Here is a 271,582-nt window from a genome sequence, read left to right as displayed (position 1 = left end):
ATGGTTAAACTAGTGTGAATGTAGAATGAACATTAAAAAAATAATTTCTAAAAAAAGTGCCTTGAACATAACCTACAATTAGTTTAAATTTCAGTGGATTAATTACATTTGTACAGCGTGCCAGTATTCTGTAATGTCTTCTTTAAAAAAGCTTTTTTATTACATTTTTCTATTTAGTGTTTAAAAAAAAATTTCTGTGGACTCCACTTCTCAGGTAAGTTTTTGAGTTTCACATGCAGCAGTCTGTTTTAAATGTTGCCAGATCTGTTTGCAACTCTGGCTTTAAAGGCCTTACGTCAGGATGACTTTTACAAGCCCACAAGGAATTAGGCAGCTAAAAGTAATATTTGTAAAAATCACCACATCAAACAAGGCACCTTTCCTAAGCCAAAGAGAGTATCAGTGAAGGATGATAGTAGAAAATGTTAAACTTTAGTGAAGGGATTGAGGCACCTAACTGCATTCTAAGGGACTCGTTTGGTTTATCTGACCCTCTGTATCATAAAAAATCTCTCGAGAATAGGTGACTACATGTTCGTGCTTATAAAAACAGGTGTGGTGATGTGTTTGGGCAGCAGCATGGCATCCACTTCTCATCTGCAGTGTGCAGAACATCCAACTGGCTTACCCCATCCTGGGTATGAATTCTGTGTCATAGAAGGACTCCATAACCATTTAGCTGCAAGATTCTGTGTGACAGTTTTGTTCCAAATTCAGAATTTTTTTAAATTTCACTGCTGAAAGCTTAGAATTCTTATACAGATCTTCATGTTTCAGGAGAATGTTTTAGGAGACAAGTTCAGTCTTAGATCTAAAAGGTCCCACAGTGTTCTGTGGAAGAGTCCACCATCAAGTCTTGGCATCATTCTTTAGAAAGAAATACCAAAAAGGCATTTCATGCACCAGTTGGATGAAGTTCATTTGTCTTATTCACCTGTGGCCCTGGGAATGGATTTTACATGGAAATCTACTTCTTGCTGAGAATCTGCTCTGGTTCCCATGAAGTCACCGTAGTTATTGTTGGTGATTTCAACTAAGCAGCTTTTTATTCTTTCTCAGGCAGCTTTATCAGGGTTCATGCATCATAGCAGTAACTGTTTCATTGTGGGGGTGCTTATTATTTATGAGAGTGACAAAGACTTGCACCTCAATCCTCTGCTGAAAGTTTAGGTCTCTCCATTACCTGTGATCACAAAAGATGTTATAAATTTCTTGGTGAACACTGGTAACTTTGTTCACTTCTTGATGAAATGCCATAGTTAGTATTTTTCCCAAATGAACATTTATACTTAAATATTCTGTTCCAACAGAGGTAACATGTTCAGACCCAAGACAAGGAGTGTCTTAGTACTTGAGGCATGTTTTCAACATAGGCACAACGTACTTCCACAGCTACGTAGCCAACAGCAATGCCATACTGTACTTTTTAAAACACTTAATGATTTTTAGTCAGTCAGACATTTGTCCAGGATAGTATCTGAATTGAAGTGCAAGTGGTGCTAAAAATGATAGGGGTAGTTTTAGGAAGATCTTTAGTTTTCCTTCCTACTCTAATGATCTCTGACATACACTTGTAGGCAACCCTCTATTTGGGAAGGAAATGAGAGGGAGAACAAGGGTCTTGGGACAAGTTTTGAAGTGACAGTGCTTTCCATATTGTCATAAACTTTGGGAAATCTATACTGATGCAATTTGGAAATATTTTACTGTATTTTTCAAAGTAGATTGCTAATTGAAGAGTCCTGATAAGGCAGATATTTTAATTTACCAAGTCATCTATGTTTGTAGATATATACTACTGGTTTTTATCTGCACAGAAGATTAAGAGCCTTCAGTGAAGAGCCTGCTTGTATACTTAATAGTGCAAAAGAAATCTTGGTAGAACTAGTTTTTTTTTTCATTTTCAGCTCTCTTCTCAGAGTTCCCACATAGGAATGGTCTGCATTAAGGCTTAATCCAAGGTTAATTGACATGAATTCCACAGACCTCAGGGGAAGTAGGATCAGACACTTAATGTACGGACATCACTATTTTAGAAATGTAACAAGACACAGTGCTGCTTGGGGAGGAAAAGGCTCTGCTTGACACCACAGGAAGAGCAGCCTGATGCCCTGCCTGCAGCTACAGCTCTGAAGGTTGGGAAGCCCATTGAGGAGCTCCACAGGTGCTGCAAGGACCAAGTGTTCATTTGTTCCCTCCAGAACCTGTGTTTGTGGGAAAATGCTCACCAGTACTCTCTGATTTGTCTCACGTCTCCATGGGAACCCAGTTGTCCGTCAAATAGAAAGGAAAATACAGGGGTCAAAAAACCCCTTGTATCAGCAAAGAAAAAAGGATGTGCGGATTTCTGGAGGGAAAAGTTGAAGTTTGCTTTTTTGAACTTCTTTTTCCCAAAGCTTGTCTTGATGTTTCTGCCTTTCCAAGGAGATGCATTTCATTCAGTGTGTCCTAAATGTGCTTTGCATGTTAAAATTTTCCACCCTGCACACACCCAATGCACTCCCAGTTTTGTAAGGCTGTGAAGTAATAGCTGTTGCCATGCATGACAGCCACTTGGCCACATGGCTTGGGAGTTGTGAAATCCAGAAGAAATGTCTAGTCATTCCCACATTAAATAAAACTCCATTAGCACTGTCACACATCTCTGAGGGCAGCTCTGTGAAAGCTGGTCAGAGTTAGGCAGTGCTGAGAGTGGCCCTTAGGAGCACTGTCAGGAGCAGAGGGAAGTGCATATGGGAGATGCAGGCTCTTCATACAGTGCTCATTCAGTTTGTGTCATAAATAAACCACCCTGCATAGTCATAATACACAGTCAATAACTTGCTTCATTTCTTCAGCCTCATAATAAACAGCTTTTACTGCTTCTCAGATTGCAAAATTGTTGGTTGTTCTCTTATTAATGACCTTGCACTGCACTCTTTATTCATGCTAACAAACACGAACTAGATGTGAGGAAAGGTTATAAATCAAGAAAAAGTAAGTTGCCAGCTGTCTAATAAATGAGGGTAGTAGTACTTGTGACAAACCTTGAGACAAACAAAAAGCTTATCAGGCAATGCATGTTTGCCTATAGGTGAAAAATTACTATTCAAAGACAACAACTGTTTGATCATTTTTCAGCTTTCTGAAATGTATTAAAAAATGTTGTGGCTTATAAGACATTATAAAAAAATAATACCAAAACCTGTTGCAGGGCAATATAAAAATAGAATTTAGATCGACTCTACTAAGCTGTATGATAAATACATATCTTTTTTCATTTGTAACATTATGTGGGGTAAGCTGTACAGCCAACAAGTAGCTTTGCAACTGTGTAATGCAGAGGGATCAGTAAGGTTACTATGGTACTCAGTGTAATTTATTCCCCGTATCAATGTTGTATTGCACAGTACAGTACTTAGGGGTTTTTTAGTTTGTTTTCATTTAAATCAGGAGAGTTAGAGCAATATAAGGCTGCAGTAATTCATGGGTAATTGAAACATGTTCCTCCAATTTTGTCTTCACTTGCATAAGTACATATTCCATTGGCACCCCAGTGACAAGAGAGGAGACCGCAATGATCAAAAGACTGTCATGCCATTTCATTCCTATCTCAGAGAGGTGCTTACAGAGATGTCTGGGTACCTTTATATAGGGTCTGAAATCTTTCATAATTTTCAACTCTAAGAGTTACAGTTAGGTCTGCAGTTTTCACATTTTGACATGATGCCGATGATGTTGCATGTTCTGAGAATGCTTTTCTGTACTTGGAAACAGGATGGAAGAAAACATTTGCTCTTGGAGAGCTCAGAACAGGGCTCCTTTGCTGTTAAGCAAAGCTAGTAGTTCTGATTTTTGCTTCTGTGATGTTGACTAATTTAAGTCATAGAACTTGTGCTCCAGACCCTTCATCAGCTCCACTGCCCTTCTCTGGACACTCTCCAGCACCTCCATGACTTTCTTGTAGTGAGAGGCCCAGAACTGAACACAAGTGTTCAAAGTGTGGCCTCACCTCGCCAAGCACAGAACAATCACTGCCCTGGTCCTGTTGGCAGCACTATTGCTGATCCAGCCTGTCCAGATCTCTGTGCAGAACCTTCTTACCCCCCAGCAGATCAACACTCCCAGCCAACTTGGCATCATCTGCAAACTGTCTGAGGGTCCATGTGATCCTGTCATGCCGATCGTCAATAAAAGATACTAAGCAGGACTTGCCCCTACACTGAGCCCTGAGGAACACCATTGTGCAGACTGCCAATGGGAATTAATTCCATTCGTCACCAGACCATCCAGCCAGTTTTTTACCCAGGGAACAGTGCACCCATCCAAGCTATGAGCACCCAGTTTCTCCAGGGGAGTGTTGTGGGAAATGGTGTCGCTGGCACCAAGTTCAGAGTGGAGAGTCCTGTAGTTTCCTGCATCCTCCTCTGGTCCTTGTAGGTTGACTTCACATTTGCTGACTTCCAGTCGCCTGGGATCTTCCCAGTTAACCAGACTGTTGGTAAATGAAAGGGGCTTGGTGAGCACTTCTGCCAGCTCCCTCTGTACCCCTGGGTAGATTCAATCCAGCCCCAGGGACATGTGTGTGCATCAGGTATCTCACCATCTCCTCTTGGATTATGGGGGTTTCATTCTGCTCCTCATCGCTGTCTTCCAACTCAGGGGGCTGGTACGCAGAGAGCAACTGGTCTTACTAGTGAAAACTGAGGCAAAGAAGGCATTAGGTACCTCAGTGTTTTCTTCATTCTTTGTGGCTATGTTTCCCTCCACACCCAAGAAAGGATAGAGATTCTTCTCAACATTCCTGTTGCTGAGGTGTTTATAGAAAGCTTTTTTATTGTCTTTTATGGCAGTGGCCAGGTTAAGTTCCAGATGGGCTTTGGCCCTTTTACTTTTCTCCCTGCAAAGCTTCACAATATTCTTGTAGTTGTCCTGAGTTGCCTGTCCCTTCTTCCAAAAGACTTTTTTTTTTTTTTTTTTTTTTTTTGTCATATATATCTTTGTGGATTTTTTCAAAATCTCTCTGTGTATTTCTGGAGGAGAATCTGGTTTGCTAAAAATTACTTGACATCCCTTCACAAGAAGCTTCTGTGAAGGCTATGCATCTTTCTTTTACCATATGTGTTAAAATATCTAAAAATTCAATGGTTAAGTGCAAAAGATAGTTGCAGGGAAAACTAATAATTTCTGATGCAGGGGCATGATACATGCTTATTTTGACAGTGTTGCTTCCATGTGTAAGTACAGCTGGGAGAAAAATTACTTCTTTTCTCTCCAGAACATAGTTGAAGTAGAAATATTTGAAAGACTGAGCACCAGTGACAATATTTTATTCTGTTTGAGAAATGAATGCAACTAATTAATTAGCATTCAAACACTGGACTCCTACATGTCTGTTTTACGTCTGTTCTTTCCTCATTTAGCAGTCAACGTACTCAAAATTCAGACTGATTGTTTACAGCTTCCCAAGCTCTTGAACATTACTCTGAAGAACTATTCCAATGAGGCATTAAAAACATGCTTAGATTTTTAAACTAGGCCATCCCAGGATAAAGCGTACCAGGCATACGTGTTTTGTTAGATTCTGGTGTAAAACTCTCAGAGCAATCCCAGCTGATGTAGTGTGGGTAACTGTTGACTGTGTAGTTTGATTGTTTTGTTTGGGTCATCTGTAATTTTGACCCATGGCAACACCACTTTTAGACATCATGTCTGATACGTTTCTTTCAAATGTCACGTGCTGGTGTGAAAATATTCTGATTTCAGAGGTTAGATTAATCTAAAGCAGAGTGTGTGGATCTGTGATGATCCATAAGATTTCAAAAGAGGATATGGATGTGAATTCGAATTACTAAAAAACCAGACAAAACTAAAAAGTATATGCAGATATCTTCACATACAGCAAAAAACCCAAGTAAAATCAGAAGATGAATTCACAAGTAAATATTCATAATGTTTTACCAGTTGAACATTTTACCAGTTGAAAATGAAAGCTGGTGCACCAACATGGCGGGAAACATAATTATCAGGTGCTCTTTGATTAAAAAAAGCTGAGAGACACTAATCTAGATAATGCAAAAGAAGCATGAGGGATGCTACAAATACACAAGACCCAGAATGGATTTTCCTGGGTAATTTTTGGGGGGTGGGGAGCATGGGAAAGGAATTCCATCAAATTGGTTTCAATACTGACAGATGTAAAGGACTGTGCTGGTTTCATTTAAAACTACTTGACATGTAAACTTTTTTTTCCTAAGATGGAATTCCTGTATTACATAGCAGCTATGTTATGGATATACTGTGTATGTAAAAATACAGCCCAAAAATTGCCTTGACATAATTTATTACTTTTATTTTTTACCAAATAAATTGTTTCTTTTAAAGCTCAGCTCATTTCTGTGTTCAATTCTTCATTGACTCATACTGTTACTAACATTTCTCATTCAAAATATAGAACATCTTTTTAAAAATGCTGACATCAGAAATGTTGAGTGAAATGTTACAAATTGAGGTCTCAAAGCTGGTTTGTGGTAGCATCCTCTCTGCAGAAGTGTTGCGCCTTCTGTGGGACCTAGAGCTCACACAAACGACAGAGAAAGGACCAAAGCCAACATCACTAAAATAAAATATCTGGAATAAAATATTGGTATAATATAATGAAAGTAAGTGGAATCAAAAATTTCTTAGTGTCCATGTTTTCTTTCAAAGCCTTCTATCACTTCCTTGCTCTAATATTTTGGGTTTGTTTGCCTTCCTGTTAATTCTGCCGTGCTAGTAGTGTCAGGTTCAATAGTGTTTTTTGTTTCCTCCTAGCTCTGCCTTAATTTCCTCTTCCCTATTTAAATGAAACATCCTTCAGAAATCTGTTTGCCTATCTATTGCATTGTACTTGCTACTGAAAAAATAATTTGCATCACACGGCTCATGAGAATTGACTTCTGACAACTGCATGCATGAGTTGTACCATGGGATAGCTCATGAGAAATTGATTTTGAATCCTGAATATTTGCTCAGTGCCTGTGAAAAAACAGTAGAAAACATAGTAGCCTTTCTGAACAGCTTATGATCTATATTTAGACTTAATGGAGGACGGAGATGAAGAGAAAGAGAAGTTTGCACTTTTTCAGTTATAAAAGGTTATAGAACATTGAGGTGATTACTCATTTACCACATATGCAGAGTTTGTGGGGCTGTGGTGTCTGCAGGCACCCATGCACATACCTGTATGCATAATACTGAGGCTCCTACTTGTACAGGAACTTCCACTTATATTTTAATTTAAGTAAAACTCATCGTGGTTCATTGAGCTCAAGTCTTTTCTCAGTTGCCACACACAAAAGTCATTATAATAATTACTACCTCGTCTCCTTTCCTCACTTAGGACAAACATAAACTTACCCTGCCAGCAAGTCTGCGTGCAGCATTTCAGCATTGCTAGGTAAATATATAAAAAACGAAACAAAACCTTTTTCATTTTTGGGGCATATCAGTTGGGTTGAGAAGGGAGGTACGCCTATATCCTAATGAGGACAAGACTGATGAGTGTATGAATAGGGGATTTCTGGCAGGAAAGTACTTGCATGCCAGTCATTACTGAAAGTTAAAATGTGACACTTTTTGACAAAACTTATTTGAAAATGAGAATATTTAGAGTTATGGCAGAATTACTTGATTATCCAAGAATTCCTTGTAGCTGAGTAAGAGCTGTCATCCCGTTTTGGCAGATGGGAAGCCCAAGGCTTCACTGCTCTTGCATGCCAGAGCAGCTGTGGGTGCAGACATGGGTGTCTCCTTGTTTTACTTCCATTCAGTTCCACTGCCTTGAATTTACCAATAATATGGTGACTTGGAAAGTCCATTTCCAAGTGTGCAAATTGGGTCTTGTTTAGCACAAGCACATTCCAAACTAAAATGTTGCTAAAGTCTGTATCCATGTGTTTGACTCAATTATCTCAGAGGTCTTTTCCAACCTAACTGATTCTGTGATTCTATTAAGTGGCTGTAAAATGGCAGATCTTTTTGTATATACTAAATGGCCTTTCCCCATGTATCTCAAAAATTACGAACTTTCACACTGTATTTGTGACACACAGGTATTTTTATCTTGAAGTAGTGACTAGTAGTACTTGGAGCACTATATTGTGATAAATGCCAGTAAGTAGACAACCCTTAAACAACAAAAATGATTAACCATTACTCTGTGTGTGCAGTGGCCCATTTCAAATCAGTTAGCCATGGTCTTCACAATTGTTCTATTTAACTTGCTCATCAAAACAAAATTATCTCGGTGCTTTCTAAGGTAGGACAGGCAGTTGGCTCTTAAGTCTGTTCAAGTCCATGTATGCCTACAGCAAAGTGATGCAGAGGACTCAGCCTGTGAGTGGATGTCAATGGGGCTAGAACCCCCTCATGATTGTTTCCCTAATCAAGAACATTACAGCAATCAATACAGGCCGTAGGGAAGCAGGTGGTTGCCATATGCTTATTCTCACACTTGTAACAGCTAGAGAAGTGCTGTAAAGATGTCATGCACACCTCAAGATTCATATCCTCTGCTCCTCCTCCTCTGATCAGAGCAGAGGTTTGGGGGAAAAAAACACAAGAACTGGAGGAAAAGAGATCAGGGAAGATCAGAAGCCTGTTTGGCAGCAGATTTTTTTTCTTATGCCACATAAAAAGCCTTTAGGAGGACAGCATCTGTCACTGGTTACTTGACACTTAAAGAAGTAACCTGCTGGGTTTTAGTTACTTAATTGACACCCATCTCAGGCGTATACAGTCCCTGCACTGCAAATTCTTAGTGGTGGGAGGAATATTCTGGAGAAATGTTACTGTATACAGCCTCTTTTCAGCCAGGTTACTTACAGTGGTGTCTCTCTGCCATTGTCCAAGGATTGCGCCATTGACCAAGAGGTTGTGCCATCATCCTTGGTGCTTCACATGATTGGGCAGAGACAGGATCACAAATCATGGATCTAGAATAGTATCCTTCTCACTTGCTGGGAAGATAACAGCTGTGAAAGGGAAGCTTGTTTTGCTCTGCAGGTTTCAAGAACAGATGTTCTGCAATCTAGATTTTTTTTAACTGAATTTCCTTTTTTTTCATGCACAATGTGCAGACTTCAAGCAATAAAACTTCTCAAACAATAAAGTGTTGAACTTTAGGAGATTATAAGCAGAATTAAGGTTTTGCCTGAAGCATTTTTGTACATTTTTTTCCCCACCCACACCACAAATGTGGCCAGAGAGAAAAAAAGCCATGAAAATAAGAGTAAACCAGAAGGCACCTTTATATCTCATACTTGCTCATACTTTTTCCTAACAGGACTTCTGTGCTATCTATTGAATTTATGCCTCTGCTGCAAACCTGTGGGCTCATGTTGCTCCTCTTACACTGCTCCTCAAACCCACTTTTCACAGACTTGTTAAGTACTGCTTTTATTATATTCTTTCACCCTTCTGAGAAAAGCGTTTTCTACATAGGAATATATTTTTTCTGAGGAGTATTACTTGTTACAGAGCTATTATTTTGAGGGTTTTCTATACATCCATGCATACATCCTCACATGAGCTTGTTTTCCATCTCGATCAGTTCTAAAGACAAGTTTATTCAACAATGGTCTGTAATTCAAAAGAGATTACTTTCTCAGTAGATAAAAATTTACAGTCTATAATCTTTAGGTTAATAGGGAATATTTTATTCAGTCAACAAGCCAGTAATTTGTTTGGATTATTTTTCAGATCACCTATTTATAACAATGTTAATCTCATGACCTTGAGAGATTAATAATAAATGAAGTTTGTAGCTGACAGTTTAAATTCAAACAACATTTACTTCACCTGCATTTCCTTGAGCAAGAAGTACTGTATGTTTATTTTTTTGTAAATAAAATCCTAATTTTGTTACTTTTAATTTTTAATTTCCCAAAATCAAAAGTATTTTATTAATTAATAGATCTTCTTCCTTTGAATTTTAAATAACTCACTCCAATACCATGACTGTTTTGGGTTCCAAAATTATAGAAACGCAAGAGACATGACTTTGCAAATTTTATGTACCTGAAGTTTCAAGGGGAATATCATTAAGCATATTTTAGCATGCTCCTTCACAAATAATGGAATGCTTTCTCCTCTTATTGAGAAACAAGAGCCATTATGCCCTTGAACTCTTTAGAAATACTTTTAATGTGAGAGGAAATGTGGGTCAATGCATTTCTATCATAATACTTGTGTGCATGTCTGTAAATCTCTTAATTAAATGCGAAAAAGAATGATAGGGCAGAAAGAGATTTTAGTCCCTCCATTTGCTTGAGGCAGCCAAAATGTACATTGGCATATTTTAATTCCCTGCCAGCAGCAAGCCAAACTAGCAGTGCTTCAAAGTGACAAACAAAACAAGGTCGCAACTAAAAATCTCATAAAGCCCAGGCTACCATTTCACACAGAGCACTTCGCTTACCTGTGCCTCTAGTCTTTAAGCATGAATCTCAGAAAATTACAAAAGCTAGACCTCTCTGTTATTTTCATGAGCAGAGAGCAGAGTTTGCCCACACTGAGCAGCAGAGATGGGGCAGAGCCCATCCCAGCAGGGTGCTCAGCACACAGTGCGATGGAGTACCTCACCTGGCATTTTTAGTGTTTCCCAGTAACTGCATGGACTCCTGTCAAAATGCTCTGTATGTATCCCCTACCCTCCCTATAATTGGTATTAATGTTTAATTTGAGTGTGAAGCTCAAACCTGGAGATAGGAGACGTATCCTGTTCTGACTCACACACTGTCAGGTTAAACATTTAGAAAATTCAGTCCCAAAATCTTTTCTCTTGGTGCTGATGAATGACCACACCAGGCTTCAGCAAGATTGCTGTTACTGGCAGGGAGGCTGTTCAAGAAACTGAAACAATCTTCCTGAATATCACAAAAAGGGAAAAAGCAAAAAAAGTGTCTCTCATCAATATATTTTTATGTTCCTTTTCGTGTAGAAGCAGACTGTTGTGGCAGGGAGAAGTGCTGAGGAGGCCAGAGCAGGAACCAGTGATGTGATTTGTTACTACTCTGTTGGAAAGCACACAAAGTGACACAAAACCATAAGAAGCAGGAATCTGACCTCATCTGTACACTGAGTTAATACCTATTCCTGTAAGCACTTCTGAGAAATCTCAAGCAGGTCTGTTCTGTGGTGTTCCTTGTCTGATGAAAATTTCACAGATAAAAAAACACACAATCACAATAAAGGACCTGGTCTTCAGTTTTTCCCTCATTTCCTGAAAGAAATTTCTTCTCTCCTTACACTGCTACCCATGCATTTATGGGTCCAGCACATCATCAGCATCAATGCATAGTGATACTCCAGAGAAATATGCAAGCTACAGTCGATTTTGCAGGTATAATGAGACTGCTAAAGTATCTGAAGTGCCACAGTTCGCAGCCTGCTCAGATATCTCTGCTCTTTAGCATTGGCAAAAGACACAGCTACTGAAGAGATGACAAAACTGGCATTTAAACCACCCCCACTTTCTGAGGTTCCGTGTCAATGTCCCAGTGTGACAGTTGTCTTCGTATGATAAGCAATTATATCTCATGATATTTTATACATATAACATTTACAGCATTAAATGAATAATCAGTCAATACTTAATATTGATTTGTTTGATCTAACAAGGTAGTAAAATGGGCCAGAATAAAGTGCATATTATTAAACAGGCCTGATTTTTCAGATGGTTCCTTACTGACCTTCAAGTAAGAATGGAGTGTTCTTTGAGGTTTACATTAGCTAGTAATCAATTACAGAAATGATACTTAGGAAACATGCCGTTAATTTGCTTTCAGTATGATGGTGATGCAGATGTAAAAGGATCAGCACCAGAAAAATGGGTACGGAAAACCACAACTGGATGACACAGTTTTTCAGGCATCTTTTTGGTTTTGTTTTTAGTTTGGATTTTCTTTTTGTGTACATGATGCATATTCCCTGTATAGATGAAAAACTGAAAACCAATCATAAAGTAAAAGTAGTGTGAATGAATGCATTCTGCTTGCTGTAAAACATAGTCAATAATATATTCATTTTTTCCAGCTAATACTAGAGCCCACAGCTGCTACATCTAAATAACACTGAGGCAATTTCCATGCTGATTTACGCCAGAGAGAGGGCAGCTCCAAGTCCTGATTTTCAGGATGGGCAATATTTTTAAATTAAGTACTGGACTAGCACGTGGGAGATAAGGATTCAGCAGCTCTTACACAGGTTTCCTACGTAGCCAAGTAGGATTTGATTTCGAAACACATTGTGCAACCCCATTTTTCTGTCTTTTGTTTGTCCTCTAAAATAAAGAAGCAGAGACAGACACATAGACCAAAAGGCAGGATTCCTTCTTTCATTGACCTAATTTCTCAATCAACAGACACCTCTTTTCTTGTCCTTACCTGTTTTACTACCTGATTGCTCATCTTCATCAGTGGTGCTCCTACAGGGGTAATCCAGGGGGAGCAACTAGTTCTCCCTCGGCTCCATGCAGACTTTCTGTATCAACCAGGGACACACAAAGACCAGGCATAGATGGATGAACCAGGCACCTTGAATGCAAAACAAGGAGAAAAGCTTCACTGAGAAACTTTAAATGCAGAGATGAGAGAAAGGTGAGATGACTGTCTCTCTGCCAGCAAGATCTGGGCTCGTTAGGGGTGACTAAAGCAGAATTTAGGTGGTCAGAAAACTGTAATACTGTCAGATTATGTGTCTGCAGTGACTTTCTAGCCTGGAAGAAAACAGGCTGGCTTTTGAGGCTTAATAATTTAGATCAATGTGAGTAAAGTGGGTGTTATGATGGAGGTACTTTAGCTGGTAGAGTTTCTGGTCCATTTTTGCCCTTACCTGTACATAGCAACTACACTGTAAAAAGAAAAGAAATAAAGACAAAAGCAAAACAAAACAGACAAAAAAGAAAAAAACCACCCCAAAAAAACCCCAACAACAAAAACCAAAACACCTCTAAAAACCAAAACTCTCTTGCCTTTACCTGTCTGCATCATACCAGGGACAAAATGCAATACATCTCCTGTGCCCATGGTACAGCTGGCTGCTGCAATGTCGTATCTTTTCTGTCTAGACAGTAAAAAATCCTAAATTGCCCCTTAATGTACCCCTTTTTAAAATTTTCTGAGTTATACTCATTATAACCTTCAGGACAGAGTGATGAGTAAGTTTCTCCTGCTTCTTCACTAGGTGAATCTACTTCTGTAACTTACAACTAGGTTTATTTGAATAGGTTGGGTGTAACTTTACAGCTTTGTGAAAAAGATATAAACAACTGTGCTGTGTAAATATCTTTAATATTGATCATTGCAATTTGCAGCATTTGCAGCAGTATAGCTATGAATAAACATATGTATTTCTGAAATTTTTACTAAGAAGTTTTCTACATGACTTGTTTTGCAATAATTTTAGTTGTTTCAATGGTTCTCTTAAACTAGAATGTTTGATTTTGGTTTAAGAAATCTACCATGGCAACAAAACAACAATTATAAATTTGTTGCTTTTTAAGGTAACATTACTTAACAACTGTAGAATTAATTCCACTCTGTTTATTTTTTTTTTCTCACAATTTACTGCTGAGATGGAAAAGTGAGCTGACAAATGCTACGCATCTGTGTGTCTGCTTCTCCTCAAGTGCTGTAGGGAGGAAGAAGGCTGCTGGTGATTCCCATGGAACTAAGCAGGATGATGGGGGCTACTGGACCAACCACCCAGCAAGGAGGGTAGAAGATACAAAATTAATCCCCAAATCTCTGTCAGTAGCTCCCAGTGTTTTAAGGAGGATTTTGTTCCTCATTGTTGTTCCTCATTTTCATTTTACCCCTTCAGAGTGAGCTATTTCTATGAATTTTTAGACTTGAAAATATTTAGAAAAACTTTTCAAAAGCAGCTTAACCACTGCATTCAGTCATTCTGGAAATTCCAGCCCAACCTGTTCAAAAAGGAGCACTTACTTTCAAAGAAGACAGCATGTACAAAAGGGTAAACATAAACAACAGCCAAATGTGATGGACTGGAATGACTTTCTAAGTATCATCTTGAAATGGTCCCATCTCTTATCTGTTGTTCTGTGATTTGGGATATTTTACAGCAGCCAACTGTTGTATGGCAGCCCAGCATCATTCTGGCTCTGTTGGAGCCTTGGAAGTTGCACTTCTGTGCAGCAACACAGTGTGGTGTGTCCAATTCTCACTCCTGCCTGCAACCCCCACGTTGGGTATGTCCCTGGCATGTCATACAGGAGTCATGAAGGTGTCATGCAGTCTGGGTAGAGGAAAACCTGTTTCCCCCTTCCTTCATGAAGCCTGAAACTGCTGCTGCACATGGAGCTCTTGCTATTCTTCTCATGTGGCAATCATTTTTCCTGGAGAGAGTATCCTCAAGGGATGCACAGTATTTATTTATTGCAACCTTTGGGTTTAATGTGCAAACTGCACTGTGGGTTTTATAACTCTCTTTGGTCATCTGCAGACTATGTCTACATAAGCCATCTCTGTGGGTACAAGTTTGCTCTGGGATCTTTTTTAACAGATTCAGTGTTTCCTGATTTAGTTTAGCATTATTCCGCTTGTGACGCGTGAATTGCTGTTGCTCCACAGAACATCACAGGTGTTCCACAAAATTATTTCAGACTCTCCCTCATTCCCACCCCAGAAAAGATTCTACAAAAAACCCTCCTGTGTAGTCAGGTACAAAGTGAAGCAGCATGAGTGAAATCAAATAATAAATGAGGACTTAAAGTTTACGCTGCTGTTCTGTGTTGAAAAGAATAACTTTGTGCTGGAACTTTATGAATTAGTCCTTCCTTTTTCTCTGCAAATAGTAGACAGTCCTTTAACAAAGTAACTTATTTGACATGCCAGTTAAGCAAAATTAATTTGCATTTAGTTTTAGATAGTTTGAAAGTATTTTTGCACTTCACTGATATTCCAGCCACAACATAGTCCCAAATTGGGCATTTAAAATTTCTAAGCAGTGGTTTTTTCAAAAATTTAGCTTGCTAATACCAAGTATGCTAATAATGAGATTTTTCACAAGTTTGTAAGGTAATGGATAAAACCTTCAGAAAATTCCTTTAATTTTATCTCTAATGTTTCTGTAACAGCCAGTTATGATACAGCAGCTGTATTAAAGTTTGTTTTCTGAAATAGAAGGAAAATACTGCTCCTTTTCAGGTCAATGTTAAGAACATCCTGTGGAAAGATGACTTAGAATAACTTTTAGGGGATGCGAAGGGTAGGTGTTGTGCACTTATCCCAAAGGATACTTTTGCTTTCAGCTAATGTCTTATGAATGCATCCTCAGAGAAAACTTGTAGTTAGCCCCAGATGCAGTTCCAGTGGATGAGCAAGCTCTCTTAAACCTGGTTTTAGTAGAGCCTGGGGATCCTTCCTTCACCCTGTGGCCTCAGAGCAGGGCAAGTCAGGGTGCTCACTCTCACGAGATTGAGACCATCAGCAGCTGAGAACATATTTCTCTATGAAACAAAGCAGTGTGTACTTGTTGCCAGAAAGCAGGGGATAGTATTGTCCTGGAGGGAGGCTGGTGTGTTAGTCCATGGTATTAGCTGGAGAGCATGTCAGCTGGCCAGGCTTCTGTGTGCAAACCCCATCCCATTCCTCCCTGCATCCCAGCCTCTCCTATGGCACAGGGTCAGCCTCTCCCTTTGCTCCCTTTATCTGTTTTAATCACATGATGCCTTTGAAGTCACTTCAAAGGTCTCCTGTTAAAAATTCATATCCATTAGATGAGGCTTCCTGTTGTTTTAGGCAGGAAAACTGCCTCAAGTAATTGTCCTGTTCATGTCTTGATGCTTCATTCAACAGCTGGCTACATTTCCCTGCATCTCCTTGCCTCAGACTGTGTGGTTAACCCTTCAGAACCTCTTAGAAACAGCATGCAGGAAAGAAGACAAATAGTGAAGACAAGTGTTTTATTATATTTAAACATGCAACAATTGTGCAAAGTTTTCCAGGCATTGTTTGTGAATATTGCATATTAATCATTGTCACAGGATCTGGAGAAAACTGCTTCTCTTCCTACTAGTTTTTGCATCTGAACAAATCCACTGTCCTTCAGAGTGATTTTCCTGCCTTTCTGTGATGTGAAATTGGACAGAAGTTTCATGTGTGTTTGTGCCTTACAGATTTCCTGTATCATTGTGTAAGTCAGGATCACCCACGTTGAAGTCATTACTCACAGCCATAATCCATAAATATGCTTTTACTGCTGTTAATGTTCTTATTTCGTGTGAAGTTGTAATTATTTAATATTCACAATTAAAATCCTACTCAGTATTCTTAAGGTATAGCTGTCAAATATGTAGCAGTGAGGTGGTTTTATAGGAGTAAAGGTGAGATGCCTTAGAGCTATCAGCTGGTGAGTCCTACCAATACTTCAAAGGACTCAGTTGGGCCAACAGAAAAATTTTAGGCCTTAGACATCTGTTTTGTCCCAGGTAATCGGCTACAAATGGCAAATTGAGGATTTCCTTGGTGTTCCTTCTAATCTCAGCAGTATCAGCTTCTGCTTCAATTTGGTCACCTTCCAGTATGGATGTCTGGGGAGGGAGCAGAGACCAGAGCACCACTGATCTAGCTTTTAGTTCATGTTTCCCTCTGAATTACAGTTAACCTAGATAACCTTTTGCTGTTCTCTCAGTCGTGAATATCTCAACCCTAGAAAAAATATGACTCATTGTGTGCTGGGAGCCTTCATTTTGTCACATCTGTCTGGGAAATGTTGTGTACTCTGTAATAACACCTTCATGTTTATGAACAGACACTCAATACATGCTTTGATCGTTGTTATAAAGTGCTGAACTGATTTATTTGAAGAGTATTTCTCTTAGAAACACCTAGCTCAGATCTGAACTGCAAATATCAGTAAAGTCTAATAAATAACTAATCTGAAAGATAGACTCTTAAAGGAATGCAAACTATGTCAAAGTGGATATTGCTCAATTCTTTTCTAAAATTTCTTCCTGAATCTACCCTGAAATGACCTAGTAGATTTCTATATTCACAACAGAAAGTGGGAACTGGAGGTTTCCCCACTGCAAAATGTTTAGCTCTAAGGAGAGGAAGAATCAAGAACATGCCCATAGTAATGGCACCAACACAGCTGCAGAAAAGGTTTGACTGCAGAAAATAAAATTTTACATTTACATTTTTTATTCATCTGCTCTGAACTTTCTTAGGCTCTCCTCAGAGATGTCACACCCAATGGGGACTCTGAGGTCTGTAAGTCAAGCCTCTTGATTATGGGCATGACTATCCACTTAAGCATACTCCCTGTTGACTCACCTGAAAGTGCAGCTTACAAAATGTCCTGAAAGGCTCATATTCATTGGAGCAAAGTGAACAGGCAGAATTTCTCTGGGGTAATTGTCTTGCATGCTGCACACCTGCCTAATAACAAAGAAGTGGAAGTCATTCAGGGATGCATGCATTCAAAACCTTCATCTCCATGGAAATAGATGTAAGATTAGTGCAGAATGAAGAACAGGCCTTCAATTAAGTCATGAGGTATGAAATCTAACCTAAGTTAGCTCTTTGCAATACTTCTCAGGCATGTTTATTACTGAAGATGAAAGAAGTGTAATTCATTGGCATATGTGTATCTCTCCCTACCTGCAAGCCTGCTCTGCCAAAGAAGGGAATTTATTTTCTGATGTCACGGGAAAATACATAGTCCTTCATGAATATTAAAAGTTTTAGTCCTTTACTAAAGGTCTTCTTGAACTTAGCACATACTATTTTCTTGACTGTGTTTATCTCCAGTTCTGCCTCAGGAAGGAATGTGTAAATACCATCCTTAATTATAATTAAATTGTTCCCAAAATGTATTATTCCCAACTTAGAGAAAGCTGTACTCTAAGTAGCAACCAAATTGGAGACAAGGTTGCCCTGTCTGGTGTGATAGCTCATTCCAGCTCTGCCTGTAAAAAGGAAAGATAGAATGCAATACAATAGCAAGATTCTAAAACAACACAGATAGGCACTGAACAGTTCCAGTTCTTCATATTATTTATTTATCCATCAGCCCATAAAACTCAAGCCAAGGTGTGTCATGAGGATAACCCAAAGAGATAAGCCGTAACATTTCTTATCTTAGTGATTAAAGAATCAAGGTGACTTTTAAAGTGGCATCTCTGAAATGATGAATACTCTAGGATAATGAAGACTGATTACCATAATACAGAATCACAGAATATTCTGAGCTGGAGAGGACCTACTAGAATCATCAAAATCATACTCCTGGCCCTGCACAGGACACTCCAAGCGTCACAGCACGTGTCTGAGAGTATTGTCCTAATGTTTCTTGAACACTGTCAGGATTGGTGCTGTGACCACTTTCCTGGGGAGCCTGTTCCCATGCCCAAACACTCTCTGGGTGAAGAAGCTTTTTCTAATATCCAACCTACAGCTCCCCTGACATAAGTTCAGGCCATTCCATTCAGTGTTTGTGCCACTGAAATGACATACAACTTGCTTGTTAAGCCATTTGTCAGATAATTTAAAAAATGAGCAAGCTAACATGAATAAAAAATCTGAAAATATATATTTTTTCTTTTTAAAAAATCATCTTGTACAGATACAGAAGTTGTGGAGGTTAAGAAAGGAGGGGTGGGAAGAGATGTTCACCATGTAACAACAGTCCTACTACTCATGTGTGAGCATGTTTTCAGCTTCATATATCTTCTTGACTACCTCTTATGTTAATCAGACAATCATCATTATGCCTGTGAAGAGCTGATTTTGGGTAGATGCTGGCAGAAAAACTGATGACTTTGCCTGTGCTTTATCCATCTATTTACAAAGGGAAATAATAGATATGGGATGGGGTGCCAAGTGTCCTCGCTTTTCACTTTTCAGAGATCTCTGGAGTTGAGACAATCTCTGTACGTACCCATGAATTTGTGCTCAAAAAACCTGCTTGCGGTCAGGAAATATTAAATGTAACATGGCTGTAACCTGGCTTGTATGGATATAGACATGTCCTTTACCTCTGTGTGTCTCTTTCTGTTTATGGTCTACCTCTGATGCTCCAGATATCACAGTTAAAAGGGACAGCTGAAACCTTTTACAGCAGACTGAAGTCCTAAGCCCCTTTACTTGTTTTGTTATACTATACTTGTTCCAGATAAGCTCCTTCTCTGCCCATTCTTGAATATTTCCTTTCTTCCAGAAAGATACCTAGATGAATCTAAATGCCCTTTTATTAGAAAATATCTGGAGTTTAATTTAATCACCTCTTGAAACAAGGTCCTTTCTAGAACATAATGTGCTAACAGGGGCATTCAAATAGCATGCCATCAACTTCTGGAAACTTCTAGGCAAAATCAAGGGATTCTTTTAATAGTTGTCTGTGTTACAGTGTTTGGAATTCTGTAGATATGTATATATATACACTAGTATGTGTAGGATGGGCAGAAACAAAGGACACACTGATTCGGAACAGAAAAGTAGAAGATGACATTGAAATAACAAGTGCTCTCACTGCAATCTGGAGATCAATTTTCAAAATCAGAACAATGCAGAAGTATCTAACAGTCACCTGATGGGTTTGAAGGACATTTCCTGCTTACCTTACACCAACTTAACTGCCACGAAATAAAATAATTCTCTTCAAGCTAAAAATTTGGATTCATGCGGCAGTTTTCACAAAGATTCAAGAGTCTAAAGATCTGTATTTTCAAACTCAGATGCTCATTGATGCAGAAAAGGTACATGTCCCAATGTGGTGAGTGGCTGTCTCTTAAATCACTTACCTATTTTCTCTCACTACCAATGCAGTAAGGAGAAAAGCCCTTAAAGCCAATTCACATCAGTGAAATTTGTCAAAAATTATTTTAATTCCTTTATGATACCAGAAGAAGACTGTAGGTCAGAATGTAAAATAATCTCTCTTTAATAGGTGTTCACATCTAATATGTGAGTGCGTCTTGTTATCTGTCTAATGGTATCTCACGTGACCATCAGCATTTTGGTTATGCCATTGGGATCTGCTGTTGCAATGTGCATATACTGCTCTATTCTGTGGTGTAGCACTGCCCTGTCCTACAAATTGCCTAGAAAGGAAGGGTTCTTAATGTTGCTGTTGATTCCTGAAGGTTTTGCTCATATAGTCTCATGTTACGTTAGTGCTTTGTGGCCTAGAGCCTGGAGATACCAAACCCTTTTCTAGGATTCTAATCATTGTAATCACTGTAATCTACTATTATATTTCCCATTAAATATGTGCCAAAATCTAATGTCTACATAGGGCAATACATAAGAATAAGATTCTTTCTCAATAATGAATCGGCAGAGGAGAATGATGTATCATCTTTCATGAAAACAGAATATCATTTTCTTACAAAAAATAGGTACATTTACTATTTCACTCAGTTTTTAGCATTTCTTACATGACATCGCTATGAGAAAGTCTGCCCCAATAATTCTTAAAGGAAAGATACAAGGATTTTAGAAATGTAAAGTTTGTTCTGAAAGTGAATTAAGTGAATTCAAGCTAGAAATGGCTGGGCCAGCTTCAGGGCTGGAAGTATGACACATGCATGAAGGCAGTATGCACTAGCCTTATTGAATGTATTTACTTGCTAGGATGCAGTGTGGAGCAAACACAGCTGTAGAAATTTTTGACATGTAATTGGTATATCCCTGCTGCCCTATATGCACCGTTTTTATATAGTAAACACTTAGGGCTAATCTGGGACTTTTTATATATTGTATTCACTAAGGCACTTACAAAAATGTTACCATTTGAGCTGGATCACCACTGTATTTATTGTGAAGCCACTGTACCTCAGAAGCCATTGTCTTCCATCTCAATGACGAAGATGAACTTTTGTTCACATCCAGTTCTTTTTCCCTATCGGGGCCAGGTCGCAGATCTTTGTATTCTATTTGGACTTCCTTGTCTCTCTGTATGTGGGCAGAGTGTTCCTGTTTCATGTGCTGCACAGGGAATAATAACATCAGAGGAGTCAGTGCTTGTAAAATCAAATTAAGGTGTGGATGCAAGTAGGTTCCCATTAGCCCTGTGTACTCATATTGATGTCATAGTGACACTTCCAGCCTCTTCCTTTCTGCAGTTTGTGTTCTTCCCTCCAGGATCCAGTTTTTCTACACCTTTCCTGTCCTTTATTTGATTGCAGACTCTATAGTGCTTCCTGGGGTCAAGCCTAACTAGGACTTGTTGCATCATGGGAACCTGAAAGAAGCCAGTAAGTTTCATACACATTTCAGAACACTAGTCTATAGTTTGGACCACTGATGCTGATAGGGAAACCTGAGGGGTCATAAGTTGTTTTTCAAATCCAGTTATGTTCTAAATACGTTTGAATATGCTGGCATGTACTGTGACCCTTTAATTCATATGCTAAACAACAGCATGTTACAACTTGCAGAATCTGCTGTCAATACTTACCATAGTTCTTGCTGGCATTATTTAGCTCTCAGAGGCTGATAATTGTGACCTTTTAGTTCTTGACCTTAAAACTGTAAAGGTCTATCACAAGCTTTTCTAAAAAACAGGCTGTGATTTCTCAAGTTTGAAAAGTTTGCTTTTATGAGTGACCAAAGTATTCTCTACACACTTTTTATTTTTACCTGTATGGGTGTTCATGACAAAATGCAAGGTTTTTGTCTCCTTCATTTTAGACATTATTTTATCTCTAGGCATGAAATATACATCAATAAAATGTTGTCACCTCTTAAATTTGATATTATTACTATCTGGATCCTTTTAAAGATACGCCTTTCCACCCACAGTGCAGCACTTTGTTGACAGAAGAAAGCAACTTCATGTGATTATTATATCTTAGGTTCTGGCCAGCTCTGGAGTTTGGGAATTATTTTACTGTGTGTCGTACCACATCTTCTTAGTGTTGCATGGAACTGCTCATCAAAGGTAAAAATACAATGCAGTTTATTAATTAATGCTGTTCACAGTATGTTATGATGTATAGAATTAGGCCTCATATTCATATCCTTGTATTCAGCAAAAATTATTTAAGAGCTCTTCTTTTCTCCTTTGTCAGTCTGTGACTAAGTTGTCTGTCTTCCCTGTGAGCTGGTGGAACTGTCCTATTCCAAAACCACTTCTTTCATCAATCCCCTCTGTGACTGACACAGTTAGAAAATGCCTCTTTTATTAAAAAGAAAAAAAAAGGGTCCAAAAAAATTCTGAAAATATTTTCACATTGACCTTAAATATTTATTATTTTTTTCACTGAATACAACATAGTTTTCTTGTCTTCTAGTCCTGGATTTTTTTCACATTTGACCTTATACATTTTTCCTGTGTTTTATCAGCATCACAATTTTGACCATGGTTTTGATCTTTTCCTGCCAATTCTCTTTAACATTTGGAGGCACAGCTCACTTTTTCTCAACAGACTGTCCTACAAACTAGACTACTATACCTCACAAAATAAGCCTATTATTAAGGTTTTCTCCTTGATTTTCAATGTGGATACCAGATTGCCCAACTCTGCAGCATATCTACTGTCCCTGCTGATTCTTGGTTTTAGTTTTAAAAGATAAGGCAAAACATTCACCCAATTATCTCTCTACAGACTCTCTCCTCAAACACTTTTAGCACTGTTACAGTGTTCCAAGCATCATTCCTGAGATTCTAAAATGTTACTTACTTTTTTAAACTCAATTTGCTGATTTCTATCTTCCATGGGCATATCTGTGTTCCCAGAAGGGTTTGTAGCTCACAAGATCATGCAGCATTTTAATCAGAAAAACCAGTATTCTCACTGATCTCATTTCCTGCAATCTGTCTATTTTCTCTGCTTCTAAAAGCTGTTTGGCTTCCTCCTGGATCACACTTCCTTTTTTGCAGGTCTAGCTAAAATGTGTGATGCCTAACAGCTAGCTAATAGCACATGAGGAATCCCTTTCAGCATGAGAACAGATGTGTTATTTAAATGTCAATTTGCTACAGCTTAAGTTCAAGTAACAGTCATGAAGAAAAGCCTCTGAATTTCCTCTTACTTTTGCCTCCATTAGGATTTTGATGCTCCAGTTCACAGAGGCTGCAGTAACACCAAAGCCAGTTGGCTCTGTATCCTTGGGACATTATGGCTGGATAGTTCAATGATCCAGGACATCCGTTTCATGTTGTTCCCATCTATCTTCAATTGACATTCAAGTCTTGTTTTGAAGTAATTGCAGTTTAATGAACATCTGTTTTCAGCTGTGCTCAGCGATAGATTAGACTCTGGGCTTGGTTTCCTAGCTGAGCCTTCAACCTGCCGTGACACTCCTGAGTGTAAACTGGTTCCATGGCAGCTCTGTCAATGCACAGGGACAAAATATCTCTTCATGTAAGTTGTTTGAATGCCAATGAATACAATGCACTAATGCGATTTTAATCCTTCAGGCACATCTGGGCATACATAAGCACAGATCTTGGGAGAGATGTAAACATGAGGGTACAACTTAAAAGAGTTTTTCTCAGCTGTGTTACCAGGTCTGTGAGATGGTATGAACTGCATTTGCTGTGTTTGAGAACTAGGCCAAGAATTCAGTAGTGATTTTGCCAGAGGACGATGACAAAATGGGGCCTATGTAGATATTCTTTAAAAGACTTACATAATGCTCCTTAGTTTAGTCTGCTTTATACTCTGTCCCATGCCAAAACATAGAATACCCAATTACAGAACATTAACATGCTTCTGAGGCCATGGGATATTTGCGTATTTGATAAGTAACTTTTCAGAGAGCTCCACAGTATATAAACTACGGTGCTGTTACGGAATGTGGCTGTTAATCAGTGTTGTGCATTTGCAACACTTAGGCATCCTGGAGAAGTAAAAATATTGAAAAGTGAAGGGGAGCCTGACTTTCACATGATGCTGTTTTATGACACAATAACATTCAACTAGGAGGTCTGGAGTTGAGTAAGGTATGACTCTTACAGGAAAATCCTATGGCTTGTGGCCTCAGTCACCAAATATCAGTCTGGTCTGGTTTTAAAGCAGATGTATTAACTTAACAAACATACTGTGTAGAGTACATTGCTCTGAAAGAGCAGGCTCAAGGACCAGATTCTAGTAATAATTAGCGGTCAAAAATTATTAAAGTAACCTGTTTTCCAATGGTTTCTAGATGGATTGCGAATAAGATGCAAAATAAAATAAAAATAGAGTTTTTTATAGATAATTATTGTTTAATCACAAGAAGTGAGAAAATTCCTTGTCATATGCATAGACCTTTTATGGAGGTCCACAGTAGAAAAGAGGTACATCAATGAGGAAGTCATTATAGGATCAGTGTCATAGATTATTACAGGCAGCAACATAAGGGAACAAATACAAATTAAATAATTAAAAATTACCTCAAGCATCAAATTAAATAATTTACAACCACCATAAGATATTGCAATAAATTAATGCCATTAAAATCATAAGCAATGCAGACAGGCCAGATGCCAGGCAGAAAGATTCAGCAGTGGCTATTTGGCTGCCCTTCAGATCTGCTTGTTTCCTGAGTCCAAAAGCATGGACAGCAGCCCAGTAACCCAGAGGAAAGGGTCTGACCTTCTCTTCTGCAATGGCTCTGCTTTGCCAGCTTACTATAGCAGTTTCACTAATTACCTTGTCTTCCAGATAGCCAGGATCTTTTTCCCAGAGGCTAGTTGACACTGAGCTGCAGCTGGTGCACTGGACACCAGCCACCTCTTCATCCTCTTCCTCTTTTTAAACCTAAAAGTCTTCTTTAGGTATGGTGTTTTTATTTTGTAATGTTCTTAGACTGATCATATTTGTTGTGAGTCTTCTGTATTTCTGTACAGTGTGAAGTGTGTTTTTCTATTCCCTTTCCACTTTCACCCTGTAGTTTTGATATGCCTCCTCCATTTCTTCTTTTGGTCTCATCACCTCAAAATGTGGGTAGGAAGACTGAGTTGCTGATACTCACCACAAATGAGGCTGTGAAAATTAAATGGCTCAGTATACTGATTGGTACTGAATTGCATAGACAGACATAGAGACCTATGTATGTGCTTATGACTTAACTTAAGTTTTACTAGAACTCTGAGAGAGGAATATCCTTTTCCTAACATGGTATGACCTTTCCAGAAACAGAATATATAGATTTGAATGGCACTGTTGCATTCACTCCTGTGGGGTTTTTGCAATGTTTTATTAGAATTCTGTTTGTTCATATTTCACATATTTTAAAAACCTGCAAGGTTTGCTTTGCTTTTGTGTCTATACTCAGCTCATGATGGTACTTTGTTTTGTGGGTTCTATTTTCAAATTCCTCCCTTTCAACACTGTGGCATCTCTTCCTTTATAAACACTGAAGAGGTCTCATCTAGGCTGTATGTTCAGTCTCTGTCCTAGGGGCAGAAGACCCCTATCTATCCTTCATGAGGACTAGGGGGAAGAAAACTGAACATTAATCTTTCAGGAAGCTGAACTGGGTACCTGGCAGTGCTTGCTGAAGCATGTATCTAGCAAGCAGCACTGTCTGCCTGCAGAGAAGCAGAAAATGGCTTTGTAAACTTTATCCTGACTCACAAAAGATTTTCCTTGCAAAATGGAGAGCAAGCTTTTTAATTTTTATTCTGTAAAATGTGTTCTTTAGGAATGTAAAAATTGCAGGTAATTATGTTTGTCATGTTACTTGCTCTCCTCCATCCCACAAGCCAAGGTACAGGAGACAAGTGCTTTTAGCTCCATCTAGGAGGCAAAGAGACTATTACTGTATCTACCTGAAACCAGATCCAGCAGGTTTTTCTCATTTCTAAACTGCATTTTAATGGCTCCAATGAATTAGTCTTGCTGTATCTCCCCGAGTCAGACTGCCATTTCTGCCATCATTTTTGAGCATGAAATTCTGCAATGCAGAGAGCCAAATTTTGCCCAGCCTAGCAGCATCTAAGTTTACATTTTATATAACTCAGTTAAGATAATGGAGCTAATAGAAAATAAAAAGTTATTTCAACCAAAGGAATTAATGCCTGAAAAAGGGGGAAACAAATCTCATTACCTTACTGGAGGGAAAGACACATTTTAATGAAAACAGTGAATGAAGCGTAAGAAGTACATTTGAACCTGGATACCTCATTCAAGGTCACACAGAAAATCAAGTATAGAGATGAAGTCAGCCCCCAAAACATCAGCCTCCAAAACACCCTCTCTCACTTTACTCAGAAGGTAATCCACTTCTTCCCAGCTAATAGGAGTCTCAAAGAATCAGAATCATAGATTGGTTTGGGTTGGAAGGGACATTGGAGATAGTTGGTTCAAACTGAGCAAATTCACTCCTACAAATAGATTATATCTTTCATTTTTATTGTTTATTTATTTTAGCGCTGAAGTGTCAGTGCAAAGGAATGGTGGATTTTTACCTGCCTGATGTAGCAGCTATGTGAATGTCTTCTGACCATCAACAACCTTTTTTCATTTTTTGTATGATAATTAATCAATCTAGTCAGTATATCATGAACTTAATCTCCCACTTTTATGGTAGTCTTCCCTCTTCCTTCTTCCTACACACTTTCTACCTACAAATACTGTCTGTTCCTTTTACAATTAACTGACTGTCCATTTTTCATTATTTTTTCCTGCTTAACAGAGCCTTCATCTTGCAACTTTTTATGAGCTTTAAAAAAGACCACAGAGCATCTCCAGTTCTTTTCACTTAAGCTCTTTGGTGAGCTAATCCAAATTGCAGTTTTTTGGCAAGCCTAGAAGCACGTCTGCAGTTTTCTGACATCTTAATAAAATGTAATCATGACTTCTAAAACTAAACTCAGAGGCAGAAATAGGAAGGTTACCGCCTTCTGCCTAGCACATTTTGTATAACGGTTCAGTCTAGACTACCCAATTTATTATCATTCTTCATATCATGCATTCTATATACACACATAGAGTCAAAATGTAATTCCCAAATTCAATAAGTATTTTAGGAGCTGTCTAATTTTAAGAACTGTTTCTGTCTGCTTGCTTTTCCATTCTGTTGCCCTAAACCATTTGCAGAATGAAAGTACCAGGTGAAATCCGGTAAGTTTGTTAAGTTTTGTTTTTGTCACAAAATTGCATAAAACGCCATATAACCACATACATTTCTTCTCCCTGTAACCATTAAAATTTACATCAGTTTATAACAGTAAGACCTCTTCACATCAGTTTATAACAGAAGTGGGAAGTACCGCTCTGGTACACTTTTTATTCCAAAATATACAATTACAAAAGGAGTAGCAGAAATTCAACTATATCTCTTGATTTATTCACAAAAAAAGAAAAAGTAGAGGCCTTGCCTTAAAGCTTTCAGCCCACCAATATCTAGAGAATAAAAAGGGCTTATTATTAAAAATGCGACAATATGCCTTTGTTGTCTTCCCTCACTTGCTTTTTTCTCTGAGACTGGTGCAAATATCTTAAGTTTTTATTGGTTTTTGACTTACATGCTACAGAGGTTGACATTTTTAAAATTTACATTATGTACTTTTAATATCAATATCCTTAAAAATGCAGGTACACAACAGACTAAGATGCTCTTATGTTTTGTGTAAATAGCTGCTTTTTTCTTTCTCAAAATTGCCACTTTACTTGTTGGATCAGAAGATTAAATCTTTATAAATACAGTTCTCATGTGTTTCTGTGAAGGAGTTATGAAAAATTAGTGAAGGCCAAATGAAATATTCTAACCAGATTCAACCTACAGCTAGATATAAGCAAACACATTTAAATAGTAAGAGCCAGATACCCTTTAGTTTATATTTAGTGATTTTTTTTTTCCTTAGTCAATAAATCTTTCAAACTTTCAGATTTTCATTTCTGAAGAATTATCCTTTCACTTGTAATGTTTGCTGTAAAAAATGCATGATGTAGCCAGCAAGGATACCAAACTGACTATCAGATATATTAAGAGTGAGCAAACCATAATAAAGTCAAGGGCAGAGGACACATACTGAGAAATCACTTCTCTGCTGAAGCCAAGACCTTTAAATTAATGCAGTAGGATCTCACATGTAACTATCCATATGCTGAAAATGATCCAATTTACTGGAACATATTTACAAAGTATAAAGATTTCTTCAATGGGGTACTGTACTTATAAAACCATAATTATATCTTTACATTTTGTGCAAAATCATCCCATTTTGGAATATTTGCATAAATATATTTTTTCCACCTGGGATTTTTCATGTTTGTTGGATTTGATTGAGTTTACTAGATACATTTCAGTTGTTGTTTGATAGCGTGTGTGCTAAGGTTTAGCTGTCTCCATGATATGGCTGAAATCTTTACTGAAAATATTCAGAAAAATATTTGAAGATTTCATTCAAATGATGCCTTAGGTTTTAACTTTTATATTTTTCAAATTCTGTACTGCTTGGTGTGTAACTCTGAAGTTTCTTGTAGCCTGTTAATTTCTGCTCTCTCATGCCAAGTAGACGTAAAAAAGCCTCTCCAGGTCTGCTCTTCAAGGACACCCAGACTGTCCTAGGCCCAAAATGTAAACCAAAGAGCCTCTAAGGGAGGGTAAGCTGAGGGGAATTACATCATTAAAGGGAGGCTTTAATTGGAGAATTAACCCTGATATGCAAGTGAACCAAACCTATAAACCTCGTGACCTGTGGTCCATCTTGGGGTCCATCTTGGCAATAGCCTCTGGCTCCCCAGGGGTATCTTTGAAGGCCTTTCAAATAAATATCTGCTTTTATTGCCTTACTCCTGTTTAGTCTCTGTTTCTAGGAGGCTTCTCAAGGCATCAAAAAGTTATTTGAGAGTGCTATGCTGATGCTTAAACAGCTAAACTTTCTTCAAATGCAATGTTTTTCACTTAGTTGCATGTATTCATGGTTGCCATGAACTCTTTGTTTTCATTCCCATAGAAGATCCCAGGATATTTTCCACAGGAAAAATCAGCTGATTTCAGGAAACATTTCAGTGTTCATCAGTATTCATTCAAGCCCTGAAGCTCTCTGCTTGCAGGAGAATGTATCTCATCAGAGTGTCCATTTTTTTTTTGCTTATTCTTATGGGAGAAATACTGGGCCATATTGTGTCTCCTATTGGCAGCTACAGTGGAAAATTAGAATCAGGAGGTATATTTGCTCTTCATCTTCTGCTACTTACTAGGGATCACCTATCTGACTGTTAAAGAGGAAATCCGAAGGCTGTTAGCAATTTTTAACATGAAGGAAACACAGGCAAGGAGAATAGAAAGGATGACTTTACTGGTCCATCTGATGCTGCATCATGTTGTCACCGATGGCCACTGGGAGATGCCCAGATTACCAGGACATCAGGATACTCTTTGAATGTTCAGCACCCTGCACATCAAAAATCTCTTGATAAAGAGGTGGATATGTATTTTATGAACACAGCTTACACCTGCACTGAGAAGAACTACCTACTTTTTCGGGGTGACCAGCCACCCTCTAGGTTTATTTGATTGCCCTTGTTCTTTCATTGGAAGACACGGTGAGCAATTCTTTATTTGTTTGTATTTTAATCTCTCATACGAGTTAGGTTATTTCACCTAATCCCTTTTCTTCCCAGTCACCTCTGTTGGGTCCTAAGGCCTGGTCTGGGTGCACTAAAATGCAGCCTGAAAGTAACAAAAGTAGGTACAGCATCTATAAGGAGGCACTCACTGCTGGAGTTGTAGGGGTACACAAACTTTTATAATGCCCGAAGATTTACAGTGGCAGGAAGCAAGCTGCAACACCTCTCTGCTCCAGCTGGTAGTTGGGAATGGATGATGAGAAAACAGATGCTGCACCTTTTGGAGGAACAGTTTTCTATTCCATATTCATTTTGTGTTGTGGGCTGATTGTATTTGCCAGCTGCTGTTTTCATATAATAATAGTAAACTTAATTTTAAAAGATGCTTTTTATCATATTATTATCATTATCCCTAGCTCTTATCACCCTTTTCTCTCTTTGCTCTTCCTCATTTACTTCAGCTAACAAATTCAGCTATGAAATCAAGAACTAATGTCCAAAATCAATGCTTGCTTGTATCTCAATTAGAGGTGTGTTTTCTGTGCTCTGAAGATTGACAGCTTTAAAGAAACTCTAGTGTACTGAATCAGTATTGCCTGCAGCAAGGTACTGCATCACTTCATATGAAAATTAACTTAAAATCCACTGATCCCAAATGGTAAACAGCAACAATATTCTTCCTGTTGCAAATTCTAGTATGAATGCTAATTACTGTTCTAAGAACTAACAGCTGCTGATTCCACATTGATCTGAATATTTGTAGCTTACTTTGCAAGTCATAAGATCAGATTTAATGAATTGAGTCTTGTGTATGATTTAAGGGATTAAGAAGAAATGTATTTCTACTGAATGTTGACAATTTTCATGCTCTACACAAACGTTCTCCCAGTTTTTCAACTAAAAAATTCCTTCATTTTCTAAGGTGTTGTAGCAGATGAGAAAGGATTATGACCTGGGGGTTTTTATGTTTTCCATGTTCTATTGACGCTTGGCCATTAGGAAAGGGTAGGGGATGGTGACCTTGATTCTGTCTTCACAGCTGATGTGGGAAAAGTTTCCACAGTTCAGTAGACAGAATATAATTTGCTCTCATAAAGGAAAGGTTATATAACAAACCTAGCTAAATCAGAGCCAGGAAATACAAAGGTTGGACAAGTTGCTTAATTTTTAATTAAACATTCCATTACGCAATTGTGTAAAGTGCCAAACACAATTTGTTTCTCAAACTGACTAAATTACTTCTAAAGTTCCTTGTTATTTGGTCGTGAACACATCTCCACAATTCATTAACTGGCTAAACTACTTTGATGCATGTGAGTATAAATTCTTGGTACTGGGGGCTTTTATGCATATACTGCTCTGACCTCATAAATGAGCAAATTAAACACGACAGGTATATGATGAGATAGGAGCTACCAGTTTCTCTCTCAGAAAGCCTTTTGGTAGTGGTTAAGTGTCACTGTCCTTGTTGAAAACACATCTCAAACATTTTTAATCAAACCTACTGGGAATAAAAAAGATCTAATACACCTGCAGATGATTAAAGAGGACATCACTGTAAATCCACATGTGTTCTCCAGTTATGGTATAGTGCCTTCTTTGCTAAATAGATTGTGTTAGTGGGCTCTAGAGAGTCCAAGATGCAGTCTGGTTTAAATATTGTTGGTAAGATCTTTTGAATTTAGTTTCCTCTTTCTGTGTTTAGTTTCCTCCTTCTCACTCTTCTAACCCCAAGTTACTTTTCTGTATCTGCAACCTAATTTCTTGAGAGCAGCTGGATGGACACCATGCAGTCCTATCCTTTGCTTATGGAGCAAAGGTGGACTCTGGTGTCATGTACTGATCACTGTACCTATAGTGATCTGTTGTGAGGTTGTTCTCATCTCTTGTCCTGAAACAGGAACACAGCGTCCAGAGTGATCTTATTAATGATACTTACTGCAAAACTGCTCATAACTTGCCAGTTTCTGTGGATGTCTAATTAAATCCTTTTCTTCCTCTTACTCAGCCTCTTCAGGACTGCATGCAATGTCTACGTGGTCCTGAAAATTAAGCTCTAAATAACATTCTCAAAGGTGCACACAAAGTATGTGAGTTCTGCTTGCAGTTATATTTCATTTGGAACAGATTGTCCAAAAAGATTGAGCAGCCTCCATCCTTGGAGGTTTTCAAGACCTCGATGAAATAAGGGAATGAGTAACCTGGTCAGACCTCAGTTGACCTGCAGAATATGAGACTATAGACTCCTGCGATCTCTCCAACTTCAGTTATCCTACTTTGTTCTACTACATCAACTCTATTTAATCTAAATGTTTCTGAACACCTAAAGCCTCTAACACCTAAAATAAAACTTGGGATATATCCCAAATACGACTATTTATGCATTTGCATCTCAGTTAGTCTTAATCTTTCAGCTGAAATAATGTAATTTTATAATTCATCTACCCATGTCAGGTAATAGCAAAGAGTCTATTGTACAGCACATGCTTCTTATCACATACAGAGTTCCTGTAACAGCTTTTGGGGGCAGGATTCTGTTCAAGACTCCCATTTAGGTATTTAGGTTTGCTGTATGTGCTGAAGTTTGCTTTGCAGCAAGTGGAGTGAGTTAGTTTAATAAGTATTTTAGGCAGGACTCAGCTGCCTCTGTGTAGTCCTCTAGTGCCAGTTCAGACACACTGGGAAGTGCATTATACCTGCTGAGGGACACAGGTTACATGATACTTTCATCCCTCTGAAAAGGCAACTGGGAGCAGGTATTGTACTATACACCAGCTGAGACAATGCTTGACATCAGTATCCAGGCAGCTGAATTTCATTGTAGGTCAGTGCTGAAGGATGAGCTGCTTTCTCTACAGCTCTACCTCCATGGACCCTGACGAAGAATGAGACACTTGATGTGCCTACAGACATCTATTAATTTAGGTATCTTCATCTTAGAGTGAATCGCTGCATAGATACCCACCTGTTCTGGGTGCAGAGAGAGGGCATGGCCAGGGTGCTATTCTATGATACACACATCATCACTGGGGGAGTGGTTTTTGGGGGAAGAAATGGTGAATGTACCCCTGGAAATGCGATGTTTTGCCTCCCTCTCTCCATCAGGGAGGTTTTCGGGATCAACCCTGTGGACCTTGTCCTCAGTCACTGCCTGTACCCTTCCCATTCCTCTAAGACACAACTCCAAGGAGTGATGTTGAAAAGTGGTTCTGGTATGGGAAGTATCCAGGGACGACAGAACAGCAGAGGTGAGCCTGATTCCAGCCCAGCTGAAAGGAGCCACACAAAGCCAGGTGGAGTGGGGCAGAGCAGTGCAAAGCAATGGCACTGTGTGGAATTGAACCAGCGGAGCACAGCGGTCCGGGAAACAACAGGTGGCACAGCACACACAGTCCAGCTTTTGGGGGATTTGTCCATCATTTTTTGTCATTGTCTTGGGCTCAGGGATGGGAAAATCACCTGTGGGGAGCACCCGCCATTTGTCTTTATCTGGGGAAACCATGTGGTGTTGTACGGGAACAGCTGCCATCCTGTCTTTTTCCTGGGGGCCGTGCGGACTCAACTTACAGGGAGCATCCACCATTCTGCCTTTGTCCCCGCAGCGACACAGAACTAAGTCAAGGTGATGAACAGCTTTTGTGTGTAAAGCACCTTCTCTTTTTGTATACTTTTGTTACTAATATTTCTGCCATTACTGTGTGTTCCTTATTCCAAGGCTGCTTGCTTCCAGTAAATTGTTATCCCAACCCATAGTCTCTGCATTTTTCCCTCTCTTATTGGAAGGGGCAGGGAAAAGGGGAGTGGCTTATTTGGAGTCTAATTTCCAGATGGTGTTAAACCATCACACCACCTCAAGCTGATTTTCATATTAATTGTGGTTGAAATCTTTGTCTGGGATGAGCATGTGAGGTATTCATAGGCTGATTAGTCTTTGGGGATGTGTCTTGGGGTGACTTTATGATGTGTATCCCATATCACTGCCCTACGCCCAGAAATTAACTTTCTGCCTTTCTATGCCTTTAAATTGAGCCTGAGAGGGGGAAGGAAAAACTGAGCAAAACTTTCTCAAAGCGGTTTGCAGCTTGTTCAAGGTCACACAGAGATAGAGATTTTTTTTTTCCCAGCTGCAGCAGGGGAGCGAGGAAGCACCCGGCTTGCTGCTCCTGGATCAGTTTCTGGCCAGTTGTCCAGTTTCTTTTTCTCTGGAGAGAGACTGAGAGTCGAACTTTTTTTCCTTCCCTGGAATTTCAGATTTTCTCCCTTTTCTACTGGACTGCTTCAATATCAGAGCACATCGGGAGGACCTTCCACGGGGCACAGAGGGCCTGGCCCTGGGCCGAGCCCCAGCTCTGAGGAGACCAAAGGGAGGACTCTAACGCTATCCCAGGTTTTTTCTCCACAGTGAAAGATTTTATTATTTAGCATTATTTCACTTTTCCCATGTGTTTGTTCAATAAATAGTTTTTATCTCCCTCACTTTCCTTTGAGGAAAATTTATTTTTCCCAAAACTGGTGGGGGAGGGGTGGTGACCTGCCTTCTCTCAGAGGATCTATTTCTAAATTTGGCCAAACCGGAACAGGATGGTAGACAGAAATAACCACAGAGACATGTCAATATGTTCTGCTTTTATTTTGTGATTCCTGAGCCATAGGAAATGACCTCACATGTCCTTGTTCAGATTTTGCTTGCATGTGGTTTTGGCTGAATCCTTTACCCCTTTTCTACTCATTTAGGCATGTAATTGTTTGGACATCCCAGGTTTTCAGTATCCCAGAAATTATTTTATTTAAAAGGCACCTAAACCAAAATAATATTTCACTTCTTGGTTTTGATAGGGCAGCATGGGCTCTACTGTCAAAAAATCTCTGCTTAGCCTTCTGTTTCTTTTTCTTATTTCTGGCCTTCCTCTACTATCAAAAATTGGTGTATTGGCATACTCTTTTACCAGTCACACTCTTAAGCTATTTCTCATGTATTTTATGATGTTATATTACTATATAACCGCTTACAGAATGGAAGATGAAGCCAAAAGGAACAGCTGGGTAGCACTACCATTATGTTCACAACACATATTTCCCTCATAATAAGGCTTCTGTCCAGAATAACATTTTAAGTTTTGGTCCTCTCTTAAACCCACAGAATTCAAGTCCAAAGTCACACTGGATATTTTCATAGCAGTGTAATTTAGTAGAGCTGTGTTGATGCTCTTAGTGTAGTGCTGCTGAGATATCCTGCCTACACCTACATTTGCATTTATTTCTTTAAAGAGGCTAGAGGACAGACCCAAGCAGTATTTTCCTCACCATCCATTTCTCATCATTGAGCCTGGAATAGCGGGGTGTAACAGCAATGTCCCAGCCCCAGCTCAGGAATCAGTGCATGCTGTAGATCCATCACAGTGTAGTTCAAATGTGTCCATCTCCTTATGGAGATACAGACTGAACTATGTGTTTTGGCTGGCCTTCAGTGCATGCAATGTCAGTCTGTCCATGTTATCAACCCCTAGGTTTGCCAAAACCATTTGCCAGGAACCTCGACTAACAGATTGTTAATGGTATCAATAATGTCCCAGCACAGCCACAATGTGCTGGGAGCTGGTGGGAAGCTTAGGCATGGACAGCCAGAAAATATTTATTGCTTCAAAAGAGAGGAAAGAGAACAGGATTTGGGAATTACATTTCATAGCAACAAGCCCTTTAAATTATTGCTAATTATTCCTTGTTATTGTTATCTAATCTTCCTAATTATCATTAAAGTGTTGGGTTAATTCTCCTTTCACAGCCACAGGAGGAGTATTTTCAGCTGCCTTCCAACAGTCAATCATGAAAACTCTGCAAAAGCATTCTGTCAGTACGGGGTAGAAGGGGTCACTTGCTTTTAACATTTAATTTGAGCAGTTATCATTTTACCATGTATGCAGTGGGAGATTTGGGTGAGGTTCTCAATCTGAGAGGTCCTTTTGTCCAAACACTAATGTGAATGACAGTGATAGGAGGAAATTCAAAACAAGCCTACAGTGGTTCCAAATGAAGAGTTTGAAACAGGCTGGAATTATCCCCCCTGCAGGGCTGAGACTCGCAGTGCACAGAGTCCCGAGGTGGGACTCAGCTTGCTCTGGTAGCTCCCAAGAGATTGGTCCATACTGGGCTCCCAGCCAAGATCTGGGCATAGCACGTGACAGGACATGCACTGAGGACTCTGACCCAGTCTGATGTGTCATGGCATTATACCAGGGCAGCTCAGCACAGAGAAACTCAGGTGGTGCCATGGGACCACATGGTGATCTGGACAGGCTTGCTCTGAATACTGACTACAGAACTGCACCCAGGAGAAGGATCAACGGCTGGCTTTTAAAACACAATTCAATATCTCTGCAAGAGCTTAACATTCTCTCACCTCTTCTCATGAACTGTTCCAACATTTAATTTTCATCCTCAGGGAAGTGGCCTGACTTCAACTTCCAGCAGCTGTGCTATCCCATACTCTTTTCTGTAGGTCTGAAATATTTCTCTATTTCTCCTACAATGGGAATTACAAGCATACATTAATTGTTATGGACAAGTAACCCCCATAGCTTCTCTCTGAATAGCTGAATAGAGTGTGCTTTGCAAGTTTTGCATCACAAGGCTCCTTTTTTTTTCTGAATCTGCCCTCTTTGAAGACTGTGCTTTGAACCCCTCACAAGGGTTGAAGTGTGAGTATATAGTCAGTCACTCTATGTTGGTCAGTTATGTGCAAAGTCACTGTAGCTGGCCCTGAAGTAGCTATTATGTTGTTTAGAAGAGATGCTCCACTCTTTATCATATCTAAATATTGGAAATATAAGAGCAGATGTCTTCCAGAGGTTTTTTTTTCCATATTCAAAGATTAATTCCTAATATATAAATCATTAAACTACATGGTGTTCACAGAGCCTTCTGGCTCCTTTCTTTAAGGCCATTAGGTGTAATTTGTCTGGGTCACATGATGTCATGACCTGAAACTGTTGCATCGTGCCAGAACACTTTTATAGTTCATAAAACACAAATATATAAAAATTTCTTTTCTACATATAAATGTAAAGATTTTGCACCTCAGAAGTTGCGCTGGGCTACAGATTTTCTTTTTTTAAAAAATTTTTAAACACTTCCTTTTGCAATATTACCTACTGGGATTTACTTTATTTGCTGGGACTATTCAACCCTTTTGCTACCTCTATATTGATAAATTAGGTAATGGTAAAAGGAACAGGATGGCAACTCAACTGCCTATACTATTTAGTTGTTATAACTGTACCTGGCAGCCTCAACCAATAATACTCTCCCAAGTACTTCCCAAGATTTGGGATTTAGTCTAGTCCAAACCTCCTTTCCAGAAGATGGTGACTTTTAATAAAGAGCATGCATATGCTAGCCTTGGAATCTCAAAACTTTTTAGTTTGCAAGTTTAGAGGCAAGTTTCAATATGTAAATTAAAATAATATTCCATTTTTAATAGGGATATTAAATGCAAAGTTAGAAGTGATGAATAATTTGGTAAGAACTAAACTTTTTAAAGCTAATTCAAATATTACTTACCAATCCAATGACTTGAAAAGTTTACAGGAAGTAAAAAAATGCAAGATATCAGATAAATGTCTTTCACATTGAGATTACCAAAGCCATGACCAGTTATCTTCTATACTTTATGAAGAGAGATGAAATACTCACTTTAATCTTAGGATGTATGCAGTATGACTGTGTCATGTATATGTAGTATGACTTACAATGCCATGTGCAGTGTAGGTCCTTTACAGCAGGCTGCTACATTTGGCTATTTCCACACCTATTACTATTAAGGGATTATTTTGCTCCAGAAGCAGAACTTTTCACTTCTTTTTGTTGAACTTTTTGAGATTTCTCTTAGCTCAGTCCTCAAGCTTCTCAAATCTCCCCTGGATTAAAGCCTTCCAGTTCAGCCCTTCACCCTTAATTTATCATTACCTGATAACCTACTCACAATCGTATTGATTACACAGGGTTTGCAGACTGCCTGTTCCTTATTACCTTCTTGTCTCTCAATAAACTGGAAATGGATTGCAAGGGAATGTGCTCTAAGACCATTCCAGGGACTGAGGTGAGGCTGATCAGACTATTGTTCCCAAGGTGGTTCTTCTTATGAAGATAAGCATAACTTTAAACATTTTCTGCCTGGAAGAGAATTTCTCCAGCTGTCATCTACTTTCTGCAGATGATAGTCAGCCTCCTCATAACAGTGTGCCATTTCAACTCCCTTGAATTAATCTCTTACAGCTCCATGTATCTCACTACTATCAGCTTCTCTAAGTAGCCCCTAACCTGTTCATTGCCCACTTCAAGTTGTCCTTCTCTATCTCAGCAAAGCTGCAGAGACACCGAGCTGAGTGCTGTAGATGACACACCAGGGGGACCTGGATAAGCTCGAGAAGTGGGTCCATGTGGAAACCATGAGGTTCAACAAGGCCAAGTGCAAGGTGCACACCTGGGTTGGGGCAAACCCCTGGTATCAGTAAAGGTTAGGGGATGAAAGGATTGAGAACAGCCCTGCTGAGAAGGGCTTTAGGGTGCTGATGGATGACATGAGCTGGCAATGTGCATTCACAGCCCAGAAGCCCAACTGCACCCTAGACTGCATCAAACACAGTGTGGCCAGCAGGGCAAGGAAGGGCATTCTGTCCCTCTACTCTGCTTCACTCTGGTGAGACCCCACCTGCAGTGCTGCATCCAGATCTGGGTTCCACAGCACAGGAAAGACATGTAATTATTGAAGCAGTTCCAGAGGAGACCATGAAAATGATCAGCAGGACTGGAGTACCTCTTGTATGAAGACAGGCTGAGAGTTGGGGATGCTCAGCCTGAAGAAGAGGATTTCTAGGAAAACCTTATTGTGGCCTTCCAGTAATGAAAAGGTACTTATAAGAAAGATGGGGATAGAAGTTTTAGGAGGGTCTGTTGCAACAGGACAAGGGGGAAAGGTTTTAAACTAAAAAGGGTAGATTTAGACTAGATAGAAGGAAGAATTTTTTTTACAATGAAGGTGGAATAACTCTGGAACAGGTTGCCCAGAAATGTGGTAGATATCCTATCCCTGCAAAGAGTCAAGGCAGGTTGTATGGGGCTCTGATCAACCTGGTCTGGTTGAAGATGTCCCTGGTCACTGCTGAGGGGCTGGACTAAATGATCTTAAAATGTCCCTTCCAACCCAAACTATTCTATAATTCTATGATTCTGTGTTCTTAGACTGTACATGAGACAGACTGAAAGCCAATTTTTACTGTGAAGCCTGAGACAAAAAAAACCGTATTGAGTACCATTCAAAAAGGTACCACATTTTATCAGAATGTCCTCTTATTACTAACACACTGGTGGATTCCTTTCTTTTTATCCTTTAGCTAGCTTTATCTTCTTGCTTTTGTCCCCAAATGTCTGAGTTATGCTTTTATGACTGTCCTTTGATGCCTCTCCCTTTTTTTCCACTTTTTCTCTGCCTCTGGGGCTATGTCTAGTCTGTACTCTGAGTAATTCAGAGGGAAAGATGAGTATATGTTTGGTCATCTCAATGAAGGACTTTGGTCCCTGTATGACAGACTAGACGTCAGCATCTCAAAGAACCTCCAAATTATGCTTTTTTTTTTTTTTTTGTGCCTTGAACAGCTGTAGCTGACAATAGAAGTGCTCCTTTCCATCAAGACTGAGTTGGTGCAGACCCAAAAGAAACCAATCACTGCAGATAACCTGCCCCTTCTCCAAAGAAAGCTATCAAGAGACATCAGGGTGAGGTTCAGTAATCTGAGAGGAATTAATTCCTGATACATTTTTGATATGATAAAAATAATGGAAAAAATATTACTAGATTTCCTGTAACCTTCTGAATGTATCAAGATGTTTGTGATATTGAATATAATTCCCTCCACCAAATACTCTAATTTTGTCTATGGTTATAACCAGTGCTTTTATCATTTCACCTGTGTGATCTCTGATCTACTGGCCAAATATCAGCAACTCCAGCAGTGATGTTTCTTTTCTTTATTGATGAAGGCCCATACACAATTAAAAGAAATATTCTTTTGTCATATATCGTCTTCATATTTACCATCAGATTTTCATGGCTATCTTACTGTATTTCATAGCTGATGTGTTTAGCAGGAGCTAGCAGAAAATCAGTTTATCTGGCATTTGTGAGCAAATGCCATCAGATGGGAAGAGAAAAGGAGTGGCAAAAAGCACATAATGTTCTGTTGTTAAATCTCTCTAAATTAGCTTGGTGAAGAAAGAACAACCATTTCTGCACTGATTAATTTCTAGTCAATAGAAATAGAATTGCCATCAGTGCTTCTACACAAGGCCAACATAATTTTACATGCTATGACAGTCATATGTTTTAATGTTATTCATAGAAGAAAAATGGCATTTCAGTTGATCAGAGAACTCAAAAAACCTTCAGAGAAAATCTTTGGCATTGTTGTTTGGGTTTTGTTTCATTTTTATTTTTATTTTTCCATTCTTTGTGAACTCAACCTGATTTGTACAGTAAGAGCCTCAGGTTATGTTTACCTTCATAGCTGACTCTTTTATTCAGTATTCAAGTATATAAAATAAGTTCAAAATAAAGTAATCAAACTTGTTTTCATCCTTCCTTGCTGAAGCAATACCTCCCTACTTGCCAAGGACAGTAAAAGTGGTCAATCCCTGACCTGCTTCCAGTGGCCCAGTTGGCATTTTCCAGAAAAAATGCTGGAGGTTTTGAATTACATCTCTAGGCAACCTGTTTCACCATCCTTGCGGTAACTTTTTTCCCATGTTTAAGGGAATTTCCTGTATTTCCTTTTGTGATCATTGTTTGTTTTCCTTTTACAAAATACCAGTGACAAAAGCCTGACACCTTCTTCTTTATACCCTCCCATCAGGTTTTATATATCCCATAATATTGATGTGATTCCTCTTCTTCAGCCTTTTCTTCTCTAAACAATCCCATCTCTGAGCTTCTCTTTGTATATTAGATGTTCCTGTCTCTTAACCATATTCATAGTCCTGAACTGGACTTGTTCCAGTATGACCATGTCTTTCTTGTACTGGGGAGCCAGGACTGGATACAATACTTCAGATTTGACCTCAGCAGAGCTGGCCTGGTGAGGGACCACTGTGTCCCATCATCCAGGTAATTAATGACAGAGTTGACCAACAGTGGCTGTGACATTGACCCCTCCAGGACAGCATGTGTGATGGCCTTGAGCTGGACATCATATTGCTGCTCAAACCACTTTGAGCCAAACAGTTCATTTTGGCTACGTAATCCAAACTTCACCAGTTTGTTGAGAAGGATATTATGGAAGTGTGGGATATCTTCTTAAAACCAAGATAAACAAGATAAACCACTGGTCTTTCCTCAGCTACTAAGCTGGTAATTTCATAGCAGAAATATATCAGGAGTGTCAGGAGGAATTTCACCTTTGTAAATCCATGCTGACTAGATCTAACCAGCTTCTTGTAATATATAAATTTGAAAATGTCTGCTCTGTCATATTCCCAAGGAATCGAGGTGAAGCTGCCTGACCTGTAGTTCTCTAGATCTTTCTTCTTGTCCTTTTTAAAGATAGGAATTAGATTTGGCCCCTTCTAGCTCTCAATATTTTCTCTTGATTGACCTTTCAAAGGCAATTGAGAGAGATCTTATAATAACATTGGCCATTTTCCAAGTAATCATTGTTACATCACATGGAGACTCATGGATGTCCAGTTTGTTTAATTATTCCCTAATGTGGTCCTCCTCCTCCAAGGAAAAGTCTTCCTTGCTCCAGATTTTCCCGCTGATCTTAAGGACCTAGGAGGATCAAAGGCCAGTCTTACCGGTAGAGACTGATACAGTCAGTAGTCCTTCTCAGATTCAGCTCCCCCATTTCATATGCCTACTGGCTGATTTTCTAGAATGCTAAAAATTGGCAGTTCCAGAAATTTTAAACTGAAGTTTTTCTGCCTATTCATTTTCTCACTCTACAGATAGGCATCAGTAATCATTGCCAAAAGTGTTAATATTCCTGCCTACTGTTCTCAGTTAAACAATGCCTCATATGCCTCCAAGGCCATTTTGCTTTACACCCCATCCTGAAGTTCTAAAGAGCTGTGCTGAAGAACCCAACCATCAATCACACATCCCTGATTTACTTTTCATGTGACAGCCCTTGCATACCAACAAAGTGTACTCTGCACCTGTGCATCTGTAATTAGTAATAAATTAAGAATTTAATTAAGAAACAAGTAACAGAAAAGAAGACAAGGTTAATATATTTATTTCAAGATCAACATTTAAAGGCTTGGTCCCACAGTTTATTCCACATCAATGGGGTGCATTCTCAAAAGAATGCAAGCTGGAGGTGATTGCTGTATTCTGTACATCTCCTCTCACCTGGATTTTAATTGAGGGGTACATAGCTATAGAGAAAGTCTAGTGCTCATAATTGAGAGGCTCAAGGTTTGGTGGGAGGAAAGTAGGACTTTCTCTTCCATTCTTTAAATACTCTAGCAGAAGGTGGCTCAGGACACTAAGAAAGATAGCTATCATGACACCTGGTAGGGGCTTTTTGCTGGTGTATTGCATCTGGATGACTGGAAAATAATTTCTCTGATATTAAAGTAGAAATGAATGAGAAAGAGTAAGAAGTATGTTTCTGTGTGATCATTTAATCTATGTAATGATTCCTTTCAGGCGTATATTAATGAAACCAGAAACAATAGTGAATGAATCTCATAAAATGTAGGAACTTACCTTTTCCTATTCTGTTTTGGTGACAATTTCTCACTATAAGTCTTCAGTATACACTACATTGAGGGAATATTTATTTTTGATTAAAAAAGCATTTTGGAATTTGAGTCCAGCATGATCTTAATTGAAGGCTGACATTTCCATTTTCCATAAAACCTTTCTGTAATTAGATCTATTGTAGAAATAATTACTTTTTCTTTTTACTTACGTATGTGAAACTGTATAATTATTTCTAAATATGAAAAATATGTGAACTAATATTTCTTGGAAATGTTAAAGACCTTTTCCAAAAGTAATTTTGAATGCACATAAGTTAGAGAGTACCTTAATATTGATATTTACTTCTCGAATAACTTCCAAAAGAGAGGGTAACTATTTCTCATAGACTAACAGAAGATTTAAAGATCAAAAATTCGTATTATAAAATTGTCTGTGGTTATTGGTAAGAGTTGTCAGTGGTGGCCTCTACCTCCAGCAGGTCTGTCCCAAGACTTTCTCCTGCCTGACCTTTGGAGCTCAACCAGGTGCCCCAGAGACCCGGGGTCTCTGCCCAGGCTGAGGGATATGGCTGCCCCTTTTCCTATTCAGGTTCTTCCCATAGGGAAGCTGAACACTTGTCCCAGACACACAGGACACATACAGGACATGGCTGGCTGCATAAATGCTGCATCTACACAGCACTCATGACAGAGAAGCACAGAGAGCACCGTCCCCTCCTCCCCCAGGGATGGCAGAGATGGAAAGTCTCCTGCGTGGGCACACACTCATCAGTGCCCAGGCTCACAAGCACATGCACAGTCACAGATTTCCTGAGTACAGCATGGCCCTTCTGTCCATTTTATGCCCTGTCAGGACTCCAGACCCTCTTACCCACCCCTTGGGTCCCCAATTTGCCAGCTGGTCTAGGCCAGGGCTTGCTGCAAAATGACATACAAATTCACACACTCATTGCACAGGCACCCCGCAGCCCCTCCTCCCCATGGACTCTCTACCTGCCTGATGATCTTGCTCTAACATGGGGCATCCACTGCTGGTGAGTCCAGCTTGGAGTTTGCTGTTGAATGACTCCATGCACACTCATCTTGAGAGTGATACAGACACTTGCTCCCCCACCCCCCAAACTGGCACCAGGCATGTGAGCTGTGAGCCATGGTCTTGCTTCAGCTGCCACTGCTGAGTCCCTCATTTGCCTCACCCATACCAGAATCCCGGTAGGTGGCACTCAGACCTTGCCCTCACCCTTGTGAAACAGAGGGTGAGAAAATGCAGAGCTAGTTACCAGAGTGTGTAATAAAAAGATAGGACAAATTGTGACGATCAGCCGCAGGGCTCCATCAGACAAGTGTGTTAATGGCTCCATTTTACATGCAACCAGACCCTTTTATACCCCTTTCTATCAGTTTCCCTCTTCATTCCTCCCTGCTCCCCCTTCCCCTGCATATTCCCTTGTCAGTATGCACAGCTCCATCGAACCCCTTCCATCTTCTTTCACCCTTGGGTTTGCTTGCAGCTTCTTGATAGCCCACAAACTACTGTGACTGGACAGGTCTGTTTCTTGTCTTTGTCTTCATTATGTTTGTCTGTTGGGTTTGTGCCTCTGCATCTGCTTGTTTATGGATTCTGTCTATTCTTATTATACCTTCTTTGCATTGAAAAGGTCCTTGACCACACATCCCTAAAGGAGAAGATGCTCTCTCCTTCCATACACACTTGAAGTTTATTCCATGGGTTGGCTGGGCCACGTTTGTTCCATATAGGCTCCAACAGGGAAGAATTCAGAATATTGAGTGAGAGTTTAATTCTGCCACAAGGTATAATACTAATTATAATATCTAAATATGTATTGAATCTACTACTGCTAAGTGGTTTTGGTGTTTATAGACATGAAAGGAAGCCCCTGACTTGAAGAATTTATGGTATTTAAGTAGAAGGTAATTAGAAGAAAGGCTCACTTCACTAAAGTTAAGTTTTCTAGAGGCATTCCTCAGTGAATGAAGAAGTGCCCTCAGAAGGCTATTCAGACTTACTCTTACCTCCCATGAAGGAAGCCCTTTCTGTTTCTGCAGAAGGAGCCTTGGAATACTAACCTTGCAAGAAACATTGTCAAAACTACCAGGCCAGTGTCAGCCACCTTTGGAAAAAAACCAGCTGGATATGAAGGGTCAAACAATGCACCACAAAGAAAGTGAGAAAGAGGAAAACTCTGGGAAAGTAAATTAAATTGAAGTAATAGAGGCTAAGCCCAATATCTGAGGTGTCAAAACCCACAAAGAGTACCAGGGACCTAATCTGGGTTCAGGAAGGGTCTGTTTAGACTGACTGTAAAGCATGCATCCTCCTAAGAAAAGCCCTCTGAAACATTTATAATGTGAATGTCAGATCCTCAGCACCAACTATTTTCCTTGTTGAATTTGGGTCTTACAGAATTCACTAGTCTCAACCTAGACACATCAAAAATAATTTCTGGCTTGATTGTCAAAATTCTAGGAGGGCTGGGTTTTAAAACTGTTTCATTTCAGTGAATTTCATTTCTTCTTTAGCTTTAGGCATCTCCTCAATTTGAGTGTAGTATTTTATCAGCTATCCAGAGGTATAGAGATGGGGCTTTGAACTTTAGGTTTACTGTGATGGGCTTAGAATTCAGGTCACAACTCATTAGAATGTATTTTTCTGTTTTCTAAATAGATGTAGATTTCTAGAACTGATAGTTAAATAGATTTCTTAGTTGACCTCAGTAGCATGGTAGGACTCACTTAAAGGCAATTCTAAATAATTTCTAAATAAGTTGCAGACATTAAAAAAATTTCTGTAAATTATTGTCTGTAAGTTAATATGCTAATAAGACAACAAATATGCTAGTAAGACAACAAATCAGTTGAACTGAGATATTAAGAACCCCATATAATATTCAATCTGTTGTTTTATTTTTAACTACCACATTTTGAAGTAAAGTTCACACAAACAACAAAAGATTGGGTTTTTGATTGAATGTCTGAGTGAGGTCAGTGTATTTTTATCAGAGCCTCTGCAATGATTCATCCATCTGTTTTCTCATTGCTTTCTTGTTTGGAGGCTTCTCCCCTCTATTTATTTTGATATTAAAGCAAAAGCAAAAGCTAGCCCATTTCTTTAATTTTCCCACTCCTGTTACTTTAATGAAGGATGACTTCAAAAGATCTAATTCTAAATATCCATAATTTAGCATAAATTTCTATTTACACTGATTAAATATACAAAGCAAAGCACAAAATTTTCTGTCAATTTCCATTCACTAGTAGTGGGTCAATTTGAGAAGTTACCTTTCAAGTAATTGGATTGTATTCTCTTTTTGTTACATAAATCTGATCTGTAAAACTCACAAATTAAATGACTGATTTGCTCTCCTATCTGCTGGTACACTGGATTTCTATACCTTCATAACCTTTGGACACCATTTTCCAGAGCATTCTCCTGGAGAAATTGGCTGGTCATGGTTGGGACATGGTTGCTGGGTAAAAACTGGCTGGATGGCTGGGCACAGAGAGTGGTGATAAATGGTGTGGCCAGTCACAAGTGGTGTTCCCCAGGGCTCACTGTTGGGTCCAATCCTGTTCAACATCTTTATTGATGATGTGGATGGGGTGATCAAGTGCAGTCTCAGTCAGTTTGCAGATGACACCAAGTAGGCTGGGAGTGTTGATCTCTTGGGGGGTAAGAAGGTTCTGCAGAGGGATCTGGACAGGCTGGATCAGCAATAGTGTGGCCAGCATGACCAGGGCTATGATTGTCCTCCTGTGTTTGGAGAGGTGAGGCCACACTTTGAACACTGTGTTCTGGGTCCCTCACTACAAAAAAGTCATGGAGGTGCTGGAGAGTGTCCAGAGAAGGGCAATGGAGCTGGTGAAGGTTCTGGAGCACAAGTCTTAGGAGGAGTGGCTGAGGGAACTGGGGTTAGCCTGGAGAAAAGAAAGCTGAAGGGAGACCTTATTGCTCTCTACAACTACCTGAAAGGAGGTTGTAGAGAGGTGGGAGTCAGCCTTGTCTCCCAAGTGACAAGCAACAGGACAAGAGAAAATGACTTCAAACTGTACCAGAGAAGGTTTAGGTTGGATATTCAGAAAAAGGTCTTCAAGAAAAGGGTTGTCAAGTATTGGAACAGGCTGCCCAGGGAAGTGGTTGATTCACTGCTCCTGGAAGAGTTCAAAAGACGAGTAGATGTGTCACTCAGGGACATGGTTTAGTGGTGCACTTGGCAGTGCTGGGTTAATGGTACTGCTCAACAATCTTATAGATCTTATCCAACTTGAATGATTCTATCAAAGAAAAAATAACAAACCTTCATGAAGTAAGAATTTTCCCCTAAAGAATTCTCTTTCAAGGAAGTCTTTCATTCTTTATACATGTTCCTTCTACATTTTAATTATAAATTTCTACCATGAGGAAATGTACCCCCAGCTGTATTTATCTATGCCTACGTATATCTATATCTATATCTATCTATATCTACATCTATCTGTAGGCATGTGTAAAAATATATATAAAACAATTCTTTTTATGGTATGTCACCCACACATACTGCACAATCATTTATTTAATCACCAATAATCTAAAATTAGTGCCATTTTACCACTACAGACACAAAGTCCAATCTCAGGTAGACTGTTATGTTCTTAACACATCTTTGGAATCATGCTGGGTACAGAATTCTGTAAAATGAATATCTTAAAAGTCAGTTTTAACCAAGTTTCCAAGGTTTGGTACCTGTAATTAAATGCACTTCCCCTGCTCAAACAGGACCCAGATTTGGGCTGCAAGAAGACTTGCAGAGTATAACACTGGATGTTTCTGAGTTCTGCAGCCTCCTTTAAACCACTATTAACTATCAGATCACTTTTGCTGATGTTGCAAACTCTGCCTGCAAATAGTAACATGTAAACATTTCTGATTTATAGATTATTTAATAATTGAAAAATATAAATCCTTTATTGCTTTCCTCAGATCTGTAATTTTTAATACTATTTATTTCCATTTTCCTTATAAATACACCACAGCAATATGTCCAGTACAATATATTTGAAGAGCAGTATATACATTTCATTTATTTTTATATTAGATCAGAGTTGTGTTCAGAGTTTTACAGTTGTTAAGTTTGTTAATGTGTAAGGATGTGTTAGCTGTTTTCTACAATGCAAAATCATGGTGTCAGGCATATCCACATATATTAAACTGAGGTCTGAGTTTCAGGCTTTGAATTCATCAATCTTCCTCCTAATTTGAACAATCTGAATAATCCAGTATTTAAAATTACAAATCTGTTCTTTGATTATTCAGCATTAAAATCTGATTAAATTAATACTGGCAACCTACCATGTTGGCATAACTGCAAGGACAATTCTACAGCAATGAAGGAATAAGATGTCTCCATTACCCTGGGGGCATGAAGTGCAATTCACAGGTGCACAAAGTTGCTGAGGCTGGAAGAGACCTCTGGAGTTCATCTAGTCCCATCCTCGGCTCGAAAGCAGGGTCAGGTAGAGCATGTTAGCTGGAACCATATACAAGGAGGATTTCAGTGTCTCCAAGAACAGATAATTCAGAACCTCTCTGGGCAGCCTGTTCCAGAGTTTGATGCCTCTCAGTTAAAAAAAAAAAAAAAAAAAAAAAAAAAAGCAACAACAACAACAACAAAAAAAAACCAAACAAAAAAACCCCATATTTTTCTATGTTTCAATGGAATTTACTTTATCTGAATGTATGTCTGTTGCCTCCTGTTCTTTCCCTTGATAACCCTGAGAAGGGTCTGGCTTCAACTTCTTTATTATCCCTGACCTACACATTGTTATATCTGTATAAACCTTCACTCTTTAACAACCCCAGCTCTCTTTGCCTTTTCTTGTATAACAGATGTTCCAATTCTTAAGTCATCTCTGTGTCTCTCACTGAACCCACAGCAGTGTGCCCACATCTCTCCTGTGCTGGGAATCCTAGAAGTGGAAATAGCATTCCAGATGTGTCTCTGGACCAGATCTGAGCAGAGGGGTAGGATCATCTCCCTATAACTAATGGCAGCAGTCTTCTTAAAGTAGCTAGGATGCCACTGGCTTGCTTTGCCATAAGAAAGCTTCGTGGAAGTACTCCTTTCCAAGTGCATTCGACTTTTTGACATCCTTTTCCAACTACTATCAGCTCTATCATAGTCCTCCCTTCATTTCCTGTAGTAGTCTAATGAGAATAAAGCACTTGCCTCTGAACACCATTACTCAGTTCCTGGCTTAAGATTTGTGTGTTCTGCCTGCAAATCCAAGCCCAAATAAGAGATCTGAGGCTTTTCCAAACTCAGTTCCTACTCCTGTGAGACAACTTGGGATGCAATTCCCTTCCTTCTCTTGATACTTCTTTCAGAGCAGGAGTCTCTTGCCCACCTTTACCTGGGAAAAGGTGGAGCCTCTTTCTTCTAGCATCAGGAAGAAAAAAACCCATGGAGATTTAATATGCTAAATGCATATGCAATGTCTTAATCCAAGCAGAATTTTCAGTTGCTTCAGTATGGAATTAATTTTGAAGCCTGTGTAGAGAAGGTAGCTTGATGTAGCTCATACCTGCTTGTCCACTACTGTGCCCTTGACTTTGATGTATTATGTTTTGTCTTTCTCAAACTTGGTTTAACTCCTATCTTACCCTTGAGGTCCCTTTTTCCCAATCACCTTTGCCTGCTGCCAGTGCAGAAGTGAGGATATGCCATTACTGAATTGAACTCTAAGAGGTACTGAAGTTCACAAAGTACATTCCCTGAAGGCTACAAGGTCCGAAGGAGTTCCTATGGTGTCCTAAATCCAATTGCTTCCCATTTCCCTGTTGTGATATTTATGGTCCTAGTGAAACAACCAATGCAAGGGCATCTCACTATTTTGTTGGTAATTTTTAACAGGCTTCAATCTTCTCTGTGGAGCAAGAACATGCTTTCCCAGGATATCTTTAATGGGGATGTGGGCAGCACCATCAAAATTCCCCAGATTCCTACAGACAAAGTGGTTTAAATGCTGATGGCTGCAACAAAACAAAGACACTGTTTTTTTTCATTATCTCTTCTGAATGTAGAATTCTCATAAGATCTGGAAATACAGTTCTAATTCTCAATTAATTTGGATAAAGATTTTTGACAAAAAGCATTAGCCCAGTCCTGTCTCTGAAAGACAGTTGTTCCACAAGAGTCCAAGAATACTGAGTGCACTAACTGATCAATATTTTGGGATCAGTATTTTGAACTATAAAACAGCTATCATGTGCATTTTAAAACTACCCTGTGCCAATGATGCACTTGACAAGCAGAAAGTAGGAGATGTAAGACATTCTGAAAGCTAAAAAGAAACCAAAAGCCTTCCTAAATACAGCATTCACAAACACCCTGTCTGTGCTGTAGAATATTAACCAATGTTGCTAGAGTTTGGAGTCTAATGTCCTTATGATAGATAAATATCTATCATTTAGTCTTCCAATCATCACAAGGATGCATGTTTGCTCCTGCAGAGATACATTTTCTTTGGTGTATTTTCCTATTAGTCTGTCAAACTGTGTGCTTATCTACCAAGAGACAATATGGCTGGCATGTCAAGGAGTAATGTGGGTCTTCGCTACTCTAGGCAAGTCTCAAATATGAATGTTTCTTTGTTGAAATATCAGATCAAAAGCTGTCCTTAAAAAGAAAATAACCTTGTCACAAGATGAAGGGAAAGAAGAAGGCAGATGGAAGAAAGTCATGTCCTTTCTCTTGTCAGTTATGTTACACTGGGTTTTTTAACTTAACTTTGTGCAAAGAAAATGCACATCTTATGAATCACAGCCAAATATTAGTGAAAATAACACATTGCACTCATTTTCTTTTCCTCATATTTTTGAATATATCACTGGATGAGAGGGAATTGATATTTGTTCAGTCAAATTAAACTAAGTCTCCCAGAATGGTGTTTACAGTGACCTTATCACTCTCTACAACTGCCTGAAAGGAGGCTGTAGCCAGGTGGGGATCGGTCTCTTCTCCCAGGCAACCACTGACAGAATGAGAGGACACAGTCTTAAGCTGCACCAGAAGAAGTTTAGGTTAGACATCAGGAAAAAATTCTTCACTGAAAGATTGATTGGACACTAGAATCGTCTGCCCAGGGAGGTGGTGTAGTCACCATCCCTGGACATGTTTAAAAAAAGACTGGATGTGGCACTCAGTGCCATGGTTCAGTTGACAAGGTGGTGTTAGGCTAGGTCATAGGCTGAACTTGATGATCTCAAAGGTCTTTTCCAACCTAATTCATTCTGTGATTCTGTGATCCCAAGTGTGATGTGGATTTACAGGAGCAGTCTGTAAATGGCAATGTGAGCAAATAGTACGTGTGTCCCTCCATTGAGTAAGTTTTTTTATCAGATAAGATGCTTTATTTTTTGGGTTTTAGTCATATACTTCTAATTGATAAAATTTTGTGTACAGAGAAGAATATAAAATAGGACTGTAAGGGATATTCAGAGATTGCCTGGTCCAATGCTATCCATGATAATTTACCCCCTCATCCTGCTCAGATAAGGTTGTTAATCTTTTTTTAATAAGCATTCTGAGATGGAGATTTCATACCCTATTAAAATATCTATTCCAGTGCTTGTCTAGCCTTACTGTAAGAACATTTCCCTGTATCTGAATCTTCCTTGCTATAACTCAAGGTCATTTTCCCTTGTTCTCTCCTGAGTAAGAAAGAGCAGAAAAATAGTTTTTCTTTCCCTTGCTGTACATTTTTGTGCACTTGAATGCTGTTATAAAGTTTTCTCTAATCTGCTTTTCTTCAGCAAAAATAACTTATTCAATCTTCCTTCAGAGGGCATATATTCTACCTCCTTTTAATTGTGGTTCTTTTTTGGCTCTTCCCAAACCGATCCACTGTTTCTTAAGCCTCTCCAGCTGGCATCTTGCCAATAACTAATGGAACAGGTCAATAATTTTTCATGCTGCTTGTGTAATACTAGGCTAAAATTTCGCCTTTTCTCATAGTAGGGTTATTACATTTATTTATTGTTTGTTCATAAATTCCAGGCCCTGTTTTCAAGACCTGACACCCAGTCAGTTTGCTCTTTATTATTCCTTTTCTGTCGTTTAACTTCACTGAATTGTGTCCTATTTACTTTGTGTAATTTCTTGCTTTTGTTGAAGTTATTTTAAATTTTGATCCTTATTGCCAGAACATCTGCATCTATTCCAGCTTGCCATGACCTACAGCACTGACTTTCACAGGTCTGTAGGGATGCACAGTTTGTTCCCAAATAGTCTTCATGAGCAACAGTTACAGTCTAAAATTGCCAAGGCTGAAAAATCTCCATCTCCCTGGAAATGTTTTAAAAGTTCACCTGTTGACTGAAAACTGTTAGAATAAACATAGCTTATAGATGCATCACATGAATCAGCCTAATGTAGTAGCCTAATTTAGAAACCCTTTCTCTTCCAAGAACTGATGGTAAGTCTATAAACTTAACAGGTTCCAAAACTGGTAGTGCTACTTATCCTAAAGAATGAGTGTAATATTAATAGTAAGTATAGAATCAAAAAGATATATATATATATATATATATATATATATATATATATATTTGTGGGGTTTTCAGCTCTGTTTAAATGGAAGACTTTATAATTCACCTATGTGACCATGAACTTTGCTCTACATGTGAACCAGCTTTATATCACAAAAATGTTGTTTTCTAAAGGCAATCTGTATCTATCTATGACAAAATTTCAAAGAGCATAATAAATGTTTGCAATTTAAAAAATCATATCTCACATAGATATGTAAAATATTCCATTGTATTTGTTAGATATATTTGGGCAATTTATGTTGGAAAGTGGTGAAAGCTTTTAGCAGATATATATTTGAAATATTTATCCAGCTCTGTAGACTGCTGACATTAGTGGCAATGTGGGTTCAACCAGCTGTAAAACAGATAATAGGACAGCTCGTTTCCTGTGCTGCTGGACTCTGTAATCTGGGGCTGGAGGGCAAGATGGTAGGCTAGCAGTGAGAAACTTGCTTCCAGTTTCTTTATGTCCCAAGGAAGTTCAAGTCTACATATCTGAACACAAATCCAGTTCCAGGGAGTTCCTAAATAGTCTACTGGCATACCCTACAGAAACTGGGTTAACAAGCAGCTAAGAGCATTGGTACTAGAATAGCTACCAAAAGAAGGAAGCTGACTGCGTAATCCACCAATTAACTAAGGGTATGCAGGAACCCAAGGTCTAGTTCTGCCACTGTAATTTTTCTAGAGATTCTTCAATATAAAATGCAGAAATTATCCTAGCAGTAAAAAACAGAACGAGAAGTTCCTCCTTTTCTTCCTCCATCTGAAGAATCTTGCTTTCTCAGATCAACAGTGTAGGTCTCCTAGTCTGTCAAGCTTTTTAGCCCACTGACCATGTCTCTCTCCTAGGAGTTAAATACTGGTGAAATCATCTTTGAACAGAGGGAGGCCTACAGTTCAAGTTTACCTTTAAATAATAATCAAGATTTAATAAGGCTGGCTTTACTCTTGCCTCCTTTTTAAACAATGATTTTTTTTCTTTACTTAAAGTCACCTGGAATCAGGAGAAGACTTGCTATGTTTGTTTCTGTTTCATTTAAAAATGAACCTCAGAGCTCCAGGGAGGTAATTGACCCCAAGAACAGACAAATTTCAGAAGCACATACGTGCTGGGTTTGGCTAGCATAAAGTTAGTTTTCTTGACATCTAGTATGGGCTGTGTCTTGGTTTTGTGCTGAAAACAGCATTGATAACACTGGTGTTTTTGTGACTGCTGAGCAGTGCTTACACAAAGTCAAGGCCTTTTCTGCCCCTCACACCACCCCACCAGCAAGGAGGCTGGGGGTGCATAGTAATTTGGGAGGGGGTGGAATCTTCCTTTAGACTTCTTTCTTAGAAAGTTGTCAGAGCTTCAGTGATGATTTGATTACAGACACTAAACCTAAATTGAATAATGACAAACTGATTCAATTAAATGGAAAATAAAAAAACAGAAAGCCAAAGCTTTTTTTTTTCCAAGAAGGAACCTGTAGTTTGAGTCTATGTTATGAACCTTTAAGAACTTATAAAGTGCTTTAAGCTCCATCCTTCCTTTTCCTACCATCAGCTATAGGCTTCTGTCTCTTGCCTCTTCACCTCTTCATAGAAATTGGAGATACCATTTCTTGTGCCTGTAAGCTGGTAATTTATTTTGCCTTAGACTGGATCTGTAAAATGACACTACTAGGAAAAAAAAACCAAATCTTTTTATTGCTGTTAGAAGTCTGAAGTCAGCTGGGGTCATTGATTAGAGGCTTAGCTGTAACATGGCATAGGGAATTTCTTTCAAGCTGAATGTAAAACTTTGTGATGCTTTCAGCTTGTGTCAAGAGGAAAGCACATTGAGTCTCCATGTCTCCACAAAAGAAAAGCCATTTTATACAGAATATTGGGAATAAATAACAACCTAAAAGAACTAAGGAGAAAATAGAATGTAGTGAAGACAGCTGAGCTATGTCTCACAAACTGCAATGAACCACAAAATGTTAATTCAAAACCCATAAAAAACAAATCAAACAAGGAGTAGAACTGGTCCTACACCAAGAATGAAGAAGATAATTCAGTATGATGTTCCAACAAATAAATATTTTATTTAATTTCACCAATACTGGTTTTTTAAAGTATTGGTCTGTTGCAGGGATTAAGGCTACAGAAATACAAATACTGAATTTGAGGACCAAACACAAGAGTACTGCATTCTGCAATCTCTCAACCTTGAAAAAAAGTAACAAGTGAAAATAGTACTCTCCTAGTTATGATTCAGTAAATCACTCATCCTGGCATTTATGATGCATAACCACATTATAAGGCACACTCATCTAATGTCAAGTTTTTAGATCAAGGTTTAAAGGAAAGACAAGCTTCAGCTGGCACAAACTCTAAAATTTACCTACTCAAGATCCTGACCAGAATTCTATGTCACAATCCCATCTTTAATTGAAATTGATCTCAACAAGGGTTTAAGGAGGAAGGGGCATGAAAGGCCAATGTGGCTAATTAAGGAGTACAAAGAAATAAATCAATAGCACAAAATGCTCATAAACCAAAAACCGCTCAGTAGAAAAAGGAGAAAGTGTGAGCACAGTGAAGATACAAGCAATGTTCAGAATGGACAAGTAAAAAAGAATTTCTTAAAAAGAATAGGCTAAACAATATTTCAAAGCTTTAAAACATGTTGGCTATGATTACTGTCCTCTGGGACAATGGTTTAGAGCTCATTATCCTGTATTTGTTTGAAATTAAAAAACATTTTCTAAACATTGTGAGTTTTTGTTTGTGCCTGGGTGTTTATTTTTCAGTATTTTAGATTTCAGGCTTCTGGAGCTATTAAGGCTTTTTCTGAACACTTTTCAGCTAGGTCACACGAGGTTAAAAGTGAGAGCAATAACTAGCTCTCCACCCCACCATATTTCTGAGCATGCACTGGTAATTAATTTTGATCCTTTCAGGAAACTGACTGACTAGGAACATGCCAAGTGAAGCTGGGGAGTTCTGAACTGCAAGATTTCTAGGCTGTTTTTTTTTGGATATGACCATCTACAGTCTACACTAAAGTTATAGAACAAGGATATAAAACATAATTTGCAGTGTTAAACATAGAGTTTGATTTTAAAATAGCGAGCATCAAATGCTCACTGTGAGCTGATCAGGGATATGTAGGAAAAACACATCAGAACTAGCGAATATATTGAGATAAGAAAACACTGAGTAATGTCAATGTTTTCAGACAGAATACATTTCTGTCTCATTGTTCAATGTCTACCTTCCCCAGGAACTCCTATAATCTCTCAGATCATTCATTTCAATCTAGTTTGGCGAACCTTAGATGTCTGAGAAAGACTTTGAAGCAGTTACTATATCAAATTCTTTTTATCCAATGATAGCTGACCATATAATGTATTTTACAGTATAATTCAAAGCAGTTCACTAGCAATAATGATAGATTAAGGATGTGCTAAACTGTATTGATATGTGTTTGATATTGTGCCAGCATTGAATAGTCAAGGTTCAGCTGCTCTTCCTCTCAAGCTCTAACTGCTCTTCCTCTCAAGCCATGCTTTCTTTTTAATGTATGGAAAAAAGCCTGCTACAAAGTAGGCTATTTTAGTCAAAGTTAACCGTTTTCTATGAAATCATCAGTTAGTCAAATTCCCATTTTTACCTCATGCATATGCCAGGTATGCTTGTCACCCACTCCTTTATTTTCTAAAATAAAAGTCTTTTTAAAACAAAAGGTTATTATACTGAATGCCAGAACTGGCAGCTTTTCCATTTCTTCAGAAAAAGCACATTATTTACAAACATATTTTTGTATATGCAGATCACTCTATAATGTATGGACTATTTCTTTGCTGTTTCTCATTTCTGTTTTTGTGATGTTGGCTGCAGTAATTTACTCCCTTAAGGATAGGTGAGACAAATATCAAAGAAATTAGTTGAAAATATCCATATCATACTTTTCTATATATTCTCAAATTTTTTCCAATGTCATCCTTTAGTAATAGCTATTACTGACAGATTTTAATTTCTTTGGCAGTCACACTGTATTTCTTCTACAAAGCAGCACTGACAGCCTTCCTGTAAGGAAATACAGACAGAAACTTTCATAGACACAGCTCCTCTGTTCCCACTTACATCTCTCTACACACGAGGACAGCTGATAGACCTAAACAGGATATAAATAGAGCATTTACACACAATCTTTCACAGAGTAACTTCAATAATTTTGTAGTATAGCTGTAAAGAAAGGAAATCCTTCTCAAAGCAGACAATGCACATTGAAAATACAGTAGGATTAAATGACAATATTTATGGAACAAAACCCAATGTGCTATTGAATCCAAATAATCTAGCTCAAGAATCACTAGAAGATGGGAGATTATGTGTGAGAAGTATAATTATATGCTTGTTGTACTCTAATACTCTTCCTGAGCATCTGCTGTCAGCAACTGAGGAAGAGCACCACACCGGAGGGACCTTGCCTCAGCACTGGTGTTCTTGTTCCACTGCACCGGGTATCCCCGGCTGTGGCACTTAGCCAGATGTATGTGATGTAGTGTATAGGTAATGTAAGGTCACTTTATTGCCGACAACCCTGCTGCTACCTGCAGGGATCAGCTCTGGAACTTCAGAAAATCCATGAGCTCTGTTGACAGAGTTAGGTGATCCATCAGTGTTAGCTGTATCCAAGGAGGGACCAGCTGTAATCCAGTGAGGTCAGAATGCCATCCTAAAGCAATTTGCTACTGATAAAATTTGCTTTCACTCATGTAATTCATTCTGTTGGCTTTCCTGGGGTGTCTGGATGTAAAAGAAAACAGAATTTGATTCTTGCTTACATATCGTGAGTTGGGTTCCACATCTGTGCTCTTTGAGATATTATACCATAAAAGACAAGCAGGAAGTCCAAATTCTACACACCAGAGAATTATTACAACCACAAAAATAGATTTTACCCTAAGGAGGGCTGATGTGTTACGAACATGGATAAGACTTGCCAGGCTACAGATGAATAAAAGAGAGGTACTTGCATAAAAATACCTTTTAAATATGGAAAAAAATCCTCAGGAAAATTAAAAGGGAAAGAGAGATAATGATAATCTTTCTCTTTTGGTGCCACTAAACATACTCTAAGCCACTTTGCCAATTAAAATTTTAAAATAACATAGTACGCATCAGAGAACATTGGTTAGTTCTCAGACAATGTCAGATATTTACTAAGTTTGCATTATATGCCCTGCTTCTGAAAACATCAAAGAAGGCAAATGTATATATATTGATAGTATTGATTTTTTGGGTGGTGGTTTTTTTTTTTTTTTGTTGCTGTTGGGGTTTTTTTTTGTTTTATTTTTACATTATATGAGCATAATTCCCTGCCACCTACATCTCAGTGTTACCTTTAAGTCACTGTGTTAATGACACACTTTCAGGAAGTACACCCCAAAACAAACATCACAGTCAGAACAGAACTGGTTATTTTTAACTCCAGTTTGAACAATATCTGTTTCTTGATACGGAAATCTGCATGGCTAAATCATTGTGTGTACTGATAAGCCAAGCAGATATCCAAATGATATAAATAATCAAAGGTCTGCAGGCATGTAATTTTCCTAATATTTACCCTACTATCCATTTTGAACCTATTTTATTTTCTGTTCCATGACTTTAATTTTTTTTAAGGAAGAATTTTTCATTGTAGACAATGCTTTACCTTCAGGGAACTGGCAGATCACAGATACTATCAAATGCATTATCAGTTATAGATATACTTGAACTTGTACTACACATTTGTATTATTGACCATTTTCCTCACCTGCTTATGGTAAAAGTTGTCTCATGATTCAGGATTAGTACAAGTTTACTACAGGCAACAAAAAGAATGATGCAAACCTTTCAGATGCTAATACTTCTCTTCTGTATTTGTTCTGAGTAGTTCTGCACTTAGGTTTGCTCTGCTACCATTTCTTTTCTAGCAATTAACTTTTTTGATTAACTATTTGATAAGTAAAATCTAGACAAAATACTGAGAAGAACAGACTGTAAATTCCTATACCAATATTAATAATAGCAATAAACCAATCAAGAAGTAAGACCATGCAATACCTTATAACCTATCAAAGCAATTTTTAGCCTCCATGTACTAACAATGAAAATTCAAGGAACAAGTTAGCAGGCAGGAGTATGCTGTACGAATTATTTTGCATTTTAAAGAATTAATTGATGTAAAATCATCACAGTCTATTAAGCTGGTTTATTAATGATAAGACATCTACTTATCTTGTACAGTATTTTGTCTTGCATGCTAATTAAAATTGTCTGAAACAGCAGACTTCACCACATCTAAAAAGCAGAATAGTCTTGCAATAAACAAGAATGTCTAATGCTATTTTGTCAGCTGTAACTGGCCAAATTGTGAGTAGCAGTAGAATGAAAAATACGGGAGAAAAAGATATTTGCTGTAAGTAGTTTAGAATCTTAGTTTGAAAATATAAAATTAGATCTGATTTCAAAGATTAAATTTGTGTTCATTTATATTTAATGTGCAGCTTGTAGCTCTTTAACTCAAATATCCAAATCTCACAAACAGACTTACATAAAAAATGGTAAATCTTTTTAAAATAAAGAGTTAACAGAAGGAAAAAGAAAATCTTACATTGATATCTCTGGATTAAAATGAAGGGAATACAGCTTTCTGCACAGGATAGAAAAACAAGATAGATATTTCTGGAGTGGATTCAGTGGTACATTCTCTTCCGCAGTTTAATATCTTAGTAAGAATTGGCTTAGAAAACTAGAAGGTTCCTCCTTTGTTTTTGAGAATGATCTGAGTTATGTGTGTCAGGTTCATGTTGGGGTCTAATGATTACAGTTCATAAAGTTCCAGATAGAAGGAACACAACAAGCCTTTATTTTTACTCATCACCTGTTCAAGCCTTATGCTACGGTAAAACCTTTCTGCCTATCTTTAAGCAACTGACAAATACACTAAAGTTCGAAACACAGGTTCTTCAAGTTCCTTCTGTGGTCAGGGAAGGCTTCCAGACAGGTCTGTAAGATTTCAGTTCTCTGGAGACTTTCCTGCCTTGCTATCTCTCTCCACTCTGACCCTCGGAGGATGACAGTCCTGACTTGGATGTTCCAGTTCAGCATTTAAATTATTTTGTCATGCTGTAGATAAAGCATATGCAAGAAGACACCCTCTATTAAACAGTATCTGGTATCTGTGTCCTATCGTTAGAGGCAAATACCTTAACTAATTCTGCCACAGCTCAAACACTTCCTGTGGGTGTCCTGCATTCCATGTAGAGCCAAAGGACTCCTACTTGCCCAGAGGATCTCTTGTTAATGCTTACAAAGCTGTGACTGTGTAAGCAATGAGCCATTCAATTTCTGATTACAGAGTATGCTAGTATTATTAACTTTTAAGGCAAACAGAAATCAGCAGACTTTAATGATAATGAACTCTTCCAATCCCCATGCATGCTCCAGGTTCTTATTCTTACTTCCCCAATGGTAGGTGCCTACATGGCCTTCAGGGTCACACAGGTTACCCACAGTTTTTCTGCTGACAGCTTGTGAAGCTGGTTCACAGCTAATAATTCGTGGACACAGCGACCACAAAAGGATGGAGTTTTCAAGTTTGGGTCAAGTAGCAGGGATGCCAGCAGAACTGCCACGTTGGAATTCCATCAGGCAGGATGGAACTTAACTATCAGCAAACTTGCAATGGTTTTCTTGAATCATGAATAATCACAGGAAATAGTGAGATCAGTATAGATGTTTCTTGTACTGAAAGGTGTTACTGGTTTCTGTGAATGGGTCAACAGACAATAACAAATTCAGTTTAAACAAAACACATCTAGTTCAGCCTTCTTTACAGATTGACAGCTATAAAAATTAACAGGACAACTCCTAAAAAATTTAGCCAAATACTGGAGCCAGGACAAAGATGAGCTACACTTTGTGAGAGGTTTCCCTCTGACTGGGTGCAACTGAAGAGGCATGAAGACTTGGTGGAATGCACACCCATGAGGAAAAAAGGGTGAAAAGCAGTCATGCACCTGGTGTTCTTTGGGTGCAAAACTGACTGAGAAGATGACCAGAGACACTAAAAGTAAGGTCCTTTTCCTCTTTTACTGAGGGAAAACAGGCTTTGGGTGTAGGACAAAGAAAAATCCCATTTTTATCATTCATTTATTCTCAAAATAAAGACAGCCATGGGAGTTCCTGTCTACTGACTATCAGCTCAGAAAAGTAATGAATAATGGAAATCACAGAACTCTCACTAGGTTGTCTAGGAAATAATTCAGTGAAAGTATGTGATTGTCAGTGCCTGTTGTCAGTGGAGAAAGCAAATTATTTAGCACATACTATCAAACGTGCTACAGTTTGAACCTTATTTTTGAAATATAATTCTGCTAAAGGTGGGAGAATTACAAGGGTTTGTTTTACTCATACTTAAATGACATTATCTTAATGATAAGGTTAGATCCCTTGAGATCAGATCTCTTTGCCTCCAACAGAAGCATCTTAACTATCAGCTACTTTAACTGTTATTTACAGATTCTACTTACATATTCACAGAGGATCTGAAAAGTAATTTTTCTGTGTATCAGTACAAATGGAAGATAGGGCCAGTTCCTAGACAAAAAGGTTTAAAATAAATCTGCATTGGTGATATGTTCAAAATTTTGTCGGGTTGCATATGTGTCAGCAAAGTAACAATGTCCAGGTTCATTTTCCAGTCCCAAAGAGAAATGGCAGGGTTAGGCTTCCTTAGTATAGTTAAGCTGACTGCAGGACAGGAGGATTCTTTATTCATAGACTGTACTGGGAATATTTATTTGTGTGTTCTACCTGCTGAACTATTCCCCAGAATTTTTTAGCAGAGGAATTATTTAGTAAAAACCAGGTCCAGAACAATTTTTACCACTGACATGTGGACATTCAAGTTCCAGTGCCTGGACTCAGACATTGGCATGGATTGGTCTGAACAGTTTTTGTCATGGAGAGCTTAGGTGAGATCTTTCTTTAATTTTTTAACCAGCAGTTTGCTCTTCTAAGCCTGTATCCTAATGTAAAGAAGAGATTTTATTCATTTTATCAAATGAAATGGAGTAATGTTGGGTCTGAAATGTGTCGGCCATCAGCATGCTGGAAACCTTTCAAATTCTTCTCAAATAGAAATATGTTGTAATCTTCCCATGAGTTGATGGTGCTTCCTTCAATCTTCATCTGTACTCTACCCAAGCACCTGTAATCCAGGAGTGTTATTGCATAACACAGAAACTCTGTAGGCTGTGAATTTTTGCTGTCAGCCCAATACATAATCACTTTGGATTCCTTGTCCTTTTTTATTTTTAGACCTCTGTTGCCTCTTTTATACATTATCACTCATAAAATACAAGGAAAATTAGAGGGTTTATTTTCTTATTCACTCCAAATAAAATAAGATTGTCATTTGCACCATTGCAAGTGTGCTCATTTTTTCAGGCTCTATTGGCTAATCATTAAGGGAAGGTGAGGTGAGGAGAAGTAAATCTCAGTGTGCTAAATGTAGTATGTACACTCTTCTATGCCTAGAGCTATCTGTTTTGTGCTGAAGCTGTGACTCTCAAATCTGATGCCTTTCTAGAAGTGAAGAACTATTGGGGATTTTGCTGACGGGTTTTTTTTCCTTAAGGCATTCCCCATCAATTTTATCATCACCTGAAGTTTTATATCCCAGAAGGAAATACATTACTGAAATCAGCACCATCTCCATCTTTGCCAGTACTTGATAAGGTGAGACCTCCCATAGCTGGTTTATTTAGCTCACATCTTTCTAAGAAGTAAACTAGAATCCTTCAATGAATTTGATAACAGTTCTTTGTTTCCTGGGAGCAATATAAATGTGAGAAATATGTGGATTATAGCACAGATTATAGTACTCCTTCCTTATAGTTGAAACTACTGACAAAATATTTTTTTTCAAGTTGCTCTCCAGGAACTTTGTGCCATCTCTTGTGTCACTGAAGAAAAATTTCCGGAATGCTTGGATATGAACCAAAACCAATCAGGTTTAAGTCAAAACATTTAGAATGTTTCCTGATTTTTAAAAGAAACATATTTATAAAAGGCAATTCCTTGTTCTACTGGCACATTCCTGCAATTCTAATTTCTGGTATTGAACAAGGCTTGAGGCTATGAGCAAGTGGGAGAATTAAGAATGGTCCTAAGCTATCTCTTGCTCTAAGAACCTTGGTGAGCTACTCTGTAACAGAAATTGAGTTATAATAGTTGATCTGTCTAGTCATGCTCATGCATCCATGAAAATGTTCACATAATGCTGCACCACACACCTTTCTTCAAACACAAATGATTCTTTGTGCTTCATTCAGAATTACATCAAACTTCCAGGGACCTCTAACTGACAGGAGCTGTACACACTCAGACTGTACCTGGGCTTATATTAGTGAATTGAAATACAGTTTGGACATGGTGTCCTGATTTGAAGAGTAAAATACTTAAGTAGTATTGATGCAATTTCTGGAGAATTGTGTCTGGAATACTGATTTATTAGTATAAGCATAGCCTCACTTTCATGATAAATACCACTTGTTTACTCAGATGGAAGCTCCCACAAAGGGCTGTGAGCTGTTGGCAATGGTACTTGGCTGCCTGCCCTGAAGCACAGTGGTTTTCTGTACCAGCACTTATGATGTGTTACATTTAAACATCACCCCTGAGAGCACCTGACCTAGACACAGCTAAGTGACTCCTCTGTGTTCCAAGGAGCCAAACTGAGCTCGGGAGAAAACTTAATAGGTGCTGATTAAGAGCATCATCTGTTCAGGGCTTTCCAGCAGCCTCCCCTGTGTGTAACCCTCAACAGGTATCCAGTACAGGGCATGGAGGCTTTGATTAGCAGCTGAAATAACACGGCACACAGTCATAGCTCTGCTGTGATCCACTACTTCAAGGAAAGAATATACTTTCAGAAGTAAAGAATGTATTAAAATGCTTGGGCTTGTGAATGCCTCTTTTTCTAGTGGTCCACATTGCCACAATGGTCACAGTCTTGTAGTTCTGAGATGCAAAGGTCTGCTGTATAAAATACAAAGTTTGAAACTGGGAGACATGAGTTTGATTTCCAACAGTGTGAGTGACTCTCTTTGGGTCATTAGAAAGGTCTGCACATCTCTATTTTCCTGTTTGCCCTCCCACATTTTTCTTTTGTGTCTGTTCCCATAATAACTTCTTCAGAGATGACTAGTTTTCTTTTAATTCTGTTTCTTTATGTTTTCTAGGCTACTGTGGTTTTCTTTTAAGTGCTGCATTTTGGAAGAAGAACAAGGCAGTTTGTTCTAATTTTCAAGGACTATGATTTATTACCTGCACTGCCTAATTTCATTTAACTAAAAACTCAGTCCAAACACAATGCATACAGTACTTGTCACAGAAAACATCAAAGGCACTTCTCTTCCCAGTAAAATCCATCCTAAGTAAGTAAACAGTGTGTGTTCCAGCAGCAAATAAATATTGACATATCAACCTGCAGCTGGAATCGACAGGAGAGGCAACCAACAGCTCCCTGCTTACATCTCAGGTTCTTGTAGGCCATGGCTCAACCATTATCAACACAAGATCTGAGTGTTGCTGCATCACCTGGCAGTACTAGCTGTACACAGATGAAAAATGAGGACATGAATGCAGTTCTGATGAATCTGTGATTCTATGTAGCGGGTTATTTATTAATGTTTTAATGCTAGCTCTGAAAAAATTGATGATTCCTGACCTAACTTAAAACTCCTCAAAAAAATTATGAGCACATTTGAAGTAGGGGTGTTTGTACAGGTTGAGCTTTTCACATAAGGTGACTGTGAACATTTTTATCATGTCCAGTTCTGAAAGCAGATTTGCCATTGTATTGAGCCGAACAATAAGAAAATACAAAGAAGATGAAAATTGGGATGGGCTACTTGAGGAGCTATAGAGATATCGCCTAAACAGCTAGGGCTGGAGCTAGCAAAGTCAGATATTAGCTGGAACTGAAACTGGTGAAGTTCATGAATGAAAATAAGAGTTTCTTAATGTTCAGCAGAAGGGAAACTAAGAAAAATGTGGGTTTGCTACTCAGTGTGCTCATCTAATGGCAAAGGACACAGAAAAGGCAAAAGTATTAAATGGCATTATTCTCACAGCCTTTTCTGGCAAGGTCTGCTCTCAGGTCTTTTGTGCCTAGTAGGAGAGGGTGAGAGAATGACTTTATTTACAGGAGAGGAAGATACAGCTAAGAAAGTCTCAAACAAATTCAATTTCTTGGGATGGGATAAATCCAGTCATGCCAAAGGAACCAGCTAATTTCATTGACTGGCAAATTTCATTTCTCTATCATGCTTAAAAAGTCATGACAACCAAGGAAGATTTCTACTGACTGTAAAAATAAAAAATGTTACATCTACCTTCAAGAAGTGCAACAAGGAAGATCCAAGGACAAATACACAAGCCAGGAACCTGGAGTGGCTCATGTCAGCAGAGATAAACTCTTCTCTCGGAAAATGAAAACTCTGTGTTGGAAATGGTTCCTGCCTTGGTTTAACCTCCAAACCATACTCAGGCACTGCAGAGGTTTTGCTTAGTTTACTGTATAGATGCAGCCAGCACCAGTAGAGAGGCAGTCAACAGACCCAAAGCTGAGACCAAAGTAGTGTTGACATATCTAGCTGGTGACCCACTAACTCAGGACCAGAGAACATGCTCTGGCCCTGTTTAAATAAATTATAGATGCCTTCAGTGTGTCACTTATTAGTTAAACACATGCATAGGAACTACAGGGGCAGGCACATAGACAAGCAGGTTGTAAGTGCTTTGCTCATCTGAAGTCAGCTTCTAGTCTAAGCAGCAGAACTTTTCTCAAACGGGTTAACAACTGTTTAGCAGAACATGTGGAGCAGAGGTGAACAATTGAAAGGTGCTACCATTGATCTGTGGTACATCCCTGTGAATGTATGATACAGTTTCCAGATGTCTGTTCAAACAATTAATTCTAAAATGAAAATGAGATCATTTGAGTACTGCAGTTTTGAGTACTTTGCTAATCTTTAAAAACTCATGTTTGATTTGTTTATTACTGCTTAAAAATTGTTGTTTTAAACTAAAAATACAAACAGAAGTCAGCAGAAATAACTGTAATTTTTTCAAAAATTATATAAATTCTGATAAAAAGTGACACTTCCTCAGAATTCAAGTTTGGTATTTTTGTTGAAATGCAAATAATTTTTTAATTTTATTTTTCAACTGGGTATGAATGACTTTCCAGCAAAACATTATTCACAGAGAAAATCTAAAATTTAGGTTCAAAAACTGGTCACTAGGAGAGTTATAGACTAATAATTTAGTGTATAAAAACAGAGACTGCTGCAGCTTGTAGACCAGCAAAGAAGCTGTGTTTCTTAGGGCATGGGGAATGACAATATTTAAACAAAAGAAATAATCAATATGTAGGAAATGAAAATCTTCAGCTACAGACTGAAAGAAAAAGTATTGGAAGTCACAAGATAATACAGTTCAGTGTTACAGCAATAAAGTACAACCCAACATTGTAATGCTGCGTGCAATGGCATTGATAGCAAAAGGAAATATTTGGCTTCTAGGCAAAGCATATTCCGTCTTAACTGTATTCCTTCTCACAGAGTGGAAAAATATTATCTGACTAAGCTGTCTCTAGTAGAGTGAGGGAACAGTTTCTGGGTAATGAATTAAATACTAGTTTCCTAGGAGATGGATTGATGTACAGGAGGCAGTGTGAGCCCTTTTTCTTTCTATCCAGTGTGCTCTCAGCCTACAATATTAAACTCTGTCAATGGTCTAGGAGGAGGAAACTTTTTTTTGTGCAAGTATCTTGAATTGCTGAAGAGCAATTTAGGAGTTTCCAGGTAATTTAGGCTAGCCTCTCATATTCTCTGTAGAAGGAGAGCTGAGTAAGACCCAAGTACAGACTTTAAGAATGTATTATTACTGTAACTCTGTGAGATTGTCTTGCCTATGACACAGGTACAAATTCGGGGGGGGGAGCTAATCTGCATACCTGAGTTGAAGTTTTTATGTTCTTGTTGCCTTATAGTCCCTAAAATCAAGAGGCAAACAAGATTAAAACAATAAAAAGTAGTTACCGTTTAATGAAGGTCCTCCAGGTGCACCTATGGCGAAAATGCATGCGTGATACAGGGCTTCAACACCTTTAAAAGTTCAACAAATTATCACAATAGACAAGAATCCCCAATTAGAAGACAGCTAATGAAGTCATTCCCCCCTTGGTTCAGCCCCCTACTGAAGCCTTCCCCTTGCTTCTAGCCCTACATTTTTTTGTCTAAATACATGGGAAAGTGACATGGCCTTGGTTCATTGAAGAAGCAAGATTAGAATAGGATTCTAGGAATGTGTTTGTCTAACAGGGTAGGAAAAGTAATGGAGTTAGCTAAGAAATTATATAACTGTACAATAATAGTCTAAAGAGATACGAATATATGAAAAATACATAAAAAGCAGAAAACTTTAGGCATCATTCTGATGTGTATATTTTTTGAGCTTCAACAGAAAGTGAAGCCTGTTTTCTTAATTATTCTCAGATGTTGCAATTTTATATTCAAGAAGGAATGTACTTTTCTTAAATTGTTTCAAAGATAATGTAACTTGAAAAACACTCAGTTCAACTGTAATCATCCATCTTTACTGTGATTTTGTGACAACAGGAGATATATAGTTTATCTGGGTACAATTGGCTTGCTTACAGTAAGCTGGATTTCTGGAGAGAAGAAATTCAGCCATTTTAAGGTGCATCTTATCACATTATTAGTGGATTCCATAGTGTGTTAGTTATGGGCAACAGGATTTCCATAGGAAACTTCAGAAATCTGACCTAATTTCTAGGAAAGATAAGCCAAACTTTTAGTTATAATTAGCAGTGACAAGTCTGGATATTCTTGTATATATTGATCATGAGACTTTCTAAAAGGTAGTTAAATTTTTTACCTTAATTACTTTTATGGTCTATTTTTACCTCATTGGAAGAAAAGCTGTTGATCTATTCTTTATTTCTCACTACTATTTACATTCGGTGATTCCTTCTTGTGCCATGAGTTAGAGCAGAACCATAGAGTTTGCCTTCCTCTTGCTGTTCATTTTTGACACACTTACTGATATTCTTTCTGATTTGTTTCCTATGGTAAAATATTCTAATTTTTCAAAGCAATTCTCAGGGTGTTTATCATTCTCACCATTATTTTACAAAGATCTTCAAGACCTGCAGTGTGCTCTTTGAGTGATAGATTCACTAGCACTTCCAACAGCATTATTGATGGGACAACACTGATCTATTTAATTATACTCTTGTATTTTTCCACAAATTGTCCTTTCTCCTTATTAATAATTAATACTGAAGGTCCCTAATTAAGATACATATTAATTAGAGACCTTCAGTAAAATTTAACAACAAAGTAACTAATCATTTGGGGTGAATTTACAACAGCTCATTTTTCAATATAGATTCTCCATCTCATGATCCAGCTCAGTGTTTTTCTCTGGGAAGAAAAATGGAAAATGAAGGAGCAGTGTACAAGTCCTGTAAAAAAATACATATATATTTACACAGGTTATAAATCAATTGTGTTTAGGTAATTGTAGATGTGAGTAGATATACTGAAGCCAGAATAATTTGTGGGTTTTTTTACACAAGTTGAATGACTAAGCAAATTTACAGAAGGAAACAAAATGATTAAAGGAAGGGAAAGATTTCTCAAGTTCTGACATTTAATTTTTAGTGGACTTAGTCTGGATATTTTCAGTGCACCAGTATCCGTATTTACGTAATTCACATAAATTTAGGTGTTAAACTTGCCATCCTTCACCCCCTTCACTTATAGCACTTAAAATCTAAGTTTTTACAAATATTCACACTAAAGAAGTTCTGTGAACTCAGTTTGTAGATGAGTAACTAGAAGATGAGTTTAAGTGATGACAGAGTTTTCTATAGGTGGTTGCAAGCAATAGACTATGTGTATAAACATACAGAATCCTCACAAAGTTGAAAATGCGAAGAGTTCAGCTGTGCTTCACAGGAAATGGTCTTCACATCTCAAATTTTGAAATGGTCAGAAGAAAAAGTCACTAAAGAAACAGCAAAAAACATCTGAGAAGATCTAAGTACGTAAGCAGGCAGCCAACTTGGAAGAAAAAAGTGAATAATGCTTTTTCAAATTATAATTTTCCAAGATCTGCTCATGCTTGACCATGAGATATTTAGATTTTTAGTTGAAGATGTTGATTAATCTGATCCAGCTGAAATTAAACTGAGACAAGGATGCCATGTTTTCAAGTTGTTCTATAACTGTAAATGAAAAATGTGCAGCCAATATAATTACATTTTAGAAGAGGAAAGAATGAAAAGTATCACAGACTCAGTCTTGTTTATAGTCCTGTGCCAGTTTGGACAAATTTGGAAGAAAATCCTCTGATAGAAGGCAGGTTACAACCAGCCCTCCCCCACCAGGTTCGAGAAAAAGAAATTTTCCTCAGAGGAAAGTGAAAGAGATACAAAACTATTTATTTAACAAACACACAGAAAAAGGATAATAATGCTAAATAATAAAACCTCTCACTGTGGAGAAACCTGGGAAAATTTTGGAGTTCTTCTGTAGATGTAGTCTCTCTCTCCTCCTCGGAGCTGGGTCAGTGTGGGCCCACCTCTGTGGCCTTGGTGGAAAATTCTCCCAATGTGTTCTGATGTTGAAACAGTCCAGAAGAGAAGAAGGGAAAAACCAAAGTCCGAAGAAAACAAAGTTCAACTCTCCATCTCCCTCTGGAGAAAAGGAGCTGAAAGCTGGCAGAAAAGCAAGAAGGGAGCATCCTCCACTCTTGCTGCTGCAGAAAAAGGAGTGTATGTCTGTGTCCTTGAACAACTGTTTTGAAAAGTTTGCTCGGTTTTTTCTCTCTCCCCCCTCTTGGGCTCAGTTTAAAGGCACAGAAAGGCACAAAGTTAATTTGTGGGCATAGGGCAGCAATAGGGGATACAGCATCATAAAGTCACCCCAAGACAGGTCTTAAATCCCACAGAAGTGGATGATTTATCTTCACAATCACTGGAAGAATTTCAGAGACTGAGACATCCTCATTCCTAAAGCCTTCCTGAAAGAAACCTAAAGTTGCAGGACTGCTACAATCTCCTGGTTCATACTCATCACTCAAAGCATATTAAGCACTGCCTCACATTTTCAACTTCACAGGAAAATAAGTGTTTCTCCTTTTCAGTGTTGGCTCCTCAACATGTAACAGCATTGTGAGAGATTATAACAGTTTGTTTAATAATATGACTCTCAGCTGACAGCTTGCTTATAAACACAAGGAAAAGCAAGGAAAGTTCCTGTGCCAGTGGGTTTCTATCTGATGGTCCAAATCAACAGTGATATCTGTATTGTCACACATCTGAGCCCATTCAGGCTCCTGCCAGCCCCAATGTGCTGCTGCACAACAGGTGGGTAAGTCTGCATAGGCTTGGTCACAGATCTGATTCTTCCACAATTGCCTTTACCAGTAGCAAAGATGGTCCCTAAATGACTTCTTCCTTCACCCCTCCATAGATAATAAGCTCTTCCTCCAAAATATACACACATCTTTACAGTAGGAAGGGCAGAACTATAATTATCTGAGGCTCAAATGTTGTCAAGTGGCAAAGGGAAGAGAAAAAATCTGCCCATAATAATAAGTACCAGTATTCTCAGGCATGAGAACTGAAGCTAGATTTGACTTATAAAATGCAAGGTGACTTGACTGAGATGAAAAAATATGGGTTTAATTCCCTAAAAGGCTCATCTGATATTCAGCTAGGCTAATTTCTGTAGTACAATGTTGATCTATATCTAGAAATTTTAATATTTCCTTTTATTTTTGACACTTTTTGGCACTGTATTTCATAATATTTTCTTCTTTTTTCAAGCTGAATTGTTGGCTTATGGTGTTTAGCAGAGTAAATACCTGAGCCAGCCACTGTCTAATAGGACATTGGGTAATAATATTCTAATATATATTCTAATGTATTCTAATATTCTTTAATGTACAGCCAGTCAAGGTAAGACTTACTGAAACATGCAACTGACAGTAAGAGACAAAAAGAGAAAGCAATAACCAATATTTGGGGAGCTGGTGAAGACCACTAAAGGTTCTAGTTTTAGTAATCCTGTAGCACAGGCAACTTCTGTTATTTAATTATTTTTGGCCCAGCACATCTTACAACCTGAACAATCAAGTTCTTCATGCTGATTTGGTGCTGAGTTTCAGACTTCTCTCTAACAATAGCCCTAGTAAATATACATTTTACAGATGGAGTAGCAAACTGCAGAATAGCAACAAATCAGTGCAGTTTATGCTGGTGAAACAGTGCACTTTCTCCCCATTGACTGAAAGATTGAGGAGAACAAGACTAATGAGGAGCAGCTGAGGGAACTGGAGTTGTTTAGCCCAGACAAAAGGAGGTTCATGAAGGATGTTACTGCTCTTTACAACTAACTGAAAGTCCATTGTAGGCTGCTGGGGACCAGTTTCTTCTCCCAGGTAACAAGTGATAGGACAAGACAAAATGGCCTCAAGGTGTACCAGGGGATGTTTTGATTTGATATTAGGAAAAATCTCTTCCCTGAAAGGGTGAGAAAGCATTGGAACAGGCTGCCCAGGGAAGTGGTGGAATCACCATCCCTGAAAGTGTTCAAGAAACATGTAGATATGGTGCTTAGGGAAATGGTTTAATGGTGGACTTGACAGTGCTGGGTTAATGGTTGGCTCTGATTATCTTGGAGGTCTCTTCAAACCTTAACAATTCTATGATTCTATGATAAAATGTATAAGAAATTCTACATTTTTCTTTTGAAATTGAATGCCATAATATTTTCAATTTCTGATGCATAAAAAATGTTTTTTTTCTCACAAGAAACCTTATAACAGGGGCAATTACTGGAAAGTTCTGCATGTTGCAGTCCAAAGTAGTGTATAGCCACCTACAAGCTCATAGAATGAATGAGAATAATATTTCATGCACCAGTTCATATAAATAGGAGGAAAGTAAGCTCCCCCTGTTACCTAACTGAAGTATTTTATTAAGCTAGAAAAAGAAGAAAAAAAGCAGGCATGGAATAAACTATCAAGGCAGCATTAAAGTCTTCAAATGCCATGTGGAAATACCCATATCTAAACAGAATATGAAATCACACCTTAAGAAACAAAATAGCAAGAAGTGAACAATGACTTGGAAACAAATGCTTTTGATGCTTTGTGAACAATCCTCATGACAAAATAATTCTCTTTTGTTCTCTGAAAACTCAACATTAAAATGGAAATCTCAAGAGGTCATATTATAGAATAGTAGCAACAGATTATATAAAATATTTGAGTAAAGATGCCCTGAGAAATGTTCTCACTATCATGAACAGGGAGAGACAGAGGGCAGTGTCAGTATGCGTCTGAGAAACAGCATAAAGAGCAGAGTCAGTTTATTAAGAACGGGGGAAACTTTAATAAAAGATCAAACTGATATTAGGGGCATAGTCTATCCAAGGAAAAAGAAATCTATTGATTAAACTTAAAATAAAAATGGGTAAGTTTTTCAGCTTACTATCTGAAAGCCAACGTGCTGCAAAGTGCACCATTTGAGATGATTCATCTGGTAGTGAAGTTACAGAATGCTGTACTCAAATCAAGTATAGCATACAGGACAAACCAAACAAAATGCAAGGAAGTGACAGAAAAAAAACCAACCCACTGAATTAATTGTGCCTTATTTAAATAGGTCAGAGATGATTCAGGGCATGAATATAAAAGGCAACAAAGTTTTCTGTTATGCTATGCTAATTAGCAAAAATAAAATCATTGCTGAAATGGAGAAAGAGGACCTGACTAAAGAAAAGCACATCACAAATGGTATGGAAAAACTGGAAAGGGAAATACCTCATTTTTTATGCTTTATGAGCAACAAACCAAATAAAATTATTTAGGAACACTTTTAAAGGTAGCAAAGGAGGAGCACTGTAACAAACTGGAAATCATTGCTTCTAGTTTCAGTGGAAGTCAGAGGTTCAGATGGGCTCAAGAAACAAATAAGCAAAATTGTTTGGAAAAGCACGTAAAGACCTATTCATTAGCCAGACATAATGCCTCAGGAAGCTGCTAATTTGCAGCTTCCTCAAAGATGGGAAGTTGTAATGATGGAAAGTATCATTGCAAACTTGCCTTACCTTTATGTTCTCCTCTACTCATCTATTCCCAGCCACTGTTAGAGATGTAACCATGATTGGAGGGTTCACTGGCCTTATGCAATAGGAGGGGTTAGAGAACAAAGTAAGAACCAGTTTGATGAAAGCAATAGCACAAGGTAGTACTTTTATTCTGGTCTTCTGCCAGTAGGTCAGTGAACCCAAATAGAAAAAAATGCAGGTCATAGGCCTGTAATATATGTTGGTGTCATTTAGCTTTGACAAAGTGATGCATACCTTAAAGCCATCTTTGTCACTGTTCACTACCCACTCCTAATCTATCTCATCTGCTTCAAATGTACATTCTGCAGAGTAGAGACTGTTCCTTGCATCATGTTGCTAAGGGCAGATCCAATGCTCTAATCACCATGAAAACCTTGCAATAAATCATACAACTTTTTGTGCTGAATACATTTGAAAGGCCTTTATTTCCTTCAAAATAACAAAAATATTTATTAAAAAAAAAGCTGTGTGCCTCTTCTTTCTTGTTCTTCAAAATACTTAATATGAAAGCATCTATCTTGTCTCAGATCACACTACAGATCTCCTCTGCTATTTCCAAATGGGTCAGAAGAAAGTTCCAGGGAAAATAATTTTTTTAAGTTTCTATTTTGCGTTATATTTTCTCTGGCTTCAGAGCTCTTGAGTGCAATGTTGCATTCAAACTGCTTAATTTAACAGCTTTGATGGACTTGTAATAAATTTGTCTTGGCTTCTATAAAAATGACTTTCAGTGCTCACATATGTTTATGAAGTTAAGAAGAGATTTTTGGTTTTTACATATTTAAACTTGCTGACTGAAATTATCATTGGGCATGCCTTGTCTTATTTTTAAAAAAAGAGTAAACAGACATCCCTTTTTCAGCTTCCATATACAGCTCAGAGACCTTTTCAGGAAAGGTGTCTTGTAATTTGTTCTATCCAGGTTGGATTTGTGCCCTGATCATTAAATGTGTTTGCTTTTAAATATTTGTAGACTTGGTGAAGGAGAGAATACTGCAGATGGTACACATTAATTTTCATATATCAAAACAATTTTTTTTCTAAACTAAAAGTTTTAAAACTCCTTTTAGTACTTGGCTGTTAATAAGCAAATGGACCAAGAAAAGCACAGTGGAGCAGTGTACTTTTTTGCATACATGCATTGCACACCCTTGGAAATTATATCTGTAACATACAGGAAGGATGTCAGGCAATTCTGTTCCCAGTTGGACAACAGTTTTCACCAAGAATCAGAAGATTCTCACATTGCTTTCAGTTCATCTGAATTTCAACAACCATGCATTCTATTATTCTTATTTGTATTAGCAGCATAACTCTACCAACATGAATGAAGATATTTCTAATTTCCAGTAGAGTGAATGAGACTAGAATCAGAATTTTTCACTTCAAATATGTTCTGCATTGGTGGATAGTAATAATGAAGATGGCATGAGCTAACCAACAGCTAATTTTTCTTATCTGATCACTACTAGAAACAGAGCAAATTATCTTAGCTTTGACTCATTTTAATGGTGCTAGTCAGCTAATAAATCAATAGAGTGTTGCTCATACTCTTGTTATATTGGTGTAATAATACCTTTGCAACTTTTTACATTGTTTAAAACAGGATCCTGCTTTCTACATTCAAAGAGAAAAATGCCTGAGGTTGCCTAAATAAGGGCAATTTCGTAATGCTTCTCATATCCCCAGTTCAAAAGATTTAGCAGCAGGTTTGAGTAATATCTCTTACGTTAAAATTAGTTTTGAATCTTTAAGCTACAATTCATCACTGAATTGATGCTAAGACAAGAACAGACCTAAAGGAAATGTGGTGCTGCAAATGCATTGTGCAATGGAACATCATTGAGTTAACTTGTAAGGTTCACTGAGTAATTCATTCTGTTCACAAAAAAATACAGTAGAATATCTATTTTTATTTTGTGGTCCTTTACACCTCACTGCCTGATAGGCACTGTCCTTATCACCCCAATGAAATTGATGGCTGTATAGATTTCTAAGCCTGGATTTTTCTTTCAGTCTTCCTCTCTTGCTCTTAGCTTCTTTCTACTTGCTCATTTATCGTCTTCACTATTTGGTTGATAATAGCCCACCTACTTCTCAGAAACTACTTAGTGCTGCTGCCAGGGAGCAGCAATTCCACCTTGAAATACCATTATAGGAGGAAAGATACCAGAGGACCTTCACAGGCAAAATCTGGAATTTGACAGGCCAGGATGACTCAAGTAATTAAACAGTAAGGCTGTTGATTTTCTACTATCAGGGGCATATTTCCTGAGAGAGACATAGGAACAGAAAAAAGCTGTTAAATGAGGAAGGAAGGAAGGAAGGAAGGAAGGAAGGAAGGAAGGAAGGAAGGAAGGAAGGAAGGAAGGAAGGAAGGAAGGAAGGAAGGAAGGAAGGAAGGAAGGAAGGAAGGAAGGAAGGAAGGAAGGAAGGAAGGAAGGAAGGAAGTTTGCACAGTAGTGCTTTGGTTCATGTGGTTTGCTTTCCAACAACAAAATCATCTGCTGAAATGTTCAGCAAAGGCAGAACAGAAGCTCCCCAGCTGAGCTGCCTCTTCAACCAAGTTTGCAAAAAATTTTAAATTAATTCTGGTCTGAGAAAAGGGTTCTTAATTTAATATGGTATTTGACTACTATGGAATTAATCCTCTGAATCAAATAGATTTTAAAATGAAAGGGCTAGTCTCTTACAGAAGAAAATAAATGCTGCTTATTTATGTGATTAATAAAAATATAGGTCTGCAATAAAATTACTATTATGGAGGGGGAAATGTGTTTGACAAAGCAATAAACTTAGATGCTGAAGTAAGGTTTGTTTATTCTCTATGAATGTCAGTTCCTGTGAGCTATCAGATGCAATAAAGCATAAAATTCTGTTTGATTTCTATTCACATGGTCTAATATCATATAAAAAGTGATATTGAAAGCCACAAGACATATCTTCTAGGGTTGGTAGTTTAATTTCAGTATTTTTGGATTAGTGATGGAAAGTTATGGATTAGAAGAGATATCAGTGTATGTGAACCTTTTAGCTAAATAAAGTACCAGACAGTACTTCCCTGAGATAAGAGGGTTAATAGATATACACTTGAATTTAAGCTTCTTTTAAGTGCTGTGTTGCCAGTATATTTTTTGGTTGTAGAAGTTTGTAACATCACATGTTAAGCAGGCTTTGAACTGAAAAAGAACCCCAGTTAAAATAAGAATTACATAATTTTGAATATTTGCTGTACACTTTCATATAAAAGGAACAGATTTAAACTGATGCACCAAGCTCGATGCAGAGAGTATAATTAAAAGAAAAGATAAATCAGAACCAAAATTCATCAGGGGAATTGATTTAGCTAACACACTTTCACAAATTGGAAACCCAGAGGGGGACAACCATAATCATCTAGTCTGACCTCTTGCATTCCACATCATGTGATTTTTCTGAATTAATTCTCATCTCATCTAGCACTTATCTTTAGAAAAGCGTTTGATCTTGATTTTAAAATGCATAGCAAAAATGGCTCCATTTGAAAACCGTGGCAGAGTTTTGTACATGGTGAATATTTTCACTAAGTTTTACTCACACTTTAAAACTTAATCTGTTTTCACAGGTATACTCATTTATACAACCAAGGATCAAGTGAAGCTTTCTGGCTACAGATTCATGATGAGCATGTGTTTTTAGCTGATTATACCTGATGTTTGGGTCATCTGCCAGCTTCTTCAAGGTCATTGAGGAATGAGTATAACAGAACTAAGAATTGACAGTAGGAATGCACAGGCTTGGCAACGATTCTTTGTCTACCATTTCATTCTGGGATCTGTTAGCTAACCCATATTTAATCTTTATAATGTGTGATATATTGATTTTTTTACTAGCCTGCTCCCTAATCAGAACGTGTGGTATCAATCAAAGCAAATGTCTTACAGTACTCTAGGAATACCAAATTTAGGCAGCGAATTAATCTGCATAATCAATTATTTATGTATTTATCAAATTTGTAATCCTGTTAAAAAAAGAATTAATGTTATGACAGGTTTTTCATAAATTCATGTTGTTCCCAAATATTTATGCCTTTTAAATTCCATTTCTTACTATTCATAGGAATCATAGAATGGCTTGGGTTGGAATGGAAGGGACCTTAAAGATCATCTCGTTCCAACCTCTCTACTATAGGCAAGGAACCTTCCATCAGATGAGATTGCTCAAATCCTGATCCAATTCGGCCTTGAACACTTCCAGGGATGGGCCATCTGGGTACTGTTTAGGTTCCTCACCACCTTCACAGTAAACAACTTTTTCCTAATATCTAATATAAACCTACTCTCTTTCAGGTGAAATCCATCCCCCACCTTGTCTTATCATCTTATCACTGCATATTTTTGTAAAAAGTCCCTCTCCATCTTTCTCGTAGGCTCTCTTCAGGTACTGGGAGGCTACAATTAAGTCAACCCTAAGCCATCTCTTTTCTAGCCTAAGCATTAAAATTCTTTTAACCTTTCCTGATTGGAGAGGTGTTTCATCCCTCTGAGCACCTTGGTGGCCCTCCTCTAGACTAGCTTCAACAGGTCGATGTCTTTCCTGTGCTGGGGACTTCAGAGCTGGATGCCACACTGCAGGTGGGGTCACTACCGGTGAGGGAGGAAGAAACTCTGTGTCAAAAAAGACATCACTTGATTTTTTGGCAATTTGGAAGCAAATAGTGGAATTACAAACATTTTAGCATAGGAAAAAAGCTGGAGCATGAGTGTGATTATCTGTTATTGATTACCAAATAGTCATGCTCTAAATCTCTTTGCCACTGGCAAAGACCATGACAAGCTCCTTAAATAGGTCTCTTTTTGTGTACCAAGTAATCCTGCATTCCCACATTGTCAGGAGGGTTTAAATCACTTCTCAATATTCACACCTCAGTTAATATAACCTTAGGTGTTTTTATTAGTTGTAGAGTATCTAATCTTTGTTTATAGTGTTTTCAAACTCTACCCTTCTAATTTAAGTAAGACAGATGCTGATCCCACCTGTATATCTGAGCATGTTTCACTCTATAACCTACAGACTAAAAGGTTCACTCAAGTTCCCTGTGGAATAGGAAAGAATTGTTTTCTTTGTTTTACAAGGAACTAAAGCAAAGTGAGCAGGTCTATAGAAATAGGAGGAGGTATTCCAGGTGTAGATGTAGGTATGCTGCATTGAACTTGGAAGGCAGCAGAGAAGGCTGCACACCAATGAAGAACAATTGGGTAGCCTAAAGTACTGTCTAGAGCTAAGCACTCTGAGCATGGTGTTAGTGAATGAATATCTGCCTCTCTATTATGCTTATGTGGTGGAAGTAGAGTTGTATCATAATACTTCCTCCATTTCTAAGGAGGTGCAGACCCTGCACTGAAATGCTTCACTGAGCCAGTTGTGCCATGTCACAGCAGAAATGGTGCTTTTATCAGACTCATTAAATTATTCAGATAGGAAGTGAACAGACAAGTCCAGACCTATCCCTTCTCTTTCAGATACTGTACACTTGGCAAAATATGAAAATATTTCAAGAAGCAATGACCAGAAGTCAGGAATCCTATCATGCTGTTTAACTAGCACTTCTGGGTTCTCTTGAACTGCCTTCTGCCAGTTACTCATTTCAGAATAGCTGAGGGCAGTTGCTATGTTGAGATTTCAAGCTGGATGTTTGAAACAACCTCAACACAGTGAATGCGTGCTAAATGCAAGCCACAGTGAGGTGTCACAATCTTCAAATCCAGTGAAACCTCACATTTGTCTGCTCATCTCTCTTAGGGATTTTCCCACCAGGGTTGGGAAGCCCACAGAGTTCTTGTTTTAGCCTAACTTTCAAAGCAGCACAGAAAGGAGACAGCCTCATTAGCCACTGTTTTTTAATGGCTCCTTTAACCCTGTGCTTCCTTCCACCGCAGCTTTCCACAGCTTTTAATTTACAAATATCTTGAATATATCTGGAATATACTGTAGAAAGGTCTAAAGGGAAGTGCTTGTGCAAGAGAGGGTGAGAAACCGAGGAGAAGCAGTGTCAGAAGAGGGATAAGCAAGCTGGAAGTAGTGCTGGGGGGAGAAATGAGGACCTGGGGATGAACTGAAGCGGGGGGTGGAGGAGGAGGCATGCAGAGATGCGGGCGTGTGTGAAGGTGCGTGTGCATGGTGTGGGGAACAAAAATCGACATCGTCTGAAACGGACGTGACTTTTCCAGCGGGGCGGGTGCACTCTGGCACCTGAGGCATGCAACCTACCCCGACCAGCCTTTTCCACGACGGCGCAGGGGGTGCAGCCTCCGCGGGGGAGGATGGACCCCTTGCCCGGTCGGGGAAAAGGCTGGTCAGGGCGGGCTGGGGACCGACGCGGATCCCCAGCCTGTTCCCGCATTGGTTCCCGTAAGTTCCCGCGTCATTTTTCTCCCCACACCCCGCTTTTCGCACTGGCAACCACAAGCCTCGATGGACGGGCGGGAGAAAGCTTGGATGCTCTGAGAGGGTCTGGGTTTGGGTTTGTTGGTTGTTGTTTTTTTCCCAGCCCCCGGAACAACCACTAGGGATGTCCGGGATTCAACCACAGGATGGTTCCCCTCCGTACAGGAATTGGACGAGTGGGTCGGAACTAAACGAGACGCGGGAGGCTCTTTTAACCCCTTCCTCCGACTACGATGATGAGGAGTTCCTGCGATATCTCTGGAAGGAGTATCTGCATCCCAAGGAATATGAATGGGCGCTGATCGCCGGCTACATTGTCGTCTTCATTGTGGCTCTCGTCGGGAACGTCCTGGGTGAGTCGAGCTCCCCCAAACTTCCCCTTCTCCCTTCCCGAGATGGGTTTTGCATGGAGGGTGGCTGGAAACCGGGGTAGGTTTCGCATACCCAGCTGGAAAGGCGGCAGTCCCCAGCCGAGGGGGAAAGTTCAGGCTGCGCGGAAGGGGCCGTAAAAAGCGCTCCCCTACGCGGGCGAGGGGCTGCGGCGGCGGCCGCTCGCTGCCGGGGCCAGGGCAGGGCACGGGGAGCGGGCTGGCGGAGCGCACCTGGGCGGCTCGGCGGCGGAAAGCCGCGGCTGCCGGCCGGCTCCCGCCCCTGTCCCCCGGGCCGAGGTGCTGAACCCTCCCGGCACGGCCGGCGGCCCCGCCTCCCAGCCCGCTCGGGAGGATGCTGCTCCCCCGCGCAGCCCCGGCCCGGCCGGCGGAGCCCGGGACCGGGCTGGGGATATCGAGCGCGGGGTGATTCCCCAGGACAGAAACGGGGAATCGGGGGCGCGGGATAAGAGGAGCGGGATGAGGGGCCCGGGACGGCGCCCGGCCCGTGACGGGAGCCGGCGGTGTCCCCTCAGCTGCGGGCAGGCGCAGAATGCGCGGCTCCTTCCTCAGCGGCGCAGCGGCCGCGCTCCGTCCCCCGCGGCTGGAGCGGAGCGGGGACGTGGGGCGGGGGCGAGGCGGCCCCTCCCGGGCGCTCATTGAGGGAGCGAGGCGGGGCGGCGCCTCTGCTGGAGCCCGCCTCCTCCCGCTTCCATTCATCCTTGAAGGAGGCGGCGGGGGCGCCGGGGCTGCTTGGCGGCCGCCTCGAAGGGAGCGGTAGGGGTGCTGGAGTGTGGCGGAGAGCTGAGGATAGTGAAGGGACGGAGGGAAGGCCCGGGTGGGCTGGGGCGGCGGGCAGGAGCGGTGTATGGGAGCGGCAGAGGGGTCTAGCCGTCAGCAGCTCGCCCGTCAGCAGCCTGCCCGCCGCTCCCCATCGCTCCTCTTCGCTCCCCCGAGCCCGCTGCCGCCCACGGCGGTGGCTCCCGCCGGACTGTGGGAACAGGCGCCTGTGCTGGCGCAGGGGAGCGCGGCCACGCGTGTGCGCACACCCACCCGGGCGGCCGTGCCCCCTTCCCCTCGGCCGTGCCCCCCTTCCCCGCGGCCGTGCCCCCCTTCCCCGCGGCCGTGCCCCCCTTCCCCTCGGCCGTGCCCCCCTTCCCCGCGGCCGTGCCCCCCTTCCCCTCGGCCGTGCCTTCCCAGGCTGCGGGTGGCCGGGGGAGCGGGGCAGGTGCTGCTCCTCAGCAGTTCTGCGTTTATGAATGGACGCGGTGTGGCCGCCGGGAGCCGGCTCCGCCAGGAGGACCCCCTGGGCTGCAGTCACGGCCATTGGCATTCCCTGTGTCCGTCCGCGGTGCTGGCATGAACGGAGCGCGCTGGGCCCCGCCCCGCCATACGGGTCTTTCATTCATGTTTTTCAGAAGGAATTGTGCGTGTCAGGGCTGTCACTGCAAACTCTACAGGCTTCCCGAAGTGACATGCAAATGAAACTGCAGCCAAAGGCAGCATATTTAAAGGCATTTTTAAAAATTTCAACGGACTGATGATGCGCTCTTTTTTTTTTTCAGTATTTCTGAAGCGTTGCACGAAGTGCTTGTGTGCACGTTTGCTCAGTCCATTGCTCGGCAGCCAGCTTGATAAACAGTGTAAAGATAGCAGCCCTGGCAAAGAGGCTTTATTTTAAATTAGGAAAAAAACTGTTCTTTGGTCTGATTTTGAGCAAAGGCTATTTTAGGAGAACCATCTGTGCTTAACCTATTTTCCTCCACCCAATGTAAATAAGCTGTCCTCTTGCCTGTAAAGATTCAAGGTCAAATCTTCAGCTGTAGGAGCTTTCACTCTATTTACACTTTTTCCCCTCGAAGCCATGAGGAGAAAAGCTTTCCTCTCTGTGCAGCCACAAATAGAGATGATACCAATGCAGATGTGCAGCTGTTCTTTCCTTGCATTTGTGTACATTAACTTTTTGCTTGGGATGGAAACTGGCATCTGGCTGTCCACCCACCATTCATTTTACTGGATGGAATGTCCACTTTTTGTCCTCTGAAATCTCTCTCTCCAAGTTGTGGTACATGGTAGCAAATCTCAGTCTTAAAATGGACAGAGAAGTACCTGAACACTTTTCTATCCATTCCTCTAAATCACAGTAAATCCTACAATAGGTAATTCAGCTTTACAGCTGGACTCAATGATCTTAAAGGTCTTTTCCAACCTAAATGATTCTATGATCCTCCTCAAGCTGTTTGCTCCAAATTGCTGGTTCTGTTTGTGGTATCTGCAGGTGCAGGTGCTTGTTAGCTGAATACTGTCTCATCTTTATTTGAGAAAGCTCACACTGCACTGATTGCAGGCTCATGTGATTCTGAGGAGAGAAATGGATGTGGTCTAGTGCTCTTTCCAAAGACATTTTTGAAAAACTTTTTTACTACCAGTGAAATCTGATGTAGAACTCTGCACGTTAATTTCTCTGAGAAGGTGATTTCTGCTACTTGAAAAATCCATATTCAAGGTTAATCTGGGATTTAGTCATGGACCTTCTCAAAGAAGAGCAGGAGTGCTTCTAAAGGGAAGTGGCTACTGGTGCTTTATAGTATCATCATTAATGATGCATTGCATTCTTTTGCTTATGTTTGCCCAGTGTTGCAGGACTCATGGCATGTGGAATCAATGCTTTGATTCTATTTTTAACATGTCCTATCCAAATAACACTTAAGCAACCAGGAAGGACCCTCTCTTTCAGTATGTGGTGCTGAAAATTACATTTCTGCTTCTTATTTTGGTTTGTGCACTCACATGGGATTAGGAGTGTCCCAGAAATTACATCTGTGCAAGTGGAAGGCACAGCACATCCCTCAGATATTAGTAATAAACTGGATTGAAGCATTCTGACAGTTAATTAAAAACCAAGGGTACAATCAGCTCGAACTTTGATTGACATCTAGTGGGTTCTTGAGTGAGATACACAGCAGGAATTCCACGAATAGTAGCATATAACAAGGTCTGCATTGCTATTTAGCTTTAAATTTAATTAGGAGAGTTGACACAGATTGTCTGAGCTGCTGCATGAACCAGCTAAAGCTGTAGTGGTTTTGGTCCAAAATACTCATTACTTACTTATTTACCTTCTGTGAGATAAGAATTAGGAGAAAGCAAAGCAGGCACAAAACTTCAAAGAATATAAAGAGGTTTATTAACAGACCTAAAAGAAAGGAAAAAAAAAAGAATCATACCACACCTTCAGAACACTTCTCCCCCCACCTTTCTCCCTTCTCCCACTGACAGTGTAAAGAGACAACCCTTGAGATTTTCAGTCCGTTTACCACTTCCATAACAACCTTGTTCAGTTCACTTAGGGAGAGGAGTCTCTCTTGCTCATGCTGTGGAGACATCTCCACAAGAGGTTCTCTCATGGCTTCAGTATCGTGAGACAGCTGCCCGGGTTGGTTCTCTGCTCACATGTGAGAATCCCTTCCCCCAACTTGCAGCTTTTCCCACAACTGCTTTTGAGGGTCCAGTCTTGAGCTACTGGGGTACCATTTTAAGGTTGAGCTGTTCAGAAACAAAGGTTCTCTTCACCCATCTCTGGGAGCATCTTCATCTCTAAGAATAGAGGCCCTTCTCCTTTCCTGAGAGCAAAGGGTCCTCATCATCTTCATCTTTAGGACTATCTCTGGGAGCATCTCTTAGAACAGAGGTCTTTCTCCTTCTGATTTGGAGCAAGAGTCCTCATCACTTCCATGTCTCCCTGTTCAAACTTCTCATCAGATTACAGCTGCTTCAGCATTTCCTTATTTCAGCACAGGTACTTTTGCTCACAAGTGCAGTTTGAAGACTCCACCCCCCATGCTTTTATGAAATTACAACTGATATCTATGATATCTGATGTATCATAGTCTATCACCACCATTAGCTTCACAACAGAATTTCAGCTTCTAAGCATCTCTTTCTCCTCCCTCAGCGTTTCAGCTCTTCCTTCTTTACTTAATGTCTGCAGGCTTCATCTGTTCTGGAGGAAATTTACAGCACTAAAAGGGGTAATCTCACCAGCTCCTGCAGCTGGAATTCACTTATCATTGTTGGTCGCATGATCTTTGCCGGGCAGTGGGCAGCTTCAGCTGAATCTTCGGCTGCACTGGAGAGGTGGGGAGGGGAGCCGGGCTGCTCTGTCTGCCCACAGCCAGGCTGGGGGGGGCTGTGGATGGAACAGGGCCCATCAGCTCCAGGATGGCTGTGTCCCGGCCCCGCCCGGCCCTGCTGGGCTGCATTGGCCCAGCCCAGTTACCTGTCCCAAGGCTGGAAGCCAGAGAGAGCTTTCCCAGGCTTTGTCCATTCTTAAATGTGGACCACAGAGGCAGTCAAAGTGGCTTACAAAATTGTCAATATTCAAACTGGCCAGCTGATAGGTTCTGTCAGGTCATCGAGGAAGCTGTAAGCACCTCTTTGCAAGGACATCACTTCCGGAGCTATGCTAACCCATGACAAAAGTGAAAAATATTAGCAAGTCTCTGTATTTGAATGCAGGTTTCAGTATTGCACTCAAGTGCTTCCTGTCAATGATTCTCTTGTATGCCTGGGTTGGCTGCTCACCAGGTATTTCAGTGTAAGCCAATGAAAAGAAACAGATTTTAAGATGACTTTATGACATATTTACATGAACATTCAGGGAATCTGAAATCTAGATGGCAATATTGGTATGATTTGTCCTATTTTCTTCTTCACTTGGTCACTATTTATCACTAGAAGCAGAAATAAGTGTGGAGGACTAACTGTTTTGCAATATGACCAAAAATTTTCTTTATTACTGCAGGGCAATGAAACTCTTGCAATTTCTTTGCACATCTAGTACAGAATGTAGGACTCTTAATGTAGGATGTATGTTGACTGTAAAGATCTGTTTCTTCTTTATTTGAAAACGTGTCATTAAAAACATTGCTTGGAAATAGGAAACTAGATAATTAAAGAAGGACAGGTATTTTTAGGATGTCTGGAGGTCTCTGGTTACTGGCACCATTCCAGACTGATCAGCTGCAGTAGTTAATAACTGGAGTAAGACTGCAAAGGATTAAAAAGTAATGTACAACTACATATATTTAACTCTGTTTAAACATATGAAGAATGCAAATGGTCCTTGTTGAAGTTATTCATTCACATGGGTCAGGATTTTTCTGATGAAATGGTTTCTCTCAGGAAACATGCATTCATCAAAATTAAAATGTACAGTAGAGATCACTTGGTTTGATCAAAGACTGAAGGCAAAACAACCAACCTCCTTGCATCCCACCAGCTGGGCTGCTGGGCCTCTTGGCAGGCCTTCCCAGAGCTGGCAGGGGCTTGAAATCTTTAGCACATACAGGCTGCCAGTGCCCAGCTTGAAAGTCCTCAACACTGCTGGCTTCCAAGGGTAAGAGACCATGTAGTACATCAGTGAGAAGTCCCAGAAGCTTTCTTTACTCACACAGTTTGGTGATACTTGTTTTTCATTCCAACTCAGAATGAGATTGTGAGAGAATTACTCTTCTCTGGATAGCTGTATTATTTATTTCCTGTTTTACAGTAACTGCTAGTTGTGCTGGGATCTGTACAGAACCCAGCTGTGGTCCATTCTTCAAAGAGTTCATAGTCTGACTCATAGAGTTCAACAGCCTTAATTTGATTTTTTTTTTAGGGTTGGAGAAGAAAAAAAATCTATGTATGGCTCTAATTCTAACCAGAATCCTGCTCAATGCCTACGAATAGGCAATTCTCTCAAATGCTGCTCTGTTATAATTTTAAAGATATCCAGTGAATACTGAGGTCTAGGCATACATGCTTGTGTTGGTAGAATTGGATGAGTCATGTATTCTCTTAAAGGATCTTCATGAATCCTATTTCATTGCTGTAGATGAGGCATATTTCATTTAATTACATTTTAAATTATTACCTTTCTTTTTTTTCAGATTAGTTGGGGAATCTAACACTGAAAGGACTTTGTAATATCAGCATGAGAGTCACCTTTATCTGTTGGATGAATAATAACTAGAATGGCTTTATCATTGTTAAGAAGACAGCACATAGTAAATGATACAATATGTATATATCTTATCTACCTAAGAGAAAGTATGACCTCAATTTATGTAAGAGTTCGAGTATCAGTTGAAGTCCACTGGTGTTTGCATAATACAGGGATTACTCACCATCTTTCAAAATAAAAAAAATTTGAAGGGTTTGGATGTTTCTTTGTTTATAAAGCATAGTTTATTTTCTGTGTAGCATGTCAAGTGAAACCTTCTTTGTTTTCTTCGACATAGGCAGCTGACTTACTTTCTGTCTCACAAGTGGAATGTGTCAGAGAAGAGCTATGATGGATTGTTCCCCAGGGGAAGGGGTGCCAGGAGCTGAGGGCAGCAGCAAGACTGACAGGGCAGTGTACTCACCAACACAGTCCCACAGTGCCTGAGAACTTGGTAGGTCTGAAGATGTTTACCAGGTTTCAGTCACCTCCCAGCAGTCACCAGACAAATCTATAGTGATGAAACAGGTCTGAGGTTAAGCCAGAAAGCCAAGTCAGTGGATGAGTTTTACAATCAAATTCAGCAAGGCAAAAGCATACTTGCAACCTGGTCTTTGCCTGAGCCTGGTGTGAGAGCCTGAGCTTAAATGCAGCTCTGGGGCAAAAGGCTGACTCCCAAAAGAGTACTCCAAAACTACAAAAGCTCTGTTCCCAAAGCCTGGTCCCAGCTTACGTGCTGCGCCATACCAGACCTGGCCTCCAGCATGGGCAGCTCCTGGGCAGGGGGCAGAGGTTGCAGAGCCTGGGGGTGCACTCAGCCCTGACAAAACTGTGCTCTGTCTCCTGGTTCTTAGTACAGTAGGACTGCAAGGATTTTAGCCAGTTTGTGGAATATTACATTGACATGAGGATCCATGATACAGATTCAGTTGTATAATATGGAAGATATTTGCTGGAACATGTGACTAGCATAGTGAATTGTGTTTTCTTTGTATATCCTGCAGAAAAGGCACTCTTACATCTCCATTGGAAACAGACATGGACATGGAAAGGTTTTTCCTAGTATAACTCTATATTGCAGTGACTGATGGATGCTTTTTGAACAATATGTTTTCAAAGTTGCACACCATTTCAGCTGTGAAGCACACCTTAATTTTAGTGTCATGCAGCTTTAAATTGAATCAGCAAAGTGTGAAATCTTTTTATCATAGTGTCATATACAGTATGACAGCTGTATTTCTGACTCTTCCATCTGTAATAGGAAGTGTGGATAAAGATTTTGTAGGCTTTATTTGTAATAATATCAATTATTATTATGAAACATCTGGTCAATCAGTATAGCCAGCTCTGCAGAGACGACTGGGTTTGCCAGTTAATACTGGTAATGATTTGTGTGTGTGTGGTGGGACATTTTAAACCAATCTGTCCGTCTTAATCAATACAGTTATATTAGGAAAACTCTTTGATGGCACCTTTCACTTCCTCCAGAGCTGATCAAACCTGGCATTTTGGGCAGTCTGTTTTTATAGCATAGCTGATCTCCTGCTAATAACTCCCATTTCCATTAGATTGTTAATTGCCTAAGATTATGTAATGTGGCCGAGTTAGAAAATGAATACTGTGCCAATTAGATGGTTGTTGTACAGTTGTGATCCGTAGACATAAGCTTCCAGCACACACAATTCAGTTCTTGTTTTCTTCTCTGATGCCAGTGCCTAAGATGCAGAAGTGGGCTGGAGCACATGAGTAACCCACAACCCTCAACTCTTAAGTCTGTTTAAAACCTTCAGTACAATAGAACATGTGGTAGGTAGAAAACCTCAGAAAACATAATGCTGCAAGCAAGCTAGTTGTTGTATATCTGTTTTATTTATGTAGATCCTCACTGTCTTTTGTGGGTGACAGTTCCCCATTAGTACATGCCAGTGGAGCTGATACTCAACAAAATACTTTGAGATCTCATGTGTTCTATGTTATTCAAGTGCATTTTTTACTGTTTCGGTATTTTTCCTGTGTGATGGAACCTACACGTACACACTTGTTTATATGTGATACACAGGGAGCATGACCTAGTCACCTGCTCCTTTTGTCATGTTTTTAAGAATTTCTTCAAATATGTGTTTGAACACATCCAGTGTTTCCCGTTGAGGAGGAGCTATCGCCTCACTGGTAGGCTGTTTAATTCCTTTACTCAGAGTATTGTCTGTCTTTTCAGCTATCGCACCACATATTCAAGGACAGTTCTTATCTGCCAGGTATTGTTACCAGATACAGGATTTTTTTTTTCAGTATTTCAGTTATTAAAAACATTGTATAAAACAGTGTATTTTCTTTGTGTCATTCTTTCTATTACTTTTCAATGTTAGCCTGGTCTCATGTTGGTCTCCTTTCTTTCAGATAAGATTAGTTATGTAAAAATGAAGTAATGTGTGAGTTTAGAGCTTAATAGTGGGTAAGAGATGGACAGCCTAAGGATTAGATATCTCCCTATTCAAAGAAGATACTGCTTTGTTTTAGATCTTTTGTTCTCATTGCTGGTTTCAAAAACCCCTAATTAAATATCCTCTGCAATTTAGTTAAAGTGCCTCTTTCCCCTTAATCAAGATCATCAATAAAATTGTTGGAAGGAAAGCCTTCCTTAAATAAAATAAGCTTAGTCATAGGCACCTAATTTTTAGACTTTTAAGTCAAAGCAGAAGAATCCTTAATCAGGAGTCGTTCATAATGAAGGTAGTTTTAATGACAGCATTCTTCCTTCCAGCAGTATACATTCAGTGTTTTTACAGGGGCTCTAGCTCTCCACAACTCCTTGGTAGCATATCCACTTAGCCTTCCGTTCAAACTTCCGTGATTGTGTTGCTTGACACCCCACCACTCAGATCCTGATTTGCAGCAGGTACTATCACCAAAAGAGAACAAGAGGAAGAATTCCATACAGAGAATTAATTAATTGTGAGGGGAAAACAGTTGCGGGGGGGTGGGTAGATTAGGAGATAGAGAATAAATAATGTATAGTTCAAAACTATTTATCCCATTTTTTGTCACTGGTTGTAAAATACTGTGAAGAAGTAAAAATTTTTAGAAGCTTTCTGCCTAATGCATTTGGAGATGCTGATTACCAGGTCTTATAATCACAGCATCAGTTCCAAATAACTGCTGGATGGCCATATTTTGATATTTTAGTCAAACCGTTGTGAGACTGAATTACCAAAGCAAAATAAAATCATTGTGGTTTAGTATGAAAAACAATAATTCTTTGTTTACATCCATCTGGGATTTATTATTCATCAAAAATTAGATAAGAGATGAAGTAATTCCTTTATATATGAAAATGTCAGGTACTGCTGGTTATGGAAATTACATTTCTGTTTTGGCCAGGAAGTTGCACTGAAAGATGACCCATTGAATAAGGAGTTGACAAGACTTCTGGAGTGTGAGGGAAATAATTTAGGGTTGACATGTAGAAAACAAATTGACAGCTGACCCAGCAGTCCACCAGAGGAAGGACTGCAGCACAGTGTTTAATATGCTCAAGACAGCATAAATCTTCCAGGAGGCAAGCAGCTGCACTTTATACCAGATGGAGCCTTTGTATTGTTTTCATATTCAGCTTGAGATACAATGAGCTGTGCTAATTGATTAAACACCATTACAGCCTCTAATTAAAATGCCTCAGGACATTAAACCACAGAGACTAAATCTGTACGTGAAAAATACCAATCTCACTATATTGTCATATTAGAAAGGGGTTTTTTTTCTTCAGGAATACGAGGTGAAGCTTTCTTGATGGATTTCTAACAGCAACCATCTTAAATTTGATTTTAACCTTTTATTTTTTTGTCCTTTCTGGGACTTTCCTGAGAGAATTTTTTGGGGAACGGGAGATCGTCAGTGTTTGGAGGATGGGTTGACAAACCAGCTTCATTATCACAGAACTGTCCTCGCTTATGGAAAGCCTCCACAAATTTTTCCAAACGCTTTCAGTCTGGCGGCTCCAGCTGGTTTCCGAGCCTTCACTGACACTCTGTGGAAAAAGTGGGAACAGCAAGCGCTTTGCTTAAAGCTCTGCTGAAGTCTGGAGAAAGGAAAGTGCCCACGGTGAGATGAAGGAGCTGGGACAGCCATTAGAAAAAGAGCTGCTTCTTGTGAAAGCTGGCTTGCGTGTTTGCACTTGCGGGAATAACTCTGAGTGGTTTTGTAAAACAAAAGCAAAAATATGGAAAATAATACAATATATTGGGCAGGTAATTAGGTTCCATTAGAGCACTAGCAGTAGGGAAAATCATGCAGAGCAGAAGCATGTTTCTGAATTGCTATTTTAAATTTATCTTTTTTTTTTTTTACTATTCTAATTCTCTTTTCTTCAGTGTCTGTGTTAACACCGCTTTCCCCACTTCCTTTCTCAGTCCCATTTATAGCTATGTTGCATAAAAACCAGCCATAAGGAACATCAAAGGTTGCATAAAAGCTTTGCATGTAATGTTAAATTGAGGTTTTATTCAATTATTTTTATTATTTCACAGATTTTTAATGGAGGTCTAAAGAGCTCAGTTTGGGCCACTCTTCTGTGCACCAGCTAAACAGGCATTCTGTTAGCACAGTGGTATCTCCCAAGTTTTTTTAAGTAGGCTGTTGCTGGCCTCATCTCCTGTTTTATGATTTTGAAGTACTTTTTTGTAAAATACACTCCCAACTGAGAATCTTTACTCCTCTCCTCTCCTCTCCTCTCCTCTCCTCTCCTCTCCTCTCCTCTCCTCTCCTCTCCTCTCCTCTCCTCTCCTCTCCTCTCCTCTCCTCTCCTCTCCTCTCCTCTCCTCTCCTCTCCTCTCCTCTCCTCTCCTCTCCTCTCCTCTCCTCTCCTCTCCTCTCCTCTCCTCTCCTCTCCTCTCCTCTCCTCTCCTCTCCTCTCCTCTCCTCTCCTCTCCTCTCCTCTCCTCTCCTCTCCTCTCCTCTCCTCTCCTCTCCTCTCCTCTCCTCTCCTCTCCTCTCCTCTCCTCTCCTCTCCTCTTCATGGAAAGTCACAGCTCTCTGCTATTTCTGTTTGGGTAGGCAGATGGCATTTCCACTCCATGGAGCTTTCTTTCCCTAGCATGTTGCTTGAGTGTTTATATGTGAGCTGAGTGCCTCTCTGTAATACAAACTGCCTGAGATGAAAATGTGTAATTAAAGGAGTGCAAGTGGAGAGTTTATGAAATTCTTTTGTTCGGACACTTAACTAGCGGCACAATACTCAGTGGCATAGTCAAACTATTTTTCACTCCTATAAAATAGCAGGTTTTGGGTACAGGTAGAGAATCTTTCTCGCTGAGCTGCTAGAACACTATCAATGAAGCTGTTGTCCAAGTCTACTGAATAACCTTGGGCTGTAGTAAACTCTGAAAAACAGCGAATCTGGAAGGAATGTATTGAAATAACTTTATGTCATTTAGGACCTATTTATGTCTTTCTATCATTCTGTCCTATTCAAATAACTCGTAGCAGATTCTCACAGCTTTTTAGCCTTGCACTGAAAGAAAATATTACCAATGCTTGTGGCAGGTTGAAAACAGTACTTCAAACAGCAGAGGGCAACGAGGGCAGAGAAAGCTGACTTGGTTTTAGAATACTTCCTCTTCAGAGGCTTTTTTTCACAATCTCTTTTTTTTTTTTTTTAATATATACATTCATGGAATGAGTTTCTAGGATATTTAATTATTATGGTAGTATGTAAACATTTGTGTAAACTTAAAGCTGATTAAGGTGCTCTTGTGCTATGTGCCATAAAAAGAATGGAAAATGTTTTATGCTGCAAAGAAGAGAAGAGGTCAAAAGCATAAGCAGAGAAATATAAAGTAACAAATTATCTTGCATTTTTATGCTTGCAAACTATTGGGCTTTTTCACCTTCCAGGTGCCTACCCCCATGGATTAGAATTCAAAGGTATTCAGGGCTACTTTCTGTACTTTGGCTTTTCTGAACACTGGTGCACCCTGAGTAGCAAGAAGCATAGTCTTTTATATTACTCTGAGGAACAGCAAATACTGAAGTTACTCTAAATTCCATCTGTGTTAAGCCAGTGTGATCTGGAAGGTTTAGTACACAGCTGGGAATTAGGAGTACAAGTTTCTTATTCTGTGTCTGATTTACTGTACGGCCTTTAACTTCTGTTCTGCACTTCACTTTCTTTGTGTCAAAGATGAAAATGGTAATATTCCTTAGATCTCTGCAGTATTGTGAGGTTTATTTTGCTGATACTGATAGACAGCTTTGAACTCAACATGCAGAATGCTATGAATTGATTTCTGATACAGCTGGCTGCCAGTGAGATTGACCTCATATTTTTAAACTTAACAGATTTGTTTTACCAGAAATAATGTTTATATTCAGGTCTTTTTCACATGGACCAGCAGAGGAATGGGAATAGGCCTGGTCAAAGACCAAATATATCTGCTTAAACCTTGCACCTTTAGGCACTGATGTCCGTGGCTGAAAATGATGAACTTGTCTGAATTGGGTAGAACACAGGACTGTTGAAATGATAATATGAGAAAAAAGTAGCCAAACCCTGAACTTTTAAACAACATTTTATTTAATTTTTGCCTGTTGATAAAAGGAATAAGAAGTACAGAAAAACATTGCCACTTAATATCAACTTTTGCCTAAGTAAAAGGCAGGACCATACTTGGAATATGAATTGCACTTAAGACAAAGAACCAGCCATAAGTAAAGTTTCAGATCTTCAAATTTTTAGAGTTAAGTATTAAAATTATTAGAAGTGAAATGGTTATTACAATTTTTTTCGCCAGCACTGCATTTCCAACTGCAAACAACATTCCAGAGGGGCAGCAATGTATTATTCCCTGTTAGGTGTTGCCTCTGCACTATCAGACTATAACTGCAGTAACCCCATGCATGAGTGACAGTGACAAAGCTCTGATTAGTTATGTTGTAATTAGCATGCAATGCTAAAGAAATAACTACTTTTTTAGGTACTTTAAATATTCCAAATGGGAAGAAAATACAATTAATATGATGTTTCCTTTAAGCCTTCAATTTATAAGCCTTGCCTTTTGGCTATCTGAGGCCACATGTAAGAAAAGCTGTAATTCTGTGTTCAGGAAGAAAATAATAGAAGAAATATATACTGTATTCTCTTCAAAACCAGTACAAGAACAGTGAAGATCTTTGTAGATAGGTTTTCATTTGCATTTATGAGAGCATGATACATATATAGCAAAAATTAAATTTATATAAGCTACAGAATTCAGACCTATCTCTGCAACATTAAAATATAAGAAGACCATATGTTGCATCACAACAGAGGTTTTAGATGAACCTTGGTAGTCTATATCTTAAAAAGATAGGTAATAAAATCATCTAGTCTTAGAGGAAAGTGAAGGCACTTAGCCTCTCCCATTCTCTCTGTCCTAGTCTAAATGTCTAAACATAGCCCTCATGAAGAAGTACTGCAATCTCAGCTCCTGCCCCAGCTCTGGTAAGATCTTGAAAGAGTATTCTGCCCATTTTGGTCCAGAAATGTTCAGTTCAGTCTGGAAGTGTCCAGAGAGCAGCAACAAGGATGGTTGCAGATGTTCTAGAAATGACTAAAAGATAAAGATAAATAAAATAAAAGATATTTAAAAAAAAAAGAATAAAAGATAAAGAGCTCTGAAATTCTGAGGAAATACATAACAAAATTCCTTACATATGTGAAACATTGCTGCAGGAAAAAACTCTTCCTCATTCCCGCCTATGTGCAGAAAAAAAAGTTATATAAATAGCAGCAAAATAAAAATTGATTAGACATGAGAAGAATTTTTTTTGGTAGAGAAGATAATTAAACAGTGCAACACATTTAAGAGATGTGTGGTGTCTTCAAATGAAACATTTTAAAATGTAAACTTGCCAACAGTTGCTTAGTTGTAGTCTTGCTGTAGTTCTGGTGCTCTAAAGACACAAGATTTGTGGAATGAAGTAATATATTTTATTAGATCAACTGATACAGCTGGAAGATAGACAGAAGCTTTCAGGCACATCATCCTTCTTAGGATCTAAGGAAGCATGTGATCTCAAGAGCTTATGTGCCTTAAAGTCTGTGTATTTTTTCCAGCTGTTTTAGCTAGTTTAATGACTATAGGAGAGTGGCTTAACTCTGGCAGATTCCATTTTAGATTTGGGCAACCTCTTGAGGACCTTTTTAACTCATTTTTTTTACATTCTCTGATCTGTTTAATATATCTAAATTAAGCATTATGCTATATCCTGACAGATTAGGAGACTTTGAATCTTCATCTGGATTTGCATGATGGATGAATAATTGTTTGCAGGGAAGACCCTTTGATGTGCCATGAATTTTATTCTTGTCTTACAAGAAGTCTTGTGGTGTTTCTGGATTTGCATCAGTTTTTTAAAGATCTTCGGGTGAATTAATTTAAAGATCTGAATAATTTAAAAGCTTTCGATTGCTACAGTCACTCAGGGTTTGTCTTCTGAAATTATTTTAGAAGTTACTTTTGGGCTACTTTCTCAGACTTAATTATGGCATTTTTAATTTAGCAGCTTATGAATTCAGTGTAATGATTTTAAAGGACTGATTTGCCTCATTTCTAAAAGTCTTTCAATTTGAAAAAGAGAGACATAAAATATACAAAACGAGCTTTAAAGGCACATCTTATAAAGTGCCTGCTACATGCTGCTTTTGATCATCATCAAAAATGTAACACATTTAATACAGCAAAAATTACTTTTAATAACTTACTTAAAATCACAGTTACCCAGAAAATGTTTACAGATTCCCTGCAGATGCAATAGATATATTAAATCCAGCAAAATATTTTATAAAATTATATTTGACTTGGTACAGTTTACAAGATTCTGTGTTGTAGCAATTTGATTTAAGCATCATGCTATCATAAGAAAACAGATAAACTTTTACAGAAATAGATGTGTATTGCTGTAGCCTAGAGCCAATGGCTTGAAAGAGAAATAAAGAACGTTGTATGAGTAGTTAGTGAAGATTAACTAGCAGAAAAGTAAGATGCTTTATATCTTGGATTATTTTCCATGCTGCAGTCTGTGGAAAGCTATTCTTTGTGTATCAAGAATCTCTCTACATGTACTCTCTTGTTTCCACTCTAAAAGAAAACACATGGTTCTTGCACTGAACTGCATATTCAAATATTCTGTGTTAAACCAAGGACACAAACATTTCCTTAATTCCGCAAAGTCAAATGTTTTCCTCTTAAAGCATTTCCTAAGTCATTTCCATTTCACTAACTTGTCTTTCCAAATTCAGTTTGCCTTGCAGTGTGGAAGAATCATCACATGCGGACAGTTACCAACTATTTCATAGTGAATCTTTCTCTGGCTGACATTCTGGTCACAATTACTTGTCTTCCAGCAACTTTAGTTGTGGACATCACAGAAACGTGGTTCTTTGGGCAGACCCTCTGTAAAGTGATTCCCTACCTACAGGTATTATTTTTCTGTGTTTGTGTACACATTACCCATGTTATGAAAACCAGAAATAACAATAGCATCTTCCTAATACTACTAATCCAATGAAAGTCTATACCTGATACTGAGTAGGTATCTCAGGGTACATGCCGAGGCCTAAAAGACTCTTCCACTTGGGAATATGATTATGCTTAATAAAGACTGGTTTTGATCCGATTGTTGGACTTTGGCAATACACTTTTTGGGACATTTTTCTGATGCTCTTTACTTTTTGTGATCTTTTTTAATGATTCAGAAGGGATTTAAAGCAATAAAAATGTCTGTAAATAGAAATAAAGTCATTAATAGTCTCTCTGTGTGGATATAAACAGCTATACAAGTGTCCAGGACAGAGAATCCTACTTCTGAAGGCAGTCTGGGCATTTTTTGTGTTTACTGATTTTGTGTTCTTCAGAAATAGTCAAAGTATCCAGGTTCACTGGGAGTTGATCAGATTGTCTGCCTTAAGCAATAATTGCTTCTACTTATTTACCTGGGGACTTAACTAGTTTCGAAATCATTTGCATCAAAATGATTGACAAATACCTTTTCTAAGAATAGGTGTTTGGATGAACTGACTGGGCAAACTGGAATGACAAGTGCTTGGCTTTGTAGTCATTAAAATTCAGAAGAATTAAGCAGTATTCAGAGTGTATGCAGATAGATCATCAGCTCCGTGCCTCCAGCACAATTTATATTTTCAGAAGATACCTCTATGGCCAAAGAGCCACATTGTCAAGGACAACAGCTCTTCAGCAGCTATGAGCTCTACTTGATACAATCAAAATCCCAACTTTTTTTTTCAAAACTTCCATTCTAGTGAAAGAAAATCTGAAGCGTGAGTGATCACCTAGCATACAGATTGAAAGAATAAAATTGAAGTGATAGGTTATTTGCTTTATAAAAGTTTATTTCCTGAATAAAAGGTAAAATGTCTTAGTCTACCTTAAACTGATTGTTGTCAAGGACTTTTTCAGGAGATCCTGAGTTCCATTGTTCTCATGAAAAACAAAAAGCAAAATGATGGCTCTGGTATGTTAATATAACATAGAAACCAACAAATAAATTTTTCTACAAAGAAAAAGAGATCAAAATTTGCTGTCTAAATTTTTTAAAGCTTTTTTTTCAGATAAAGTTTTATAAATTCCCAGTTGATTAAATTTTCTATTTCAAAATTTGATTTTGCTACAGCTATTCAGTTTAGTTAGCATTTTAATGTGTGACTTGTCCTGTAGGAGTACACCAGATGAGGATATCTGTTGTAATTCTGTAAGAATTTATTTTAAAAGGAGTCTTTTTTTTCTTGGAGTCTATTTGACAATAGCAGATAAAGAACTATGTTGAAAATACAAATAATTTTTAAAACTGTGGGGGAAAAGTACAATAAATAATTTTTGAAACTCTGGGAAAAAGCCCTATATTTACATTTACACAATATTTCCTTTTCTTTAGACAGTTTCAGTCTCTGTGTCTGTCCTAACCCTCAGCTGCATTGCTTTGGATCGATGGTATGCAATTTGTCACCCTTTGATGTTTAAAAGCACAGCCAAGCGAGCAAGGAACAGCATTATAATTATCTGGATTGTGTCCTGCATCATAATGATTCCTCAGGCTATTGTTATGGAGTGCAGCAGTGTGTTCCCAGGATTAGCCAATAAAACCACCTTGTTCACAGTGTGTGATGAGCACTGGGGAGGTGAGTCTGTCATTGACCATACAAGCTGAATTTGTACTGCTATAAAGTAATCAAAATACCAGCAGATGTTAATATGAAGTCAAGTCGTATAAACACAACACAAAATGTTCTTGATTATATAACATTTCCTGGAAGTATTATTTTTCAAATTCTGTGAAATTTCTCTGCATTTCTTTTGTGTTGTTGAGACTTAAAGTACATTTTAAATCAAGTTTAAATGAATGAAGCTGACTTGTGTCTTGATCATGTTAATGCTTCCCAGAGGGTAGAGATGTTCCCACCCTTAAATGCTTATATAGTTCTGTGACTGGTGGACACTGCAGGTTTACAAAGACTTAAGTATTTAGCCTTAAGAAGTAACTATGCAAGAACAGATTTCTGTTTGTCTGATATTTGGCTAATTGCTGGCATTTAACTAGTCTTTATAGACATCTCCTGGGAGTTCAATGCAAATTACATGTCATTGCAGAATTTACAGAGATGTCATCAATATGGGGTAGTGAGTTAATCCAAAATTTCAAACTTGTCGTGGGTAAAATAATTTAAATAACTTTGTGAATGTAATTGGTTACAAATTGGTCTATACAAGAAGTGTAACCCTGCCCTTCCAGATCGGCTTTGAATCTAACATGTTCTGTATCTGAATGCAGCTGTAAGAAGCTGTAAGGATTTCCAGGGAGTAACTACTTCTATTTTGTCTCTGTTCACAGCAAGTGGTATGAGCCACCCACCCAAATGGTTAAGGCTCGACTCTGGTGGGCCTTGGCAGACCTCCAATGCTAACAGAGTGCATGAGTTACATGCTGTGATTCTGACACTGGATATAATGGCCATCAGTAATGCCATTATTCACACACAGGAAAATAAAGCCAAGTTTGCCAAAACATATAACTAAAAGGTGCCTGTTTAATAGCCTTGAGTACGACTAAAACACAATCAGATATTCTCCCAGAGCTGTCTCTGTAGAAGAAGATTCCAGTCCTGTGAACAATTATGATAAAATACAACTGGATCACCTGTACTTAATTATCATGATAAATTAGCTTAAACAGCCTGAACTGCTGAGAGCTCTTCCCTGTGCTGTTCTGGAAGTTCCTTCTCTGCTAACAGCTTTCACAGAGCCATCAGAGGATTAATGAGAAGACACTGCATATCATATTCCCTGTTCTTTATCTCCTTCGTCCCAGTTAGTCCTCTGGGACAAGGCAGGGGGGCAGAGGTGGCCACTAGCTTGCTGGCACTCATTGCTGACAAAGATGTGCTCTTAAGTTTTTAGGTTAGAAGAAGCCTCTGTTAAGCTGTATTGTACTTGGTCTTTCATTGGAGAGGACAAATCTGCTCCTTACTTCCTTCTAGTGTTCTTTCTTCATCTGTGAGCAATTTTGTATCCCCATCTGCTGCAAGATACTGCAGTAGTTATGTGACTATTTTCTTTCATAGCATTCATTCCAAGTACAGTTTTTGTCCACTCATTTTGGCGCAGAACCAATTACTCATGCCTTCATCACTTCAGGGTTAATTCTGCAGCAAAGATTCTTTTAATCTCAACCTAGGAAATGATGTGGTTAATTAATTAGGAAGTCAAGAGAGCATTTCATCAGGGAACTTAATCTCAGAACTTCCAGATCTGTATTGGCCACTTTTTGATTCCCAGTGGGAAAGTGCTGCTTTTGAACTACAGAGTCTGTAGTCGGCTTAGAACTATTTTAAAGAGTGCCTCTTGTTCAGTTGTGCTGAAGTAGTTGCAGTCCAAAGATACGCCTGAGGTGAAGCACCCACTCTATTAAAAAACCCCACAAAAACCAACCCAACCCAAACTCCCATGTGCTTGCAAGACTCTACTCCTATGGAGTGTATTAGTCTAAACTTAAATCTACTGGTCTTCAGGTTATGATGTGAGCTTTCACTGGGATGTTTGGAGACAGAGAGGGTTATAACAAGGTACATACAAAATCAGTTTTTGTGTGTGTGACTTCAGAAAGGAAGTTCAAACACTCAAATTTTTTTAAATTATTATTTAGAGCATGAAAAAAATAATTTTACATTAAAAAGTTTTCTGAAATTGGAAGCTTTTTTGCTCCACTGAAAGGTAACAATCTTATTTTTATCTTGCTGCCTTTTTAATGAAAATTCTTCTTTTAGTGAATAGTTCTTTGATGAGTAATGGCAATGCTAGTTATAATGGCATTGCTAGTTATTCTGCTGGTGCATTTCAGATATCCTTAAAAAAATCTCCATGTTCTAATAATAGCTTATCAAAGTAACTTGAAAGAAGAATCTTTATATGCATTAAGTTACAAGTAGATTTCTCAAAATCATGGAAGTGCTTAGTAAAAGTAGAGTTAACCATATTTTATCAATGAGGATAATACATATCCATATATATATATATATAAACACACATCCCTTTCAGACTATAGAGAACTGAGCGTCATTAAAAAATAGTTTCCATTCTGTTAAAAGTATCTAAGGACTCTGAGTTAGGCCAAAGCATAGAATATGCAGTTTTTCTACTGAAAAATAGGGTTTGAAATCACGAAGGCCCCCAAAAAGAGCAAAAGAACATGGTAACAAGGCAGCATTTTGAAAAGACTGGTGAGTCTTAAAGCCAGAAGAACAAATAAAGAGCTAGTATTTTTAAAGAAAATACTTGCATTTTTGTTGGATTTTGTTTTGCCTTTTTAGACTATGCAAATATAGAGGGTCAAAGAAAGAGCTAACTAGGATGATGTTGAAGGAGAAAGAAATTCATGCTGCTACAAATAACCTATATTTGAAAAGAGAAAGTGGAGATGTAGATGTTGCCCACACTCAAGAGACCCTGAGAAAGTCCTATAGGAGAGTCAATTTAGAGAAAGGGATTGTATTTGGGTGTTTATTGCTTTGTTTAGAGCTGCATATAGTTAATGTTGTCTAAAATTAGAGTACATCTGATAAAATCTTTGCAGAGTATCATGTACACCATATGTTCCAAGGCTGTTAAACTGTGAATGTTCAGGATTGGCACTGAAAAAAGAGGACGCTTAATGAGACTTTCCAAAGTGTTTTGGAAGTCTCTTTTAATTCTGGGACCCCAGGGCCACTGAAACATGAAGTGCTATGGAGGACTAACTGGAAGCCATGTCCAGGAAGATGTCAGAGATGCCAAAGCAGGAGAGAACACTGTACCCTACACAGACTTAGGACTATCTGCTGAAGACCATAAAAGTCTGATGAGTGTCTGGAGGGAAGGTCTGATCAGCACTGTGACACTTGGGCTCCTTAATGGTGAACAAATAGTTGCCACCCTGACTAATAAGATTTGAGTGTGCTCTTGGAGAACTGCCAGTGACTGCAAATGGAGCAATAGTTCAGCCTAAAACAGGGCTCAATTTCTTTATAATTGCTTCTGGCATTCCTGAATGTAAAATTCATTGCCAATTCTAGGCTGAGAGTTTTTCATCTTGAGTACTGTCTAATAACAATATTTTATTTGGGAATGCAGAAGGATCCAACATGTGACCTATGCAGGCTCACTTAAGGAGCCAGAGCTGGCCACAGTTCTATAATAGCCTGTAATTGCTATGTGCTGAATTTGATGATAAAGTGCCAAAATAAAAGTTTATTAAAATGAGTTCCCCATGTGTCCAAGTCAGCTAAGTACATTATCTTAGAGCTGTTCAAGAAGAGAGTGTTAGCCAAAGTGCATTAGCCAAGCCCTTTGCAAATGATAAAAAGAATATGGAGATAATCCTTTCCCAAAACTACATGCTTGAATGGAAACAAAGGGAAGACTCTGTGTTCCATTTCCTCTTAGACTACTCATACAATAGTACAAAACCACATTTTCTCAATTCTGGAAAACAAATAGCTGGAAATTGCAGTACTACAAGAAGCTTTATACATCCTGTTTATCAAAGTGTTCAGAGTTTACTGAAAAACTCATGGGATATTTTTATGCAGAAAGAAGTCAGAATATTTCTAATACTAAAATTATGCTTGGTGTTATTGTAAGTTGATAACTCAAGCACAATATATCAGGTTTCAAGATGTAATTTTAGTATTAGCTAACCATAAGTACTCTGACATAGGAACTCAGTTTGGAAGCACTGCATTGTGTGGTTGATTTTTCTCTGCTGTGGGCACCCACTTCCTAACATCCCAATTATTAAGCTTTATCTTAAAAAATATACACTTTTAGTTGCATTGCTTCTCCATATTAGTAACTCCAAAACCTCACAGGTATCTTCCTGAGACTAGGGAACCTGGGAACTCTACTGACGCTCAACAAACTTAATAGTCTTGTTTTTCCCTACTCTTAAGAAATCTGTCATGAGTACCAATTTCATTAAGCACCTGTGGCTTAAGGGACTATTTCATTTTCTAGACATATCAAAATGTTTTGAGTCTGTTTATTTCAGTTTGATTAAATAAATATATGTATGCATGTAGGTATATATGTATTTACACAAATATAGTAAAATTTCGGCAAAAATCCAAGTTGTAGTTTCAATCTACCAATGCCAGGCTGGGATTGGAAGACAGTGTGGAGAAGAGAGCTTTAGAAAATTTTAAAATCTGTTTAATAACCCCTGCAGTAGACAGAAGAAAGCTTGTTTTAACACACTGATCCTTTATCAGGTAATTATAGTGTATGAATGAAGCTGAGTAGGAATGCTGATCTGAACCCAGTCCAACCCCTATGAACACCTGTTTGCTTTATGTTTTGGTCTCTCTTTTCAATACAATAGCAGCCAGAGATATGAGAGTCACTGTTTTATTCTTAAAGAAGTAGTTACTCCAACTAAGAACAATCTTCCCCTGTCCTGAAGGCTGTTTCATGACCATAGAAGGCAAGGACACCTTTCTCCTCTTCTGCTTGGCAAGTAAGAGTTTCACCCATCCCAGTCAGGCAGGACCACAGACTGATTGATGTTTGCATTCAAGGAGCCTGGAACTCACTTACTTGATAAATGAATAGTATCCTTAGCCAGCCCTCCTCCTTCTTGCTGCTGTGATTGTCAAACAGCTTTAAAGCTTTTCTTTAGCTTGAGAAGCTAAACAGAGTCATGCTTCTTAGAGAAAAGTTCTGCAAAGGGCTCTGCCCTGGGTGGAGGAGGGGACAGGTTTCCTTTGATGTTTAGCAGCTGGCACTTTCCAGGTGGCTAAACTTCAAAGGCAAGTGTTAGGATCTTCCTCCAACCTGGTCCTTAGTTCTTTGTAGATAGCTAGGCTCATTTAATGTTTCACTTTACTTGGAATGCTAAATTGGAAGTCATAAACTCCAGATGGCCTTTTAAATATGTACCGTCCTACCTGAAAGGGGTCTGGCTGCCAGCAGAGCACTGATGAGGCAGGTGGCACCTCCTCCTGAGCAGAAAGAATGTACTTTCAATTCTGACCTCCTGTGATCCCAGTAAGTCACATTACTCCAGTTTCTCCTTAATCTCTCCACCTGTGAAGCATGCATGTTGGTATTTCCCTGGCTAACAGGACTGTTGTGAGGCTGCATTTACTGGAATGCAGAAGCAATTTTGAGATCATCAATCAATATATGATCTCAGGTTAACACCAATTATAAAATACCTGCCCCAAATGGTCTGGCTCCCCAGGAACACTGACAAGAGCTAGTAGCTGCAGCAGCTAGTTAGGAGTTGGTAAGCTGGTTTGCTACAGGATCTTAGAGTAAGTAAGAAGTCAAATAATTATCTGAATTTTTTAACTTTGATCCATCAAAACTATCAAATGTCAGTGGCAGCATCTCTATTACCTTTTTTAGGAATGAACATTGGCTGGATTTTGCTGTAGCAAGTTTCCATCTCCCTGATCTTGAAGTTTTCCTGGTGAACCAGCTGGCACTTTCAGGTCCAATGACAAGTGTGAGATTACTCAAGCCTGCATTTGAGAGTGAGCCTGGAATTAACATGATGGTGTTCTCCTCCCTGCTATGAGAGTTATGGGGAAAGTCTTTGTATATCCTTGTCTGATCAAACTCTCAGAGATTCTCCTGGCATGCTCTTCTTTGACAGGATCCACAGTCTCAGTCACTTTAGCAGGCAGAAAATAATTTTGATGCACCAAAGTTTTGATCCCATGTAACCATTTTTCTTTCTTTTCTTCTGTATGTTCTTTTTTTTTTTTTAATTAAAACAATCAGTACAGAATTTCACTTGTAGATCTTACAATCCTGAAACATTTGGAAATTCTGGAAATTAACATAAACTTTCCTTCTTTACTCTAGCCAAGATGCAATGACTAGGATTATCTTGCAGTTTAACTGCTCATGGGGTGCAGTTTCTCTTCTTCTATTTATTTTTAATCTCCATAATGTTCATTCCTTTTCTGAGGCCATCCATAGATGTTAAGTTTAATTAATACAAACAATTAATAGCAAACTACATTTAATGTTACAAAAGAGAAGACAAGTTTTCAGGTACTGCACATTCTGGTATAAACTACTGATGGAGCTTAAGATCCAACATTCTTAAAACTGAATACACTCACAGCACTTTTGAGATGGTTGTTTCTAAGCAAATAACATTCATAAGTTGTCTTTTGAAAAGAGATACGTGGGAAACTAGAGCACAATGGTACCAAACTCATTATTGTTAAAGCTGAGTCAAAAACCATCTTGGAGATTTCCTAGGTTTAAAGCTCTTGAATGTATTGATTCTATTTTTTAAATTTAATCACAATAATTTATTACTGAGTCTTAATCACATATATTCTGCCACCAAAGAGTGATTTATGAAATGCCTGTCTCTCTTCCCATCAGCGTCCTGTGTGCTGCAGTTTGCATTTGCAGTCTTTATAGGTGAGAGACTGCAGTTTACTCAGGGATACATAGCAGCCTTTGAAGAATTAAAACTAAAGACAGTTACATAACCTGTTAAATATGTCAAGGTGAGGTAGATTGGATGATTGCTCACCTATTTTTAGATAACAAAATTTTTCATTTTTAGATAACAAAATTAATTCATCACTGTTTTAACAATGTAGTGGTTTGGTCTAAAATACTCATTACTGTTTATCTTCTGTGAGATAAGAATTAGGAGAAACGCAAAGCAGGCACCAAACTTGAAAGAATATAAAGACGTTTATTAACAGACCTAAAAGAGGGAAAAAAAAAAATTATACCACCTTCAGAACTCTCCTCCTCCTCCTACCTTCCTCCCTTCTCCCACTGACAATGTAAAAAGACAACCCTTAAATGTTCAGTCTGTTTACCACTTCCATAATAACCTTGTTCAGTCCATTTAGAAAGAGAAGTCTCTTCTTGCTCGTGCTATGAAGACAGTATCACACCGAGACAGCCACCCACTTCCAAATATTGTTCAGTCCATTCAGGAAGAGGAGTCTCTCTGCTTACGATGTGAGTCCCTTCCCCCGACTTGCAGCTTTTCCCGCAACTGCTTTCGAGGGTCCACTCTTGGAGGATTTTGGGGTACAATTTTAAGGTTGAGCCATTCAGAAACAAAGAAAAACAGAGGCCCTTCTCCTTCCCTGGGAGCAAAGGGTCTTCCTCATCTTCATCTTTAGGACTATCTCTGGGAGCATCTCTAGGAATTGAGGTTTTCTCCTTTCCCATTTGGAGCAAAAGTCCTCATCTGGTCCATCTCTCCCTGTCCAAACTTCTCATGAAATTACAGCTGCGTCAGCATCTGCCTATCTCAGCGCAGGTGCTTTTGCTTACGAGTTGAACACTCCACCCCCATATCGTCATGAAATTACAACGGGATACTCTGATCTATCATAGCTTCACAACAGAATTTCAGCTTTAAGCATCTCCTCTCTCTCTTCCCTCAGGTTTTCAGCTCTTCACAGCACTAAAAGGGTTAATCTCACCTTGGCCTTGCAGCTTTGCAGCTGGAATGTTGAATTTTTCTTATCGCAGTGGAGGAGGGGGGGGTTCCGAGCCACTCCAGCTCCTCACGGCAAGGCAGTGGTGGGGGGGGGGGGGAGTTCCATGGCTGGAACAGGCCCATGGCTCCAGGCTGGCCATGGCCCGGCCTGGCTTGGCCCAAGCAGGGCCTGGCCGGGCCCGCTGGCCCCCGCACGGGGCCTGCAGCCACCTGTCCCAGCGCTGGAAACGAGAGAGAGCTTGGGGGGGAGTTTGTCTATTCTTAAGTGTGGATCACAGAGGCGGTCACAACTTTAAGTGGCTTAAAGAATTGTCCATATTCAAACTGGCCAGCTGATAGGTTCTATCAGGTCCCAGAGGAAACTGTAAGCACCCCTTAGCAAGGACATCCCTTCTGGGACTATGCTTGCTAACCTATGACAAACAAAAAGTAAAACTTCTTAAGACTTCATACGTGAATACTATGATAAGAAATCAATAATGTGATATAGGAAATCCTTGAGATAAAAAGCATGTTTCTAATAGAGTGTATCTAGAAATGATTTAAAAGCAACCTTGACCATGATATTATTGGGTGCATCTTCCATTATATCCTATTAGGTTGAAAAATACATGCATATCTCTATGAATAATTTTTCTTAAGGTGATTTTGAAATGTATGTATATTTAAATGCACCTTTCCTATTTGAATCTCTTTCCAGCTGAGGTTTACCCCAAAATGTATCACACATGCTTTTTTCTGGTGACATACATGGCACCACTGTGTCTTATGGTGTTGGCCTATCTGCAGATATTCCGAAAGCTGTGGTGTCGCCAGGTAAGTCACTTAGCACTGGCTCTATTTAATTGCTCCTTCACCTTTGTGCAGAGTCCCATGTACAACCTCTTTCTTTATAAACCCCATGTTGTCACTTAGGACTTTGATTTTTACATCCATGCTGGTATACAGCCACCTTGGATAGGCATTCAGATGTATTGTAAAGGCAGTCAGAATGTAAACCCCTTGCTCTTGTCTATGAAGGACTTTCCCTTAGAGAGAAAGAAAGCAAAAGGCAACAGAAAAGTTGAATATAGGTAGAAGAAAGATCTCCCCCACTGTATCTGAAATGCTTACCAAAATACCCTCAGTGACCTTATTTATACTGCTAAAATCTCCTCTAGCAGTCAAAATTTAAGATTGACCACCTCATTTTGTTGGTTTTATTTTTATTTTTCTTACTCAGGTAAGGCAGGTCCAATATGAACAAAATTTAAACTAGAAGGTCCAACTATCACAACTAGGAGACTGGAACTGCCTGATGTGAAGCTGGCTGTTATCAGTAACATTTGATATGAATTTATGACAAATAATTGACACGACTTTTAATGTGAACATCTGTTTTTTTCAAACTTCAAATTAAAAATACAGGAAAGAAAACAGGAATACGAAACAAAACAAACAAAAAAAACCATCCACCAAGCAGTCAAACAGAAAAAGAACCTTTGATTTTAAGTAGCAAAAAAGATGTAGTTTTTTCCAGGAATCTTTAAAAATTATTTTGTGAGTGTGAAGCTGTAAGCTGTCATGCACCAGTCTGTGGTACTCTCTGCTGTCTTCTGCTTTGTCCAGGATTTATTTATAGCTGTAGTCTACCACCAGCTGCCCTGTCATTTTGTAAAGGACAATAAACTCCTCCTGTTGAAGAAATGATGCAAGATATTCCCTCTCAAGTGGCTCTAACAGTGGCTGATATTTCCATCAACATGCAGGCATGAATAATTTCTCTCACCAGTATGTCTGATACTATCCAAATTTGAGGCTGTTCTGGGCAGGGGATAATACCTGCCCCATCGACATTTTTTATGCAGTTCAAAATGATTCCTCAGAGAAATCACAAATAGACTTTAGATTTCTAAATATATATATATGATAAAATTAAAAATCAGATCTTATTCTGACAGAATATATCTCTTGCAGGTAACTCATATACAGGAAATACCAAATCCACTTTAAGGCTTTTTCTTATCATCCATAAGTCATAACAGCAATTATTGTCACTTCTAATCAGATTAGGTTAAATGAAAATTTCTGTTTATCATGCTCGTCAGCTTTAAATTATTATTTTTGCTTTTAATTTCTTAGATTGGTAAGATTAAATAACAAGATAGCTTGGAGATAAAATTTAACCTTTACAGTTTGAGGGGACTCTTCTCCAGGACAAAGGATTTCTTGCTTAGTTTTGTAATTAAGTTCAGTCTAACATAGCTCTAATATGTTCTTCCTTGCTGAATCCATCCTGTATCACCCAGTGACTTTACCACCAGAATCCCTCTTAACCTTTTCTTCTGTACCTTCTTTACAGTCTGCCTACCCTGTCAAGCTCTTAATTAACTAATTAATGCAAAGCAGTTGTTCTTAACCTACACAGAGCTTGAAAATGCTGGCTCAGATGCAGAGCCGAAGTTGAATGACTGAAAACCAACCTTTTTTGGGTCCCCCCCACTTCCACTCCCCAGTTGTTTTAGCTGGTCTATTTGTTCTTCACAAGGTTTCTTCTCCCTATTTGTATTGCATGCTGACAAGGTTAGGATGATCCTTTATTTTTCAGTGGTGAATAGAGAAATTCTACTGCAGGCTTAGTGCTATTAGTGGTGCCAAATTACAGATGTCTCTCTGCCTGGCATAGATGATAGCACTATGTATAAGAGGCTGCACTAAGTGAAATTAAAACCACTGTACATCTATTACCAACTGTGACTTGGCTGCAGGCATCAGGCACTTTTCTAAGTGCAGCAGGTGTGCTGTAATCAGTCATGCAGCACAAATGAATGCAGTGCTCTAAGTGTATTCTTTGGTAACAGTTTCAATTAAAAAATCATGCTGTTTACCAGAACTTCAGTTAAATGTAGTGATCCTAGTTCAAGGTACAATGAAATTTTAAGATGTATATGATAGAAAAAAACACAACAAACAGTAGATGCTTTCTATGCCCTACATTTTTTCTAAAGGTTCTTTTTTAAAATGTAATGTGTTGTGTATGCAAATTTTCAGATGAAAATTAGACAATTGATTTACAAGTTATTGTTACCATACTTTGTGTAAGAGCTCCTAAAATTTCTCACTGTGTAATTCAAGCAGATCTTTGAATTAATGATTCACCTTTATAAAGACAAGAACAATCATGCAAAAAATACTAGAAATTTTGGTAGTTTAATTATTAGCAAGGAAGTAGTGATTTAGAAGTCTATGTTCTTGTGAAGATTTTAAGTAGATTAAAAACAACTTCCGAACAAATAGAACTGAATGGACTTGTGTTGATACATAGTTTGTATTATCAAGTTCCAAGTATGCTTCAATTTAATGATGTCCGGATGCACTGACACTAAAACCCACTTGTATTAATAAGTAGGAACTCTATCCATTTTCATTTTGGTAGTTGAAATATGCCCTTCCAATCTTTGCAAGTTGATACTACATTTGAGAAATTTTCTTTGGTTATAAACCCCTTAATAATTATCTGAGGGGATAGAGAAAAGGTGCATAAGAAACTCTAAATTGTAGTACCTGTTTATTCACAGCTAATAGTAAAACAGCTTTTCATAAAACATTGGAATTACACAAATGCTTCAAAAGTATCTCTGTGACTGATTCATTACTAACAAGCAAATTTATGCATTATGCTCCCACGTGTACACTTGTGTATACTTGTACATACATAATCATAGAATCATAGAAACATTTATCCTGAAAAAGACCCTTAAGATCATTGAATCCAACCATAGACCTAACACTGCCAAGTCCACCACTAAACCATGTCCCTAAGTGCCACATCTACTTACCTTTTAAATACCTTCAGGAACGGTGACTCAACCACTTCCCTGGGCAGCCTGTTCCAAGGCTTGACAACCTTTTCTGTGAATAATTTTTTCCTTATATCCAATCCAAACCTTCCCTGGCACAACTTGAGACCATTTCCTCTCATTCTATCACGTCTCTGCTACACCCCACAGCTAAGTAGGGTAAATCCCTTGCAGTAGGACACACGTGCAATTATGAAGCTGGTAGCTGCTGATTTCAGCTGAATGTGTGGGAACCCACAGTAGAAGTGCAAGGGGCTGAGTGGTTTTAAGTCCACAGATACATAAGAAAAACTAAACGTTATAACTTATCCCCACTTTTGCTTCATTGATTTCCTGCTTGTTACAAGGCAATTTTGCCAAAATGTTCTAATAATTGTAAATCAGGTTTGATGTTTCACATAAATGCTGAACTAAGGGCTTGTCTGTGCAAGGAAGATAGTCACACCAACCCGTCCCCTCCCCCCCCAACAAATAAATAAATAGACCAAACCCACAAAACAAACAACAAGAAAAAAACCCAACAAAAAAACCCCACAAAATCCCACCAAAACATAGTAGCTTTTCTAGAACAATTCTGAATGTGCATGCTTTTTAGCTTACTTTTATTTTTCTGAAATAAACATCAAAAATTTCATCCTTTTCTGATTAGTATGTGTGGATAAGCCCTATTTTTTTTTTAATGTTTCAATAGACAATGTGAACTTTCCAGATACTTTTGAACATGAAATATTTCACAAGATTAGTCACCCCACACACAATTGTACTACACATAAATAAAACTATATTTCTAGCCAAAAGGTTTTCACACTGTATGACATTGAAAACATTTTAGATGTAATAGTAATAGAATTCTCTGAGAAAGTTCTTGACATCTGCAGTCTTTCACATTTCACTGCAGGCAGGAAGTAATTTAGAAGAACTGAAGCAAAATTGTTTTACTTAGCTTGTCTTTTGTGAGGGCACAGAAAACAAAAACCAATTTTTTTTTTAATAGCATGGTGCTACACATACTCATTGCAACATGTCTTTGACTAATCTAATTCTTACTGTGTCTTGGCACTTTTCCATTATTTCCCTCAGTTTTGAAGAACTTTGCAGAGAGATCCACACTTCAGCTGTGATTTCTTTAGCTACTTCACTGTCATTTAGGTTGTATGTATGGAAGTTTTATAGCACTTAAAGCTAAGCAGGCTTTAAATCCTTGTTTTCCAGTAATGAAAAACTGTTTAGTATCTTGTATTAGCAGCATATTAATGGGAAAAACTGCTATACAACAAAACTTTTAATGTAGAAATTTATAGCAACATAATTTGCAGCGATAGGATTGGCAATTTTGACAGTCTGAAGATACAAGCAAGGCAAGGTATGTGGGATGAAAGAAAATTTGAGGACACCTGTTGATACCTGTGTATAAAACAATTTTTTATGCAGTCCCTCTAGTGTGTCTGAAATTTGGTTTGTTTCTTGCAGCTACATCAATCAATTTAATTTAAAAATCCTTTTTATCCCTGTGAGCTTACATTGTGTATGTCAACGTGTCTGTTTTTCTTGTTATATCTACAGACAAAATCAGTTTTTAAAAATGTTTTTCAAAATGCCCCTTATTTTGTTTTCCTTAGATCCCAGGTACTTCTTCTGTTGTTCAGAAGAAATGGAAGCCTCAGCAGCCCTCAGCACAGCCCCGAGGTCTGGGACAATCAACAAAGTCAAAGATTAGTGCTGTGGCAGCTGAAATAAAACAGATTCGTGCAAGAAGGAAAACAGCACGTATGCTAATGGTTGTCCTTCTGGTTTTTGCACTTTGCTATCTACCAATTAGCATCCTCAATGTCTTGAAAAGGTAAAGTTTATCCCCAAATACAAACACTTAGTTAAAGCTTTCTGTCTAAAACCAGTCCTCTGTTACAAGATTTCTTTTATTCTGGAAAATACTTTTGAAGGATAAGCTTACCTACTGCATTATAAAGAAGTGGAAAATAAGCATACAATTGCAAGAAAATATTATATATAACCTATCCATAGTACTTAAACTAGAGGCCAGATTGTGGAACTCTTATTTGCAAGATCTTCCTCATGAAAATGATCTAGCCTATCTCCTCATTAAACCTCATCATTTACATGGGATTACAGCTTGTTTGCTGTAAATGCCCCCATGGAAGCGCAGTCACTTAAAGCAGCAGATGAAGGTTAGCAGCAGAGTGTAGTATTGTGGCTTGGCTCCAAGGACTGTGAAATGCTGAGTTCAAACCTAAGCTACTCATGTAAAGTTTTGAGGCCTTAGGTTAACCCTTCAGTTGGTCCTATGAAGCTGTATTCTCTTTTTTTTATCCTTTTCTCTCTGTTAATTTGGTACATAATTGTGTACACTCTTGGTTTTTTGTACAGTGCCTGACAGACTGAGGCTTTGGTAGAGTTACACCTCATAAGCCCTCTGGAATCCCAATAAATAATGGCATATAGCAGAAGAGTTGAACATCCTAAAAAATAACAAGCATGTTATTGGTGTTTTTCTAATTGGAATGTTATTGGAACGTTTTCATTTTTAAGGGATAGTTTCAAGGCTTAAATACATTTCACTCAATTCTGGCCCTTTCCTGAGGCCTAATTTAAATACTTTTCATTCTCAAGTCCCTTCATAGAAAATGTAGGGAGCAAACTATTTCCAGATGATGGTTCAGGGCATCTATAACCTGAAACAGAGGAAATACACAGGCTGCCTCAGCAACAATAGCAGAGTAGGCCTGGAGTTAGATTTTCACTTAAAAGCAGAAGTAATGCGTAAAGAGGCTGGGAAATGCAGTTTTCCCTGGAGGACAGAAGCTGCTACAGTAGTCTCAGGTTTGTTCAATGCCTTTTCAATTCCAGGGAGAATTGGAGAGTACCCTAGAGAGTGTACTGAAGAGTGGGCCTAGAGCCAGGAACCTCAGTGACATGAGTACATCAAAAGCAACTTTTCCTGTCTTTTCTTGGCATCTGACACCAGATGACTTTGGTTACTTGGCAGAAAAGTTGTGCACCTTCACCATAGCAAAGTAAAGTCTCTGTTGTGCTAAACCACCAAGACAGAAGGCTGAGGGTTGGGTAAAGAATTTCATTCTCTCAAGTAAGAGAGCACTGCTGAATTAGCCTTTCTGTGGTACTGTAAATAGGTCATCAGAGATAAAATTAGGCTAGAAGTTGTAAAATCTTTTTAAATGAATTCTAAATTTGCCATCTTTCAGGTTTGCTTTTCTCTTTCTGTAGGGTTTTGGGGATGTTTAATCATGCTGATGACAGAGAAACTGTATACGCCTGGTTCATGTTCTCACACTGGCTTGTATATGCAAACAGTGCAGCCAATCCTATTATTTATAACTTCCTCAGTGGTAAGTTACAGTTACCTAGAATTCAAGTTTACTGTGTAATTTGAATGTAATGAGCCATAGCAAAGATTAATGACTGTGTAACATCAGATCAGCTCCTCCAGTGGGAGCTAGATCCTCTTCCTAGAAGAAGTTGCCTGAAGTATCTCATTACCTTAGGCTATCTACCTATAAGTAACCTAGACAGTGCCAGGGCCTGAGTCCAAGTGCTAGAGTGTGACTGTCCATGACATTAATGTGGAAGAGAAGTTCCTGGCATGACTTTGATGTGAAACAATTACCATTCCTCTAAACACTCCCTAGATGCTGTCTGGCAGGTAGCACTGTCCAGGGGCTGTCCCCAGCAGGCATGTTATATGCAGGTACTGGGATTTGGAGGCTGTGAGTTTTTCATAGTACTTGCATGACCAGACTGTGCCACCTAGGCTCAACTTCAAAGAATCAGCCAGGATGCTGCTCCCTCACTAATATAGATTTGTCTTAGTTTGTGTCATTTGGCTTGGAGAGCAGAATCAGAACCTGAAATGGTAGTATTGCAGCTAAATACAGGGAGGCAAAACCTATTGATCCTCACTACATATTGGCCCACTTTAGGTTTTTGTGGTGTTTAATATGAGAATGATCTGTATAATTTCCTCTGAGCCCCAAAAGCATGGGACGCTCAAACATTGTGAATCTCCTTTTAAAATCTGTTAATGATGAAACACAAATTAGCCATGCTCTCTCATTTCACGTGTCAAGTAAAGATTCAATCATTTAAGCCTATATTTGCTCAATTATTTTTTTTGTTACATATGTAATTAATCAGCAGACTATCTAAGACTTGATTTCATTAATCGTTCTAGTCTGTCCATTCTGTCTAGCCAAGAATAATTCAGTCTTCACATCACACTTCACATATCTTCTTAGAAAGGTTATCTTTTTTCTGTCTTTCTCCAAGATGATTAAACTGTGATTTTCTACTTCTGCATTAGAAGAGCATCTGGGTGGTTTGCATTAATTTTGCTTTAGATAACTCCTTTATAACCGAATCTATAAAGTTTGATGAAGTGCGGTTTATAGTACAATTATTTTCATGAGTCATTTTTGTGGTTGACAGGGAAATTTAGAGAAGAATTTAAAGCAGCATTTTCCTGTTGCATCTTTGGCATTGGCAGCCACCATGACGAACGGTTCACCAGAGGTCGTGCCAGTACAGAGAGTCGGAAATCCTTGACCACCCAGATCAGCAATTTTGATAACGTTTCAAAACTTTCAGAACACGTTGTATTGACCAACATAAACACAATTCCATCAAATGGTACTGCATCTATTACCCACTGTTAGTATCTGGTCCCTATGCCTTTTGATCCCACAGAAGTGAATTCTAATTGTGCATACATCAATATTGGGATCTGAGCACAAAGAGAGAAGGGTGTTTAAAATTAGGAACTGATTGTAAGAAAAGAAAATTAAAATAAATATTTTATAGAATATGCCATAACTTTGATTATATATTGATGAAAGAAAATTTCATCACATTTATTTAAAAAGTTGTGTTGCAGATAGGGAGGCAATAAAGCAATCATATTTTATACAAATATTTTCTTTGGATCCCTACTTCTTTTAGACTCCTAAGTAAATAAAGAACAAGTGCCTGAAAGTATGAAAATTATTTTCTCTATCATTGGACTGTGTTTATAAGCAGCTGTATTCTACTCTAATTATCTGAAGTTGTGGTATATTTTATAACAAATATTTTATGAAATTGGTTGTACAGATTAAACTACCTGAATGTTCTTTACTACTTCAAATCATCTGTTTAGCATACATTCTGGTGTGAGTTAGGCTGATCAAATAAGAAATTCATATTAATTTATTTTCCAACGTTTTCTGTTTTTTCCTGTTAGGTAGGCTATTGCATGTGTTCAGGAACAGCTGGGAAGCCACTCTTCACTTACTGTAGAAGGAATAGGTTTTTTTGCCCAAATTCAGTAGTATTGCCATTCCTTTATGTATGGCACAAGCAAAGTTAAAAAAATGAAACCCATATGACAGTGTGGCTGTAAATTATATTCTACCCTTTGTTTTTCATTTATCATCATTCTCTTCTCTCTGTCCTCTGCTCATGGCAGGGGAGTTGGACTAGATGGTCTTTAAATGTCTCTTTCAACCCAAACTATTGGTGATTCCATGACTGACTTGTAAACAGGAAGCTGTGGCACTCTGCGGGTTAGAGGGGCATCTGGATAAGGAACCACAGGACAATTTACTAAGTAGTGCATATGAAAATGTTGTAAAGTAAAAAAATCAAGATTTATGCATCAGAAATGTCCTTAGTCTTCAGTCAAGAAGCTTTCACTTAAAATTTTCAAATGCAATTTGAAACATTTTCTGAAAGACCATTTTGTTAATAAATTACCACCTGCATAGTGTCCAGAGAGAGACAATCAGTGAGTGAGTTAGTCAGCCACCTGATACAAACAGTGAAATGATCTTAAAATCTTTATTTTATCTACAGATATCCCAGCTATGCTCAGCCCATTGAAATCAGCGGAACTGCATCTCCACATACCAGGGATGAACATGACTTCAAATATAGATGAAGCCATGAGGGTTTCTGCAGAAGACACTGTCAAAACAGAGAATGCAGAGTGGGTTGAATTCGTCCCTAGCATAACTAAACTTACTTCAATGGAGTTACAGCAAGGATGATTTTGGCTCAATACACTACAACTGCCAGAGAGTGTCATGTGCTTTAAGCTGTGGTACAGACTACACCTGGACAAAGGGATTCCTTCAAAATAACTGCCTATCCTCTTTCTTCTCAGTCTTACAGAAACCTACTTACCTCAGTATGAGCTAAAGAACATGTCTTTACAATTCTTTTTAAAGATTGGATTGTATCATACTTTGTAAATAATGTAGATATTTATTTTTATATATTTTAGATGCTGTGAAATGTTCTAAAATGTATCATATAGAGAAATCTAAGTATTTGAAAGAGTCTCAAACATCATTTATTTATATCCTCTTTCTATAAATGACTGACTCATGTACAAGGAATGCTTACTTATGCACTAGTGATATTCTGGCATTACTTTGCACTTCTTTTTCTTCAAATCCACTTGTAGTAAGTTCTATGTTTATTATGGAACTTCAGATTGATTTGGGGAGAGCCCACATTACTTTTCTAAGTACAGACATGCTTCTAAGATGTGAATCCAAAGTGCTGAAAGTCACACGTTTTCATAAGATTACACTAAACAGCCTTTTTTTCTTCAGATTTGAGTGCCTAAAAAGTAACCATTTAAATAAAACTTATGTGATGCTCAAAGGTGCTATAGGCTCAAAATTCCTACTCAGGCCAAAAGGAATAACAAGCGTGAGCACCCCTGAAGGACAGGACATTTTAACTTTGGTAGCTCATTTTAGTCCATAATGTATGTAAGTGTTGCTCCAGAAGATCTCTGAAAATCTTTAAAATAGAAAACATGAGTAGTTTTTCTTGTTTTCATGACTTGTCTCTCAACTGCCATTTAATACTAAAGATACAATCAGTTAACAAATTTATATATTTATTTATGGGATGATCTCTTTGGCCTGGGGCTTCCTACTATCTACTGTATTTTTCTCCTTAAAGGATGAAGATGGTGCATCACTGAAGACTTAGTCTTCTAGAAAAATGTGGTCTATTGGTTAGAAAAAGGCTAATTTATCAGAACCTGAGATACAATTTCCCTGTGGCACTATTCTAGCATTTCAGTCCAGATTTTTCAAAAGAAAGGGTAAGATGAGAGGGAGGATTTTTTTTTCATTAAAAAGGATTTGGCATAGAAAGAAGCCAGCCTCCTGTATTCAAATGTTTCTATAAAGCCAATTATTAGTAGACCAAGTGTTATTTGATTAACTTTTGTAAATATTTTTTCTAGGTTTTCCTTTAACCTAATGTCATGCAATGTACTATCATGGCAAATATAGTTTTATGAAGTGCTCAATCACTTTATGTTTTAGCCTTCCCCAACAGCTGTTTTACTTGACATTGTTGCAATTACTCCTAGTTTACATTGGTGTTAAGTGAGAGAAAAGGATTTGCATTCATTTGTATATTAAAGTTTTCTATTAAAAGAGAAAAATGAGAATACTCCTTTTTAATTAAAAAAGAATAAAGAAAAATATCTAAATGGACAGAATGTTTAGCTATCAAATAAAATAGCAGGAATTTCAATATCCCTATGTGTAAGCTTAACTTTTAAGTATAGCTTTTATGTCAGTGTTATTTCAAGAAATTATTTCACTTTGTCTCTTCTAAGAAAATAAAACCCAAATAACAGTGGAAAGAACAGCAGGATTTGATTTCATAGCTGTTGCAATTCCGTTACCATTAGAAGGCTATTTTTTTCTTAAACCATGGAAAATGCAGAATTCTTCAAGAGTGTGGAACAAGATATATATTTTTATATATATAGTTTGAAATGGTTGAACAAACAGCTGCTGAATTAAAACATTACATATATGGGAAAATGGAATTTTAAAAGTCCTGTAAGTTTTTATTTTGTTTATATATAAGCAAATAAGTAGTCAAAAAGTTAAAAACTAGTATAGCAACCCAGCTGCAAAATAATTATCAGTAATCATTGAGACATGAAATATCTCAGCCCATGGTTGAGAAATGCCAATTATGTCCAAATTTGGCAAAGCTATATTTTTATTTCAGCAAAAGTATTTTTAGCTTTTCCTTGAAGAAAGAGAAAGAATGTAGAAAGCAATGGTTATTTAAGAAAGCTTGGACAGCATGAGAGGGGAGTATGTATACTTTTCAAAAACAAAAGTTCATGGGTCACTGTGGAAGGCCAGCAAAAGTTTTATGCCTTGTCAAGTGTGTTGCCCAGATCCCTGTGAGATGACCAGAGAAAAAAAGGGTACAGTACTCCTAACCTGGGCCAGCAAACAAAGAACTAAAATGTCAATGTTAGTGATACTCATGGAAAAATCTTAAGTAGCATGTTTCTAAAGAGGGGGTGAATACCACCTGCTGACACAATTTGTCTTCTTTTTGCTGCCAGGAGGATAAATTGTGTTGGCTAAGTTAGTTCTGAGGCAAGAACATCACTAAAGGTCAGTGGCAGTTTTTGGAGGCTGTAGGTGTTCTGTGCCATGCTAGGAAGGGAGGTTCCGGCCTCAATTTTGTCTTTGTAAGAGAAAACATATCTTTTGTTCTCTTTTCATCTTTTCTTATTTTCACCTAGATCTCCAAAATTAAAATATTCCAACGTTTCTAGGAATTTCTTTTAACCACAACTTTAACTTAGCAGTACTTTTTCTGAGGAGAAGATAAATAAAAGATGAGACATTCATTAGCAAATGATTCTGGGTTTTCTCTGGACAATTTTTGTTGAGTAAATAGCATATCTTTCAGACACAAATAATACAACCAGATGTTATATCAGATTTGAAAGTCTAAGGATAACTAGAGAGCTTTAACTAATTTTTGCCAGAGTCTATGGTTATCAAGCTAAATAGTGGTGAAATGTGGTTATCAAGACAAATATTTGGTAATTTTTATGAAAATATTTTTCATTCAAAAATAAATATTTTTGATGCAAGTATTCCTATGGTTTTATTTCTTTAGTTTTCCAAAATTCAAGAAATACCTTTTTAAATTGAAATAATCACTGGGAGAAATAAACCCAATAGTGAGCAATAGCCAGTAATGGACGTAGAAATAGCTTTGAGAAGAGAGGGTATAATGAATGAACATTTCTTATCCAGTGTATAAATACTGAAAATTATCTGAAACCTGAGCCTTAACTGGGTTTTTTTACCTCTAGCTGTTTTGCTATTCAAATATTTCTAATATTCTAATATTGAAATGGAGAGAAATGGAGAAATAGAGTTTTCATGCCATTGTCCCTGCTTGTCCACAGCAGCATTAAACATAGAGTTTAAATCACAACATATTTGTTCCTGCAGATACAAATTGTTATGCCACCCTCATTCTGGTGCTTTGTCTCTCAACTTACTTCACAGCCTTGGAGGTCTGATACCCTGACCTGTTTCTCCTTTACTGTTGTCACTGTAGTGATAAGCTTGTGCCTTGCAGTGACAATGAATGCAAGATAATATCTCCCTGTCTCCACCTCCAAAAATGCTATCTTTTTCCTTTTCTTCTGGACTACATAGAGAGAACCATTTCATTCTCTAATATTATCAACATTGATATGTGTTATTAACCTGGAGAGTGCTTTATAGGACGGAGAATACACCAAACATTAGTTTAACTCAGCCCTCACTGTATGATGTATCATAACTTACTGCTGCATGTTACAGTGGTTTAAGGCAAAGGCAAATTTAGCTTTCCAACCTAAAATCTGTCTCACAGCTAAAATGATGTTAATCTCTCAGGCTGTTCCTTCTACTTGACAATTAGGTTTTTCTGTGGCTGTTGGATATACTGGCTGAAGTAATATATTATTTATGGAACAATTAAAAAAAACACAAACAAATATTTAGTAATTTTGTCATTAAGGGCTTACATAAGTAATGCAATTTAAAAAAACTAAGCTAAAAATCTGTGTTAAAAAAAAAGAGAAATTACATGCAAGATTGATTTTTCCTGAGCTAAGAAAAATAAGCAAAATCTGGACTTTGGGTAAAGTTTTGATTTGTCAGTAGGGACAGGATTTCAACCACTGTATCTGTCTCTCTGATAGCTAACCTGTAAATTTTATGACATCTTTTAGTCTAGGCATTTAAAGATCAAATACAGTTAAAAATGTTCTGTATGGAATAGGCCATTTGTGAAAACAAGATTCATGAGTAGCATGGAGAAATCAATAGGGATCTGTTTCTTCCTCCTCCTTCCACTGCAAAAGCAAAGAGCACACACTGAAGCCAGCAGGTGTATGATTGCATCCTTTATGGTTGATTGCTTCAGTGTTAAGTACCAAGTCAGCTGCTGACTTTTGTATGGCAAACTGCCATACATTTTGACGTATTTTAGTGAAACACCTGAGGTTACACTCATAGTCCAGTCTGGGTCTAGACTATAGATCAATTTTTTATTCCCCTGGTCTGCTGTCCAACATATTCCATAAGCCTTCTCTCTCCTTAACTGATGAAGATCCTATTCCACATCTGAGATGAAAACAAACAAATTCACTTCTAAAATGCGTTGAAAAGTGCTTCCAGAAGGTGATCGGACATAGCAACAGGCATTTTCCGAAGAGCTTATAGGCAGCAGCCACAGAGCTGCTCTGTTAGTTTCTCTGGAGATCAAGTGCGAACTAAGTGCAGAGGGAGTGCCTGATCCCGTGGAAGATGCCGAAGAACTCATGCGTCTCAGCTGGACACAGTCCCGCTTAGCGCTTGTGGCAAGAGAAGAAATGTAAGCAGGGGGTGTGACAGTGGCAGCAAAGGCCGCTCACGGGGGTGCGAAGCTTCATTGCCTGCTCCGGGCCGAGGAGGTGGGCAGAGACGGCGTTCGCAGGGGCGGCTGCCCAGGCCTGCCCCCGCCGCCGTGTGCCGCGCTCGGTGCCGCCCGGTGCCGCCCGGTGCCGCTCGGTGCCGCGCTCGGTGCCGCGCTCGGTGCCGCGCTCGGTGCCGCGCTCGGTGCCGCCCGGTGCCGCCCGGTGCCGCTCGGTGCCGCCCGGTGCCGCCCGGTGCCGCTCGGTGCCGCGCTCGGTGCCGCGCTCGGTGCCGCGCTCGGTGCCGCCCGGTGCCGCCCGGTGCCGCTCGGTGCCGCCCGGCGCGGCGGGCGGGGCGGGGCCGGGCGGGCGCTGTCCCCGGGCCGGTGCTGAGGGGCGGCGCCGCTCCGGCACCTGGGCCCCGCCGAGCGCGGAGCTGCAGCGCCCGCGGCCGCCATGGCCGCGCTCCTCGGCAGCGGTAAGTGCGGCGGGGCGGGGGAGCTCCAGCCGCGCCGGGACCCTCCCGCGCCTCCCGGCCGCTCCCCTCCTCACGGCGCCTTCTCCCGGGGCTCTCCGGGCGGGGCTCAGGTGCCCGGCGGGGTTCGCGGCGGCGGCTCGGCCCCGCGGCTCGGGCAGCTCCGGGAGCGCCCTGCAGCAGGGGCTGGGGCCGGGCGGCGGGAAGGAGTGGAAGCGGCGGGGACACCCCCGGCTGGGACGCCTTGTCTGAGTGAACAGCCACTTGTTTGCTGGCTGGGGAGCGCTGGGTGCTGGCAGTGCTGCACAAAGGGCTGCTGACACTTTGGGTCTGAGTGGAGGAAAAGGGAAAATCAACAAAGCTGGCACAGAAGGATTTGGTACAGGAGAGTAGGATGGGTCAAGTGTGTTTTAATTTCTGTTACTCTCCTTTTCTACTCACTACATGCTGTATACACGCTGCTTCTCTCTTTAACTCCCCACTACTCCAAACTTATATTCCTGTGTTAAAAGTATTCTGTAGGTAGTTCTGCCCCAGGTTTTGTTAGAATAAAGTTGTCATGTATCACTTTTCAACTATATTCAAAGTATATTCAGCTGTAGTTTGCCTTAGGAGCCAGTTATCTCGCTGGCCTTGCCACTGGATGGAAGCCTTAGCTTGGTTTCCCAATATTCATTATTACTTATTTACATTGCTTTAAGATTGCAGAATTGGGAAATGTAATTCCTCCATTCCTCAGTTCCCAATCTTCAAAGTGAAGGTGCTAAAATGTTCCTTTTTTTCCTTGCTTTTGACTTTCCTTGCTTTTGACCAAATTCTACACAGAAGCAAGAATTTTACACTTACTCAGTGAATCAGTAGACTCTTGCATAAAAGTACAGACATCTGTAGAAATCTAAATGTGTGTCTTCTTGTGAATATGGATCCCTCTAAAAGTTTTTGCTACTAGCTCTTAGATGCCCTAAGTGTTCTATGTAAAAATCACATTGTATTCCAAACTTTAGAAATAAATAATTAAAGTGAGTGACTGAAATAATAACTGTCAGTTTAAGCAATTGTATAAGCTACAGTGCCCTGGATTCTAAAGTCATGTAGGACAGTTTGTTTCATGTAGGCTTCTGGCAGTGTACCCCCTCTGTACTGGTAAGGAAGCAAAGACCCATCCATAATGTCATTAGACCTAAAGGAGCCCTTTCTTAGGCTGAATTGCCTTCAATCATAGATTATGCTGCTCAGCTCTTTATTTTGCAAAAACATCACATCCTTTTTTGTGGGCAGTTTCCAGGTAGGTTCAAAATAAGCAACAGTGGGAAATACTCCTTAAAAAGTAGCAGGAAGGCTGTGCAGTCAGTCCTGTTTTGACTGTCTCAGCCACTGCTCCTTGAAAACTGTGTGAACAGGAGGAAGATAGCACAGAGTCTTTGTGCTGTGAATCCTAGTCAGATGTGTAAATTTTCTGTTGTGTTAGAATCTACAAAATAGGTAAATGGTCATCCAGCAAAATACCCTTTCTTAATAAGTTTGTGGGTTTATAATTTTGTATTGTTTTATATATACAGTCATTTTCACCTGTAAGGTATTTGACAACTTTTTTCTCTGTCATCTGAATAAATAGAGAGTAATTTCACAATAAGGAAGACCTTTTGGAGACAGTCCCAGAACTAAAATGTTGTTATAATAAGCCAAAATTGTCCTTATGGATAGCGCCAGCTGCACATTCCTCAATGTCAAGAGGTAGGAGCTGTTTCTATCAATATGTCTTCGAGGCTGATGAACAGACACAGCCTAAGAGTGTTTCAGGCTGGAACTCACTGAAATCACCACCTGCACAGATCTGAGAACTGCTGGGAATATGCACAACTGAGGAAGGATTAGCACCAGCTATAATAAGCACGTGTGGCCTCTTCTTTGTCTCATGGGCACACTAGATGCTGTTGCACCTGTCAATTAAAAAGTGTTAAATATTGCTTCATATTTATCAACATGTATTCAAAAAGTGTTCCCTACAGCAGCACTATTATATCACAGGTAAATAATTTCCAGAAGGGATGGCATCACCTCTCATCAGTAGGGGCTCTTTTAAGATTATCAAGAGGGATGTTTGATATATAATTTTTTATTCTAAAATGTATAATTGGAAAAATTTAATTTCCTTGGATAGGGTCTGGCCAGATCCTGAAGCAATATTTCCTGGCTCTTGCACATGATGTTTAAGGGACTAAACAATGCTGGAAACTACTCAAATTCCATATGAACTCTTACCTGAACATGAGGGGGGAAAAAAAAGATATTTTGTCTGGGAGATGCTGTGTCCTTCACCAACTAAAGAAAACACTCATATCAGGTGTTCATCAGGTAGTTTGATAAGGCCTGAAATCAGTGACTGAAACTTAATTTTATAGAAAATAAAGACACATGATTACAAATTAGAGGTTGTCTTACCATGGGAATGTTAATGAAAGAGCTAAACCTCAGCTGATTTATCTTTTCTTAGCAAGGCAATTTAATTTTCTACTGATAAGTCACAGGCAGTGCTGCTTTAAAATTGTTTACCTTGAAACCTCCAGAATTTTTTTATGTAATTAACAGGCTCAATATACTCAGGAAGACAGATAAAGACATAAATGTGGGGGTTGCTTTCAAGAAATGATGCATCTGTGAAGTAAAAATAGAGAGGGTGAAAAGTACTGTATTTATAATATAAAATCACATTTAGTATCTAACAGTTGTGTACTTGTCAAATCTCTTTCACACAGTCTCTTCATAGGAATTACTGTATAGCCTACCTTGGTGAGATTTCATATGAATAAAATGCTGTTTTCTCTGAATTTTATCCTGTCTTCCTTTCTGTAATTTATTATGAATCTCAGAACTGCAGCAATTTCTATATATCTATGCATTGATGTCATATATAGCTGTGGTTGATGTTATAATACTGAGGTAAAACCAATGCAAAATATGCCACACTGAAACTTTGAACATTTAAATTTAATTTTCCAGTTGCAAAACTGAGGAAAAGCTTTGTTCTGCTAAAAATTAATTTGATAGAAAATTTGAATCTCTAGAAAAACTATATTAAATTGTATTTTTACAATCTATGTGTAAAGGAAAAAGGTCAGTACAGTATCTACTGCATTAAATAGTCATTATATTCTGTTTTTACAGTGTTGTTCATTTACTTCACATGTATATCTACTGTCCAGACCACTGACTGTCTGCACTTGAGGGAGCAATGTATAAATGCTGCAAACGGATGTGAGAGTGTCTGGAATGTGGTTGAAGATGCCTGCAATATTTCAGGTGATTCTGTATGGTGTACACGGCTTTATTTTGAATTGCTTTGAATTTGTATGGTTGCATAATCATAGTTCATTACATATATGCTGTGGTAACTTAATGAAGGTGGTGAGATTTAAAAGAGAAAAACTGTGGCAAAAGACAGCTTCTGAAATCCTTTACAATGGCCAATGCCACTTTTAGTAACAGTCATACTGTCTCTTCAAGAAAGTGATAAATGAAATTTCTGCACTATGAACAAAGTCAGTGCCTGAACCAACTCAAGAAGTCTAAATTCAGCAGAAATCAGCTTCTTGTGGGATCCTGTTAAATAAAGCCAGCATTTGGCTGGAAAAGAAGTTCCAACCTTGTTTTACACAACCTGGAGGAGTTGATCTGCCCCCTCCCTGGCAGTGCTTAAGGGCAGGTTGGATGAGGCTCTGAGCATCCTGGTCTGGTGGAAGGTGTCCACGCCCATGGCAGAGGGGTTGCATCTACATGATCTTTAAGGTTCCTTCCAACCTAAGCCGTTCTATAGTCTGTATTTATTCAGTGAATAGTACCAACACATCACAGTGATTCACTTGTAGGGGGTGGTGGTATGATAAAGTGCACATTATGACATGACTAAGCTCCCTTGAATTGTTAAACAGATTCTCATGTAAATGAAAGCAGAAAATTAGTCTGTTTATTGCACTCCCAGTAGTTGGTGCTTCCCTTCCAAATAATCAATGTTTTAAGTAGGGAAAGACCAGGTATTATAAGTTTTATCTTAATCTCTGTGGTTATTCAAATGAAAATATTCCTTTCCCTGAAGACATCTTGTCTTCTTGAACAAATCTTGGGTGTCATTCACCGCCTCTTTCTTTAAATCCCTCCAAGACTTTGCTGTTAAATGATGAGAATCCACTTTCCAGGCACTGTGAATATGGAAGGGAGAAGAAGAGTGGCTCTATAGTCTGGTAGTGTCATTAGACCAAGCTAGTATTGACACCTTTGTTGATTGATAAGTATCAAGTGATCTGCAACTACATCATCACTAGCAAATGATAAGGGCCAGGGACTATTTTCTGATTGCGTTTACCTGTCATGGGGCAGTGTGTAGTGGTGAATCAGAGGTATCTACATCTCTGTGGAAATCTCCCTTCTTCTTATAATGACATTATTTGAACAGAACAAGTTGTGTTGTGATGCCATAATCTGTTCGGAGCCTCAGCTGCAGCAGATTTGACAAAGTGAATGTTCCTCTGTCTTGATGTCAGGACCCAGTCTGACCTGTGGGGGTAGCCAGGCAGCAAAAGTTGCTTGGCTTCATGGTCAATAAGCCATTGCTAAAACATTCACCTGCAGTGCGGGCTACCTGAATGAATGGCTCTGTCTGTCTGTTGCATACATTTGATGTCCCAAATATCCCATGTCACAAGGCAATATTTAAAATAATTAGAGCAGAAAATTCTCTGAGGGGTCTTTCTTAGTGTGTCCTTTTCCAGATACTTATCTACTTTGCATAGAATGGCTGAATACTTTTAAGAACAGATGGAGTAAGTGAAAAATACATGATAATTTAACAGTTGCAGCAGACCCCAAAGCAACTGGGCTTCAGCCCGTGTTCTGTTGATCTGTTAAATATTTAATGTGAGGCGAAACAATCTCAAAAGATATGGCTGCTGTTTGGAAAAAAAAATACTGGAATATGCAGTACTTTCTGGCTCAAGTGACCTAAAGATGAGCTCTCTAGAACCAAAACAGAACAAGCTGAATTTGCTTCTCTCATATAATTCATGAGGACATTAGCACCAAGACTACTTGCCACAAAGATCAATATTTTTGCTGTAGCCTATCAATCTGGATACCCTGCAGCCAAATGAAGTGGGCCAGCATTATTACTTCTGTGGTTCCCCCTTTGGATGTACATTGTGCTATAATATGACGTTTCTCTCTCTTATTGTCCTATGTACTTATTCACTGATATTAATGATATTTGTAACTGGGCCAGAGAAACCTTCCAAAAATAATTATTCTTGTGATTACTTGTTTGGATTTGCATCTGTATGTTTCCTTAGGATAATAGCTCTTGGCAAGGACTCTCCAGCATTGCAGAGCACTCAGATATTGTGTCGGGTCTAGGACAAATTATACTAAATGTGCTTATTAGGTACGATGATCCCACAGCATGTAAATCCAGTCAGACAGCTGATGGTACCTCTCAGACAGCCCACAGAAACAGTGATAGAAAATCTACCAGCAGCATCCTTAGTAGGAATCAATTAGTAGGAGTAATGTCTGTCATGTGCAGGTCTAGAAACATCGTGGATGAGCTGTAGGAATGGAAAAGGTCCTTTGAGCACAAACACGCTACTCTGAGGCAATAGACAATGGGGGAAATATTTGTTTTGTTAGATTCTTTATGCAAAACCTAACTACAAATTATAATTACACTCCTTCTTTGGGATATGAGTTCAACAACTCAGTCCCTCAGACTGTAACCTCAAATGTGTACATTCTGAAGACCTCCATCTTTTGCTCTTCATTGTGGGTCTGTGAGCACTCTCCAAACTACTGCCTAAGTCACTCATTTTCTGTCAAACTTTCCATCACTGCCTCCCCACTACTAGCATTTCCAGAGTCTCAGACATAGTCTTCTGAGTCCTCTTCTATAGCCTTCTTCCATCCACCTCTGTGGCCAAAATATGGTGGAAAGAAAAAACAGGGTGTGAAAATGTCTATGAATCATCTTCCAGGTCAGGACAGAAAAGATAGAAATATTAAATTTTGATGAAATAAGATTTTTCCCTTTGAAAAGATCAAAAGAGTTTCAGCACTGCAGAATGGAGATTTTAAGATATGGGCTTTTATGGTTTGTTTGTGGGATTGGTTTTTGTTTGTTTGTTTTCCTTCTGTTTTTCAGTGAAAAAACAAAAACAAAATTTATGAACTCTGATTTAACCATAAGTACATTTTCTTAATTTTTCTGAATGGGAAGCAGCTGTGTTCAAAAGGAAAAAAAATCAACTCATATCACTTAAATTTTAAGGAATCACATTTTGAATTAGATTTGGATGAGTTTACTTTTCTTAGAATAATAGAATCACTGAGGTTGGGAGGATGTCTAGAGATCTATCCAGACTGTGGTCTCACCAGTGCTAGACAAGGAAGACCCCAGATTTTCCTCTGCAGTCTTCAAATTCAGTTCCCACTGAGACAACTGAACAGCTGACTAAGCAAAAAAAGAGATTATCACTCTGGAAATGTAAGCTTCTACTCTGTCATGCTTCTATCTGTGGTCTCGTGTACATGAATTATGTACCTATAAATAAATCAAATTATAAATAATGGCTGCCAAACATCAGGTCAAGAGAGCATTTTTTTTGTAAATGCCTTGGAAGCATATGTATAAGATAAAATATATTACCTAGAACTAATCTCTGGTAAAGCAACAGTAATTGAAAACCAGTAATAAAATATTTTCTGCTGTTCATCACAGCTGAATCAATACCATGTACAAACAGACCACTACTGATAATAGGCTATTTCTACACAGTTTTCAAGAAGCCATGCAAGGGAGTCCCATAAATCTGATGTGCTTCCTGATTCTGTCTATGCCCTTTGCATGTCCATAGCCCCACAACCTGCCCCCCAGCCCCACCTGTCAGGTGCTGACTCAGCACAGTGTGCTCCAGAACATCCCTGGGGGGCCACTGAACACAGTCCCTGACCCCTGGCCATGACTTGTCAGTGTCATGAAGACAGGTGAGTTAAGTGAGGCTGGGGTATGGGGTTTTAGTCTTCTACTCACTTCCACCCTTGAAGTGTACTCTGGACCTTGAAGAAGACAGTCATAATTTTGTGAATAAGCTGTTTTTTACAGAAACTCCTCCTGATTTTTGTTGTTCTTTTTCTACCACTGGAATATATTCTCCTGAAATTCTTTTATTATCCCTTACTTAGTTGATAAAATATGGAATAGAATATCCACACACTCATCTTCATGGTCCATGTCACCACATTCTTTCTGACCTGTTTTTATGGTCAGGGAGTATCCTATGTCTGTGACCTTCAGCAGATCTCCTGAGCTCCTTGAGTACTAGAACTCTGAGGGCTAATGGTTGGAGGTCATGCTCTTCTTCTGAAAAAACAGAAGGAAAGTCGAAGATGGGGTTGGAGTGATATGGGCAATCCCAGCCACCATCACCTCCTTCCTTGCTGACACAAGAAGTGGAGTGGGAGCAGAAGCTGGGAAGTGCAGCTCTTGCTGGCCCGTGACATTCCTCTCCAGTAGTGTTTTTGATATACTCCTCAAACCCTCCTTAGTCAGCAACAGCAACTGGAGAAAGGATAATGCAGAGACTGTTTGAAAAAGGGGGGTCAGGACAGGGATGTGAAGTCTGGAATAGCTGATTCTCATTCCTTCAGGGACAAGCAAAATGGACTGTATCCTCTTGCAGAGCTTTGCCTCGATTGCCTTCCACTGCTATTTGTATCAACCACATATAAGTGATTTTAAAACTCTGATCTCATCAAAGTTTGCCCATGGCTGGGGACACATGACTTCTTCTCACTTTGCAGTTTTACTGGAGCGCACCGTCTCTGCTGCTCCACACCAGTGGGGAAGCAGCAAGGCAGGAAGCCAGACAGCACCATTCACAGGGCAGAGACATCAGCCTGTGTGCTCAGTAGACTAAAAGCAGTCCTCATGCTGCCCTGTGACCTGCCTGGATCTTGTGAGCCACATACTGCTTCTCGTACATATTGTGAGACATTTAATATCTATGAGGTAAGGAGAGGAATTGTGCTGGTTTGGGGACCTACATACCTGTTTTGACAAGGTAGATCATGGCTTTCACAAAATAAAACTTATATTGAACTGCTTCTCAGGTAACATTCTTAAGTAATGTGTAACTTTCTTAAGCAATAATGAATCATAGAATCATAGACTGTTAAGGGTTGGAAGGGACCTTAAAGATCATCTAGTCCCAATGCCCCTGCCATGGGCAGGGATACCTCCCACTAGACCAGGTAGCTCCAGGCCTTATCCAGCCTGGCATAGAACATTGCCAGGGATGGGGCATTCACAGCCTCCCTGGGCAACCTGTGCCAGTGCCTCACCACCTTAAATTTCTTCCTAATACCCAGCCTAAATTTCCCCTCTTTCAATTTTTACCCACTACTCCTTGTTCTGTTACTACAGTTCCTGATAGAGAGTCCCTGTCTGGCTTCTCTGTAGGTCCCTTCCGATGCTGGAAGGTTGCTGTGAGGTCTCCACACAACCTTCTCCAGGCTGAACAGTCCCAGTTTTCTCAGTCTGGACTTGCTCGAACAGTTCCATGTCCTTCTTATGCTGGGGCCACCAGAACTGGATGCAGCACTGTAGGTGGGGTCTCATGAGAGCAGAGTAGAGGTGTAGAATCACCTCCTTCAACCTGCTGGCCACACTGCTTTTGAGGCAGCCCAGGACACACTTGATTTTGAGGGTTGTGAGCACTCACTGTCAGTTCATGATGGGTTTTTCATCAACCTTCACACCCAAATCTAATCTGCAGGGCTGCTCTCTGTCCCTTCTCTACCCAGCTAGCAGATGTGTCTGGGATTGCCATGACCCAGGTGCAGGACCTTGCACTTTGCTTCATTGAACATTGCAAGGTTTGCACTGGTCCACTTCTCAAGCCTGTCAAAGTCCCTGTGGTGGCATCCTTCCCTCCAACATGCCAGCTGCACGGCACAGCTTGGGGTCATAAGCAGATTTGCTGAGGATGCGCTCAATGCCACTATCATCATCATAATAATATTTTTGAAAAACTTCTAGGTCATAAAGTAGGTGATTGATTGATGTACCTTTGTACCACAAACTAGTACATGTTCTTTATTTTCACTGCACATACAAGGAAAATATGACCTGACATCCAGTGTGTGTTTGTCACTGAGTCCGAGTGCACATGCAAACAGACTTGAAACTGGGCCAGCAAACTAAGGTTTCTGCACATTTATTTTTTTTTTTTAACTTCTCCCTCATTTTTATTATAAAAACCCTAAAAAATCAGACTATTCTTGGGCTACTTTAAATTTGTTGTTCTCAAACTTAGGCAGTGAAGTTGTTCTGTAGGGTAGCAGTTCAAGGGAATATCCAAGTGGCATTTGTAGGCTCACACGATCCTCACATGAGTGACAGAATCTGACCCAGTGCTGGCATCTCGTCAGTGTGGGGTTATCATCACCATTATCACAGGGCTGGGTCTGCCCTCTGTGTCTTCTCTCTCACTCCATTCCAGGGCAATGCCTTAGCCTGCACTGTGTGTTCCTGTCCCTGTGCCAGGCACTTCATTTCTACTACACAGGACCAAGATAAGTCTCTCAGTTCAGGTTGTGTCCCTTCCACCCCTGGGCACCTTTTTAGTTTGGTCTCAGTGCCTTACCTGCCTAAAATAAAAGACGTGAGTTTAAGGTTTTATGTACTTTGTAAATGAGAGCAGATATTCTGGCAATGGATCAGATCAAATAAAAGAAGGCAATATTTATCCACGATTTTATATTACTTTGAATATTATTTAAAATTTGTAAAATGTGACAAACTATCTTCTCTTGGCAAAGTATATTATGTTTGTGCTTCAATTGAATTGTTTTATGTAACCATATCCCTTAAGCATTCATAAACATTAATGAAATTACAATTTTAATGATGAGTTCTAGGTAATAGATGCAAGGCAGAAGACACTGTTGGATGTAATAGAATAATCCAGGTCCTGGCTGACGAATACCCAGAATTCAAAAACTGTGTCTGCACTATGGACGATATCTGTAGCATCACAACTTTGCTTGAGAAACAGTGCGGCATTAGGAAAGGTAATTAACGTAAAGTTTTAATTATGAAGACCAAACCCAGTAATTCTGTAACCACCATTTTAAGTGGATTCAAGTTTCTTTGCATTTTCTCAAGTCTAATAAATGCCCCAAAAAAATTAGTTTTGTCTTTTCTATGATTTTCACATTCCAGCATGCAAATGAAAGAAATGCCACAAACAAAAGCAGTAAAATGCACGTGAGAAAGTCAGATGGTTTCTAAAGCTCTTGTTGAATCCACTGAAAAGCAAGAGTGAATACACAGTGTGTGTTGAGGCCTACTCATTGCCCATGGAGGTTTGAGAGCCACTGGATCTAGGCTGCATGTATAGAGAAACGTATCCAGTACCTTGTAAATGGGAGTGGGAGCGAATGGGGTACACAGTGGTGCAGTTGTGTCACGCAGTTGCAGGAGGGCCTTCACTACATCTAGGAGAGATTACTGTATGTGGGAAATAGTTACCACCTTCATAAAGCTGTACATAGTACATACAATGCATCTTTTAAAAATTCTGTTGTAATCAATGGGCCCAGCTCCCCTCAATCTATTTTTTATTTTTCTGAGAACTCTTATCCCTGCAGAAAGCCTATCTTTGTAACTGAGAATTACTTGGTACCATGCAGAAATTGCAGTTTCTGGTCCGAAGTCTCCTGGCATAATGATTTGTAAAGCAAAGAGAGGTAAAATTAGCCAGTGAATGAGAGTGTGCAAAGTGAGTTTCAAAGCTGATTCCTGGCACTGATCCATCTCTGCTGGCATCAAACAGCATTCATCATACAGTACTAGAATATATGGCCGTATTGCAGAGGAAGTAATAACGTCCTGGCCTGCTCCAAACTCCTTGCTCCAAACAAGAAGGATGGGTATCTAAAACCTGATGTTGATATCATTGGAACAATTGCTTTTGCTTCTAGCAAAATTACATAATTTTATATTTTTTTGCCAACTGAGATTACATTTCTCTTCACTATAGAAAGAAGTTTGGATGGACTTACACTAATGTTGAGTTTACCTGCAAAGGATAACATATGGTGTTGGTAGACACTTTCAGGTGTAATTCTCCCTGTCTAACTTAAATTACTATTTTATGTAATCTATCAACCGTCTTCTGGAATTGTCATTCTCTCTTTAAAAATTATACATTTGCTTAAGATGATAATCCATGATATGTCCAAGCCGTAGGTGGTTAAAATTATGTGAAGTTAAACTCTTTATGCAGTAATTTTAGTGAGGATTTTTTACTAGTTTTGCAGCTGAACTGTTAGAGTGGACTGTACTATACAGCCAATAGCAGACAGTAAGTGTGAGGAAGATTTGTTAGTCTGTAAGACTGTGAAACTATTACGTGTTTACACACAGCTCAGAATTAAACTAGGGCTGTTTCATTCATTGTAATGCATTAAGACAAGTACCCTTTTCCTGAGTTTTTGTGCTGTGATGATGATCCATCATCCATTTGATTTATAACTCTGTTTGTACCTATTTCTGCAGACTATTTGGAATCTTTCCCAAGGTCAGACACTGAACTGAGCATTCGGCAACGCAGAAACCCCAAAGACCAAAGGCGCTCTGAAGAACTGGAGACCGACTGCAGCCTTGCCAAGCAGCGCTGCCGAGAGGAGCCTCAGTGCTCTGCCGTGTACAGGAGCTTCCAGCGGGCGTGCCAGGCAGCTGCGGCCAAGTGCAGGTTCCCCATGCCTGGAAAGTGTTTGTTAGCCTGGAGACAGCTGAGGAAAACAGTTTTGGGAAAGTGCTCATGCTCAGAGCCGCTTCAGATGAGATGCATTAAAATATGGAAGGGAATATTTGACAACCCTTGTTTACAATACTCTCAGGAGAGCCAAGCCTCAGCAGCAAGTGAAAATGACTACAGCGATGATGACTATAATGCTGATGTTGATGGTGAGAAAAATCCAGTCACTGACACAGGTTAGTGCTATTCCAGCAGTCTGAATGCTTTCATACTTAACAGTACTGTCCACAGTCTGTGAAAAAGCTTTTCTTGCCCACTTGTAATTCAACATTGAAAAAACGATCATTTTAGGAGGTTTATTTATAAATAAATTCACCGTCTGACAGAAAATGATAGCCTGAGTAGTGCAAGTACTATTGTTCTTCGATACGTTAATTTGATACAACCTGATCCAAGTCTGTCGGTTTTAGTTTTTCACTATAACTAGAAACAGTATAAGACCAATAAAAATAATTTTCTAATAGCAAGAATTGTCTGCTTGCCTTGACTTTAGGTCATGACAAGCAGTTAGTTGAAAACTGGTCCATTGATAAACACATTAAGGCCTCTGGCTTTTATTTATTCACAAGAAATCTGACTTTATAATGCACTGAGAAGCTCTAAAAAACTCTTCTTGAGTTCATAGGATCTATAATTATGTAAAAATGTTAGCAGCAGCCTTTGAGAAACTGTGTTTTGGCCCCAAAACTTATGAATATATGTAATAGTGGATTTAGAAATTGTTAATGGGTTCTATTTGGTCAAGCTAATTTGTTTTATTCTTGTTTATTTTTACTACAGTCACTATGCCAACAAGACAGCCAATCCTTTAAAGTGAAAAGCTAAGACATTATTTATCACTTATGTCTGTATCTGTATCTTTTTCTTCTAGACAATATTAGTACGGAAACAAAATTACAGTGGGGCTTATCTGCTCTCTCCAAACAAGGTAAGTCTGAATTTACTTATGAATCCTAAAAAATAATTTTAGCTCCATTTTTGGACAGTGTACAATGTACCTCCAGATAAAAACGAATACTTTTCATTCAAATGAATGATCAGAGAGTTAATAGATCCAACATATTTTCAGTTAAAGTACTGCGTAGAGAAGAATCCAAAGATTTAACAGGTAACAGTCAGGTAATGTAAATGTAAATCAGGTAACAGTCATGATCCTGTTAAATTTACAGAGGCAAATCTTATCCCGTAACCATTTTAGGGTCAGAATTTTCTAGATATTTTTGGAAGGTTTATTTCACAGTCTAAAAATATTTAAACTGATGTTAAAAGCACAAAAATGCCATTTATATTCTCTTCTTCATTACTTATTACATAGCCTAGCATAAGGAGATTTCAGCAGTTTCGGGAGGGTTGCTTATGAGGGCCAAGCAGGTTCAAGACAGAAGTGTGAAGGTTACTCAGTAGGCTTAAAAGAAGCAATGCTGGAAGAGCTGGATCAGAGTTTTGGGAGTCAAGCTTGATTTACTGGGAATGTTGTAGACAGCATGCCTACCAGTCATCACTTGAGAAAAATTTTCTTGCGATTTTAAAAACTGTTATTCTTTTTAGTGCACACAACAAACAGAAGCTGTTTGGATGTGAACAGGGAGTGTGTTGAAGATGAAGTGTGTAACAAACAGTTGTCCCTGTACCTTAAAGTTTGCTTAGTAAATAAGAAGTGCGACATGGAAGGATGTCAAGCAGCCATAAGGTTCTTCTATCGAAACATGCCTTTTGAAGTTGCCCAAATGATGATATTTTGTGACTGTATCCAGCATGATGAATCCTGCCACAGAGCCAAGGAACTTCTCCATGGCAAGCCCTGTGCAGTTACTGCAGTTCCACACCCATCATGTCTGAACGTAATCCACATGTGTGAAGAGAATGAATTGTGCAGGTGAGTAGAAGTATTTTGTCCAGTAAAGTGCTTTTGAATAATGATTTGGTCAAACCATTTTTATATATACTCTATATCTCATCTATAACAAAATTATTTTCTGCACTGTGTCTGCTGTGTTTGACATCTTCACAGATGTTTGCATCAGCTGTGGTAATTCCAGATGTAATTCCACGAGTAAACTGAAATGATTAATTTTCAGAAGGGTCTTGAATCTAATGTGGGCTTTTCTTACGCCTGTATTATGACACTTAACACCATTTATGCTGGACAAACTCTGTTATTGCATATTTTCATAACCACTTTCTTCAGATAACACCTGCCTGTCTGCACCTTTGCCCTCTAGCATTTTGCCCAAGTTGTGCAGCAGACCAGACAAAGTTTGGTTAACGTAATTACCTTTCGAGGGCAGAGTCTGACCCTTTGTACCCAACAGCCATGCAACCAACTTGGCCTGTTCAAAAAACTTCAGTCTTTTTCTCTTCGTCTCAAGGATACTTGCAAAAAGCTTTCAAAAAGCAGGCCTGAAACATGCACAGACCACCAAACTCAGAAAGGATAATGCCTTCTCAAAGTTTTGTTTTATATTTGTAAAACATGCAACAGGATTACCCATGTTTGTAGCTCAACTTAATTGCCACCTTTTATGGATGGTCAGTTGGCCCACTTTGGTTTTCAGTGTAGTCAGCTTGTGAATTGGATCTGAATTTTACCTCAAAGCTGTGCTCAAATTAACCTTCAGTCAACAAACCACGAGGCCAGGAGATGATTTTGGTTTTGTGCAGATTATTCAGATTGATGTCAGTGAGAATGAACAAAGAACTGGGCTACAAATGTATGTCCATACATGTATAGGCATGTAATTTCATAATTGAAAAGTGCTGAATTCCCCATCATTCTGGGAACATCAATGTTTCCTGGCACTGACAATAAGTGCATATAATTACCAAAATTAGTCTGTGAATTATGGCTAGTCACATCCATAAATCAGGAGGTGAATAAAAATAATTCCATTAGAACAGAGGTGGCATCTGCTTTGAAACCTTTGCTTGGTAATGAAAATATTTGCAGAAATTTTCTGGCCAGTATTGCAACAGTCCATGCTTTTCCATGTGACATGCTTATAGCTACTACACAATATCAACAGCAAATTAATAACCTATTTCTATGATTAAGGAAGAATATTTCAATACCTTAATGTTCTATTAACCTATATATTGTACAATATACAAGACTTTACCTTTATCATCCCCTAAGATTTAATGTGATAGATTTGCTTTTAATTAATATCCACATATTTTTTAGTTAATTTATAATGGATATTTTCGATTGTCATATACAGTGTATTGAAGGCCAATTTTATTCCATCCTAACAGCAAATAAATGGAAATAATTTGAGATTATTGAACTGGGAAACAAGTTAATTCTTCATGTAATTTATCTCTGCTGTCAATTTAAGTTCAACTGAATTACTTCTACTTTTTCATTAGCCTTGGACATTTTGTATTTTGTTAGCATTCAGCAGGGCCGAGGGGTTGGACATTGGATGCTGATTATTTAATGTAAAATAAGTTGAATGTTTATTCTTCCTTCACACTGCTGAAAAACTGATCCACTGGAACGGCCCCTGGTGTGGTTTCATTGTGGTGGCTGGTCTGATTCCTATTCACATTTCTTCTCTGAGTATCTGAGACTGTTGGAATTCACACTGTTTTTTACTGGACTCTGGGAAAATCTCCGCAGGTGCTGATTAGAAGTGCAGTTGCTTTTTCTTAAAATCAGAGCAGAATTTATGTCAGCCATCTCTGAATATTGCCATTTTTAAGGCTTAAGTGGTACCTTGGAATTACACTCTCTTTTAGTGGTGTTCCTTAAATCCCCTTTTATGAAATCACAATTGTAATTGTTAAAGTGTCATTGCATGCTTCTTTTTTTTTTCCTTTTTTTTTTTTCCCCTACCAGGAAAAAATACATAACTTTTCAGTCAAAGTGTTGGAGACATGTGACAAAAACATGCTATGAGGATGAAGCTTGTCTTGAAACTTTAATCAAAGATGACATGCCCTGTTCTGCCAACGCTGATTGCAAAGCAGCCTACATCAGCAACTGGGGCACGGTGCTGCACATGGAGTGCACCTGCCAGAATCTGCCTCCCGTGGAGCAGCCTTTGTGCGAGCTCTTCCATCACATGCTGCACAGCAAATCCTGCTTCAGTGACTTACGTGAGTAACACATACAGCTTTACAGAATAATTCGTTTTAAAGAGAATTAAGATGCTAGTTTACACCAAATCTTTACTACATCTTTGCTACCACTGGTTGCAGCAAGATCTACAGTTGTGGGGTTTTTAATATCCAAATCAAAATACAAACTGTGTTGTAGTGCTACCGCCACAAAACTGGACATACAGTTTCCTTCCTCTGCTTTGGAGAAAAAATTTATTATAGTAGTAAACCAATGAAATTGACTACATGTCTCATTACTTGAATTTTCTGAAATAAAGAAATAATTTCTGGAGTCTATATCAATATGCAGATTTAAAAAGTCCAAAGTCTTCCTGTCATTGGCCTAATGTTATACTTTTATACATTGTTTCTGCAAATAATATGAAGTAGCATTTTGTTTTTCTTTCTTTTCTTCTTGGAGTCTAAATATTAGTGAGCCTTACACATATTTAGCAACAGAGTTCATTCCACAAAAAATAACTTCAATTATTTAAGTTGGATGTTAAATAGGAATGAAGGCTTTAGGATTTTGTCTTAAGTAAAAGCACTGGGTATAATTCAGGTAGGTAGGTACTTTCTCAGAACCAGTAATGGCTTTCATGTGCTCAATCAGCTACTTATTTTTGTTAAACATACATGTCCTTGCCAAGCCTTTGGTTAAGAGAATTGTTAATGCAATTAATGGCAATATGGGAGCAAATATTAATGTTTTAGTCTGAATCTGCAATGTGCCTTCAAAGCAAACCTCCTGTTTGTCCCCACTTACTGTGTCATGGGTCACATCACAGGGTGGTTCTCTATCAAAGGGAGGTTCCTGGTCTTCTGCAGCATAAAACTGAACCTAAAGGTTTATCTGCAGCCTCTGCAGTGCTCCAGCTGCATGCAGACATCTGGTCCATCAACCACATCAAAGACCAAAGTATTCTCTTCTCTTCAAATCTCTGATGTATCACACCAACTATTTTGCAATATAAATCGTCTTAGGATATGTTAGTCACTAGTGCATCATGCCCTATGCCAGTTATCTTCTACATGTATACTCTACAGTTATATATATTCTTAAACTAACTTGGGAGAGCAAACAATATCTAAAGATTTCAATGAAAAGAAATGGCTCTTTCATAGTTTTATCTGATGGACTGTATTTTGAAAACATATGGATTGTGTGCATGCATTTCATTGAATAAAGTAGCTACACTTTTAGTTCTAGCAACCAAAATGGTACCAATGATAAGGGTGTAATTTTTCTTCGTGTCACTCGAAGGCTACCCAAAAATTAAAATCAAGTTGCTGAAACACTGCTCTTAATTTAGTTAATCACTATTCAAATTCAGACTCGGAGAAAATATTAAAAATCGTATAACTCCCCTGCCCAAGGATAATGGAACATGCTTAGAGTTGAGATTTCTAGCAGTGATTTTGCTGATGAATATTACTTACTTGTTTGCTTTATGGCTGAATTTAACGGTCCGAATGAGTGAACACATCATCATGTTAGTTATTTCTTAACCTACAGAAGAAAAAGATGATCCTCATGTCTGAATAATCAAATAATTGCTGACGAGCTTTTGCCATTCCCTGAAGCAGTCTCGGGATAAAGTGGTTTGAGGGTTTTTGTGATTGAAACTTCCCTAACCTAATTGGGACTAAAGAAGAGAAGCTTATGTTGCTTATGTGGTGCAACAATTTCCTGGCAGTTAAGCAAAAAGAATTTGGGGATCCAGAGCCTTTGGTTGATCAGTACCTGCTCTACAGAACACTTGCAGGTTATTGTTAATACTGCTTTTTTTTTTGTCTAGATGCCAGTTGTAATGTAGCTAAACTAATGATAGTGATGATTATGGGTTTTATTATAAGGCACGTTTTTAATGCCATTCTCTGCGTGGCAGTTCAGAGATGTGGAGTGACTACTCTGTTGCAGTGCCCACCCAACCCTGTCTGCTGACTTATCCCTCTGGCCTGGTGGTGATCTTTGGCTGACTTTCACTCTTACAGTGGCAATGACCTTTCTGAATAGGCAAATGCCCAGAGTTTGGAAAAGGGATCTTTGCCTCCAGAACTGGTGTGGACAGACCCACAAGCAGTGTTTACACCATCTCATCTTCCTACTCTTGCATGGTGCTGCCTTTGCTACAAGTGTTTGCTCTTGAGGCTGTGCTCACAGGATTGCATTTGCTGCAGACTCAGTAAAAGGCAAGAACTGTGACTGACTGCTGCTGTATGAAGCAGAAGGACAGTGTGGATCATTGCCATTGTAGGATCAGTGTCTCAACAGGAATAAGCAAAAATATCAGTGAGGAGAAGAAAAAATTTAAGTTTCCAAAATACTTTAACTCTGGGTTGTACTTTTGGGTCTCACAGAAAAAAAAACAAATTACAGGTAGGTTTAGTCCATTGTTATTTGGACAATAACAATGGACTGTTCCAGGCTGCAGATTATATGCCTTTCTTATATTGTTTTCATTACAAAAGAATAAAAATTTCATGTCTTGCCATTTCATGTGTGTGACCAGATGTACCCTTGTATGGTTTAGTCTCCTGCTCTGTAAACTATGCTACTTAAGTAAACCTTCTATTTTTCATTTCAACAGAAGATGTGTATTTTCAGATCTATTAATGAAATTATGCCCACTAAGAGGACAGGCCTTTGTGAAAAAAGTTGTTGAGGTCTAGCAATGCAGTTGGAGAATAAACTCTGCCTTGTGGAAATTATTCAGACTACTACCCTTCTCTCCACTTCTGTATTGGTTTGGTGGACCCAATTCTTTTGGTGGGCCTATTTTTAAAACAGTTTATGTGAAAAGAGAATTTAAGCTGTTTTGTGGCAGAGAATATTTTCAAAGCATGCTTGGTCACCCACAAGAAAAACTACAGGGGAGGTTTAACTGAGATGGAAAAGGAAGAACTCTTTTGCACTCATTCAATTTGTTCATCAAGTATCAGTAAACAGTATTTTTAAATACCTCCCTTTATAAATTCTGTGGCTGTTAGCAAAATACCAAAAAATATTCACTTATATAATTATTTTAAAGTAATATTTTGAATAGACATTTTCTTTCCAATATCCAGGTCAAATTTCTATTCAGAAGAAAGGTTTTCACTGGGTGAATACAGAAATGCCAGGCGAAAAGAATTCCGGAGCACAGCTCCATTCTTCTGCGATTAATGGTGAGTTTGGGCAAGTCACTCCATGATTTCCACAGAACTACTCTTGAAATATCCCTCATGTAGGATAGAAAAGACCAAAGGTTGGGTCCCTCAGGTGGTTTCAGGCAGGTGAGCTTGACCTGTTGCTCCTCCATTCAGTCTGGATATCTCCCTACCTGTTTGGCTTAGCTGATATAGCCACAAAATAAAGTTAATCAGACTGAACCTATTACTCTGATAAATGGTTTTGAAATAGATGTCTCACAATCACTGTATTATAATTGGGGAAAATTAGGTTATTTAGCCTGCCAGAGCCTGACTCTCTGTACAGTCATTAGAGAGTAGTAGTCATAATGTGTAATACAATTATTAGCTTTGATGTCACACCTACCTCTATCTCTCTTGGCTTTCTGTAGTAGTTACAACAACAAAATTAGAAGCCACAGGAAGTGGTGGTCTGAGAAGGGGCTTGTGTTACACTCCATCAGACTCTACCTTCTCATGCAACAGAAGGGCACACAGTATCCCATGGGCTGAAGAGCTGCAGCTGCTTTTATTTCCATGCATTAAAATTAAGAAATTAAGCAACATAAAGTTAAAGGATATTGAATTAATATACAAATGTTTTCATTGCTGAAATAATATTATTTTATATTTCCTTTTGAGGGGCCCAGTTACAGAGTGAGAACACTAAAGAGCTTAATGCACAGATACCACCTCTAATGAGAATGACCTGTTCTACCTTGTGCAGGGCAGATTACAATTCTCCAGACATTACTACAAATTATTTCCCAGAACTGTTCATACAGAACACTTTCAACTGTGAAAAAAATAATTCAATCTCTGCATGCAGTAGAAAATGAAGTGACTTCTAACCTCTCCATCCTTCAACTATTGCTGAAGTGGGCAACCTGGGAAGTATAAAAATGGATTAAGAGAATGGGATTCCTGAGAGCTGTATGTGCATAATTAAGCATTTGGCTGTAGCGTTAGCATTAAAATTACTTAAGAATCATGCATGGCATCCAAGTGCTCTGTGTAGCCAGAGAAGAAAGTCAGGGACCCTCTAAGGAAGAGTAGTCCAATCTTTTTGGACTGCCTTTCTGAAAGTATTGACTTCTCCTTGCCAGTTACAGAGGGAGCCTGAATCCGTAGTTGGAGCAAGACTCTAGTGGTTAAATAATGCAAGTCATAATACTAGAAATACTGCACTAAGTAAGAAAATGCAAAATGTGAGATATTTCACCCTTGTGACAGTTCTAACTGAAGATCCTTTCAGTGGGTAAAATGCATTATAAATTTCACTCAGAGATTCAGATAAATATTTGCAAGAAGCAGCCTGCATCCAATTAATTCTGTTCACACTGAAGTCTGAATACTTTCCAAAAACCTCTCCTTGAAGTCTTAACAGAACTTTGGATGGCCTTAGAATAAAAAGAATGCTGACCAGCCTAAACCATACAATAAAATATTCTTTCTCTTGTAGCTGTCATGTACATTAGATGGGAACTCTTAAGCCATAAAAGTCTCATAGAAAGCCAGGTCAAGAGGAAGAATTTGATTCAGGATATCTGCCTGATGGTAAAAACCATACTGCAAATTGTTTCATAAATCCCACTGCCAAAAATCTAACCCAGTGTCCTAGATTCATATGCTAATAAATGTGCATTACTCAGGCTGCAAGGGGAGTTACTGTCTTCACAAAATATTTCTCTTTAATGAAATCAAATCCCAAGAAGAATTCAGGGCACAGAGGCAAAACAGTTAAGTTGTCAAATATAGCTTTTCACATGTGTGAAGACTTTTGAAGACATTTGCTTCTTGGCTATTTTCTTCTTGAAAAACATGAGATAAAATCTGCTGATGTCTCTACATAAAAATCTCAGAAGAATCCTTTACTTAGTTTGTCATTGAAAGATACACGGAACTCTTTCACTAGATGGAATGAATGGCCATCTACGGATGAACGTGCTCAGAAGAAACTCAGTATGTCTTCAGCTTTTTCTTAGTTTTATACTTTAAAAATATAGCTTACTATTCAAAAAAACAGTTAATTTCTCTATTTTTTATTCAGCAGCATTGCAGGTCATCCCATTGGACAAGATTGCTTTAATAGAAGGAGTCTTTCACAATAAATAATAAATCTAAACATATATACATATATTCAAATATATTTGCAAATAAATAGAACTCTGGAAGTTGAAATATTATTCCAGCTTTTGGTGTAAAAATGTGATACCAGGATTATGTAAAAATCTTGACTGGATTTAAACACATTCACAGTCTCAGGAGGGAACAGGCCCACAGAGTCATCTGTGAGCTGATACAACGCTGTTACCAAGATGTGATGTGGGCAGTCAGAACCATATAAAAGTTAATGAGACTTTTCCTGTAAGCTTAGATGGGGCCAGAATTTGATCTCATTCTGAAAACAATATCAAAAAGTGATAAATAAAATTTGTCCAAACTTCTAATATGTGTACCTAATTTTGCATTTTCAGCCTGGTTTTGACTTTATGCTATGCAAATTATATCAATGACTTTACACAACCACATAATTGAAAAGATTGCTTCCTGCACTTTAATTTGAAAAATGATTCATGTGGGAAGATACGGATTTACTTTCATCAGCGTGGAACTTTGGAGCTAAGTTGTGGGCTTTTTATGGAAGAGAAAGCTAGAAATACTTACCCTGTTCTTGTGAGATACAATAAAATTGGGCTTGACCCAAAACTGTTCAAATTTCCTGTCAAATTGTAGTTTTATATATTCCTACTGAGGAGTTTTGCAGTTCTGAATATTTAGATAAACAAATAATTGGCAGGGTTTATCTGTAAGTATACCAGAACTGAGATTAGTTCAGCTTCAGTGACTTTAATTTGTGAGGTATCAAACATTGTCAGTCTGACAGGTTTATAAATGTAGAAGAAAGCCTGTGACAAGCTGGGGGTAGCCAAGAAGCCTCTGGGCCCAAGCTGGGATTAATCCGTTCGCTGAATCTGCGCGAGGTGTACGCAAGCAGGTATCTCCAATAGAGTGTAATCCCACTAATTGTTGCAGCTGTCAGCTCCAGCTGAGCTCCCATTGCCCTCCGCAAGCCTCGCAGCCGGGGGTGTCTGTGTGTCTGCGGACCGCCCCCGGCAGCGCCTGCAGCCCCTCTCGGCGGGTCCCTGCGGCCTGCAGCTCCTCCTGCAAAGGGCAAGGCAGGCTTCCTGCAGCCCTGGTGGCCCTGCTCCAGACCTGCCCTGGGGTGGGAAGGCCCAGAAGTCTCTCATAGCCGCTGGCCACCTCTGGGGCACAGAGCAGCCCTGCCAGCACCTCACAGCCCTGCGGAAATGCCGGCTCTCGCTTGTGTCCGTTTGGTCTCTGCACTCCTTACTTGTTCAAGTGGTTAAACCACAAAAAAATATATAAAATGCATAATCAGCTTTTCAGCCACAAAACTTTGCCCTGTCCTAGCCTGACAAATTTCCTCACTTCTCAGCAGGTGTAAGACAATACGTGGTTTCTAGCATGATCCCATCACTGAAATCCCTCTTTGTTCCCAATAGAACTGAATCAACATCTCTTTTACCAGCAGTTCATCAAAAACGTGGCATTTTTTTCAGATTTTGTCAAAAAAACAGAAAAAAATTATTTCACTTCATCATTTCAAAGTGTTTTGTTTGATTGAAATGAAGCACCTTTCAGAAATTTTATAAGAAAAAGATCATCATGTTCTGCTGAAAGTTTATTAGCCCATTTTTAAACATCCATGACTGTAATTATAGTATAGAATTTGTTAGATACAATATTTTTTGTGGTGACGTAATTTAAAAGTTTCCTTTTGCCTAAAATATGTGTGAAAGTCACTTTCCACTTCAAAAAAGAAACTTAACCCTACAACTGCTCCTACACTTGTAAAAAGTTTTCAAAGGTAGCTGCATGTACAAGATTCAGAAACTGAAAAAAATGCCTACAAATCACTCTTTTGCTAAAACCCATCATCTTAAAGAAATGTAACTTGAGAGCTAGGCCAACTGCTGATGTAGTTTTTAATACATGTTATTAGCAGTCCCTCTCTAAGATAGGCCTCACCCCTCTTTCTTCAAAAATTCACCATATTAAGTATCTTTCAGTAGGTTACTGGATTAAATGGAATGTTCATTCCATTTGTGCAAACTGTGGTGGTTTGATCATTGCTTTCATTTCCTTATATTGGAAAACTTGAACTTGGGATAGTTTTTTGAGAAAAAGTGAGGACCATCCTACAAGGAAAGCCAGGCAGGTCCAACCCCCTGCTCAGCTCATTTTTTTCCTTGCTGTGGAGTACATACTCACTCTCTCTGCCCGGGGCTGCTCCAGCATCCATACCACCTGTGCTTGTATTACATGACACGCTACACCTGCTGCATATATGCAGTGTACACAGAAATGCTTCATTTAGGGTTTGTGTGTGCATATACACAACACATGGAACATACTATAAGTGATAACTTACTCAGAGACCAGAAATAGCCTTCTCACAACCCAGATAAGTGGTTCAGTGATGAGTCCAGGAATCCATCTCTTCCTTAGTGAATGCTCCATTGGTTACGTACGATAGAGAAGCTCGGGAGCAGCTAAGGCCCTCTGCATTTGAATTCCTATATAAACAAAACTTATTTGATTGTATGAAGATGACAGAATCAGTGCAACAGGAAAGTCATAGGAAGGTCTTGTGTTTTATGTTTGTGGCTCTGCATTTGTGCCTTCTTGTCATCTAACTTCCACACCTCTCCATCCCATGTCCTGGGCTTACATTACACTCTCAACTGAAACATTTCCTCCAGAATATGTGATCAAAAGCAATAGATTTAGGAAAAAAAAGTTGCTCCTCATTTGGAAAAGAAAATTTGAAATAGCTCCCAGTTTTTCAACAGTTGGAATTTTTAGCACATAAGCCACCTAAGTGACTTTTTGGTGAGAAGCCTAACAGAAAGAGGAAACTCCATGGGAATGGGGCCCAGAAAAACAGTGTTAGATTCCATTTTACATTAATTTGATTCTAGGTGAAGTATTGCTCCACACTGTAATTACTGTAAGATGTGAAACTGGAAAATAAGTCTAGTAGATAAGTAAGAGCCAAGTCTGCTCTGATACACAGAATAAAATTAACATTTTAAAATCAATAGGGAGAATACTCCAAAACAAAAATCATAGTAACAAGCTGTTCCCCTGAAGGAGAGTGAAAGGTACTACTATACATATGAAGCACTATTGGAGCTGGTATTTACTAAAAGAAAATTACTTAGTATCAAATAGCAAAGGAAGAGTTATTCCTACCACTGACATACATCTAGGTCTTTTTCCTCTTTTTAATTAATTTTGTCAAAATTGATGGCTAATTTAGCTTACATATGTATGCTTTCCAACACAGATCTCAAATCTGATTCTTATTACCAAAAAAAGTAAATGATTAATTTCTGGTTTTTGTTTTTATTTATAGGTGAAACTGTCTACATTATTGCTTACTCCTCCTGCATAGCTCTCATCCTAGGAATAGTCCTGTTGACCCTCCTAAAGATCAGGTAATTTGATAGGGATATTAATCACTGGTTCTAGGAAATTGAAAAAACAGAAAATAAAACGTTTTGACTTAGTTAAAAGGTGGACATTGTGATTGTCTTTAAAAACAGTCCAGCATGTCCCAGTGATGGAAAGAACTGACATTGTGGGTGTCAGCAGGGAAGAGTGAAATATGATATGTGTCTACAATGCCCTCCATTCATGCAGAGATCCCAGGCTTTGGGAGGTTTCATTTCCTGTCCCATGGCAGGGGAAGGTGAAATCTGAATTCAGAAATTCTGTGACACTATGTTCCTAGCCCCATAGCAGGCAGCGGTAATGCAAAAAGGAAATGAGAATATTCAGCATTATAACGTATTTAGAAACCAAATCATGAATGCTGCTATTGTAGTTAATATTCTTGCCAAATGCCATTTTTGCTCATAGGAGTCTTTAAACAACATCCACCATCCCTGCCATCCTTTCCCTCTCCCCCCTCTCGCCCTCCCTCCGTATGAGAAACTGCCCATACACCAATGCTTGGTAAGAAAACAGAAATGTGCATTCACTTAGTTAAATGAACATGGCCTTTTCTTAAATGATACATTTTCTTGGACCAAATTAAATGGCCAGATTTCAAGAATTACCCTGTCAGATGATAGGTAACAGAGCATGATGTAGCAGGAGCTATATATAGTGGGAGGGATATTGAGTCAAATTGCATTATTAAATTCCAAGGCAGATCAAAGAGGAATCATAGAAAAATGCAAAAGGCAAGTCAAGGATATATGGGAACAGAGGCTTTCTCTTTAGGTTTGCAGTTACAGGAATATCAGCATATAAAGAAAATTCAAATTTAAAGAATACAGAAGATGGAAGAAAGAGCAATGCATTAATAACAATGAAGGGGATTATTTTATACCACAGTGTTCATCATAAAAAGAGGGGAATTTTGCCACTGATTTCAATTAAGCCAAAGTTCAAACCAAAAGCTGTATAGTTTATTGTTACATAAATGCACATTCTTTGTTTTCAGAGCCTGCAGAACAAAATATGAGTCAAGAAGTCCCTCGCCAGATCATTCTTCTGAAACATTTATGGCCCATTATAAAAGTCACAGATGAACTACTCTTGCTTATGCTTTTCAAGGCTATTCCTGAACGCCAGCCTGTTGTACATATGCGATAATAAAATATATATTAAAAAAACCACTATAAATTATGGAATTTTGTAGTTAAGCATACAAAATATTTTTATATTTATTAGCTTATTTGAAACCTTTCACAAGCTGAAAAAAGGGGTAAAAAAAAAGGTAAAACTGTGCTCTCTTATTTATGTAGATTGCCAGATCTCTCCTGAGCTGCACATTTCCTACTTTTTTAGCTGCACATGACACTGGTATAAATGCTGTATCAACAGTGGCAATCTTTGAAGCCCACCCTTCTGATCTCAACTCATCTGGAAGAAATAAAAAAAAATCCACTCAGAAACATTTTAGAGACCTGATAAAGAGCACAAATGCGGCAGTTTTGTACAGCAGGCTGCCAGGTACCAAGTACCTGCTGCAGTTATTTGTCAAGCAGCAGTCACAGATAATCTGCCTGTAGTTTGATGGTGGAGCACTTGTAGGGTAGGAGGAGATCAAGATGACAATCCCTTTCAGAACTAAAATTACTATCTGCTTTGTCTCCAAAATGCTGTTGCTGAAACTGTTTTTAATTTCTCCCCCAATATGTTTCTGAAAGAAATGAATGAGTTTTGCCGCTTTGAATACAATAACTTTAGAAAGAATTTTTTGGTCTGAATGCCCAGTGGAGAAAGTCACTTGCTTGGGGCTGAAGTGCCTGTGTCTCAAGAGAGAAGCTATGACCCATCTCATCAGCTGTGTTTCCTATTCATTGTCTCTAGACAGGACCCAAAGTGCCTAATTGTCCCCTTGCCGTGTACTGGGAGTCATGGTCCTTGAACACCATTCTGGATCCCACTTTGTGGCTATGAGCCCTGGACTTCTCTTTATAGTTGAGTTTTTTGCTCGATTTAAGCTTCTATTTACTGCCAGTGAGTTGTCTTTGTTAAACCTTTGTAACAACCTGGTTCTGGTGAGCACAGGATAATGGACTGCTATTTCTTATTCAACTGTTACCAGGAATAGCACATGTATTGTCTTGTTATAATAGCATCTGATTAATTAACTTTATTTTGAATGTGATTAGTTTTAATTTTGTCTGAATTATCACTAAATGTAACTCAGCTCCATTTTTGACCATGACAGATGACTAATCTAGGGCTACATCTAGGGCTAGATGACAGATCTAGGTCTAGAAATTATTGTGATCAGAAAGGCAGGAATCTCTACTCTTCAATGTGACTCTTGCTTCTGGCTTTGGTAGCTTGTGAAATTATTAGTGTGAGAGCAAAATCTTAAGTGTGCAGTTCTGTTGGGGAGAGGCTTAGAAATCTGAAACACTTATTACAACATGGATTTTCTCTGTCTTTATTATCTGCATGCATAATACAAAACCAAACGAAGTCCTTTTTGTTTTGCAGTCAAGTGTTCTGTCATTACTAAATCAGCATTTGGACAAAAATCCAAAAAGAAAAGTGCAGTCAGTTTGTTAAATCAAAAAGATCTCCTTTAGCAGTCCAAGCAATTTGCAGCGTCTGCCTTACCTCCCACCAAAGTTCATATTCTTCATCTTGAAACTGTGAAGTGGGAAGACTTCAAACTGAAAATACTGTTGAGAATATGTTGGATAAAAACATTTCTTTATACAGGAAATGTACTTCTGACATGAAACCTGCGCTGGTTTTCAGTCTGACTTCAAAAACCAGTGAACCCTCCATACCACAAAATTTGAAGAGCTCCATTTAAATTCAGATTTAACTAAACCTCAATCAACAACAACCAAAAAATTACCTTCTGTCTTAGAAGCTTTTTGTTTTCTAATTGTCTTATATTTAGACACTAGAAACCCAATTCATATATATGTGCTTACACACACACACACTCACAAGTATGTAAAATGTATTTGAAATGGAGGGTATGTGAGTTACTCTGAAAGACAGCAAGATACTTAGTGGCTCTTGTGGTGTTACGCAGTTTTACAGGCTCTCTCTTAAGAGATGACTTAAATGCTTAGTGGGAAAAGTACATTTCCTCCACTCTACATGTGAAAAGTAGTCTGTCAATTGTATCTAGGTGTTAGTTATTAAATAAAGGAATTTCTGCTGGGATGATCTGTATTCCTGTGATACTGATTAACTGCTAACTGCTTCACAAACAGTTTTGGGACCAGAGAATCATAGAATCAGTTCGTTTGGAAAAGAACTTTAAGATCTTTGAGTCTGACCATGATGGAAGAAAAAGCAGTATTTTGTGAGAGCTTCATTATTAAAATATTTTCCCCTGAAGTATGATATCTGAATCTAATACCCAGATGAGGGAAATTAAGTATCATTGATGACAGGATTCCCAGGACACACATAATTTTGGGTAAGGACATAGCATTCACCCTCTTCCCACTGGAGCTGGGACATCCCAAAGTGAAGAAATGAAGTCTGATTGGACTAGAGGGAAAAAGCATTAATTTTTGCCATACAGCACTCTCATCTGAAAGGGAGAATACCGGGTTCCAGTATTTTCTTTGAAGATTGTTTATGCATTTTGTCTAATGATTGTTTCAAATTAAATGTGTGAAGAGTTTTTGAGACAAGTACGCAGGACTAGCTCTTTCTTCTGCAATGTGAAGCTACAAGGCTGTAAAGCCCAGGTTTGTACTTCTCCTGTCTTGCCACAGTGAGTCTTGAAGTCTTCAAAAGGAACATTTTTCCCTGGCTGTCTTACCTGTTTGTGTGGTCAAAAGAATGAACTACTTGGATAGGCATGGGCTCAGCCTTTTCAGGCTGGTGTGGGAATCACATCCAGGTACTCTGAGCTACATATCAGACCAAGCTAGTAACACAGAAGATGGATGGAAGCAGCACCAACACCAGAAGATGGTGCCATAAAACAGAGAACAGCATTCAGTTCTTTTAAAAAAATGGCTGTGGCTGTCTTTCCACCAAGGAAAATACTAACCCTTATGTTCAAGCTAGTGAAGATAACTAACTGCAGCTCATGTTGAGGCACTTCAATAGTAGCATGGGGTTAGGGAATTTTGCTGTTGACTTTGCCAAGAAAGTTCCCTCATCAACATTTTGATGTTTCAGACCACATGCTGAAGTCATTCAGTCTCCCATGAAGTGTGTAGGGAATCTGAGACATCACTTAGATGGCACGGATTTCTACCCTGCATTGGAACATCTGAAGTTAGATAATGCCTCATTGAATTTTTTCACCTCCTACCTCCATTTCTGTCCTGTAGCTTTTAATGTTTAGTTAATGGAGGAAAGAAATGTTTCCTCACTAACTTAAAAGAGATTTGTCTGCTGTAAAAGCACACAGGAACACCATATTAAAAGGTAATCCTAAGAAAAAGCACTCAAAATGGATTACAAGGTAACAAAGTCAACACAGGCACACACGTCAGTGACAGCTTATATTTGCTAATGCTGTATGCATGAGCTGGTTGGTCAGAGCTGCTGAATCTGGCATAATACATGACCATATCAGTTTCAGTAAACACTGAGACAGATTTTATTTCAGCTTTAACACCACATATTGCAAAATCACAAATGCATTTAACCAGGCAGATACATGACAATTCCTTAACAAACATATCGTCTCTTTGACATTGGTTTCAAAGGACTAAGTTGACTTTGGCTGTAGTCCTTCTGCCTGCTGTGTTTTTGCAGCAATGAAGATCAACACTGCATTACAGCAGGACTGTAGAGAAAAATAATCTTCGAAAATATAACAAAAGAAAAGCATTGATCAGCAAGTCAAGAACTGGAATTCATTTACTTCTCCAGACTATCTGTTTTGCCACTTTTCTAGATACTTCACAATCATTGAAGAGAACTTAAGGCAGTGTCAGGAATCATAGAAAAATTCAGTGGCAGAGAATACTGATTTTCTAATATCACAGTAACTAAACAATATTTCTACCCCTTCAAAACAACTCAGTGAAAAAATAGGCAGATCTTATACATTCACACTAACTCTTTGTATAAGTATTATTTTATTTCAAGAGCACTGATCCCAAACATACGAATTTTATCTCGCAGACTTGCAGTCTTCATTTTGTGACTTCTTAATACAATAATAAAAGTTTTATGAACTCAAATGACACTATTAAAAGAGGAAAATTAGCCAAAGCCTCTCTGGACTTATTCACAAGACTAGAATATTTAGTTTTTATTTCATAAGCTCTGATTACACATGAAAATGAAGCATTAAAGTGCTGGTCCAGAGCCAAGTTGTCCTAATACATAAAAGTTTAAACTACAAAGCAAGCTGCTGCTGGAAGACATTAGAACTGTATGGGATCTATGACACTGCTGTGTTCTGGAAGGCACTGAAGAATGATTATGCCCATACTAATGAAACTGGATCAACTTCTCCTCCAACAAGGAACACCAGCCATGCCTTTAACAATGTAATATCTTGACTTACAATTTTTATAATGACATAGCGTTAAGAACACCTGCTCATGGATGCCAAACACCTGGATGCAAGTCCTCCACATCCAGGGAGCTACTTCAGAATGAAGTGACAGCAGTGTACTCAGCTGGGGGCACTGACAGGGACTAGAAGAGCAGACACCACTAGTGATGGGTTACTCTGAATATAAGCATAAAGATTTAGGGAAGTCAGAAGCACTGGAGAGCATCATCCCATGTCTTAACATGTTTTTGAAGGGGTATAGTCTCAACTGTTTTATTATATGCTGAATTCAATGCTGCCTGTGTGAGTGATGCACGCTCATGGATTGGATTAGCCTTTGATCTTAAGAGCAAGACATGCTTATTTTGTGAAGCCAGACATTAGGTGTCAAAATGTTCTGCACAGTCAAAAATTATGCCAGCCCAGGAAAGCAGAGCAGCAGCATTTAACACACCTAAAAAATGTCAGTAGGCAGAACATAAGATGTCTCAGGATTCTCAGTCACACTCCCAAGTAAACAAGGATTTTATAGGGATTGCTCACCTGGACCCACAGACCTAAATCCATCCCAGGTGGCAATTTTGGCACATAAACACTGGGCTGGGGGTTGCTTTTTTTAATTCTGGCTCTATGTTTCTTTCTCTCTTGTAACAATCCTGACAAACAATCTATTTGTCTGTGACCTCCACCCTGGATTACTATAACTCACAAAGTGGTTGAAGCTGAGCATGTGGGTAAAGTACGGGCTCCAGATGTGACTGCTCATCTTTTCCAATGCTCACATCATTACAGAATAACAGACCTGCATTTAAGGCTCTCCACAAGCTTCCAAGTAGTTTCTAAAATAGACCCAATAAAGAACTGAGACATTTTAGGTTGTTCATCCACATGATTTAATAGGTACTCTGTTTCACTGCATAGGGAGAGTTAAGAGCCTTAGAATTGCAAACCAGACAGCCCAGATGCTGAGAAGCCTATGATGCACCGTGCACAGAGGCATAAAAATGGACCCTCTGTTCAGTTCCTAACCTGGCCGATAATTGAAGCCCTCACCACCACCTTCAAGGAACAGAACCCTTCAATCTGTTGCAGAGACATTTACAACATTCTTTTCTTGGGATCTTTCTGGTCTTCGGAATTTTTAATTCCATTCTACTCAGTGGCACATCTTCATCCAGATTTACTAGAAGGTGTGTTCTTTTTCAGTTCAGGTATGCTGAGTTGGAGAGGACCCACAAGGATCATTGAATCCAACTCCTGGCCCTGCACAGCACCATCCCCAAGAGTCACACCATGTGCCTGAGAGCATTGTCCAAGCTTCTTGAACTCTGTCAGGCTTGGTGCTGTGACCACTGCCCTGGGAGCCTGCTCAGTGCCCAACCCTCTGGGTGAAGAACATTTTTCTAATATCCAGCCTAAACCTCCCCAGTACAACTTCAGGCCATTCCCTTGGGTCCTGTCATGGGTGTGCATTTGAATCTCCCCAGGCTGAGCAGCAAGCTCAATCTCAGTTCAGTTGTTTACTCTCACATTCAGGTTTGCATCACAACTGCTTTTTTTTCACGGGCTGACTTCACTTTCAGTCTTTGAGAAGCTCAATATTGTTTATGTCAATTAAACATGCTTGCTCAGAGGGTCTTGGATGGAAGAAAATTCATCAGGCCCTACATGAAAACTTCATACTTAGCTCAAAGTGAGCCAATTCTGTACCTACAGAGAAAACTAAAAAGGAAAATTTATTATTAAATAGAAGAGTATTACAGTAAGGTTAGTCACCTTCAGGGGTAAATGGCACATAAATTAAGGAGTTTTTGAGATGTCAATTCTGGTACCATGTTTATGCTTAACTACTAATTATTAGACTGAGTACAGTCTAAGTACTGCTTCAGTTTCCTCACTACTTCATTGGATCTAATCCATTACAGAATTTTTAAGTCTGTGAATGGTTCAGACCTGGTTTTATTTAAGTTCATGTTTTGATATATGAGCCATAGTGGCTGCTAAATAGCAAAGCCCCAGCTGAAACATGGGGAAAAGAAGAAGAGCTTTTTTCTGGTGACCCAACCATGCATCCAGGGCAGGTCAAGCAAATCAGGGGGTTCACACTTTCAGAAGTACTTGAAAGTCTTCTTACTAGACTCTGCAGGAAAATATTCAGTATTTTGGAATGATAGGCAAGATATTTCTTGCCTCACCTGAACACATTTCTTTGTTTATCCTTTGACTTTTACCATGAGAAGAGTGAAACAAAGTAGCTTATATTAATTTTGACTATCATTATGGCATAAGGAGGATAGAGGTATTATGTCAAATTTATGGCTTTGTGTTGCCTGGCATGCAAAATTTGGCTTTCTTAAGCTATGCCAATTCTAAACTACACAACTGACTAAAAGATCTCAGAAAAATTCACTTTGGAATTTCAAAGGCAAACCAAGACTCAGATGTAACTTGGCAGACTTGAGTTCCAGACAAAAAAAAGACTCAGCCTTTTCTTTTTTTTTTGTGTTATCTTTCACTTTCTTTCATCTCACCTTTTGAAAAGATTTCATATTTTTGAGGAAAATTGAGAACATGGAAGAAGACCATAGCCCAGGGTTTTAGATTTTCACGTCAACAGGCCATGCTCAGAAAAAAACATAGATCAAGGTTAAGCACACAGAGAAGTACAGACAGACCCTGCACAACCAATGAGCAACAGAACTGATGTTTAAGGCTGAAAAAAATGACAGTATTTTCATGGCACACTTGAACATTTATAAATAGGATAAGGCTCTTTGAATTTGTCCATTTGTCCATTATAGATCTAAAAATGACCGTGCAGTTCATTGGCATCTTGTTGAACTAAGGCATTTAAAAGAACAATGTCATTATCAGCAGAGCACAGAAAAAAATTGTAAGTGGTTTCCTTTGTGTAAGCTAGTCCAGCAGAATACTATTACCCTAAAAAGCTCGTGACTTATGAATGAGAATCTCAATTCATAGCCTATAGAATGAAAAATCTAATTGATGAAACCTTGGATGAAAATGTAGCCCCTTCTACACTACTCTGAACCTGAATGATGTTGAAAACCTTGCTGATTTTTATTTGCTTCATATAATTAGGTTTTAATAAGTTGACCAAAAAAGGAAACTACAACAAATTTAACATATGTAACAAATAAGGAAATTTGCAGGAGGATTTGAAGGATATGGCAGAGTGCCATTCACCACAATGTCTTGGAACAAGATAAAGTTATCCATAATTTAACAGATGTCAAACAAAATTTTAAAAATGTTCTATTGCTAAAAAATTCTTACAGTGAATTCAGATTTGGCTCCATGTTCATAACAGTGACTTGACAAATGAAAAGCAAGAATTCAGATAAATAAAATACATAATAGAATGGCCACACATTGTGTGAGATCTCATAAACTACTGAAAATACTTGTACTGTTCTGAAATCATCTTGATTAAAATTTAACTATATACTCACTGCTTCTACCCAGTTTTCCTGAAAAGAACTAAAAATTCAATTTAAAACATGGTAAAATGTCCTGGTGTTTATACATTTTTCTCATCTGTAGAAGTACCACATACAGGATTCTGTACTTCAGTCATTTATTTCTTACTGACATATCAAACAATTGTTGACAAGACAGTACAGTACAATAACTCTTCCCATAAAAAAAAAATTATGTATGGGTTCTATTTTGCTTCTTTGATGCAATGGTTTTCTTGCTTCTTTTCCTGATGCAAATGTCCTTGGTCAAGGTAAATGGGAAATGTAATCAAGCTGCAAAAAGAAAAATCCATCTAATTGATAGTTCCAGTACTGAAGGAAGCTTGTGCAACCTTTGAGTTTGTTTTCTTGTTCAAAGCTGAGCAGATGAAGTTTCCAGCTTCCATCACAGCATGAAGATTTACTCCCTAAAAAAGAGGTGAAAAATGTGAAGAATAATAAATGCACATGTTGAAAATGCTTAGACTCCAAGTTTTTTGCTCCAGGGTCTAATTTTTGCAAACAAAGGGCCTGATTCATGTTATAGGTCAGTAATGGGGATCAGTAAAGCTACAGTGATTTATGGATAGTTACAGCTTCCAGTTGTTTGAAAGGTTCTACTACATCGAGAGTAGTGTCCATCAGCAGTGGACAAAATGCTGGAGTAATATCTTTCAACCCCAAAAGAGTCTGGAATAAAGAACTGGAATTATAACTAGAAGCAAGAAGAAAAATATAGTGTCTAAATACATGCTATACTTATTTATCATCCAACACTATAAAACTTCATGCTTGCAAGTACCCTCCTTGCAGCTCAGGAAAATGAAGGAAAAACACTTGTATTGGCAACTGAATGCAGGAGAAACAGACTCCTGTATTGTCTTGAATAACTATAATCTCTTTCTGGAAGGAGTCTATTTCAATACAAAATTACCATTTACATTGATAGCACAGCTGAGCAAAAGTTCACAACTGCTTGATCTGCCCATGCCAAAAAAACATGTCCCTTGAGCAACTATTTTGTAACTAAGATATGTATCAGTGCTGCTTGATTGCTAAAATTAAATCAGATCACTGATTAAAGAGGCAAACCCTCTTCATTATAAGTCTCCTTTATTGCTCATGTATAGTAGAAGTTTTAAAGTTAGATCATATAAGTGATGTAAGTACTTGCTCCAAAGATTGCAATGTAGAAGCCAGTAAAGTTCCTGTAGAAAGGATGCAATAGGGGACTTTGAACTACCAATACAGTGAGCAGTCATACAAAGCTGGGAGAAGGGTGTCACTCTCCATTAAATAGTACAAGATGTATTGCACCAGAAATACATTTCCATCACACTCCCACATTGATGCACTAATGTTCAGACCAAAACCTGATTTAAATACTTAATTCTTAAACTGGATCTAGCACTTATTTCCATGTTCTGTGGTAAACTTTGCCTCTTTCCTTCTTGGAATTGGCTAAAAATGTTAATGAGAATAGAAATCACTGAGCAGAAATGTAATCAAAAACATTTTTAATTTGAAAAAGAAATGTTTTGGAGCTTCCAATCAGCTCTAATATTTAGCACCATCTAAACTACATAATTCAAAGACATTATTTTATAACTATCTCATTTTAATACAGTTATAACAAGGGTAATTTCAGCTTATTCTGTTTATCCTTTATGGGCCATTACTTCGGTTTAGTTTGTAAAGTGCTATTGCACATAACATAATCTAAAAAATTTTAACCCATCTGTGTTTTTAAAAAGGAAGAAATGAGCAACATACCCCCACAGACATAGCTGGTAGTTAGATTATGGAAGATGTCAAAATAAACTCCCCAAACTACAAAATATTCATGTTTTCATCACTGTGACACTGCATAATGTGATATGTGTTGATAAGAAACATACTTTCACAGTTCACATTCATTAAATGGAATACATGTATCTGTGCTTTTTATACTGTCTTCCTCAATGAAAGTGTTGTGAACCAAAGAGGATTACTGTGAGGGCACACAGCCCGGCATTCAGGAGTGTGACTCACAGATGGGAATGGGACAGGAATAGGTGTTTGTAAGGTTGTCCACAAAATAATGTGTGTTCAGATACCCAGAATATACTTACTAAGTATACTTGGTAATCACTCCATATATCCAGAATTACTCCTTCACACCCAGGAATGAATTTCCCCCCAAAAAAACTCAAAGAAAAGTGACTCCAATATTATTTATAAACTTGGACAAGTGCCTTAAATCAGAAAAGCTTCTGCAAGAAGGCAAAATCTTTTCATTCCCATTGACTTAAAAATTATTTCACATTTAGTCTGCCAAAGATTCATTTCACAGGTCACTTGTTGTTTACGTGTTCTGAAGAACAGTATAGAAAAAGCATCAATTATTATTTTGATGTATCTAGTCAGTCTGAACTCAATAATTCACAGATATCAGAGAGTCCAATCCTTAAGTGAATGGCCCATATGGGGGTGGAACCTGCTACTTTGGTGTTATGAGCATCATGCTCTGACCAACTGAGCTAAAATAATATATGATTAAATAATGTCCAATATTGCCTGACACTTAAGGTGAGTTCAGTCAACAAACAGAAAACTTTAGTGGATAGTTGAAATGAACATGAGAAAGTGCTCCTTGCAAATGGACAACATTAGCAATTACAATTTCATTTTGTGCCATTACACAAAAAAGGAACATATTAATAGTTTTCTGCAATAATGATTTTACAGAATTGGCAACAGTACCAAAAACAACTAACGTTATAAAGACAAGAGCTCGTATATTATGGTAATAACTTTGAGGCTCCAGGTCTCTCATGCAGTAAAACACTCTTTATTTAATGAGCCAGAAAGGATTCAAAAAGCAAAGCCTTTTGTTTTGCTATTGCATAATCTAAAATCTAAAATTAAACAAAACCTAAATAAAACCACCACCAAACCAAACCAAAGAAGAACTAAGCATTTGATGGTGAGATTGTCTCCATGGGATTTGGTGTCAGCCTTTAGGACAAGCTGGATTCTTGCTTGGCCACCAGATTGTTAACAGATTAATCAATTTTATCAAGTAGCCTGGGACACAGTATATTTCATATAATCAGACTATTTTTGCTTAATTGCTTCCTTTTGCTATGAGTCAGTTGGAAAGGTCAATGAGTATTTTGCCCAAGGAAAGACTACACTGAAAGCCTAAGTCTAAGGTGCACAGCAATGTAAAGTAAAATGCATGCTTTCTCCTCCTTATTTCAAAGAATAGTGTTGTTACAAAAGAACATCTCCTTCATGAAGAAAAGTGTGTACAAACAGTTCAAAACAGAGTCCACTCGTACAGTGGACACTTGTGATAGAACCTTTCCTAAACATGTCTGACATCTACCCTGAACTCCCTAAAAAGCAAATAAGAGCAGATGAGTGCTTACAGGGAACTCTGTAAGGCACTGAATATGCTTTAACAGTACCCAGAGAATGTGCAGTTCAGAAACAAGTTCTGTAATCCTTTCATGTCAAGGAACTCCATCAGCATGTACACCACACAGAACTGCAGCCTACAAGCAAGTGCTAAGTCCCAATGAGCTCCTCAATAATTCAAATCTTACTATTTCAGACATCAGACATTTCTATTTCTTTCTGCAGTAGTTTAAATGCAAACCACACGCTTTGTAGTTTTGGCAGTTTTTTATATGTTCTTCTTTGAATTTGACTCTCCAAGTCTATGTCTAAATTAAACATAAAGTTACTGCAATGCCTGAGTTAGCACAAACTTCTTATGCCACATATTCAGAACAATGGTGACCGACAGAAAGACCAAAGACCACATTAATTGAAGAAGGCAGTAACTGAGTCCTAGGAATACAGAATAATTAACGTGCTAACCAAGCCAGGGGTACTAAACGTGTGCTCTTGAAGTGTGGATTCTCACTGGTAAGGTTCATTAAAGTGCAGCTCAGTGCAGATAAGCTGCTCTGCTCTCTCCTCCAAGAACAGAGCTAGTAATAAAAATGACTGTGAAGCCTCCTAGCCAGTAACAGGTTCTGTACAATTTTGAAATATATTAAGTGGATACTTGAGAAATATCAGTGTCCTGTGCCTGGGCTCCAAACATCACAATTTTTTTCAACTTTTAAGTCAGAAAAATTGACAACAAATTAATAAGCACTATGATCCAAATCCAAAACTGTGACAGAAACTGAAGTCTGCTCAGTCTTTCCACTGCAGAGATGACCAGCTTTCTTGAGCAATGTCTACAGTACTGAATTTTTTGTGGTTACTGAGGCAGAGCAGTGACACAAAGCAGCTGCTACTAAGTTCCTCATAGTTCCAGGTAAGAAGAAGGGGATTATTAAAACTATGTTAAATGCACAAACCATTTCTACTCTAAACTGCTAATGAAAACAACATCATTCCTGTTACATGTCAAACCATATTAAAGCACTGAGTTTGCAAAAACTACTGTGGGCCCTCAATATTTTATTGTACAGCATAGGTTATTGTCAGGTATGTATCGTACATTTCCTGGAAAAATATTTTTGTTTTCCTTAAAGTCTTAAGTAGAAAGATAAAAAATATCTTACTGTGTTGATGCCCAGACCATTCAGCATGTATATCACATCCTCTGTGGCTACATTTCCAGTAGCACCTTTTGCATAGGGACAACCACCAAGTCCTGCAACAGATGAATCCACTACAGCAACTCCCATCTGGAAAATAACAACACAAAAATGAAGCACCAAGCATCAGCACAGAGTATTATTTATAATTTTTCATAAATGGCAGGCCATATGTATTAGTTACCATGCATAAAATATGCATTTCTCCACAAATGGATGTGTTCCTTGAAGGAAATTCCTTATAATGGCTTTAGTCCTGACGTCTTTATAAGGTAAGACTTTTCAAACACGGGATATGGAACAAAGAACTAACAGTCCATTACATGTGATTTTGGCAGATAAGATGATTGCTGTTTCAGAGATAAACTGAGGTTTAAGTATTTTCTCTCTTTATCTTTCAATATGATGTTTATAAATAACCTGCATCTAGTATTGCAAAGGCTTTCATGCAAAAAAACAATCAATGGAAGTTCTCCATAGATACACATTAGTTCTGAGCTTTACTTGGAATATTTTTAAGACAATAGTTGGTGCACAGTGTTAAGTTTTCTCATTTAAACTAGCCTTAAATTATGACTTGAAAAAACAATCAGCTGTTGTAAATTCATAATTTTTTGTTTTTTATTTTCTTCCTGCTGCATTCAAATGTCTTCTCTCTTCTGATCCCCTCAGCATATTCATGATAAAAAATAGTAAACCAGTTACCAACTCCACCCAGGAGATAATATTACATTTCCTATAGAATAAAGCCTTCCTTAGGAGACTTATAAGGGAGGGGGGAAAAAAACGAGCCAGTGACTTCCACTGATTTGTTTAGTGAGCTCTTGCGTCCTCTTCTCTCTATGATTTAGTTTTAAAATAAAGCTGAAACAGGAAAGTAATCTTTTTTGTTACAACATGTTAGGTATGTGAGCAAGGACACTGGGTCTCCCTTGTCAGAGAAAGCTCTTCAGTCTTCCCCTTGCCTCTGGAAGCATTTAGGCTCTACAGATAATCAGAAGCAGGCAAGGGAATCAGGCTGAACAATTATTAGGTCTTCAAAGACACAAGCTCCTCTCTGCCTTAAGCACACTAGAGGGTTCCCTTCCCCGCAGGAATAATTTAGACAGACATACCCCAAAACTGTAGAAGGATAGGTCAGGCAGACTGAAATTCAGGACAGGAGTTCCTGTGCATAGATAAATTTTCAAAACTCTAACTTTGGCTTTCGGTACAGAGAGATTCAGAGATTAAACCATGACTCTTACTCATATGCAAGTCAGTAAGTTTGGCTTAGAGGCCTGACTGCAGAGATTGCTGATTTCCCTTCTGAGGAACCTACCTGTCCCTGCAGGCTGGTCTGGGAGCCTGAGCTTCTCCTTCACAGACATGCACACAACTCGCTGGCAAGCTAGGCGATGATATGTCCTGCATGTTGCAGTTGCTAAGTCCCCTTTCCAAATATACCTATTAGCTGTTTTTTTAGTTCTAGTTTTTTTTTGTACTTGCTTCTAGTTTTAATGGTGCTTTCCATAGTTTTATCATTGGCCTTTCAAAGTCCAACATTTCTGAAGAGCAATAATAAAGAATGAAGTGTTGTCCCAGGTCCTATTCTCGAACAGAGAATATTATCTTGAGCTAGGAAGCTGCTCAAAGCCTGTAATAAATACCTCAAAGGAGTCGAGGTGCGTAACTGTGACAGGCAAGACAACACTATTTAATACTGCTCACACAATGAGAGTCTCTAAAAAGAGCTACTGTACCTTAAAGTACACTAATCTGTGACTTACAGAGTCAATCACCAAAGTGCACGTTTCACATTTCGGTCGCTTGTCACACTCTTTGTTTGTGTAACCCACCAGTCAGAAAATGTGTTATACAACACATCTGTGTCCAGTACACAGAGGATATGCATTTCTGACAGCTGGAAATTCTGTCTCTTTTTGTACTAGCTGCTAGGATTCATGCATTTACTCTAGAAGTCATTGCTCCAAGCTCCACAGTGGCAGCTTTCAGCTTGCAAGTGTCCATGCAGAGACAGACTTAAAGCTTCCTATTGGAAAGATTCAGAGTATGGTGAAGGTCTGCAGAAAAGGGTGTCTGACATGTGGATGCACAGGTAATGATACAAGCATGATCCCACTACTAAGCCACTGCTCTCTCAGTCTGATTTTAATATTTGCATCAGAAATTACTGTTTCAGAGATGAAAAAGTAAAAGACAGTGTCTTTCATGGAGTTTTTCCCAATCTGTAAGGTTATGTCATAACTGCTAGAGCATTCTTCTTCATGTACTTATTTTCAGTAACATTTGCATGGGGATAAAAGCTATAGGCAAATAATGTGGTGAGGTACATAATGGCTGTTAAATTCCCAAGGAGTATCAGCAGACTCAGAAACAGCTTCAGTAGCATATAAACAGTCACTTTCTAATCCCAGCAAATTATCACATTAAATGCTTATCCTTTTGCAAAAATGGGTGGAAATATCAACTAAATTGTATTTGGTAAAAAACAGCCACAAAGGTTTGTCAGTAGCCTCCTCCGGTCCTTCACAGGGCACTCACTGCAAGCAAAAACAAGAACAGTATCCTTCCAGCATTAAAAGGCATGTTTTCTAAAGGCATTGAATACATATACATATTAATTCTTGATGTCCTTGTACAAACACTAGTGATACCACAGTAATTCTGAATTTGCAGGGCAAATCTTGCAACAGTGAGGTACAGGTTGCTTATAATTGTTTGGTGAAAGTGTTGGTGATGATTTGGACGGATAAAGGATATCACAGCAACTTGAAGGTAATGTGAAACACCTCTCTTTGTCTAATCACACCCTTGTATTCTCAGGCAGCCTTGTCTGAGTTATTCAAAGTCCCCACACCGGACACTGGAGTAACTCAGATAATTTATCTTATCATAGATGCAAGAGCATATAAAACCCTGATGCCTTCTGCTGGCTAAGCAGTGGGAGCAGTAACCTCCACCTGATGGACAGTGATGATTGTTCTGTCTTTTAAATCATTGACTATTATGGCTAAATATAAAAAGGAGGAGGTCTAATCACACCTTCACTTAGGTAGTAGCATCCTTGGGGGGTTGGCTTTAACCCTAGTACAGGACACTTAATCCTTTACTTCCCAGAAACAGTGTATAAAGACTAAGTCTCTAAAATTGGTCTAACATCTCTATCAGGATGTATTTGCTGTTAGAACATTAAGCCAGTGGTAGAAAACGTCTTAACATGGCATATATAATACAGCAACCATGACTGACCTCCAAATCTGACAGTTCTTCAAATCCGTGGTCTTAATATGCAGTGAGAAGGTGTCTCTCCTTTAAGAAAATGTCTTTTAAAGTTCTCTTCATGATGCTTTTGATATGATCTCTACTGCAAGATAGAGACTATATAGGTACTACTATTTCAGCAGCAAGGTCAGCTGCATCTGTCTGCTCATGCATGTTGTGCAGACAATTATAATGTGTTTGCTGACTCAAGTGCAGAATCATTGCAGTTCATCTTCAGTGCAGCCCCATTCAAAAAAATCCTTAAATAATCCATACTCTAAGCTCCAATCTAACAGTGCTAAAAACAGATGTTGGAAAGCATCCTTCAGCAGTGCTACTAACTAATTTGGAGGTTGATATTACAGCTCAGCTTGTCCAAGCACAGAGTCTGAAGTAGCACCTAATAAATAACTTCTCTGCAAACTTGAGCAGCTACGAAGCTGTTCTGCTTTTGCAGCCATTAAAAGCACAAGCAGCTCTAAAAGAAAATGTAAGAATTGACAAAATACATAAAACAAGGCCTTTTCCTTCATCACATGTCAAATATTTGTCAGACTTTTACAGGAGACAATGAGTTTCAATCCTTTTAGCAAACGAAGCTTGCAAAAAATTCACTGTCAATATGACGTTTAAAAAGGCAACAGTCTCACTGTCACTTCCTGACAGGCACTAAATTGTGCTGACATTTCTGAGAAGTTGTACTGCAGCTCTTTCATAGGATATGTCCTAGATAAGCAAACACCAAGCTGCTTACATATGGACATGTGTGAGGGTGAACAATGGCTTGGCTTCCAGGAAAACTACAATACTTCAGTATTTTTTTACACTTTTTGATAATCACTAAATTCCTGGCAGTGGTTCCTGAACACCTTCCAAACTTTAGCTTTGGCTAGCCTTAGCTTACTCTCTAGAGAAGGCATAGGACTTTTTGCTCCTGTCCTATGCTAACTTCCTAATACCCCAATGAGAAAGCAAGGAATTAAATTCATCACCTTTGTCAAACAGCCAATTTTAACAGGAAACCATTATTGCCAGTGAATAATAAATGCTTCATGTTTCTCAGTTTGCTTTACTAGCTCCCCATAACTTTTTGTTGAGACAGTCAGTCTCTTTCCTTACTGATCTTTAAACCTGGTTTGTCTGGCAGAAGTTTAACTTTGTTCCTTTCTTAAAAATGGCAAGGTCAGCATCACTAACTCCAGGAATGTATGTGGTATAAATCAGAAGCTATTAATCAGGTCTTTCATAAATTAGGCTTTTCTAAACAATGAGATTTTGAAACTATAATATCAAGGATACCAGGTATGCATTAAACAGGAAAAGATTTGTGCCACAAAGTCTAGGGGCCACAGTGTTGTGAAGTTCACTGCCCAATGTCTTAGATATAGGTGCATGGAGGTATGGCAAAGAATAGCTGCGTTAGTTCAGCATTTGTTCAAGGAAGGGAGAAGGCTAGCAGAAAGAAGTAAGAGGAGAACCCACATATGTCAGGTCAAAGGTTGCCCACATAAAAGGCAGCACAAGACTAATGCTATTTAATCCTGCAGCCCAGTCAGTGCCTAGCTGGCACTCTTGGAATGGTGTGGTTCTGCCATATTAATGAGTCTCTCTGGCATCAGTCTGCTACCCACTACTACATGGTGTGCCACTGACAGAAACACCCTCTCCTGTAGAGAGAGGTAACCACAGAAACATAAATAACCATGCCAGCAACGCTGTGTAATGTTCAGTGCCCACAAAGACCCTTCCCTAATTTACATAGTCAAGTTGTCTAAAATCAAAGCTTGCCATTCTCCTGTATTTCAATAAAATAAATGTGTGCAAATAAATATTACTTTGGTATTTAAGAAACTAGAAGCATAAATTTCTACATATAGGGCAATAAAATGGGATAACATCTCTCTGTGGAAATCCCTGAAAGTTACCTGCATTTCCTTCCCGCTTCTTTTTTTCTCTGCTCTTGCTAAAGGTTAACACAGCGCAAAAGTGCTTTTCAGAGTTAACGCCATCCCTACTGACCACAAGGTGTCACTGTTACATTAAAATCGCTAAATTCCCCGTTCACGTCCTTTGAAAATACATTCGGGGGGGGGGGGGGAGGGAATCCTTTTCTCCCAAAACATATTGAGATGCAAGCAATTTGTGGGCAGACGTGCCACGTAAAATAGGTTAATACTGCATTCCTTTAACTTATTGTACACATCTTTTCATATTGCTACTGACACATTTATTATAAGCAAAGCTGGCAATGACATCTAGAGTTAAAGTTCCCTAACACTTTCCATCATAAGGCACTACTTTCAGTTGTTTATTACTTTGTCAGCCTTTAACTGCTGGAACTTATATTTTCTGTACCTTATCTCTGCCCCAGACTGGATTGTTTTCAAAGTTTTAGTGAAAAATGGGCTTGGCCACTTCCGGGAACAAGTTTTGGGGAAGAAAAACATTCTGTTATGCTAATATTCAGTAATTTTTACATGAGTTTCTTGGAGATATTCTTGTAGCTTTGCACTCTCAAATTTGGCACAGGAGGGATACTGATCTTAAGAGATCCCAGTCTGGACTTAGTTACAAGCTTAGGGAAGTTCCACTTTATTGTCAGGAGCTGGTCAGTCTGGGGGTTAAAATGCCCAAGGGGTCAAGAGAGCAGCAGCTGACCATGCTCTTTCTCTCAACCTAAACAAAGAACTATGAAGCAATTTTTCTGAGACCGAGTTGGGAAATCTGTGTATCTGACTGACAATGTATCACAAAAAGCCTCTCTGGTGGGCTTGAGCAGTGAGATCTGTGTTGCAGATCCAGTTCTTCAGAGAACATACATGTATGTTTAGGGCGAATCAATTCCATTCAACACAACAGTGGTTTTGAGATTTTGGAAAGCTAATAAAAATCCTATGCCATAACACAATTAATATTGTAAAACAGATGGTCACAAATGATTTTTCTTACTGCCTTTGCAGGCTTATTGTGCTCCTTTCAGGAATATGTGCATTCTTTTATTTAAAAAACACTGGGGGTTGCTGGTGTGGGGCTGTGCACAACTCGAGCTCTCCCTTGCTAAGGATCACAAAGCTGCAGGGGGAGCAGGAGGCATGCCAAGGTCTTGTTGGAACCCATGGAGATGCAATGATCATCAAAACAGTAAGTGACTTTCCAGTCTCCCTTCCCTCCCTCCCCAGGCAAGCCGGGGTATTGCCAGATGCTGCTGCTGACTCAAAGTAAGTAGCTACTGCCCCAGATGCCTTTCAGCAGAAGTTGCTGCTCTCAAGCAAACCTGTGATGGTTCAACAGTTTATCTGCTTACTATGTCATAAAATAAGCTGACCTATAAACATGAGATACTTGTTCTTTCGACAAAAGTTTGGACACAGTCAGAAGATGAATGAAATAGAGCAGAGAAAATAATAATCTTGAGATCTGGAGGGAAAGGGGGAACTAGACAGAAAAGGCAAAGGGGAGCTTTGAGGTAGGCTGTCTAGTCCAGAAGCGCAACAGCTGTGCCAGATTGCTTGTGCTCTACATGTAGTCAGGTAACAAGGTTTTTCTCATATGCTACATGCCAGTCTAAATGAGTAAAAGTAAACTGGAAAATAAACAGAGGGCTTTGAATGGACAGGGGAGATAAATGACTACTTAACTCCATGTTAAAGTTACTGAGGGTAGCTTTGGGAGAGGCAAGTTTAGCTGAGACTGGACAGAGAATGTTTGGAGCTGCTGACAGTCAAGGTCCAACGAAGAAAGAAGCAAATATCCACTTACTTCCATGGATGGCTCACAGAGAACAAGCTGAGTAGACACATGCCCACTAAAATAAAATGGCTGAATTATCATAATATGGGACATCAGCTGAGAATTAGTCGAATGAATGACAGAGCAGGTAAAAATCAATGTTTGAGATGCAGGCTGCAGACAGTGCACTTCTCTGTGAGCTACAATACTGAAAAGGGCAGAGTGCTACTCAGGGAAAGGCACTGATTTGGAAGGTCTAGTATTTGAAGTGCATGTGGCAAATGTGAAACGTGAATCTATCAATGAAAATGGCAAATCTGACCCAAACGTCACAGTATTTGAAAAGGCCCCTTTTTCCTATATTCAGGGAACACATAATGAAGTTAATCTATCTTACGTACCCCTTTTACTGGTATCTGTACTTAAGAAAGAAACTACAAGTTCTTTCGATCTGGGTTTTTTGTCCTTGTTAGCTTCTGCCAACTCCCAACCCTTCTAGTTACTGAAAGACCAATTTGTGTTGAGTCACTCTTCAGCTTAAGCTGGGTGACCAAATTGTTCGTGAAGGTGTAATTTCCGTCACTTATATAACCAGAACACTTGCAGCATTATGCACTAAGTGGCAGTGGACACCACGTTGTACCAATGAGAGCAAACAAAAGAAATGGGTGGCAGAAGACATCTATTGCTTTAAAATAAATTCATAGCAAAGACAACATTTATAAAAACAGAGAGGAAGTAGAGCAGAACTATTTTCATTCCACAGTAGCATGATATTGTATCAGCATCAGGGTATCTAAAGGAAAAAAATGGTTAACAGCATTTAAAATCCCATCTGACTTCAATTCAGCCTGAGCCATCACACAGCAGCGCCTGCCTCCCCTAGAGTCAGGAACATCACCCATCCATGAAAACCACTTTGTTTTGACTTTGATTCTACTCTTTCACATTATCTCTGAAACCACACCCACCTGCCACTCAGCAAAAACGGGGAGCTCCTGCATGTCCCAAGGGCTCATCTCGAGATGTACTGTGGAGTCCTACAGAAGTGTCAGGTCTGAGGGTGATCATCCGTACCAATCTTCACAGTCTGAAAACCACTGCTGGCTCCTTGGCTTGGAGCTGGGAAAGCTCAATGGACCAACATAGGTGGAGGGACCTCAGCATGACATCAGGAATTCTAATGGATTCTTTGGGTGTCTGAAAATGTACACTAAGATCAACCTCTTCTCTGTCTTCTTCTGTTTAGCTTTCTCCAAGGACATATAAGGCAGACTAAAGGTGAGACCTCAATTTAAGTTGCTGGATGCTAAGACTGATGTCCATTATTTCTACTACAAGGACATTTTCTTCCACAACTAAATGAGTTTCACCCAGTGCTTCCCATCTCAAGTGTATACCAAGCTTCCACATTTAGACTGAGAAGATCTTTTCAAATATTAGTGATTTTTAGTACTGTTCCCACTCACACCTTGTCAAATAGACCTATACCTTCTGCTTCTGGATGAGATGATATAGAAAACAAGAGAGGGGTTGGTAAGTCCCTTGTCTCTGCCACATACCAGAACGTCTGCTGAAGGTTTTGGCTACTATCCCAAACATGATGGCAGTAACGATGCCTTAAATTATCTGTTGCACATTAGAATTTACCTCATGTTTCTGAGGCTTTTCCTCTGATGTCAGCACCTATGCTTTCCAGATAGCTGCTCAGGTTACTATTGTAGCTATTATAACATTTTCCTTCCAATTTCACCTATACAACAGGAAAAATATCTAGGCCACAGGCAAACTTTTTTCCTTCCATCTCAATAACCATCCCAGAAAGATACAGCAGACTTAGAAATTGAGATTTCTAAGACTCAAGATTCAACAGTGGAGGTAAGAACCCCCACATATGCATCCAGACACAGATACATACAGTAATCAAGCAGTGGTACTATCCTACCTGGGGCTCAGGTTTTTCCTCACCTTCCTTCTAAATAAATACTTTTAACTATTGGGTAATGTGAGACATCCAGACAGTGAACCACAGAACTCTGTCTATAGACTTTTTCTCATTTGAGACCCAAACTGTGCTGTGCAACTAAATGGAAGAGCTTGCTGAGCTTAAGTTTTGAGCTATTTCAGAAACCCCAGGAAGGTGTTGATTTCTGTGGACATCCCAGAGAAGTCAAGCCCATCACTAACTTACCTCACCTTTAGCCCTTCAATTTTCAAGCTGGTTTTGATGCACTTTCAATCTCTTTAGGCAAGGAGATTATAAAAGCAAGATATAAATTCCTAGCAACAAAGTTCAACTTGTTAGAAGAGTATGACATTTTATACAGACCAAGAAATGCCTCAACTGCACAAAAGTGGTTTGCATCAATTCTTAATTTGCTGAAATTATTCTTCACTGGGGACTTGCTTGAGCAAAGGTATGGACTTCAAGTCTGTGTCATCATCATCATCATTATTATTATTTCTAACCTGCAATTCGAGTTCATAGATATTGTAGATCTCAATAACAATCAATGAAATAACAGAGTTCATTAATAAATGGGCAGAAAGAAAGGGATCTGCCTGTATCAGAGAACAAAAGTCTGTTTTCAGGTTTAACTATTGTTATGGGTTTTATTTCTGAGGACAGGGGGGAAATTAAAAAGAAAGAGCTCTGTTAATTCCTGAAGCTACTTATTTTTAAAAAGAAGATAAAGTTTTCTAAAAGAAGTCACAAATCTTCAACAGAGTGCATGTGCTACAATGATATAATTTGTTACTTAGAACTGGGAAATCTAACTTTCATCAAGTGTAGAAAAGTGCTATCTTCATGCATTGTTACAAATTTTGAGATTATTTTAGAATGTACTACAAGGATATGTAGAATTTTGAATTCTTGTTTGGTCTTTACATAATCCATAGTATCTTTTGAAATTGATTTTAATGTACAGAATAGATTTTTTGTACTTGGAATACATAATATATTTTATAGCAGTTATTTTCTAATGCAAGAGACTCCTTTTGTCATTTCTGGAGATAAATCTCACAACAAAAATGAACAATTGTGCATCCTACTCAAGCTGAACAGATATATATCTCCATCATTCACTATCACTCCATATTAGAGTCAACCAAAAATAGCTTGTACAGTTCATGATGTTAAATAAAACCTGAACTTTTTATTCAGACTTAACTACTATTTCAAATCTCTCTTAATTCTATTTTCAGAATCCCCTGAGTGAAACAATACTTTATTCTACTTTAGTATGTAGGATATACAGAGATTCAGAGACTCTGCTCGCCAGTATTCATTGACAAACCATACTCAGCACAAAGAAAACTGGATTTCCAAGATGTATGGTAAACTGAGAAAAAAAACTCCTGGCATCTGTTACATCATCTGGATTGCACAGGTGCACATCCATCTTCTCCCATATATGGAAAATAAGAACTGCATCCTCCATTCAAATACTTTTAACTTATTTACAGCTAGACTGGAGACAATATTTATCATCACAAAGTATAAAGCCAAATGTCCTTTTTCTTCAGGAGCACCAAAGATTAACAGATTAGAATGTTTTCCACATGTCCACTTTACTGTCAAGAGAATATTAAAGAAGTTTTCCAGCTTCCGCAGCTCAGCCAGATGTCAATGGATCCCACAGTGAAGCAAAATTGGCAGAGTAGCCTTCTCATGACCCCGGCATTGTTTTATCAAGGATCAGTTTAAAAGTATAAAGGGCCATTTCTTGCTGAGATCTGCAATGTTTTTCAGCCCTTTTCCCCTGCAATTACACAAAAGTGCTGACTTTGTTGAACTACTGATATGCAGTAGTATTTCTTATGACTTCTCTCACACTGTGCTGTAATTGCTGTTTATGTTGGCACAAGAAAAGTACCACATCTTGTTTCCACTGTACATTTCCGGACTCTGGTTTCACTAACATCAGTGTAGGATATTGTACTGGGCATATGTTTTGTTGTGTAAACATTAACTGGAAATTTACCCTGTCAATCTCCACAGCATGGCTTCTAATTATTAGAGGTTGAGGGGCTTCAGATGGACATTTTACAAAATATTTACAGCAGCTATCCTACTTCTTTTTGGTTTTTTTTACCGGTATTGGTGTTATGAAAATCATTGCAAGGGTAAAAAAATACACCACCATCAAATACCATAAAACAAAACCCAAAACCAAAACCAAATGTATTCGTTCTTGTACACCTCATTCTCTAGAGAAACTAAAGGCTAGTTTCCCAATTAGTTAAGCAAAAGTCATGGCAATATTACGAAGAACGTTTGTAAACATGATGGTATAATAAAGTACTAGATATTTCTGCTTCCTTGCAATTTGATTATTCCCTTTATATTTATTTTTTAACAAGAAAAAAATTTACTTCTTTTGGCATTTTTTTCTTAAAATTCATTCTCGCTAAATAGCCTGTGAACTTGCAAATGGCTGTGCACATCCTTATTTGATTCAAGACTCAGACAAATGTATTTAACAAATGGGACCACTAAGGTCTTGTTGGAAAATCCAGCACCTACTGCAAAGATTCAGAACCAAGGAAAAAAAAAACCCTTTAACAGCTATGAAATACATGTTTTAGTCATTCATCTGTATAATTTCAAGGAAGTAGCACTTTACATTTTGTGCAAAATACAGTGTCTTGAGTAGAATTCCAGGATGGGAATATACAGTTAATAATTACAGTAACATGGGCAAAGAAGATGCAATCAAAAAGGGCATTTTTTAGCTACCCGAGGCAGAGTGAATCTTTACTTAAAATAAAATTTTCATCACAACTTTCATTATAATGCAAGAAACATTTTTTTAAAATGTGTGATAGTTTCTCATCTTCTACTGTTCCATTATAGCTGAATCAATTTTATAATGTTCATCACATTACAGTACCTTAGCATGTTACACTGCCTCCATAAGAATCTTCCCTTCAAATGCATTGACTAATTAAATGGTAGCATTAAGGAGGGGAACCAAAAAATGTAAAATGTTGTGCAAATATTTTTCTCTTATTCTGATGAAAGTTCCTTTTTATAAAAACACATTTGCAATTGTCTGTCCAATGTATCTGCCAGCAGTAGAGCCACAACACTTCTTTTATTAAAAAGACATTCAACTTAGCATCTTATCTTTTGCTACAGATGCATGTTATTTTGCTAAATCTTCTTTTATCTTGTTTACTTGGTTTATTCTTTAGAGGAAAAGATACTACATCAAATTAAAAATTCTTGCCTATTGTTGCAACTTTTAGTGCAAGCAAAATTTAATTGCTATGAATATTGATCAGAGAAAAAAAAATCTTTCTTTCTATAAGTATTTATGCATTTGAATGGACTATGTGAAGCAAATCACATCATTTGCCTCTGGCAATCTTACCACATATCACTTGCACTACACAACAAAGGAGAAAAAAAGTAAACAGACAAACATGAAAGCTGGCAAAAATACAATGTGTATAACACTATCATTCATTTATGTTTAAAAATCAGTAAAAAGTTTTTATTTCTGAATGTCTGGCTGTTTCAATTCATAGTGCAACATTTCAAAAGAAAAAAAAAGATAAATGACAAATTATCTGCCTCAGGAGACTGTTTCAGTGTTGCTTCTTCACAGCACAGAAAGAAAAAATGATTGTCATACTTTAAGTACTACATCAGCTTTGGTTTCTGTCTTAGCTGAAGAGTCATCTTCAACTTATGCAAATGCTCACTTGTTCTCCCAAGCTACAAAGATCCACCCAACACACTCATTTGGAGTGAGTTCAGAACTCCAGCCTGGTCAGAGTTATCTACAGATTTTCCGCTGTTTAGTTTACCTTAGAAAACACCCTAAGATCTTGTTTAAAGCCACTTGATGCATTTCAGTATAGGAAGTAACTCTCCCTCCTCCATTGTTTGCTAGATGATAATAAAATTCCTTCTGAGGAGCTGTAAATATGCAAGAATGGCCAGAGGCTTACACCCCCTCAGCACAGCTGTCTGTAGAGCTGCCCAAAAAGGAAGGAAGCATCATCCTGTAAACACTACACTTCCCTACTGAAGACCCTGGGATTTGTCATTTCCCAAGTCTGTTCCTGCCATAGCAAACTACTCTGATCCTTGCCTAGGTCTGAAATTCAGGTTCCATGCAATATCCTCTTTTTCAGGAAAAATCTAGAATACACACACTCGCAAATAATGAAAGGTCATGAAAACAATAATTTCCAGGAGGGAAGCATTGTAGTGATTCTGGCTTTTTTTTACAGTTACTATTAAACTTTGAAGAAAAACTACTTTAGGGTAAAAAGGGAGAGGGAGTCATTCCCATTAAGCAGAAAAATAAATATGTCTAAAAGCCATTTATCTTCTTCTACCTGATGTGTACAGATTAAAGTACAATATGATTATAGGGAGAATTTCTAAAAACAAGTCAAGCAAGTCTTATAGAAATAATTAATTTTCAAAATACCATGTAAATTAAATGAGGAATTAAATTGTGAAAAAACCTGGTTTTAAAGGTACTTAATTGTATCTTCACCACACTTTTGAAATTTTTCTTTCACTATTCTTTTTAAAATTATGTTGAAATATTGTATGTTATTTCTGTCACTGCTCCACATACCTTTTTAGTGTCCAGCATGCAAGCTCAAATCCCCAGGGACATCAGCAGCACACTCAGAGCTGACCAGACCCTCTGAAATCTCATGTCCAGAGACATCCTTTAATATCATTATGGAATGCCATTTGTGGAACACCACAAATGCTACTAGGAACGACAGCAAAAATCTCTCTTTTGTGGGGCTAATGCACAGGAAGTTGTTCTCTTTTGTGGCTATATATATGACCAAAAACCTAAATGGCATCAGGACTGGATTTCAATTGTCCACTGTGTGTAACTCTTGCACAATCCTTGGCACAGATTTGCCTTGGGGCAGACAGAGCTCCACCAAGCAATTTCTGGCACAGTCTGGGAACTAGCACCATTTAGGGATCATCCACAGTTGTCAGTCTGGACTTTTGGAGGGTAAGAGTTTGATTTTCAGGATGCAAGCTTTACAAAGCAATTGGCTATAGTGCCAGAGAGGCCAGAAAGTGCTGAGCATGGCAACATTTTAAAGGAGTGACACAGCAACTGTAGGAATGCAAACCCTATTCAGACATACAACCTCATCTCTAAAATTACCATGGCTGCTGATGAGATAGCAATTGAGGAAGAAATGCATGTTATGGCAGAGGTGCTGAGAAGGAAGTATAGGATGGGCTTGCAAGGATGGGTTCTGAGATGAGCCAGTTGTGTAGCACACTTATTTGTGGAAATCCCATTTCATTTGTTGTGGAAGTTGGAAGGTGTGGAAGAGACAAGCAAGACACCATAAAACTGAAAGGGACAAGTAACAATTGTGGAGAACTAGCTTGTCTTTCTGTGAATGAGAGAGTGCTTATGTAATGCTGAATAAGGCACAAGAAACAATCTTCAGACCAATGAAAAGTCTTTATTTTCCAATCATCTAGATAATCAAGACGTTGATTTTTAGGAATTGAATCAAACACTGTTGTAAAATAACAGTTATCAGTTCAATTTCTGATTGCTGCAGGAAGTCATCTCATTAAACCTACAGCCAGTGACTATCGATCACGCAAAAAAACACCCCAAAATACTACTTTTTATGCATGCAATCCAAGGCACAACAGAAATATACATGAGGAATTTGACACCAGCGGGCCCTAACAATACTTTTTAAGCATGCTAAAGATAGTGATTTCAGGTTTTTAGTGCTGTATTTTCACAGCTTCTAAAAGTACTAAATATTTATTTTAAATGCGGCTTAGCATTTTGAAAACTATTTTATACTAATTTGTTCTATAAACACCTGAAACCCTTTTATTTTTTTTTTTTAAGGCTTCTTACATTTCCAGCATTTGGAAGTAATTTGTTTCTAGTCCAAAGAGATGAATGTCTGTCTCTAACAAAAAGACCTGGATTACTGCCCAATCCACTTCAGAACTGGATGTTGCTGACTCTTAGCCATTTAAATAGTCAAGTTAAACAAGACACAGTTGGGATGATAAAAGGAGGTCTGTAAAAAGACTATTGCTCAGGCCATGTGGACTTACAACTATCAAACAATGACTAGGAAAATAGTGAAAGGGAGAAAAAAAATTAACATAAGTGCCAGGGAAAACATTAGGATTAGGTGAATGCAGGAGCATGGTATCTGTTCATGTCATTCTTTCCTCTTGCCAGTGGGCTGCCAGCAGGATATTTACTCTGCTTAAGCACTGACAGAGACAAAGAATGGCAAAAAGGCATTACAAAGGAGAACAAATTGAAGGGGAGGTAGACACTAACAGGCTGTGTGGAGTATTACCCTAAAAAGCACCTATAATCTGCTAATTTTGTATCTAAATTATATTCTATGCTATTTTGTGTGAGCCTTGTTTGCAAGCACTATTTTGCAAGCTTCTTCCTTTCCCTTTTGCAAACTGTAGTTCCAGATATGACAACTAAAGATGCACCAGAACAGAATCTGATGAAGACCAGAGAATCATTTAAAACAAATTCTCTGAATCTTTATTTTTGCATAGGAAGAAGTGCATTCGCAAGAGGATAAAGATGCATAGCAATGAAAACAATATTAGAAATGTATTTTAGGTACTGATCAACCAAATCAGTATGGTATTAATGATTCTAGATCTAATGAATCAGAAAATTATCATGAAGCCTTAATTGGAATGTACCACTGACACTGAAGAATAAAATGTACAAATGAATGCCACTTACAGGATGGGAAACTCAGAAATTAAATAATTTAAGATGTAATTAGGATAGACATAATAAAACAGCATTCCAAGAAAAAAAAAGTAGAAGCATGCAAGGAGGACACCAGCACAGAAAAAGAGCTAAAAATATTTGGGCCCAATTATATTTTTTTTTTATAAATACACAGTTTCAATAATGTTTGTACAGAAATGATCTTTGCTTTTAAGACAGAAAACAAAAACCACTTCAAATTTTATTTGCATAGTTGCTACAATGATTTTCCATTCAAATTCCATTTAGACATAGAGTGATAAGTATGTATGAATTTTCAGAGATATAAAGAAAGATGCATAGATTTGCATGTGAAAATCAAATGTTTAAAAATATTTTAGAAGACAGTTGAGGTTCAATTGTAAGCCAAAGGGAAGTCGTGTCTACTGTCCCAAGTCAGCTCTAGCGAGGTAATTTGAAGATGAGACTAATCTATACTGGATGAAGGATCTCTTTGATTAGTATCCTGAAACAGACTTAGACTTGAGGTTTGTTGGTTCAGTAACTAGGGCTGAAAGCTTCTGGAATCCAGTCAGCATATTACAGGCAGCTAAAACAATGTAGATTTCTCTTATATGTTAATCCTTTATAGTATGGTAAGTTTCATTTCAAATAAAAACCAAAACCCACCAAAAAATCATACATACAGAATACCTACTGGTATATGCATGTAAACAAATCTTTGCCTCAGGAACTCTCACTGCTATTTCAATATACAATAACAAATATATTCCCCTTCCTATCCTAAAATGTTCAAACGATAAGAATCTTAAAACAAAGCCTACCATTTAATTTCTTCCCCAATTATACTGTAACAGTTAGAATAATAGTAATGATTAATTTATTTGTGGACTCTCAGACTGTCAAGTTTTTCTGCAGCATAAAGATAGGGGTCAAAAACATTCAGCTGGTCAGAAATTGCATACTATGCACATTCTGCAAAAAGCAGCAGAAAGCAATAAAAATACAGTTTCTAATTCTTTTGTACTGATCTGAGAGAAGAGTAAAACTAGGGTTGCTAATTCTTTTGTACTGATCTGAGAAAAGAGCAGGAGTAGAGCTGCCTGTTCATTTGCTTGATTTCTTATCTTGCTGATATTACAGGCAACAACATAAAACCAGTATGTATTTAAAAAAAAAAGAGGAGAGAGACAAAATACTGGAAAACATCTGTCAGATTTTGAGCACGAACACCTATGTTTTCATTTTCTTCCCATATGTAGGTCTGATTTATTCATTTGTGCAGTACATTTTTTCACTTACAATAGTAACTAGCTGACTGCTCACAGTAGCAATATTATTCGATCAAAGGTAAGTTTTTTTCTACTTTCTCAAAGTAGACACCCTCTTTTTAAGTTCTCTTCAGAGGAAGAAAATGTGTACTTTGCAGCCTGGTACTTTTTCATAATTCACCTGCCATTTCCCCCCCAACTTACCTGCTTTCAAATAGTCTTATTCACCTGTCTTGTTAGCTTTCAATCTCAAACAGTTCTACTCACGTTCTTTCCTAATATCACGTACTTTTTTGTCTCCAACATCTGCTTTTTTAAGTGCTAGCTTTAGCTAAGTGCTATGTCATTTCCACAGGGAAGGGAGAATAAAAGGAAACAGAAAAAAAAAAGGCAAATTGATGTTTTCTAAAGAATTTTATTTTACTGCCAACACTTCTCCTAGTTTGCTAAAAAATAATTCAGAAGTACTGTTTGTACTTTCAAATCCAGAAAATACCTAGTAAGTTCCCAGGATAATTTAATTCTTATAAAAATCCAAAAGTAGAAATCTAGGAATACCCTTATTTAAAAGAACATGCATGTTGTAATAAAGTTTCTTGCATTACCTAAAATTATGTGTATTCCCATTCTCTTATGTTTGATCTCAAACATTTTCTTTTGCATGTTTTAGAATATTACACAGATTTCCACTTACAAATTGTGCTATCTATCCTGTTTCTCACAATGGAAATTTGAACTTTGAAAAAATTTAATTTCTACAAGTTAAAACAATTGCCCTTAACATGAGAATTATGGTATTGCAAAGTATTCATTTAAGCAGGAAAACCTAGGACCCACAAAACAATATATCCACAACCCTGCTGATGGGTGCTTTCCAGCTTAAAGAAATTCCATTTCATAATTCCATTTGTTTCCTGCCATTTAGCCAACTTTCCACTTATTACATGCCTCCACACCTTAATATTAACTTCCAGTGCTGAACACTTCAAATTGTTTTCTGAAAAATCAAAGCATATGATGGCCATTGTACATCTTTGTCTTCTTTGGCAGTGATTGCCTCAAAGAATTCCAGCAAAATACTGAAGGATGACCAGCCCTTCCTGAATTCTGTACAGCTATTCTCAGTCAAGCTGAATTTTTTTGTAATGTTTCCCTATCTGAACCTTGAAATTAGTTTCTGGAGATCTTTGATAAGTCTTCTGCAGCTTCCTGGCATATATTTGTAAACAGCAGAGAAAAGCAAATTTTTGAGGTGTGCTGAAGCCTTTCCATTTCTATGCTTTTCCTCAAAAATATTAATTTTTTTCAATATTCCCAAATATGTGCATGCTTCATATGGCAAGTCTCTCCTATGTTCACATTGTGCTACATAATGTCTTCAGAGTGCCAAGTTGTGCAGGGTAAAAGAAATGGAAGGTTACAGCACTCAGATAATTTGATTAGGCATGTATGTATTTTGATCATTTGCTTACTCAGATACCCTAGGTTTTTTAATCTAAAAATTACATTCTACACAAAACTTGAAATCTATTCTGTTTTTAAATTCCAATTTCAAAAATTAGTTTTAAATCTTCATAAAAACTATTTGTACTGGTCTGATGATCTTCCTCTGTTTTTTTTCTAGCATTTCACAAACTAAGAGATAAGCCTTATTTCTGTTTTACAAATAAAGTAAAAAAAAAAGAAAAAGCCAAGCCAAGATGCTATGCCTCCTGTCTCCTGTACCTCCTTAATTCCATACAGTACCTCCCTATTAGCTTAGAAAAATAGTCTGTAAGACAGTGTTGAAATTTTAACTGAACTGTCATGACTATTCTTTGTTCTGTTAAAATTTAGATCAGATATGAATAATTTAATTGCCAGGTAGTGAGTGTCCCAGCACACTGCTGAGAAAACCCCAAAATACTAGTATCATTTAATGCATTATTGAAGCAAGAATTTTGGCAGATCAATACCTACAAGTTCATTTTGTCAGTTATTATAGAACTCCCCAAAACTAGTATTTTTTGATATGTGCAACAGACAAATATGGCTGGACTAGCTTCCTCAGCTAAAAAGTTTGTATGCACTGTTATAGGAGAAATTCCTAGCACAATGAGTACAAGCAAGGCTTCACACGTTTTCATAGTTGCTTATCTATCTTCTTTTCCTTGAAACAGAAGTGAGAATTCATTGTACTGCACTATAGCTCTGGATGATTGTGCTTTCCAGGGAAATAAAAAAAGAGCATTGCTTACAAATAAAGAATAATACAGTATTGTTCGGGGTTTTTTTTCTTTCTTGACCAGTACATAAATCTCATGAAAACTCAACTAAAGGAATTGCACTTATAACTTTTTACAACATAGTTTTGTAAAACTGTACTTCAAGAAAATTATCCTGTTGCTTCTTTTTATATCAAGAGATTAAACAGTGACTGCACACGTTTGTATGTGTAATTCAGTAAAAAGGTAATAAATCACCAACAGAAACCCTGAAACAATTTATCTGGATTTACTATACACATGCATTTGCCTTTTTCCCTTTCAGCCTTCCACCACTTCTATCCATACCTTCGTGCCATTTTACCATTATTTTATTTTATCATTTCTCTATTTTATTTAGCTTCTCTAACTTGCTTGGCTTCTAGCTGTAACTACTAGTCATTCACTGGCATAAGCTAGGATGAGTCCTCATCCTTGTAAGGTATCTACTAAAATATGCCAGACAAATCAAATGTGAAAGAACTGACTGCAGGATACAAATGTTAAGTGAATTTTCTAATAGAGAAATGTTCTTAAAGATGATATTTTTATTTGGAAGTTCATCATTATGGGCATTACAGGTATATTCTTTCGTCAGTCACAGAAATGCAAGTCTGAAAACTTAAGAGGAAAATGTCCGCAAACGTAATCTGGCATCTGAAAGAGATGTTTAAATGCTGTCAGACACCAACACCAATTTCTCAGGCTTTCTTGAGTCTTTTTTTACCAACAGAGCTGCCACTGGAGAACTGTTAGGGCTTTGTGTACACCCAGACACCACAAAATGCTTTCTAAATTTAACGGAGTATGAATATCTTGCCTCTGCAAGACAAAGCCTCCAGCTGAGCTCCAAGCACATGAGACCCCCCAACTCTCAGCACCCACTCCACTACCCGCCATTAAAAGTCATCTTTAAAGCTCAAGTTATTGGTTGCCAGTCCCTTCTCTAAAGACTTGACTGTCTTAAACAGCAGCAAGGACAGACTACTCCATAAAAGAAGGCAAGCAAGGGGCCAAGAGTCACAGCCAGGTAGGCAGTGGTGGCAACATCACCAGAAAAACAAAGCCAGGAAATTGAGTCAGAGATTCAATATCGGAATCAGGTCTGGAGACAATAACCAGGATCAGACAAGATCAGCCAGGTCTGAGGGTAAGCCAATAAGTCAAGCCAGCAGGTGAGGATGAGGATGAGAATGAGAATCAGGGAGGTACAAGACTGGGTACAAGTGCAATTGCAGTGCTACTGCAGAGTAGCTTGGACCAGGGCCAAGCACTAGAGCTTCAGGTTTAAAGCCACTGCCAAATGAAGGAGAGGGAGCCTGTGCTGAGGATCCTTAGTAGAAAGCAGCTCCTGGACAAGAAATCTCAGCAACAAGCTGGCCTCTAACCTGCCCCTGAAAGAGGTCGTGACAGCTTGTGACTTCAAGCAAGTTCAATAGCCATAAAAACCAAATCCTGTATTTGAAAAATAAAAAGGACAAGATGGACAGCTACATCTAGGAGATGGTTTTGGGTGGAAAATTTATCTCATGTTTTCCATGGAAATTCACGTAAATCACAGAGGAGGGAATTTTAAACACAGGGGTTTTTTAGTCACTTAACTTAGGCTCTACCATTTTGTGCTGCTGGCTGTTGAGAACTCTATTCCTCTAACAAAATGATGCTTGTAAATTAATAAACCATGAACTTCAGCACCTATGCTCAGATTCCTCTCCTGGTTCTGGCAGTTAAAACAGCCAGACCAAAACTGAGTGGCTTTGAGTGAACCTAGATTTTACTACATAAGTAAACTGGATGCACAAAAATATGCAGTTTAGTTAGTGTCTCCAGCATACACCAAGAGGCTAGAATCAATTTAGTTAAGTGATGTGGGGAAGAGGTAAGAAGTCAGCCAGTCTTACTTGGAATTGTTCTTCTTTTAAGTTTATTTCATCTTTAAAATTCAAGCATCTTAAAGAAATTCATAAAATATTATTAAATATTTTAAACTCTCTATAAGGGGATATATTATAATGTTTGAAATAAAAACCTGTAATCACAAATCTGGATTTTGCAGTCTGAACCTTGAAACTTTAATTAAAGGCTTGCTAAATTCTGTTTCTGGTACTAAGTAAGGATTTTATTTCAAAATTCATGTTTTCTGTAAAAAGAAAGAATTAATAAAAACTAGTTTCATTTGGCAAGTAATCGCTCTCATTCATCTCATTGTGTACAATAAGGTGAAAATGATTACTCAAGGTAGTAAAAATCCTTGGTCCTTCTAAGTCATTAGAGTTTTATACTTGTTTTCTTTAAGTTAGAATTTGATCCCTGTAGGGATCAGTTCATTTTAATGAATTAGGATAGCAATTTGAATTTGATAAAATTCTATGGGACTCCCATGTGATTGTTTCATTTATTCAGGTATCACAGCCAGACAAATATCCTCTTTGCTTCTTAGCATACTCTTTCTTATGTTTGAATATATGTTATAAAGACAGACAAATCTATTTCTGGCAACTACACAAGCTTTACAGGAAAAGAGTTCTTTAACACTTCCATTAAAAACTTTCCCTTCCATACCCATTCTATATGAACAATGGGAGTCAATTGTCAATGAAACTAAAATCTCCTTAGATCAGTGGCCTACCTTACCAGGGCCTCTCCAGAAAAAAGTTTCCCGACCCATCTTTTTACTCTTCCTTGGAGGTCTGTAACAATTTCCTATAAATGTTTTACTACTTCTTTCAGCTACACTATGTGCTTGTCACATTAGCTAACCCACACATGTAACTTTACTCAGAATACCATAACCTCTAACTAGATCTCCACATCACTTCCCATCTTCTGAATTGTCTCTTTGGTAAATTCTACACTCTGGTAGTTTTATATTAAGCCACGTAACCAAGAGCCAGTCATGTTTCTACTTTAAATGTTTACTTGTTTGTTCTGAAGCATCACTTCATGTTCCTCACATTTTTACATAGATTCTTTTCACAAAAGAAAGTGAATTTCCTTTCTATCTGTATTACTCACTTCAGCAATTCAAAAAATTACTTATGCTTTAAAAGTTGGCTAATCTCTCTCCCATCTTTCACTACCTATCCTTTTGCTAAAACAACACATATAAAACTGAGTACTAAAATTGCAAGACTACTGCCCTGCTAATTTCTTATACAGATACGGCCTGTCAGTTCTAAATGACCTTGGATCAGCCCCAAATGAAAGAAAATATTCTGGGCAGTATAATCCTGCATGAAACAATGTGATCTGTATAAAAAAATCACTTACTGAATCACCAGCAGCTCTTTCCCCTCCTAGGAGATCTCCCATCGAAGCAATGCCTGAATTAGTGCAGAGTGATTTGTGGCTTTCCAGCTGCCATTCATTAATTCTTAGGAAATACAATATACAGTACAACAATACTCAACCCGAGGTTGTTCAGCGATGTCTTAGGAAGAATGCAATTTGTCTGCTGAATGTTCTTTAAACTTGTTTTCAAACAATAACTGTAGCCTATTATTTCTATGACCCTCCAAACACATTTCACTTTTGATGAAATAGTGTCGGTCACACAGACCCATAAAGGGGAAAGGGAAAGGAATTGTTTCTGAGAAGCGTTTGGTTTAGGAAACAGCAGCTGAGTTGAAGACAAGGGGTTTGTTTTATTCCAGTGCTCTGCCATTCCTGTATCTTTGGCAGAAAGGAAAGCACAGGCAAGCCTGACAGCAGGGACTAGAAGTGACCTGGCCACTCTGATCCACTGGCTTTAGCACTTCACCACACGGCCGACCTGCAATTGTCCTGTTTTAGGAGTATTGCTTAGCTATAATTCACTGCTAGCTGCCTTGTTCTTTTGCCCAGAGACAAGAGAGGATGCTGTGAGGTGCAGGACCTGTTTGAGGATCCAAAAGCCTGGGGACCTTCCTTTAAATGAGCCAAGGAGCTGCTTGCACAAAGCCAGTCAGAGAGACTGTGTAATGCCTGCTTCATCAAGGACTTTTGGCAAACTCTATGACAAGTTCAGTTCAGCCAAAACCACTGCACCTTTACACATGTACTGTAGGAGACCTTGAGCACAGAGGGAAATTTTCTGGTGGGTCTCAGGCACCCCTGGCTTCCCAGAAATCTGAGAAGGTTGCATAGGAATTTCTTTTTAAGTCTTTTGCTCTCTTGAATTTGCATGTTAGTTATCCTAAACTGCACATTAGGTACCTAAGAGGTTTTTAATACCTTTAGCTTTTACACATTTGGTTTAAGAACTAAATAAAAAGATAGGAGCAAGAGGTAAACATGAGACAAGAATCACTTACAACAAATACTGGAGTTAACAAAGCATAGCCATTGTTCAGTGTTAGTAGGTTCCATGACAGCAATCATTTTAAGGAAGGATTTGAAAAACAATGCTTCAAGTATTTTTATGGCCAACTCCTCCCATGCTCAGGGGTTTTCATGCTTTTAGGTATTGCATCTGCAACTGAAGCTAACTGTGAAATTAGCAATTTATTTATCCCATGGTACATACACACATATTTGCAACAGTAAAAGTGAGTAAGGGTGAATAGGGAATGTTGTGAGTAAAAGTTAGAACCTTTTTCACCAGATTTTGTCATTGCTTATTTCACTGAATACCTGCAGATTCCCATATTGAAACTTTCCTTGTTCCTTCTTGTGGCTTATAACACTAATACTGTTGACACAATTGTATCTAAATAACATAATATGAGCTCTGCCAAAATAAAAAGTCAGACAAAGGAAAGATTTATCCATCTGAAATCAAGATGTAATTATGCATTATTCAATTTTATATTTAGACACACCTGTAAAATTGAAGTTTTAGTTTAATGGAAAAAAACATACAGCTGTTCCAAAGAAAACTGGAATCTAATGTCAGTGAAATGTAATAATCATCACTGTTTCTTAGTGATTTTGTATGGAATTGAAGGTAAATAATAGATAAGGTTTGACATTTCCTGGTAAAACCAACAGCAATAATACCAGTAGACAATCTGATGTGTGAGCAATAATTTCCTAAAGTTTAGTGAGTGCCTTTTTGCTTTTAAAATTGCACATTGAATTAAAATAAGAATCCTACTACTGTATATATAAAATGAGAAACAAAGTTACCTGTATGGCTGTGAGGATATTGGCTAATGCTTGGCCATACGTGTCATGACAGTGAACAGCAAGAGCACTCAAAGGAATTTCTTTCATAACAGCTTCCAACAATTTTTTCATACTTCCAGGTGTCCCCACACCAATTGTATCTCCCAGAGAGATTTCATAACAGCCCATACTGAACAGCCTCTTAGATACCTGATTAGAAACAGAAAAACACCAAGAGGTCAAGATAAAAGAGTACAAACAGGGTCAAGAACATACATTATAAAGGGCATACTTCTGTACAGGTTTTAGGTTTGACCTACTGAGGTGGATCTATTTATCAGACACCCTATATTCATTCTTGAAAACTGCCATCGAAGAACATCCCACAGATCCTCTTATTCTAAAATTATAGTTCTGCTGTGTTCTGTACGTGGAATAGCCAACCAAGTCAAATCCATCAAAAACTTGCTTTCTGACTCTCGCACAGAATCCAAATAAGCAAAATTTTAACATTATGAGTTACGTTTCTGTCAAGCTCTTTCCTAACATTTTCTTCTCTCTGGAGACTTCCCAGCTGTTTGGTTTTGTCCATGTACTGCGCATGGCAAAGACCTGTCCTTTTGTTTGCATGTCACATAGAGACAACTAAGATAATAAATAATTAACAAAAAGCCTGATTTTTCTTTCTCTTGGCTCTTAAAAAAATCAATGAAAACTGAAATGTTAACATCCTGCAGTCAATACTTATCTTGAAATATTAATTTTACTTGCTTTTCATGAAATCAAACATTAAAATACTAAGAAAACAAAACTGCAACTTAATTACCACTCTAGTCCTTAAATTTTAAAATTTTTCTTAATATCAAACAAAACCATATACAAATAGGTCTTACTTATGTAAGTAGAGCCCTAAATATTTCAGGAATTACATCTTTGAGGAGTTCTTTGCATGGCTGAGAATGGAGGTCTGGCTCCATAATTTTTGCATGGAGAGAAACACATTCAGAAGCACAAAATCATGTTTTTACTGAAAACATTGCTTCAGGAATTGAATGCAGTAACTCCCCATCTTATTTTTGTTGGATTTATTTGGAAAGGTTCTTCCTTATTTTCAGCTGCTCAATATGTTTGTCCCCTTTAGGATTCCCTACTGTGTATGAAAGATCCCAAAAGACCACTCCACTGGAACAAAATCCCAGTCTAGAAACTAACTGAAAAAAAAAATGAAAAAATACAACCCTTTTCCAAGACATCTTCAGTTGCACTGCAGCCTGCTGTTAAAACAATTCCAGGACTTCATCAGTGGGATTGCTATGAGCATGTCTGAGGAAGCTGACAAAGTGCTGCACCAGAAGTCTCGGAAGTGCTGGATTAATATTACTGTTCATTTAAGTCAAAGAACAGCTGAAAAAGAACTTCAAATAGTCTGGATCATCCTGTTTAAGGCTTGGAAGTGCTATGACTATTGCAAACGTGGTAAAACTGTGCTTTAAAGTCAGATTCCCCGGTTTATATACACATAAATTCAACACGTTATAAGAAAGGGACATTCACCGGAATGCAAAAGGGATTAATCTCACAGCATATTTTTATATCATCAACACATGGCAGGCATTTTAACTAGACTACTGTTGTAAGAAAAAAAAAGGATCATCTGCAGCTAGTGGTGGATTACATCCAGTTAAACCTCAAACCTTAGTGTTTCTTTAAGATCCGGGCAAAGAAGCGTACTGCATTTTCCCCCCATTCTTTTTAATTCATGATTCAGAGTTTTTTTCTAGATGAGCATTTTAGTTATAACTTGGACTATATAAACTGCTAGAAATCATACTGCATTAACTTCTTTTTCATGCTCAGTCCTTAGGTTTTTCAGCTTCCTGAATACAGAGTTCTGAAAGATGGAAGAAGAGAGGGTGAAACTGCTAACAAGCTGAGCATCATCACTGACTTGTCATGATCTAACCTTAAAGAGATCCTTAGAAAGAGATCTATATTTAATTTCAATAAGAATAAGCATACTTGGAAGCTGAATGGGAGTTTTTTGTACTGAAATTGCTATTTTACCATAGTAGAAGGCAGCCTGTTATATTTTTGTAAGTTTTCAATGTAGATTTTTGGGAGAAGGGAGAAGAGAACACACTGGTTTTTTCTATGTAATTGGGATGTGATTATGAGCTTGCAGCTTTGCTGATTGAACAGGGCTGTTTTCTGCACCACTGAGCAGTTTTACTATGCATGAGTCTTGTGCTACTCCCCTTGAGAACGCTGCCTTGACACCAGGCATTGATCAAAATGGGAATTGGTGAACCAGCACTGCAACCTCTTAGGCACGTGAATGGTCCTACTCCTGGAAATAATATCAAAAAACTATACTCTTATATTGAATACTAAAGGTCATAATCCAGTCATAGATTATTTTAAGCAACTAACAATATAAAGACCTGCAGTTCTTGTGCTGTAAGGGAAACTTTAATGATCCAACAATATTCAAACAAGAGTAGGTACATTTTCTATAGGTTGATCAGAATATGTCCTGGATAATATTTAATTTAATTAATTCACTGCTTTAGGTTAAAAGGAAGCTAAGGAGAGAAATAAGCAGACAGAAAGATAAAAACAGCCAAGCACATGACAGGAAGATAATGGATTACACAACTGGTTTCAAGGATGTTATACAGTGTTTCCAACAACTTCCAAGCTTTATCTGCCTAAACTTGAAATTCTCAAATCACAAAATGATAAATGGTTCAGCAGTGACTCCATTTCAAGAATCAGCAGAGTAATAAAATAGGACTATACAATTTATTTTAGAATATGATAACTGTTTGTTTGTTTCTTTGTTTGTTTTAAATAAAGAACCACACAGATATATCTGATAGATTCCAGAAGTCTGAAAGCATCTGAAGTTTGCACTCTAGGTAACTGTGTAAAGCAGTTATGTATCTAATATACCATAAATTAATTTAGTCTGCAACAATCTGTAATAATGCGTGTAGTCTGAAACAATCCACCTCTTCTAATTGCCTTTGCTTCAGTTAAAAAATCTTTTTCTTAAAAAAAAAAAAATGGTCATTGTTACTGACTGCAGAAGAAACTGCCTAAACCTTTCAATTGTAGCTGCTGATTGCAGTGCACAGTCAAGGGGGTCAAAATGCTCCCATCCCAAAAAGATGATGACCAGAGCAGCAGCCCTCTGAAATAGTTTAGCAACTCAGCCAGTAATTTTGATAATGCTGATTCTCTGGATGTATTTATGTAAAACCCATCAGATACTTCTATATGTACATCAGTGCTTGCTGAATCAGGGATGGAATTAAAAAATTTAATGCGGTAGCTTTTATTCATAAACACATCCACGGTGGTATAGAGGTATGCAAGAAGACACTTACTAGGATGAAGATAGAAAATAAAATAGCAGTGTGAGTAAAAGTTTGCAGGTCTGGAACATTAAATAGCAATCCCACTGGCAAACTGAGAAGGAGCTCTTCTGTGCAAGGAGAGTCGGTAAAAAACAAGCAACACATGGAAAGAAGCCTGTTGGGGGACATGGTAAGCAGTATGTCATCACTGCTCTAACTAAAGCTGTGTCATTTCTAACCTTCACTTCATATTAAAACAAATACATTTAGAAATACTGAGTACCTTCCAAATTAGCTTTTTATTTTCAAAGAGTCTGAGTATGTGTGGCTGCTATGGGAGAAGTATTATCACAAATTCCATCTGGAGTGTATACTAGAAGAAGATGCAGAAGAATGGGACCTGAAAACCACCCACACCGAACATAATATATCAGACAATTGTTGACTAGCTGCTAGTGCTGCAAATTAAAAAGTAATGGTTTGGATATTCTGCTCGATCAACAGAAATATGTGATTAAGTGTAACAGAGAAGACAAGTCTGCCTCTAGGTGGAAGGCCAGCATGTTCTGCCTTAAGCCTCTTGGAATTTTCGCTCCACTTTCTTTTTTTACTGTCCATTTAAGCTTTGATACCCTCTTTGCTTTCCTGAAAAACTTTACACTTGTGTTTCACTCATCTCTCTGCTGGGAAAAAAAGGCTGGACTAAGATTTCTTCTTCCTTATCTTTTATTCTAAATGGGAAAAAGGGGCAGGAAGGGAAGGTGCAACTTATACCATCATGGCAGTAGAGCAATTTAAGAAGTCATATTGGGGATGAGTTTTGGTTCATGTGTCAATCACATGACCCTCACCAGAAGCCCAAAGACAATACAGTATGCTTATTCCAGCACAAAATGGATTTAAAAGCAAGAAATTGTGCTGGAAACCCTCTTGTACAACATAGTTCACTGACATATGTGCTTGAGTCTATTTCCTTAAGCAATTTCTTACCTTCTTGCTAGAGGAAATAGTGCATAATATTTTTTTCTCATGACTGATAACAATCAAAATATGCTATTTTTCTCACATTTGACTGTATATGGTTAAGTGAGGTTACATGCCAAATTTTAGCATTAGCTATGTTTTTTGCTTGTTTTCCTTAAATTTTACCCATTAAAGATCTTTTCATGATTAACTAGAGAAAATTACTTATAGACATTTTAAAAGGTATTTTTGATTCATCAAAAAGACAAGCCAGAAATTCACTCTTACTTCTGCCACTTTTTCTGGTATGACATTTCCTTCATATGGGCATCCCAAGGCACAGGACACATACCTATAATAAAAAGAACACACAATGTTCTGTTTTATATATATACATATATATATATATACACATATATATGTATGTATTCATCCATGTTACATTAAAAAAATAGGTTAAATATAATTTTGAATATTTAAACCAGTCAATGTAGAATAAAGATTTGAATGAAAAGTTAAAATTACATCAGATGAAAACTGAAGGTTTATCAATTTTCCTTTCAGATCACAGAACAGCGATTTATATCTTTACTTATGCTCAATATATGTCACAAGTTGTAAAGGACTGGCAATGCAGTCAAGTTAACAATGTTGTAGGAGACTTTGTTTTTCTTGGTGTTTCCTTCTGAAGTTGCAAGATCCAGCTCAAACTTTGCCTTGCCTTGTCCTCACAAGGTATTTAGAGGAAGATACTACTTTCTTCCTTGTACTACCTACCCAGATCATAGTGAGCAACACATGGACACAAACTACTTCTGACAACCCCACCGTCTCATCAGAACTGTGATGAGGATGTAAGTCATCAGAACTGTGGTGAATGAGGAAGCTTTCACACTCTTTCTCTCTGTACTGGCATTTCTGTCCCAGTGCCCCAGAAGAATTATAGCTCCATTGCAAGCTGTAATTTAGGTATGCCTTGGAACAAGAAGAAACTGAGAAGCCAAACTGTGTCCCTGAGCAGCTATTGGCTTCATAAAGCACAAAAATTGAAAGCCACAATCAAACTTCCATTGTTCAGCCCTAATGCTCTATTAAATAGAATTCAGTTTAAATTTCCTCTTTTTAAGGACAATTAAGAGCATGAAATTCTAATTAAACTTCTAATTGCTTATCTTAAATTGATTAGGAATATGATTAAACTAACCAGAAACACCCAGTCAAAATCAAAAGTGTGACCGTAGAAGGATTTACAACAGATTCAGAAGTCTGCAGAGCCCCAGTCCCAGTGGGAGGTTGCTCAACTGCTTAATAGGAGAACAAGAGCCTTCATCGATCTCCCATCATTCCCTTTCCCTCAAAACTGAAGGATATAATGCAAAATTATACACTGCATAATGCAAAAGGGATTGAATAGATGCCAGTTTGCATGTAGTCAAGATCCGTGGAGTAAAGGATGTATTGTTTCTTTGCAGTTGAAGGAGAAACTGATTGATAGAATGTGAAATTAGGATCAGTAACAGGCAAAAAAAATTGTGAAAACAATGTCCGTATTTCAATGCATAGAGCATATTCCATCCCTTATGTGAAGGTACAGTGTTGGCTCACTAGAAGCAACAGTAAAAATGAAGAAAACCTTAAATCTAAAAAGAGCTTGATTAGCTCTGACACAGAAATGGAAATGAATTTTGTTTCCACAAAGTGGTTGGGTCCATTACATCCTGCTCATAATTTTAATCCAGATGCCTACTAGGCATGATTTCAATTATCTATATGTCATTATGAAAACCAGGTTTTTGAAACTTGGCCACAGAATTCATTAACTATCAGCCCCAATTTAGATGTCACTGTTTAAATTTCAAAATTCTGAATTTTCATATCTACATAAAGATAAAAATGTAGCTACTGTTAACAGTTAAACACTGTCCTGATTTTCAGTGACACATAGCTCAAAAGCAATTCAGGATAATTTCCTTAATTTTTTTTAGGCATACACAGTTTCTCAAATGAAACTAAGCATGAAGAACTTCAGACCCAAAGGATTGCTTTTTACATAATACTACAGTGCCTAGAGCTAGTGACTGCATACACTTACTGAAATTATTTTCAATATTAGCCACAGCCCTTTTTATGAAGTGATTAAGAACAGTACTAAATACTAAGTAAATGCAAAACGTACAGTACATATGTGCACATGTTCCCTTTACTTACATATCTTTACAGGTTCCTAATGGCTACAGATGTCAGATCAAGAAGACATGCATTTGGTAGTGATAATGTGGCATGAATGACATCTGGAATGGACTAGGGCAAACAAAAGTAAAAGCAGGCCCAAAGGTATCTAGAGAACAATGGAATACTCCCTGTGGTTCACACCAGCGAGCAGAAACTTGCCTGAGCTCACATAATTCAGCTGGGCCTGCTGGGGTATGAAAGTATGTGGTGACCTGAGGAATCTGCCTACTACAATACACAAATCTGTTTGAGATTATGAACTCTGCATACTTACTCCATTGCGACTAGACTGACATTTTAAACAAGGAAAATATGGTAGATGTAATATATCTGGGCATCTGATATTCAATATTAAACTGGGGAAAATAGGGATTACTGAAGAATTTGACAGGAAAAGAACTTCCTACCAGAGAGAGAACAAAGTCCTGTGGAGAATGAAAGAACAAATTTTCAGTAGAGTTCATCAAGAATGAGCTTGGCAGAATTTTATCTAATATTTTCACTTAATGAGTTGGAATAAAAAGTAGAGATGTGGTGATAGCATTAAATTTGAAAGCAAAATACTTAAAATGCAGCTATAAAGGAGTAAAGTGCACTCCAGACATATATCAGGGTAAGCATTTTTAATAGATGACCTAAAATAGAGGACAGAATCACAAGATAAGCTGAGCTGGAAGAGACTCAAAAGGATCATTGAATCCAACTCCTTGCCCTGCACAGCACCATCCCCAAGAGTCACACCATGAGAGCATTGTCCAAATGCTTCTCAAACTCTGTCAGCTTGCTGCTGTGACCACTGCCCTGGGGAGCCTGTTGCAGTGCCCAACAACCCGCTGGGTGAAGAACCTTTTTCTAATATCCAACCTATACCTTCCCTGGCACAACTTCAGGCTATTCCCTCAGGTCCTATCACTGGTCACCACAGAGAAGACATCAGGGTCTGCCCCTCCTCTTCCCCTCACAGGGAAGCTGTAACTGCAATGGGGTCTCCCCTCAGTCTGCTCCAGGCTGAACAGACCAAGTGACCTCAGCCACTCCTCATACGGCTTCCCCTCAAGGCCCTTCAACATCTTTGTTGCCTTTGCCCTCCTTTGGATGCCCCCAAATAGTTTACTATTTTTCTTATATTGTGACACCTAAAACTGCACACAATATTCAAGGTGAGGCTGCCCCAGTGCAGAGCAGAGCGGGACAATCCCCTCCCTTGCCTGGCTGGTGCTGCTGTGCCTGATGTCCCCCAGGACACAGTTGACCCTCCTGGCTGCCAGGGCACTGCTGACTCACATTCAACTTGCCATTGACCAGGTCCCTTTCTGAGGCACTGCTTTCCAGCATCTCATTCCCCAGTCTGTCCATACATCCAGGGTTGCCCCACCCCAGGTGCAGCATCTGGCCCTTTCCCTTCATATGGGTGGTGATTGCCCAGCCCTCTAACTTGTCAATATCTCTCTGCAGGGCCTCCCTGCTTTGGAGGGAGTTGACAGCTCCTCACAGTTTTGTATCATTTGCAAACTTACTTAGTATCCCCTCCAGTCCTGTGTCCAAGTCATTTATGAAGATGTTGAAGAACACAGGGCCTAAGATGAAGCCCTGTGGAATTCCTTTTGAAAAGGTCTTGCTGTATTCTTATCAGAAATAAGAGACACAATTTGAGTTAATTTGTAGAAAACTACATGCAAGCTGAAACATATGCAGACAAGTGCTGAGTACTGCTAGTGGGGTACAGAGAGCCCAGCATGTGAAAGGAGAAAACATGCATGTCTGTGTGAAAGAGGGAAGATAATCGTGTCTGGTCTGAGTATTTGCCAGGATATCTAGAATTAAGGCAGTGCTGAGTGGGATGCTTTGTAATTGCATTAGTGTGTTTCCAAACCATTAAGAGGAAGTGCGAGGAAATAGGTTTCATTACAAAGGTAGCTTGTTATCTGCAGATAAATTTGGCTGTTTTATTTTTCTTTTAGTTTTGGGTATGAAAGAACCCATAGGGCATTAAAATCACAAGAGAATACAACCACATCAGAGCCCCAAAACCTCCACCCACGTGACTCCAAAAGGGGAAACAACTTTGAAGAACATGCTGCAGAACTGCTTGGAAAGAAGAAAATTACCAAGACTCAGCCACAGAGAGCAACAGAAGACACAAGTTTAAAGAACAGTCTGGTCAACTGCAGCAAACACTACTGACAAATCAAGAAGAATGAGGATAGACTACTGTTTCCGAGATCTTGTCATCAGGGAGTTTGGTGAGAGTTGTTGCAGTTGCAAGCAAAGAACAGAAGCCAAAGTGTAGGAGTTATAGGAGGGAATCACAGAAGAGGGTCTCCAGACAGTAATTATAAACAGCGCCTTCAATGAGCTTAGGAATGAAGAAGAGATAGGCAATGAGATATGATATGAAGAACCGAGTAGGGTCAAAGGTGCAATTTTTAAGAGGCGAACGCTTGCTTATATTGCAAGTGGAAAAGAGCCAGAGGACAGTGAGAGGTTAAGAAAGAGAATAAGGGAGGGAAGAAATAAGAGGAAGAACAGAACATGGGGTCACTGGGGCAAGTGGAAGGGGTACAGATGGAAAGTAGACAAGAAACTTCTGCTGTTCTGACAGTGGAGGAGAAAGGACAGAAGGAAAAGAATATGGTATCTATTTTTCTTAGGAGAAAAAGCAAGATTCTATGTGAAGAAAAGCAGCATAGGAAAAAGAGTTTGAGCAATAAATGACAGAGGCAACTGGGATTTAATTTGTGAATTCAATTAAGTTGGAGAATACAGCTGTTTTCTAAAAAGATAGCAGGACTGAAAGAAAAAAATATATCATAAGGAAAAAGACTGTCCCAGTCTCAGAATATTCACCAGATACACTCCACAGTATGAGCGCAGAAGCAAATATCTGGGAGTTCACAAAGTAGAGTCTGCAATGGAAGTGTTTAATTCTAAGTATGTTCTTAAATCTTCGCTGAATTACGGCCAGACATAGCTTAACTACATCTTCAGCACACAAAAAAGAAAACAGCCCATGAAGCCAGAGATGGAAAGAAGGATTTTCAAGTGAACACATCTATACAGCTGCTTTAGCAATACACAGGTATACGCTGTTTTGCTCACTCAGGTTTTGCGAAATCAGAATCCTTCCCTCTAAGAAAAAGTGATAAAAAGAAGTTTTCTACTTGTTTGACCTGGCAGAGTTTACCCAGTCTCTCATCTGTCTACAGATTTCACTGAAGATGAGTATCATTCAGTCCTCTACTAAAGTGTTTCCTATGCATATAAAACAAAAGCAAAAACAAAAACAAAAAACCCACAATAACTTTACTGTGTAATAATTTGCACAAAAATGCTGAACAGCCTCTGGGGATGGGGAGGGAGAAAGAAGAGGAAGAGAGTTTTCAATTTCTTCCAGAATGCTAAAACCAAATTTCAATGCTCCACACATGGTATAGACAGTATAAGGTCCCCATAATCAAGGTCACTAGAAAGGGTGATAGTCACATCAGCGCAATGCCTGTGAAGTGAAGGATATAAAACCACAAACAGGGTAAAAGAGCAAACGCTTCTTAACCAAAGTGTGTTAAAAGGAAAATGAATCCAAGCGGAAACTGAACTCCATGTCGTAATCAGCCCTTTGTCAACTTGTTTCAGCAGGAGTCCCAGAGCCAGCTCCACAGCTGCTACCACAGCTGGAAGCATGAAGCCTCCTGAGAAGCCAGTTGCAGACTCAGATGCTGCTGTTTCCTGTTTATTATTATAGTGTAAGTTTGCATATAATTTACCATGTTCACTGCAGATGTATTTATTTTTATTGGATGTTTGTGCTAAAATGTACATGCCTATCATTTGGTGAATTCATAATATTAAGGTTGATCTATTCTGTCTCTTTGCAAAGAAAACCATTTGTTAAAAACAGGCAATCTTTACTGTAGGGAGAGAGAAAACAAAGAAGAGAGAAAGGAGATTCTTCCAGAAACAGAATCTCCAAGCCAAGTCCAAAATGTGTAAATAAGGCCAGGATCTTTTTTCCACATTTCACTTAAAAACAACAAAAAAAAATCCCCAAGCACCTGCCCCCGATACCCCCCCCCAACGAAAGAAAAAATCTCTCCATGTACTTAGTGCCCAGTTACAAGTAATATATATCCTACTCTCAGTGAAAATTATTTCTACTGAAAAAACATTTGTTAATATTTTTAGAATGCCCAAAAAACACTGTTAAATTGTGAATTATGTTCTAAAAAACAGCTGCTTCTCTAAAAATATAACCAAACTGTTACAATAATGAAGGTCCACTTAACCATTTAACTTTCAATAACTCTCTCAAGTTATCCATGGAGCAATCAGTAACATAGTAGCAAACACATCACATTGTTACCTTATAATTTCATACTAACATTTCACATCTGATTTACACTACCCTTTAAGAAGACACGGGGATCATTTTTACTTCCCACAGGGATCCCTCTTTTTTTTTTTAAGCAGCTCTTCTGGCCTGCTATTAATATTTTCTCTCTGCAGGTACAAAAACATTGGGTAAAAGTTGGTATAAATTTATTCCTCAGGGAAACCCCTCACCTCACATAGTGCAATCATCCAGTATGATAGAATTAGTACAACAGCTCTGAGGTCCTTTTCTTAACCTGTTCCCAGTACAGAGAAATTCACTGTCCCCACATCCCAGCAATCTCTGGCTTCTTTAACTTCTCCAGGGCACTGATTCCAGCTGGCTTAATACTGCGTAACCCTGTAGATTTGTTTACCATTCACATAGAAAAATGTCCTGCTTCCAAGTCTATTAAATGCTCATCTACATTTTGTTGTTTCCATAACCCCAAATATAGGCTCACTTACAGTGACATGAAGGTGTTACACTGGTTTTACCATCTAGAAAGGTGATAATAGTATAAATTACAATATTATCAGAATAATTGTGACTGTGCTAAACCACACAGTGTAGTTTTTAAAATGGGCATTTTAAAGCAATGTAAAAAAACGTGTATTCGAGCCCTAAGTATTCCAGAATACCAGAAAATATGAGTTCTGAGTTTGTCTGTATTCCTAAAACACACAGAGCTTTGAACTGTATGTATTTTGCAAAGCTGAATTGTTGAGTTTATCTTATGGTATTTCTAATTACATATCAAAAATTCCCTACTGTAAGGCCATCCAAATATCTCAAGTTTTTCAGGATGGACTGTAACAAAAGAAAAAAAAAGAACATTGTTGAACTGAGTTATAAATTCTTATTATCTTGATAATCAGAAGTTCTGGATAATCAGGATGTGTCTTTATAAACAAAGCAGACTTCACTATTCGTTTCCAAAACCAATTGTTATAAGTATATTAAAATTTAAAAAAATATGTTCTTCCATGTCTTTTTTTTTCAAAATAAATCCAGATATCATTAGCACAAGACAAAATCAATTCTTTAAGTCTTGATTATATTTTGTTTAATATGTGTATTAGCATCAAAGTGAATCAATAATTTTTTCCTATAAGCAACAAGGAATTACATATGTTGCAACCTGTTAGTTTTATTATAGCATAATATAAAAGGTGGTAATGACTATAGTAATAATAATAATAATAATAATAATAATAATAATAATACACACCACTGTTTGTTTGTTATCTATTTTTCATGGAAAAAATATTGCTATATTTCAAGTATATCAATCAGTATTTGAATTCTGTATAAACACAGATATAAGCCAAATATTGATACGTTTCAAAATACTTTTATGTACTGTGAACTGCACCATACAACTCATTCTTAAAAGGCATAGGACATAAACAAAGGAATTACATAGAGCAGTTCAGAACTAAGGTGTGATTACATGTGCTTTTATTTATGAAGCAGCAGCTTTGTAAGGAAATGCTTCTAGAGGTATTCTACAGCAACCATTTGAATCTGTTTTTCTAACGCTGAACCTCTAAACATTTGCATAGGCATTCACATTTGCACAAATGGCCTTAAAAGGGCTATTCACATGAAATTTTTTTAGGTCTGGGACATAAATACAGCTTTTAATTGCTGACCATGGGGAAGTGGTTTTTCAGTAGAGGAAAAATATTACAACATTTCAGGCTTATATCCCCTGTTCATTTTTATTAGGAATAAGGCCATCCTATATAGAACTGGATGTTTCAGAGGGAGGTAGTCTGATTTTATGTCATTGTCAGAGGACCCAAAGCACCATTTGTGGAAAAGGGGGAAAAATCCCAGTCGTTACTTCCTTTACTGTTCTACTGTACTAATTGCAATTCATTCCCGTGTCTTTTTAAATTTTGGAATACATTAACTTAAAAGAATCTAGCTTAATGGAATACATTAACTTGGAAGAAACCAGCTTAATCAGAATTTACTTAACATTTTCTTCATATGTACATTCATGATATCCTTAGGGACACTCCAAGTGACTCTTCCAATTACCATTTCCCACCATTTTTTATCACCCTGGCTGTTAGACTTAATTTTTAATCACTGAATAATTTTTGATTTTTTAATAGTACCTGAATTATGCATTAAAAGGTGCAAATTTAAAACCAGCACTATTTTGTGTCACTTTACATGTAAAACATGCAGAACAGTAATTAGCTGACCACACAGTTCAAAACTGATTTGGCTCAGTGTCTTCACAGAGTGTGTCCCAGATGTTATTTAAAGTTTTTATGCATATACCAAAAAAAACCACCCAAAAAAACAATCCCAAACAAAACCCAACAAAACCCCAGCCCTTTATGATGCTAATAAATGGTCTAAGACCATATGCAACATTTCAATTCTTCATAAACATTTGAACTATTTAGTAAACATTTAGAAAACTGTGGACTGTGCTACAGATTTTAAATGTGACAGCTGACAACATAAATTTTCTGGATGATGATGGAGTCAATGTTAGCGCAGCTGTAGTAATAGTAAGACATGCGAAAGCTTAAAGTTTAGTTTCAACTGTTTGAGTGCATTTTTCATAAGATTCAAGGATTGCCAATGATTTATGCTCACTACATAAATTGTAAATTGCCAGTAAAAATAGGAAATAAAATTCAAACCCCTTAAAATTATTTTTGGAAGTATTTTTCAACTGCTTAAATAAGGAGTTAGGGCAAGGCACTAAATTATCCATTTCCTGCAAATAAATAACGCTTTAAAAAATAATAGCACTTTAGAAAGGAAACAATCTCTGTATTGAAATGAACACAAATACAATTCATGCATACTATTATTTTTATTACTTTAGTAATTCTAGCAAAATATTTAGCCTACAAAATTTATATTAGAATTTAAAATGTGTATTCCTCAGAGTTTACTTGAGGAAGGGCTGCAGGTTTCGGCTATGGTTCTCTAAATCAGCCAATATCTAAAAGGGTGATTAAAAACTAAGTCCACAAAAATATTTCTCTGTACAGTCAACAGCTTCATTTTGTGATACCTTGCAGCACAAAGCCTATTAATAAATTTCTTCCATCTCTTGTAATTTACACAAATTATGAGGTCCTCATCCTTTGCCTATGCACAGGTAGAATGGGATTCATTTGCTCTTACTTCTAATATATGAGATAATCATCCTTAGCCTTACACAGGCCACCTACAGAATGACCAACACTGGATGGACCTATACTCCTTTGCAGCCAAAAGGATGGACCATCCTGAGACTGTTTAATCTTATCCTATGGCACTTAGGATAAGATGAAACTTAAAAAAAAGTACTTTTAAAAAGCACATACAGTAAACCACAACATGCAGGTTGCCTAATTCCCCCTAGTAACTACAAGAAGATTTAGGATGACAAGCTGAGACTTGTTTTGTGGTCATGCTCAGATGTGCCTCATATTACCATAGTTATAAACAACATATAATTACTATCAGTAAATAATAGCCACACAACAAAAAACCTGAAAATAATCTTCAATTGAGTAACAGCCAGTCAAACCATGAGCACCTATTCAAAATACTGAATATCAAAAAAACGTGCCATAAACCCTTGACTCTCTCAGCATTTAAAAATTTTTGATGGAATCGGGATACCAAAATGCCATTTGTTTTATCTGTCACTAAAAGCAGCTTCTTTAGCACAGACTTTAATAGCTAATTCTTTTCTGATTGTTTTATTTCCATGGAAAAGTCACCATGGTTGCACTGAATACTTCTGTGAAATCTCAGTTTAAGTTTTACTTTCTGATTATCTTTTAATTTTTTTCATTGAGGGAGAGAAACCAAGTGTTATATCTCATTAAATACAATTGAAAACTCCAGAAGTCTTCCAAATGTACTGCAATATTTGGGAACTAATGAAGTACTTTCTCTCAAGAACTAATGAATTCCCTGTAGGGAATTCAGGCTTTTCTTGGGTGTTGCTACCAGAGAAAATCATGGTTTAGTTTTCTAGAATTAAGTCTGAAATATCTATCTGCTTCTATAATCCCCCCCTCACAAGCAGCTGAAATGTTGTAAATGATCTACTTACTTCCTGGATTTGGAATTCAAAACTGATGCTTCATCTTTAAGGACATTTTTTCATTTTTTAACTAATTAAAAGTTTTAAGTCCACCTCCTAGACTTTTGTTCAACTGCTGAGAGATCTACTATTAAAAAAAATAAGTCCTTCTCTTAGAAGCCTCATAGTTAAGGATCAGAAAGCCCCAGACACCAAGGTCCTCTCCAGAACACATTTTGTAAACTAAAATAGAACCCATCCAAAAGGAAGGTTCCTTGGGGAGAGGGGCTAACTCAAGCCTCTCACTGAGGAATCTTTGATAGATATGCTAATTAGTAAGACCTATAATGTTATACCCGATCTATTGGGTGTGTGCATTGAGGTGTGCATTTTGGCACATTCCACCTGGACGTGGTGCACCTAAGGATCCTTAAAATAAATACAAAAGTAAAATCCCTTTTTCCCTTCTAACCGTGTTTGATTCTTAATTTTAAGACCAAGAAAAGGCATCACTTCTGAATTCTGTCTTTCTATATTTGGGCTTCTGCTATTTTTTTTCTGGTCTTCAGAATTCTACTCAAGAAAATACACTGGAGCTTTAAAGAAAGCAGTGAAGTACATGGGCATTAAGCAAACCCTTTTGATTATTATTTCTGAGAAATCATTCTGTCTCAATGCTTCCCATAGTCTTTTAACTCTGTAACCCATGAGGACTGCATCTGAATGAGTATGAGCAGGGAGGGACACGAGTCAAAATATCACAATACTTGGTAATTATTCTCTTTAAAGCATATTTGCCTAGAGTCTGATCCATAGTATTATTTTATTTCTCATTAATTACTATTTTGACTCCTCAAAATCTTCCTGGGATGGATTTTTTTTAGAAGTGCACTCAAAATCCAAATGTATGGTGTTAACCAATTCTCTTTTATCTTCTAACTTACTAGAGGGCTCAAAACCTTCTTTTCAACATTTTCATATACTGAAAATCCATGTTCAGTGAATATTCTGAATTATTACCTCAGTTAGGGTTATTTTTATGAAATAAGGCTCCACATTCTGCAGTTTAGATTATCAGCAGGCTTTTAGCAGATTGGCAACTTTATTATTGAGTGGTACTAGATCCCCCTGGAAAAATATCAGCAGTTCTCCCTTAAACTTTTCAATTTGTTAAAGTCTGACATTAATCCATCATCTTATCTCCTGTGGCTCAATCTCTATTTTTTACTGGATAAATTAATTCTCAAACTAATATAATGTGATGAAGATACATGTGACATTCACAGAAATGTAGCTTCTCTTCAATATACATATCCTCTCTATTTGGATCTTTTACTTGGTTACAACCCCACAAATTGAATTATTCTGTTAATGGCTATTTAATTCTGAATGATTAACTTTTCCTAGACCTGTAAGCCTAAGGAAGAAAGATATAGCTGAAGTGCACTTACATAATTCTCATTCACAACTTTGAATCTGCTCACTTTGCAGCACATCTGATATTAAGCAGTTCTCTCTTGAAGTGTTCTTTAACATATTGCACCTGCCATGACAGACTCAATAAAATTTTCCTGCATGTACTGAATGAAGTTTATCTTATGTTTGAATATTGCGGTGAAATTAAAGATATCTGTACTGGATACACAAAGCAAGAATTTTCAAAATATAATCTGACTGTATTTTTCCCGAGTTCAATTATCTCCTTTCCCTTCATCTCTGTATTGTTCTGTGTGCTTTACTACCTGGTTCTTGATATTCCTCCCTTTTAACTCTTTGCTTTGATTTGTTCTTTAAATTATTACTTTAATTTTTTTTTGCTTTGCTATCTTTCTGTTCTACCATTTTCTGCCTCTGACTTCTTTCTCTTTTTTTTTTTTTCTGTGTGAAGAAAAATAAAAGCCACATAGTTTGTCAGACAGTAGACAATAAATGTTTGGGAATGTTGTAGAATTCTGCTATGAGAACAGTTACTTCCATCACATCAGTTTATCAGTGCCAGAATAATTGCTTCTGGTATGTTAAAAATGCAATAGACAAAATCTGTGGGAGGAAAAAAGCACCAGGTTGCCACTTTTTTAAACATATGAAAACTAGTGCAAAGAAGACAAGTTCATATTTTAAGCTGAAAATCAATCTACAGTACACTACAGGGGTTTCTTCATCACCTACAATTTACATCTTATGGATAAAGTTGCAAAGCCCCTTTTCTGACATCCTCCATAATTATCAAAAAATTTCTACAATACATAGGCCTTGAGGATTTCCTGGATGGTTGTACCATTTGGTTGAATATTATTAGTTAAATACAGGGAAATGAAACAGAAAGTATCTCCTGACATGCCTAGACATCTGAAAAAAACAGAAAACAGAAGTTTAGTGTAAAAACCCTCACAAGTGCATAAGGTTTGTTGCTATACACACGCTGTTTTTTCTGAATTGACTGCCTATTCCCTTAACCACACCTGCCTGGGACTTAAAATTCAGGCATCCCTGCACTTAATCCTCCTGGAGAACTCAAATTTCTAGTTATGTTCTCAGGTCAGAATTTAGTTTTAGAAAAAATGTGACAAAAAGTGGTAGCAGAGAGCTTTTAATTAACAGACCTCTTATACGAGAAGTTGCTCAGGGAGGCAAATCCTGACTCTACCTGGCAGATTAGCAGCTGGAAATGGTATTTAAACCCTGGTACAAGTTACTATTTCTTAATACAATGAACATCCTTACTTCCCTATTTGGTGATTTTCCTCCTGAAACATACCCAGGCTAAGGAAAAAAACCCAAGCATTTATGAGCTATCCTTGGCTGGCTCTGTGTGTGGGGGGAAATCATTACAGCTCCTGACAAAGAGTCCCTCTCCGGCTTCCCTGTAGTCTCCTTCAGATACTGGAAGGTTGCTATGAGGTCTCCACAAAACCTCCTCTTCTCCGGGCTGAACAGCCCCAACTTTCTCAGCTTGACCTCGTAAGTGACATGCTCCAGTCCCTCTGTGGGACTTGCTCCAACAGTTCCATGTCCTTCTTATGGCAGGGAACCAGAACTCTATGCAGCACTCCGGGTGACATCTCATTAGAGCAGAGTACAGGGGCAGAATCCCCTCCCTCGCCCTGCTGGCCACGCTGCTTTTGATGCAGCCCAGGATACAACTGCCTTTCAGGGCTGTGAGCACTCAGGTTGAGTTTTTTTGTCCTTGGGTTGGACAAGACGATCTCCAGGGCTCCCTCTCAACCTAAACCATACTGCTGTTCTGTGATCCTCTGCAGCACAAGTATACCTGGAAGTCACACTTCCATTTCTCAAGGCAAATGCCCAAACAACCACACACTGTTGTGAAGTGTGCAGTAGCATTACCTCATCACTATTTCTGGAGCAAAGAGAGAACCCAGTATTTATTCCCAGACAGGTTTTCAAGTACTTAGTCTCTGAGGTATCTACCTCTACCTATTTTCAAGTCCAGGTATTTTCTAAGCATGATGTAGTTTACATTACTAATAATGCTCAAGGAATCTCACTGTTGAGTTTCTCCTTGAATCTATGTGAGCCCTTCTGCATTCACAAGGACCTTCACAAATAATCTTAGGTAAGTAGTTCTTACCTGTAATGCAAAAGAAAATGGAAATGAAAGCATATACTGTTCAAGAGGGAGTACCATTCAGGATAATTTTAAGCTAAAAAATAAATGCTGGACAATTCTAGAGTTTCGTGCACTGGAGACTCAAAATTTTCAGTGCCTGGGTTTTCAAGATAACTTATATACAGAATAAGATTTTTCTTAGGAGTAAATTTGTTATCTCACTTTCATACCTTGATGCTACAATGTATGAAGTGATATATTATGAATTCTACAATAAAATAAAAATTTGTAGGGCAATTTTTAAAGCTCCAGCAAGTGTTACGAAATTCTGAACAGCACAAAAGATATTTCATTCTGTCATCTGCGGTAGTAAATATAAATTTGTATAATAAAATAGTTATTTCATAAACACAGCTTTCTTTTTTCAATTTCCACAGCAAAAGAGTCACCATCAGTAGTTAAAATTGCAGTAATAACTAAACTTATTCAATCTTAAAAATAAAAATCTCAGTAAAGACTATTATTACAATTCATCTACAATGTGAAAATTTGGTAATAAACTTTCTTACTGGTACCAAACAACCCCTGTAACAATGACTCAAATAACTCTGTATTACTTCAGAATCTGTATATTTACCCACGCACTGGAATATTCACATTCCTTGCCGATTTAGTGACTTCTTCAAACTTTTCTATGCTTTCTTCAATTGAACAGTTAATATTCATTTTGCTAAAAGATTCAGATGCTGCACCAAATACTGAGATTTCTGTAGCTCCTGCTGCGATCTAAAAAATGCATTTCGAGAAAACAGAATCATAACACTATATTAAAGTATTAGATTAAGCATTTAATTCTGTACAACATTCTAAAATTTTAAAGTACATTAAGTATACCATCCATATCTAAAATCTAACTTTAATTCCATTTTTTCTAAGTTATCGCATATAGACAGATTGAATCAAATTTTGAGATCATTGCATATTTTCTTCCTTTTCTTTGCAATTAGTTAAACATGTTTTTAAAATGGTGAATGATAAAGGTAATATGATGTAGGAAATCACATGGACCAACTATACAAACAACGATTGATATTTATATTCATCTTCTTAGAAAAGGAGAAGATCATATAACAACTCTCACAATGTCTGTTCCTCTTGCATACCAGGAAGTCATTCTCATGCTTGGGAAAGCTCTCTGTGTGCATTTGTCTAGAGCAGCAACAATAACCAACAGGGATTTCCTTGTTAGAGCCAACTCTAGGATCAAGGGCTCCATTGGTCTTGGTGTCACAGTAGATATGGATAATATGGAAAATGTGTATGTGAGAGTCTGCTGAGAGAAGTCTCAGAGCAAACACCAGTCTAGAAAATGTGTAAATGTGGTGAATTCACTGAAGGGGCAATTAGCCTGAGCTTGTTTTCAGTACCACAGAACCTCAGTAAATCAACTAACATGAGGCAAACTAGAAGGCTGAAAGCCAACTGATAGGAGAGGGAAACATTTAAGCTTAGGAGAATAATTAACTAATTCTCACTCTCCAGTCAGAATAATACTCTTGTTCAATGAAAAAGTATAGAGCTTTTGCCTTTATTCTCTGCCTCTGCAGGATAATGTCTAAAATTCAGCAACCCTTACAGGGACAAATAGTCTTTCAAACAGAGGGAAAAAATATCAGCAAGGAAGAATACAGGAGTCATGTACCACTATTTTTTTCATTGTTTTCCCTTCATTATATCACTAAATACAGTATAGCAATAAAGCACAATTAATTCAACTCATACAAGCTATCATTGAGACAAAGTTGTGACACTATAATATGACTGTTGACAGTTAAGTCAACTATGCACAGGATTCTGTTTTAACAGATATTTTGGTATAGGAACTGAATGATAGACTAGACCACAAATATCCACCAAGAGTGTGCTTTCCTAATACAGTTTGTCCTACATCAAGACAAAACCAGAAGCTTCAAAAATTTTCAAAAAAAAAAAAAAAAAAGTGTAAAGATTTGACTGGACATGTGTATATTTTGAGAAGACTGAACTGGGCTGAACTGCTCAGTTTTCACACTTTTAAACATTTTGAGTCTATACTTTTGAATATTTTGAAAGAACTGAAACAATTTAAACTTTCAAACCCAACCAAAATGAAATCCAGAATTGCTATAAACGTTTTTCATTTAAATGAGTCTTTCCTCATCCTTCTTCAGCACTTTCCACCAAGACACTCTTCAGAAACTTTTCTAGGGCCAACAAGACAGAGGAAGAACTGTCTTGCCGTTTATATACAAGCATCATTTAAAGGAACTTACAAAGTTCCTGGTCAATGCCTCCACTAAAATATGAATACACAGAGTTTAACATCACTCTGTGATTTTCCCCGTTTTTCACAATGAAAATTGAGCGTTTTCAGTGAAAAAAAGTATAGCCTATTTCTAACATTAAATAGCTAGTTTCTGGTACTGAACTGAAAGTGTCTGAAACATAAAAGAGGTAAATGTGGACAACACCTGTGAAGGCACTTACAGCAGAATGAAAACCTTGAAGATTAGGTGTGAGAACGGGATACTGGACTCCAGGATGCCGCTCAATGCCCCTCATTACTTCTTTGTGATCTGCCATCTAAAATAATGATTTGTATTGATCAGAAGTTATTTTTTGATTTTTTATATGTAAACAGAAATTGCCTTAGCCTGTGGTTTTGCCTTCATTACTTTTACATTTCATGCAAAAAGTCTAACAACAAGGGGGTTAAACTGATTTTGTACAAATACTCTTTTTTAATTTCTTTACTTTTGAGTATTTGCATTGTAATCTTTTTAGATCTACATGAATATAGAACTGGGGTTAAGACTGCTACAGTGTTCCTTTGTGTGTATCTGTAAAAATATAATTTGCATTACAAATTGACAGACTTATGATCATGCTGTTCACATGAATTGTTACAGCAACTTTAACTTTGCTTCACTGGACTCAATAGATGGAACTAACAGAGTAAAAAACCACAAATCTTGAAAACTTCAGCATGCTGATGAATGCAACTTCACAATGTTAAGCATAACTGAACTTGTATTACTCAACACTGTAATCAGAACATCTGAAAAGACTAAATACATCTTTTCTTAAAAATACAGCAAAATCCAGTTGTCTGCATAGTGTAATGTTTTAATATATTTAGAAGTTTCTTTCTAAAGAAGAAAATCCTTCTTTACTATAGCAAAGATCAGAGCACTTTTTTTCCTTAGTCCCCCCTCACAAAAGAATATCTGCTTTTTTAAGATACTCTTACATTTTTCTCACACATTCAAGATTAAATATACTCCCTGTACTAATCAAGAAGATGAATGAAAGACTTACTCATTTAATAAAATGCAGAATATTTAGACAACCACATTTTCTTAAAAGAAGTGGGTTGAAAACAAATATTTTTCAATGGTGTGAATGCCTGAAAACAATACAGTGAATAAAACATATCCCCTTATTTCATGTCTTAAAGATTCTGAGTTTTAAAAAAAGAATAGTGCATTGTAAATGCTTTTAAAATGAGCTCTCATAAAAGCAAATCTCTCAAGCAAACACTATTAAATTGGATTTCTGTTTCTTTCCACACTGGTGAAAAGTATTTTGAGAAGCACCATATGAGAAGATATATGAACTATAGAGCTTTCACTACTCCTTACTTTCAGCAGATACCTTATTGATAGCTATGCAGTACCACAATTCTAAATACATGTTATTAAATTATACCACATTATTAACTAAGAATACTACTGGTAACCTGAAATCTTCCTGTCACTGGCTTCCTTCTATGAAAATGAATAGATTAAAAATATCAGAAAAATCCATGTATTCCTCTTCAAATGTAAGTCCAGCATCTACCTATAACGAAGTGGCTATATGATACAAAAGGTGTTTTATCACCAGACACAATTCATTTCTTATCAGGAAATAAGGCATAGCACAAAGCAACTTCTTGTATTTGCTCCTATATGAACTAAATTGGTCAGACAACCTCACAAAAAAACCTTTGTTAACACCTTAGGTTTTTAAGAACAATTTTTCATTCCTTAATTTAATATAAGTAGTAGCTACATTTCTCAGGGCAAAGAAGAATGTCTGAAACCAAATGATAAATTAAATGGCAAATGCTGGAACTAAATTCACACTCCACAATTACAGCTGGCTTAAAATATACTGGAAAACCAAAATGACACTTTTTCAAACAGTATAAACCTGCCAGATCCAAATAATATTAAATGTATTAAATCTGTCCCATTGTTATTTTTCCTGTAAGTAAAATCCCATCTTTGCGCATATTGCATATTATAAGATTTTAAATTGTAATAAAATATTTCTTTTCCCAATTTCTTTAAAAATAATTTCCTAATAGTAGGTATTTATAATTTTTGGCTATTTATGTTATAGGTGTGGGATCCTGTTTTATATGGCACCTTGTCACTGTGGAACTTTTTCTTTTAGATTTTTCAGTAAAAAAATCTTTGCCAAAAACAACAGTGGATGGGAAACCATAAAAAATTTAAAATACTAAAAACAGAAATAAGTGAATGAGTAATCTAAACATAACTGTAAATTCTATTCCCATGACCTATGAAAAAAAAAGAAAGAAATAACAGAGAAAAGACAAAGTGAAGACTGCACTCTGTCAAAGCAACACAATCTTATCTTTTAAATAAAAAACATTTTAAATACAAGCCATTAAAACAAACTATTCAGACATGAATTTAAGATAAGAAAGGATTGGTCATTTTTTTCTAAACTGACAAATCTGTTCTAAATTTGGTACTAATGGCTCAGAGGAAAAAGAAATAAACAAGAAAGGAAGAAATACACCTTTGCTTTAGGCTTTTTCTTCTAACATTTAAGAAACAGCATTATCCTCTGTTGCAGTAACTGACAAAGTGTGATGGCACTTGGAAAAACTTAACCTATTCCCTTTTAACAGACAAGATATCAGTGCCCCTCCATTGACACCAAAGAAATTCTGCATTGTCACTCTTCTCTTCCCCTTTCCTATTATCCTTCTTCTAGACTCTTCCCTGGTGACCCTGAGAACACTGAAATAAAGCAAAGGAGTCCCTCAGAGTGTTGGACAGTTTGCTCTGCTAACTCATGAATAAGCATAGCTGTACTATATTTTTCTCAGAGAAAAGCCTAGAATACAGTCCAGGCCCAGGATGTGTTCTCCATTTAAAATGGACAAACTTTATCTACATTTTGTCAGATGTGTAACATGTAATAGACATTGTTAAAACTGAAGTATCTTCTCTAATTAATTAACTTCTTGCTTTCATTTGTAAATAACTTGTATGCTCCTTATCAAATATAAAGTATTCAAATTCTTCTGTACAAACAAGAGTGCAATTTCTTGAAAAATAGTTTAAATTACATAGACAAGTATTAACTTATTTTCTTATTTGCAGGAAATAATTAATTTGCACACACAGGAGCTAAACAGTAAACTTCAGGACTAAGTCTGTATTTGCAGTGTTAAATCTCAAATGAAAACGTGGCACTCTAATGCCAAGGCAGTTTTGCTGCCAATTCCAGAAAGGCTAGGTTTTCTGCTGAATACTACCAAATGTAAAAATTAATTCTGGAAAAATAATGAGCAAATTATTATGATTCATCAAAATTTAAGCGTAGTTGCTGATAGAGTGCTAGAACTCCAAAATAAGTAATGTGCCTAACTGCTACTACATATACAGAAGTCCCAAATTTAGATCTTCCAAACACATTTCCAAATGTGGAAAATTACCTTTCACTTAGCGAAAAAGAAAATAACGTATACTACTTTTCTTTTTTACATCAATGACTACTAGTTTTAGAAGGGTATAAAAGAAGTGAGAACAACATTAAATTATATTAATGATGTGTCACCATCCCAAATCTTTAGTTACAACTGAATGTTACATAAATAAATGGAATGGCATTTAAATTGAAATAGTTCTGAATGGAGATAATTTTACATACCTGAGGCACCCATTTGGATGAAACAAAACTGGTCACTTCTATTGCAGGCAGGCCTGTTTTGGAAAGCTGGTTGATTAACTCAATTTTTATATCTGTTGGGACTATCACCTATAGACATGGAGACATACTTTAGCAAAGTATTTAATACATAAGAAACTTTTGTAAGTGAAATGTTCCCTGTACATAATCAATACCCTTTTTTCAGTAATGAACTACACTTGCACATTTTTACCGTAACTCTACTGTTTCCTGACAGTAGGAAGTATAAGGAAGGTATAAGGAAGGTACTAGGCAGTATATATGATCTTACTCCATTTTCTGTCCATCACAAAAATAAGCACTTCTATATAACTGGTTATAGATCCGGCCTCACTATTTGTTATTAACCAAACACCAAACTAGCAAGAAGTGACAAAGGAAATACTAACAGTGCGACCAGAGAAAAATGGGAGAAAAAAGCTCCACAGCTGAAGCAGAGTAACTCTATTCTGCTAATACTACTAACATTTCTGGTATCAGTACCAATGACTATCCTCCAGTTTGTGGAAATAGATGACTGTTTCAATACATGTACCCTATAACCTCTTTCAATCTTCTTCCATGCTTCCCTACCACTCTTCAGGCAAATAATGCTATCAGAAGAGTAACATTTTTCTCCCGTGTCTCTTTAGCAGGAAGCATGATAAAACCTATTTTACTATTCCTTCTATATTAGCACTTGAAGCAGAAACACAAGTTAAAAAGATAGCCAGCATTTCATAGTGCTTACCAATTATGTCATGACAGAATGTTATTGACTGACAAGACAAATTCCAGCAAAAAGAAATGTTAAGTAACAGAAAGGCTAGGTAGCCAAGTATAGAAAGAAATTATATTATTTAAAAGCTGTGTAAATAGGAATACACTTTTATTCTAATATAAAGAAAAGTTATCAATACAAAAAGAAATAGATATATTTAATAGTACAAAATGGAAGAAACCAAATTAGCAGGATGTACATGTTCTACACAATGAAAATAACACTAACATCCATGTCAAAGCACACACAAAAAAGAGAAAAGTTACCTTTTCATTTTGTAATCCATCCCTTGGCCCAACTTCTACAATCTTTATGTACTCAGGCAGTCCAAATGCTTGAGGTTCCTGAAATAAAAATCAAATTGTTTGAAAAACAAAACAACTAAGGTAGCCAAGATCAAAAGGTACAACTTGTACTTGTCCTTTCATATGATTCTGGGTATAAAGTCATATTGTCAACTTTAAGTTTGCTCAGGGCATTTAAAAATCTGTGAGAACATGTTCCACACCTTGACCTAAGGAGTAAAAGTTAAAAACAGAAGTTAGTGAATGTTCCCCTGCTCCTCTGAGGTCACAAAGGTTTCTTAAAAATGTATATAAAAATGTATATAGAAAATGAACATTAACAGCAAGAAATCTTTCCATTTCAAAAATCTTTCCAATGAACGATCCAGTCCTCCAAACTTATAACTGAATGCTCTCAATTTAACGTAGCAGGTACTTCTCTGTAAACGCTTGCAAGATTTGGCTACAAATCTGAAAATAACATAGCAGTCAAGAAATGTTAAAGAGATTATTAATGAAAAATGAAAGTTATTTCTCTGGCTGAAGATGAAGGTTTTAAAAAAGGATTTAAAGGATAATAAGGAAAGCCTCTAGTAGATAAGAAGAATTTTTCAGGTGTACAAGCAGCTATGGAAAGGCAGGAGGCTGATGGGGACGGGAGGAAAGGAAAGCAGCAGTAAGGTCAAAGGGCTAAGGAGAGCATGGGGAACTGGATGGGGAGGAAGGAGAAATGAGAACAGAAAAGCAGGTGAAGGGAAATGAAACTTCCTTTTTTATTATTTAGCTGCTCTGTTATTGAACCAAGTTGACAGGTGTGGCAGTTAATGTAAACTGGGCCTTTTAAGTCTTGAAACAGTTCAGAGCAGTTGGCTGGATTGAACCCCAAAGGCTGTGTCCCCTTAAAAACACACCCCATGGCTAATTTAGGGCACTCTGTCCATGCCCTGGAGGGCAGGAGGGACACAGGCAGCCCTGCCAGGAGCTCTGGAAATACCCTGTTTTCTGTATTGCACTGAGGACAGAAACCAAACCAGTTCTCCTTTGCCGTGTTGAAAGCCTGAGCTGGGATTATTAGCACAAGCTACCTGCAGGACAGCTGCTCCACTGAACCCACCACTTCTCCCAGGAGTTAACACCACTGGATGGGTGACACTGTCAGCACAGGGGGACAGCTGCCACCCACGGGAGTAACAGCTCCCCCAGACCGGAGACACTCTGTGAATACCACTAATTATTATTATTAGCACTTTATTATAATTAGCACATTATTATAATTAAATACCACTAAAAGCCACTAATCTCACAACATCCACAACCAAAGGAAAACCTCTTATTTTATTCCTCCCTGACTGGTATCATCAGGGTTGTTTCAACCAAATGGCTGCTAATTTCTCCTCAGGAATGGAAAATGAGCATGCCTATGAGCACCCTTCATTTCTCCCTGCATTCTTGGGGCCTGTGGGCAATTCTCCGCAGGACTTGCCAAAATACAATAAATATATTTCAGATCATTTACTGTATTTATCTGAGCCCGGTGAAAAGAATGGGAAACAGCTGTATAGCATCTATTCGATCACATGGAACATCTGGTAAGTTGAAATTCTGTCAGGCCCTGCTAAGCCCACACTCACTGACAGTATAAACCTACTTAAATGTGAAGGTAAAACCTTCACATCTGCTGCATATTGTTCCTCTTAATTTATTTTCACAAATACAGCACTGCTTCAGTACTACAGGCATAAATCTGGGTTATTTCATGATTATCAGATCCTTCTTGTTGCAAGACAAATGCCACAGCTGTGCTGTGACTGAAGCTGTGACTGGAAAATAGAAAGGGAGCTAAAATAGATTATGTAACCCAAAGCTTAATTTAGAGCATGAAAAATTTCAATAAAATTTGAGAGCAAAAATGTTCAATTTCTAGGCCAAATCTTGTAAATCCTATTTAGTGCCTACTGTGGCAAAACTTTTGTGGAAATCAAGAGCTGTACCTGCCTTTCAGAACAGCTGCAGTCACATCAGGTGATATCTGCAGCTCTTGGAGTTCATAGGGGTCAAAAGTTTGGAGGGGATATTGCAGAAAGGCATTCAAGTATTGGGTTTTATTTTTTGTCTGTGATATTACAGATATACAATCTTTTTGAACCATAGTCCAGGCCTTTCAGCCCCTGATTTTCTCTATAGCCTTCCTGTTCACTATTCAGCCCCAAATTGAGTTCACCGTTCTTGGAGTGAGAACAACACTGAGAACAACACAGGGAATGACTCCCACATACTGGAAACTCAAGGCAGTACTACAGACAGACAAATCCTTAAACTCTTCAAGCTGATGAACTAACAGCTTAGAGTAAACTTCTTGGCTCCGAGTCCAGAAGAGTTTTTGCATTGTATTTAATCTAAATTTATTTATGGTACATTGATTTCTCCTATCTTCAATGTCACTCAGTTTCTCCTGTGTGGCATCCAGTGTTGTATTGAAAATGACTCCTCTCTTTCTATTATCAGCAGATATTACTACCTTGATACTTTCTTGTGAAAACTTTTGGACTAACATCATTACCTGATTTTAGTACAAACATATATTATCTAAAAAAAATTGGATTAGTGCTATAGAAGAAAGATGTTTTAAAAAAACATGGAGGAACTCCACCAGCAATGTCTTTCCAGTCGAATAAATCTGCTTTCAACATTATCTCTTATTTCCTCCTCAGCCAGTTTCTTATTCATCTCACAAATTATGTTCTGATCATCCTTCTCCCCAGCATAACTAGTAATTTCTCTTGTGCTGCATTGCTGAAGCTCAGATAACAAGCAAGTCAAAGGAAGAATACTTAGGTTCAGGCCCCTGTATACTATTTATACATTTTACAGTCCATAGCTGCTGGATAGAACTCAGAAACAAATTGAAGACTATAAGAGTATATGTATCATCTTCTGCTAAAGTGACTCTAGCTAATTCCTCTATTCTGTGGCCCAAGCTGAATCCAAGGAGTAAAGGTCCTATGAATGGATACTTGGCAACTAGCTGTTGGGACATTCTTCTAAGAGAGAAAGAAATATGTACTTGACAATGCTGTTGGGAAGAAAAAGCAGACTCCACTTTCTAGGAAGTTTTCTGATCACAGTGCCACACTTGCAGAATATCTGGATATTACTTAAATAACATCTGAAGAAGTTGCCTGAGCCACGAGTCATATTCTGTGCCAGGCTCAATCCCATCTGCACTCCCTAGTCAAGCTTCAAATGCACAGAACACACTGAAGTCTGTAAGAACTTAGGCAGAGTTTAAATACCTCTCTGTTTACTATTTGGATAGCATCAGACCTTAACCAGGACTTGGGCTTCATGAATTGAAGGACTGATTTCCCTGAACTCTAACAACTGGAGTATTTCAAATGTACACCACACCCCTGGGTAAAAGGAATGATTTTTTGAACAAACAAGACCAACTTAGAGAATTTCAACACCTTTAAGTATGGCATCAAATGGCCTACAGATACTAATTAGAAAATAGAAATAAGCAGAAAAATTTAAATCAGTTTTTATATTTTAAATTAATGAGAAATTGTGAACTTTGTAGAAATACACAAGTACCAATTTTAGTACCGCTAAACATGTCAGAGATACAATTTTGTCTCAGAAAAAATATTTACTAAATTCAACTATATGAACCATTTTTATGTAACAATATATGAAAAGAAGTTACGGCAAATATTTAGGGGCAACTGCTTCTTGAATAATACAGGGTCTCTGTTAAAAAGTAATGACCACCAGAGCATCATGTATTAAATATCAAAAAGGAAATAGCTGACATAAAAGACTAAGAGCCTGGAAAATTTGTTTTTCCATGTATCAAGCCTTGCCAAGGAAGCACAAAAAGCATATAAAACCACGAAAAAAATTGCCTCCCTCAAAACAGAATGCAGCCAAAGAGTATTTTTAAAAGAAATAGAAAAAGGAAAACCAAGCCATTTAGCTTGAGACATTGAATGCCAAATTTCTGTATGGAAACATTTCTCTCAACTATAAATAGCTGCAAATTTAGGTTCATTACAGAAAACCCTAGTAACTCCTAATTAAAGCAGTATAATCTCCTTAATGTAACAATAAATGTAAACAAATTAAATAAACACACTTTTTAAAGCTCTGTCTGCTTCACTACTGCTACTAAAGGCGCTGAGGTTCTTTCAGCATTCTGATTTTTATTCCATGAAGGTCATTCATATGGGCAGAAACAGCAATGGCAAATATTACCCAGAGCTTCTCAAATGTAACTGAAAGAATACAGAAGTAAGGGAGAAGGATCTGGAGGTTCAGGCCTTTTTAATCCTTCTAACCAAGCAAGCTTAAGCTCTGTTTTCCTTTTCCACAAGGTGGTGTTCTGGCACAGAGGACAAATGAACAAAGGCAGGTTCATCTTGTACAAAGAATTACTCAGGAAAGCAGTTTTCAACAAGAATCAGCAGGGAGGTGGCATCGTAACTCCATAATGTATATCTGCAGTGACACGGAAAAATGCCCAAAAACCAGGAGAAGGCTCTAAGATAAATAATATGATTGCTGGAAGCAGAACAAAGAAAACAGTGGTCAATCTTCTGAACACATAGATAACTCTAAACTTTACAAGACATAGAGAAAATAAACAGGAAGAAATTAAAATCTTTGTTCACATTGTTCACACTACTGGAAGGCAGATATGAAACATATTAATACCCAGCCTAGTAAAAAAAAAAAAAATTGAGAAGATTCAAAAAACAGTGGGATGCACCTGAGGAATATCTCTCAGTAAAGATAAACTGAGGATTCATTCTAGAACTTCTGCTGTATGCTGCTGACATGACCACTGGGAGAAGAATAACCATGAACAGACCACGGCTAGCAAAAACTCTCAACCCCTGAGAATCTTTCATCAAATGAAGTTTTCTTACTGTATCACTTCATATGCATGACCTGAATGTTAACACAGATATACCACAAACAAAGCATTTACAACAGAGTACAGAATTCCATTGACACAGCAGATGCATTTCAATAAAAGCAATACATAAGATAACACTTAGGACTCTCCATATTGTTTCTGATGCTGACTGACTAAGCAAGAAAATGAAATAGCAAAACTGATCCTGGGCTATAAACTAGGCTGTCATAGATGAAACAGTAGCCTGGCACTTAATGAGTAGAAATATTGTGATTTCCTACTTCAAAAAATAATTCAATCCACTGGAGATTGTCCATGGGAGGGCAAAATATAAAATGCAAGTAAATAATTACAGAATAAAATTAGTTAAGTGTGGAGTTAACTTACTTGGAATAAACCAAATAATTGTTGAGGCCAGAAGGCTTGTTTGAGCTCATGAAAGAGTAGTGATTTACATATATCAGGAGATTGTCTGAACTGAATGAGAATTCACTCTAGGGATTTCTATGGTAAAGTAATAGGCTTAACATTTCTACTGTCATTTACATTAACTATTAAATTCCAGTATAATCTGCTAGTATACTATTTCTTATTGTTGCAGGGTTATTTATAATAAAACTCATTCATATGAAAAGATAAGAAATATGATTTTAAACTGAACTATGAATACTTATGCTGCTGGAGTGGCCAGTTGTTTGATCTAATCCTGTTTACAAAGAGGACTTTAACGGTAAAGACAGAGGTCATAAAGTACAAATAATATTAACTAATAAATAAAGAAAAATTACTTTTATTTAGAAAACAGAAATTAAGATTTGGAAAATAAAAACTCCGTCAAGTGTTTTGATGAACTGGCAAATCAAATGGCAACAAATGATATTAATAAAGAATGCCCCAGAGATTAAAAAAAATGTTGCCGTGTTAAGAACACTATTCTTATACAAAACTAGAACATTCAAGTCACACACAACTACACTACTCATGGACATAGTTACAAATCTTAAAAAGCAAAATACCATCTATATATCTCTATTCCTTTTGAAAATCCTTTAGAATAGGTCTTCCAAAGCTACAGAAGACAAGGTTTAAGACTGTTTTTCAGCTCCAGGTTAAGAAACCTCAGCTCATTGATGACGCCTTAATAGATGTACCTGGAGTCATTCTGGATGACTTCTGGCCTCCAAGTGCTGCTCAGAAAGGGCAGGGCTCCCACTTTGTCCATTTACTGCAGGTCTCACTTCAAATCTATCAAGATGTCTTTACACTGGAGGGCATCTCAAATGGCATTAGACACACCTGTTAGGCAACAAACTGAGCTTTTAAATGGTTCCCCCCATGCATGTGTATGAAGGCATAACAGATGTCTAAACTGCCATTTCAGCTGAAGAAGCTCCAATATGGCTGATGGAGATAAAGAATAAGTCAGGTCATCCTAAGGTTCACACCTAGTGGCTGATGATCTTGGTTGCCAGGTTTGTTTAACTGTTAGGAAACTGAATGCCACTCTAGAAGGGCATAGGTCTCTTGTGCGTTTTACAACGTATAGAATATCACTGCCCCAGAAGGATGTCTCATATCTCCTTTGTGTTTCAAATGGCATTAGGCACCTATGTTTAGACAATTGAGTCCTGTCCTATGTCTGCAGTGGCTATCACAGGACCATCAGATGCTGTAGATACCTACTTATGTTTTCATTCAGATGTTGTAATCCCAAGCAAACATTTTCCTCAGATGAACTATGTGTCACCTAATGAGTTACCAAGAGAAATCAGAGGAACTTCTTTTGAGTTCCTCCAAGAACTCAGTAGGCAATTTATTCTTCCCGTCATTCTAAATCAAGTTTTCAGCCTTCCTTGCTGACATGATTCCCAATCCATCCTGCTTCTGATTTCACCTTTGCCATTAAATTCTTTCTCATTGAAAAACTGGAATACAGATAAATATATAAAAGAAAGTAGGTAACTTCACTGTTTGTTGCAGACAATTTCAATCCAAAATATACTCTCAGCAACTGATATCTATATAGCAACAATTTTTCAGGTATATGAAATGCATCATATAGCACATGAATACTCAGGTAGCACCAGTCCAATTAAGAGGATACTAAGTCATTTCAGAGCATCTCTTTGGAGCAACTGACATGACCTCTATTCTTCTGCTCAAACTACATCTTAGAAACAAATCAGACCAACTTAATTCTTACCTCCTTGTTTTCCCACGACTCCTCTGTAAACAGAGCATTCACATCGATCCAGACCTAGACCCATGGACCAACTTTACAGTTTGACCTTGGATCTCTCTCATCACAATGGATGTGCCTGACAGGCCCAGGGCTGCATGGCCAACTCTGTTAACCACCACTGGACCGAATCCTGCCCATGACTCAGTGACCTGCACTCCCAGCTGTAACCTTGGACCTCCCTTTAACACCACAAACTCACCCAATGACCTGGACTTGTGCTTGAACCCTCTCTAGGCCTACCCTCTAGGATACCACCTCTAGGCCTACCCTTCTCACCCCACTTAGCTATGGTGGGACTGCCTGGAGACCTGCCTGTTACTACCCTCAGGTCCCTCCCTTAGGTAGCTGCTGGCCTTCACTGCTCCCTGTCAAACAGAGAAATTCCTTTTTTCTAGGATTCATTGTAATATCTGAACCATGCCCCTTAACACACAGTTTAGATAAATACTCCTTGAGTATTTCTTTACCCTAAGTAAAAAATGTTGGGATTAGAATGCAGCCTATTTCTCCCTTTCTCTGCCCCCTTCTACCAGTTGCACCTAAATTGAACGTGTAGTAGTTGTTAATGCCTAGCACCCTAAGGGTAAGCTTTGTTGATGGAGGCCAGAATTATCACACTTTTCAGATTAGAGTAGCAGCACTCATAAAATACATCTGAAAGTTAGTGGTTTGTGTATTAACTCTCTCTGATTTATCTCCTTATCCACTGGAGGCTACAGCCATTATATGCTATGACAGTAATCACAAAGAATAATGCCTTATTCAAGCAACAAACAAGGGTTTGACATGAAAAAATACACCAAAATCCAATTAATAGTAAAAGAGCTCTGTCTGATACACAAACAGAATCATGTTCATAAAAGAGAAAACTGAAGCATAATATGCAATTGTGCTAAATCACCTATTGCACAGACAATTGCCACAGAGGTACTAAGTTTGCAAACCAGTTTCACAGCACCGTACTTCCCTGGTCTTAGCAAAATGCAATGAGATGTAGCAAAACAAATAAGGAACTCCTTTCTATAAGAAAGAACATTTCTTTCAGACAAACACAAAATAGCACATTTTCTAAAGAGCTACAGAGTTAATAAATGAATATAGTCTCTGTCCACATGAGTCTAAGAGAGGGAACAGGAGGAATTCCTCACTTCCCAGACTATTTTCTTTATATTAGATCAGAAGAGATCAGCTCTCACATACTTTGGGTAAAACACCTGCTGATTATTTTCTATGATTTGTAGTTTACTCTTTTGCTTACAGTGGATGTCCTTAATGGATGGGAAACCAGAACCTGCAGCTGCCTCCAATACACAATTTGCCTCATATAACCAATTGAAGTGAACTCAGCTTGAACTATGAACACACATAAACTGAAACCCTGGCACTGTCTGTTTTGTTTAATTGAAAGGGTAGTCATGTATTTGAATACTGTTTGGAGGTGTCTACTTTTACTTTAAGAGCATAAGAATAAAATATAATAATAATACATTTTTAAATGCCTGAGAGGATGAAAGTTGTTTTCTGTTGTACTTTTCATATCACACTGAAGACTAAACTCATGCTCCTTCTTAGGTTCATTTTCCCCTTTCAGGAGGAAGTGCTGAGTTCAGAAGTAGTAAACAGGCTTAAAGATTCTTGACTGGTATTTTTATCCTGTCCTGGCTTTGGAATGCATTCTGAAACTACTACTCTTAGTCAAACAACTTACGTGGGTTACCATACTGATCTTGCAACAATATTATTCGGTATTTCTTTATGATCTTTTCAGTTTCTTCATAAACTATATTTTCTCCTTGATCTCTCCATTATTTGAGGAGAACACAAAATCCAACAGTGTTTCTTCCAAAGCTGACAAGCTACACTGAACTACTATGCTGGGCAAGTGTTTTTCTGAGTAGCAGGATATAACACCATGAATTGTTAGCCCATATTCTTTAGCTTTGGTCCTGACTAAATCCTCACTTTGTAACTTCTCCTATATAGCTTTCCAACCCCAAAACTGTGCAAAGCATAGATATGGTGAAATTATAGCAAACAACTTAACTGGTGGATTTATCTCAGGGACACAGTAAAGGCTATGTTGGATAAAAAATCAATAAAGCAGTATTTCCCACTTGACATCATAGTCATAAGCAAAATCTATTAATATAAACATTCATAAAATACAATTTCTAGTAATATTTCAAATAATATAAATAAATATGGTGGAAACATAAGCATATAATTATCAACATTTAAGATTTATTAATAATTTAGACTTTTTTTGTTATTTTCTTAACTTCAATACTGAAAAATATGCATAAAAGCGATTTTGATGTGAAGATAGTTACAGGCCCCCAGAAGCTTTCCCCTTTAGTAAGCAAAGGTAAGAACTGTGAACACTTGAATTATATATGTTACACATTTTAAATTGTGATCATCTAAATCATGACAGTCCATGCTACGTTCTAACTATGTGGCCAAGGACAACAACTTATTACAGTCAGTATAGAGTCACACAAACATCTTTGGTGGTCATGGCTTAAAATTTACCAAATGCAAGCTCCAGTAGGTCAGAAAATTCCGCAGGCATATGGCAGGCTAACAAAACTGCTCTTCTGACAGCTCTTCAAAGAAGGAAACTTCAGGAACTGGAGACTGAGTGTCTAATACAAGCAGCAGCTAGTTCTAGGAGTAACTGGAAACCATGTCCAATTCTCTGTCATGATGCTGGATGCTCTCAAAAAAAAAGAAGTAGCATTACAGGACAAACACTCAGAAAGATAAAATCAAGCCCAAAGATTGTTCACTACCTTTGAAAACAAAGAAATACCTTCTTTAATATTCATATCTGTATTTTACATAAAATCATTCATAACCTGACAGAACAAAAATAATAGGACACATTTGTCAAATAACAGTCTCCTGGATGAGACTGAACTTTCTAAATTATCTAAATTATCTAAATTATCTAAATATGATGACTTCACACCTTCTAAAAACTATTTGTTGCTGTTGTCAACAAATGTAGAGTACGTGGAATCACAGAGATCTGAATACCCAAATTAGAGCTAACAACCTAAAAAAGCACATAAATGTGCTGCAGTCACAGACAATTTTTGATAACTTGAAAAATAATGATCAAGGAATCTATTAGCAGAGTCAGGTGGTAGCAGAGGCTTAGGCAACCACAGTTAGACTTGTGTTACAATGAAATCAGTAACAAATGGTACTAGAGACCTCTGCTATTAACAGGAGGCCAACACAGCCAGTCACTTTAGCAAAAATTAAAAATGTATTTTCAGGACATGGTGTATACATTACCTTTTTCTATTTCCCTAAATGCTTCCCTTGGCTAACAATCAGCATTTCTCCATTAACCAAGCTGATTTACAGCCAACTCACTTTCATCCATATCCATATCCCTATCTTGGTCAAAGCCTGGAAAAGCAATTACACTTTGCCATCTGGGCTGGATGAAAAGGATACAGAGAACGGAGATCAACAGCATACTGATGATACTGGAGCCAAAACCTCCCACACTTTCCTTTACTATTATTTATGGTAATAGTATTATGGTGTGTACGGTGTTTTACGGCAAGACTAAAGACAGAATTCTAAAAGGGAGAAAGACTGCTGTTTTTCCACACACATTGAAAAAGCAGAGGCATGATCATCATCACAAATCCAACATGTGCAAGCAATTTGCTCTTTAAAATACTTTGGGATATCAGTGGGGGGGCGGGGAATGAATATACTGACAATTCATCCCATCCATCCTATCAGATAAGTCTCTCTAAATAATTCATTTTCAATAAAAGTGAGTTATGCATAGAACTTTAAGAATTAAAATAAAAAGCTGAAAGTAAATCAACCATTCTCAATTACTACTGCGACCAAAATCACCTTCTGTGTCCAAAGGTTGGGCCTAAAAGATCAAGTAAATCATGAATTCAAGTACAGGTGGCTCCCCACTATATTTTCCATAGTTCTCTTTCCAAAAGACACTAATTAAAATGACAGTATTTTAATGGCTATCTATTTCATCACTGTTGGTAACTCATCCTTCATGAGAATTTAAAGTTTGTAAAGCTCTTTAGAAAAATAACATCTGTAAAGTGTTACCATAATAATTTCCTAATAATAGTAAGGAAATTATAACTTGAACACTATGCCATTCTTGATGTTATAAAAATCTTCCATTTTCACAATGAAATTAGTCAAATGTGAGCATATTTAAAGAATATAATTTACTTCCTATTTCGCTGAAAACAATTAAAGGCATAAAAAATTTTCCTTATATGAAATTTAAAAAATACGTAAATATAAGTTGGTAGTTTTTCAATAAACACTTAAAATAAATTATTACTTTCTATGACCTTACTAAAAAATACTCATATAATAATGATATGTCATGGCACCTTCTGTACTGGTTAAATTTCCAATTTACTACGGTTAAGCGCATTCTAATCATGCAAACCTGAAAACAGTGAAGTGGAACAAGTATAAGAAAATATCCTGGTACTGGAGGAACTATAACAAAGACAAAACCAAACTGGGAACATAACACGTCAGACTGTTTGCAAAGATTAAGGGTTGTCATGACAAAATGAATCATGATATTTCTTAATTTTTTTATTACTTTCACTTCTAGACTTTGCACATTTAGGAAGATTTTTTTTTAAGCCTCCATATTCTGGATAATAAAGTGCTCAACTGATGAGAAAGAAACATATGTTGTTGTAAAATTCATAATAAGACCGGTGTTAACTAAGGAAAAAAAAAAGGAAAAAAAATATAGTAGTACTACTATTAGCTGTACTTTCATTTTACCACGACACATAATCTTAACTGAAGGATTTTTCCAAACACTGACAATAGATAAGTACTATTTATAAACTGAATGGCAATGTAGCCATACCACTCATTAAGCTCAAAAGGTCCTGAAATGTTCTTAATGATAGGATTCAACTGGACTTTAAAATACCTGAACTTAAGTATCTACACAGTTATGTCTACATGTGTCCTAGGTATCCCTGTACAGTCAGTGTAGATATTCACATAAAATGTCTTAAGGTTCCCTAAACACAGCATTCAGGACACAGGATCTACGGCTTTTTGGAAGCTGGAGATAAAGGAGGATATTATAGGGCATCTTAAATGGCATCATCACTGAAGCATGGCCAACTGAATGAAGCCACTTCTCAGCACTGTCAGCAATGGCCAAAAGCATATCAAACAACTTAGCAAACAGTAGGGGCACAAGTCAGATGGCTAATTACAGGTACCTTGTGCATTTGGGATGCATCTGACTTGACCTCTAGCCATTGTGCCAGAGAGCACGAGACTCCTGTAAATCCTATTTGATACCTGCCAAACCTATAAGCCATCTCAGCCACCTTAGGGCATCTCACATGGCACCATACAAGAGCACTTAGGAAATTGAATCAAGTCATAAATATCAAAAAATTGCAGGGAGACCAGAAAATTCTCAATCACCAGCTGACTCCTGTCTGCGTAGCCAACAGCCAGCTGGCTTAGTAGCTTACCTTTCCATCATCTTCATTCATCCCATTCAGGCAAAAGTGACATGGCAAGGCCAATGAACTGGCCTATACTCTGTCTTCTCTTTGCCCAATAAAATAGTCATGTACGCTGCTTTAGTTTATATGAAGCCAGCATAAAGTTCAATTCAAATTATGTTTCCAGGGTTTTAAAAATTCAGCTGTGATCAGCTGCGGATTCTGTTAAATCTTTTCCCTAATCCCAGTGTTCCACGTGATATACCTTCATCACTTACCTTGTTCCCCCATTTCTCACATACTAACACCTATATTTAATCTCATCTTAACTACTTGCATTAAAAGTAAGCCCTAAAGCCACATACAGTTCCTTTCCAGATGCTGCTGTTGAATTATTTCCCTATGGGTTTCACCTAACATTCCGGCAATGTCCTCTGGCGCTTCAGTCCACACATCTCATCCATTCAAAGCCTTTAAACTTCTTTTTCCAAGAAACTCATAAACTAACACCTTTATTCCCATACAAAACAGCTAACATCTGTGGACAAAAAACCCCACTCAGACAAAGAAGAAATGTCTACCCAGCACAGTTTTTTCACCAGCTCACCTTTTAGCAGTTTTTGCATGTAATAAATCTGTGTTTTTGTCACAAGAGCTGTGAGAATGACTCTCATAAGAATATTTAATCCAAATAAATTCAAATGTAATGCCACAATTGGAGTAACTTTTATTCATTTACACCAAACTCTAAAATAAATCTCCATTTAACAAGGGAATTATCTAAAAATAATATTGGCTACAAAAACATTCCGACAGTAAGTATAATTTCCTTCTTAATAGCTGCAGCATCTTTTCCATCTTTTGCAATATTAGAACTTTGTCCCAAATGTTAATCAAATTCTTCACCATTGATATGATACCTAACCCAGTAAAAGAAAAGAAAAGCTATGAGCTGATTACTTCTAACTGTAATAACTTAAGTTTGAAAAGCAACCCTTAAAACTGTCCCTGGAATTATTTTTCTGAAATGTAAACCATGCATTTAGCAGTTTTCTGGTTCCTCTGAAGTGATTGATTAAAAGACCAGATAATAAAATATGTATCTGATTAATAATGTCATGTAATACAATTTTTCTTCTTCATTGCATGTTATGTCCCTATCAACATATTACAAAATAGAAAAAATCCCTCATCTCTACTGAACTGCTTAATTTTAAAGTGACCATTTTGACATTTCTACCCCAAAAGGGCTATATAAGTGTACATTAACACAGCAGTAATAAAATATTCCCCTTTTGCTGAAGACCGAAAACGCTGAATTTGTTTTATGGGTATTTAGCACAGCATGAAAGTCTGATTTTTTAGATCATGCTCTTATCTCAAAAATTTCAGATCAACCAATAAAGCAACTACTCTCAGAATTTCAATATCCTGATGAGTTTTCCTAAGCGACAGAAGAAGGATATATTAGAGAGAACCTTTTCCTACAAATTTCTGCCTGATTCTTATTCTCATTCTTAAAATTATTATTTTTCTGTTCTAGCATTTTGTGAGGTTCAATTAATTGATGATCCTTACTGAGTGCATAGTACCTCGTGACACTGTATGTCAAGGTCCACATCTGCACTATCATGCGCACTGGCAAACTTTTAAGGTGGCACTTTCCCCAGAAGTTCACAACACCACGCACCCATCTTTAACACACATTTCTCTTTCATACTTCATCTATCTTTTTAAATACACATTTGGGAGCTAAGAAGAATGCTACAGAAAATATTATACCTTTGTTAAGTGAATGAGAGAGCTAAACAAAAAAAGAGAACTTAACACAGCCCGAAGTACTAAATAACTATTTTTCTGAAGCCCTACACAGTTTCTTTAAATGTAACTTCTTTCATACTTGACACATTAAAGATTCTCAATAGTCTTCAGTTCCTAAAATTTCAGAGAATCATCACCTTGTTTAAACACCTGAAATATTTATGTAGTGAAAGAATTGAGTCAACTCAGTTTTACCTCTGAACTGTACCTACACTGCACCAGTTTCCTACTGCATGATATTCACACACAAACTGAAATTCAAACACACACTTTCATAAATATGTGAATCTTTCAACCCAAGTGCTGCAAGAGTTGAAGCTACCTTTTTCCTCAGAAGCACCAAAAAATAGTCCTAACATTAAAATGTAGGGAAATAAGTGTAACTTCATCTGAGGTACCCAGAATTCCACGTTTAACCATTCTAGGTACTCAGCATTCCTTCTAAGTGAAAAAAAACCCCTAAAGTGAGATACAAGCCACTACAGAGACAACAGTTACTATTATTTATTAGTCATCACATCAGACAGTTCAAAACCAGAAATTTTAATTAATTAGGAACAGCAAATATTTTGCTTTATGGAAGCTTCTATGTCTGACCAGCTGGTACAGTAATCTTATAAGGTGAGATTTCCTTACCAAAACTAAAAGACAGAAGATCCACAAACTGTAAATAAGATCCTTATTAAAATATATTCTCATTTATTTCAGTAGGAATTAAATTTGGATCTGATTGATCTTTGGCAATTCACTTATCTTCACTCCCAGCCAAAGCAATGAGAAAAGAATGATCTCAAGATGCATGAATTTTAAAACAATGATTTGACACATGGGGTGTCTTAAATCAGTTCTCCTCCTTGAGCTGGCATGGGAGGAAATGAACATCACTGTGCCCATATTTAGGTTTTGAAGGAGAAGGAGGTGGGAAAAGTCAAAAATGGGATCTCACCAAAAAGCAGATATGGGGTCTGAGTAAAAACTTCCTGTGCATTTTTTTAATTCCCAAATTTGCAAAGCAAATCCTTTACAATATTTCTATCTTTTTAATAAAATCTTAAACTCCCTTAATAATCCCAGTATAGCATAAATCTCTATCAACTAAAAAGCTCCTGTTATCCATCCAGTATTTACAGGTCAATGGTATACAAAAACTGAAAGTCAGTGACTCCACTTAGGTCAAACCTACACTTTATTATCAGCCTCTTAACTTCTAACATCCTGTTTGGCACCCCTAAAAAACCAAGCACTCAGCCTTTTTGGACTTTCTCTCTTCAAGGTTCTTGAGATCTTAGTCTGCAGCATAAAAAATACCTGACTGAAAAAGTTGGCATGAGTCTAGTGACTGGGTCTTCTAAAGGGGAAACTCCTCTTGACTTCAAAGAACATTTTAGAAAAAGCTCAGCATTGCACTCTCCCTACGCCAGTTAAATTCAGTGGGAGTGTGTTTTATTTACTACCTTCAGTGTCAGCATGTATCATATGTCATTCATCATTTCCAAATTCAACAAGAAAAACTACAGCATGCTGATACAAACTTGATTGCTCTAATTTAGCATTAAATTATAATCTCTCCTACTTTATTCTACTTATTTTATTTTTATAATAACTTTGCATGCTTTACATCTTAAGAACGTTAAGAAAATAAATGTTCCTTGAAATCTGCAACAAAGAAAAAAAAAGTCCCATTCTTGGGACATTCTTGTAATGTATTCACTGAGAAAATTATCCATCTACTGAATTCTGGATTGACAAGGCCTCTGCATGTAGAAGAATACAGAAGGGCTGGAAAACAGGAATTTCACAGTCTCTTAGTGATCACTTATTTGGTCTTGGGTTATATGAAAGACAACACATCTGAAAACCTTGGAAGATCAGGATAAAAACACAGAATGAGGTAAGAATGGTGGGCAAAAGAAAGAAGGAAAAAAAGATCTTTGCCCAATGAAATTAATATACTTTCTCTATAATGATTTCATTAATTCTCTCTAAATAATGCCATCCTTTGAAAGAGTTAAAAAACAAAAACTCTGCAACATAAAATCCAGGATAACTACCTTCTTTTTCCTTTACTTATATGCAACTTTAATCAGATTTAAAAAAAAAATGTAAACGATATATTTCTTTCATATTGTAATTGTCATAGTAAACTAATAAATTTGCAATATTGATGACAGCAATTTTTTATAGTACTTCTTAACTAGGTATATTAAATTAAAAAATGAAAATAGCCTAAATAGTTATTTGAGGAGAGCCTGCAAATGTTAATTTATTTCAGGACTATATAATTACATGGAGATAAAAAGAACATGAAATACAGTATGTCTCAAATCAGTTGCTCTGAGGTGTAGCTAAAAGACTCAAATAAAAGATATCTGCTGTCTCCTCCCAGGTTGCATAATACCATATGTCTCATTTTTATGCTGTAATTTGAATCAAGAATCAAACATAAGTAAGACATATATAATTATCACATGGACTGTGGGTTTTGTTGTTATTCTTGAGTTACTTTAAAAATAAATTTGAGAGGCTTCTAGCATATGTTTAAAAGATGACAATGTTACAAATCTAAACTAGCAAATTAAAACTGCAAAAGTAAGACACTTGTGTGCATCTCTTGATCCAAGAGTGTCATGCGGTGAGGAGATGAGGGAATCTTAGTCCGTGCATTTTCAGTCTGGATATTTAGGCACGTAGCATATAAATCATTGCAATCAAAGCTCTGAAATAGAAGTTAGCTGTCTAAATAAGAGGATCCAAGTTTTTGCTCATTATTTTACTATTTAGCACCTAGCATTTGTGTTCCTCTCCAGTTATAAAATTTTCCAATGGCAATATCCTGAACAACTGTTAATGATTCTGGATATTGCATTCCATGTGACAGCCTAAGTCTGTGACAGAAATCCTACAACATAATATAGCACACATTAGCATTATTTAGACAGATTACACTTCCTAGAGTCACAGCTACATCCAGCAGAATAAGAGACTAGTCTTATTTTTGTCTTATTTTTGCTTTATTTGTTGTAGGTGTAGGCAGCCCTCACCAAACCATATGACTCCTAATATACTCTTATTTTACTATATGCCTTAGTACACCTAGCTAGTAGTACATAAACTCAAGGGTTTAAGAAAAAGAGGATTGTTATTTAGCTATGTTTAGCCACTACCCTCTTGCAGAGTAGGATTCCCCATTTTAAAGTGGCAGACAAATATTCATGCTAAAGTTGACACTCTGACCTTAACAAAGTATTGTACGCCATGAAATGTAATTAAAAAACTGGACATGGAATTTTCTCTATTTTAAAACATTTAAATATCTAGTCCTCTATTCCTTATACAATCTTTAAAAGCTCCAAAGAATCAAATAATTTTCACTACTATGGAAACAGTATCATATAATCCTTTTAGTAAACCTAAATCATAAAGGGTTTTTACCCTCATTACTGTGATTAAAAAGCTCCTAAAAAATGCCACCAATGGATAATTTGCTTTTAAATTTCTACTTTATATTTATTATATAGACTGAGTATGTGTGTGTTTGTGGGTAGCAACATCTTCCTTTATTTTAAGCAGCTAATTCCTCTTCTTCCCACCCTGCCTGCACATCCTGCAGGTCTTAACGGTAGGTATCAAACAAACCCAAGCCATTTACATTTCACCTTCCTTTTCCCAGCCATTCCAGTGGTGCAAGACCTAACCTCTCCAGCTGGAATTCAATTTCTTGAACATGACTAACCAAAACTGAACAAATGCAGTTTTTTGCAATGGCATCAACATTTCCCTGTTTGACTGGAAATTGTTGATCTACTCTATCTGAGGACCTAACTTGATTTTTTTTAACAGCTATATTGGCAGCTCATAGTCATCCTATGATTTGTGAATATTACAAAGTTCTTCTTCAGTCTATTCTAATAATAAAGTCAAAGTTTCTAGTTTGGTCTCAAAGCACCTAATCATTCTGTATCCTTGAATTTCATCCCAGTCTTTTACACTTCTTTAGCCATCCAGCTCTTCCCTGCTGTGTTCTCAGCATATTCATCAAAATGCATCAAAATTCCATTCTAGCCTACATGAAAACATAACATTAAGTCTGCAGGATAAGACCAGTGTCAGTTACTCTCAGACCATCTCTTCTCCAGCAAGAAGGTTCCTGCTACACCAGAGGACACCAGCAGCAAACACCTTCCCTGCCGCTCACCCTGATCATTTCACAAAGCAGACCACAAAGTACATTACAAACTCCAGTCAAATCCAGGGAGCCACCATCAGTAACAACACTGATCGCTGCAGAAATCTCCCTAACACTGCAGTATCTATGGCCACCTCCTTTCTTAGTAGATGCTAGCACATTTTACAGTTCTGATATAAATCCACGTCTTTAACAAATTCTCATGTGACTATAGCTCTTATTTAGTAAAAGAAAATCAGACCTTTAATATTAAGTTAATCAGAACTACTAATAAAAACTATATACATTGGGGCAATGCTTAGAAAATGAAGCTGAACTGTGTTCCTTGTATGAAGCATTACAGAAGCACTCTGAAGCAAACAGTTAAGAAATTAAGAATATGGAGAAAGATGATCACACTGCAACAGGAATGCGGTGTCTCATTGACTAGTCAGGTGTTCAGTAATTTTTTGATGCAATGCAGACTAGTCTTAGTAAGACTGAAATAGTTATTAGTAACTTCTACTAGAAGTTATTAGTAACTTTCTACTAAGTAGTAGAAAATTCTGTTTACTGTCTATTTAGCCACCTAACCAAATTATCTTTTACTTTTCATCTCTCCTTTTCAATAACTTAACTACTCAAACAACTCTATCTTTTAAAGTCAAATGTGGTTCTAAAAATACCAGAAAAATGGTTGGCTAAATGAAACAGAAAAAATAAGGGAAAACAAAGACTAAGATATCCCACCACTCACTTTAGAACCTACTATTTCACCTGCAGTAGAGTTTCAAGTGGTTAAACCTGGACTTTTACAAATTAGTCAGCACAGTATATAACCAAATTTTTATATATTGGGGGTTCTTAGACAAAATAGAATGATTCTATTTCTACAACAGCCCTGGCAGCAACATTTACATTTTACTTGGCATTTAAAGAAAAATCCCGAGGAACTCCTGAAAATATTTTGGCAAGTAAATAAACTTTATTTTCATCAGCCATGAAAGCCTTATTTCTGGGACACTGCTCTTGCACCTAAACCCCCTTTCCTATTTTATTTCTTGGTGTACCCACATAAATGTCATTATAGTGGTGCTGCCATAACTATCTTGCATACACTGGTCATAAAAAAAAGACCAACAAACCTTTTTACAACCATTATTTGAGCTAGTATAGTTTCTAGATCACATAACAAGAAACACTTCTTTCTTGACTAGGATTGGTATGGAATGCACTCCTACATAACGAAGACCTTTGTGTGTTGTTTAAGAATCCACGTGAGAAAAATGGAAATTTAAACAGATTCATGTAAAATCACAGCGAGGTAATGCAGAAGCAAATGTTAAAACATGAACAGTGACCAACTCTGGATTTAATTAGTGCACTGTGCAGCTCACAGCCACATCAATGTGCACAGGGAGGATGTTTGCTGTTAATTCTCAGATTTGCTGTTTACTGATGAAGACATATTTCTGTATCCTTGGAGGAAAAAAACTAGTGATGAAAATGAAAGAAGAGCACTTCAAAAATTAAGTAAAATTATCCATTAAAATAAAGAAAACCTTTTTAATCTACTATTTTCTGAGAAGATATTAATGACTGTTTTTGACTGCAAACCCACTCTGTTGCAAAAGCCCTTTCAAATGCTTTGTCCGATAGGGGGACAGAGACAGACACAATCAAGTGGCATATCACGGTATTTTGAAGGAAACTTTTAAAAAATGTTCAGATCTTTTAAAAGGAAATGATGCACCAAAACATAACGAGGGCACATGAACAGAATTATGGTGCTTTGCTTCAGGCCTGATACATAAAAGTCCTTTAATTCTCTTTTATTTCTTTACCACAACAAAACATTTTTCCACTTTTATTTAAAAAAAAGAAAAAAGAAAAAAAAAGGGTTTGTTTTTTTTCCCCAAAATTTAATGCTGGATAGACACTGTTCCCAGGGAAATATGATAGCTGGAAGCTGTATGGGGCTTACCTATACAAAACCCTAGGCTCACAACAGTGTTGCTTTGTGTATTCCATATACACATCTTTTGAGATATGAGGCTCAGACTATCTGAAGCAAAATTAAAATGCTGCCCCTTTTCCTATCACTCAGAACATTTTTCATCATCTCTCCACATCTGAGGCCACATTGCTACCTAATAATTAAATTTCACTTCCAAGTAGTGGAAAAAAATGGAAGATGATTCCACCATATATCTGCAAACAGAAGAAAGATGCAACAAAAGGTGCTCTTAAAAAAAAAATTAAAAATATATTTAAATATATTTTAAACAATTTTGTTCTAGGCTTGGCTCATGTTTTTAAAGGCTTGAAGCACTGACTGATTACTGGAGTTAAGAGTTGGAATGAATGACTGTTCAGACAGGAAATGCAGGTAACTTTCCTTCACTTCTTCCCCTACAAAGCCATGATTAGGACAGTCAAGGCCTATGGTGTTCCTTTGCCCACCTGCCCAGGCGCCTCCTCATCCCTGCAGCCACTGCCCACACCTGCTCACAGCTGACAGACACCTTCACTCATCCCTCCGTGACAGCCCCCGGCTCTGCCTCCGCACCCCTACGGCTCCAGTGACTCTTCCCTCCACAGCAAACGCGCCCGCCGCAACTCGTGTGAGCAATACAAGCTGCATGGAGCAAGGGCAGCGCCGTGGCCTCGCGCAAATGCGTGTCACCCTGCCATTTTATGATTTTCACACAGGCAACGATCACGGGCGGCGAGGACCGCTGCTGGCTGGGCTCCCCACTGCCTCACCGCTGTCCCAGCGCCGCCCACCTGCGTTAGCGCTGCCTGGAACACGGTGTAACACCGGCGAGTGCTGAAACACTGACCAGACAGCCCAGCGGCGCGGGGCCGAGGGCAACGCCCCCCGCCCCCTGCTCCGAGCGGCACGGGCACCGACAGCAGCAGCGCGGGGGATGGGCCTGAGGGGCGAGGGGGCGGCGAGGGGGCGGCGAGGGGGCGGCGAGGGGGCGGCGAGGGGGCGGCGAGGGGGCGGCGAGGGGGCGGCGGCGCCCTGAGCGCCCCGTCCTCCCCCTGGTGGCAGCCGCGCCCCATAGGGCCGGCCCCGTCCCATCCCTTGACCCGCGCCCGGCGGTACCTGCGCGGGGTGCGCGGCCGCGGGCGGCTCCGCGATCCACAGCTGCTCCTTGAGGAGGTGCTGGTAGCTGAGGCAGTGCTTCAGCGCGGACGGCACCGTGCCCATGGCTCGCCCGGCAGCCGCCGCCGCAGGGTGGGCGCAGCCTCCCGACCCGCGCGCGAGCAGCCCCGCGATTGGCGGACCGCGAGCGCCGCCGCGTCCCCTCCCGCGCGGCTGCGGCGGCCGCCGCCTCACGCCCGCCGGGCCCCGGGGATCGCCTCCTGCCCCTCCTCGCCTTCCGCCCCTCTCGCCTTGTGCGCCCCTGGCCTTCTGCCCCTCTCGCCTTCCCGGCTGAGGAGCCGCGGCAGTGGGTGCCCGAGCTCGCTGCGGGCTCGGCCGGTGCCGCAGCTGCCTGCAGTCGCGGCGTGTGCGTGCGGGAGAAACCGCTGAGGAGAGGCGGGGAGGGAAGAGCATGGGGACAGCCAGCCGTCCTGCCCCACATCCTCCCTGGCACGCCCGCGGGACACGGGGCTCAGCCTGACCTGGCAGGGTTTTATGCAGCAGGGGGGAAAGAGAGGAGCGAGGGGAAGGGACAGGGCAGCTTCCAGACCAAGCCTACGTGTCCTGTTCGGCATCCCGGGACTTTGCAAACGATGCAGGATAAACCAGGTCGTGCTCGCTCTGTCGTCCAGCTGACACGGAGCTTCGTGCACGCACTGGCATTTCTGCTTTCCATTTGGGTAGCAGAAACTTAGAGCATAGCAAATGGAATACTGTTCAGGTTTTAACAGCTCTCTCCGCAGCAGCAAGTTATATTTTGTCAGCTCCTTTACATTCATCGTGTCAGCCAACTTTCCAAACTCCTCTCAAGCAAAAATGGTTTCTAGATCATTCGTTTTCTCGGATATCAGGGACATTTTGTTGAATATATTAACCTTTCCCTCTATCATTTTCTGCAAAAGATTATCAGGCTTACCACCAAGTCTCTGTTTCAGTCGTTCACAGATAGCCATGATGCTCTCAAAGCCCCATCTTTCATAGTTTTGCATTTCATGCTTGCTGTTCTAGGCAACTAAAAATTATATTTCCATAGCCATTGTAAACCAAAACTGTATGCTGATTGATTGACTGGGAAGCTTTTGTTTCTCGAGGATAATTATGGTTTTTCAGAAATAAGATATTTAAAATACAATGTAAAAATTTAAAAATACTGCTGGTGGTCACCTCTGCAATTGCAAATCTGGCCACTGAAAAGTGCCAGGAGGTTTTTTTATTGACTACTATCTGATGCAGTTAGTATCTTTTCTGCCTTTTCCCAGTAAAATATTTGTGAATTCAACATTCTTTTATTTTCACAGTTCAAAATTCCACTAAGTTTCCATTAAATGCTGACTCTGGGTACTTGCTTTGGTCTTGTTACCTGTAAAGTTAGGGATAAAATATAGAGAAGCTGGCAAAAAAATCATGCCTTTCTTTTTTATCTCCCAGTGAGAGAAAGTTTATCAGTCGTGGTATATGTAAAGGGAAAGACACTTTATTAAGATGAATAATTTCATTTTCACTTTTCTGTACATTTCATAGCAAGCTGGAAAAAGTATAAAAACTGCAATCACAAGAAAGTTAGAGTATGTCTGTGAACAAAGTGTAGTTCTCCTACCTACCTCACCTGTTCTCGAGTTACTCCAGTTCCAAAGTCAAATTTCATATGGCCTTTAATCATCTTTCTTACAAATACCTCTGAAATTAGCTGCATTGTAATGCTCTGAAGGTAGCTTTTACATCAAACTGCTGTTTTCTCAGCATTAAATCTCTTCTAATGGTATTGTTTCTATGTCTGTTACTGTTTTGTTTTTGTAGGGTTTAAAACCTCAGTGGGCACTTCCAGCCTACATCCAGTGTGAATGTTTACTGTCACAAACCTGCTTCAAGGCTCAGAGTGCCACCAAATATGCCAAAAAGGAACATCTTTATCTGAAATCCCGGAGTCGTTGGCCAGAGAAGGAAAATATAACAGATACATTCTAACATAATCCCAAATTCAGTTCTCATGAAACAGTTTCTCGTTTCTTTTCTGTTCTACCTCTCATTCTCCCTGCAATCAGAATTTGGTTTTTTGCTCTTGCCAGTTTAGCACTGGATTTTTAACTGGTCCTTCTAAATGCAAGGAGTTGTTTCAAAAACAAGAGATGTATAAATAAAACACATTCATCTGAAACTTGCATGTTTCTTGGGAGAAGGGTGTGATAATTCTTCTGTTGAAAAAGGCCCTGTGCGTTAAAACCTTTAGAGCTAAAATGAATTTTTATTGCTAAATATGAGACTCATGGGACAGCACAGAGTGAAAGAAGCTCCAAGAGAATTGTGTTTTAGGCACATAAAATCATCTTGATTCTCTTCTTTGCTTGCAGAGGCTACAAAACTTACTCCACCCCACTTTATGAGTTAACATGAAGGCAGATACCCTTGTCATGTGATAGTACCAGTATATTTACTAATTGAAGGGTTTGCAGAATCATGTAAAGAATAATGGACACTTCTGGCAGATCTTTCTGTAACAGCATGTGGGCCTCTCATGGCCTGGACTTTTATGTGCCCTGTGCTGTGCCTTATTTTGATTCTGCATATCTTTTGCTCATCAACAGCATTTTGGAACAACTTCAGTTTACTAGAACACATGGAAGGGCTCAGATGTGTTTAGTGCTATATCAGGATAGTGAGTAGAAATTGCACATGACTGGCTTTTGGCTTTCCATCTGTCTCTTAAAACTGTTTATCATTCTGATACTCCTCTGAATTTATCATTGTCGTTGGCTCACACTGTATTCTGGTCAAAGATTTTAAAACATTTATCAAAAGGAATACTTTTCACTAAAATAAATAATTTCTCGTAGAAGTCATGCCACCAAGCCAACCAGATGGGGAGAACAGGCATATTTGTGTAATATGCAGAGTAACTTCAAACACTATCACACGAGATGTTTCTGTACTCCCTATTGTTCCCATGCAGTTACACAGGTAGTTGGCAGTCAGATCATTAGGAGTGGAAACATAAAGCTCTTGGATTTCCTGCAGTGTGACACAAAACCTTGGCCAAGAAAGGCATGGTAAAAATAGGTTGATCATTTATAAGCATCTAAAAGAAAATAAGAAAGTTGTTTAAAGAGTGATTTGATGACAGCAAGAAGGACAGAATCAGAAGCAAGGGAGCTATTCATACTGACGATAATCATAAGTGCCAAACTGGCAAGCAGCCAAAGTGCCTACTAGGCAGGGATCAAAGACACATATGGTGAGTCTCAAACAACAAATAAGCCATAGAATTCTGGCAAGCATTGCAGGAATAATATGCTCCAGCCCTGACAAAGATGAGGGCTAAAAAAAAAAACAATGGGGCTACCAATACTGGATCATACCTCAGGGAAAGCAAAGCTTTCATCATTTCAGTTTTATTGGACAAAAATGTAGATAACTTCTCACATATGGTAGGTCTGGTTGATCTAAATTGATGGGAAGTGTAACACAATGTTTAAAAATATCCTTTACAGCTGTGGCAGTAAATCAGTATTCCATTAGCTGCAGCATCTTTCAGAGACAGCATTCTTCAGAGAGTTAGTAATAGATTTACTTTGCCAAAGTAAAACTATATCCCAGGTGATAGACACCTGGCATTTGAAACAGACACAATCAAGAAGAAAGTCCAGGCTAACGTCTTGCCAGATGTTGAAGCCTGTTCTTTTCTATTCTTCCACTAATTTGGTCAGATTGGCAGGGTTTCTGACAACTAGATCACAATGTAAAACAAGCAAACACAAAAAGGGAAATATTTTAACTTTATTCTCATGCTACTATGCAGCATCAAATAGGAAAAGAAGGAAATTCTGTGAGTTTAGACCTGGTTTCATAGTTATACACCCATACATTAAAAAGGGGCATGTCATAAGCAATGCTATTTTACTTTTATAAAGGGTGCTGACTTTTACACTGGTAAGAATGGTACTCGGCAGCCCTTTGGGTCTTTGGGTGGTCTCCAAAGTACCAGCACTACATAGCTACATAAAATTGTTATGAGGCGTATCAAGGACAGCAGAGAATTGTAGCAGAAAGTGCTTATTTATAGATAACATTTTCCATTTGAGATATTTCCATAACTGACAGAAATGCTGTTGAACCAAATGTGTCCCTTGTCTGACTCCATCATTTAGACTGTAATTTCTTTGTCTCAGTGACCTGACCTACCACTCATCGGTATCAGTAGAAACTATGAGCCAATTCCTGAATGGATTTTCAAGGTGCTATTATAATATTTAAGAAAATATTTCCTTTTCAGAGCCTGCTGTTACACAGACTTTGTTTCCATCTCTTTTCTTCATATCAATGCACTTAGTATCTCCATCTCCACCCAGTCTTCTCAGCCAATAAATACTGATGTGATTTCTTATAGGGATTATAAGGTGCAATATGCAGTAACCTCTGATTTCCTTCCTCTCTTTATGTTATTAACAGACAACAAAATAGTACTGATTGTCAGTGAAGCCAGTTTTCTTGTTTTTCAAAAAAGTGACCCTATTACATCATGTAGGATAAAGAGAAACTACAAATTACTCTTAGGAAGTGTTTATTGGATAAAGAAATGCTGGGACAGCTTTTATGCTATATCCATTGCTTCTCAAGTAGAGAGCATTTATCAGAGTTTAGTCAAAACAGGAAAAAATAACCACCTGAAAATTGTACCTGTACTGCATTCTGGGAATAGTGCTGTCCTAACAGGAAAAAAAGAGTTAAAGACCTGAACCTTTTCTGTTCTCTGTTCTATTAGGGAGAAATTCTTCTGATTTATTTTAAATATATATTTTAGTATCAAAGGAACCATCTTCTACAAGCCATATGTAATTTCTCTATTTCAAACTTGTCCACCAAGTGAAAATGAATTAGGCATTATCCAATAAAGCACAAATGTATGTAGATGATACAAATCCAAAAGCTAAATTTATATGTTCTTTTTTTTATTTTATTCTTCTAATTGCTAAGTTAATGTGCAAAACATATTTTGTGGGCATACCAGAATAAGTGTTTGAGGGTTTTTTTGAGGCATTTGTCATATAACTGTACTTTTAAAATTACTTGCAGTATGTCACCGATTGCTATGCCTCTGTCATTAAATTGTACCAGAGCAATAGTAACAGTTTAAGTTCTAGTGTAGTGATGAGTCTGACACTAGAATTTTTGTATTTCTTCTGTCACCAGCATTACTCAACTTAGGACAAAAAACCCCCAAACAATGGAGAGTTTTCTGGTGCAGTATAAACTTGCTTAATTTGGCAACCAAACAGTAAAAACAGCAGAGTCGTTACAGAAGAGACAAAGCAAGGTTTTTGTTTGCACATAAGGGATGTGCTTGCCAAGGTAGTTTGCTCATGTTTAATAGGGCAGTTTCATGTTTTTCAATTTACTTCATATCATTTTGCCTAAACAATGTGCAATTAAAATGTTTATCCACAGTAACTGAAAGCAGTTTTTCACTTATCCACACAACAAAACCTTTTGGGCAAAATACCACTAAATAATGAAAAATAAATTGAAATAGTGTGTAATGTAGGATAAAAACAAATATCACATGTGCCATAATGCAAAGTAATCTGAGATCATCAAGTAGATGTGTGCATCAATTTTTTCTCCATTTCTGCTTGTATTTAACTTCAGAGTCAGATTGCATTTTTCAGCTGAGTCCTATGATCTAAAATCCTCTTTAGTGTATGCATAAGTTAGGACAAAGAACTGCATTTTTTGGCTTCAATAGTAGAGGCTGAACCAGGCAAATGAATACTGTGGCGCTAGAAGAAAGACTGACATAGGAACTACTGGAATGGTATTGACATTCAGAGATTCCCTTTTCAGCATAATGGTAGCAACAGCACTATAAAGTAAAAAAAACTTGTAAAAAGTCAGGACTTTTACATCATTTTTTGCTATCTTCATCACTAATACAAGATATAGTCACATAAAAATTGATGTACACTACTTCATGTTGCAATTGCAACAAAAAGCACAGGATTTCTAACAAAAATTTATCTGTAAACTTCATCTGGGCAGAAAAAAACCTACAATACCTTGAAATTAAAATGCTAATGTCATATTGGGAAGCAGAATATGTCTTACTTTTGTTATGTTTAGGACTCACAGTGTTGCTTAGGCAATATTCTCTGAAGAGAACAGTGTTCTTTTTCATAACAAGAATACCACTTGCAGTATCAACCATTCCATGCTAGCCTTAATTCTTTCTTTCCCCAAGTTAAAACACAATTCACCTCCAAAGCAGATGTTTGTATACCAGGATGAGAAGAGATTTGTTCCACATACTACATCTGGGAGTTTTAAGGTGTATGTGTCTGCTCACAGAATTATCATGGAATCATAGAATTGCTTAGGTTTGGAAAGACTTTTAGAGTCATTGAGTTCAGCCGTCATCCCAGCACTGCCATGTCCATCACTAAAACATGTCCCTAAACATCACAATTACATGGCAACACAAGAATTAGAATTTTCTTAGGAAAATTCACAGTTTTTTCGTCTTTCTGATTGCAAATAATGGCTTTTCAAAGTGTTATTATGGTCCTAGTATGACAAGGTGCTAGTTTTGGCTGGGATTGAGTTAATTGTTTTCATCACAGTTTGTGTGGTGCTGTTTTTTGGATTTGTGATGTAAACAGTGATAAGACACCCATGTTTTATTATTTTATTGCTGATCATTTTCAAAGCCTTCTCTGTTTCTCACTATGTCCTCCCAGTGGTAGACTGGTGGAGGGCAAGAAGTCGGGACACAGCTGGGACAGCCAACCCTGAAATGATCAACGTACTAATAAAAGCTGAGGAAGGAGGAAACATGGTGACATTCAGGGTTTTGATATTTGTCACATACAGTTGTATGTGATGGAGCCTTGCTGTGCTGCAAATGGCAGAACACCTGCCTACCAATGGGAAGCGCTGAGTTGATTCCTTATTTTGCCTTGCTTGCACACATGGCTTGGCTTTCCCTATTAAACTGTCTTTATCTCAACCCACAAGTTTTCTCACTTTTGTGCTTTTGTTTCTCTCCCCCATCTCACTGTGGGGAAATCAGAGAGTGGCTATGTGGGACTCAACTGCATACCAGGGTTAACAAACAGATACAATCTGCATGAGACTGTGGAGGATAAAAATAGACATGGACAGCATTAGTCAAATCTCCTACTTTAGGCTCTTAAATTAGACATTGCAGCATTTATAAGCCTTTAGAGAGATTTAAGCTGCCTAAGCTACACTTTTTCTGAAGTAAGTGGAGTGAAAGTAGGTGTCCATACCACCCTCAGGGAAGTGTTTGCTCCAGTTTAACTACAGACTTGCTTTTCCAGTGCAATGAAGGAAACTTAGGTGTTTTCTAGGCAGGGCAACGTGCACATGTTAACCAGGTAGCCACTGAATTTTGGCCAGTAGGAAACATCAAGCACAGAGGAATAGCTACAAAGTTCCTGGCTGAATTTGAGAAGCCTTCAGAGTATTGGACCTACACTTCCCATCTCCTGGGAGAGAATCCTAAATGCCAAACCAAATGTTGACACTGCATCACTGTACAGCCAGGAATTTGAGTGATAAGGAATCAAAAGCAATGCATAGAATATTTCATTAAGTTTTATAGTAATACATTAGTGTTACAGTTCTGACTTTTCTTTGAGCATTATGTATTGCGGGTTCTAGTGCAGAAAGTTTCTTTGAGATCTATAGTTTTCCATGAGGTCAACAGGTAAACAGACTTTTGGACTTAAAACTATTGTGTTTGGGGTTTTTTTTTTGGTTTCAGTTTTGGTGGCAGTTTTTTTGGTAAAAACTTTTCGTCCCTTTCTGCTCATACAGAACTTTAATTAAAATTTTTGAGATGTTTTGTGCCATGTTAAGGAGCATCATTTGACACAATGCCTCAATTATTATAAATCAGATTTGTTACCTTAGCTCAAGGAGAGCTCTAACAGAGATTGGAGGTAGTATGGGTTTTTATAATTCCCTCTTAGTGGGTCTTTTGAGGAGCACGAGCGAAGTGGAACAGGTCACCATGGGGTGCCAGAAGACCCAGCACAGACAGGACCGACAGCATTGCAGCCACAGAGGCAGTACGACTGCTCCAGTACTTGACAGCCAGGAAGGGGAGGTTTAACTTTCTTTCACAATTGGTCCCAGAGAGACTTTGGCTCTTCAGCCTCATTAACATCCATTTCCTGCTCCTTCCCATAGTGTTGTCACCACATATGTTCATGAGACAATGACCTTGTGTTCTCATTGTAAACACAGTGGTGTTTACCCATGGTACATCTGGGCCTGATGTAGTGACCACTCTGTTTAAGTTGCCAAATCTTTTCTGTTACAAAAGTACGTCCAACTGTTTCTAAAAGGAGATCTCCATGTCTTGTAGCAAGAATTTGGAGTTTAGCAGCAGTATAGCCTGGAGTCAGGAACATGTCCTCTGTTGTTTCAGTGAATAACACTTTAATTTCTAAAATATTGAGAAATGTAATTTTCTAGCTATGTTTTACTCTTTTATGTTTGCCAGAGACTAACAGCTAAGCAGTTTAATATTCCAGTTGCTCTGAGCAGATTTTGTTCTTGCATGTTACTCCAGCATGGGAAACAATACTGAACCTACATCTGGAGCCCACATAACTCAATTCCTGCCACTGCTCCACAACAAATACTCTCAAGGAGTAAAGCTTAGTGAGACATTAAAGAGAAATTCTGGAAATAGAAATAAAACTCCATGCTTTTGGGCTTCAGACAATCTCTTAAGTATTAGGGTTTAGGATGAGACCTCTTTAATAGAGAAATAATCTGACATCTGCCCACTGTAGGGGGATTTTGCACCTTTATGTAAAACATCTGGTGCTGGCTACCATCACAGACAGGATGCTGTGCTTCAGAGATTACACATCTGATGCATATGTTTTTTATAGTATGGATAGAAAGCTCATTGAATGCTAATTCAGAGAATGCGAGTTCTAAAGGAATTTGGTTGTACCTGTGGACTATTTTATTTCTACTAGAACAATGATTTCCAGCAAGAGATCATTCAGGTAATGTGTATAAGATGCTACTGATGAACATATGAAAATATAACCACACTTGCATGCTTCCCTTGAGATTGACTGTATCCAGACATAAAATAAAACATGTTCCCTATCCCAGTTTATCAACAGAGAACAGAAATATGATTAAAGAAAGATAGTCAGAAAAAAATTCAACTTTTAAAAGCCTATCATTGACAAAAAAATATAAAATATAGCCAGCCCTGTTCCTTTTAGACAGAGGCAGCTAGGAAAATATGATAGGCAGGGTACAGAATCTCTTGCTAATCTTGGTTTATCTGTGACAAGATTTTAGGAGTTAGCATATTAATTATGAAGAAGTGGGTGCATTGTTAAAAACATTTTAAGAAAACCAAGAAATAATTTTTATTTGTCATAGTTAGATATCTGAACAAATCATTGCTATGACATTTGAATACTGATATGGTATGAAGGGAGTTAGTTCAACCATTCTCAGATGGAAGAGAGGTCAAAGACAGCTCTAGCAGCAGTGGAATAGGTGGGGTCTCTGAAGTTGGAGTTAAAATTCTAACCAAGGCATAAATTTCTACTTCAAGGGATAAATTTGATTAAGGCTCCACCCAGAAAACAACTGTATGGAAAAAACAAAAATAGTTGAAGTGTCTTTTCTGCTGGAAAATGTGCAGCAATCAGCTAAATCAATGAGCACTACCTGATGAATAATTCACCACCATTATTCTCATTAATCCTCTAGTCTGTCCAGACAGATTTGGGATCGTTCTGTAGAAACATAAATGGCCTGTTAAGGGCGGTAATTGTTGAATTATATTCAAAATGTGGTTTATCTAAAATATACAGTCATGAATTATTTTGCAGCTGGTGCCATATACAGACATGGAATAAAACAATTCATTAAAGAATTAAAGAAATATAAAGTTTTTATTGTCAGTGGGCCTTAAAGGTCTTTATGAACAACACCAATGATTTGGGCTTTCCAAAGTACAAACTAAAGTGAGAGTGAATGAAGTCCACAATCAATGAGATGCACATTCAGGATTAACTGGGCATATAATAACTGTCTTATTATTCTACATATTCCAACAAGAAATGGAGACTTGGCTAAGATGTTGTTTGAAAGAAATCTTTATGAAAAAAATAACATACCTTGCTTAAATGGATTTTGTCACTAGTCTGAGAGATAAAGGGGAGGGAAATATAATTGAAAACGTATTTCCTAGGAAGAATATCTGAAAACAGTGATTCAGTTTTTAAAAACAAATTGCAAATGATATCCCCATACCATTAAGAAAACAATTCCTTTGATTCCTAATACATCATCATGACAAATCAGAAAACTATCATTTTTTTAACCAATGTTAAAATTGAATGTGTCACATTTTCCCTTAAAACTTAAAAACAAGCACGTAATCCTGTGTCAGGCAGAACACTTCAAACTCATTAAAATGTTCTTAGTACAGTACATATTTAGGCAATTCTTAACTTGTAGGGATTATTTTCCTTGCTTAAGATATCTTGGAAGCTAAGAGTTTAGCAGAATTCTAAGAAGGACTACTACTGTCTATATGCATGAAAAGATAGCTACAAAAGAAAGTTCAAAAATTTAATAATTATTTACCCAGTTGACACTAGGTGGAATTAGAGAGTTCTATTTGGAAGCATATTTAAATTACTGTCGATTTCCTATAGTAACCAATGGATTCCAGATCCTGAGACAGGTTACTTCCTAGCTAGACCTTACAGCTGGTGTTAGTTGTATCTTAATATGGACAGAAAAAGGTATCTTAATTCATACTTCTGATGTAAAAAAAGCACATCATGTGCACCAATATGTAATGTTATGTTTTCAATATGGGTACTAATCAGGTCATAATTTTAAAGACTTAATTGCTCCCTTTTACGGTACCATAAGGAAGCCCTTCCATCTGCAGCACTACAAAAGACTATATACAATAGCTGAAAAGACAATAACCATGGTAACATGAACAACACATGCTCAATTGTAATTTCACCTAGCAACAGCAGTGAGGGATGATGTCAGAAGACAAAAAACCTGATAGATATGTGGCTTTCATAAAACCAACTTTCTCCTGAAAAGCCTGCCTAGCAGTAAAGGATATCCAGGCAACAAGGGACACCTGACTTCATAAAAGATAAGAATCAAGACTTTGATAGTGATTCATCTTGGGGGAGGGATAAGTAAGCAGAGCATCCTTTTCTTGGTGTCACTCAGTACTCTACAGAAGGAAGAGAGCTCGCTAGCAGCTGGTCATTGGCCTGGTTCCCATTCTTTACACTGGTCTATCCAGAGACGTACCCTCAAAGTCTGTTGTCCTGCCCTGTGCTGCCAAAGTACAAGTGCAATGCAAAAGGAGTTATCTTGGCCTCAGAAGCGGAATTAGGATTTGCCCCTAGGCAAAGGGAAAAAGGAGAAAAAAGGAGGAAATACACCTTTTCCCCCTTGCAAAATAAGAAATCCTGAAATCCTGTGTAATGACAAGGTAATTGCCCTTTGTACAGGTGTTGCTTCTAGGGTCTGGAGGAAGACAGGTTGCCACACATTCACTTTTGCTCTACTCTTGTAGTACCCCAACAAGTATTCACAGAATCAATCAGGTTGGAAAAGACCTTTGAGATCATCGAGTCCAACCTATGACCAAACACCACCTTGTTGACTAGACTGTGAGACTGAATGCAACATCCAGTCTTTCCTTTAACACCCCCAGGGATGGTGACTCTACACCTCCCTGGGCAGCCCATTCCAATGCCCAATCACCCTTTCTGTGAAAACTTCTTCCTAATGTCCAGCCTAAACCTCCCCTGGTGCAGCTTAAGACTGTGTTCTCTTGTCCTGTCACTGGTTGTCTGGGAGAAGAGACCAACCCTCACCTGGCTACCGCCTCCTTTCAGGCAGTTGTGGAGAGTGATAAGGTTTTCCCTGAGCCTCCTTTTCTGAGCAGCCACAGCTCCCTCAGCTGCTTCTCATAGGACTTGTGTTCTAGACCCTTCATCAGCTTTGTTGCCCTTCTCTGGACATGCTCCTGCATCTCAACATTGTTCCTTAAATTGAGGGGCCCAGAACTGGATGCAGTACTCAAGGTGTGGCCTCACCAGTGCCAAGTCGAGTGAAAGAATCCCTTCCCTAGACCTGCTGGCCACACTGTTTCTGATACAGGCCAGTATGTCACTGGCCTCCCTGGCAACCTGGGTACACACTGGCTCATGTTCAGTCTGCTGTCAATCAGTACCCCCAGGTCACTTTCTGCCTGTTGTCCAGCCACTCTGTCCCCAGCCTGCAGGGGGTTGTGGCCAAAGTGCAGGACCCAGCACCTGGTCTTGTTAAACCTCATATTGTTGGATTTAGCCCATCTATCCAACCCATCCAGATCCCTCCCAGAGCCTTCCTACCCTTCAGCAGATTGACATTCCTCCCAGCTTGGTGTCATCTTCATATTGGCTAATAGTATTCATAATAGATGCAAAGCTCACCTTTTTATGAAGCCCAGTATACTGTCACCCCTACTTCCTTACTTATCCCTATCTTAAGAGCTGTCACATCATTTAACACGGAAATTTACTACATGAAACTTCTTCTGCCACATAAGGCTCAAATATACCTTATGATAATATCTGTGAAACTCTCTGTCCCTGGGATTTTACACTGCTGCCTCTTCCTGCAGTGTTTGATTGCTTCATATATAGAATCAGTAACAGCAATTGCTTTGGAAAAAAAATAACTCACTTTGGACTAGACTTTGTTCTTGAGATGCAAGATTATAGTTGCTAAATGTTGTTTATATGGATATATTCTCAAATACTAACACTAGAAGCAGTGCTGTGACTGTGAAAGATATGCAGAAGTTTTTGGTCAGGTGCAATACCTTTAGCAGTATTCATCAATACATTTGGAAAAAAACAGATGATATCAGGCACATTAAGCCTTCCTAGTCCATCAGTTTCTTGCTACATGGTTAAGGAAGATGACTAGTTGACAGATTCAGTGTTTTTATGAGCAAAAGACAAGTCAGAGTTACGAATATTGTTTTGCAGCAGCAAGTTTCTTCACAGAAGGATTTTGTTAATGGAATAAGAAGTTTAATGTTATAAAAAAAAATCTGTTTTGTCTAGTCTTACCAGATTAACTGATAAACACAAAACTTGGTTCCTCTGGAATATGATCCTATAGACTTCCATGTGTTGCTGTTAATTTAATGCTTTGTATGTACTTTTACAGCTGGTTTCATGAGCTGAAGCTGTTAAATTTAATTTCTAGCAAGCTAAATAGCTTATGTTCTAGTTTTATTATTATTCATATTTCTGAACCTTAAGCAATAAGACATTGCCTGTAGGGATGTTTTAAACCAATACATGACTAATCCACCTCACGAGAACATGAGCAAAGGAGTGGCAATATATCCACAGCTGATCCCCAGTGACTTTTTCTCATTATTCCTGCAGTCAAAATAGTATCATTTTAAAATTAGTGTAATAATAGAGAATAAAGCTTGGTGACTAACCTGATGAACTGTTTAAAAAATTTAATAAAGCAAAACAAGACTGAAAGATAAAGTGGACTGGAAAAGGTCTTCTTGCTATCATTCTTCACCTTTGACAGACTCACCTGCTGTGAAAGTAGATAAAGGACATTTCCCACTGAGATGTAAACTTTTTAGACCCTTATCTGCAAGTCACAGAGTGTGGAAACCAGTCTGAGGTGGGCCTTGCTGTCCAACTGGAATTTATTTCAAATTATTCTGGAATTCTGCAGACCCATACTGGTTTGAATACCTATATTAATCTTAGTGATAAAGTATGCTTTCTCAAATGAAACACCAGTCTTCTGTTAAAGCAATCATTCTCTTTTATACTTAAAGTCTACTTAAGTATTTTTCAGCAAAATACCAGTTATGTGTATTTTTTTCATGAAAAATGACAGGCAAACTTCAGTTGTGTTATCTGATGTATGATTTACACTCTAAATTATAACTGCTTTCAATTTGACCCATTTTGTTTAGGGGAAAGCCTCCATATGGATGAAACCTCCCTTGTGTTGGATGAATGCTCCAGAGACTTGCCACCCAAATTTGACAGCCCAGCAAAATTGGCAGGCTCCGGTCTGTGATAATCCTGGTGTGGCTGATCAGAAGCAAAGTGCAAGAGGAAAGCAGTACTAGGGATGGTTGCTTAGCATTTCTGCAATATATGTGTTTTTACCAAGATGCAGCTGGTTGTGCAACATTGTAAACTGGCCTCTTACTGTAAAACAAAAGCAACAAACCTGAAAACAGCAAGCCACCAAAACATGTGAACAGTATAAAATTGATCCCAGTTCTGAAAAGAATGTTGAATGTTAACATAATGAAATGCAACTTTATGACTGTGCTGCCTAAGGACTCTCTTTTGTGAGGTGCTGAGCACTCTTAAGTTAAGACATGTAATATTTTATAATGAAGAGTGCAAGGCAAAACAACATATCAATATGTCATCAGGTCTAATTAACCAAAATAACAGAGCTTGAGTGCATATATCCTATATACCAACTTTATATGAAAGCTATTGAAACTTAAAAGCATCAAGTCCATAAGTCCCTCAACACCTCCAGTGTCTGAGCAGATTCAGTATTATTACTTTGTTTATGTAACTAGGCTGTTACACTAGAAAAGCATTAGCTACTAGAAAAGCATTAGCTACATTGTTTAATGTAAAATTTAGAAATCTAAGTCAGTGTAGCAGTTTGTACATAGGAAGGATACCTATTGATCCCAATTGGATTTTAAAAGCATGTGAGTTAGAAGATGATATATAATGACTAAAGGAATAGTACCTTCTCTGTATGTACTAGATGTACTAGATTAGGATTTCCAATAATATATTTTCTAGGGAGAAAATTTGCACATGTGAGTGTATGAACATACACACATGAGGGAGATATTATTAATATTGAGACATGAGCTTGCACATCATTCACATATATTTTTACCAATATTTACATATTGATATATTTACATTTACTATATCTAAATTACACACAGGGTACTTGTTTACCCATGAAAGCAGCATCAGACATAACCAGTGAACCATCCTTTATAAATACTTGCAAGGACCAGTTTCCATTATGGCTTCTTCACAATTAGTTCATCAGTGACTTAGGTTCATAAACATTGATGTCTGATGTCTTTAAGCATTGTAGTTAACAAGACATTTGTGTAAGGCTAACAGACAAAATTAGAGAGGATACATGCTTTGAGTGGGATTGGCAGACATGGGACTGTGACCTGTGCCTTTCTAGAATGGCTGTTCATCAGCCTTAGTTGCCTAACGAGTGGTTTAAAACTAGCAAAGAGATAAGAAGTTCCAGATCCTCTGGATTTTAGGCTGTGCCATGTTCTGTCACAACAATTTCTGTTTTTATTTTCTAATGAACAAAACAGAAAGGAAAGAAAGGGCATCCATATATATCGTCCCATCTTACTTATTCAGCTATGTATTTTGCATAATGAAGCAAGGTCAAACAGCTTTTCTGTTTGATCAGTCCTTTTGATTTCATGTCTCTTATGTGGCAGTGGGGAGTGTCAAAATCTGTAATATAATCTCATAAAGATTTGCTCTTCTCATTCTGAGAAACATCCCCAGTGTTTTGTTCAGCCAGAATTAACGATTTGTTCTTTTGCAATTATAAATTTTGGGCCTAGCAACTTCCATATTGCTACAGTGAGAACTAATTTTTTTGGTTGCCAGCAGTGTCAAAAAACCTCAAAAACTTAATTTTCCAAATTAAAAAAGATAAACCATAAAAATATTAAACCTATATTTTTATATTTTCCCTCTATTTATATTTTGAAGAGGTATTTTATTTTTATTGTTATTTTCACAACAAAGTACATCTAAAATACTGATTTTATTCATAACTCCAAAAGCCCAGATTTGAATTACAGCATATCAGCAGGCAGTTCAGAAAACTGGCCTCTTTAAACATTGTAGAATGGCTGGAAATATCATCTGCCAAAAGCACATGGAACACCTCTTAAACAGATGCAGATCAGTGTGCTACAAAGGACACTGAATTCAAGTGCCCTTTAAAACAGTTATCCAGCCTTAAATACAAGCTGAAATAAAAGCCAAAAGACATTCATGAGACTGAAACACCACAGCGTGGACTTCCTCAAACTGTGTGCTGACGAAAAAGCTGGACTGTAAAAAGTCATGAGCTGAGCTTCCATTGACCTTTGCTCTGCCTTCTTAACTGTGAAGAGTGCAGTGCTTCAAGACTGTAGATAACTACAGTCATGTTACAAGAAGAGATATTCCAGATTCAGTATACCTGCTAATGTGCATATAAGTACCAGAGAGGGAAAAAAATTCAAATCCTCAAAGGTAACATATTTCTACTGGGTAATTAAGCAAAATGAAGTGATTGAGGAATACCATTTCTTTTTGACAACAGAATTTTAAATTCTTTTTTTTTCAAACTCCATACTAGTTCCTTTTTTTTTGGTGGGTGTTCTCCTGTGTTGGTTTCACTGAAATACTACAGGAGGCTGAAAGATGGAAAACAACCCTCATTTTTGTAGTCCAGGTTCTTTTCTGTAGGTTGAAAACACAGTCTTGAAAGTAGTCTTGTTTTTCCAGATCTCATATTGGAAGGAAAAGGAATAGCATGCTCCATTTCTAACCCCTTCTCCTTTTCCTTCCTTCCTTCTTTGCCCTTCTCCAGTCACCAGTTGCAAGAAATTTCTGTATGGCCTACCCAAGCTTATATCCTGTGGAATTATTGTATTTCCTACTGAGTTTCACCAGCAACAGCAGAAGCAAATCTGTAAACATGATCTCAAGGGAACTATCCAAGTTATGTCTTGAAGTTATGACATAACTAAAGATTTACAGAAAATCCAGAAAAAAAGTATCAAATACTACTCCTTCCTAGCATTACTGTTGATACCATCTTACCAGGTGCAAGATGGAGTCTCATAGATGTATATAAACTTGTGCTGTGTATGTGAAAGACTTTTACAACTTAAAGTTTACCAATTCCTGTGATCACTGCAAATAAAAAGGCAAATCTGGTGGCTTTTTGATTCAAAAGCATAATTTTTTTTTAAACAACTGTCTTCCACAGCTCAGTTTGTTAAGAACTGCACCAAATTCTTCCTATAACTGTCGATTTCCAGCTGTTGACATTTGCACTCTGCCCACAGCAGTGAATCTCTGCAAAGCCCTAGTAAGCAAGGTGTGGGACCAGGAGGCCTTCAACTCTTTCTATTGAAGGAAGACAGCAGAAAGTATAGCTGGTAAAATGATTAAGTCAGAAGAGAAAAACTTTCTTGCCTTCAACAGGTAAGAAATACAAGTCAGAGAATGAGGGAACCAAATGCTCCTCATGAGAGTCACAGAAGGGTTCACTTGCTCCCACTGATGTGAAATGAAGGTAAGAGAGAATGTCAGAGAGTGGGAAATATGTGATTAGCATTCCAGAAGAGCTAGGAAGCAAGAATCCCATGGGACTGGACATGAGCCACAAATATGATCATTACATTTATTTTTCAAGGACAAAGAAGAAATGTTGTGAGGTACTTCAGGGAATCCACTAAAGAGAAAATACAAGTAACAAGTTGTATCTGGGAGAGAGGGAGAGATATTTTCTCTACATGGGACAAGAACGCGCATAGTGCTCAGTCCTGTGAATTCACGTTCCTTTTGACTAGCTCTATTGAAATCAGTGGGCTCCTTCCAGATGAAGGGAAGACATAGACTTCACTGGGCTTTCAGTTTTCACCTAGATGAGGATTTAGAGAGTAAGAGGGTGTTGGCAAGGTTGGGGACAATTTATTTTGTAATCAGGAAGGTCCTGAAATTTTAAGGTTTTGAATTGGGGAATGATACTAAGAGGGTCTTTCTCAAAAAGAATCCATTCATGATGTGCATCTCCTGTCAGAATGTCAGTGAAACTGGGTTTAATCCCCTACTAAGTTAGCAGGGGGAGATCCTTTTTTCCTTTTTAGCAGAAGGCAGAACTTTTAAAACCTACATGGAATACAGAGGGTTGCCTATACATTTTCTTTAAAAAGACTGTGAAGAGAAGCTGGAGATATTCTCTTTTCTGTCCTTCTCCAGTGCTACACCTTCCATAAATCATGTCACTATATTTGTGAACAGCTTTCTTCAAGGTTAGAGGGGGAAGAACTGAAGCAACTATAGGTGAAGGTAAAGTCAGTACTCAAAGGGAGTGATAACAGTGTCTGCTTTTAACATTCCTCAGCATCCTCTCTTTCCTTGAACTGAGGCCCCCCCGTACTTATTATGGCAAAGTTGTTCTCTTCCTGTAAGCTATGTGTAAGAGTTTGATTGCTTCACCATATTGAAGGCAAAATACATACTTTGAAGAAGGTGCAGTTCATATTTTAAGGTATCTCATCACTCAAGACCACAGCTGGCCAATACCAAAAGAACAATCAAGAGACTAAGAACTGTCAACAAAGAACAGTTCTCTACATCAGAGAATCAGACACATTTGCAGTCAATTAACACTTTGCTTAAAAATAGACAAAGATAAGCCCTAAAGAGTGTGGTGCCCAGCAACCCCATCATTATATATACAATAGCAATGCTTAGCAGCAGTTATCATCATGCCTTACCACTCCATTTGCTATAACAACAAAAACATCCACTATCAATTCCTTATCATGTCTGGATATATTTGGAGATACTATCATAAAGCTGTCTCCATGATATTGTCAAAGGGATGATAATCTAGTTTGTTTTAAAAGTGAAATTTATATAATCATATTCTTTTCTACTTAAATTCCTTACTAAGTGCTGATTAAACACAAGCCTCTGTCATGTATGGGTGTGAAAGATGATTTTATGTCACTTTCACTGTTCTTGAGGTTCAGCAGAAACTATTTTGACTGTTGTAGAAGTTAGCTCTGCTTCAAAATTACACAAATCTGTGCATACAGCCAAAGATACAGGAATCAGTGGAGTGCAGAAATGCTGTGGACTATCACTTCTTCAGGTAGAGCCCATTTCTTTTTTTAATGGCTGGGAGTCAGTTGGTAAATATCTTTTCATTCCTTTTCCATCCCTATAACATGGGGATTTATACTCACAAGAGAATTCAAATCTGCATAGATCAGCTAATCCAGCAGCTGTTTTGCAGCACCTGAGTAGTGCAAACCAGAGAGAATTAGGCTGAGAAGAAAACTTACATTATAGCAGGTCACAATTCAGTAACACATTCAGCCTCACCTCAAACATTTCCTTCTGCAATGCAGTATCTGGAGAAGGCATACAGCATTTACAGAGCACTCAACAAAAGAGTAAACTCTTTGTCATTTTCCATGGCAGCTTTCTAATGAAGGAAAGCACTTTTAGAACAGCAGTAATAACTTTCCTTTTACAGAAGCACAGTTCACTAGAGATGGTTCCCACATGGAGAAGAAATGCCTCAGATTTTTTTTAGCATTTACTTGGCAGTTGGGACCTATTTATTACTTCATATACTTGGATGTAATGGCAGTTAACACACAGTTATGATGGGGAAGTGATGCAGGATTCTAAAAGATACAAATTGCAGTACATATTAAACTTTAATTTGCTGCCAATCTCAAGTCCTTCAGCATTTTTAGGACTGGAGGGCCCTTCCAGAAGTGTGGTGGACATGAGCTCTATTAGCTGTTGGTTTAACCCAGCACTGCTAGATAGCTCACTGGGGGAATAATGTCAGTGTGTTCTCTTCTCTTTGCACTTTCCTGATGCTGTGGAGATGACATGCGTAAATAATTGCAGATTTTGTGGAAGTCCACATGTACAATACCTGTCTTCCATGGCCAACTTAGAGTTAGGTGATTTTCAGCATTTTCTTTTGTAGCAATATGTTATCTAAACCCTAATAGTTTTACTGATCACAGTGAAAGTAGTGGAAAATATGACAACTAATTATAAGATACAGTGCACAATTAAGACATCTGAATTTATATGCAAAATAATATATGAAAAAAAATATACCTACATGCAAATGTCTCTCCTTGTGCTAGGCTCATGAGCTCCAGTGGCAGCCAGGAAAAACTTAGCAAATGCAGTCCTTGGAGATGGAAAAGCCATTCCCAGCTCCAGGCACAAAGAGAATTAAATCACTCTCTATCCTGTGCTGATTAGATAACTGCTATCACACCAGCTTAAACGCCCTTATTGGGATTCAGTTGCCTAAATTTAACATGCCTGCTTACAAAATTTGATATGGCATAGTCCCCTGGATGCCTATCTAGAGGAGTAGTCTCCTGCAGGCCCTGTGACATCTGTCAAACATGCCACAGATGTCTTGGACATCCCTGAGCACCTCAAATTAAAATGCTATAAATAGGAGTTTATCTTCAGCTTCATCCCTTTGAAAGTTTGGGATGGATAATTACAGATTAAAGAGATAATTCTCTCTCATGGTGTTTCAGTTTGAAAACTGAGAGCAATTTTTCTCTTTCAAGGAAACCAGATCAAATACCTTCTATTTAGTCCATAGTTCAGTGGTAGCGATCCAGAGTTGAGCACTCTGCAGAAGTTCCCTAGCCATCACTATAATTTTTCCAGGGGCAATATGAATCAGTAGGCTGTGGAGTTACTGACTTACTTAATCACAGCCACTGACTAGAAAACATTTAATCAGGCAGTGGAAAACATTAATTAAGCAGGAGAAACTGACAGCTCCTATTCCCTGAAACTTCTGAAGCCTGGCAGTTTGGAAACACTGTTAGATTCAGAGCCTTTCAGCCAAGGGATGGAACTGAAACCACATTTCTCAATAGTGATAAGTGCACTGTATACTGTGAAATTCAAAATTAAATCTCTGCTCTCTCTTCACATTAAGACCAAATTGTCTGTGGATATACTGAGAAATAAAATTTGTGATACTAGAACAATCTTGAAACTATAAGCTTAAATCCATAGGAATTTTATATACTGCAGTTAGTTGAGTAAGGAGTCAGAAAATCTGTGCTTTAGAGTTAAGCTTGTAAAGAGAAATTTAGGTAAATAAATTCCTCTTTAATCTCCATTAGCCCAGTTCTTAAGTAACTAAATAATTTGTCAGGAAGGTAATTGTCTGGTTACAGAAAGTTGATTTAAAATGTTCAAAATTTTAAAAATCTTTTAACCTCAAGTTAGAAGCGAATTATCACATGTTTTGTATATAAATCTGTTGTGGATTAACATTTGATTTTTCTGTCTTGTACCTTAAATCATGATACTGAATAAGGAAAAAGAAACATCAAACAAACACAAAAGCAAGCATATTATTATTTTATTATTTAGTACTGAAGTATAAAACTGTAAGAAAATGTCACTGAGTGCTTGCTGGAATGAAGTCAGCTAATCACTGCAGAAATAAACATAGATTGGAAATACAAGGGAATCTGGAAAATAACTATGGCTATTTTTAGATAATGGCATCCTTCCACTCCTTGAATGATGATACAATAACCTTCAACTTGGTAACTTACAAGGAACTTGGACTGAGATCCTTGTGGCATGTATAATCTGAAGAAAGGACAGTATACAGAAATATGGATCTGAAATTTTTCTTTTGTCTTTTAGTATTACCTGCTGGAAAATGGTTCAATGATTTCTTTTTCTTTTTAATTACATTTTTCTTGCCTCTCTCTTTAGAATATTTGCAGTTTTTCAGAAAGATGACAGCAATTAGGAATGCACTGGCAGTCTAACAGTGATAAAGCACATGAAGTCTAAGATTTGCCTTTGTGTTCATAAATACATTTATGCTACTGAGGGGTTTCTCAGTGTTCAAACAATACACATATTTATTGAATTACTTAATTTTTACATATTTAAACAAGAAACATTCTGTGCTCAAGGGAAAAAATGAGTATACAGTCTGAACTGTACTGTACTCAGGTTCAAATGATGACCATCTTTCAGAAGAGAAAAAAAGGTCTGTTAGCACTCTTAGGCAAGAATGGATTAATTTTTATCTTAATCTGGTTTATAGAAAAGCATTTCCTCCTCTTTGATGTGGTATATGCTAAGTGAAAACATCATGCTCTACCCATCAGAATCATGCAAGTGGTCACTCTTTCTTTTGCACTGATGTTACAAAAGGAGATAGCCTGCATGGCTGGAAGGTATCCATGATATTAAACAGTTCATGGGGCTGTGAAGTGCTGAGAGCAATCATGCAGAGCAACAGGCCACAGGAATGCAAATCATCCACAAAGCCAAAAGTGGAGCTAGCAGGTGGCCTCTCCTATTCATCTGATGTCAACACACTGTTCAGATCAAGCCCTTTTAACATCTGGGTAGGCCCACTATTGCTTTTAATTAAATATAATACAGCCATTCAATGTTCTTGCATGCATGAAAACCACGCAGTAAAAAGCATATCTTTTGCACACTGAGGGTCACTCTAGTTATATAAATAAGTAGTACCATTTAACTTAGATTGTGAGGTAGTTTAAATTTCATAGACTTTCCGTATACTGTGCAGTTAGAGCCTCTTTGACATTTCAGTGACTGACCATATTTCCATGGAAAATGTTCCTGCTCCTTCAGAGGATTTAGAAGGGGGGGAAAAATGTCTTGTAATTAACTTTTTCTACCTCTGAAACATTTCCACTGTAAAAGATTTTGAACAGAAACATTTGTTCTCAAAATTAGTTTACAGAGAGAATTTAACTGTGTTAACATATAAGCCATGGAAACTGTCATAATATCTAATTAAATTATTACTGACGTTCCAATCAGTAGCAAAAAAACATCTGTAACTGTAATTCTACTACAGAGAAAGTATAATTAAATCTATTCAGTAATGGGTAGCAAGCTATTGCAGAAGTACACTGCAATGCTTTAGAAAGCTGGAATGCTTCAAATATCTTTTACAAGTATAATAAACCTTTTTTTTTAACTGGGAACATGAATATTCTTCTGAAGAGCCTTTATTAGGATTTAATTTCAATGCATGTATGATTACATTAGTTCTTCTGTTTGAAACAGACTGGAAAAAATAGCTGCCATCATTCAGAGCCCAGAATAGAGAAGCCTTTAAGTGTGCTTTCGTTCTATCTCTATGGAGAGCAAACGGTAACAGCATGCTTCATTTTGATTTCAGGAGATAAGCAAAATAAAGCACACAGTGGAGTGTTTTCTTGAACAGAAACATTTTCCAGAACTAAAGCCAGAAATGTGTGACAAAGCTGAAGTGCATTATTGTAAAATATTAGGAAAATAGATGACTTGGGACGAAAGTAATGGGATGTGAAGCATTTAATGTAAGGTCGCAAGGTCAACTGTTGGTAATGGACAAGAGTTTTTATGTGAATGATGGCTGCTGGGCAACTCTGTCTAAAGAGAGATGGATATCCAGCCCCTAATGGGCAGATGTGGTCACCCTAGAACTCCATCACAGTTGCCTTTTTCTGTTTCTCCAATCAGAAAAGGCTGCATCCAACTGGAACCTCAGTCTATGATGCCCTTTTCCATCTGCACTGAGGTAGACTGATGTTTGGAAAGAAGCTTTGCCTAAATTGGTCTACTTTCTAATTATGCTCATAACATGGATATTTGCTCTCCCTCCTCCAAAGCTGAAGTTATTACTGAAACAATAATTTCTCAGGAAGAGACAACAAAGCCAGCAATGCATCAAAATTCAGTCTCAGCCACTCTTTGTCAGAGGTTGAATTATGAGCAGTAATGTTTTTCTACTTCCTTGGACATGCTATCCCTCCATAAATTCCATCTCATTAATTCAGATGCTCAATAGCATATATTACAAACAAACAGTGTCTAGTTTTCATTCATTATTCTGATATAAAAGCCCATATGTCTACTAACAACCATACTATGTACAAGAAAATGATACTCAAGAGCACTTTCAGAGCAAACATCAGGTTTCAGCTGCATAATTGCTGTTGTTTTGCAGAAGATTATATATCTAAAAGACCTATTAAGCGCTTTCAGAATTTATGACTAGATAACTTTTCCCAGTGTTAAGTTAGTCTAACTGTAAGCAAAAATATGTGGTACAAATATGTCCCTGTCACTGCTCAAATAAGTTTATTGGCCTGCTGGAATAAAGGAGGTTTAGAGAGTGCTGCTCCTACTGAGGTCATTGGGAAAACTTCCAATGACTCCACTTGCCACAGAGTTAGGTGTGGGGGGAATGAGATTTTCTTTCTCTTTCATGGACTATGGAGTTGAGTTGGGTTGGGTGGGGTTGGGTTGCATTGTGTTGGGTTATGTTGGGGGTCGTTACCTGCACTGAAGAGAAGGGAGGAGGAGAGAAACTGCTGCCCAGGATCTTGACACTTCTGAAAAGCTTCTGGGCAGGAGGCACCACAAATAGAGATCTGCCTATTCAGCTCATGGCTCTTGAAGAAGAAATATATAATAATGCCAATTACTCCACTGATCACGTGGCAGCTGTTACTGGGCAACAAGAGCCAACAGATTTACCAACTACATAGTTAAGGAACAGCTATGTATGTGGTTATGTAGGTCAGACACCTAGCATTGCAGCATTTTGATGTTGTATAAACTGAAAAAGGATGCTATACCTAATTTTGATAATTGCATAAAATTTCTACATTTTTCCATTCTGAAAACATCTGTTTCATATATTATTAAATATTTCTTTTTAGACATAAGGGGATTTAAATATACCCTAATGAAAGATCTTATCAGATGCCTGTCTTTTTAGCGATTTTTTTTACCCAGATATGCTTTCCGTAGTTTGCAATCTCTTCAGCAAAGACAGAAACACCATCTGAAATAATTAAAAGGAAATAAGCATCTCTTTAAATATAGATTTGCAAAATTTTGGAATCTCAGAAAGACAGCAGAAAAAAAAAAGGCTTCAGATTTGCCTTAATTGATAAACCGGTTTGGCAACTGTACCTATTCAGAATGTTTGTTATGTCTCATAATGAACTGTAGTGGTTTTGAAAACAAATCATTCATTAGAATAATTTTCACAAACCTTAGGAGTTCATTTTAAAACCCAACTAAAATAATTCTCCACCCAATTTATGTCTTAAAAGTCCTAAAGTCGCATCAAAAAATTGCTGTTTTGGAAGCCCTGTTTAAAGTGCAGCTGTTCCGTCTCCCCTTTTAAGAAGGTTCAGCACTTTTCTTGGAAAGATTGGTTTCTCTTAGATACTTCAATAACAAGTGTAGGCTTTCAGATTCATTATATTGAAGCCTCTTTTTTTATTCATTTCATTTTGGAAGTAATTATGTGTTGGAGGTGTTATCTCTGTTAAATACTTCCTGAACTTTTGTACATCTGTCAAATCTATTTTGCAAATATGATACTGTTCAGAGGAAGTCTGAGGCACTCATACAGAATTCAGCTGGATTAAGTGCTGTAATGAAAATGCTGCCCAAGTGTATTACTACAGTAAGTACTTATTTCAGAATTCAGTTATATCTACAGGAATATATTCTGTGTCTGGTTATCTGGGAATGCCAAAGATACACAGTGTTTTGGTAGAATGACTACAACTCTGCTAACTAAGCTAATGACTTTGAAGAGGAAATTGGGTGAAAATATTACATACAGCCTGAATTTCTTCCTCTGGTCTACCAAACAATGGCATTTACTTGATAGAAGTGAGAACAAGAAGGCTGGTGTCTTTGCTACCTCTATAGCTTTTCCACTACAGCTATATGATTGGAAATGTTGCCTCTAGACCTTTTTAAATCGCAGCTTAAGAAAAATAAGAAAAAGAATATGATAGTCAGGGCTAGTACTCAGTAAGAGCTAGGCTGGGATCCTCCCACAGCACAAACAAGAAAGAAGGGAAAAGAGAAAGAAATTGCCAGGCAAAAGGATGGGTTGCCTTGATATTCCGTTCCGAATATGTTTTGAGAAATAGCAATCTTAAATTTTTACTGTGTTTGATTAAGATTTTAAAATTTTTATTGTGTACTGAATAAGAAAAATAAATAACATTTCTGTTTGCATTTCTTGCCATTTATATCATTCACTCCTAAGCAGAATTCATTGATAGTCTCTCCCCCTTTTAGCTGTAGTGAGTTCTTTCAATGATATCTTGATGTACATTCAAGAGCTTTTCAGGTTTAATGGTTCATTGACTACTTGGAGACTTCATATTTAAACAAATTCAATTTTACCATCAGTTTGAACTAAATTTTGGGTTTTTATTTAAAGGTTGGATTTATGAGCCATTTAGGACAGTTCTACTGTTAATTACCTTTTTTACCATCTTTATTCATACATTTTAATTTTGCAAAATAGTTCTTTATCAAAATAACATTACTTTTAATATTAAATATATTGCTGTTGTGGACATAAAGAACAAAATATACAAAATCTGACTGTGAATGTAATTCCCGTTAAATTGTATTATCATTTTATTTATAATTTTGCACCTCTTAATCTCTAGCACCTTTACTATTCATTACTTACTGACCCATCCTTTTGTCTTTATTAAAAGCAAACTAACACATTCCTTTCTTATCTTTCTGGCATCTTGATACAGTGAAACATTTTAAACTTTTAGAAGTTTTACAATGTGTTACATGATAGTTCCCACATAGAATTGCCCATGTTTTATCTTTAAAAGAATTTAGAAAACTCTGTATATTTAGCAGATATCCAAAATGAATTTACAGACGAGCTCAGAATAGATCTCCTACAGATTCCTTAGTCTGTGGTTTTCAGTAATACAGGAAAAGGATTTTAGGGGGAGTAGGTATTTACTAGGTCAATGGTGTTAGAAATAACAGATACACTTAGAAACACAGGATCTGTCTGATCTGAAATGCAGGCAGCAAACTTCAAATTAATTGCAGACTGATTTTAACCCTCCTGAATTAATTATATTGTTCAGACTATTTGAATAAAGGAGGATGTCAGCCACAGGAAAACTTGGGAAGTTTGTAGTCCTTAAAGAGCCAAGAGAGACATATTAAGGAACCATGTTCTCTGAAGGATTGTAGTTCACAGTTAGGGGTTTTTTTGAATGTGGCTGAAATGGAATGTAGAATATTCTATTCTATCCATTACAGTGAACAACTTCTGTCCTAAGATTCCCCCAACACCTCCTTGCTCAAAGCAAGCCAATTGTTATGTTAGGCAGGTAGTTAAAGAAACCTTTCTAATATATTCAGGATACCAAAATATCAGGTATAAGGGGGAAAAAAAGTTTGGAAAGCAATATAAATGAATGCAGGGATGAGTTGTTCTCCAGCTGATCCTCTGCATGCAACAACCTGTGCAATTCCAACTGCAGTACATTGCAATGTGCACTTGGTGTGAGTGATATTCTTTTGCTTTGGAAGATTCTGAGAAGAGCATATTGATGTTGCTTAACTACATCTGATTTGCAGGTGGCAGTTTTAGGAATTGGAATTATAACACTGAGTCAAGACTCTGCATTCCCTATAGAACAAATTGAGAAAAACAGCCTCCTTGGGAAGTAGTGGATAACACCAACCTCCATGTGACACAACCAAAGGAGAGTGCTCAGACTTCTGACCCTCACACATACTTCACCTGCTCTTTAATATGGACGCAGATGTTGAAAGTGCTGTCCTAAAATGTTACATTTGTTTTTTTGATGCCAGTGGTTGGCCTGTTCTTCAGATAAGAGGTGACAGTAGTACTACCATCATTCAATAGTATTCTGATGCCTATGGTATGCAGCCAAGGTCCCACCTTAACCTCAGGTGATCTGGATCCTTATATTCTTCAGAAGATGAAACCACTTCATGACTGTCCTTCTGACCTGCCAAGAACATAAATTGTGGAACCTATAGGAATTATGGTTCTTAAAATAAGGGTGGAGAGACACTGGAATCTATTGCCTAGAGAAGATGTGGATGCCCCATCTCTGGAAGTGTTCAAGCCCAGGTTGGATGAGAATTTGAGCAACGCAGAAGATGTCCCTGCTCATGGCAGGGGGTTTAGAACTAGATTATTTTTAAGGTTCTCTCCAACCCAAACAATTCTATGATTGTACAAGTGCTGTGTACATAAGATCAAGAACATTCTTGCGTTTTGTATCTATATACTTTACATGCATAGACAGAATAAAGAACATAATCTTGATAGCAAAGACTAAAACAGATAGTTTGTTATTAGATTATGCTGATAGATTTGGCTAGAGAAATATTTTTTTTAAATCAGTATTCTGATGCTAATTGGTTCTTCCATGAATTTGACAAATATAACTATCATCATTTTCACTTCATGAAAAGCTATGTTATAACACAGATTACAAGAATCACTGAGTACACTACACTTAATTCTATTGACATGACTAAACCCAGAAAATGTGAGCTCATGTCAGAGAAAGTTCTATTAATTTCAGATTATTAATATCTTTTGGCTTGTGATTGTCTATGCTAATTTTATGCATAACAGTTTTCTTTAATTAAAGTTCTGTAAAGATACAAATAAAAATGAGTAACTACATCAATTTGTAATACATTAAGATAGAAATATCTATAGTGCTCAGAAATGAATCTGGCAATAAATTGTTATGCTTTGACTGAAGAATTCAGTGTTTGGCATCAAGATCTTCTTAGCTCTTCTCTCATCCAGGCTTCTACAAAGTCCTCAAAATATGCAGAATGATATATGGAGTTCTGTTTAATCACTGAGCATTTGAATTGATGGGAGTTTTTAGATGGGAAAAAGGGCTCTGAAGTATATTTTTACGGTCTACACTTCTTTACTCATGTTTAAGCAAACACAGACGAGTCAAACATTGTATATTCTCTCAGTGAAAGAATATTTAAATCAAGCTGATATTCTTCTCATTTATATAAGCAGGAGCTTTTTTTTCCTGTTTGGGAATCTTCTTGACTAACATAACCCATCTGCAACAGCTGCTGTTGATAAAAGCTTTTTAAAAGCTGCTCTACTTGAAAACATCATGTGCTGCTTTAGGGTTTTTTTTCTTCCTTTCACAACACTAAAAATTTTTAGAAATGATTGATTGACTTTTTAATCTGCTATTTCCAGTACCTAAATGTCTAGGTTCATTATCCATGGAAGGCAATTCTAGTCAGAAGGAGCAAGCAAACTGAGGATTTTTTCAGCAGTTGATTGGAAATTTATATTGGACAACTAATAGATAGTTAATTGAAAAAATAATAAAACAGTTCAAGAAAATTTTGTAAAGCAGACATGGTAATAAAAGATTACGTGTTGGGAAACAGAGAATAATGCACATTGTGATTAAGACTTGTAAAAAAATTTGTTTGTGTTTTATACCGATGCAAACTATATAGTATTTTCTATATTTATGTTTTATTAAATCATAAATAAAATCACATATTTAAAATATGTACTAAAAGGTTAGAAATGCCTTTTGATCTGGAATTTCCCAAATTACGAGTATCTGAATACATGATCAGATTACTATTTTTTATGTATGAAGAAGGTCTGGGTTTTTAATTTTAAAGGAAATTTAATAAATAAATAAATAAATAAATAAATAAATAAGATAAAAGAGAAACCTGATATAACAGCCCTTTGATCTCCCACTACACCAGACAAAGTTTCTTCCACTTGAACAAATGAAGTAACTTGATATCACACTTGAATGGGTCTTCTTCTTTGTTGATTATCACTGGAAGGGATAGGTCACACTGTTAGCATTTGCTGATAGCAGCGTGATAGCAGGGACAAGTGTTGGGGTCTGGATAGAGAAGAGCTGCCTTTGGTGAGTAAGGACTGCCTGCTGTGACGTAGCCCCTTCTGGTCCTTCTGAGCCACCTTGATTTTGGCCTCTTCACCAATCAGTTTGAATATGTGATTACTGAATATCAGAGTTTTGCTATAAATACCCTTATTTTTTTCTTCCACGAAGAATCTTTGTCCTGGAGAGATTTGCATACCCTGCCTGTCTGCACTTCTGGTCAGAGAAGGAGCTATTTGGGCTAGTGAATGCTGAGAAACATCAAAGGAATGGTTACAATGCAGAGGCAGATTCGGAAGAGTCATGAATTCAGTACATCAGAGAGATACATCAGTGCAGTAATTTTAGCATGTCACAAGTAAAAAATTGTCCATTAGGTGCACATATATATTGCCCATATTTGGGGACCCTAGATTGAGTGTTATGTGATATGGGTGCAGCCAAGTTATCAGGTGTCAGAGCTAGAGTTCCTGGCCCTTTTAGATCACTGAATGTTGGCCACAAATATAATGTGGAGCTGACAAATGCATGATGCATTGTGAGGCATGTCCTAAGGACTTGTAGGATGGGTGTCAGCCACTTGAGTTTTGGCAGCAGTAGAACCTGGAGCCCTGTCAATCAAGGGACGCTAGAGTGCAGCCTACAACCAGTCGATGTTCCTTCAGGTGGCTGTAGTAACAGCATACAAACCTGCAGGGCAGGTTGCAATTTCTGATGTGTTTGCTTAAATCTCAGCCAGATTTGGACACATTACCAACGAAAGAGTATTCACTTAGATTAGCAGCTGCCACTATGCCAGCAAATGAGCTGGCAGGCACTCCTGCTACTATGAAGGCATCAGTTCTCACCAGAGAACTGTGTTTTTTAATGTGGGAAAAGTACTGCTTGTAAAGCAAAGCATTGGTGTCCTTAACTTTCAGAAAACTACTGAAGGGTCTGATAACTTCAAATAAATATGCACATGCCTCTTACAAACTTTTGAATCAAAGGTAGGCTCTTGACTTGAAACGTGTCAGACCAAATAGTTCAATTTTGGCAACTGGATATTAGATTTTGTAGTGGAAACTGCCAGGCAACTTTAAATAAACAGAGCTGCCAGCCCTGCTGATAATAAAAAATTGTATATACACAAGTGCACACACATGCACTTCCTCCGAAACCTCATTTGTGCCCATCTGTCTGCTCCTGGATAGACTCAGCAGAGCCAGCCAGAGGAAGATGGGAAGAGAGTTACAAGAGCAGGAATAAACAGTCTGGAGTCAGCCAGAAAATGAGGCTCCCACCTCTGCAGATGTTTCTCATAGGTCGTGGTTGTGCAGCATGTGTGAGTGATAAACTTGAGAGCTACGAGTATTTAGAACATCTTCCAGGTCATATGTGTGCAGACGTGGCCAAAGGGAAACAGCACAAGCTGGACGTCAGATCTGCTTAATAATGAGGGTGGCACCATTCCTTTCTCATCAGCACTAAATCAACCCCTCTGTAATATTCCCTGACTGAATAAATAGCTGTCAAACAGGACAAGGTCCTCACGAAGACAGGAGTAAAGAGACACACAGAGTATTTCATTGCACCCCTTGACATCATTCCCATTAGGCTAGCTGCCATCAGGAGTGGAGAGAAATGTGAACTGTACTTCTTGAAGGGTGGGTGGCCTATTTAATGCCTAGACTAGTGTGTGGTTATTAATGTAACCTCTCAAAACAGAGGAAAACCACTAAAGCTGCATGTTGAGGGAGTTTAGGGGAACTCCCATAGACTGACAGCTTCAGGGAATGCTTTCTAATAAACACAGGTCCCTAAGAAACAAACCAAATGGCAATATATTATGAAAATTAAACCCACATTATTAAAAGAAGGACTTTATGAAAGTACTTGGACTATTTTTCAGGTTACTTGGCTCACACTTTCCTCCCTGCTGTTCCAGACTTTCCCACAAGCATTGTCACAGCTATAGGATTCGACAGCCCTTCGTCTGCTCTTGAGGTTCTTGCAACATTTTTTCACCCATTAAAAACTGCACATAGAGCTCTTTACTAGTGCCAGCTTTGTTTTCTTTTAATTTAAAAAAGTAGCTCATAATGGGAAAACTTCTTTCTTGAAATGAGCAGTAATAGTAAAAAAAAAGCTTACATAGAAAGAGAAAATATCAAAAATATTCTTCTGTTTCTATTTTGCATGCTTTTTTTTCCTGGCTTGTACTTCTATTGCTTATTGCATTTCTCTTTTTACAGTGGTAGCCTTAACTTTCTCTCCATGATGGCTTTCAATCCCATCACTGATAGCTATGAGGGGGGAAAAGAAGAAAAAAAGGAAAATCAAATTTGAACAGTAGTCAGATTCATGGCTCAGAAAACAATTGTTCTCTGCATTGGGCAATGGGGGATTAAGAAGTAGATAAGTACTTGTTTGGGCTGCCAGAGGAATGTATAGGTTCTATATGTTGGAACCAATCATCCATTTACTAGTACTTAACTTCTACTGTATCACATTTAATCTCCAAATACCTAAGCAACAAAGAGTGTGGGGATATAATTTTAAACTTGTTCTTATCATTTGTAAAGAGTGCAAGAGACTGTTCTAATACTGTTGTACTTTGATAAATAGGCAAAGAAAGGAAAAAGATTGTCATGTTATAAACAGTTAAGTCTGTTGCAATTGGTACTGCATTTTAATACCAGAGGGCAGAGTCAAAAAGAGGTATTTGCATACATTGTGTGTGCTCTAATTTTAAAACAGGATATCCTTTTTTCTGGTTGTTTTTAATCTTCTAGGATCATGACGCAGTTAACTTTTTTGTCCCTTTGTAAAATAAACTGTAGACAAGCAATGTTCCCTGATCTCCTGGTGACATTTAGAACATCATCAAACCTCTAAACAATACTTAGGACATTGTTCTCATAAGAGTAACAGCTGTTGTCAGGTCATATCTTTCCAGAAAAGAGTGAAAACATTATATTCACCGAGATCATGTCCAAACATGAAGTATAACTTTGTATACTTAAATGTGTTAACACTTTAACATAATTAAAAGTGCTAGAAGAACATCTTAGCAGTAGTTTACAGTGGTAAGATGGCACATTTTTTTTCCCTTGGAAAAATTCTGTTTCAGTCACCTAAAACTAAATATAAATCCTGCTGAATCTATACAAAAGCTTTGTTTGGTTTGCTTCGAGCCAAATTTTGCACAAAATATATGGTGTGAAGAACCTTTCTCTGTTCTTTTTATCCAGTAGTTCAGGGGTTAAAGCACTAATCTAGGCAGTAGCTAATGAATTTTCTGGGTTAAAGGATTTTAACACATCGTTAAAGAAGGGCTTGAAAATTAGAAACCTCCTGGGAGCAAGTGGGTAGACTCAGCTTCTTCTGTTGAAGCATTGCTGTTTTATACACTAGATCAGGGACTGAAACCCAAGCAATGAACAGTTGTGTGAGTAACTCAACTAGAACCAGAATTTATATTACTGAGTCAGGAACATAAACCAGCCCTGTCCTATGCAGTACTGGGTGTGACTTCTTAGTCTCCTCCCTCTCGCAGACCAGTCACAAGACCAATATTGACACTGTCCTGCAGAAACAAAGCTCATTAGTTGGGACTTGATTGCTCATTCACATTTGTTGTGATCATGCCTTGTCTCCCAATTTGGAAACCACTGGTCTAAGGTTTACAGCAGTCATCTGGAGGAGGATGACCATAACTTAAAACTTCCCTGTGGTAGAAGACAAGATAGCACGCTTCTTGAAGTTTAACACTATTCATTCATTCTTCCCAGATAAATCACATTTTCGAGACCTCTGCTCTCCTTTCTTATTTGAAATGCTTCTTTTTTTCTGAAGTGTGAGGAATAAAACTGGGCACAGCAAGACTTGATCAGAATAGGATTATTTAATGAGCCCTTCAGTCTGTGAATCTCACATTAGAAAAGACCTTTATTTTAAATCCAGAGACTCCTGAAAAATTCTTGCTCTGTACATTAGTTGAGTACATCTTATAGAGGCTTCAGAGCCTTCTTCCTACTCCTGCTACAGCTCCCAGCAAACACTGAGGGGGTTAATGATTAATTAAACCCAAGTGGCTTTTCCCAACATCTGATAATTCATCCTATCACAGCAACCATGGAATTAAAACAAAATAAAACAGTCATTAAGAACCTGGGTTTTCCTATGTACTGCTCACTAAGAAGTAAGCAGTCTTTAGGCCAGTGACTAATCCAGCCAGTTTTTAGACCTTCTCCTACCCAAAACACAGCATCAAATTTCTGTATTATGGAAATGTATCCAGGAAATCATCACCCAAATATTTAGGGTGTGAGTAGCAGGCTGTGCAAATAATTCCTTTTTCTATATGACCACAGAACCAGAATATACAATGCAATTCTTATTTCTTCTCTCACTAATCAAAGTAACATTAAATAATTGTTTCTTAGGTATTTTAGGAGTTTAAACAGGAGTTCGCCAAGAGTGCCAGTGAGAACCGTCACATTGCATTCAACTGGAAGAGGCTGGAAACACTTCAAAAGTGAAGAAGATAGAGGGCTTGAGTAGGACATCTTTTAAGCAAATATCCAAGCTACCATGTTGCATCTTACCTATGGGTGCACTGACAGTGGCAAGAGAGTTATGAAGGGCACCTTAGACTTGCTATGAACAAAACCATAGCATTTAAAGCATTTGGAAATTTCTCATTACTGAAATTTGTCTTTATTTTTCACTTGGCAGGAACAATTAAAAAAATGCAAGTCAAATTTGCAACTTTTTTATAAATGCCCTCAAATTGTATTTTAGAAAAGGAAATGAGGGTGTAAAGGTAATTGTTGTGGGAAGAAAAAAAATCATCCAGCTTCAGTAGTAAGCAGAATGCACATCTGAGCCTCTATTCAAAGCAAAACACTGGGAAAAAAGCCTACAAATTTATCATGACAGGATAATAAAAATTTAGACAATATAAACCACTTTAAACTGCTATAAATAGTAACTTTTACTTAAACTCACATGCGGATGAATTTTTCTTAAAATGGAGGGCAAGAGATTAAAGATGTTCTGCCAAAAAAACAGGATTAAAAGATAGAGTTCAAATGTATATTTAGGGCTGGGAAAGATGAGGGATGGTAGTGATTATTTTAGAACTCCACCAAGCACCTTTGTCCAATTATCCAAATGCTTTCTTTTTCAGAATTATTTGGAGGAGTCCAGGGTTGCTGGCTAGCCTATGGAGCAGATGTAAGTACTGTTGCTGGAGATTGTGAATCTTATTGTCTTTAGATTTGGTATTCTGTAGAGTGAGAGAAAAATACTTCCACTTATTCCAAAAGGTTGAGTGCAGGTACAAGAGCTGCATAAACACAACAAGACTTTGCTTCATAAGAATTTTGAAAATGTATTCTTTCACTTCACATTTTTTCCTTCTGTCACCTAGACCCCAAGCTTGAGATTCCTCTTTCAGAAAAAAAGATTGGGCTGTCTCCCTAAGGGGCCCATTTCTCTGATTGTTTCAACATTCTCACCCTGATGTCTATTTTTCTTGAATTCCCTAAAACCCTGCATGTGACAGTTTAAATGATCTAAAATATTTTGATTAATGTGTGGGAATCTTAATAATGATTATTTTAGCAAATATTTTAATAAAGCAAATCATATTCAAATCAAAAATATTAGATGTGTAAGAAAACTCCATCTGAACATTGCTGATAACATCAGAAGGTTCTCATGGAAAAGATTTAAATTCTTACTAAGACTGAAAAACAGTAATAACAATAATAGGGTTTCCCTCTCCTTTTCAGTAAAAACTACCAGAATAAAATGTGGGTAGGTCATGCTCTAACTTTCTCATTGCTAGAAGATGGTGGTTATTTGCATATCCAAGAACCTTCAGATAGCTCCAGAATCTTGCTGCATTTTTTTAATTACAGCAGCTTCAAAGTACAAAACCCACCCCAGGGGATTTCTCTTCAGCACTAGAATAATTAACACAGTGGTAGCTGTACCACTAGAGGAGTTATTATCGACATAATGAGTCAGCCCACTGCTTTTTTTTTTGTTTGCTTTAACAAACAAAAGGGTTGGGTCAATACAAAATGATTAGCTAGGCTCTTTTATTTAACTCTTTTCACTTAGTTTAATCTTTAAATTAAAACCTTTTCAAATGCAGAAATAAGCTTTAGCTTTAAAAGTTCCAAAGCAAAAAGATTTTCCACTTTTGTCTCTATGCTCTGAATTCATTGACATTTGCTAGTGGTTTCAGTCCTCATGAAACTCCTGCTCTGGGTGAGTTTACAAGGTCAAAACGTTTCAGCAGATGTACTTAAACACAGTGAGCAAGTCACCACTTTGTCTTCTTTTTGATAACCTAAGCAGATTGAGGGGGTTTAGACATTTTCTCCAGCTCTCAAATCATGTTGCAGCCCCTCCAGTTTCTCAACATCCTACGCAAAATGCAAACACCAGAGATGTCTATGATGTTTTTTTAGTATCCATCTCATGGATGAAGTTGGAAGTTAAAAATCTGCTCCCTAGTGTGTCAGGAGAACAGGATAGGAAAATAATATTGAGACACTGTAAACATAGTGGAACTACTCTTCCTTTTCAGCTGAGGATGAGTATAGATGGTAGGGAGATTACGGCTATGTCTGTGGGCAGTGAAGCAAGTTTTCTGTGAACAAGTTCAGCACATCCTGCACATCTCTTTGGAAGCAGTATGAAGACTTGTACCTTTTAAACATCACTAGCACAGCACTGATTTCAGAAAGGCGCTGCCTCAGTTTTAGAAGCAAACGGATACTGAATGAGGAAGAAGCAGTTTCGCCAAGGACTGTGGTCTCCCTGAGGAATGAAGGTAAAGACATAGAAATGTGAAACTGCCCGTTCTATTTGATCAAACATATCCACTTCAATCTCTACATCCCTGTGGATTTGACTCAACACAAAGCATGTGCTGCCTTGAGGGCTCAGTGTGTGCTTACTGGTATTTAAGTAATGGAAATGAAGGAGATGGCCTGGAAATCAGCACATTCTGAAGCTACTTGCAGAGGAAGGGGGGTTTAGTCTTCAGGCACACACGCTTTTGACAAGCCTGCCGTTAGACCCATCTCCTGTGGCTCCTTTGGAGAACAGCTGTGTCACAGCCGTAAAAGAGAAAGCAAAGTCTACCACGAGAAACAGCCCAGCATTAACATTCCAAATTTTATGTCCCTTTGTCTCCACTACATTGATCTTGCAGACAAACACCTTCCTTCTGCATAGGCAAGTGGACAAGATTCCTACCACTGTTGTCAGCCTTATCTTGATGATGATGACTATTCTTATTATTAGTGGTGGGCGTGGTTTCCTGCTAACTTTATTTCTACACCCTTTTCTTTTTGTTTTGCAGCATCCTCTTCCATTACAAATGTCCAGAACATCCCATTAAGTACACTGGAAAAATCAACTTCCTGGCATGCCCTGGCAGATGTAAAAAAGGCTGTTAGAGGAGTAAAAATGCAAATATAATCGCAAATATATAGTTTCTTTATCATCACTCTTTTGGAGTCATATTGGAAATTGCACATTTGTTAAGAGTGGGGTCTTTAAATTCTCGGATCATGATTCCACTATGGTGTCAACTGCCCGTGTCAAAGCCAGTTAAATCACCCGAATTCCTGGCACTCCTGTTCACTGCAGCAAACCATCTGTGCCAGAAATGTCCACCAGAACACTTCCATTCCAGGAGGGGTAAAACATCTCGGGCAGGACTAAAAGGAGCAATTCAAAGAGCAGTGGCCACTGGCGTGGAAACCTAAACCCGTTAAAGCCCAAGAAGTACAGTGGGGCCAGGATTTCACCCCAGCCTCTTTTTTCCTGCTTTAAGTGTGTGATTTGGCAGGGGAAAAGTTCAATTGAAGGCACACAGTCAGGCTATACATACAACAGAAAGGCAGGGGGGATGGGGGTGGGTGGGAAAACAACACAAAGGATTACTTTAAAGTTAGTCCTCAGCTCTTTTAGCTTTACACAATGAAGGAAAGCACATAGGTTTCAACAGGATAAAAGCAGACTTTATTTTGTAAAGAGATCTCAGGATGAAACAAAGGACTGTAATTGTACCTCCTATCTGCAAATCTGAGGTGGTGAAGGAAAAGAAGGTGGGTGGATGGTTAACAAGAATAGCTTGAAACCATGCTTTGTTAACAGAGTAAAATTAGCTTGCTGAGAACCTTTATTTTCCACATAACTTTTAACAGGACCATTATTTAATATATGTCTATGATAGAGAGCCCATTTACAAATTTGCAACAAGAACTCCACTGAACACTGAACTTCAGCTAATTTTTCTCTGTTTTCTGTTTCATCTGCTTAATTAATGACAATACATCTGAGTTGGTTTCCTAGCACATCTATAGCTGAAAGTTTGTCAGCATTTCCATTCTGGGCATCTCAGGCTTTCACACTGGCTTAATTTCACCCTGTGAAATCAAATCTGGAAAAGGTTTAGAGGTAAAAGTACTGTTCATTTAAAAAAACCCCATCATTCATATAGCTCGGTTTGAAATGTTGCATGAACCAACTAAAACAGCGGAGGAGTCAATTCGTATGTCCTTTTTGTTTGCTCATTTTTTAAAATATGAAAAGCCACAGATGGGTCAGACCAGATATTTGTCCAAGCTCAGCATCTGCCTGCTTAGAGAAAAGTGATCCCTCTGCCCCCTCCTGCCATGCCTCCCAGCTACTGTCATAGCATTGTCCCACATGTTCACCATAGAAATGAGCTGAGATCTGTAATTTCTCTTTTTCTTCCTTTACAGTTGCATTTTAGCAGATGTATACCGTACTTGGCATTATAAAAGTACAGTTTTTTACCTGCTTCTAAGTACAGTAATATTACTGTCAATTCATTCTGCCGTGTCTACAAAACATCTGTGGTGGGGCGTGTGGGAAAATAGTTTTACTCTTGAACATTTCTGTTTGCCTGGTGCTTAACACCAAGGAAGTGGTGAGTCCTGTCAGTGCTGCCATCCAAAACCAGAACTCACCGTCCTGTTTTAAAAATCTGGCAACTTGTCTCTTTTTCTTTTCTAACCCTTTCCACAATCTTGCAAATGCAAGATGCAGGCTACCCCTGTCATTCATTTCAAAACCTGATCGGTTTTTGGCTGGAAATCCCCTCTACAACTCCACTTTCAAATTCAGAAATAGAGATTTTCCACTCATTTTTTAGGACTTTTCTACTTTGTGAAGTGAATTTCATTATGACTTATGTCATGGCAGGTGTTCATCTCCCCTCACCTTCTTAATGCAGGAAGCATATGGGGCATTACCCACAATAATAACCCCACTGAATGTGTCTACCAGTAATGATGACTGGAAAGCCAACTGGCCAGTCTGGAGTTCCCTTTCGTAAGGGAAATTCTGTGGGAGTTATGGGGCTTGTATAATAATAGCCTTATTCTAGAATATTTTCCTATATGAACTTCATGTTCGGGTTATGGACTTGGGGAAATGTTTTTTTTTTAAAGAAAGAAGTAAATGTTTCTGAATAGCAATTCAAGAACACATCAATTCAGATTTAATTTCAAATTGTCATGTTTTGGGGATTATAGATTCAGACTCTTGATCTTATCAGACTGTATTTTTCACACGTTTCATTCTTCTTTTAAGTGTTTTATTTCATTTAAATTTATTTAGCAGATCCCTCTTTGGAGGAGGAAATCCCAACATTATTAAATTTAAGGACTCAAAGAAAGGAAGGTAGAAAAAATATGTTACTTGGAAAAATCTGTTGATTAATACAGAAGGGCTCTCAAACCAATTTAAAATTAAGATTAATCTGAATCCATATAATATATGGAAAGTCATTCTAAAAGTGCAACTTGAGAAACTGTATTTTAATCTTGAAAAGTTTTATTTCTTCTGCTACACCAAAGCAAATGTGTATTTGCACTCTGAATTATACATGATTCATCCTCCAAATAATTTTTTTAGAGTATTCATTAACTGTACAGTAATATTTTTCAAACATTTTGTTCAAGCATTTTTTTGCAGTACAAGAATTGCAATATAAAAATGCGATACAAACCATATAATATGGACAAATTTTAGGGGGGTTACAGTGCTTCATTATTTCTTGAAATATTTCCAAAGAATTTTTTCCTTTCTAATTTCCCTTTCTAATTTAACACATCAGTCAGTCTTTCTTTTCTTCTTCTGTGGTTTTAGCCAAACTGTGCTGCCCAGTTCAGAGTTGTTTATACTCTGCTCTCCGACTGGGACAAGGCAATCTGTTTCCCTGGTAGTGGGAAATACAGAATTCCCACTGCTCAGTGGAAGTGCTATTCTAAAGCAAGTTTCTTGCTGGGACAGACAATGCCTCTACACTACACAGCACAGGTTGAAAATTGACCCAAATGCATAGATTTCACAATGTTTCCATAAAATTTTGTGGCACACCCTGTCCATATATTCTCCTACGCTCTTTCTAGCTGAGAAATATTGGCCAAGCAATCACTGAGATAACGTGTGAAAAACAGATAATGAAAACTATTATTTGTTTTCTCTTTTCTCAAGCACAAAAAAAGATAAAAGTACAAAAAGGACAGAAAATAAAGATGCATAAGAAGTAAATTATTAAATTTAAAATAAATATTATAGCTACTCAAAGATATTTATTAACACAGCTGAGGGAGACTGTGAGTTGGGGTAAATATGACTTCCTACTGCTAGTATGCTCCTGTAACAGGGAATGCTGCACCACCAGACAGTGCTCTGCTATGGGATTGAATTTATAGCAATAAACTTGTGCAGAGATTTACTTACATAATGCTGCATAAAAGTCTTTCTAGTGCTAAACCCTGTGTTTTCAATCATGTATAAGTTTCCTCCCAATATATGTGCTCAGGTATTGTAAGGAAGATTTAAGCGCTATATTGGAGGAGGATTGAAAATACTTTTATTTTCTTAAATCTTTGGAAAATTGTCTTAAACCTCTGTAACACATACTGATCATTTGGAGACAAACCCTTTAAAAATGAGAAGTTTAAGGACCCTTGTACATGGGGAGGAAGAAGTTGAAAAAATGCAAGATGGGACCACTAACTGTTCTTCTGTATAATCCATACTCTGCTTAAGGGTGCAGGTAAGTAGTGCTCTGATCTGGAGCAGAGCTTGGTTCTTTTGCCTTTTCCCATTATGAAGAGTTCCCAACAACAATACTACAAGACCAGGACAGGAGAAGACTCTCAGTGCTAAATTTGGGTGTAGTGAATAGTTATAGCCACAAGGACTGAATGGTGCCTTGATGCTAAAACTTAGGCTTTTTTCAGATTTCAAATTTCACTTATACAAATGGTTTAGCTGTTGTTTCATTATAAGTTCAGTAACACATGTAAGGTATTTTCAGAGAAAATGTAATAGAAATTTTTTTCATCTACTTTAAACACCAAATGGGTACAGATGCAATAAAGTAGTAACATTAAAATGAACAGTAGATTTCAGAAAGCAGCATGAATAGTACAGTGTAACTATAAGGATTCCTCCTGACTGGCTCTGCTCTCACACAGATCAATATCTCTGTATGAATTGTCACTACATTGCATTTTAAATTAAGAGATTTTTATCCCCTGAACTTTGCTGGATCTAATTAATGCAACGTGAAGCAGAACATAAGTTCACCACGTGATTTCCACTATTTTTAAAATTTGGTGGTCTTATTTTGGGCATGCAGAACAGACAAATCAGGTTATCATCAGGACAAAAGGTTTTGACACAATAAGGAGAAAACCCGAGATTGTTCACAGAAGCGAGAAACTAAGATGATTTGCTAGTTAAACACCATAGCATTAAAACTAGTGTTAGGTCTCAAAAATAGTGGCATATGTACTTGATGGGAAGTGGTCACAGCACCAAGCATGTCAGAGCTCAAGGAGCATCTGGATGAGGTTTGTAGTCATACAGTTTAATTCTAGGTAGTCCTGCAAGGAGTCAGGAGGTGGACTTGGTGATCCTTACAGGTCCCTTCTAACTTGAGGTATTCTGTGACAATTTTTGATGCAGACTGCTGCAGAAGTTTTTGGTAAGGCCCAAATTGTATTGTAAGCAGCTGTCAAATTATCACACTGTCAGTCACCTGACAAGATTGGTCCAACCACTGTTTCTAATCCAATTACAAATACTGGTGAAATAAATATGCAATGTCAGAAGATGTTACTGCAAGTCACAGAATGACAGAATGGGTAAGGTTGGAAAGGAACATGAGTCCAACTTCCCTGCTCAAGAAGAGCCATCCTAGAGCACATTGCATGGAATTGGATCCAGATGGTTCTTGAGCATCTCCAATGAGGGAGACTCCTCAACATCTCTGGTCAATCTCTTCCCATATGTGGTCACTTTTGGTAACTTTCTCAGATTCAGGTGGAATTTCCCGTGTTCCCTCTTGTCCTTTTGCTTGGCACCACCAAGAAGAGCCTGGAAACATCCTCTTGATATCCTCCCTTCAGATACTCATAGACATTGATGAGGTTCTACCTCAGATGTCTCTTCTTGAGGAGAACAGGCCCAGCTCCCTCAGGCTTTTTTCATAAGAAATGGTCCAGTCCCTCAATCATCTTCATAGCCCCCACTGGACACAATCCAGGAGCTCCATGTCTCTCTTGTACTGAGGATCCTGGAACTGGACACAGCACTCCAGATGTGGCCTCACCAGGGCTGAGCAAATGGGCAGGATCAGCTCCCTCAACCTGCTGGCAATGCTCTACATAATAGAGCACATTTGCTTTCTTAGCAACAAGGGCAAGCTCTGGCTCATGGACAGCTTGTAGTCCAACAGGATCCCAAGCTTATTTCCTGAAATATGTGATGTCTTATGTCCCCTAGCATTCTCATCTGGATATTTGGGCTTTACTACTCTAATTCTTGAGGGTTAGAAATATACTGGTAGATATCC

At 38.0% G+C, this 271,582-nt stretch overlaps 3 protein-coding genes across 6 annotated transcripts; 2 read left to right on the top strand and 1 right to left on the bottom strand.

Moving 5' to 3' along the window:
- The first annotated feature begins 32,690 nt into the window (after positions 1 to 32,690).
- HCRTR2 (hypocretin receptor 2) lies at positions 32,691 to 113,933 on the top strand. Of its 2 annotated transcripts, XM_069011417.1 has the most exons (9): positions 32,691 to 32,742; positions 78,689 to 78,876; positions 94,257 to 94,330; positions 95,804 to 96,047; positions 104,589 to 104,704; positions 109,347 to 109,567; positions 110,971 to 111,092; positions 112,189 to 112,389; positions 113,590 to 113,933. In XM_069011417.1, exons 4-9 carry the CDS (start codon positions 95,882 to 95,884, stop codon positions 113,781 to 113,783), a joined length of 1,020 nt encoding a protein of 339 aa, XP_068867518.1. In that variant the 5' UTR covers positions 32,691 to 32,742; positions 78,689 to 78,876; positions 94,257 to 94,330; positions 95,804 to 95,881; the 3' UTR covers positions 113,784 to 113,933. The 2 variants fall into 2 exon arrangements, with proteins under 2 accessions (XP_068867518.1, XP_068867517.1); XM_069011416.1 differs by lacking the exon at positions 32,691 to 32,742 and having other exon boundaries at positions 78,648 to 78,876; positions 94,152 to 94,330.
- A 6,686-nt stretch (positions 113,934 to 120,619) lies between these two features.
- GFRAL (GDNF family receptor alpha like) lies at positions 120,620 to 144,711 on the top strand. The gene is made up of 10 exons (XM_069008622.1): positions 120,620 to 120,683; positions 122,115 to 122,249; positions 128,910 to 129,062; positions 130,552 to 130,989; positions 131,685 to 131,741; positions 132,362 to 132,689; positions 134,652 to 134,911; positions 137,984 to 138,082; positions 143,529 to 143,610; positions 144,624 to 144,711. The coding sequence occupies exons 1-10, from the start codon at positions 120,674 to 120,676 to the stop codon at positions 144,709 to 144,711; spliced, it is 1,650 nt and encodes a 549-aa protein (XP_068864723.1). The 5' UTR covers positions 120,620 to 120,673.
- A 5,290-nt stretch (positions 144,712 to 150,001) lies between these two features.
- Positions 150,002 to 229,049, bottom strand: HMGCLL1 (3-hydroxy-3-methylglutaryl-CoA lyase like 1). Of its 3 annotated transcripts, none has more exons than XM_069011413.1 (9): positions 228,939 to 229,049; positions 207,162 to 207,239; positions 206,097 to 206,204; positions 202,632 to 202,727; positions 200,743 to 200,891; positions 186,168 to 186,231; positions 181,579 to 181,767; positions 157,177 to 157,302; positions 150,002 to 153,039 (listed from the first exon to the last, which is right to left on the bottom strand). In XM_069011413.1, the coding sequence occupies exons 1-9, from the start codon at positions 229,041 to 229,043 to the stop codon at positions 152,926 to 152,928; spliced, it is 1,029 nt and encodes a 342-aa protein (XP_068867514.1). In that variant the 5' UTR covers positions 229,044 to 229,049; the 3' UTR covers positions 150,002 to 152,925. The 3 variants fall into 3 exon arrangements, with proteins under 3 accessions (XP_068867514.1, XP_068867515.1, XP_068867516.1); XM_069011414.1 differs by lacking the exon at positions 228,939 to 229,049 and adding an exon at positions 228,614 to 228,668; XM_069011415.1 differs by lacking the exon at positions 228,939 to 229,049 and adding an exon at positions 214,301 to 214,343.
- Positions 229,050 to 271,582: the final 42,533 nt, after the last annotated feature.

Source organism: Aphelocoma coerulescens, chromosome 3 (genome assembly GCF_041296385.1).
Source record: "Aphelocoma coerulescens isolate FSJ_1873_10779 chromosome 3, UR_Acoe_1.0, whole genome shotgun sequence".
Taxonomy (NCBI): Eukaryota; Metazoa; Chordata; class Aves; order Passeriformes; family Corvidae; genus Aphelocoma; species Aphelocoma coerulescens.
Note: the sequence above shows the minus strand (reverse complement) of the source record. Positions and strands in the feature narration are given on the sequence as shown.

Coding starts and splice junctions, on each gene's coding strand:
- HMGCLL1 (XM_069011413.1), bottom strand. CDS start 229,043: ATGGGCACGGTGCCGTCCGCGCTGAAGCACTGCCTCAGCTACCAGCAC. Junction 157,303..181,578: donor ATATCCTCACAGCCATACAG/GTAACTTTGTTT, acceptor GTTATTTTCCAG/ATGGGAGTTGCTGTAGTGGA. Junction 153,040..157,176: donor ATGGTCTGGGCATCAACACA/GTAAGATATTTT, acceptor CCTCTTTTTTAG/GGAGTAAATCTTCATGCTGT.
- GFRAL (XM_069008622.1), top strand. Junction 129,063..130,551: donor ACAGTGCGGCATTAGGAAAG/GTAATTAACGTA, acceptor CTATTTCTGCAG/ACTATTTGGAATCTTTCCCA. Junction 132,690..134,651: donor GAAGAGAATGAATTGTGCAG/GTGAGTAGAAGT, acceptor TTCCCCTACCAG/GAAAAAATACATAACTTTTC.
- HCRTR2 (XM_069011416.1), top strand. CDS start 78,648: ATGTCCGGGATTCAACCACAGGATGGTTCCCCTCCGTACAGGAATTGG. Junction 111,093..112,188: donor TATTTATAACTTCCTCAGTG/GTAAGTTACAGT, acceptor TGTGGTTGACAG/GGAAATTTAGAGAAGAATTT. Junction 112,390..113,589: donor AAACACAATTCCATCAAATG/GTACTGCATCTA, acceptor TTTTATCTACAG/ATATCCCAGCTATGCTCAGC.